We start from the raw sequence: 220,496 nt of genomic DNA on the forward strand, positions 1-220,496 counted from the left end.
CAAACAGTGCCCTTGCATTTGCATTGCTTTCAAGGGCTCAGTCTTCAGCCACATATCTGAATTTAGGAATATTAAATATTTTAAAAATATATTTTTCCTCTCTGGGCATCCAATCCTCATCTGTAGTCGAAAGAATGTTAGTTCTAAGGGTCTTTGATCAACTTTTTGTTGTTCTTTTTAAAATTTCAGATGCTGGGCTCTCCCCCAGATACAGGAAAGGGATAAACTATCTCTGCCTCTCCATCAGTAACTTATTGTATGACTAAAATGAGCATCCAAAGTCATGGAGATTAAACTGGCATAAGGAGTATGGTTTACATCTTGTTGATGGATGAGCTGGTGAGGGGCAGTCACCGGGCTCAAGTTTGCCGAGACCTTTCTGTGGACCCTCGTTCCTCACTTCCTTGCGCCTCCACTGAAGTACACCAGTCAGTCAATGCTCCCGTACAAGCACATCTACCACTTGAACTTAGAAGAGACAAGGTGTATGGTGGCATATATTCATTCACTCCTCAAATATTGAGCCCTTACATTCCAATCATGCCTAAAAACTGAGACATGATACTTCAGGAAAAACATAGCACTCTAACATTTAAGAGCACTCTGGCAAATTTTCACTCATATTTGAGGCTGCTCTCATTGAACAGAGTTGACAAAAGTACTAACAATCCTAAGCACGTAGACTGCTAAGGTCGAATGCCAGGCTATGGTTTTTGGACAACATTCCTCTTAGATGATGACCATGGAAAAGGATTAGAGGAGAGCTGTTGAATCTGTAGTTGATTCCTAGGACATGGAAGACTTTGAAGGATTCTGTTTAGTACTAGGCTTGGCTGGGAAAGGAGGGTGAACACTCACGTCTGGCACTGGGGCTGGAGAAACGCCTGCAAACCCAGGGCCAAAGGCCACTGAGGAAAAATGGCACCTCACCCTAGGACTGAACAGTGGCTTTAATGGAAGCTATGACTTGAGGAAACAGTTACTTCACACGTGGCTGTACCACCATGAAGCAAACTTTGCACTAATGTTTACACATCATAAGCAGCATTCCAGAAGAACATAATGCAAGAAACTTGCTTCCCTTGTGGAGGAGAACCACAAACACTCTATTTCACATAAAATGGGGCTTAGAAAGCTGCTGCCACACACGGGATAACTTTCACATGACTCTTGTGCTGTTTGCCCCAGACTTGTCTGAAGCAGGAACCCTGTCTTCCTCAGTGGCCCTGTGGCCAGGCTCAGCATGCAGAGAGTCACTTAGCACTTACATATTTCTCCAGAAAATACAATGACTTAAACTTTAGGGTTTTCTTTCATTCACACTTTTAATAAATCAGCATGAGTTCCAAATCTGATCTACTCAAATAATATAACTGATGGTTCAGTCTCAAAATCACTTTTTTAAAAAAATCTACTTATTTCCTTAATCATTACCCTCTCTTAGACTCTATATTAAGTAACTTGGTGCAGATCAATTTACTCATTTTCAAAAAGTAGGGACCACATATATAATAATTTTACGAAAACTAGCTTAACCAAAAAACATGTCATCATAATCACATTACTCCCCAACCACTATATCATGTTTCCTGTGATGAAAGGAACCAGACAACTGACATGGCAAGAAGCATTGCTGGAAATGTCAACTTATCTCCACTCACACACGAATTCCATCTCAAGCTAGCATAGTGTAAATGCAGAACTGATGTCTGAATGTGGACAATGGCCAGTCATTACAACCCTATGGCAAAGCACACAGACAAAGCAGCAGGTTGTACTTCACAACACACCACGCTTTTGGACACTGTGATGCTTTTGACAAAGTAAGTCCATGGTGCAATGGTAGAAAGGAAGCTATATCACCCCCATCCCCCCCCAAAAGGAGTAAATGTACAGCACAAACACGCACCCTTGTCTCTATTGGTGTGTGGCCTCTCTCAAGCATTTAATCTTTCAATTTCAGAGTTGTTGAAGAGAATACCTTGAAAATGGGTGGCAGTAAAACATTTGTAAAATTTTTCAAAAATGAGGCTAAAATTGTGAAATAAAAGGTGTCTTCAATTAAACATTCTCCTCCCTGTCTACCTAGATGACATGGTCAGGGTACACCAGCAACAACAGTAGCAAAATCTCCCTAACAGGTGCTTAAAGGAGTGTTTGGGAGAACACAGATGATGAATGGAAGATTAATCTATACTATTACATGGCTTTGCCATAATTGGTAACATAAATTTATTCACAAGAGATCAGTTTTAGTGTATTTTGATGCACAGTGAGTGAAACGGCCATTTTTAAAATTAATTATATTACTGATCTCATACTAATTGTAGCATTTAACACCACATATCCAGCTAACACTCCAAGTTGACAGAGTGCTAATTTCCATCAGTAAGTAGCTGGAGTGTGAGGCATGTGTGGTTTCTCAGGGGATCCTTCCTACTGTCCTTTTTTCTAATGTCTGACTTTTCAAGCCACTAGGGTACAATATAGTCCTAAAACAATCATTTTCCAACACACAGTCTAATGAGTTTTACTCTGCATTTCCAGTACAGTTTTAATTCTATTTCAAACCTAGTTTCAACTCTTTTAGGAAATTTCATGGGGGAAATAAGTTCCAACTTAACAGGAGTGGCTTGTCTACTATGCATGCAAATTTGAAGGCATTCCTCACAGCCTGTTGGAGACCCTCAACAGAAGACTCACTTAGATCCAGATTTCCAAACAGCAAGCAACCTGCCAGAAGGGTGCAGATACCATAGCATGCATTACAGTACCACTTCTGCTTCTAGCAGGATGACAAATGTTCTTCCTATTTGGATGAAATCTGTGGGGCTTTTTCTATTATTCTTCCAATCAGTTCTGTTCAATGCAGACTTGAAGAGAAGTAGTATTCTTCTTTGCATTAGGATGTAAGGAGTTCCCCAATACCTCCCTCAACACACACTCTGGCCACGCAAATGTGGAGTTTGATAGGCAAGAACAGAGCAGATGTGTTTCAGCAGTTAAAACCAGTTATCCTCCTGGCAAGTACTTCTTCCTTTTACAACAGCTCCGTCTGCTTTTGGACTTCAGAACTCATTGACTAAACTCTAGGACGGAGGTGAAGAGATCTTTAGCAGAATACAAGGAGCAGGTTGGAATAGGGGCATTTACAAGCCAGTTGGCATTTACTAGCTTAAAAGCATACACCGTATCAGTGGAGTAGTGCGTGTCATTTGTGACAAATCTGTCACAAAGATTTGCCCACAATTCAAGGAAAAGGCAATGCCCTTTAGGAAGACACACGATAAAACATCTACTACATTTCCCCCTTTGTTTATCTCCATGCCTGTTGCTTTCATTATAAACCCAAAGAGAGATGGGAGGTACTGAACAAAATCTTATTAGAGGACAGACCACTTGTAGATTTTGTCAAATTCTGCTTCTTCCCTGTGGCCAATTTAAACCCTGTTTCAGATATTCTCCCACTGCACTCTACTCACCCATTTCAAGTGTTCCACTCTCCTACCATCTGGAAACCTAGTAGGTTTAAACTTTTGAACAATTTTTAAATGTCCTTTTACATCAGTGAAAAAACAATGAACAAAATTTTCATTTATCAATGTAGACTTTAAGTCAACTCTCCTTTTGTACTGCTGGTCTAATTTTGTAGAATACATCAATTAAAATACCAGGTAAGAGCAGCTTTTAAAACTTAGGTTTCCAGGACAGCCAAGGCATTTTTACTTATTCCCAACCTTGACACAAGTTCTAAGTTAGATAAGTGATCTTAAAATTTTTAATACTGACATTTTAATAACTCAAATTTCCTGCAAGAAAATACTTATTTGCCAATTGTTTTCTTCTTTTATTCATATTCATTTTCCCCATAACTTTCACTAAAATCCAGTTAAGCAGCCAATATATATAGAACATAAATTAAGAAAACAGGGATAACAGTACATTTTAATTCAAAGAGATGTTCTGAAAAACTGGAACTGCAGCACAAACAGGTGATACTTTTATGAAGGTGCACATATTTCACAAAACAGTACTTAATTAGCATAATCTAACTTTAATACACATTTCCTGAAAAAATTTGACTCCAGGCTTTATGAATCACTAACGTTTTCTGTTAGACATGGAATTCTTAAGTTCAATTAGTACTACTTTCTAATATCACCAAGAGTTGCTATGAAAACAGCAGCAGGTAATAATTAAACAAGATCACAATAGGAAGAACATTTAAATATCTACTGCCTTCACTTCAATAGGTATCTCACTCCACCAAAATACAGCACGTATGAATCACAGTGACTGATGTTTGATTAATTCAGAAACCATGTTCATCTCATTTTTCAGGAGGAAAATCATTAAAATCTATTCTACATGATCCCCTTTGAGGAGGCAATTTGGTGTCTGAAGAGTCACATCATCACTCTGATTAGGACAGACAAGCAATACAGGAGCCAGGAGAGGAGAGACCAAAAGTAAGACAGGATGGGGAAGCAGTAATAGGGATAGTTTTCAGTTTTAGCTGAAGGCTCCTCTGAAAACATGTGCTTGAGCTTTCTAGACACTCTGATCTTTGAACTGAGCAGACTTCATGAAGATTAAGTTTACCCTTTAGATTTTTAACGTTGGCAAGTAATTGTGGGGGGGAGGCAATAAATAAATAAATAACAAAAAACTCTAACCAAAACCAACACCAACACATGTATAGGCCAAACCAAGACATGTCTCTGGGCTAGTAGACTACCTGGTCCTATGGATGCCGACCTGTTAGCTACTTTGAGAGGCAGGTGAAAAGGACACTGTCAAGGAGAATCGAGAGTCCACAGAATGGGGGGAAAGGAAATGAAAGAACTTGGAAATTATATAAACAAGATAGACTGGAAAGTGCAAGGAGTTACAAAACTGGATATCAAGAAGAGATCTTAGGAAGTATTGGAAACAATATTTCACCGATCTTTTACTTTATAACAGTATTATTTATAAGATAACAGACTTTTTACACACAGTGAGATAAAAAATTGGTTAAGGACTGCTTTCTTACATTTAAAAAGTACATAAAAATTGCACCAGGGTTTCTTAATGATAACTAGAAATGCAAACTATTTTGGATATGCAGTCCAACAGAGGAATACTGTCATAGTCTATTTACTTATTTCCTTTTCTTATTTCTAAAATTAGAGCAAGTTATATGATCATCTTATAGTTACATATTAAAATTAAAGAATGTAAGCTTCTTTTAAGTAGTGTTAAAAGCATTAAAATTTAAATTTGCATTCTTTATTCTGGTATTTACATGTGTGGGGGGGCAGCATTTTCAGCTGTAGTGGCTTAAGATAAAGCACATGCAGTCTTTCCAGGTGGCTTACTGCACTTCATGTACTGTTTTGTTGTTCGAGTCACATGTGCTTTGGGAACACCCATTCCAATGTCTGTATATAATATATAGAAACTATAATTTCCAAAAGTTTCAAATGTTTTATACATACCATTATAATATAAACCACAAGATAAATCTGAGGACCAAAGCTTCTCAATAGTAACACCTTAAAAGAGATGTTAACTGATTTTTATACACTGGGAACCGAGATCATTCCGCAATGTAATATCTTTTCCTAAGAAGGGACAGCAAAATTTCAAGTGATGTCAAATCAATAAGTGTTGCTCTCTGCTCCACCCACCACCACCTTCTGCTTACCAAAGTCATTCCTCCTCCCCCTCTCCACCCACAGCATTAAGTGCAGGAACAACACAGGAGGAGGCACTGTGTTAGAGTCACCATTGAGTACTAGTTGTATATATAATTTTAAGTCTCTTCAAAACAAAGGCACTTCAGTTTACATAATTTTATAGTGAAGACACCATAGAAAAAATTGTGTGCCATGAATATTTCTAAAATAGGAGTCCATAAATAAGTTAATGAAGACAGGCATCCCCTGCCAAACAAGCAAGGAATGCCCCCCTCCAACTGTCACATGTAGGATATCAAAGTGTCATACGTCACTGGCAGAAATTGGCAACAAACAGCCATTGGTTTAATCGATCATCTGCTTTTGTTGCACTAGAAAATGACACCTTACACTGATCTAGTTACTCTGAAAAACTTCACCAAATATTATTCTTGTATATCATGCGTAAATCTTCTGTTTTATGGACAACATGCTTCAGTAACTGCTCACATGTATCCTAACACAAAAACTATTGACTAGGGTTGTATGCAAACATGTACTTTCATATGTTCTTCCTGACATTTTGTACCTAAAGGAAAAGAATGTTTAAGTATGTTAATTTTACCAACTTTTTTGACTGAAAACTCAACTATCAATCATTTTATCAAATAACAATATCAAGCAATAAACTCCAGAATTTTACCACTCCAGCAACTTGATAGTTTCATGTTTAATATTATTGCAACCTGTATAAAAATGGGATTTGCAGTATTATTTTCACCCTTTAAAACTGTCTTTTACAACATTTTCAACATAAAAGGTGACAATATGACATAATTATACATAAAGTACCCTTAACTGAAAATGAGATGAGACTGCATTCATAGGCTTCAGAGAATAGCAAGTTGCATAGAAATTCTTCATCACTTTAAGTGACATGGTACCACAACTGGTGTATTAGCAGCTTGACAGGCATCTTCAAATTTTCACAGAATGATACATGAAAACTTGTTATGGCAATGTGAACTTCAACAGGTAAATAGCATATTAAAGATCTGCCTACCTAACAATGATACACTGCCTACTCTTTCCATCAGAGAAATGACATAACCCAAATGACCTTTTCATTGGTGATTAAATTATCACTATTCTGATAATTTCATATACGCATATACATATATGAAACAAGAAATATCTTGATAATCTGGTTAGAAGCACATCGATATAATTATGACTATTACATGTAACTCATTTCAGCCCTAAATTTTAGAACTCTTAAATAAATAAAATATAATTTACAAAAATAAACCACTATTTACAAATGCAAAATTCATCCTGAGAATTTTTTTTTTCTTATGCAGGAGAATTGTTTCACAGAAAAGGCTATTACCAATCTGTGACATAAACACACCTCAAGAAGTCAAGATTTAGAGGTCCACTTACACAGGCCACGAAAAGCAGGATATTTAAGAAATCTTCTCAGATTGATTTGCATGCAAGAAATTAATCACACCTAACATTTCAAATCTCAGTGTTCTTCCCTCTTAAATTTCTTGCATCAATCTTGGCTGTGTTTTGGAAGTGGGTCAGAAAAAACACCTGAGAAAATCTCCATCATTCACTGAAGGCTGGGTGAGGAAGAGGTGGGGCTGCATCATCCTGGTTACTCATCTCTTACTCTGCACTATTAGGAAAAACAGACCCAATTTGCCTCTAGCCTTACCTACGTCAATTCCTCTAAAAGAAACAGCTGGCTAAACAAATTCAATGCTTTACAAAGGAAAAATACCATGTTAAAATAAACATCTTAATACAAAAATTCTCTGCTTTATGATGTGACTATAAAATCACCTACTCATAGAAATTAAAATGAATGTTCAATGAATGAAACTGTTTTCTCAGGGCATGTCATCACATTGAATCTCTACTCTGTATGCTGTGAGCAGACAGTGATTATTTTGGAGAAGGAAAAAATAAAAAGTGTGGAATTAGTAATGCAGATGCTGAAAGGCAAGTGGCATGACCAGGAGAAGAATGCCTCGAACGAATGCTACTTTGTTCTCATCTCCACTGGCACCTAGACCCGAAGTAGAAGGCCAGAATAACCAAAGCCATTTGAACAGTAGTGTGCGAAACTGTCAGCTGACAAACAACACAAAACAAGTCACGCTATGGTTATCTGTGGTCACGGTCTTCAGGGTTAGTCCAGGAACTCAAGACTTTACATTCTTTTGTCTTTATTTGTTTATTTTAATTAAACATGTAAAGGTTAATAAACAGACATAGTCCAGAGTTAGTAGGTTGGTATTATAACATTTATTAAAATAATGCTATGGGTTAATAGAAACAGCAAAGAACCAAAGAATTAAAATGCAAGCTATGTAAAATCCCAACTAAAACCCAAAAGTGTCTAATTAATGTATTCATTCATCAGCTAACTAAAAGCCCAAGAAAGACAAGACACCCAATATAATAAAGTACTGCAAAACAATTGGCAATTTTCAGTTATCAAAATTGTGGATTTTGCATTTTGTATCCTTTTCTCAATCAAGAAAAAAATTCTTTTTGAATGTTATATAACATACATATAAAACAAGATAGAAAAATACATTATAAACTTGTAACAATGGCTGTAAATACATTATCTTACATGTTTCTCATAGGCAATAGGTTGGTTATGGTACATATAGAGCATGAAAACTACTAAGATAATAAAGAAGACAAAAATACATGTCAGCTGTACATTAACATACCAGCGACACTCCCATCTACCCACACTAAAAATTACATAATACTGTCAGAAAAAAGTCTTAAAAACTACATACTTTAACAAGAAATAAATTCAATAAGAATGATAATACTGAGAACCAAGGCATTCAGATTTCAAAAGTCATGCTTCTTTTAAGTTGATCCAAAATTTTGTCAACTAAGTAAAAGTTTGTTCAGAGCCAACATTACTCATGTCACACTTTTATTATTTCATACGTTTACTTTCTTCCCCATAAAAGACCTTTGATAAACATCTAAAATGTCCAGGTTTAACATAGTTGAGATGAAGCTGGATCAAATACTGGTATCATTTTAACTATCACCTCAAGTGTTTGAGTGTCGCAATTTATTCAACCAACCAAACAAAATTAAAATCAAAATGGCAAGGCATATATTGTAAATAAATCAAAACAATGGCATGTGTAACAGAAAGAGCAGTGGCACATTAAACCAAAACTAGCTGAATATAAAACAACAACTGTCTATTGCATAGTAAATAAACTGAAAACGGTTCCAAGTGAGACAGACAGCTGATGGAGAGGCCACCATGAAGGTGCCAACTGAGTTTCCTGCTGACCTTGACTATGAAGCTGTGAAGGTATGGAAGAGGGAACGAGCTGATGAGCTGGGAGTCCACTATCACTTGAGATTTGCCACGTCTGGTACTGAGCAGTTAATGATTTCCTCAAGTGTTTACATGTAGCCTTTAAATGCAAATTGTTTCAACTATAAAACTGCACTTCGTGAGAAATTGGAAGCTTAAACTGAAATGTAGTTCAGTATTCATATGCACAATGATGCTACTTTTTCACATTCTTTTGAAGTTAAAAAAGGTGGCAAAAAGGGCATATGTGGGGAAGAAGAAGGGAGATTGCTAAAGCCAGCAGAAGATGGACTTTGACTATGCCAGTTATCTGTATGCTATAAACAAGTCTCATTAAATTTGGGTCATTTAAAAACACTATTTTTTCCAGAATGAAAGTCACAAAAAAAATTGATTTTTGTGAAAAAGTTTGCTAAGTAGACTATTATCTCCATTACGAAAAAAATCCAATGCATCTCTCATCTCCAAATACAATAAGCTCTAATTTTGCCTGTCAACTGGTGTTCAGATCTCACATAATTTTTCAGAATTCTTTAGGTTAACATTGAAGTTTGTAACAACCAAAAATACTCAATTATGATATGTTTTTAAAAACTTACTAGGTCAGATATTAGAAAAGTTATTCAATTTTTTTTCACAGTATCAGATTTGGCAAATTTGCATCAAGGTAACGTGGCACAAATCATACAATTCAAACCCTCAACTCATTTGTCCCCCTCTCATCTTCTTTCACATACTGGGCGACTGAGTAACATGCATTTACTTTTATTTTGAGGGAGGAGCTGATCTTACAAGACACTTGACTAAATGACCATGAAGGAAAATAAGGCACTTTCTTTTCTTTAGACTTATTCCAATATTTAAAAAATAAAAAAGAAAGACAAAAAGGCTCTTTTGGTCTTTTGTTTCTTGACAACCACCAGAAAAAATCATTTAATGAAATAAAGGGTTTCTTTGTTCTTTTTCTTTTTTTTTATAACACTTGAAAGTATAAAATGCTACATTTCCAAAAATATATATATTTTTTTCTGCACCAGCACCCTTGTATAGTAAAAGTATCTACTTTTTGTTCATTTGTTTCAATGCACTACACTTTATCTACAATTTCATTACATGTATACAGCAAATAGGCAAGCATGGCTTTTACATCCTTAATGATTTTTTTCTATACAGGGAGGTTTAAAAAAAATACTTGAACAGTTTGCCCAGTAATGTGACACATAATGCATGTACCTTGTTCTCAAAAATTTTTTTAAGGAGGTGTAAAATAAAGGTTCTGTAATTTTAACTCAGATATCCATCTTTTAAAAAATAGTGTTGCAGTTTTGTTCTTTGCATTACTTTTCAAAACTTCTTGTTAAGTTTTTCTTTCATGGCACACTCTTCTAATACTTCAAATTTGGCAGGCAATATAAAAAAGGCTGCAACTTCTGCCCTTTGAGGGCACTGTAGTGACTGAACAGTATATCAAATTTTGAATACTTTTTGAATCACTTCACCAATGACGTCCCTGACCAAAGGTTCATGCATGATGCATCATCACACAGTACATTCAGAGAGAGCTTGACTTCGCTATGAGAAGAAAAGTTTCCTAGAAGTCTCTCACAGTAACTGCCTCTGTCACTGAGTAGTTAAGGGCCATCTGTCTCCCTTCTTAAGGAGGCCTTCTTACCGTTCGCTTGGGGTGGGACATTGAAAGATGATCAGTGCTGTGGGATGAATTGGGCCTTATTGCTTTACTACTATTCAGTGCAGGTTCTAGAACCACTTTCACCCAAACGGGGGGAAAAAAGCTGAGTTGGAGGACAACAATTTCTTTGTCTTTTGTTTGGTTAGATGGTAAGACGAACGGACAAGTGCCTCAGCTCGCTGCACTGACGACAGGCAAGCAAAGGCGATTACCAGTTAACTGATCAGCAGGCAGGCATGGTCAGGTCATCATTGGGTGAAGAGTTCAGAGGTCAGAAGGTCATAGGTTAGTTGCCGGTGGCGGCTGGGTGGTTAGAAACAAAAAACAAAACAAAAAAAAGAAAAGAAAAGATAGAGAAGAGATTAGTTTCAGCTAGTGACGGCTTAATGACAACATGAAAAACTAATCACAACTAATAAAAAAAAAAAAAAGCATGTTTAATTCTGACAAACTGATTGACACCATCTACAGAATACAATAAAAATCATGACAATTCATATCATGATTTGAACAAATGAAGAGGAGCCCACTCCCACAAAAGAAAAAAAATTGGTTAACAGAAAAAATAGAAATAAAATACAACTAACAACTAATAGTTAGTAGCAGTCAATGAAAGAAATTGGAAAACAATGATGAATAGATTTGATATACAGAATTTTGAACAGTCAGTGCAGTTATCAGTATCTGACTGCTATTAAGCATTAGTACTCTCTCAGATGCAAGCATTAAAGCAACTATTAATGATGGATGTGATTATTAATAACTGATGATTAACAGAAATGAATCTAAAGAAATTTAAATTTCTATGAGCAATTTGGTTCAACATAAACTCTGGGCCAAACAAGGTTTCTTTTGTTCAATAAATGTTTATTGCTTTTTCAATTATTCTATTTACAAACAACATGGAGTTTCTTGGCCTCATGATACAAAGCAATACTGTAGTCTAGCAGTGTAGGCAACATCATGGGAACTAGAAAAAGGCCAGGCCTTCTGCACTGGCCAACAATTTCCAGTTGAAAATACTATTTTACACATATAGAACACTTATAAAATGCACTTGCATGTAAACACTGTAAAATCCTGCCATTTAAAATTCTATACCTCAAAGAGCTCTAAGTACATCAAAAAATAGAAGAAATTTCTAATTGATACCAATAAGGCATTTTAAGTCTACAAACAGCTTTCTTTATTCAATTTCAAAGCTAATACTCTGCAAATACAATAAAATCTGACATTTCATATACATTCCTGCTTTATATTTTTATATTTTAAAAGAAGCCACCTGTAAATACTATTTTCTTTTGCAAAATAACAAAAAGAACAAAAAAAAAAGTTTTTTGTTTTTTGTTTTTTTTTTAAATTACAGTAAAACAAAGTAGTTCTCAAGTGGAAAAGTTATCATTCCCAATGTCCTTGAGTTGTTCCTTCCTTAACCAACCTCTGTCACATTCTGCTTCACCAAACTTGGTCCACTTAACAGTAGTATGATTTTTAAGACTCATATTCAACAGCTTAATTATTTCTACTATATTCTGAGGTTTGATAGAATTTTCTGTACTGTTGCCATGTGACTAAGGCAGAGGAGATATGAATGAAAAGATACTCAGTGCAAAGTTAAGATTCTGTGCCACTTCATAAATTGAAACCCAGCAGGTATAAAGTTCACAGAGTTTAAAGGATCTCTATGATGGACTGATTTACCTTCATATGAGAAAAATGTTTCTACTATAGTCTATCATTTAGGATAGTTTATAAATACTACAAAAATATGGTATCATCATTGTGACCAAATCTTCCCTGAATGTCTTAAAAAGTAGAATTTTATTTAATATTTTCAGAACTGGTCTTCCAAAATTCAAAGGAGAAAATAAACATTTAATATGATGTAGTCACACTACTTCTTCACAGGTATTCCAAAATATGAATTTTAAAGCATTTTAGATATTACTTAAAATTCTGATTAAAATGGTTTAAACTCATCCAAATTATGTAAGTAATGGTTTTTGTAAAATCATTATTTAGAAAGATTTCTGATTGTGGGGGCTGTGGAGTAGAAAAACAAAGCAAACTACCATTCATATATACCAGTACACCTAAAATATATCCTCTGCCAAGTCCTGGTCTCATACAGTATACACAGGTATGTCAACTGTGCAAAACCATTTATATAGCTCATTACAACTAAAAAGTCACTTGGTCTTAAAGGCTTTAAATTTAGTTTTGAAATATTTATAGAGGTGGGCTTATTTTTAGTAAAGAACTAGATATTTGTCTATCCCATAGTACTCTAAATGATCATATAGAATTACATGGTTATATGTTCAAGGGCTGAGTTTTCTTTCATCCAAAATGCTTATAATAAGTTCTCTTCAAAATACTTTTAAAAATTAAAAAAAACCTCAAAAATAGAGAAAACAGTAGTATAATAAAATAATTTAAGTGAAGGCTTCAGACATCTCCCTTAGACCCAAAGAGTGCACATAGTGATAGTAAGAATGAATGAATATTGTTACTATTAAAAAAAAAAAAAAAAAAGCATTTCGGTTTGCTGACATTGCATTTTGAAAGTAGCAAAATTAATCAAAATACACATCACTACAAAAAAGAGCCATGCATGGAATGTGTTGTTGTTTTCCAAATACTTAATAAAATCTTCCCTCTAATATTTTCAACTATCTGAAGGCATTGGAGTAATAAATAAACCAATAATTACTGTGTTAAAATTAAGACAAGTCTCTGAAAGAAGGGCATACAGGGATAGAAAAATCTTAAATGAAAATACTTCTTTAAAAAGGAGCACTATTTTCATAGATAATCACTGAACTTGGAGTCTACTACTCAGAGTTCATTGAAAAATCACTATGAATTATATTCATTAAAAGTTTATAAGGGTCTCTCATTATTGTGATGCTAAATAAATGTCATCAAGGTCACTGGAAAAATCTTTTATTTCTAATGTGGACAACAACTGTGTCCAGTGTTTATCATTAGTACTCCAGGTAACCATGACGCACTAGGTAGATCAACCCAGCCTTGGGCCCTGGAGCAGCAGTTTGGTGAGGAGATCTGTTTGGTATGACAGTGGTCTATATTTGTCTGATCAAATTGATAAGGGATGTACAAATGGAGTATAAATTCATCGCTTTCCCCTAATAATATTAAGAGTCTTTAACCCATTTAATTAGTAATAAATGTATTCTAACAGAAGAGTTCTGAAGATGCTTTTCAACCATGCTTGGGTTTCCCTATCTTTTGATGAAAAAACAAAAACCATTCAATGTCAATAAACCGAAAATATCACTTCTCCATAAGCATAAATAATTTATAAAAGGGTCCAAGGGCAAATATAGGACACAAATTACAAATGTTCAAAGGAGAAAAATGAAGACTTATTTTCCAGTCACAGGTCAGTCCAAAAGGATATCCAAAAGCTGGATCTCACACACCACAGAACTTGAGGAGATCATCTACCTTCAAATAATATTTTAGCAGCAAATGACAAAAATCAAAGGATCCATTTTGGCAAGAAAATGTAAGAGTAAGAGGGAGCTGATTTTCTAATTTATTAAAAAAAAAAAATCCAACTACATGAAAGTTATCTTCACAGTCCTGACTTTGTTGATTTCAGCTAAGTACTTGACATGTATACCCTCATGTTTATACAGTGGCTCAAGTGTTTTATTACAAAGAGAAATGGAAACTAAATCTTCAGTTTTCTCCAAAAGTACACAGGAGGCATATATTCCTTTACTTCTCTCATTAAAGCACCATCCATTCAATTCATTTTGCAATACCAACCCAAAATTTCAGAATGATTAAAAGGTAAATTTTAGCAAAAGTTATTAATGAAAAATAGTTAAGGCAAAATAAAAATTTAATAGTTCCCCAAATTGACTAATTTATGTTTTAGTAGAAATAAATCATAGTAATAGGAATAGAAGATTCAATAAGTTAAAATACAAAGGGAGCAAAAAAAAAAAAAAAAAAAAAGAAAAGAAAAAGAAAACAAAAAACCCAACCCTTAAATTATAAACGAATTTAGAAAAGGAAAAGAAACAGTGTACAGGTAAGCAGTTACATTTTTCTATCAGGTGTGGTGTTGCAAATTTTATGGACATCCAACGCATTTCTTATAAACAAGAACTGCAGAACTAAACTAACCTCGGTCTGCGGTCACAATCCTTTGGTAAGGATGGACACGCATATCGTGCCTTCGAACTTTAGTAGCCACCGCACCTAGTTAAATTGCAATTACCAAGACAAAGTTAGAAAACATACAGAAGGGGAAAAAAACATTAACAGCAGGTTTATCAAAATGGATTTCTTTCAAATGTTCATTTACTACAAAAGTTTGTTTTAAGAAACACGTTAAGGCACAGTAGTTTTAAAATTAACCATTATATGTCACATATATATGCATCTATTAATATTGCATTCATTTCAAACATGTTGGCCTTAACCTATTTTATCCATTCATTTACAATCCCCAAGTTACAGTATTTCGTGAACTCTATTAGATCCAAACATATTTGAGCTTTACTAGTCACATATTCACTGAAGTGCCTTTCTTGCAGCAGGACTACTTAAATAATGCCATGTTTAATACTGACAATTATTTGCTAACCTTAAGACCACTTCCAGAGTTTATTATTTAAAAAGGTTTAAAAGCAATTCTTAAAGCCTACAGATTGTGGTTTAAAACTTTGAGTCAATAAGTATGAACTGCAATGAATTAGGTGATTAGTAAAGCAAACAGTATAGTACACTTAGCAGTCAGTACACTACTATACACTCCTTTATAAATTACCGTTACTTTGTCATATTACAGACTAAACCAAATTAATAACATGGTTTTACTTTATATCTATGTGCAAAAAGTGCAAGTAAGCCACTGACTGCTAGGCTAAGCTTTTTCCCCGGAGGCTGCTGAGACTAAGCATTTGTTAAATTCAGATCTGATGAGGGTTCAGTTAAGACCGATCTTGAATTCTTAGCCTTTCGCTGGGAAAGCCATACCTAAAGATAAAAGGAAGGGAATTAAAAATTAGTCATCAATGAAGATTTGATGCTAATACCAATCTCCTCACTACCACCAACACACATGTCTGCATCTGTTTTGAAAGGCACTGCTTATTTTAAAATCGTTTAATGTGAGATTTGCTATATAGCATGCATGTTATCTGTGTGCAAATTTATTGTAACTTGGTAATTAATAATAATAATCCCCTCTATTCTCCTAGGGGTCAATATCATGTTTTACTGCTTAGGTAGCAAAGCAATAAATAACACTGATAATGATAGCCCCCTCCCAATTTGGTGCATGTTATTAATCACTTTATGAATGCCAAATAAGTATCTCCGTATTTTGCTCTTAATTTTGCCAGTCTAATAAGTGGGTCTTAACAATGAAAAATTTCCCAATGGAAACAAAAGCATGTTAGTTTATAATAAGAAACAAAGTTTACAGCAGTGCCTCTTGCTGTTTCTAAGCAGTAAACTGGTCCATCACCCCCTTTTTCATCTTGGATAAACTAATTGTATACAAGTGTAATACTACATGGCAAAACGAGGGAGATCTTGGATTCAAAAGTCCTGGAACAGTAGCTGGTGGCTAAGAGCCTCAGCCCTACAGAAAATTAAGGGTCCTAACTCCTCGGGAACACATGCTGTGGGTGCAGCAGAGAGGATTTCTAGGGGGAAGGAGCATGCATGGGGCCACAGGAGAGAGTATTAATAGAAAGGAAAACTTAAATAAGGTTATAGGTTACATGTTATTTTAAAAATGTTCAAGAAATGTGCAACAGAAACAAGCCTCTCATCAATATTCTGTGGTATAATTCTGACCTGTAATTACTTTATACAATGATTTAGACAGAAAACATGTACAATAAAATGTATTTGTTCATAAAACAAAAGGCACCTGAGTGCATGCACACACACAGATAACATACAGAGCATTGTGACTTTCTTTAATTGAACAATGAATTTTCGAGCTTAAATCTTAATATCCGGGTTCATTAAAGATTTTCAAATTTTTAGAAATCAATATTAATGCTTGGGAAAAATAAACTTCAAAAGAACAAAGTCCTAAAAGTCAACAGCATGCATGCAGCACCAAGTCATATACAATTCAGGAAAGAAAGTGTTCAGATTCTGTCTGGTGAAACAAAAGGGCTGCGTGGAAACAGCTGTCCCACACTGACTGGTCGTGCTAGAACAGCTGCTGTGTTCTAGTCCTTCATCCAGCAAGTCAATGGGCTGAAATATCAGGCATGACTGGCATTTCAATCCACTCTATAAAAAAAAGGCATCAGTAATGTCTTTTTCGAGCACACCACTTTTTGTTCATGTTCATGTAAAAACCAAGCGTTTACAGTATGACCTTAATTTTTGCCTCCAGTGGGAATCTGAATTCAGTAACTGCATATTTACTCATTTATTCCAAACTGCACTGAAAGCTGTCTCATGTTTCATCTTAGGTCTTCAAAAGACAAAAAATTCAAAGTTCAGTTAAGATTGCAACCAATAATATGGTCCCATTTAAAGTGATCATAAATACTTAGCACCCAATAATATAAATTTCATAAAAATCTCAAAATACTTTCATGGGTAAGTTTAGAAGTTAACTAGCCATTAAAGAAACCCATGAGTCAAAAGAAATCTAACTTCAGAAGGAGGAGCTGATAAAGGCATTAGGACAATTGGGTGAAACCTAAATAAAACTCAAGAACAATTCTAGTATTGTCAGATGTGAAAGTTATTTTTTGTTTACGATGTACATTGCAAATTTACCCAAACAAACGAATTTGAGTTATCAAGTGAATCTGAACAAACTTGGGTGCAGTTATTTAACAGGGGAACCCTTAAAAGGGGCAGAAACGCTTCTCTAAAACTGTTAAAATAATTTCTAAGTCTGGGCAACAAAATGTATGAAGAATATCACTGACCACCAGGAAGAAGAACTTACCTAAAACACCACTGGGTTCAATAGGGTACTCAAGGATTGATGTAGCTGGTGCCAACGTGTAAGGGTATTCATAGGGTGTGTAGATCAACCCAGCCTCGGGCCCTGGAGGGACTATTGCAGCAGTTGGGTGAGGAGTTCCGTTTGGCATGACAGCGGTCTGTATTTGTCTGATCAAAGGCATTATGGTAGGGCCAGCTGGCGTAGGAGTACGCAGGGCAGCTGGTGGGAGGACAGGCGCAGGCCCAGTTATGATCCTTGGAGCAGCCTGGGCTGTTGCTGCAAGAGAAAAGGCAAGGGCTGCTACAGTAAGCAAAGAAATTCAGGAAGAAGTACAGGGACAGCAGTATAAAATATGGGAAAATGAGAGAGGAGTAGGAAAAAGAAAGAAAAAAGCAGGAAAGAAGAAAAATAAAAGGAAATCATTAGTACATGCACTGATCACACAAAATGCCAAAGCACACCAATCAAACGCAATCAGCTTTCCCTTTCCCAATGTGATTAAGAACAAATGTGCAAAAATTAAAAGCCACTGTAAAAAAAAATGAATGAAATAAAATGTTATATTTAGTTTATATATTTGATATATCTGCTTTTTAAGATTTCTTGAAACTAAAGGTGCATGCAGAAGCACAAGAAAACATTTGCATTAAAAGATGTTACAAAAAAATTTGTAATTTGGAGTCCACAGAAACAGTTTTGGTATATTTTGTAAGTGTAACTTCAGTTTCAAATTAAAAGAAAGAATAATTTTCATTGTATTAAGTCAGACCAGTAACCACTAGATGATCATATGTATATCCTGAAGCATTGATAGTTAACTTCTTAGAAAAAAGAAACAATATAAAAAGATCCTAACTTCATGACATTAATGATATGCTCACATTCTCATGCATAAATTAAAGTCAATTACAAATTACCACTTGTAAAATAATTACACTTCTAAACTCAATGAGTTGCCTAGATGTTAGAAAGTTGGTGAGGACTTTAAAATTTATTTCTTAAAATCATTAGTAAATGAAAAATAATATTATGCTTATATGATGTGTGACCATTAGATTATCTCAAAATATAAATTTCATTTTAAATTTAAAAAAGAAATCCTCATAGCTTTTAAAATCATGCACAGATTTCTAAGAAGAAAAATAGAAGACTGGAAATAGTTATCACCACCCACTGATCTCTGTGAACTCACGTGTGAACTCAACAGGGAAAACACCGGAGGAGGGGGAACATGCAAGCAAAGGGACAGGAAAGTACTCAACAGAAGGGTCATTCATCCAGTAACACTTTAACTTCTAAAAAAGCTTTCAAAGTCTTGTATTGTGCATAAATACAACAAAATAAACTGGAGGCCTTGAAGCTGTACAGAACAGGAAATTTCTTGAATTTAGATATCAAAATGTCATCAGAAAAATAAAGAAGTATTTACAAACCTAAAGCTTCGATATGCTGGCATACAATAAAATCAAGAGAGGATAGTAATTCATGAAAGCATTAAAAATAGGACTGATGCTCCCCTGTTCAATGACACAATTACTTCAATTCTTCAGTTTAATTGCTCTTGTGTTATGCTGTGAAAAGAAGTCTGTAGACAAAACAACAGAGACAGCTACAACCCTAGGCCTCAGTCTCATCCTTACGTGATTTAATGTTGGCATCTCTGTAGGTGCCATTCAGAATCGCAAGCTCCATCAGCTGCATCTTCTTCAGGCTGTCTTCTCCTTCTGCCTGTGTGTGGAAGAACACAAGAGCAGTAAGCATTTAGACTTTCCACAAACAACATAGCTAGATCTACACACAAGCCTTAAATCAGATACCATGTGACTATAGTGACCTACTTCAATCAGGAGGAAACAAACAAAAACCTGGGACCTGGGAATCCTAAGGTTCTGACATTCTAAAGCCTATTTCCTCAGGGATGGCATGTGGCTACATAAGACATTCTCAATGGCCAGTGGCTGCCTTGAAATGGGAATAAATAAAAATGTGAGACAAAAATCAAATATAGTATGTTTTCTTTAGAATGTATTACTTCAATGAATATTCCAAAACTCAGATATGTTCATTAAAAGAAATACAGATCCCCAGCACTGTAAAAGAAAACACTATCTTTAGGGTTGCCACATGACTTACTTTCCCAACCAGGAAACATTTCCAAAGCTAAAAAGGGCACTAATAAAAACTATGCCACAAAGACAAACATAAAATCAGATCATCTCTGATCATCAAAACATTTAGCCACTTTATTTTACCTTGGCTTCTTTCTACCCTTCCATTAACTTTTTTTGGGGGTGGGGGGGTACTGGGGATTGAACTCAGGGGCACTCGACCACTGAGCCACTTCCCCAGCCCTATTTTGAGTTGCTTAGTGCCTCGCTGTTACTGAGGCTGGCTTCGAACTCGTGATCCTCCTGCCTCAGCCCCCCCAAGCCACTGGGATTACAGGCGTTGTGCGCCACCATGCCCAGCTTCCATGAACTATTGTTGACCTTGTTCAAGTCATTATTAATACAGTACTTATTTGTAAATTAGGAGTGGCCTTGATATTTTTATCATCTTTTTTCTTTTTCCAGTGTGAGAAAGAAGAGGCCCAAGTTTGAATAATCTATTAATGGTGACAGTTACTAAATCTATATACCCAAATTATACTCAGGGGTCAGAAAAATAGCCCCAAACACAATTGTCAATGTTTCTCAACAATCTCATGTCTCAAACCCTTTCAGTTTCTTATTATCTAAAAATATAAGGTTTGAGTTACCTATGATCTGGCCCCAAACTACCACCTAAAGTTAAACCTATTAATCTTCTATCTATAATTTCACATACTTGCCCAATATTAAAAGTCAAACCAGATCACTCCCTCTTGTCACTCATTTCTGCAAATTCTTTTACTGCCAATGTTTCTTTTCATGTCATTCTACTCCCCCGTTTCCAAATCCTACCTATCCAACAAAATCCAATCAATGCTATTTTCTCATGGGGCCATCCCTAGACTATACTGTTTCTGTCCTGAATCAGTCTGCTGAACATCACCACCTCTGAAGTACATTCCCCTAAAACAGAGCCTATTTCTTATTTATATAACTAGCTAAACCCATGGTCACTGTCTTAAATGACAGAGGTGAGAAATCTTTAATTCCAAATCCCAAATGTCAAAGTCCAAGAGGATAAACTTTAGCCACAGCAAAAGGAAGCAGTAGATGAAGATCCATCTCTAAAGTCTGTCCCTAAAGATGGTGATAAGGATAAAACTAAGTGCCTTCCCCCCACCACATTCTCAGGATTTAATATAAAAAAAAAATGACCCGATGACTTATTTTTCAGAATAAGCTTGTTTCTCTCAGATTAAAAAAAGGGGCAGAATGAGGACAAGTGAAAGCTTTTTGGCCTCCTCCTTTTCTGTTACACAGATAATGATACAAAGATCTTGGGCATTAGTGAATATACATATGCTATAATTTGTAGCAAACATAACTGCTGAATGGGCTTTTAACAAACCACAGAGAATTAAAGAAAAAAGATGATGAAAATATCAAGGCCACTCCTAATTTACAAGTCTGCTTCTAGTAGAGTACTTCGCAAGATGACACTTGCACATGTGGGATCACTATTCCTTGACCCCATCCATATGCATAAAGATGAATGAAAACAAAAAGTGAACAGGATTTCTTTGAAAGACACAGAAATTACTGGTTAAAAATAAAAGGGAAGAATTTGCAATTCATTATAAAACATCTTAAACTTGTTCATGAAAAACTATTAATCTTTAAATTTTATCAAGTTGGTTCAAATAAATCTGTATGCCATAATTAAAGAATACAAGCATTACGTATTATACTCTATATACATTTTTCCCCCCAAGGCAGCAGTAGTTATACCTCCCATACAGTGTGAGAAAGAAGAGGCCGAAGTTTCAAAGTGTCAGCAAAAAGAGGGCAAATTTACCTTCATCAAAAACGGAAAGAAAGATACAAAAGAGTCTTCTTTGGAAAGAACAGGAAATTGAAAACATGTTTAAATGGAACTGCTTCTTTTGAATGACAAAAGTAACTACTCATGAGGTGGTAATTCAGCATCAAACACAGCAGAAAGCCAAAGAGAATGCTGATGGAAGAAATGCACATGCGTGCACCGCCAGCGGAGGCATGTGTGCCTGCCTTCTGCAGTGTGCAGGACACTCACATAGAACAGAGATCACTTCAAGAGGAGAATAAAAATCAGAGTAGCCAAGCCTTCATAAGAGGTGTCCGGAGTCACCTGCCATAATGTTGTCCCTGGCTGGCAGCGATTTATGTTATGCTGGGCCAGGGCTATGGCAGCAGGCTACACTAATGCCTTCCAGAAAAGCAATGGGTTTAGCTGGCAGAGCTGGAATTTGAACCCAGATGCTGTCACTCCAGGATGGGCTTCACCCTTGCTCTTTACCACACCCACCACTCAGGCTACCACCACCACTGGTATTCACAGAGCATGAGATTCTGTGTGCCTCAGAAGACAATCAAGTTCATTATAGAATTAAGTTCACAAATAATTGATGATTTCAACTTTTCTGTCTTGCTTTTGATAGAAAGTAGGCATCTGTAACTACCTGAACACAACTGGATGTGTGTGCTACCTCTTTCAAGTTCAAGTTCAGATAAGAAAACTTGCTACTAAGCTTGACTACAAGCAGAAGCTCCAGAGCTTCTATCAGCCATATGTTAGACTTCTCTCCAAGAAAACAACTGATCAGATGAGACATCCTGAGGCTGCATATTTTACTTCTGGACATTCTGCAATGGATTTTATAGAATCCTGTCAGGGATCAGCATATCTAAAAATGCAACACTGACTTTTTCATTTGTAACAAATGAAGCCACTCTTACACAACTAAGATAAGGTCATAAAATCATATTTTTCAATGCTGAATTCAAGTGATTACCTGCACTCGCATAACTTTGTCCCATATTTTGAAAAAATCACTTAAAACTTTAGATATAATTATCTGTGCAGTGAAATCCTGAGGTCTTAAGTATAACACTGGATCATTTTTGATGAATGTACATCAAGAGATGGGACATTTCTACCAATCAAATCCTTTGTGCCTTAAGTACCTATCACCCACCTGCTTCTCTCACACCACAATTCAGTTTGCCTATTCTAGAATTTCAGAGAATGGAATTACATGCGATTTTCTGTCCCATTTCTTTCCCACACAGTGTCGAAAGACACTCACCCTACTGCTGCAGCACTCGCAGTTCATTTGTTTCCAGGGCTAGGCAGTACTCTGTTTATCCTGTCTTCTGCTCTAGACATCTGTGTATTTCCAGTTTTTGTATACTGTGAATTGAAGCCAGTATGGTAATTTTTGTACAAGATTTTCCGGGAAGGGAGTAATCTATTCACTTACAAAGGATAAATACCTAGTAATGAAGTTGCTGGGTCACAGGTTTGATGAAGTACATGGGAAAGCATTATGATAACACCTTTACTTATTTATTTTTGGAGACAGAGTTTCACTTATTTGCTTAGGGCCTTACTAAGCTATTGAGGATGGCCTTGAACTTGTGATACTCCTCAGCCTCGGAGTCTCTGGTATTACAGGCATGCACCACCATGCCTGGCACACCTTGACTTTTAAAACATAACAATTAAAAACATAACAAACTCTTGTTAATACCTAAAACCTAAGGTATCTGAGTAGCTTCTTAAGAATTCATTTTTTTTCAGACTTGCAGAAAGACAATATAACAGAGATTATATAACACCCCCAGCAGGGCTGGGGAGCAACATTCCTATAATCTCATCTGTATACTATTGGGATGGGGTGCTAAAGGCAGGGTAAACATACCATTTTGAATTTTGGGGTGTTTGCAATTATGGATGTCACATTTATGGATGTGTATTAATATATATTTAAATTTATGCACATTGCAGTAATAGAAACAGGCCATGTTTAACACTACATAAGAGTAACAGAGCTTTAACATTTTCAGGTGAAGCAATTTATATGCTGTTCAACTTTATTAGAACCAGATATCAGATCTTTATCATTTAGAGATAAGATAAAGAAGTTCTTCAAACCCAAAAATACACGAATAATTAATACTTAATAATAAAACTAAGGTACTGGTACTATATTATTCCTGAGGCTTGGAGATGAGGTAGCTTATCCAAAGTTACATCAAGGTCACACTAGCTTCCAAATAAGAATAACATTCAAAATCCACAGATTTAACCATTGTATTATACCTACTCCAAAGCCTTTACCTAGAAGTATCTTTTGAATTCGTCAAAGATCTCACATTAGAAATAAAGAAAATCATGTTTATTTAGTACTTTAAGATCTTTTAAGTATACACAAAAATATGATCTTACAATGTTAATTATAGAGTTGAAAAACAAGTGTATAAATATTCTCAAATAATAAAAACTGTATCAAAAAAATTTTTGAAACACTGCTTACAAGAAAAGCCTGTTACTCTCCAGCTTACCATTCAAGGAAATTTACTTGTATTAGCAGGCTTGTTTGCAGTGTTTTTCATTACTCAAAAGTCATAGTCCCTCAGAATAGACCTGGTGGATTTCAGCCACCAAGTTAGGCAGGTTCTCATCTAGAGAAGCATCCTGTATGTTCTGCCTTTCAACAGCTCCAAGGGCATTCCTCTGCCAGAGCGCAGACTTTCCCCACTATGCCTACACACAATAATGCTTCATGGATTTCATAAATCCATACTGTTTATTTTACGCCCCCCTTTTTAAAATAAATTTGAACAGGTAAAAGACGTTTTTCAAACCCCAAAATACACGAATAATTCACTTGGCAAAATAAGAGTTGAATAAACAAACTAGTAGAGAATCAAAGAGGGTCCACATTATCAAAATTTTAATGCCAATCAACACCTTCATTTGCCCTGCCAGCTAGAGAAGAGAACTCAACTGACTTAAATTTAAATAAAGGGTTTTAAAGAGAAGAGTGATGTAACCAGCTGTAAAGGCTCATTCCGTTAGAGGACGAGACTGGTCATAGGGTTGACACAGTGCAGGAAACAGAAGTTTGATGATCATCTGGTTGCAGGAGTAAGGAAAAAGGAAAAATTAAAGAATGATGTTTCAAGTCTCTGGTTTAAGCACTAAAGTGGATGCTGGTTCCATTTAATGAGATGAAAAGGTGAAAGAATGATGCAGAATCAAAAGTTGTTTTGAAAGGTTAGGTCTGAAATACCTATTTTAAACTCCTAAGTTGAGGTCAGGTAGATATCTGAACTTGAATCTGGAGCTGACTTATTCTAACTTACCCTATGAAACTAGTAGACAAATTATGCTCTCAATTTTCAAAAATTTTCTCTGAAACAATACAGTAGTATTAAGCTTCAAGTAATCCACCATATGCTTTCAAATGCTTGTAAGACTCAAACTATTTCTTCTTTGCCAGTTAGTTTTCTGTGAGTCTTTCAAATGAGACACAGTGAGGGTGATAGATAAAGCTAGTCTTAAGAGCTGGATGGGGGAGAAGGGACAACACCTCTTCCATGAGAAGCTCCTTCTATCTCTGTCCCTGCCACAGGTAGTGGTCTCTCCACTCAGCACTGGAGACCTGGATTCACTATGTAGCCCTTTGCACCCATGATCTACCAGCACCAGCCGGTCAGCATCCATTTCTGAGTGCCTGCAGGTTCCAGTAGATCAGCTCCATGTCAGAGGTTTCTGTTTCAACTCAGCACTGCACTTTCTCCAAATGTCTAAGAGCAATAACAGCTCCCAACCTCTCTTATTTCCCCTCTCTTCCTGGAATTTCCAAATCCGTGTCAAAGAGCATCTGTTTTCCTGATAGGGAAGGTAAGAGGTTCTCATCTCCATCACCACCTAATGCAAACTACATTTCTTAGATAGGCATTTATGGCCATGCCAATGTCTTTCCTCTTATCCAATCCTCATCGTGACAAGTCTATGTGTACTTTTCTTTGTTGATCATGCACAACTGTGTGTTACTCCTTTTAAATCATTTAGTTTCCTTGATTCCTGTGCCTTCCTATTATCTTTTATCTTTAGGTACTGATGACTGATGAAAACCTTACTATCACATAGATACTGTGCTAAATCCAACACAAAGGAGGCAGTTCACAGACTCAAGAGCATCAGAGGACTTCCCAGCACTGTGAATGATATAGGCAGTGTGAAGCTCCAAGTCAGAGTTGCTTGGCCAGGTAGAGAGCCTTGTTCCCAGCAGGCAACAAGCCTGCTTGCCTGTGTAAAATACACTCAGTATAAGTAATATGCAAAGACTGTTTTCCATGGGCAGATGCAGAGGTCAAAGTGTGAGACACACAGTAAGAGAAAAATAAGTCTCCCTTATCTTTTTGTATTTTCCATTGTATTATCTCTCACTTAATTGCCCATACCTGATTTAGGAGCAAGAACATGCCACAGGATAAACAAAGACAAAATACACAGAAAGTGAGTCACTTTAAATAAATAAATAAATTTAACACTCAAAACTCCCACATACATGCTGTATCCTTCATTTAAACTATGTAAAACAAACATTTTTATCTCAGGGTAGTATGTTCTGCCTTTCTTCAACAAGATATAAACAGGTCCGTTTAAAAGGGACCTACTTGTTTAAAAGCAATAAAGATCTCAGCAAGGAAAAGCCATGTCCCAATAATAAGCACTTATTTTGTCCAATGCAGTGTACAGAGTGATATTTACAAATTGTGATTTTACTGTACACTTAATATGGATGATAAAATTCTGAAAGTTGATCAACAATTCAGGCTACATACTAACATTAAAGAGCCAATTAGTTTGTAGCTAAAAAGACCTCTAAAGTTGATTGTGTATTAGGTAGCTATTATTAGGCAGCATGGTTGGCCAATAAAGGCAGGACACAGAATACTAATTAGCAGTTCAAGAGTCTTATAGTTTTATAGCAGATGATAACAAGAATAGAAACCACAAAATAATGATCTTATGAGAGGTGCGGGAGAGGCAAAAATTAAAAAAAAAAAGTATGTGTGCAGTGATGGAGATTGGTGTGCAGGCGGCAGAACCTGCCTGACAAGGATCTGCAAGGGCCCTGGCCTGCACCCTCCCAGAGCCGTCCTGGCTCCTAGTACCCAGTGAGATGCACTGCACACCAATGGAGTAAACGTGAGCTAAGTGATGGTGGTCAGGACCAAAGTAGGTCTGCTGCTTCTAGCAGCAATCCTATACCCACGCAGATTTATTTAAACCTACAGCTGCCGTGACACTTGCTTTTTTCTTACTCCCTACTGAAGATTGAACCCAGGGTTGCTTTACCACTGAGTTAAGTCTCCAGTCCTTTTGTTAGTCTCCTATGATCCTGCTCTTTCGTCTACATCTCTACTATTAAGAGATTCAGGCCAAGAAAAGTCTCTACTTCCCCATCTTTCAAACACAGCCCAAATGGAAACTAGATGTCCAAATGTCAAGGAAGAAGTAGGTTTGCATCAAATTTACCAATTCCACACCTTATTTTATTGCAAAGGAAACGCTGAGAATTTCACATTTGATTTGAAGTACATGTGAAGGGTGCCAATATTAAATTTGCTAGAGCTTCATGTGTAAGATTAAACAGGGACAACATCCAAAATTGGGACATGTTTCCTTGAATGCAACATAAGAAATATGACAGTTAAAACTCTTAACTTGAAAACAAAAAAATAGAGTTTCATCTAGAGATAAAGGATAGAATGTGGAATGGAGATTCAGTTTGCATTTAGTTCATTAAATTTGTAAGCCCACAGAATAGGGAAGGAACTTCCAGATATACATCATCAATGTACTGTTTCAGCAATACTAATTTAATGCCAATATACTCTAGTTTTACATTGTTAAGCTGGAACTAAACTTGTTTTTTCCATTCCATTTGACATCGTGTTTGAACTTTTATGTAGTAACTGACATGTGCCCAGGCAACCATGGATTAAAATCCACCCCAAATCCAGGCATCATGAGTAAATCTTGCTTATCCCTGCAAACAGTGGGTATCTTTCATCTCCTGTTTTCATTGAGTGCCAGATTCATTTAGCTAAATTGGTTCCAAAGAGTACAACTTCACTAATCTCAACTAAATTCAAAATGCTGCTTTTTATTTTTACGTCTGTCCAATCTGTTTGGAAGGTAAAATCACAAATCTTGAAATTAGAAAGAACTATGTGAGGGAGCCAGAACTATAAATCAAGCACTCAGAAAGTGAAGATTAGAAGGTAACTTGCATTAAATTCACAAAAACTTTTATAATTTTTCCATAATTACTTTTTTAAAAAAAATATATGTAATACTTTTCCTATCAGTGAATATTTTTAGACAGTTAGAACCTGGTCCTAAGCCTAAAGGTGGGTCTGAATCTTGGTAAACCTTTTATAACTGCCTGGATACACAGAAATCTTCTTCTTTTTTTTTTTTTTTTTTTTTTAAAAAAAGGCACTCCCTGAAATCTTTGTATGGTTGCACACTGATGCTTACATTGTCAGTATCTAATATGGCCAAAGCAGTCTTGATAATCAAAGTCATTTGCCCTCATCATTAGATATCTACATGGAACAACCAGATCAAACAGATCTGAAGCTACTGTGTTTGAATGAACACTCTCTGTTGCTTCATACTAGAACACTATACATCTATTCAGATTGTACATTATGTTTGTGTATTTGTGCTTTCGTTCATGGTAGTTTCTCATGCTATGGAAATGACTGGTATTGAATATAAACTGTCAATAAAATAAATAGCTTCGAGAAGAAAAAAGATCTGAAAAGTAAGACTGTATTAAATTAATATGTTCTGCACTGGGTCTACAGGAAAGAAAAAAATTTTTTTAATACTGAAAACTATTTTAAGTACCAAGGCCAATCACTTGGTACTTAAATCAGGTGTAATGAATAAAATATAGTCCTTATAGTCAAGGTTTATCATCTAGTGAAGGGAGAGAGGTAGAGCAAATTTGTAATTGGGGCTATGACAGGAAGTTTGCAGAGAGCAGTAAACACCAAATGAAAACACACAAGAAAAAGAGTAGCCTTAAGAGAATAACTAAATGTGGACTCCTTCTCTTGAAGGCTTAAGGGGGTAAACATGCAAAGACTGCTACATTCAATTTCAGGGGGTTCAGTACTAGCTTCCCCCATGAAGAACTGTTATAAAACTCTGCATTCACTCCAAATGCCCCTGCAGGACTTCAGGGTAACAATGCTGCATCATTTCCTCCTCTTATAGGGTCTATGCCAAGTAACCCATCTTCCCTAGGAGACATTCATGAGACCTCTGGGCCATCAAGCACAATTTTGAGGATCAAAAGAAGACAGAAAGATAGTCGTTTTGGCATTTGCTGCAGTTTGAAGCCATCACCGCTAGTTTTACTTACATCCAAACTATTTTGCAGTCACTGTGGTCACAACTGAGATAACTAAGGTTGTCTGATTGATATTTATTAACTTTTATTGGTTGTTTCATAAGATATTTAAAGGTATGGCTTCAATAAATAAAAGAAACACTAAACCTCAAAGTCAAATCAAAGCAGAACAAAGGAAGGAAAGAAAAATGATATTTCCTCATGTTAAAGGTATCTGACCTCTATGACAGATAGCATTCAACAACAGTAAAGTTAGACAAGACTAGGTCTTCTGCACTGCTGATACTTGTTCTCAACTGCTGAAACTTTGGGTCAGAAAAAAATTAAGGTAATTAAACTTTTTTTTTTTTTTTAAACAAAAGACCTCTCTAGGATTTAAATAGAAGTCTGTATTTTAAATTGTTTATGCTTTATAAAGAATTCTGCCTTTCTTGTTTCATTTAATTTTCTTAACAATTTATAAAGTATATGACACAGTTCTTCCATTGACTATACTTTAAGAGTAAAATTAAAAAAATAATTTGTATACTATACTAATAAATCACTTAAATACTCATTTTTGCTTAGCTAGCCCACAAAAGCTATGAAACAAGGTTTGTCTAGTTATACTTCAAGAATCAAATAACAATAAACTTGGAATGTAAACAACACATTCCTTTAGGGATGAAAATAATTTTACTTCTGTACTAAACTGCCAATGAATGTTCCTCCTTAAATGGGAACCAATCTAAATAATCAATTTCAACGTAAGCATAATAGTGAAAATAGGATTTGACTGCTAGGAAAAAAGAGTCAATTTTGAAATTAAAACTAAGAAATTCCTAAACAATTCTGCTAATGTATACCATTCCTTACTTTAGAGAGAAGTGATATGTGTAAGAAGTTTCTTTACTTAAAGAACTCTGAACTCCATCAACATTTACCAAACTCCTGAAGCAAGGTGATTTTATCAGGATCATTTTGGGTTTGGGTCCTGTGTTAACTTGTATTTTGAATTTTATGAATATTAATAATTGCAACATATTTGTCAACATGACAACAATGAGCCTATGAATTTAAAATAACATACAATCATCAGTAGAAACAAAAATTGGAAAGTATTGAGAAAATGATAAATGCTGTAAAGCCCTATAAGAATCCAAGGACTCTTATAAGAGGTGATGAAACTTCTAAGCCATGGGCGATAGATGTGTGACTTCAAGGTTTGGGTGAGGTTTAAGACATAAAAGGTCCACAAAAGGACTAAGAAACTGGTATGTATACTAGGGTTGCAAGGAATTCCCTGAGGTACCAGTTGAGAACAAGGAAGAGAGTTACCTGCCTCAGACTATTTTACACATATACAAAACTACTTTATTTTGGAAAAAATGTATCAATGATATGCCATCCACAGAGGAAGAAAACAGTGATAGTAAAATTCTGAAGTCATAAAAGAAGCATCTTAATTCTGTTTAGGAGACTATATCCAGGGAGTAAAACAAAGAAAACTCTTATTAGTCAATCTGGACTTACAACTGGACTTAGGTATTGTCATTCCAAACCAGGAGCTTCATGTATTAATTTTAAATGTTATTCATAATCTACTACTCTAGGAAAATTTAACACTTTTATTCCTATCTAGATTTTTATTATAAAGGGGACTTTTCCTTTAAATGGTTACAAATGTGTGTGTGTATATGAAACAAGCTATCAAAACTTTTGATATAAATATTAAAAATTATTGCATTTGTCACAGATTTTTACTAAAATACTGTTTTTTTAGGATATGCTTTAACTAGCAAACAGATAAAGTCTGCTACTCTCCTGAGAACTCATCAGAGAAGAGAAGATGGAGGACTAAATAATTTCATAAATGAAACAAAGATGATAGGAACTTCCTTGGAACACAAAGCAAGAGAACCAAGCCCCACCTTGGGTGACCAGTCTGAGACCCAAAGGAGAGCTAAGGAAGGACAGAAAGGGGTGGTCTCAAGAAGAGAATCATGCTTAAAAATTCAGAATCTGGAATGCAAGATAAAGAGGCTGTGAGGTAAAAAAAAAAATCATTGAAAGCCAGGCTCCAGGTAAGGGGTGCACTCCAGAAGTCACTCATCTTACCTTGAAGACAGTCAGGATTAGGTTTGTATTTTTAGAAGCACCACTTTAGCTCCACAATGAAGAATATCAAGAAAGGTTAAGATGAAAGGCAGGTAGTTAGAGGTTCCTAATCCAAGCAACACAGAAAATCAGCCCAAGCCAGGATAATTACAATGCCAGTGAAGAGATGTACGCGATGGTTGAAGTGGTAAAGCCAACTTTATCTGTGGGGTGCTGGTAAAATATTCTAAATGTTCATGGAACTCCAAGTTGAAACTGTAGTTGAATGAATTTCTTACTGGTTAACATTCACCTTTTGCTTTTATAAAAAAAAAAATACTGCTACAAATTACTCATCTTGTTTGGGGTTATTTCATTGGAATAAATAACAAGAAGAACTGCATCTTATCCACCTCCCTTCCTTTTTATTCCTTTTTTATTTACTCACTGTCAACTGTGTCCCGAAAAGGTTTTCCAAAGTATATGACTACACAAAAGGTACAGAATTCATTTTATGGCTCCTGCAATTTCTGTGGTGCTGGAGCTCAGAAAATGATATCCTGTCATACAACTCTGGCACCCTGAATGCTTTGAACTAAAGCAGAAACAAGGTCTCTGTGGATCTGCTTCCTAGCCCCAAGTCGCTTGCCCTATATTTCCCTCCCCAAATGCAGGAAAGGGGCTTTTTGTTCTTTTTTTTGGGGGGGGGGGAGAATTTTTTAATATTTATTTTTCAGTTTTCAGTGGACACAACATCTTTATTTTTATGTGGTGCTGAGGATTGAACTCAGCACCCCCACGCCTGCCAGGCGAATGCTTTATCACTTGAGCCACACCCCCAACCCCAGGAAAGGGGCTTTATTTATTTATTTATTTTCCCTACTGATCTAAAGGTCAAATTTCCCAAAGGAGAAAGGCTAGAGTTGACACCATCCTCAGAACTCTGTCCTAACCTACTATTGTTACTTAGGCCCATTCATGTCCCCTAAAATCTTTTTTACTTTTTCTCTAAAATTGCCTTCAGTTTCCACTCCCGTTGCCCCTATGAAAAAGGTAGTTAAGGCTCAATCCTCTGAGGTTTCCTTAAGTTTCATACTTTTTGCAAACTTCCCTGTGCCTGAATATTAATGAGTCTGTATGTATTTTCTCCTATTATCTTTTCAGTTTGTTTTATAGATTCAAATTAATCAAAGTTGAAGATGGAATTGTGGGGAATCTTAATGACAGATGGCTGGTTTGAGGTATAGGCAACAACCTCCTCCTTGTGACTGTTACCTAAGTGAGGGATGTCTCCTTGAACTGAGCCTTTGACCTGTAGAATCTGAGGCTATCTCTAGGAAGATGATGTCAGAACTGAACTGAATCAGAGGACATCTGGCTGGGTGGGATCTCTTGGAGAATCCAGTACCAAAATGAACTGGATGCTAATGAGGAGAAATCTCCACAGGCTGTGCTGACCAAAGGTCACACAAGTATTCTGTGTTGTGAGAATACAGGAGGAGAAATTGAGTTTGGTCCCTACCTTGTCAAATGCATTCACAGAAAACATTGGTATTCATCTAACATTAAAAATCAATGAATTCAGAGAGTTACACTCACACTGGCTGACCACTATTGGTTAAAATGTTACCAGCGCTCCAAGGTTAACCAAGGTTAAGCAACTTTTTGTTGGGATAGTTTGTGCTTTAAATAGCTGGTGTGAGCATTTAAGAAACAATTTGTTAGTGGTGAAAAGAAAGGAAACTGCTCTGGTTCCAGAGTTAGACGTAATTCAACTGTTTTTATAACCTGTTTTACAGTATTGTATTTAGAATTTTCCTAAAAAGTTTGACTACTAAAATTTATGTAAAAGAAAGTAACCTTAATATTAGTTCTGACAACATTATAACAGGAGCATACCTCTTCATTTCTTGCAGAACAGAGTGCACAGTTTAACTTTGAAAAGTGTACCGAGATTCCTGGTATATGTTATATGAATATTTGTTCAATGCACTTAGCACGTGCTTGAAACACTCTATTAAAACAGTTATGTGTAGACTTAAAAAAAAGAATGCAACCCTTGAAGAGACTGTGAACAGCAGTGAAGCAGTGCTACTGCTGCATATTAATATACACCCACGTAAGAAACTACAGAAACTAAAAAGACACGACAGCGTATTTAAGGAGTGCAATTTATTATTCTTTCACTGTAGCCTGAAATTGTTCAAAGCACCAGAATGCTAGACAAACTCTAGACATAGGGAAGTCTTGTAAATACAAGTTTCTCAATAGAGGTTTCTGAAGTAAATTATTTTCCACAGCCATTTAGTGCTTCTTTTAATCTCCACAGCTAAACTCAGTAATCAAGTATTTAAACTGAGCACATTATAATCTTTCCAGGAGAATTCATAAAACATTAATGTCACAAAGTTTGCACATTCACGAATTTGCTACTTTCCACAGACATTATACAATAGTATAAAGATTACTAAACTGCTGTGTCAATTTAAAGGCATAATTAAAAACAATTCAATAGATACTTTCATACTTTGATTTAAAGATTGAATTTTTTACAAAGGCATCCTAAGAGAATAATAAACAAAATACACCTACTTATCTTATAATTTGGCAGTATGAATAAAGAAGTCTTACCAGTGATAAGCAGGATAACTAAAGAGTCGTTTTTTAAACTAAAACTTAAAAATCCAGTTTCAAAACTACAGAAGAGATCAAGGTGTAACAGGAGCTGTCAAATAAGTCAATCTGAAGCAATCTTAATATTAATATGCTCATCTGAATCACTAACATACTACATAAATGTTATAATGTTTACTGATTAATTTTAATAAAAACACCCAAACACTAAAAACATTTGAAAAGTTGTCACAGTAAAATACAAGAGTTAAGAAAAACCAAATACATTAAGTAACATCTGGTTTTCTTCACATTTCTGCCAATTTTGTATCAAACACATTAGTACAAAATGAATAGATCAGAAATATTTTGCCTATATATAAAGAACATGATGCTACTTACCAACCATCAGAAGGGCATGCAAACAAATTAAAGGGATGCATGAAAATAATTGAACTAAAGAAGATACAATGAGAAATCGCTCACCTATTTTTCTAATATTAAAATAAATTTTTAAAAAATTTCTAAAATATGTACTTTAGAGTATCTACACAGAACTCCACATATTTTGTAAAAAAAACAAAACAAATAAACAAAAAAAATAATGTAATATGCCAGCCAGTGAGGAGCTTAATTAATTATGGGGTATAAATGTTATTATTTAAGAATTAACAGGTTCAAACAATTATAAAATACTGTATAATAAATTCAGTATGAAAATTCTGAAAGTGCAAAAAATGTAAAGTTAAAAACAGAAAACTCTCTATATAAACTACAAACATTTGTCTATGTCTCAGTCCTCTATTTTATATTTGTAACATGAAATTTAGAGTTATAAGCCGTCTAAACTTTGTCAATCTGAACAAACCCTTGCAATGAAAAAAGCTGTCCTTCAATAAATCCTTACAAGAGTGAAAAAAAGATGTTATTCAAAGTCTCTTTTCGAGAGCTGTTCACAATTATCATGAACAAGAAATATCACCAAGGGGCCTCAAAATACAAAATTCCAACATATGGGAAAAACTCTGCTGGTTTTAAGAAGCCTGAATGATTGTCACAACAAGAATATGGATAAGACAGACAATAAAAAGAGCTAATGCAGTCGATTCAGTAACATATAATTATGCACAGTATTGACTGACTAGTCTTATAACAGATGCTGTGTCATACATCTGTTGTATGGACAGCTATAGAAGAAATGGTACTTTTAATTATCTGTGAAGATTCCAGTTGGAAAAAAATGTTGTTGTCCTAATGTAGAGCACAATTAAATAGGGGATGGAGCATAAAAAGCCACAGACAGGAGTGAATTTTATTTAGAGGGGCCTTCTTTGCAAGATAAAACTCATTGGCACATTCCGATTTCTGTAAGTGCTTTTCTTCTGATATTTTCTAAAGCAGAACACATTCACCAGGGGTTCACCCACAGCAAAAGCAGCTGTATCAATTCGATTCCAAGGAACTACACACAAATTCAGAGGGCTGTGGGAAGCACTTTTCTGATGGTCTCTGTATTCTATACTTTATGGAGTTCTGGGATCTTATCTGTCACTAGACAAGTTTTATCAATTGTTCAATAGGAATCTTAGAACTACAGGATTTAGATCAAATGACATGGATGTATAATTAATTGCACAGTAATCAGTAAAGACTAATATATAAACAAAAATGTGTTCGTTGTACTTAAAAGTATTTATTTTACCCATTCTCAATTCAATTAAACAACCATTCTCCCTTATACACTTGAATCTTCTGGTATATTTTAGAAAGATACATCTACATTTTCAGGCCACTAGGATAAGCAATAGGCAAATTATTATTTTTCTTATCAAACTATAACTTGTATCTTAAAAATGCTAACTTCCCCTATTCATTATTTAATTTATGAGAGAATGAGGAGTTTCAAAATTTTAAATACTTAAGCTTCACTCTGAGCGTTTTTCTGGAGGGCAGATATAAACCATCAATGAAAGAACGACCACCAGCACTGCTGTCCCCAGAAGTGTCTTAAGCTCAAGGGATGCTCAGCACCTTAGGTATGAGAGGAGTGAGTTCTCGGGAAAAATTATTCCACTAAAACCCAATTCTTTTGAGACAAAGGGGCAGTTCTTTCTGAAAGTATTTACATACAACACAACTCATTCAATTTGAGCCTGAGTAGTTTGTTTTCCAAAATAACTTTATAAATGTTCCACCTATTTTGTGAGAAAAATATGACGAGCAAAAACATATATGCACTGACTAAAATTAAAGTCGAGTTAATGTTTATTAAAACAAAGCAAAGAATCTTTTAATAGCATTATCTGCTGATATATTTAATTTAGGACGGGAAATTTATGTTTAGAGTTGCCACATTTTTGCCTCCAGAGATCTGGAACAAAATAGCTCTCCTTAAATGTCCTTACTGTACTGTATTTAGTTAAAAAACAAACCTTAATAAGCTGATTGCCTGCATGGGAGCAGGGATCAACTCATTGTCATTAAGAATTTAAGAAGCCATCAGCCCTCTATACAGCCCTGCCTATAGGAGAGATGCAAGGATTGGCTTCTTTCAAACCTGTAATTTATGAGTTTATTCAAACCCGCCAAATTGCTTTAAGTGAACGCCTCTCACATTCGAAAATTCCCATGGCAACTCATTTAGTTTGGCAGACAGGCAGACCCAAATTCAATCCTTTTATCCTGCAGCTAAACCATTACAATGGTAATTCTGCTCTGACACTCTGAAGAGACTGCTAATTACTGTACTCCAGGTCCCTAGACAGATTTCCCATTCAGATGAAAATGGCTATGCAAGGCACAAAGCCTCTAACACCTTTCTTTACAAGCCCTCCTACCACAGTTCTAACAGGAGCAAGTGCCTCACAGCTGGATGTCTTTAATGTATCTTTTAACACCTTGCCTTCCCTCCCAATAAAATCAAAAGGAGGCCAACAATACCATAAATTTCAATTATTGTTAGTTGGTCAACAACTAAATGTAGCACCATCAGTTCATTAACAATTCACTAAAAAATTTAACTCCACTATAAAATTACAGTTATCTGTGGAGTCAAAACACCTGCTACTAATCTCATTTATCAACTCTTTCAACTTCTTTTCAAGTTATAAATAGCAGACAACTATAAGACAAACATGCCATCAAAAAAAAAGAGAGAATTTTGGGTAAACAAAAAGAAAACTTTCAAAAATGTATTTTATGAAAGATAACTTTCTATATTATTTTCCTAAAATTTCAATGACACTAACATCTCTAGTATTTTTTAAAGTGAATTAAAATTACTATTGTTATGACAACATTTTTAAACTTGCTAATATTCCTTGACATGCTTGGAAACAACTTTAAATTTCAAAACTCTTAGCTGGAAATGTTATATTCTATTACAGCAACTATTTAATGTTATATTACTGATCTCTTATGTAAATGTTTTTATAAAGAGATTCACTATATATAAAAATTGGTTCATATTCAAATTGTCAAATACCTGGGGAGAAGCTTCTACATACTATAAAGTAATAGAGCCCAAGATAAACACTTTTTGAATTGCCTGGGATAAGTGGCATCTGGTATGTTAAAATCTGTCTTAAATTAGGAACAAGGTAAACTTTTGTTGTCTAAAAATAATTTCTTTAAAAAAAGGTTAGTAGTAAAGGTTAGTAGTACTCTGTTTAGTGTTTCCAGCTTAAGTATTCTTTCTCTCTAACAGAAACCTTTTACCTCCATTCCAGCAGAAAGGAGGAAAATTGATAGAACAAGATTTAGGCATATATCCCTCATCTCCTTGTTCTCATTCTTCATATCCACTCTTTCACTATTCTGATGAGAAAAGATCACAGGATGAGATAACATTTCTCACTAAATGGAGGCAGGACCCACTGAAAGAGAAATGGTTTGATACCTGAGGTGTACTCACACCAGAGTGTGCATGTGGGAGACAGAGGATGTTTTTACACATGATGTTTAAGTTCTAATAATGTTAATAAATGGATTCACATTTCTTTCCCTACTATCCCACTATTAATAAAAGCCAGTATTGATGAGATCATGAACTAGCAAAGAGTGTGCATCCTGCAGGCTGGAATCAAACCTCTGTGATCAGTAATTTAACTTGCAGCCAAATGGTCAACGGTGCAGCTGAGGTGACCAGTCTACACTGCATATAAAAATAAGTGAAGGGAAGAGGAGACACTTGTCTTGCACTTCCACACAACTAAAATAATTATTATCTTTGCAAAGGCACTCTAGGGCAAATAAGTTAGCTTGGTACTAACTCTGTAGAAAATGTGCTGCATGCCAAAAAACAACAAGAAAGGTACGTTTTCCAGAAAAAAAAGCAAAGAGTTCAAAGTTACTAAAAGAGGAAAGTACATGAAAACACAAGAGTGAAATCTTGTAAAAATGCCAAATCCTATTCATATAGATTATATAAGCTATGTGCCAAATTCATTTGTCCTTTCAGTACCATTAATTAGAACACACTAGTGTGTCATTACAACAAATGAATGCAGAATTTCACATGCCACTTTCAGTAACGGATGACCAAAAAAAAAAAAAAAAAAAAAAAAAGAAGAAAAAAAGAAAAGGATGAGAACAGGAGAAGATGATTTGCAGTCACCTTTGCCTAAATGACATTTATAGAGCACATACCAATACTTCAGAATACACACACTCATCACATACTTCTAAGTATACTGGAAAGCTCACCAAAACAGAGCACACACTGGGCTATAAAAGTCATAATTAGGGCTGGGAGTCATAGCTTGGTGGTAGAGGGCTTGCCTAGCACATGTGAGACCCTGTGGGCTCAATTCTCAGAAGAAAGGAAGGGAAGAAGAGAAGAAAGAGGGAAAGAAAAAGGAAGGAAGGGAGGGAGGGAGGGAAAGAAAGGAAGGAAGGAAAGGGGGAAGAAGGGAGGAAAAGAAAGGGGAAGAAAATAAGAGAGGGAGGTGAAGAGGCACTACTGCCCCCCCCAAAAAAAGAAAAAAAAGAAATAATAATTAGATTGAAAAAGACCAAAACCATATTGAATACATTCCCTAAGCACAGCACAATTAAGTTAGAAAACACAAAAGTCATTATCTATCATCTACTTTTATAAAGCCCCCAAATAAAAATTGAACCCAAATTAAATAGAATAACAACAACAACAACAAAAAAAACGCAACAGAAGAGGAATTTAAAGAAAAAAATCAACAAAATCAAAAGCTGATACTTAGAAAACATTGATAAAGCTGAAGGAGACAGGACAAAACTCCAGATTCTGTGGGACTAAGAAAATAAAAAAGGGAGTAAATATTCTAAACGACAGAGGGCAATGCCACAGATCCTCCAGAACCATGAAAACAAAAACTATTATGAACAACTTCCTAGGAAAAATTCTGTTAATTCAGAAAATATGAATAGCTCTACAGTTAGGGAAACTGAAATTTTATTTAAAAACACAAATACAAGAAAATAAAAAGTAAACAAAAGATGGAAAAAAGTATGACAAAGGATTTATACCTAAAACATTTATAATGCATTATTATAAATGCAATAAAAGGCAAGTTAATAAGCAAAGATGTAAAGATCTAAACAAACACACAATAATCAATTGCCCAATATGTATACAAGTGTATCAAGAACAAGTTAATCACAAGATTTTATAATACCACATGAAGTCAAACTGAAAATGTATAATACTAATACAGCAAAAATAAAAAAGCAACTCATGACAGAATTGGGAAATGAGTAAATGTAATACACAAGCTTTCTGTGCTACAGCGATCTTGAAAACAGTACCTACATAAAGGTAGTTATTATATAAGCTACATTGTAAAAATACATTTAAAAAAATCAGGAGAAGTACAGATTTTCGACCCATAAAATTGACTGAGATAGCAAATCATTTACATAAAAAAACCTCAACAAATCCCTGATAATTCAAAGTAACTCTAATTTTCTTTCCTCCCCCCAACCCCACCCCCTTGGTGCTGAGGATTGAACCCATCTATGGCCTTGTGCATGCCATTCGAGGCAAGCACACTACCAACTGAGCTATATCCCCAACCCAACACTAATTTTCTTATAGAATGCACTTAAAATAAGGCTACCAATGCACTGACACAATGCATTATTTCTTCCTATATAATCCTTATTGATTAATGCTATATCTTCATACTCAGTAAATTCTACCAGTTTGAAGATTTCCTCATAATAATTTCATGAGAAATGATTTCTTCTTTTCACTTCCTTCTATAATGCCTCAAAATTCTTTCCCAGGGGTGAGGTATAGCTCAGCAGTAGAATGCCTGCCTCAGGAAGCCCTGAGTTATGACCCCAGCACAGGCAAACAAATCCACTCCTCCCATGTTATGGTTTGGATGTGAGGTGTCCCTCAAAAGCTCACCTGTGAGACGATGTAAGGAAGTTCAGAGGAGAAATGATTGGGTTGTGAGAGTCTTAACCCAATCAGTGCATTAATAGAGATTAACTGAGTGGTAACTGAAGTGATAGGGTGTGGTTGGAATAGGTGGGTATGGCTTTGGGGTATATATTTGTATTTGGCAAGTGAAGACCTCTCTCTCTGTGCTTTCTGATCATCATGTGAGTTCCTTCCCTCTGCCACACTCCTCCACCATGATGTCCTCCCTCACCTGAAGCCTCAAGGAATGGAGCCAGCCACTGACAGCTTTGAAACCATAAGCCCCCAAATAAACTTTTCCTCCTCCAAAATTGTTCTGCTTGGGTCCTTCAGTCACAGCAATGAAAAAGGTGACTAAAACATTCCATTTACAAAACAATTTAGAGAAGAAAAATAATATATGTGAAGTTTTACTTTATAGTTGCATGAAGTTATTCAAAAACCTAATTTCATTAACAATTAATTTTCCAACTTCTAAAGTTTTCATACCTTCAAAAGTTTTCATACATAAATAAGAGACTTTTCCTTCACTACATAACAAAGAACTGAAAACAGTTCACTTCTTATATTACTTTCAGAGGAGCCATTTTGAGGGTGTGTGTGTGTGTGTGTGTGTGTGTGTGTGTGTGTGTGTGTTTGGGGAGGGGGTAATGGGCACTGAACCAATTGAGTCACACCCCTAGTTCCTATTGTTTTTTATTTTGAGAGAAGGTCTTGCTAAGTTGCTGAGGCTGGCCTCAAAACTTGCAATCCTCTAGATTTACTGGGATTACAGGCATGCACTACCATGCCCAGTTGGTATTTGATTTTTTTTTTTTTTTGTCAAGTGAAATGAAAAGTCAGACAGTCTCTAATGTGATCCCAATTAAAAAAATAAATCACTCTTATAAACTTATGACAATAAACTGAGAGGAGAAAAAAACAAAGAGAAGCGAAACTGTGTCAACCAAGGTAGCAAAAAAACATGTATTCAAGAAATATTCAGGTTAACATTTTCAACAGTGGTTTTTTCAAAGGATAACCCAAGTCCCTAAAGAGTAGCAAAATCAAGACACTGCCCATAATCTTTTTCTACAGTGAATGTAACTTATTAGAAAATATCACACTGTAATTACAAGAGTATAACAAAGGCCTCAGGAATCTGGAGGAGGTAAAGTTCAGGTTTAAAAGACTGAGTGTGAAAAAACTGGATTGATGGCATTTATGATGTAGAGGATGTTTTAAATAGATATTGGAAGAAAATAGATACAGACTTGTCAAATAAAAACATTATATGAGAAAAATAATTCTTGAAATTGCATGATTCATTTTGTGATTTAAGAAACGAGATTAAAGTTAAGTTTGTTATCAATGTCAAAGGAACATCTCTGAAATAAAAGTGTTATTTTTCAGAAGTGCTCTAAATAAAATATGAATTGCTTTATAAAATTAATTATGTGATTATCTCAGAACCCTTATTAATTCTGCAGAGGAATTAGATGCTGTTTTCTGGGAAGAAAAAAAAAATCACCAACTGCTCCAATAATGCCAAGCAATTTGTATGCTTGTTGGCAAAAATGGGAAATCTATTTCACAGGGTTGTTTGAAAACCCAAATTTGAATGAAATGGATTTAAACTGATTTACTGAACATTTAGTTATGAGTAAAATTATGAAAATGAATGGGGCCACATCAAACCTTCAACCAGAATACCACAAGGAGTGCACACACAATCTTTATTCATTCCATTTAATTAAACAGCTTATATCAAGCAGTCAACTCCTTTCCACTTCTCACTCCTGCACCCCTCAACAAGCCAACACTAAATCTTTTAACAAAATGGACACAAAACTGTCCTTCCACATCTTCCCACATATCAAGGTAAGAAACATTCAGGATAATTCTGGACTTCTGATGCAAATTCAATCTCTAAAGAGTAACAAAACCGTATTCCCCACAAAACCAATATGAAACCACAAATTGAGTATCTGTCCAAATGATAAAAATTAAAAATCTTGTAACACAAAACATCTATATCATTACACAACTACTTACTATCAAAACTGACCTAAAATTATAAGAACCAAGAGAATTATTTTAGTCCTATTTTTATAATTAGTGGCCTTTATTTAAAAAAAAAAAGGTTATCAGAAAAGGAAAGGTTTAGAAGCTTGATAATATCCAGAATTTGAGATTGTTGGGCAACAGGCATTTTCGTGCAATACTGGCAAGATTGGATACTGGGTCAGGCAAGTCAGGCAACAGTGGCTGGTACCTGTAATTCTACCTACTAAGAAAGCTGAGGCAGAAAGATTCCTAGTTTGAAGCTAGCCTCAGAAACTTAGTGAGACCTATCTTAAAAAATGCAAGGGCTGGGGATGTAGCTCAGGGGTAAAGTGCCCATGCATGGGTTCAGTCCCCAGTTTCCCCAACACCCACTGTCCACAGAAAAAGACTATATTGATATATGTTTTCTGGAAGTTATCACAGAAATTTTAATAAGCAATAAACTTTTAAATGCACTTGGTGTCCTAGTAATTCTACTAATTCTACATGTGTATATATACAAGTGCTGACAAACTCCAACAGTGCTTGTCAGATTTATGCAGAACCATTTCACCAGCGAGAAATGAAATGTCCATTTCTGGATACTGGGCTATGGGTAACTGAAGCTGGGTGCAGGAGAAGATCATGGATGGGGAAGCAATAAAGGAACAGAGAAGCCAAGGTACTAGAAGCATTGTTTACATAAATAATGAAATCTTAGAAACAAACAAACAAAAAAACCCAGTTTTTCTTCTTCTTTTGCCATTTTTTCTTGATCCCAGGCCAATGAATCTTTTTAACTGTTTCAAAGGAAATAAAACTAGGGGTCAACACACTAAGGCTTTTGATGTAATGGCTCTAAATTTTCTTGTTCTGACCTAATGTACTTAAACATTTGATGTCTCGATTTTTACATTTCTAAATCGAATTTCTTAACTTCTCTCCCAAACCTGCTCCTGGAACAGCATAAATAAAAAGATATCTTCAACTACTTCAAGTCATCACATATAGTATCACAAACAATCCATCAAAATTCTAGTCAGTTCTTCCTCTAAAGTAAATCCAAAATCCAAACACTACTCCATCTCTAGTCCAAAGTCACTTTAATCCCCAACTTAAACTGCAAACATTCCTTGTTGGCATCTACACTTTCACTACTACTCTCAAAGCCTACTCTCATGCCAGATGCCTAATTTGAAATATAAATTAGACCATGTCATTCCTCTCCTTAAATTCCTCCCAATTACTTCTCATCTCAGAAAAACTAGCAATCTGCAAGTTCATCCTCCCCCTTTTCTGGCCTTGACCTCCCACCTCTCTCCAGCCTGCTGACTGTCTACAAACAAGCCTCGGGATCACTGCACTTTCAGTTCTCTTTGCTTAGAAAATTCCTTGGCTATAGAAATGATTGCACCATGTTTCAGTTCCATTTTTTTTTCCCCTTCAAATGTTACCTTAGAGGCATTTTCTAATCATCATCTAATAAAGTATTGTTTCCTGAATCAGTATCTCTCTAACCGCCTTTTCCTGCTTTCATTGCAGCACTTGATTAACGCTTCAATACAGTTAGTCTTTATTCTATTTATGGTCAGTACTCAAACTCCAAAGGTAAGCTTCATGATGGCAGGTACTTTTTGTCAATTTTACTTACACTTTCTGTATTCTCAAAAACAGTTATCTAGCCTAAGCAAGCATGCAATGAAATCTGATGGATGAATTTAACCAAAGGCCAGAGATGAGAAAAAGAGTGAAGTTCAAGGAATTCAAATAAATACAACAATTCAGCCTGTGGGTGCAGTGTGGATGTATGCACTTTAAGGACAGTGCAGAATGAAGCCTAAAAAGTTATGCCAAATCATGAAAGAGCCTCCAGGACCAGGGTGGGGTGGGGTGGGATGGGGTAGGGGTATGTTGGACACTGTGCTCTCAGAGTAGCAGAGAACCAAAAGGTTTTTAAAGCATGTATTTGTCATAGTGATAGAAAGCTGAGTGACCCAGGCCATCACTATTACTAGATACCCGAACATGTGGATTATAGGATTAGCCTGGAAAAGTTTTGAAGTAGTAAACTAGAAAAAGCCTAGAATGCTATTAAGTAGAGCCTAACATGTCACTCTGGTGAGGGCCGAAACGACCAAAATGCTAATTAAAAGGCATACAGCAAAGGCAATCCTGACGTTTTCAGATGGAAATGAGGATTCTACAAATCTGGCTGCTTTTTATCCATGTCCTGAAATTTTGTGGGAGGCTGAACTTGAAGGTGACAGACTACTTTATTTGGCAAAGAAAATTTTAAGGTAGAAGAACAACTAGCAGCAGATCCTGGTGTTGTCTGTGATGCTGGTTTTGCAATCATGCAGAATCCAAGAGTTGTAGAGTTATGAGGTTTCGGAAAGCCTGCAAGGTCAAGCAATGCGTCGCAGGGTTGAAGTTCCTGCAAGCAGACCCTGATGAGGATGCAAGGAACTGTGGCGGTGAAGCTAAAGTTGCAGTGTAGATCCCAGGAAGACATAGGTGTTGGCAACACAGGACATGTGCCAGGGGAAGCTACATGCAACAAGAAGAGGCAGCCCTAGGAAATGGTCATGTGGGCTGTATCTGCAAAGTTACAATGCTATTTTAAGTCCTTGGGAACACATCCCACCAATGTGTCTCAGATGTTGTACAAAGAACATTAGGATTTAATGTTTGCCCTGCTGTCAGTCTTACTTTAGTGTGATCCTTCCTTTCTAGTCCTCTCTTACTCTCTTTTGTAATGAGAATGTATACATTGTGCCTGTCCCAACATCGTACATTAAAAGTGTATAATTTGTTTTTTATTTCTATAGGAACTCACAACTGAGTTTGCCTTAAGACTTGGGTGAGATTTTAGCCTAGAACTTTTGAAAAATGCTGAAAGTTAAGACTCCAAACCTTTGGGAGATAGGGAGAATGCTTCAGTTTGAATCTTAAAAGTCTTCGAAAGTACCATGTGACAAAGGTTTGGTCCCTAGAGTGGAGCTACTGGGATTTCTTTGTATCACTGATGGCATGTTCTCCAAGGGAACAGCAGTACCTCACCCTTTCCTCTTCCTGTCTTGATTCCTGGACATAGTCTGAGTAGGTTTTCTTGGCCATGGGTTCTATGCCATTGCCATCTGATACTCCAGAGGCCTTAAAAGCAATGGGTTCACCTGATCATGTACTGAAACCTTTAAAATCACGAGACAAAATTAACCTTTTCTCTCTATAAGTTATTCATCTCAGCTATTTGTTATATTAACAGAAATCTAACATAGTAACCTTATTACAAAATTCAACTATTCATTCATTTTTCAGATATTTACTATGTTACTACTATATGCTGGGCATTGTGCTAAGTACTAGAAATAAAAATAATTTGCCAGACAAAGAGATTATAGCTTTCTGGTTAAACAGGGAAAGAAGATACTATAATGTTTATGATGTCTGTTATGATCAGGGGAACAAGTATACTGTGGAAGAACACATGATGTGGGTTGAAAAAGTAGGTCTACAAAAGTCAACAATGATGCCATGGTATTCTCATTACAAATCCTTATATCAAAGCAAGATAATTATATCAGACTACCAAATGTGTAATATCAGACTATGAAAATTGGTTCTACAACTATTTCCAGCAAAAAGCCCATCAACTTCAGTGTATAATAGAATACAATCAGAGGGGAATTTAAAACAAAGAACTCATAAACTAGACACTGTGATTCCACTCTCCACCAAAAACAAAACAAAACAACAACAACAAAAAAAAGAATAGGAAAGAGAGAAAAATTAACATTATGACTTTGTAGCTTAGTGCCATAGGGAAAAAAAAAACTGCTTAAAGAAAATTAAATCAGGTGCCTTAAATTGTTTTAGATGATAGAGGCTAGATTACTTCAATGATCATTGGCGTCCCCATGTTAACAGATCCCAAAACCCTACAACTAGAACTGACCATTTTTTAAGTTTCAGAAGTTGATATGACCAGACAACATTTGGTATGACATACAAAATGTCCACAGCATAGCACTCAAATGTTATACCAGGATGAATTTTGTTTAACACTAGAAGGATTTACTCACATGTTAATATAAATGACATTTAATGCCATTTAAATCAAACATCATTTTCTTTCTGGCTAAGCTTGATGATATTAGTCAATTATGCAAAAGCCAAAGATAGTAAAGCTTTTCTTTGGTTTAAATTTCTATTTTTCTTGGTATCATCATCACAAATGTACAACAGCATTCAGCTTAAATTAAATAAATTCTATAATAGAGCATCCAGGTTATAATATACATAATCAATAAAGTGAATAGTAATAAAAATTATTGCAAGTCTAAGTCACTGTATAAAAATCATACCTTAGAATATGTTATTTTTATTCTATTATCTGAAACTCTAAGAATATTTCATTACAAAAAGAAAATAATTTTAAATTATGCTCCTTGAAATTATTACTGTTCAATAACAGTAATCCTAAAAATACTTCCACAGGATATAAATTTATCATCATTTCCTCTAAGATATATATAAATTTTCTTAAAAACTCTGTCATTTAAAAAATCGATTTCCATGTTTACATATTCCGAGGCTTTTTTTTTTTTGTTTGATGATAGTGGTAGGGATCAAACCCAAGGCCTCAGACATGCTAAGTGAAGGCTCAACCAGAAAGACAATTTTTGAAATAACAGGGTTTTTCAAGATCTTTGCTCCAACTGTATGTAAGTAAATACAGAGAAATTAGTAACAACTTTCTCAAGGAAACACAGCTTTTAATTCAACACTCTTTCCCAGGTTATTACCTTTTAGAACTAAAGAAACCTATTGAAAGATCATTAAAATAATCTAATTGATTGATAATACTGTTATTATACACTGATTTATTGGCTTTATTAGATAAACTTATTTGTTTGTTTAGTATAATACATGAACTGTGTAGTTTTGGATATACTTATCAATAAAGTTTAAGGCTAAAAGCAGCTTCTGATCATAAAACTAATAACTTATTAAATTCTTAAAAATCTCCTTTTCTATGCAGCTTTTCATATTAAGGAAAAGGAGGAAGATTTTACATGGTTTAATGGTGTGTAAATATAAATTTTAGTTTCCATTTAACCTGTCTGCATATATTCCTTCCATAACTATCAATAAAATTTTTACATGAAACTCAAGTTTTTAATTTTGTCAAATTAATATAAAATGTTAATGATTTGTGAATTAATTTCCAGATTATCAGGGGAAAAAAAACCCAGCAGATGTCATACTCACTTATGTAAATGCCAACAGATTTTTTTTAACAGACTTTTTTTGACACAATACAAGCAATAGTTCTAGTTTCTTTTTTTTTTAAATGAAAAAACATTTTGATAATGACACAGAAAACTAATAATAATTTATTTTTCATTTCCCACTGAAAGCTAATACTCGGGTAATCAATAGTTCCATTATCATTTCTAATGTTACTAAACAGATGTGCAACAATGAGAAACAGCTGAGGGAAGAACTGGCAGAAAATGGAAGGGTTTAGGGATAATTTGGAGAACACAAAGGTGTCTGGATAATTTCTTATGTCACTATCCAAAATTACTTTCAATGTCTTATCTCGGACTCTTAAATATAACTTTAATAGTTTTTCAATATTTTAGAAATAGCAGTGCAGCATGAAAAGTGCTCAAAATGTTGCCTGGTACATCAGTAAAATCTAGCTTTTATTTTTATTAAAAAAAAAACATTTTATTATAGAAAAATCTTACTACTGAACACTAACCTTTCTGTGGGAAACAATGATATGGTACAAATATTGTGCTAACTCAGCTCATCCAGCATGAATTGCATAAACTTTACACACTCATTACTTGCTCCTCCCCCCAAATGCTTGCCATCACCTTATGGATGTTCTGCTTACATTTTTCCCTATAATAAAAAGATTCAGCTAGCTATGGTGTTGCAAGCCTGTAATGCCAGTGGCTTAGAAGGATGGCAGGTTTAAAGCCAGCCTCAGCAACTTAGTGAAGCAGTAAGAAATCTAGTGAGACCCTATCTCCAAAAAAAAAAAAAAAAAAGGGAATGGATTTTTTAAAAAGTGGCATTTATACACAATGGAGTATTACTCTGCACTTAAAAAATGACAAAATCATGGAATTTGCCGGGAAATGGATGGCATTTGAGCAGATTATGCTAAGTGAAGCTAGCTAATCCCTAAAAAACAAATGCCAAATATGTCTTCTTTGATATAAGGAGAACTAAGAACAGAGCAGGGAGGAAGAGCATGAGAAGAAGATTAACATTAAACAGGGATGAGAGGTGGGAGGGAAAGGGAGAGAGAAGGGAAATTGCATGGAAATGGAAGGAGACCCTCACTGTTATACAAAATTACATATAAGAGGAAGTGAGGGAAAGGGGAAAAAAAACAAGGGGGAGAAATGAATTACAGTAGATGGGGTACAGAGAGAAGATGGGAGGGGGGAGGGGGGATAGTAGGGGATAGGAAAGGCAACAGAATACAACACACTAGTATGGCAATATGTAAAACAGTGGATGTGTAACCAATGTGATTCTGCAATCTGTATACGGGGTAAAAATGGGAGTTCATAACCCACTTGAATCAAAGTATGAAATATATCAAGAACTATGTAATGTTTTGAACAAACAACAATAAAAATTTAAAAAAATGGTTCCTGGGAGTATAAAACTTAAAAAAAAAAAAAAAGGGGGGGAATGGGATATGGCTCAGTGGTAAAATACCCTTGGGTTTAATCCATATCAATTCCTTTCCAAAAATAAAGACTTTCCCATTTAAGGATTTGAGCAATATCCATGTTTGCTTGTTACATTTAATGAGTTAATATATTTTTTTGTGGTTAAATAAAAATCTCTACCAAATAATAACCCACTATCTTTCTACTAAGATAAACATTTCAAAACCATGGATGGTGGCGCATTCCTGTAATCCCAGAGACTCAGGAGGCTGAGGCAGGAGGATTGCCAAATGCAAGGTCAGCCTGGCAACTTACTGATATTCTGTCTTAAAATAAAAAGAGCTGGGATGTAGCTCAGTGGTAGCATTCCCATCAGTTCAATTCCCAGTATCAAAACAATAACAACAACAATAATAAAAAACAGATAAATATTATGATAATCTAAAATTAAACTGAAGATAGGAAATAAGGCCCAAATCTAAGATTTGGAAATTATTACTTACTGCAGGTACCAGTAGTTTCTTCACTTCTTCAACTGCTCTCTTCAGTTTTATTTCTGCTCTGTTCTGAGCATCTTCCACAGTGATTAGTACATGTAAATCTTCATTTAGATGCTCCCAGTTGGGTTTGCCTCTATTTTGCTCCTCCTAAAAAATTTACAAAGTACACTCTTACAATTTTTTTTCTTTAAAGAGAGTGTATCCTTCATATTGTGAATCTGTTGCCAACAATTTAAGCCATGTTTGCATTATTTTGCTAAAATAACATTAGAAATCTTCTGAATTATTTTCCTGGCCAAAACGAAGAAACTTACATAAGGCATTATCCATAGATTACCATGAAGAACACTCTGAGAAGCATGTTATTTCTATAAATTACTTATGAGTAAACAGAAAGTCATCAAGATTAAGCACGTCACTTACAAAGAACACACGGGAAATAGTCAGTATAAAAACGAATCAAAGAATTCTCAAACTCAGTAAAATTTCCACTTCATTACAACATTAGTTGTACTCAACAGCAGAAAAAAATATTTTGCAAACAAGACATTATAGTGTAAAAGAAGTACTACACCTAAGTATTTGAAGTAATAATTATGGAAACATTTTATTATAATCCACAAGAAATAATACTAGTTATAACTATATTTCCATTAGACTTTTTAAAAATCAACTATAAGGCCTCTCTTTATCATTATATCAAGTAATGAATACAGTTTTTCAAACACTATGTGTGCCCAATTTCCTTAATGACGTCTAGTCTCCTAGTGAGGAGGACCCTCACACTGATACCTTGACACCACAGGGAGAACTAGGAAGAGCACACTACAAAAACCTATTATCTAAATTGGGTCATTTCAGAATTGCAGAGCTAATTCTTGCTTTAAGTTTTAGAGATAATGCAAATACGATTTATAAATTTTTAAAAAACAAAGAATATAAATTTATAAATAGGTAACATACAAATGTTATACAGAAATGGATGTGGCTCAAACCAAAGTATCACAAACAAACAATAAATATTACCTTTGTTGTTATTAGATCTTTATCTTGAATCTACTCATTTATTTATTTTACTAAATGTGAGACTCCAATCCAAGAAAGTAAAACTGGTATAATGAAACAACTTTTGTACAACTCACATGAATGAGCTTACCCAATGAGGACAGAAATGTCTGAACAGTTAAGTATGTATTTCTACTTTATTTTCAGCTAATATCTTCAGTGGGAAAATGCATCTACATGTTATAAGAGATAAGAACATTCATGTTTCCCCAAGTATGGGAGGCAGAAGAGTGGGCTCGCAAGATCCAGGATACGTGAAATTTCAGGGAACTGGAGCTATAATCACATCTATTAACACTTATGCACTACTAGCTCAAAGTATGTCTGTTTCAACATTAGATCACACCCCATTCCATTTGGTAATGATACACATGCACAAAGCTAGGTCTATTCGTTGCTATTACAAAAAGCAAGTCTGAAAAACTCAAGAGAATAAGAAGGTGGTTGTGTCCAATCTGACTCTGAGGTTTAGAACTTGAATGATGCTATTAATAAATAATGTGGTTATTTAAAAATAAATAATGTGGTCATTTAGAAAATCATTTTTTTCCCTTCAATTTAAGATGTTCTAAAGCCAGGCACAGTGGCACATGCCTATAATTCAAGCTATTCAGGAGGCTGAGATAGGACAATTACAAATTCAAGGCCAATCAGAACAACTTAGCAAGACCCCGTCTTGAAATTATATATATATATTTTTTTTTAAACAAAGTTTGGGGATGTAACTCAGTGGTACAGTACTTGCCAAGCACACACGAAGCTCTGAGTTCAATTCTTAGTACTGGAAAAAAAAAGTTTTGATACAGATATTATAGTTCTATTTATTATTTACTTAGAAAGTAAATAATAGAACTATAAAAGATTCATTTTCCCCTAGGGAGCACTATGAAAAAACTAAATGAGAAACCAGTTCAATCAAGAACTGGGAACTATGGGGTCATCTGCATGATAAAGAATATAAAATGTGCATAAATATTTTCACTGTTGCTCAATTTTTAAACACAAATGTTAATTTTAATGTTGAAGATTGCTAATAATATTTTCCCACCAAAATTTGTGTTTTTACATGGACTACTTACTGGCATTATTTGGTATAAACTGAAAGTGTGCCTTTTTGTCTAAATCCATCATCATAAGGGATTTTTGCTTCCAGCCAAGGAAAAATAAGAACCAAATGTATAGTCCCACTAGAAGCAAGTAAAACAAATGAACAACAGTTTTAAGCCAATAGACATCAGACAGCTAAGATCAGTGACAATGAAAAGACCTGGGGCGGGGACACAAGTGAGCCCTCCCTGACTGACTTCTCCCTGAGTGGAAAAGACTAGCACAGCTGGGGTCACACAACCAAGTCCTGTACAACCACACTGGGGAATAGCCAAAGGCCCAGAGCACTCCACCCAAAAACACCAGTGCAGCCTGGCAGGAAACTCCAGAGGCTTATAAAACAAATTGCTTCCAGGACTCAAGGTAACAAAGGGCCTAGTTTTCATAGAGTCAGACTGAAAAGACTTCCTGGGATTCAGAAACTGTACACTAAAGGCAACAATTAAATCTAGTCTGCCCACTGTTCCAGTGCTGCCCAAATAAATTTTAAAGCCAAAACCTAAAGGGACCAAACTTTCCAAATAACTTAACTGTGTCCCAGAACAAAGCTGAAGGGTATTTATAGAAATATAAAAATATCCAACCAAGAAGGTAAAATTCACACATACTATCTGATAACTAATCAGAAATTAACAGGCATGCAAAGACACAGGCAAATGCCAGAGATTAAAAAAAAAAAATCAAATCAAACCACAACTGATATTTTATATAAATGTCATAATATGTATTAATTAGTATTTAAAGACATTAAAGGCTATTCTGTGTTAGGTGAGATTAAGTATGCGTTTAAGAGTAGCGCACATAAATACTACACAAGGATAACTAAAGAACATTAATAATTTAGAGTAAGTCAGAAAAGCTTTAGCATAAAAGCTGAAATTGTGACTTGCCATGAAACATTTATACAATGGTGAAGAAAAAAACCAAAGAACTTAAAAAGGAGATATTACCTGCATTATAGAAACACAGAACAAAGCTGCATTATAATTTGCCATTGCACTTTACAGAAGGAATAAATTTGAGTTGCTAAGTACCTTGGCAAAAGTGTGCACTCTTAATTCAAGAATTTAAAAGCCAACTTAAGAAAATCAGAATTTAAAATGTACAAACCCATCAAGAAAGAAGAAAATGGGAATGAAAACAATTTTTTTACGAAATCTTTTCAAAACGACAAGAGTTATTGCTCAATATAACAATGTGACAGCAAAGACAAATTAGATAACATTACTATATGTGTATGTATAGTTGAGGTTTGATAGTTGAGGTCAGAATAAATAATGAGAAGACTCAAGGAAATGGAAAACAGCTTTATATAGTAAATTAAAGTCTAGTATCATATTAAACAATTTTATAATACCATTCACACCCAATAAAAGAACAAAGACATAATTACTAATGGTAATTTATTGTGTACATTCTTTATTTTTATTTTTTTAAAAGAGAGAGAGAGAGAGAGAGAGAGAGAGAATTTTTTAATATTTATTTTTTAGTTCTCAGCAGACACAACATCTTTGTTTGTATGTGGTGCTGAGGATCGAACCCAGGCCGCACGCATGCCAGGCAACCGAGATACCGCTTGAGCCACATCCCTAGGCCTATTGTGTACATTCTTAATGAACAAAGCATAAATGAATTTCAAGTAACTCTTAGCCTCTCAGGTAATTATAAATTTAATAAGAACAATGATGGTGATCATGATAACGGCAACTAAGCTTTTATTGAACACTTACTACTTATCAAGTACAATGCTAGCAATAAAATATGCCATGTCATTATATCCTCCTAACTAAACTATATGACTGTGGGACTAACATTGTTATTGTTAGACAGATGTGGCTTGCCCAAGCTACACCAAAGTGCTTCTCCACCCAGATCACACAACAGAGCCTGCCATCTTGGCCACTAACTCCTAGCATACATCACCACCTACATCAGCTTCCTAGTTAAGTAAACTGCCCCAAGATAAGCAAAATAAATTAGTGAAAGACTAGAAACAAAGTTCTTGAATCTTTAGAATTCTTTTTTCAGCAGGGGTGTGTGTGTGTGGGGGGGGGGGGTGGAGCATCTTACTCTGTTGTCCAGGCTTATCTGAAGCCATCCACCCAACCTTAGCCTCCCCCTCCCTGCCGCCCCCCTCCCACAAGAGCATGCCACCATGTCCAGTTTAGATTTTTTTTAAACCTTATTAACATTTTTGTGTGCAATTCTAAGCATGTCTTACCCTCACAGAATTTTTGATTCAGTAGGGACTTTGCAGACAAAGAAATACATAAAAGAGATTTTTTTTCCCCCCATATTGGTCCTATCTCCTAATTCCAAGCCACTCCTTTCCCCATAAATAAATTCTTGAGTAAGTCATGAAGAATATCAAGAACTGGGAGAAATGTACTTGGTAAAACATCTCTTGCACCTACAAAATTTTGTTTTTCCTGAATGAGAGATCTATCTAATTTGAATGACAGAAATATTAAAAAATGATAAATCTGTAGCCATTTAATTTAAACACATAGAATCCCCCCAATCTTTAAATAGGAAAGGTTATTAAAACTAAAATGTGGCCTTAAACACAATGCATATTTTAAACATTATTACTAAAACATTAATATTGCCCATAAGTAAATAATATAATTTCTTTTTAATAAAATAAAATCCACTTCATTTTAAAGCTGTTGTACACAGTGACACATAAAAATAAAAAGCAATAAATTCTTATCATTTGAGAAACTACTGTTTGTGATTGTTTTTTGATAAAAAAGAAATCTGATGAGTCACTGCCTGATGAAGTTTAAAATTATTCTCTAATTACAGTATCTGTTTGAACAACAAAGTAATTCTATAACATGAAGCATCAGAGCACACTGATTGTCCTAACCCCTGCTGACACACTTTTAATTATACATTTGTAGGCAGGCAAATAAGCAAAAGACTTCTCCCCTACTGTGCTCTTAATGTGCAAGTTCATATGCCAAAATCTCTTGGAAAGGAATTCAAAAGTGTCACATATTGAAGCATACCAAGGTTCCAACAACATTTTTATTATGAATACATGCACTGTAGCCAAGTATTAAAATTTGGACATATAATCATCTTCAACTATATCTTAATGTTTTTTTGAGAAACTCGGCATAAAGTAGATTTTATATAGTCTAATTCTTTCCTTATTCCAGTCATAAATATTGACCTCAAAAATCTTTTATTAATTTAAGAGCCATAACAAATTTTCAAAACAAATTATTTTCTAGTAATATATTGATTTTATTTTTAGTTTACTGAAATCATCATCTAAGAAATTCTTTAAAGGCAGCAGGCATTTGACAAATGCTCATTAAGTTAAGGATAAGGAAAACAATTTGCCAATTCAAAGATCTTTTATTACTATTCGATGCCAAATATTTTCCAAGTTGAAAACAGAACCAGTCCCAATGCCTTTCCATTACAAGAACACTGAACTCCTGCAGACACAATAATGGAGACATCAGGTGTGCCCTCCCCATTTTCGGGTCTCAATTCCACTAATTTAATTCTAATTACTATATGGTCATACTACACTTAACGTATCTCCCCAGTGCTTGCCAAATAATACTGGTCTGTCCAAATGAAAACTAAACTGAGGGAGACTGTCTAGACCTGAGGAACTTAAAAGTGTGTGCGTGCAAACAACTGTGAACAAGATAATTTGGGAAGCTGAATATGACCAATGATACATGAAGACTGAAATAAAAAAATATGAATGAAATTTCCCATAAGAAGACAGAAGTGATCAAGTGCTTTTAAATTTCATCTCAACAAAGTTAAAGACCAACAGCTGCCTAATGTTCATCTAAAAAGTAAGGCTGGAAATAGACTAGGAGGAAACTCAGTTGAGTTTCTGCAGCTAAGGATCACCCATATATATAAGTTGGTTACTGCCTCTGAAAGCACAAAATGCTTCCTCGAAGACACATCCCACTAATTTACATGTGAAATTTTTGTATACTGGATGGTTGGTTTTATTCTCTCCACCATCTAGCAAATATAAAAAGATTGTTAAAGAAATGAAAAAATGATACAATGCTTCAAAATATTAACTGTAATAATTATTTGTTGATAGTGCCCTGATAAAAAGTAAAAGATTAATCTATCCTACCTCTGCCCATTTTCCATCCCAAATCTTATTAAATTCCCAATTTCAAAAATCATCTTTTAAAGAAATTTATCACCAGGTCACTCCAGACAGGATGTTCTCTCTATTCTCCTCTTGTTCTATTTCTTTTGATAAAATCAATTCAATGTGTATTATTGTAAAAAAAGCTCCAAGCACCATAGAATCAGAATCATCTTCACATTCTTTCCACTGTCTTTACTAAGTGCCCTGTTTTCAGTACTTACCACAGCAGAAAAAGAGACTGAGAAACAAAGTCAGAGCTATTAACATTATTAACAGAAACACATAAAGAGCTTCATACTCAACATTTTACAAAGCCCTTTTAACAGTCTTAAAGATGGGTATTAATGGAATCACCTATATTTATTTCAATGGGAGATAAACTGATGGACTGATTCACTTGACCTTACTTTAAGCTGATGAGCTTCTGCCTTTGAAGAACCTACAATAATTCATGGAAGACAAGAAAAGTCACATATAATTTTTTAAAAACTAATCAAGATTATAATTATTTAGCTGAAAACAATAATCAGAACCAAGATGGTATTTGAAAAAAATCTTAATCTCAAGTAAAGGTCATTCACAGGTTCATGTAATAATGGTTTTAAGGTGAAAGCAAAAGTGTGACCACACATGGTTCACTGTACATAAAGTTACATTTTTCTGGGATAATTCTATTTGGACAGTAAATTCCACAGAAATTCAATGGGAATGCTTTAGAATATTATTTTTTACAGATAAAATTTTGAGTAATGGTCTGATAATCTTAGTAATTTATGATAATATGCACACTTACACACATACTACCTGTTAAATCCTGGGCAAAATATTTGCACATTTTTGTGCCTTGGCTTCTCATCTATAAAACAGAAATAGATGCAGCACATATATCACACAACTATGAGGAGCTCTAGCTGTGTAAATCTGGACAGCACACAGAGGAACATCCAGCTTTGCATAATTATGTTAACCATGATGGACTATGGCTGGGATAGAATGCAATCTAAAATCACAGACAGATGATTTAGGAGATGACATACCAAGAATATGGAGCAGGGGTAACTAACAACAAATGGACAAGAACATAAACCAAAATTCAGAAAAACAAAATTGAAAATATACTTTAGGAATTAAAATTAAAAAGTACTAGGTCAACTTGTTTTATTAACTTACTCAATAAAATATATTAAAATATTACATAAAAAACATAGTTACTTTTTACATGTAACTTTTAGAAAGAAAAAAGCTTAAAAAAAGATATAGCTTTATTTAATCTTTAACAAACTATGACCATGATTATTTCATAGGCTCTGTACAAAATGGACTGAAAGACTAGGGAAAGGAATTAAAAAACAAAAAAACTGAAAAATGAATTCAAATACCACCTCTTCCAAAACATTTTCCCAAGTTACTACATTCTATCTGAATTTATCCTCCCTGTGCCTTACTTTGCTTCCACAGAACTTTACTACTCTATATAGGAAGCCTCTAGAAAGCAAAGATGTTTCATTTCCACTTTTTACATTAACCTAAAGTACTTAGAAATGCCTAAAATACCTTAGAGTTTGGTATATAATCAGTAGCTTTATATTTCTCGTCTACCCACACAGATCTGAACCTACACTTCTCTTATTTCATTTCTGTTCATTTCTATTGAGTATTAATTTCTGTACTTGTTTCATATGTATATACACAACAGCTGCATATTCTATAAATAAGTGGCCTACACAAATGAATTACTAGTTTCATAACATTCATGCTGCATAATAAATGCAATACAAATTCAATTTTAAAGCATTACTAAATCCATAGGGTTTTAACATTATGTATTCTTTACTCAACGTTAAATTATTGTATCTTATATATTAGAAATATATAAAATATCAGTAAAATATTTTGCATATTTAAAGCAATTAAAAAACATTTGGGGGCTGGGGTTGTAGCTCAGTGGTAGAGCACTCTTGCCTAGCACACATGAGGCTCTGGGTTCAATCGGTATCACATAAAGAAAAATAAAATAAAGGTACAATTTGGTATTAAACTGCTACATTTAAACTCCATAATTATTCTAGCTCCATAATTACTAAGCTTCTAAGTCATATGGTATTTTCTTGTACATTCTACATGTGTACTTCTCTATGTGGGTTAGGGGAAAATAATTAAATACCTGAAAAATTCAATTAAAGATCTATAAGAATATAGAGAGCAGGCAATACAAAAATCCGAATATTTTCCATCTTCTGTTAAGTAAAAATAAAAAAAATATGCAAAATAGAGATCAGAGTCCACTGAGCTACAACCACATACAAACTAAGAGTTACCTTGAAAGATCCACTGATAGTCTGTTTTACATTCTCAAACCTAAGACTGTAGCCTAATGCTATTAGAATTTCCAAAATGTAAATGAGCAATAATGCTCATTATATTACAAAAGTTGCTTCCTTGTTGAGGACTGTAGGATAGAGGATAGAGCAACTTTATCATTTGTTGCCATTGCTTTGTAATGTCTTATTCAACCTAATGCCACTATGGGTATGTACAGTACTCGTATTGCCCCAATATCAATTCATAGCTGCCTTCATGCCATCTTGAATCCATCAGTGTTAAACAATATCAAAGTCACATTATGACTGAATATTTAGGAATGCATCTCTACATGTATAAAGAGTGCTATCTTGTCATAACAGTACTTTAAGATCTTTCCATAGTGCCAACATTTACCAAGTATTCATATTTTCTCACTGATAGAGTACTAAGTTTGCTTCAAACCCTAAATCAGCATCTGCTCATTGTAGAATAAAGAGTAAATAAAAAGAACTGGTTAAGGTGGAAGGAAACACAAAAGAAAGTGACTCCCCATACCAAGAAGTGTTACATACATAGTGATGACAAGAACACAGACTCAAATGCTAACCTAATTTCTATACCTTTATAAACCTGAGCATCTCATTCATTTATTTACTTAATACTAACTGAATTCCTCTACACAGAAGGTACCTTGCTAGTGAACAAGATTTTACAGGTAAGTGTGCAGCCACACAAGGCCTCTCTTAAGTGTTTCAGACTAGCAAAGGAGACAGTGAAATAATTTTCTTGAAATCTTATTTTGTCATTTGTAAAAGTCACAGGATTGCAAGGATTAAATAAAGAAAAGATGCTGAAGGCAGGGCCAAGCTGTTATTGTGGAACTCCTTTTCCTCCTTATGCTATCTATGCCCTTCCTATGTCTTAAGTCAGTGTTCCAGGTAGTAGGAATTTCCCTTCTTTTACTTACAACTTTATCCTGTCATTATATTAACATAACTATAGAATCAGAAACGTTCCGATTCTTCAATTAGGAGCTGCAAAATCAAAGTCACAGTGAAAACTTAAAAAATAATCAATTATTTCTCTGGATTAAAAGATACAGATGATGCAAGCATAGTGGCACACACCTGGGGTCCCATCTACTGAGGAGGCGGAGACAGGAAGAACCTTTGAGCCAGGAGTTCAAGGCCAGTCTGAGAAACACTGCCAGAGTCACAAAAGAAGAGTAAAAGTGGAAAAGAGATATTCATGCAAATTACCTGGGATGTCACAGTTCTATTTCTGGTGGTGGTTTTTGATCTTTGAAAGTTTTAGATCAAGATCAGGATACTAAAGTTAGGAATTCAGCCTAGTACTTCTTATTTTGTATACTGAGATGTGTGTTTAGTGAAATGAAAACAATGTGAAAGGGGATAGAAAATACTATGCCAGTGGTATTTCAATGAATGATTTAGTCATGTCAATGAACACTAACTTTGGACCTCATTCAGCTCTCGATTTTATCAAGAGCAAAACCTTCAATACATCCTAACCCTGAACAGAAAAATCCAATGGCTACTTCTGTCATTATGACACTCTAAAAATAAATGACAATAATAAATTGGCAAAAGCTATTTACATTTTTTGTGGTGTGTGTGTGTGTGTGTGTGTGTGTGTGTGTGAGAGAGAGAGAGAGAGAGAGAGAGAGAGAGAGAGAGAGAGATAGATAGATATGTGGTGGTGGGAATTGAACCCAGGGCCTAATGCCCTCTAGGAAAGCATTTTATCAAGTGAGCACATTCCCAGCCTGATTACATTTTGGGAGAGGAGAAAATGGCAAATTTGTTATGGGCCTTCCTAGGCTCATTTAGAAGGTATTCTTGCCAAAATACAGAATTAATATTTGTTATTAAAGAAATTATAAATTAAACTGACATGATTTGCTTTGAAAAACAGAATTCTGCTCTAATTATTACATGCTGAAAGAATAGTTAATCTAAGCCATTATACAATAACTAGAACTCACAACTCCAAAATCTACAGCTCATAAATCGCAATTTATCTACATGTACAAAATTTAATTTCAATGTTAAAAGCTAAACTACTTCAATGTTTATTGCTTGCTCATTAAAGAAAAATAATATCCTTTAATATCAATAACCAAAATTAAGTTTTCTTCACAACAGGGTTTATTTTACTCTTATTCTGTGTAAAAAGGTCACATCAATGTATTTTTATCAGGATAAGTGCATAATTTAAAACATTCCAGTTTCAATTTTGAACATTCCAGTTTCAAATCTAAGTATATACTGAATCAAGTGTTGTTTGAGCAAATTTATTCATTTTTTAATTATAATGGACAATGTTGTTCTAACAACTCAGTGGGCATCAAATGTTATGTTACTCTTATTAAACACACATGTGCATCCCCTTGATTGTTAGTAAGGTATTACTTACTGTATGTCACCTACCTAATATTTTTAGAGGCAGCCTTCGACATGCTCACTGTTCAGTAGGGTTTCTGTTCTGTTACCTGCCTGTTTGCTCATTTTTATATTGAATTTGTGGTCTTTAGAAACATTTTATATTTTTTGTTTTGTTTGTTTATTCATTCATTCCTTTAATGTGGTGCTGAGGATCAAACCCAGAGCCTCACGCATTCGAGGCAAGTGCTTAACCACTAAGCTACAACCCCAGGCCCTAGAAATAATTTTTAGTGAATTATTTGTATATTCTGAATAAATATACTTTGTCCTGTATCATTAAGTGCTTACTTACATCAATACAATAGGTCTTCTAATAGACTGAAGTTCTGCCTCTTCACTCTCAGGTGCTTATTCCATCAGGAATATTTTGTATAAGTGAACCCAACCACCTTAATATCACATTTTGAATTTCATATGCCTCCCTATTCTCTCTGGCATTCCTTTCCATCTACCCCTTCTTCTGTATCTGTATTCTTTTTCATTTGGTTCCTGTTTCCATTTACTTATTGTATGTCACCTACCTAATAGTTTTAGAAGCAGCAATAGGACACAGCTGGCCCTGCCTAGCTACTGTTGCAGTGATCCCAAGCAACCCTGTATGTTCTGAATGTGTGGGAGTGCATGGCTTATGTATCTCCTCAATTTAAGTCAGAAGCAACTGAACAGGTCAAGGAGACCAGAGTGGGGAGATGTCCACTGCTTCCTAATAAGGTGCTGGGACCCTATTTCCAGGTTCCTTATCTGAAAAAACTACATCCATTGGATGAAAAGTGTCATCTTGTTTTGCAATGTCTTGTGTAACCCAGGGCTTAGAGAATCAGTGCAAACAAAATGCTCACATTCTGTTCCTGCTTTTGCTGTGATAAAGTTTGGCTTCTGATCCAGAAGGCTCCGGTCTTCTGCCAGCACCAAGAAGCTGTGGCAGCAAGCTAAACTGTTAATTTAGGAGGAAGATAAAAATCTCAGCTCCCTCACAGTTCTTCACAACAATGTACATAAAACCTGCAACAGCTTGAGACAAGCTCTAGAAGAATAATGAATGGATCACTCTTTCTAAATCATATCAGGATCATATCAATGGTCCTTGATAGTACAGAATGCTATGTGACATGAAAACCAAGATGGAGGGAAAAACTGATAATTAAAAAAAAAAAAACTTTCTTTAATCATCAATATGCTATCCAATATATTTTTCTGTTTACCAACAATTTCAGTCTTTGTTTTACTTCTTTTCCTTCTTGATCTACTTTGTTCTTTTACATTTTTAAATGAAATCGTGCCTCTCTTTTTTAACTCTCATTTTTTAATTTCCAGCTGATATCCCCCTCAACTCCAGTGTAATTTAAAAAACCACTTACTAATTTTAGAGTTCTGAAATTTGCTGAAGCTTTCTTATGGAGAAGCACACATTCCACATACACTTTTTTAAGAATGCAAAATTATGTAATTGTTGAGTTCAATGTTTTTGTTTTAAATTAGGTCAAGTCTGGCTAGTTGTACTGTTCAGATCATCTATTTTCTTAGAGTCCCATGCCTTCTTGCCCTATCAATTAATTATGAGTTGTGCTAAAAGCACAACTGTGGATCTGTGGGTTTCCTACCAAAAGGTTCTGGTAATTTCCATTTTACAAGCCATGTTCTTTGGTATATACAGATTTAGGATTATAATCTGCTTTTGTTGGGCTGAACATGAATTTTCACACACCTTACAATTTTCTATACAAGCAGTCAGGATACCTGGAAGCATCTGCACTTCTTCCTTTCAGTTCTGTATGCCCTTTTCTTTTCCTTGTCATATTGCACTTGCCAGGACCTTTTGCACAAACTATAAAGGAAAGGCTGAAATCAAACATCCTGGTTTGTTTGTGAGCTTAGGAGGAAGGCACTTTGTGTTACTGTTGAGCACAACATTACCATATTATTTCACAGATGAACTTTATCAAACTGAGGAAGTTTCCTTTAAATCTATCATGAATATGCACTGCGTTTGGCAAATACATTTTTATATACCTACTGATATAATTAACAGCTTTCTGCTTTTTTTTGAAACGATCAATGACACTAACTCATATATACATATATAAAATATATAATAACTTGTCTTGTATTTTCACATATACCCCACTTGGTAATGTTCCTGGTGAACATTATCATGCACATTTAAAAAGAAACGTGAATTCTGCAACTGTAAGGTGTAGTGTCTTATGAACACCAGTGAGTTCAAGGTGGTACTAGACATGGAATCCAGGACTCTGCACGTGCAAGCCAAACCCAGTCCCTTAAGTTCAGATTTTCTAAGTCATTATTTGTTGTTCTACTAACCACTGAAAGAAAATCTTTTTTTTTAATATTTATTTTTTAGTTTTTTTTTTTTTTTTTAGGCGGACATAACATCTTTTGTTTGTATGTGGTGCTGAGGATCGAACCCGGGCCGCACGCTTGCCAGGCAAGCGTGCTACCGCTTGCGCCACATCCCCAGCCCCAGAAAATCTTATTTTAACTGTGAAATTGTCTGTTTCTGTCTGTTTTAATTATTGCTTCATATATTAAGTCCCCTGGTATTAGGTAAATATACATTTGTGATTGTTATATCCTCCTAATGAACTGACATACCACTATAAAATATCCCCTTTATCTCATATTAATATACTAAGTCCAGACTTCTGCTTACTGTCTTGTAACAATATCTCTTTCAATCTACTTATTTTCAACCAACCTACATCTTTCTAATTTATCCTGCCAATCTCTGCCTTTTTAATTGAAATATTTCTTCCACTATTATTTATCACAACTTTTGATATGGTTGGGTTTGCAGCTATCAATTTTACTACTGGCTTTCTATTTCAACCTATAGGGTTTTGTTGCTGAACTTCCTTTCCAGACTTTACCAAACATATTTTCTCTAAATATATTTTACAAAACATGTTAATTTTATGTTATTGTGTATTTTTATCTATACTTCTGTTATGGTTTAAATAAGAGGTGTCCTCCCAAAGCTCATGTGTGAGGTAAGAGAGCTTAGAGGTGAAATGATTGGGTTATGACAGCCTTAACGTCATTGGTGCATTAATCCACTTGAATGGGTTAGCTAAGAGGTAGCTACAGGTAGGCAGGGGTGCAGATACAGGAGACAGGTCACTGGAGGTGTGCTCTTGGGGTTTGATTCTTGTCTATAGTAAATGGAATGCTCCCTCTGCTTCCTGTCTCTCATGTCGTGAGCTGCCATCCTCTTCCACTCCATTCCACCATGATGTTTGGCCTCACCTGGGGCACAGAGAAATGAAGCTGCCCATGTATGGACTGAGACCTCTGAAACCATGAGCCCCAAATTAACTTTTCCTCCTCTACAGTGTTCTGACTAAAACATCTTCTTTGCATTATTTTTTCAGTGGTTGCTCTGGGCGTTACAATATAAATTTGTAACATCAAGTTCTACTTAGAGTAAGTACTTTACCATATCACGTAAGTGCAGAAACCGTGTAACCATGAAGGGCCTATATTTACACACACATTAGTTAAAAAAAATCCACAGGATAATGTCATTTTATTAAGCAGTCATATATAAATAAGGAGTATATGAAGAAGAAAAATATTTTTTCTGTTTACCCAAGTATTTCTAAGTAACCAACTTTCCATTTACTTTCATTTCTCTTTAGCTTGTAAAATGCCCTTTCGTGTTTTCTGATGCTATCTGCTGGCAATCAGTTTTCTTTTCTTATATTCAATTTCAAAATGGCTTTATTTCACCTTCATTTTAAAGATTTTTTTTTTTACTTGTTATAGAATTTGGAACTGACAACTATTTTAATTAGAGCATCAAAATTATACACAGTAATTGGGTACATTTAGACACAATCATGCATGCAAGAAACATGAGTTCCATCCCCCCCTCTTTTCCTCCATAAACTCCCCCTGTATTTTCTCTTCTCTACTCTGTTAAAACTTCCTTTCTTCTCTATATATAAAACTGAAACTCTCTTTGGTTCCTTTATCGATAACATTATTTTGTTTAAATTTATTCCATTTATCTTCTACTTTCCCTTCCTTCATCACTTTCATTCTCCTACTTCTACTCCACTGATCTTCCCTGTATCTTTTATGATATTCAATCCCCTCTCCTCTGCCTCTGTCCTGTTATTTTGCTTACATTTAATTTTTAAAACACACTTTACTCTGGCCTCTCTACTTTCTGATAAAAAGTCATAAATTAATCGTTTCATTGTCTCTTGCGGTTCTAAATTGGTCCTGGAATCTTTAGTGCTCAACAGTTTTATTGTGATATGTCTCGATGTGTGTGGCATTGATGTATGAATCAATTTTTTTGTTCATTCTGCTTGCTACTTGTTGGGTATCTTGAATCTGTACATTTATGTCTTTCACCATAAGTGTGAAATTCTCAGCCATTATTTCTTCTTTACTTTTTCTTATTCTCTTCTTTCTTGGACTCCAAATACATTAGACCATTTGACATGCTTCCCATTTTAAAAACACTTGTCCCCCCTCTGTTCTCTACAATGGGAAATTTTTATTGCCCTATCTTCAAATATCCATACTCTGTCCTAAGCAGTAAATTTTTTCTTTTTTTTTTTTTTGTATTTTTTTTTTGTTTTAAAATTTCCATCTGGTTGTTTTTAACATCTATTTCTTTGCTAGGATTAAATATTTCTTCATATTTTGTCCTACATTATGAGAATTGTTAAAACAGTTGATTTTATAAAAATGTCTTGGGCTGGGGATATAGCTCAGTTGGTAGAGTACTTTCCTCACATGCACAAGGCCCTGGGTTTGATCCTCAGCAACCACCACCACCACCACCACCACCACCACCACCACACACACACACACACACACACACAAAAAAAAGTCTCTTAGTTCCAAAAAGTAGAGATAACTGTTATTTTTCTTTTGAGAAGTGATTCATTTTCAGGGTTTAATTCTGAACTGTGTACTAATTCCAGATTCTGTTATTCTTCATTTAAAGATTTTGTATTGTTTGCTTTGCTTGTTTTGTTTCCAGCAAACGTAACTGTTTGAGAAATGCAAACTCTCGTTTCTTCGGTGCCAGCACTATCTGGTCTCTATGTCACATTTTTAGTTGAAATGCTTTATATCCATTCTAGACATGTGTAATCAGTTAGGATTTGGGAATTCCCTTTCCTTTTGCTTTCTTTTCCCCTTTCTGCAAAACACAGGAGAGGTCTGCCCAGTTGGAATCAGTGTCACTTACTGTGCTACATGTCACAAACCAGATAAACAAGCATTTGCTATACTGACCCTGTCCTTTATCTCAACCTGGATTCTGCTTGGTTTCTCTCCAGTTCCTCCCTGCAGAACCCACTGTCAGAAATTTACTCATTTGGTACAGAAAGCAGAAGCTCTCAAGTTCTTATTTAACAATTCAAACATCTTTCTTTCATATGAGCATCAAAAGCTTAGTATTCAAACCATGAGGCAGCATGTCCCCAGTTTAGTTAGAACATATTCACTCCTTCCTCCAACCACCAGGAACATTTTCTAGATGGTAGGCATACCTATTCACAGGTGATGTAGCCCACTTAAGGTCCAGATTACTCACACAAGACTGGTTTCAATACTCAATACCCATTCTTATAATCAACTTCCTGACCATTTTGGCCTTAAATCATCCCAGAACTGAATGAGCCCTTCAGTTTAGTCCTTGCTATACAGCAATGTGGTTTTGGATCACAGGGGATAGAAACATACACATATTAAAGAACAATGCTAACAGCAGAGACAGCAAAGGGAAGAGTGAAGGTGGGTAATGTTGAAAGAATTACAATTATATATGAAAATAGTAAAACGAATTCAAAATTATATACCAAATAGTTCCAGTGATTAACTCAAATATAAAACACAAAGGGTTACATTAATTTAGCATTCTCAAGTGGCTACAATGTGTCAGGTACTGGGCTTTTACAGAAATTACTGAAAGTACATTCATTTCTTTTACACAACCCTGGAGTCCACTACAGAAAATACCAAGTGCTTGAATGGAGATGTGGATGTGTTATGGGATTGATGTTGTAGAAAACAGTTATTTTGTCTGAAAATATTGCCCAAGATTTAAAAAACATGGTCAAAATAATATCTAAAAAATAGGTTACACAGGTTGACTATTTAAGATCACAAATCATGTGATATACAAGAGCATTATTCCTCATTTGTACAATGAAACTTCCTGCAGTTACAGATGTTCTGTACAAAGTAAAGAAACTTTTCTTTAACCATAGAACTCAAATGTACACTCAGATTTCACTGGCTGACCCCTATATTTTCATAAGTAATTCTTTAATAAAAATAAGTGCATTAAATTGCTGAACAATTGAAATGTCAACCAAGCTGGGTAAATCTCACAAGAATAACTGAAATAGCTCTCTGCTAACTTTGATAAAATTTATTAAAATGTAAAACCTTTTTCCTCAAAATGCTAGAAAACACAACTTTTAGAAAGCCAAGAAAAATGAGTGATGTTTTTAAAATGAACTTTAATAAAAGTTCTTGCATTCAAAAGTAATAAACTTTAACAGGTCAGAGAAAATTATTGAAATCATATATAAAAGTTAGAAGTTTAAATAGTAACTACATAAATTAAGTTCACCCCTAAATGCAATAAACAATCACTAAAAATAGAAAAATTTCTTAAGACAGCAACTACAATAAAGCTTCTTTTTTAAACACCAAAACTTAAAAAGAGTAAACATTTCAGGAGTTCTTAAGAAATTACAGGTAAAGTTTTATCCAAACAACTATATAGAATATTTAATCTTATTGGTCCCAGACTGGTTATCTGTCCTCACAGAGAGAAAATGATTAAGAAGCACTTACTGGTACAACATTAATGCAAATTAAAAACCAGTTTTAAACCTGGGTAAGACTTAGAAGTTCAAATGAGATAAATCTAAAAAGAATCTTTACTGATAATTAGTGGCTATAAAACTTTCAAATGACATTTAAGAATCTTTACTTTTTCTTTCTTAACAACTCTTTTGTAAGGCAACAAGAAATAAATAAAATACTCAAGATCTATACTAGAAAAGCTTCAAGGACACATCTTTTGGTAAAGTTTGTTTTCCCCAAAGGCTTTACAAAAAACAAAGTTGCCAACAAACAGCTGAAAAAATTAAAGTTAATTCTCTTTACCTTATGTCTTCTGAACAGATAACTGAGCATATTAGAGCTGTTTAATACAAGTTTTAATTGAGTGCTGTCACTAGTGGGAAGAAAAGTGTGTAACTACTATTTTCCATATCAAATAAAGCAGGTAATTAACAACCATTCTGGCACAATCCCTTATCACCAAATACACAAAGGATGCTAACTTCTCTCAAAGCCAATGCTCTCTTACCACAAAGCTGAGCTGGTGTTTCAGGGTCACATTCACTTCTTAATAACACAAGCATAAATTTACTGCTCAGTAAGACACCTATAATTAAACACAAGACTATAATGCTAATACTCAGGATAGCTTGCATGTAAGGGGTTCCCCCTCCTCCCTGAAAAGATGATTGCCTTTCATTTTAAAGTTTCAAGTAGCTACAGTTCACTTAGTTTTGATTACATAGCAATTAGATATGCAAATTTACAAGATCCGGAAAAATGCTTTTTCAAACATCAGAATTTAAGCAATCAGGCCCATTCTCTTCTCTTGTATATATGAGCAGCTCATTAAACAACTATTGTCTAAATAATAACTCTGCCTCAATGCCTTGGCTTTTTTTTTTTTTTTTTTTTTTTTTTTTACTTTTTAATGTTAAAAACATTCAAAAAACATCTGTGGACTTGATCTCGTGATGACCAAATAAGCTTGTATATGCAAATACTGGGCAGGATATATGGTAAGTAAATGAAGGAAAGAACACATTGGAATTCACACTATCTATTGAGCGTTGAATATTTAAAGGTTTGTCCCAAAACCTGCTTAAAATTTAATATGTAATTTAAAAATTCCTGCTATTAAATGACATCTATTACCAACAAAAAATATTAGCAAGTACTACCAAATATTCCAACCACTTGATTGAAAACTATTTTCACTTTACTTTGCAGGTTTCAATTAAAAGCTAGAGTGTAAAAAACCTACATATTTTGAAGATAGGCAAAAACATTCATACTTCATGAAGATCAAAACTCTATGTGGGTATGACTTTAAAAACTAATATGGTTACCAACTTTCTTTGCAAAATGTTACTTACATCCTATCCTTAGGTTGGCAATCAATTTTACTTTCAGGTTTCAAATTTTAACTTTATTTAAGTAACTTACAAAGTCCTTTTTGGCTCCCCCACCCCCCAATAATTTAAGTCAAATTCAGTTCTTTGTAACAGATATTTCTTCAGCATCATTTGATACTCCCACACTTCAGAAAATACAAAATTGGTTAAAATTCTATGGTAAGAAAATTTTTTGAACAGGCATCAATTATGTCCAAATTTCACTGAGGAAATCAGGAATATAAATTATTACTCCTGGAGACTACAACCTAGAAAGAAAATAAAAGCGAACAATATAATCAACAGGAAACCCAGCAAAAGTAGCTTAGTAAAGCCTAAAGTAGTTTCAAAGCGCTGAATTAGAACCTTCAGCAAGACTCCTTCTTAGTCCTGGCCATCATCTCCACCTCAGCAACTGCAATAGTCTAGTAATGGATCCCCTTCCTCTATGTCTAATCCATTCCCCCATTATTCCAAGATAACTGCTCTTTAAAAGAAGATAAACACCATGTCATTCCTCTGCTTCAAACCCTCAAATAACTCCATAGTTGTCTCCCAATAAAATTCAAACTCCTGACCATGCCTACAGGGAAGGAACTGAACAGAGACTTACTTCAGATCTTCCCATAGTGACCTCTCATCCAATCTCAAATTAGATGTCACTGCCCCCCAGAGAAACTTTAATTTTTAAGGGGAGGGTGGATATTGGGGGCAATAAGAACCCAAGGGCACTTCACCACTGAGCTACTTCCCTCGTCCTTTATTTTTGACACAGGGTCTTGCCAAGTTGCTGAAGCTGGCATTGAACTTATGATTCTCCTGCCTCAGCTTCCAAGTTACTGGGGTTAAAGGTATGTGTCACTGCACACAGCCTCAGAGGGTCTTTATTTGGACACCCTAGCTAAATAAGCACTCTACCCAGACCACATTTACTATTATCAGATATTATTCTTTTCAAAGCACTGGCCACTGTCTGAAACTGTCCTGTTCATTTACTTGTTTGTATTCTGTCATCCTAAGTTGTACTCCAAGAACCATTTTGTCTGTCTCTCTCTCTCTCTCTCTCTCTCTCTCACACACACACACACACACACACACACACACACTTACTTTTTAAAATCTTGAAAGGAAGAAAAATATTCCAAGTGGAAAATGCAAATATAAGGAATAAGAATGGCTCAATTCTTAGGAGGTGAGCAGATAGGATAGACAACACAGAGGTACTGGAAAAATGTGTATTTTTCATATAATGTAAAAAGTTAACTATACAATTATCAAAAGCAATTTAAAATTTTGTCATTAAAATTCTTTTTAAAAGTATATAATTGAGAATGTGAGTAGAATTTCTAATCCTACCCTATAGAATTAAGTAATTTCTAAAAGGATTTAAGATTCAATTGAATAAATTAAACTGACACTACCGAATGGCAAATATCTGTAAACTAATGGAAAACACGGTCATGCATGACATTAAAGACAAAAATCACAAAACACAATAAAATAAAGTTTTCAGTTATTCAATTGATAATCTCTTCATGCAAAATAACTAAACAGAATTAAAAGTCACATTATTGCTCCCTCAACACAGAATTGCTGAGCAGCAACCGCCTGGCAAGTAGACAAAGTAGCTATCAAAAGACAACTCTGCTCTCAAGAAGCATGACTCCTGGGTAAGGGTGGCAGATATATAACAGATTTAGAGCACACCAGAGATACTGAATAATAAAATGAAAAATACAGAGGCAAAGGGCAAAAGAGCAGTGCAAAGGCCTCAAGGTCCACTGTTCTCTGGGCCGATGGGTGATGCAGTCTTTGGACACATAGAGAGAACTCAAGTTTGCAATGAAGAGAGGGATCAAGTCACAAAGCTCTCAGGGGAAGAGTATTACCTGCAGAGGGAACAGTGAAAGCATTTGTGCGTTCAAGGAATCTTAAAGGTGAGAGCTCAGAGAAGCAGAGAAGACCAGACTAAGAAGACCCAACTGTTACTGAACACATGACTTATATGGTGCCTAAGCAATGCCTTAGCCGAGAGGTTATTTGCCATCCATTTCCTTAGCTATAAAATAAGGATAACTAGAGCAGCTACCTTACAGGGTAGTTTGAGAATTAAATGGGTTAATTCACATGCATTTAAGTAGTGCCTTTATCACAGCTCAGTGTTTTATAGACTTTAACAAGAACATTATCAATATCATTGTTGCTACCACCACCAACTAACAAACAAATGAGGGGGAAAAAATAAGCAACCTGAAGATCAGGGCAGAGATCAGACAGGAGATATAAATTCTAAAATCGACAAAGGCAAGGGAATTACTTGGAATATCTTCATTATGACAGAATGTTTGCAAAGGCAGTGACAGTTAAAAATTAACAAACCTAAAACCATGTGGCAAAAATCTGTTGGGAAAAGAATATTTACCAAGTTTCAAAGTATTTCTCTTTAGATGAGTTATAAATTTAAAAAGAAAAAAGGTTCCCTTTATTTTTACCAAAATATGGCTGATACTAACTAACCAACTGATGAAAGTTAACAATACCAAAAATAGGGGAAACCGATACCATCTCTAAAACATGCTCTAAAACATGATGTACAAAGAACACCAAAATAATACTTCCTGATTCAACTCAGGAGAAAAATACAAGACAAACCCAATCAAGAAAGGTTGTGGAACTATTTCCAAATACAGACTAAGGGATACAACAAATAAATACAATGAGTGATTTGGAATGAATTCTGGGTATAAAAAAAAATTACAATGAATGAAAACTGAAGATACCTAAATTTAGAATGTTTATCAAGTAACAATATTATTGTCAACAATATTAAATTTCAGAATGATAGATGTACCTTGATTATGTAAGAAACTGTCCTTAAGGATGAAGTATCATTATGTCTACAATTTATTCTCAGTTCAGCAAACAAAATGTAATAAACATTTTAAACACACATGTGCAGGCACACACATGCATAGACATGCAAGGTCAATGCTCACTGTTACCACTATCCTTAGAGAAAATACAGGGTTAGGCTCCCACAAACCTCTGGTCACATTTTCACTAACCCATCAGTACATAACTCTCTCTTATGTATGTTTCTCTTCACAAACATCTCTCTCTTAATACAAACTGCTCATTCATCAATACTAATTAAACAGCTAACAGCCCTATATATCTCACACCTGAACTAACCTTCTCTGACATAATTATTTTCTCTACAATGTACAGCAGTCTTTTTGCTCATTGAAACACTAGGACCCCCAGATTATTGAAATTCTTTTATTTTGCTATTCATACCATAGCACAACAATACAAAAAATATATGGCACTAAATAGACCTAGAAAGGAATACGATGGATTAGATTTGTTTTTTAAAGTGATCTTTTATCTAAGCACAACAATGCAAAAATATATGGCACTAAATAGACCTAGAAAGAAATACTTGTTTACAATATAAGACCTGAAGCAAGAAGGTAATGTCTCCTCTTGTTCTATCTCAGCTGTGAACAAAAGCAGTTGGATAACTAGAGGAGGGGGGGGGGGCCTGTTCTGTAGGTGTCCATGAATAACTATGAAAGTGTCACAAGTTCAGTTTGGGAGGTACACACAAATATCAGCAAAAGATAAAACTGCAACATATGTGTGCCCAAAATAGTACGAAATGTTAAAATATGGCAAATCTAGCTCAAGGGTATATAGGAAGTCATTGTATTGCTCTCAAAGTTGTTATGCAGTTGTATACATATATATGTGCCCTTTTTTTTTTAAATGAGAAGTAAAAGAAAATACAAAGTGGGGGTTTAGGAGTGGTAACAATGAACTGGCAACACCCAAAGTAAATATCCAATAAATAATAATTAAAAGATATGTCCCTGTTAACCAAAAGCATGCAAGTAACACAACATGTTGTCATTTTGTAATCCTGATGAAAAGGCTCATTATTTCAAATAGCATTACAAGGCAATTTTGATAATGCCTTTCAACTAACCAATTGTACTTCTGTAAATTGATCTTCACATTTTAGTAGTAAAATTATTTTAAAAACCTCAATATACAATATACCTCAATATATACAATTAAGTACTAATTTAGAGCCATTAAAAAGTGTGATAGCATCATGTACAACCCCAAGAATGGAAAGTTATACTACATATGTGTATGTCAAGATACACTCTAATATCATGAATAACTGAAAAGAATAAAAAATTTAAAAATAAGTAAATAAAGCATGAGAGTTTTATGGAAATAAAATATTCTTAAGCAAAACATGGCAAATCCAGGTAAAGGGTACACAGAAAGTCATTGCACTATCTTCAAAAATGCATGTGATCTCAAAATATATAAGTAACAATAACCTATATTAGGGGAAGATTATAGTTTTTAAGAAAAATAACAAATACTATTTAATTTTTTCTATATTAAATATGAAATGCTTTTGTAATTCAGAAAAAATTGTTTTTACTTTATAAAAGACATTTTTACATTTACTTTTAGTACTTATGACTTCTTTTAAAGTTACGTTTTTTAAATCCTAAATGTTTAAAACATGTTGCTGTTAAACACTTGTTCATATTACACATTTAAACATCCATGGTGAATTCAGATTACTCATTTATTTTTCAGTGATTCATAAATGAACACAAGTTACCATTAAGAAATAAATCTCATTAGTTAGTCATAAAGGTGAAGTTATACAAAACTTTCTTCACATTAGATTGTTAAACAATATTTTCTATGAAATAATTATTCTGGTATTTTTAGAGTACATTATAGGCATTTTAATTCAGCAAAAACCCCAAATTTAAAAATGTACACTGTCCTTTTAAAAATATTGCTATCTACTATAATTTCTATTTAAGTCTTGTTTTTAAGAACTGAAAATACAGCTAAACATGGTGGCACATGCCTGTTACCTAGTGACTTGGAAGGCTGAGGCAAGAGGATTCAAAGTTTGAGGTCAGCTTCAGGGACATAATGAGGTCATGTCTCAAAATAAAAAGAGTGATGGAGGTGTAGCTAAGAGATAGAGTAACCCTGGGTTCAATCTGTGGTTCAATCCCAGTACCAAACAAGAGGTCAGGGGGGAAGAAGAGGAGGATGGAAGGGAAAGAAGGGAGGGACATGGAGAAAAAGATAGGATCAAAAATATGAATAGCAAAATAAAGAATTTCTATAATCTGGGGGTCACAGTTTTAATTTTTTAAACCCACAAGTTGTGGTATCATCCTGGCTCCATGATGAACTGATTTAAAAATAAAGGAAGGGTGGGAAGCGGTTCAGTGGTAGAGTGCATGCTTAAGCACGCAAAAAGCCTTGGGATTCAACCCCCAGCACCAAAAAATGTACAAATACTAGAAATTAAACATGTCTTTAAAATCAAGAGTTAGCAATCACATGTGCTTTACAAGCAAAATGATGATGCTTTAAAAGAAAAAAAAAGAACAGAACAACAATAATAGTCTTTCTTAACTGAAAGTTAGGATAGAATAGGATAGAGCTGGGATAGAATAGGATGGCTCATGAGGCTCACAAAAATGCATAATTTGTTGTGAATCACGACTAAAAAAAATACCCATTTTTCAACTGAAGTTCCTTGTTAAGGATTTGAAAAAGAAAATCAAATAATACAGCATAATGATATACACATTAAGTAACATCCCACTACCAATTCTGTTAACACAGAACTGATTCCTCTAAAATAATAAAAGTTTGGTTTTATACAACAAGGTGCTCAAATATTCCTTAAACTGACTGCAATCCAATCAAGACTTAATTTTAAAAGGCTCATTAAGGGCATTTAATAATAAAATGGACTCTCCCTTTTCACTGAAACTCGTGTCTCATTTCATTAGACATGGACAATTAATTCATCCTTGTATTAGGTCTATGGCACAGTAATTAGCTTAAGTTTTACAGGTTACTTCAAGTGTTACTTTGCTTTAATAAACAATGTTTTGTTTTTTTTTTCTCTCACTGGGTCCATCTTTTTACCCCTCAAAGACTATCTCACAAATTTTAATAACTGCAATTTTACATAAACAGAATTTTTATTTCAAATCCTCCCAATCTTTCTTAACAATTAATGTAGGCAACACAGCAACTCTACTCAGTAAAACGTTGAGATACTCAGCAACCTGAAATAAATGTTTAATTTTTTTAGTTTTAGGTGGACACAATATCTTTATTTTATTTTTATGTGGTACTGAAGATCAAACCCCATGCCTCATGCATGCTAGGCAGACCACTGAACCACAACTCCAGCCCTAAACAATTTAATTTTTATCACATGGCTTAATACTCTTCTATCTGCAAGCAAAGCTAAGTAACCAGATGGAACTAAAAAATTAGTATAGTCAATACTCTAAAATGAATTTTACTTTAAAAGCACATATGAGGAGGTGAGAGATAAGAACAAAAGGAGAGAAGAGGCCACTCTGGAGCTAGTATGCAGTCCTGAAACAGCAGATCATGCCACAAACTGTATTTAATCCTGAGATGCTGGAAGAACACAGTCTATGAATACACAAGTCACAGCATTTTGACTGGGTAGTTTTAAGTCCATTGTTTTTTTAAAAAAAAATCTTTAGAATTAAAATTGCATTTCTCTGACAACTTATTTTATTGTATTTACAGAAAGATTACCTATGATGGATTAGATTTTTTTTAAAAAGTGATCTTTTACCATAGAAGGCTTGAAGAAACATGAATTTAAAGTCTTCCAGAAAAGACTTACTTTCTTCTTAAAAACAAACTAATCAACCATTTTTAAGGCTAAGTTTAAAACTGTATGACAAAAACAAAACTAAAGTTTCTAGATAGTTTGTTTTTAGTTAAAGCAAGACAATTTTAAGACATTGGCACTGTCAAACATACCACAGGTGCTAAGGCTTAAGAGGTTATCTGTGTTTGTATATATAAATACAAAGTAGAACTGACATCAGAGGATTGCTAGGAAAGATGATTTTAACATTCCCAACACAAAGAAATCTGAGATGACAGATATACCAATTACCCTGATCTGATAATCACAAATTACATATGTATACTGAAATGCCACACTGTTCATAACACATAAATACCTACACTTTTGTGCCAAAAATTAAAATATATTTTAAAGTAAACATCAAAGGACTGATGTTTTGAAGGCACCGGTTTAATCACACTGCAAGGAGAAACTTTCTAAGCACAGTGAGACTTCATCATTTGTTTGTGGCCTCTGGCCACTTCCTCTTTCTACCCATGTCTTCCTCTAATGTCAAGTTATTTAAAAAAAATAATAATTAACATATAATTATCTTTTTTAAAAAAGTATCAATGTACTACTTTGAAAATGGGGGTAAAAAATCATTTGATAAGGCTTCCAAGGCCCTTATCCTCAAACCCTAGCCTTGTCTCCATTTCGTCTCCTGTGGAACCCCAAATGTTCTACTCCAACAGGCCAACCACCCACACTGCAATATACACAAGTTGATCCTGTTTACAATGTATATAATACCATTTCACTTGTTTGCTTAGGAAATTCCTACATCAGTGAATCCGACTCCAACTTCCATAAAACACCTCCACCTACAAAAGAATTCCCCACTTCTTGACCTCTTAAAACACACACACACACACACACACACACACACACACACACACACCCTCTCTCTCTGCTAATACCATGGTCTCCAGGGAAAAAAATTCCTTAGGGGCAAAGACCATAGAAGTTCAAAACCATAAATGCTATCTAGAAAAAGTATTAAATTATGAAGGAGGCAATAAAAAATATATACTAACCATCTATAGTATGATCAACTGAAATACTGCAGAATTAAATATCACAAAAATGGTCAGACTCCAATAAGTTTCATAGTTACACTTCTAAAGCAACTGATCTGTCTCCATGAAGTAAAAACTACTAGTCAAACAGATTCATGAATGTCCTTAAGTAAGCAATTGATAAAATTACAATGTAAGAGAATCTAAAACAGTTGCCACCCTCTAATTCATCTTGCCAAAAGGTACCAATAAAGGAGGTAAGTGAGAGACGTCTCAATCAGTGTGTTGAGGCAGACATATCAAGTGCAGGGAGAAAAACAGTTCTTCCCAAGGTAGAGCCTTTCTCAACTAGTCTTAAGGCCACGTCTTGAGCATAACCACAAGAAATACCTGCTTTCCTATGGAAAATGGTATTCTTGATGAAACATTCTTGGTAAAATCAAGTAATTTCTATATTCTGTGGTTCAGATGAAGAACCTTGGTTAGGAAGGCTTACAAACTAATAGAGAAAAATTACAACACATTTCCCCTCAAAATCATTTTAAAAGTAACTTAGGCCCATCCAAGTTATTACAATCATGATGCACCATAACTTCAGTTACAGTACGATTTCAACCATTACATACACACACACACACACACACACACACACACACACACACACACAAATAGGTTACTATAAATAGGTTCCACGAGAAAATAAGAAACACACTACAAATGACTAGTTGGGAAAACCGAAAATGGTTATATTGATCACAATGATAATGACTTTTATATACACATGGACAGAAGTACATGTGCAAGAATTTCTATAAAAATGTCTTTCATAAATGCTCAACCTCCCTTACAACATGTAAGTTTGTTGGTGAAGCTGGAGAAATTGGTATTCTCACGCTACTTAAAACAATGCAAAAATCAACCCCCAGAGAGAGACATTTAGCACTAGCTAGCAAAATTACACACTGCTACACCACTTCAATAATTCTATTTCAAATATAAACTAGAAACTTCATGTAAAGACATGTATAAAAGATTGAACACAATTGTATTCCTGTAACAGAAGACCAAGACCAATCTAAATGTTCACCATTAATGGGACTGTTTTAAGTGATTTGGTGGTACATCCATACAATGAAACACAATGGAATTATTAAAAGGAGCAAATACTGTCTGTATAGATATACTCCTATTAAATGTCAATAGCATACTGTTAAGTAAAAAAATACATAAATAAATAAAGCAAGGTATATAAAAATGTTGAATAGGTAAGAATCTATGAAAAGAGTGAGAAATTACATACATGCATAGGCACAACTATTATGTAACTTTGTTTAAAAAAATGAAAAGATCAACTAAAAACTAAAATTTTAAAATCTACCCAAATAGCAACAGACAGAAGAGAGAAAAGGGCAAGGATAAAAGTCAAACTTTGGAAAAAAAGTGATTTTTTTGAACCATGTAAATACTTTATATGCAGAAAAATATTTTAAGCAATTACTAAAACTAGTGAACCAAGTACAACAAATTAACAGTGGAGCCACATGATGGCATAACCATTACATATTGAAAAAATTATTTTGGGCCTTGTAAAAGTTAGTAATTTGTATCTTTAATGGGAAATAGCTTAAAACAGTTAAGAACTGGGAAGATAAAGTAGTATACTTTGATTCTGAGACTCTTTCTTAGAATAAAGCAAATGAATCATTATTTTGCATTAGGAACCAACCAGAATTTTCAGATGAAAAAAATATGATAAATATAAGATCAACTAAATAAAAACACTATAATCCTAAATTTGAATAAGAATGAACTTGTGAAAATATATTTGTTTGTGTATGCATGTGTGTGTACTTTTTATACTTTTCACCAGCTCCATACTGAAAAGGTCTACAAATAATGAGTATCACTATAGTCTGTATTATCCTTCTCTAAAAAAGTAAACAGGATTCCTTAAAAAACTGGCTGATTTTTTAGTCTAGGAAGGAAATCTTACAAGATATATCACACCTGAAATCAAAGTTACTATCAGCATTTACTAAGATTCTGTTCAAAAGGATTCCGAAATCAACTTGAGGTAGCACCCACTGGTCAAACATTTTGAGCACAAAAGAGAACTGAAATGCATCAAAACTATTTAAATGCACTCACAATGATAATTAAAAGAAAACAAAGAGAGATAACTCATTCTTCACCCCTGAGGATTGCTGGGAATTAATATACCTTTTGAAGCTAGTGAATGAAGATTTGAGCATTTATTCATTTTTTAAAATAAAAATTATATCTCACAAGTACTGATGAAGAAAAAGGATACAACTCCTGATGACATAAAGGACCTAGAAAAGAATTAACAATGACTGCTAAAATCAGAAGAAATCAGACTTTATGTACATCACAACACTACTACTTGCAAAATATTTTTTCAAAACAAATAACAAAGATGAAGAAGGGAAAGTGGGAGATCTGAATGTAAAAAAACCTTTCTCATTACCAATTTACAAGAAACGCAGGTGACAAAAATAAATGTTAAAATGCCACCACAAAAATGTAACAAGCAAAATCTATGGGATTCCTTCAGAACTGATCACCCAATACCTTTACAAATATCAAAAGAGGGACTAATGGGGGACTGGAAAAGGAGTATGAGAGATCTATCCACCGATTACAATGTGCAGGACCATCATCTGAATGCTCATTGAAATAAAACATTTTAAAAAGCACTCATGAGGGGCTGGGTTGTGACTCAGCGGTAGAGTGCTCGCCTACCATGCTCGAGGCCTGGGTTCGATCCGCAGCCCCACAAAAAATAAATAAATAAAGATATTGTGTCCAACTAAAAAATAAATACATATTTTTTTTAAAAAAAAGCACTCATGAGATAGTAAGGGTACTATGAGCAAAACTACATATTTGAATATAGTAAGTATTTTTTGAAAGAAAAACCATGTAGTTATTAAAAAGTCCTATTTTAGAGATATCAAATAAAATATTTACAGTTGAAATTATTTGTCTGGAATTTGCTCCTCCATTTGGCAGGTAGTGAGGTAGGAGGCGGCTGTTAGGGAACTAGTCAGAGTACTCCCGAAAGAAGTCAGACAGATAGGCAAGTGACAGTCCATTAAGTTAGTAAGCCTTTTCCTTGTTTACAGTTTTTTCACTGAGAAAAAAAATTAAAATAATGATAAAAACTATACTCACAATATTTTTTTTCTGGGATGTAAGTATACAATAAGATGAATAAAACAAACTGGAATCACACTTAATACTTAATATTATGCCACTGTGGTATGTCAACCACAAAAATCAAATTTCAAAGTTCTCAAACAACATTGACTTATTACATAAAGATATTATTAAATTCTAAGATATTTCCCCTTAAAAAAAATAATCAAGGAAATTTAGTTTTGCATATTGCTGTTAAACTGTCTATTATAAATTCAGCTTAACTATCCATTAAACTGACATGAATAGAAAAAAGTGTTGCAGGAATAAAAGCTGATTACAAAAGCAAAATATGTAACATGATCACTTTCTGGAAAACTTGAGTGTATGTCTATAATTTCATGAAGAAAAAACTAGATGGGATCCCCAAACTGTCAACAAGGATAGTCTGTAGGGTGATAGAATTTCAGGAGCCTCAAAAAATAAATAACTAAATAAATTAAAGACCATTTGGCACTTTTCAACTCTTATTCTAAAAGTATCACGTATTAATAAAGCAATTAAAATATATTTTAAGGCTGGGGTTGTGGCTCAGGGGTAGAACGCTCGCCTCACACATGTGAGACCCTGTGTTCCATCCTCAGCACCACATAAAAATAAATAAAAGGTAATATGTATACATTTTAAGCCTTCAAAATAAAGTAATAATGTCAATCAATCTGTGCTATAAGATACCTAAAATCTTACAATGTATAGAAGTATTCTATACAAAAAAAGTCATCTTAAAAATGGTCATATAAAATGCTCTACTTAAGTTCTTCAAAGCAATTCAAGAATTACACCTATGTTTGCCCTTATAAAATATGCCTCTATAAAACATTTCATAAATCATGTTCCACAAAACATCATAGGCTCCTTATTCACATGTCTAAACAAAGAATAGATTGTGATCAAATACAGAAAATTGTAAAATTGAATTTAAATATTCAGTAAGATATATAAATTTCTGCCTAGAGCAGTCTTCAGAAATCAGAGAAAAAGCAGGTTCCTGTACCTCTTTAAGGTTCCATTCTTATGATATCTTCTATGACTCTCCCATGGTCTAAATCAGATCCTACAGATCATCAAAGTGGTTTTTAGTAACTAGCCACTGTTGTTAGCAGCTCTAGAATGGCCACCTGATCCCCAGTGCAAACCCTGCACTTCAAACACAATGATGTTTCTAGAACAGCTACAATTGCCAAGTCTCTGCCCATTTCTCCAGAGGATACAAGTGAAGAACTTGGCTCATGTCATCCATCAATACATTCATCTGAACAAAAGGGATGGGCAGGGACGGCAGAAGAAAGAGAAGGAGGAACCTATAAGGATGGCCACTTATGGGCTGGCCACTTCTGCTGAAGACAGTTAAGGTCTCAGAGAAGAGCTAATAAATTTGTAGACTGATAGGGAAACTTGTTCCCTACAAATCATTCATATAGACTCCCAAAAGGTGGACTTCACTTACCACTGTAATGACTATGATTCCATAACAACTTCTCAAGAATGTTTTAATAACTTTCATGTTTCCAACTGCCACACTAGGACTAACTGACACCTATGTTTCTGAGACTGGACCATTCCTTCTAATGTAAATATATTCCCCCCCACCCCCGCCCTCAATGTGACCTCTGAAGTCCTCTGCTATTTCAACTGAAAAACTGTGATTACTTATTTTCCCTAAATTATTTATCTTGCAATAGTCATGTACTCAAGTGTACAGCTTTCCATTAGAAAAAATGGATTAAATCTTTGGGGGAGAATTCCTGAAAATCAAGGTTTTACCTAAACTGAATTTATGAAATGCTCTAAAATGCAAAACATTTTGAGCGCTCACTTGATGCCAACAGTGGAAAATTCCACAAACACACATGAGAGGTTGCAGTCAGAAAGCAGGCACACAACCGTGTGTGGTGGCTCATGCCTGTAATCCCAGCAGTTTGGGAGGAGGCAGGAGGATCTGAAACTACCTCCAAGTAGACAGTGTCTAAACTGAACTAACTATAGTACACTCAATTAGTGGGCCCAGGAGAACTGACGGGTTGGCGGACTGCTGAGTATGTGAGGAGAAATCCTCAGACATCTGATGTCAGAAGTGCTGTGATACAACAGCTAAGCTATGGAGCCACCCTAGGTCCCCTTCAACAGATGAATGGGTAAAGAAATTGTAGTTTACTCAGCTATTAAAAAGAATGACTATATGACACTTGTTGGTAAATGAATTAATCTGGAGACCAGCATGCTAAGTGAAATAAGCCAGTCCCCCAAAATTAAGATTGAATATTTTCTCTGGTATGTGGAAGCTAACCCACAAAAAGGCGAAGGGGAACAGAAGTTCAGCAGATTAGACAAAGGCGAATGAATGGAAGGGAGGAGGAATAGGAAAAGGAAAGACAGTGGAATGAATATGACATTACTTTCCTATGTACATATATGAATATACCAGAGTGAATCTCACTATCATGTATACCCACAAAACTGGGGTCCTATATAGAGAAAGATATGTTCCATGCCTGTATAATTATATCAAAATGGATTCTAATGTCATATAACTAAGAAGAATAAAAAAAAATCCACATTTTGGTTTTCTTTCCATTCTAAGAGACAAGCCAAACTTCAAACATATTTATCACTTAGAAAAGTTAAAAGCTTGGAGAAACTTTACAACACATATAACACTGATTTCAGTGGCAAAGTTTATAGTGCTCTATGTTCAAGTTATTCTAGAAATTTTTAATCTAAAAGTTATCAATTTTAAAAATGATTTATAACTCGAAAGTAGGGTACCAAAAAATAGAATTTTAGGTTCAAATCTTGAGTGCCACTTTTCTGCATAAGACTTGGCAAATTACTCAAATTACTTCCCTGAGCTTCAGTTTCCTTATCTACAAAATGGGAATAAAAAACTTGGATTAATTAAAATAACTGCATGTAAAATACTTACAATAATAATGCTTGAGGCAAAGTACACACTTGGTAAATAAGGATTATTCATCAAACAGCCGACTTTCACTTGCAAGGTTCTTGCTAGCCAAGCCCTATTACCACACACTCAAAGGGAGCAGACAGTCCACTCTGCCTCCTACAGATGGGCACTAACAGTTCCTAACAGTTTTAGAAGTCCTACTAGGATCTTATGACTTTGTAGGAGATTCCTGCCCTCAGGCTCCATGATGATACCTAGCCCCATTCCATTAAATATTAAGAAAAAAGCTGATAAGCCCATAGGTAATACTGAAATAATACCAATCCAAGAAAATGATTAAAGTAGCACATTAACTTACTTTGCTTAAAAATCAGTGGCCTAGAATGACACAGAATTGCCTACCTTCCCCAAAGAATTAAAAGCTCATAAGGTTTGTATTTTATTGGCCAACCCTTTACTGTGTGTGTGTGTCTATAGGTGCATTTAAGACTTACTTTTATTTATTACCTGAACTAAAGGGTAATTCTGCTCACAGAATTTTTCCCCATGGTGCCTACTCTGTGCCAGGTAATCAAATAGCAAGAAAACTCCATAAAAGACAGTCTAGGCCTGGGGTTGTAGCTCAGTGGTAGAGTGCTTGCCTAGCATATGTGTGAGGCACTGGATTCAAGCCTCAGGACCACATTAAGAAATAAATAAAATAAAGGTATTGTGTCCATCTATTACTTAATCTGCTGTCACTCTATTAGACTAGTGAAAAATTCAGCATACCTGCATCACACCATATTTTTGTTAAATTAGGCAATCAGAAAATTAAGATTTATTACAATTTTATTTCTTTATTTTATTGTCTAGGTTACTTAATTTTAACACCTATTGATAACTATGTGGACAAAAAATGGTTTTTCCTTTTAATCTTCTAAAATACACCTCAATTAGACTTATATCAATACTTACTTTTGTATTCATTTGTTTGTCATAACTTTTTCTTTAACCAAAATAACAGCCAAGAAATAAATGATAAAATCTCCCATTCTGACTTTACTTGTAACAATTTTAAGGACAGCCCAGTAACTTCAGCATGAAACATGCTTATGTGATTAAAGTTTTTTTATGTGCCACAGATTTAAATGAAGATTCCAAAAAACATTCTTGTTGCTATAAATCTATACAAAACTTTTTTAAATTTACATAGGACATTATCAACTACATGGAAGCCATACAAGTTAACATTCTATGTACAAAGCATGTTAATCTATCATCTTAACAAATGTAAAATGTAATTGATTGCTAAACTTTATTTTCTGCTTTTTTTTATTGTTTTCTTACATTATGTTCAACGTACAAAAATTTTCTTTTAGTCGACAACAGTAGAAAATAAAACTGACAAACTATTTCTATTTGTGATTAAGAACAAAGTGGACAAGACAGAATTTGATAACACCAACCCCTAGGGAAAAAAAAACCAAAAAAACAGAAAAGCTATGATAACACAGGATAGATACAAGCAACAAGAATGTCTTTCATTTTCAAAGCTGAATAAACTGTAGTATTCACTCATAATACTACATAAGAGTCTAAAAATAAAATCTAGCCTATGATTCAAGATAAAATACTTTTAAGAATCATCATGAACATTAATTGACAACTTATTATGTGCCAAACAGCATTCTAAGTGCTTTGCAGCTCATTCAACCCTCACAATCACTGTAAGAGAATAAAATTATCATTTCCATGTCATATGGCACCAAGAGATTAAATTATTTATCCAAGGTCACAAAGCTGTTGTGTGGCAGAACCAAGATTGAAAACTAAGCAATCTGCTGCAGAGCTCACTTTTAATCATTTTAATTCTTCTGTGAAAGACAGCTGATAATGTTATTTATTCATGATGCCGAACTACACAGTTTTAAGTTCTAATCCTTGTCTGTGAGTACCATGTGAGTGAAGTGAGCAGGCCATTATTACAGAAGTAGCAGAAGCTCAGGAGAGGGAAAAGATATTTTCTTCAATGACTTTCCTTTGATATAAAAATTGCTCTGTTTGCAGTTGTGGAGTTCCTACTAATGCCAATGTCATCCCAAGTTCAAACATGGAAACCAAAAATTTATGGCAACACTCACTTGAAAAGACACTGTTGATTCTAAAATGTTTAAGATCCTAATGAATTTTTTTTTTAAATACAACATCTAAAACACTCAAGAACTTTATAATCTCATGAAAATGACTCAAACTCAACAGAAAAATAAAGAGCTACAAAATTTAAAAATAATGATATCTTTTTTTCCTCAGACTTCTATGTCTATGGGGGGGGGGAAAGTGGGGTAAGGAGTGGTAGAGATAATTAAATCCACACAGCTTATAAGAGGGCTGAAGTATAAATTAGGAAGAAAATGAAGCCAGCAATCTTGTTGGTGGTGCTGTTCATTCTATCAGCTCCATAGAACAATTCAACACACAAGCTCCAACACAAGTTGATCACAGCTCTAACATTTGATGGCACAAAGGCACTTTCAAGTCAATGTATCAGAAGAAGAAGAAAAAAAATCACCCTTCCTAATAACAACTTTCACCTTTAGCAATCAAAATCTAGGTATTTTAGATTAGTGTCTCTCTTTTTTTTTTGTCCAGATAGAAATTTTAAAAAGCATTCTACCTTATAGTATTACTGTAAAAGAAAACTAGGTAAATAAAATCTCCCTAATAAAATTCAAGACAAAAGAGTTTGATATTCACATTAAACTAGTAAAATAAGGAAAAGAAGGTAGGAGGAGAAAGAACAGGAACAATACATTTTAAAGTAAAATGCCTAACTAAAACACAAGGGTTGGGGTTGGGGTTGAATGGTAGAGCAGTTGCCTAACACATGAGGCACTGGGTTTGATCCTCGGCACCACATAAAAATAAATAAAACAAAGGTATTTTGTCCATCTACAACAACAACAAATAAAATTTTCAATGCCTAAAAATAATTTACAGTTGAGATAAAATGTTGCTGAAACCAATCTCATATGGTTAGTAATAAGCCTTTGTTTTAACAGATTTCTATGTCTTCTAACTGCCCCAGTGATTTGACATACAACTACAGTTAAAATTCACGAGACCAATCCAGTTTACAGCTCATCAAAAGAAAACTTTTAGGCTTTTCAAGCTTTTACTTGCATATTTTCATAGACAACATGATAGTCTAATTTCCACATGGAGGTTTCTCAAGTAGAAAATATTAAAGTTAAATTAACACAATGGAGTAACTAATACTTTATTCCTAAGTGTAAAATGGTGATTAACAAGGGGGAAAAAAATCAGAGAAACACCTTAAAAAATGTTTCAGAGTTCCTAACATCGAGTATCAAGTTTTACACCTAAAAGATATGAAACTTTACTATTAGCATGAAAAAATATAAGTAAATTATTCACACAAAGACTTGCCCCTCTTTCAAGGACTTACCTTCTTTTTATCTCTCATTGAGCCTTTGCCTCGGACCATTATTTTACATCCAGTTTCTGCTTCAAGCTGTTTAGCGGTAAGTCCTCTGGGTCCAAGGATTCTCCCAACAAAATTAAACTGGAAAAACAAAGAACCACAAATTATTCATTTGCTATGATGGTCCTTAAAGTTATTTTAAAGTATATATGCATGTATGTATGTATGTACGTATGTACGTACCTATGTGTAATAAGAAGTAAAATTTAGAGCCCTCATGAATCTCATGCCAAGTTTGGGATAAAACTATTGTTTTCTCATTGTTTTAAAATAAAATTATCATTTGTATTAACACAAACTATGAATTAGAAACAATACCCGATACACACAGGAGCTATACAGAATTGTCCACAAGTACATAATGTAAGCCAGAGTACATTAAAGAGCTGATGAATGATTAGATGCCATCTAAGAATATAAACCTGTTCTATAAATTTCTGTCTGTTCCAGATGTCGGGTGCTGAATCAATTGTTCATTCTGTTAGTAGTGATTACCCTGTATGATTTAAAGGGGGGGGGGAGGGCTGAGGAAAAGTCCTACTTTCATAACGAAAAAAGTCATACTTTCTCCAGATAGAAATGTATAAATTACAATTCTGAGTGGGGTGCTACAACATTGAGGGACAAATCTGTATTCTACCCTACATGCTAAGTCTTGAGAATATATATTTTTCATCATATTTCTTGGACAATTTCATGTCTGCATCTTTACTTTCCTTTATTTTTTTCCTTTCCATCTTTAACTTACACTTCTATTTTTTCTAAGGAGCCTAAACTAAACTCTTTCTTTCCATGAATAAGTCAGTCATATAAGCAAGTGTATAAATGAAACTTAGTCTCATCCAACAGAAACTTTTAGACTCACATGTGAAAGTTTCTTTATATTAAGGCAAATGGTTTTTAGACATTTTACTTTAAAATGTATTATTTCTGTTTCCTGCTTTTTCCTTCTGTCATTATCTTGTTTAACTATTTTAATTAGTAAATATCCAAATATCTGTGTGTGCATATTGAAAGTATATTTTCTTCATTTGCATATCACCTGCATGAAAACAATGAGTGTCTTCCACCAGGTCCACAAAAACTCATGAGTGGTTTTCATTTATTTGTTTAATAATAAAAAATACCGATTCTTAGGCATACAATTTCCCACCTTTCTCTTGCATTTATCCTACTGTTAGTGTATCATTATATCAAAGTAACAAGCTAGAATATTTACTGGTGGTCCCAAGAAGCTGGGTACTTCCTTCACCCTTCTATACTCCAAAGGCGCTCTCTCTCTGCCTCAAAGAGGCTTGCCTTTGAGAAAGTGATTCTCATGTGAAAGGGGGATAATTAATGCACGTGCATTCTTTGAAAAAAGTCTCCTCCCCCTAGGGATTCTGATACAGCCCCTAGTTGAGACTCTCAGCCTTTGATCTATATGCACTTGACTAACTCTATAAGACCCCAGATTCTGAAATTTGCCCAAGCCACCTATTTACATTCAAATAAAGCCTGTTATTCTTTACCAGTTTCTTAGCTATTATATTTCATCTACCTTTTGACGGAGTCTAAACACAATTGTCATCTATTTTAACAAGGAATTTTCTTTTTAGAATCCCCAGTCAACCTCACCATCCCACATCTCCAATCTGAAAAAACTAATAGTATACTAAGGTGAAGTGCTTAAACTCTGAAAACACAAAAATTCATTCAATTGATATCCAAGCTCCAATGAAACAGTAATTAGGAATTTCAGAGTCACATCAAATAAACCTTGACTACATAATGGAGGTGGTAACACTATCTGATAGAGGTATACTGACAGCTGTGCACACAGCATACATAGTAAGTTTGGCGTAGAGTAGGCCATTAATTGCCTCCTAATCCCACTGCACATTCTCTTCAGGAAACCTCAACCCTTTGGCTCACTCAACAATCAAGCTTAGGATGTCACAGAAAAGGATATGATCAATGGCAAATTATATTTTGTAATAAAACAGCACAGCATATTACACTGGCAGCTGCCTCACACATCTCATGTTTACCACAGTCTCTTGACTGCATCAAGAGGCTGCACAGACTAACTTATACAGCCCGGGTTTGTGCAAGCATACTCTCCCATGTTCCCATAGCTACAAAATTACATGACAACACATTTCTCAGAATATAAACCATTCATAAGCAACCTTATATAACTATACCTCAGTCTCTGGGCTCTCCATTCTATTTCACTAATCTATTTAGTCTTTCTTTAATATCATGCTGTATTAACTACAGTGACTTTATAATAGATCTTGGTATGCAGTAAAGCAAGTTCTTCTACTTTGCTCTTCAAGAGTGTTTTGGCTGTTTCTGGCCTGCCACATATTTTTACACATATTTTAGAATGAGTTGCTCAATTTCTAAAATACTATTTTTAAGAATTTTCATTGGAATTCTACTACAATATAGTGTATATTCAAAACCATAAACATGGTATATAACTTCTCCATTTGATTAGGTCATCTTTTATTTTTCTCTCAAGAACGTAAACTTTTAAAGCATTTTTATTATGCCTTTACTCTCACTTAAAACTTAACTCCTAGAAATTCATAGGGTTTTTTTCTGTCGTCGTATATTATATTTTTTAAAATTTTTTCCCTAAAAAACAAACATATAATTGGTTTTCCTATAAACTTGTATCTAACAATCTTGTTTTATTATTATTCTTGTTTTTTCTGTATATTCTTTAGAATTATTTTTTTTCCTGTATATTCTTTTGAATTATTTATGTAAATGATCACATCACTTGCAAATAAGTTATATTTTTTCCTTCCAACTATATATTTTTATTTCTTCTTGCTATCCTTTACAACACTGTCAATACACCAAAACTCAAGATTAAAGATTTCAAAAGTTCACCCCTAAAAGTTTGAAGTAATGTGTAGACATTTTTACATATATACTTTTTTAGGTTATAATGAATTTCAACAAGTAAATGTTAAACTAACCTTCCATTCTGAAACTCAACTTGATCATAATTCATTATTCTTCTAATAAATTAGTGGATTCAGTTTCCCAGCATTCCGGTGATTTTTAAAAAAATACATTCATGAACAGAACTGACCTATAATTTTCCTTTCTCACAATATGCTTCTCAGGTTTTGTCATTAGGGTCATTGGCCTCAAAACATATTGGAATGTATTCTTTCTTCTTCTCCTCTTTGGGTAAGCTTCTGTAAGCCTAGTGTTATTTCTTCATGAAATACTGAACAGAATTCATTGGTGATACCACCTGGGACCACAATCTTCTCTGTAGAAAGTTTCAAATTATGGATTTAGCCTTAGTATTGTCAATTGATACACTGTTTATCTAGAAACATATCCATATTGTCTAAATTGTCAAATTTCTTGGATTAAAGTTTGTCTAATTTTCTATTTAATATATATAAGATCTGTAGTGATTTACACATAACTAAGCTGGCTTTAGCAGTGTCCCACAAGTTTTCCAGACAGCATTTTTCACTTTTTACTATTTATCCACATTTCCCTTTTTCTTTCATTTTCCAATAATTCTCCTTTGCTTTTGTTGATTGGGATGGAAAGATTTTAAACAGGTTCAGAGCTGGACACAGTGGCACAAGCCTGTAATCCCAGCAGCTCAGGAGGCTAAGGCAGGAGGATGGCAAGTTCAAAGCCAGCCTCAGCAATGGCAAGGTGCTAAACAAACTCAGTGAGACCCTTTCTCTAAATAAAATACAAAATAGATCTGGGGAGGCGGCTCAGTTGTCGAATACCCAAGTTCAATTCCTGATCCCCCCAAGTTGCTCCCCTAAAAAAACAGGGTCAGTATTCTTCCCTCCTCTTCACCATACTCCTACCATTTGTGATGTAAATTTGGACCTCTTCCCACCTCTTGAATCTAGGGTAGCAGTGACTTGCTTTGGCTGATACAAAGGATATGCCAGTTAAAAGTCAACCTTATATGTGGTTCCACTCTCTTAAGACCCTACAGCTCGCATGAGGATAAATATGCACTAAGGTTGTTGTGGGAAGAAATACATGTGACCCAGTAACCATCAATGCCTACTGCTAGGAATCTCTCAAAAGCAGAACTGCCTGCCAACCTACAGTAGAGTGCAGATTCAGACCCAAGCAGCTCTGCTGAATCCAGTCACAGAAGTGGGAGTATAAGAAATTGTTCATGTAAGTAATAAATTAAATTTGGGGGTGGTTTAATTATAATGCAGCAATAGGTAGACAATATGTACTCATTCTCTTCATTTTGAACTTTTCTCCTCCTTGATTTCTGCTTTAGTTTTATTTTCTTCCTTCTGCTTCCTTTGGGTTTAATCTGTTACTGTTTTTCCAAATTTCTGAAAAGAATGCTTATTGCATTCTTTTTTTTTTATTGGCATTTTTTCCCCTAATGCATGTATTTAAAGATTTACACATAATAACTAAGCTGGCTTTAGCAGTGTCCCACAAGTTTTGACAGACAGCATTTTCAATATCATTCAGGTAAAAATAATTTGATAACTATTAAATATTTAAACGTATTTTTTTCTCATTTCAAACCTATAAGAATTTCATAATTAGGTTTGGTTTTGATTTCTAGCTTCCTACACTGTAACCAGAAAACATACCATGTAAAATATTATTCCTTTTATTTGTTCAGATTTGCTATTTTAAATAGGATATAATCAATGTTTGTAAACATTCTATGAGTGCTTAAAATGAATGCAAAGTCTACTTTGCATAAGTGTCTCTGTGTTTTGCAATGTTGGGGACTGAACCTAGGGCCTCAGGTATGCTAGGCAACAAGTTACCTCTGGGCTACGTCTATGTTTATTTGTCCTTTTACTTCTGTTTACAGGCCATGTTCATTGGCATACACATATGTTAAAAAGGTATCTTTCTGTCATTATGAAATGGCCCTCTTTATTTTCAGTAAATACTTTTGCCATTAAGTCTATGTTGATATTAACATGAAGATACAGTTTTTTATTTGACTTTGAGATGCATATTTCTTGATTACATAGTTTGAATCTTTTGCTATTATTATATTTTAAATGGTATTTCTATGAACAGCATTTTGTTTCTTCATTCAAACTGTCAATCTTTCAATTTTAACTTAATTCATTTATACTACATGGATTTATATCAACCTTCTTACTAATAAGTTTTACTAATGACTTATCAAGTTTATCTTTTCTCTCTTCTGGTTGCTTTTAGGACTTCCATTTTCAGCAGTTCTAATATGGAGATATCTATCTACCCCCCCCCTTTCTGATCATCATGTGAGCTGCTTCCCTCCACCATACTCTTCTGCCATGGTGTACTACCTCATCTCAAGCCCCAAGAACGGAGTCTGCTGTCCATGTAGCAGAACCTCTGAAACCATGAGCCCCCAAATAAACTCTTCCTCCTCTACAATTGTTATGGTAAGAGCTTTTAGTCACAGCAGCAAAAAAGCTAAAACACTCATACAGTATACCTTTTATTCCTCATGCCCTCTCCTGTATTTCCCATCCTTCTGTGTCTCAGTGCTAAAGATTTTTTGGGGGTTGTCCTCCAGAGTTCACTAATTCTACCGTCAAATGCTTCTAACCTCTGTCAAACTCATCTTAACTCATGGAAGTTAAGGATGTTTTTGGTTTTACATTTTTTGGTTTCCATGTTTCTGCTTTCTTACACTTTCTTAACTGTTCTTACGAAGCATGAATCTGATAATTCTAACATCTAGAATTTCTGGGTGTTTGATTCTCTTGTTCATTCAGATTTTTGTTTGCAATCTTGCTCCCTATATGATTGGTTATTTTTCATCCTTTGTCAGACACTGTAGTTAATAAATACCTTATAGAAATAACAAAAACCTAAGATGATGTTAAGGATGTATGTTAGCTTCTACTATGCACCTATAGTTACCAGCAACCCAAGATCATTCAATACAATTTCCCTTACTGAGAGCCAATTCTGAGTTAAGATGCAGTCTCTGAGAGGATCTGGGATGCTCTAAGTGAAGGATGACTCCTACAGTGCACACCCATCTCTAGATAAAGAAAAATCTAAACAGGAGGGTAGTCTATAAAGTCCAATTTCTGTCATGGAAAGCTCAAGACTCTCAGCCATCCTCCCCAGATTCAGCAAACATAACCAAATGAAAAAGTCAGGATTACATTCTTAATCATCTGGCCTCCTAAGGATGTTATCTTCTTGATGGGGCTCTGATGCATTCAATCAGATTTTTTCTTTCCTACTAGGTCCTATATCACTACTACCACTTTGCTGATCTGAACTACTTTGTACTTAAACGGAGAAATCCACTAAGCACTTTTTAAGAGGATGCCTTTTAATCTAAATTGATACAGAATTAACATAATTTCAGGCAGTATGGGGTAAAAATTTATTGGAAGGAGGGTCTGGTGAAGAAAAAAAAAAACCTTCACAGAAAATCTTACAGAATTTATCTACCTGCCTGGCCCTGTATCTGTCTCTTGTTAGCTCTTCCTACTTTTCTGTTAACTTTTTTAACTTACCCAGTTTATATAATCAAGGATTCTACAGATCTTTTCGCCCCATTTCCCCAATCAAGACAAAGTAATCTTTACATCCCCTCATTCATTCATTTTGTATAGTTTTGGTTATTTTTTAGCAGAATATAAAATGGCCTTTCATTTTCAAATTATATTCAACAAAACGTTTATTCAAGACTTGCTAGCTGCTAAGAAATGAAACAGATACGAGGGGTTAAAAAAAAAAGGAAATGCCTGCTCAAGAAGTCTGTGAAAATGCCTTTTCTCTATTTGTGTCCTTGACTATTTCTTAAAACAAGTAACCTTGCCAACTAGTTGTACTTTATACAGATCTTTTTCAAATCAATTCATATGCTAGATGTATCTCAAACATGGCCCCCAAAAGTCAGGAAAAATGCACTGGAGATAGTTTAGCACATCAAATAGGTAACTGGTTTTGACTTCTGTCCTTTGTCAAACCAGTTGATCTACCTTTTCTGACTACTGCAAGAGCTTTCTCTGACACATCCTGCCCTTATCATATACTAAACCTCCCCTTGCCTGAACCAGGGCTTCAAAACTATACAGAAAAAAACGCTTCTCACAGCTAATTAGGCCTTGTAATTACTACTCACTAAATTAAAAAATGTTCTTAAACTACATGAAGCCAAAACATTGAATCTGGACATAATTGGACATATTTTTTTTTCATCTTAAAAAACAGTCACTATTAAGAAGCAACAGACAGAAAAGTATGTTGAAGTGCATAACATCAGGATTCTAATGCAGTTGAAACTGTCAAGGTTGTTCCTTCACAAAATGTTGTTAAGTACAGAATGAAAAAAAAATAAAAATTACTCATAGCAGCTGCTTTGTCTACTGCAACCAATTTCCAAGTTAATATCTTTTGCCTTGCATTAAAATTCATTCTGTGTTGATTTAGCACGCCAGTTCTGCAGCTTCATTCAATTAAAACAATGTCACAACACTTTCAAAGGAAATCATTTCAAACAGCCTGAGCCAAGTACAACTTTAAAAGCCTAAATAAGGGAAAGGAAAAAAAAAAAAAAAGATATTCATTAACCCCACTGTTTAAGTGCTGATATTTTCTGTGGCTCACCAATTATATTTCTGCCAAGTGGCATGTTAGTTTCTAAAGAGGTTTAACAACAAAAATGTCTAATGCTATTCACTGTTGCTCACGACATTTTTAATAGAAATGATATATTTCTCAATGGTAAAATACAAAATTATGAAAAATCTTTCCATTAATCTTTTAAGAATTCTACAATTAAAGATAAAACTTCCTGTGACACATTATCAAAACCAATAACTGATAAAAAGTGTATTTTCAAAAGCATCTCAGTGAAACTTCCAACAACTATTAAAGAGTAATAATCTCTGCTTAAAATTTTGTAATTAAAAAAAACTATAAAAGAACATGTATTTTATTGCTTTTTGGAAAAAGAGATTGACAATCTGTTTTTAAATATCATGTCTAATATTTCAAGGTGACTTTAGTAGAGACCTTAAAAACCTTATATTATCTCACAAAAGTTGTATTAAAACACGACCAAAAACATGTGTGTGGATATTTGTTAATGAAGTCTCACTTAGAAGAACCCCCTCTAATTTAGCCAACACTACTCTGTTTATTTGTGTACATATTTAAGATGAGAAAAGAATAGTGAACATTTAACCAGTTTAAAATATCAGAATGAATATTTCAAAATGTCTTGTGGCCATGGAAAGCAAATGCCTTATTCCTTTTCTACCATCATCATTAATTTTAGATATGAGTATGGACACGCCTGCTTATTTCCGCAGTCCATATGAGTGGTATGATTTTTCCCAACCTTTCACCTTCAGTCTATGTATATCTTTTCCTATCAAATGCGTCTCCTGTAGGCAGCATATTGTTGGGTCTTGTTTTGTGATCCATTCAACTAGCCTGTGTCTCTTAATTGGTGAGTTTAAGCCATTAACATTTAGGATTATTATTGAGATATGGTTTGTTCTTCCAGCCATGTTTGCTTATTAATGTTACTAAACCTGATTTGTTTTCCTCTTTGATTACTTTCCCCCCTTTACTGTCCTACCTCCCACTGTTGGTTTTCAATGTTATTTTCCACTTCCTCTTCCTGTAATGTTTTGCCAAGGATTTTTTGGAGAGATGGTTTTCTAGCTGCAAATTCTTTTAACTTTTGTTTATCGTGGAAGGTTTTAATTTCATCTTCCATCCTGAAGCTTAATTTCGCCGGATACACGATTCTTGGTTGGAACCCATTTTCTTTCAGTGTTTCAAATATGTTATTCCAGGAACTTCTAGCTTTCAGAGTCTGTGTTGAGAGATCAGCTGTTATCCTGATTGGTTTACCCCTAAATGTAATCTGCTTCCTTTCTCTTGTAGCTTTTAAAATTCTCTCCTTATTCTGTATGTTGGACATCTTCATTATAATGTGTCTAGGTGTGGATCTCTTATGATTTTGCACATTTGGCGTCCTGTAGGCTTCTAGGATTTGGGGTTCTGTCTCATTCTTCTAGTCTGGGAAGTTTTCTCGTATTATTTCATTGAATAGATTGTTTATTCCTTTGGTTTGGAGCTCTGTGCCTTCCTGTATCCCAATGACTTTTAAGTTTGGTCTTTTAATATTATCCCATATTTCTTGGATGTTCTGCTCATGGTTTCTTAGCAGACTTGCTGAGCTGTCTATGTTCTTTTCGAGTTGAAATATTTTGTATTTATTGTCTGATGTTCTATCTTCTAAGTGATCTACTCTGCTGATAGTATTCAATTGAGTTTTTAAGTTGGTTTATTGCTTCCTGCATTTCTAGGATTTCTATTTGTTTGTTTTTTATTACCTCTAACTCCCTGTGAAACTGATCTTTTACTTCCTGGATTTGTTTATGTAGTTCCTTGTCAAAGTGATCTTTCATTGTCTGATTTTGCTGTCTCATGTCTTCCTTGAGACTCCAGATCATCTGAAGCATGTATATCCTGAATTCTTTATCTGACATTCCATCTGTTGCAGCTATTACCTCTTCTAAAGTTGAGTTGACCTGCATTGCTTGTGGTCCTTTCTTTCCTTGTCTTTTCATACTGCTCGCGTTTCTTTCTGCTTGGTGAAACTGTTGTGTTTTTGAAATTTTCCCCCTATTTATTTATATTGCTCTTGTATAGTTGGGAAGTCTCCCTTGCAGGGCGGGTAGTGGCTGTGCTCCTCCTCTTATTAGGGTGATCTGTCTACCACGCTGGTCGGTCGCAGGTCTGCCCACCCTGCGGGCGCGGGTGGCGGCTCTGCTCTGCCCCCACTCCAATTGTGGTGACATAACTACCACGCCCTCGGGTCCTTGGTTCTGATCCGGATGTGGGCGGCGGCTCTGCTCGGCCCCTACTCCAATTGGTGTGACGTGTCTACCACGCTGGCAGGCCTCTAGGCCTGGTCTGCCTACCTTGCGGGCTCGGGCGGCAGTTCTGCTCAGCCCCCACTCCCAATGGGGATACCTGATTGCCTCTCCAACGGGTCCCTGAGCCTTTTCCGGACACGGGAGGGGGCTCTGCTCCACCCCTACTCCAACCAGTATGACGTGACTGCCTCGGTGCTACGTGTCCACCATGCTGGCAGGCTACCGGGCCTGTCCTGCCTGTGGGTCGCAGGTCTGCCTACCTTGCAGGCTCAGACAGCGGCTCTGCACAGCCCCTACTCCAAATGGAGTGACTTGGCTGCCGCCGTTGGGTCGGTGGTCCTGTTCCAGGCGTGGGCGCCTACTCTCTTCGGCCCCAGCTGCAGTTGGGGTGTCATGATACCACGCCGGCGGGTCACTAGGCCAACTCTGGGCGCAGGCGGCAGCTCCACTCTGCCCCCCTGGCCCCCACAGCACCCAGGAGGACCCGGACCGAGAAGCAGTCACCGCAGGTTCCCCAGCCCTGGGCCAAAGCAGCTTGGGGAGCCAGAACCCAGCCTCTCCGATCCCGGCGCACGCTCTGCTAGGTGCAGTCTCCAAGGAGCGACCCCCGCGGGTTCCCCAGCCCCAGGCCAAAGCAGCTCCGGGAGCCAGAGCCCGGCCGCTCCAAGCTTTCCGAGCTCGGTGCACACTCCGCTGGGAGAGGGCTCAAAGACAGAGTCCCCTCGGGCTCCCCAGCCCCGGGCCAAAACTGTTCTGGGAGTCAGAACCCAGCCACCCTGAGCTCAGTGCACGCTCCACTTGGAGCTGGCCTCAACACACAGTCTCCGCAGGTTCCCCAGCCCTGGGCCAAAGCAGCCCCGGGAACCAGAATCCGGCCACTCAGAGCCCGGCGTACGCCTTGCCAGCAGCGCGCCCCCAGGAGTATTCTCCACAGGTTCTCCAGCCCCGAGCCTGAGCGCCTGAGTGATCTGTCTGGAGACACAGGCAAATACCAGCCTGAAATCACCTGTTCCGTAGCTGAATGAGCTGAGATCAGTAGAAAACAGGGATGATTACATCAGGTCTCCAAGATGGCAGCTGCTGTCCTCCTCCGTGGTCAGACCGGTGTCGAGAATCGAACTGGACCGCTTCTCTCCTCTGTCTCAAAGCCGGAACTCAGCACTAATCACGGCCATTGCACCACTGACAGGAGCCCCCAGAATCCGCATCGCTGCACCCCCGCTCCGGCACCTCGCCGCTTCAGACTGCAGCTGCGGGGCGGTCCGCCGATCAGGCAATTCGACCCTCCGTGCGGAGAAATCGCCCACAACCGAGCCCCCGCAGCCTAACCTCGCGCGATGGAAATCCATCCACTAGATTCTGGAGCACCTCAATTTCACTGGAAATTCCCAACAAGATAGCCTTCAGCTGTTTCACCTGGTCTTTCTCCCGCACAGTGACGTGGCGCACTAGGGTGATGCACTCCCTTTGCCGCCATCTTCCAAGTCCCCATCATTAATTTTAGATAAGTAGCCAAATATGTCCCCAGAGAAACAGCTAATCTACACTACGTAATTATTATAGGCATCATTTTGTAAAATCTTTCTTATATTAGGACTTAATGAACATTTAGTATTCATGGCATGTGACCTACAAGCACCACATAAGAAAAATCTTCTTACAAACCTATGTACATAAAGGCACTGACAGCTGCTGTACATAAGGAAAACTACTAAGCAACTAAAAACGAAATCTGAAGTTATGTCATATGAATTAAGATATCCTAAATTAAAGAAAATCTTCATTATTGGGGATGATTATCCTTCTATAAGCTAACTAAAAGGTGGGGGGGAGGGAATTAACTAATTAAAAAAAACCTGATGGCAAGGAAGGTCAACAGGGTTTTATGACACAAGCAGGCGACAATATTTATGAGAACATAAATGTGGAAACCTCATATACTATGCCTTTTAAAAGATCCCAAAGTACTTTTCAAGTCTTTATTTTTGTTATTACCTACTTCTTCAAGCAACACAAGCAATTCACTATTCTGTAAAATTGGCAGACGTTTTCTTCTTCTAATACCTTCTTCTCTCCTTCCTATCAAACTAGTAAGACTCTTCCTCACCCACAATACTGAGTGCAAGTAATCGCTCTGTAATTTCTCTGTTCCTTTATTTCCTGGAGAAGGTTTTCTCTCATTCAAAGTGAGGTAGGAGCCCTTGGCCACAAGGTTTATGATCTCCATGTTTCTTGAAGGTCATTACTTTTAAGTCAGGCACAAGTTCTCTTGTTTTAATTTTGAATTCACAGTGCTTTACACAACATATAACACACAAAAAACAAGTGAAATAATATTCAGCACCAACATCACACTCAAGAAGAAATATGACCTTTTGAAACATTTTGGATTTTCAGATTAGGAACACCATGTCATTGAAGTCTATGCAAATATCCAAATGCCCCAAAATTCCAAATAGTCCAGAATTTAAAACAAACAAACCAACCCGGGATTTTTAAACTTTCAATACTTGGTGCTTCAGGCCAAAGCAAGATAATATAAAGACAAAAGCAAAAGTAAGTGAGAAACAGAAGATTTAAGAAAATTAAGGCCTCCTTTAAAAAAAAAAAAAAAAGAAAAACTGAAAACTTTAAGCTTGACTAACCAAGAAGAAAACAGAATGTAAAAAAATAAAATTATAAATAAAAGACACAATTGATACCAAGAAACAATTGTAAGATACTAAGAAACTATTATGAATAATCATACTCCAACAAATTGGACAACCTAGATTAATAAATTCCTAGAAACATACAACCTACCCAAACTGAACTGTTAAGTTATAGATAAGCTTACTACACTGATACTAATGTGCAGTAATCCAAACCTTCCCAACAACAAAACACCTAAGGACCACATGGCTTCACCATATGGCTCCACCAAACACTAAGAAGAATTATGCTAATTCTTTCCAAGCTCTTTCAAAAAACTTAATAGGACAATGTACTTCCAAATTCATTTAACAAGGCAAGAACACCATTGTGCTAAAGCCAGATAAGGACAAACAAGAACACAGTATCCTTCATGAACAAGTGCAAGAAACCTCAACAAAATGAAGCACAATGGTAAGAGAGGAACGAAGGAAGCAAGCTAACTGAAATCTGTTCTTCTAAGATCAGGAACAAGATACTGATGCCCACCCTCACCACTTCTACTCAACACAGTACTGGAAGACCTAAGCCAGAGCAACCAGGCCAAGGGCAGGAAATATAAGGCATTCAAAACAAAAAGAAGTTAAATTGTATCTGTTTGCAGGTGATATGATATTATATAGAGAAACTCCTAAACACAATAATCATTAAAATATTTATGGACAAAGGGATCAAATGTCAACAAGTGCTTTCCAGTGGTTCATTTAAAAAAAAAAAAAAAAGGTATAATAAAGCAGGTGAAGGAAAACAATAATTGGAAATTTGGGTAAAGAGCTAAAAGGAGTTATTTGAGGTATACTAAAATTTTTTCTGTAAATCTAAAATTATATCAAAATAAAACATTAAAAGTTGTCAAAGGGAGGGAGAAATCCCTAAAGACTCCATGGAATAAACAAATTCAGTAAAGCTATAGAATACAAAATCAAACACATTTCTATTACAACAAACAACATTTCTGACAACAAACTATCCAGAAGAGAAATTAAGAAAACAATCAGTTTCAGCACCAAAAATTATAAAATACTTTTAACCAAGGAGGTAAAAGATTTGTACACTGAACGCCATAAAACACTGATAAGAAACTTCCTGAGGAAGATAAAATAAATACAGAGATATGTCATGTTAATGAATTTGAAGAACAAATACTGTTAAAATGTTCACACTACCCAATGTGATTTACAGATTCAATGAAATCCCTATGAAAATTCCAATGGCATTTTTCACAGAAACAGAAAATAATCCTAAAATTAATCCAATAAAGATTCCAGATAGCTAAAGCAATCTTAAGAATAAAGGTAAATGAATCACACTTTCTGATTTCAAAGTGTTACAAAGATAATAAAACTATATGGTATTGGCATAAAAATATAAGCACAGAACAAGCACAGACAGAAGCCCAAAAATAAACTCATACATTTGTCAGTCAATTTTTGTCAAGGGGCATCAAGAATAAATACACAATGGGGGAAAGAACAGTTTCTTCACCAAGTGATATTGAGTATCCACAATATCAAAAGTTGGATTAACACATTTTAAAACATGAAACTGAACTCTTTATCTTACACCACATACAAAAACTTAAGTCAAAATAGGCCAAACACTTTTATGTACATGATCTGAAATTATAAAACTCCACAAAATAGAGTTAAAAAGCTCTGTAACAGTGGTCTTGGCAATCATTTTTTAGATATGTTATTAAAAGAAGCAACAAAAACAAGTAGAACTATATCAAGATAACAAAACTTCTACAAAGAAAATAATCCACAAAAGGAAAGAGCAACTCAATTGCTGGGAGTAAACATCTACTCACCATGTATCTGAAAAGGGGTTAATATCTAGACTATATCAGAATATTAACTTCTCAAGCAAAAACAACCTAAAACTAACTGAAATTAAAAGGAAACAAATAGCCTGAATAGACTCTTTTCCAAAAAGCAGCCATACAAATGTTCAACAGACATTATGAAAAGGTGTTTCATATCACCAGTGATAAGGGAAATGCAAATCAAAGCCACAATGAGGGGCTGTGGTTGTAGCTCAGTTGCAGAGCACTTCCTAGCATGTGTGAAGTACTGTATGTCCAAACTTCTGAAGGCTCTTGGTTAATCCCCAAACACAAAAAAGCCAAGAGAGTCAAAGATCTACAGAAAGACAATTCTGACCCCATCTCTAAGTACCCCTCCAAACAAATGCCAGCTCAAGAGCTCATTCACAGGTGACAATTCTGAAAAAGAATATCAAACAACTCTGACTAACCCAAAAGTCTGATTAGCCAAATTTTACCTGCAAATTCAGGAAAATTAAAGAGAAAGAATGTTTATAACTCCACTCCCCCACTAAAATAAGATTAGGCTGAGCACCCTGTATCTAAAAATACTTGGGCAAGTGTTTCAGATTTACTGGACTGACCATCTTAATTCAAACAATGTGAAATCTAAATTGCTCTGAAACCTAAAACTGGCACCCAAAATGTTTGGGCATTTTAGATTTTCAGACTAGGGATGCTCAAATTGTGTTATAAGGGAGACTACAGAAAGTACCAAAAATGATATTACAAATCTTTACTATCAATCATAGTTACCATGCGATCCTACGAACTGGGGAAAAACAATTTGAAAAGGCATTTATCCATCATACAAACCCTCCAACAATGTGTCATTATGATGGCCTAGACTCATAAAGATGCATCTCAAGGACATCTAATTTAAAACCCATTTTTAAAAGCAGATAATCAGTTATCATCACATAGAATTCTTTGGGGGGAAAAAAGTCTCATTACAATTTAATCATTAAATCAGAGCAAAAAAATCTTTTCAAGTATATACAGGATGACTCTAACCTATAAAGGCTAGACTCTGCCAATATTTGGAACTTACCTACTAATCTGGCCAAGCCTATAAAACAATATCTAAGGACCCAAAATTGATAATCAGGCAACTTTACTGACAAAACTATTGCCGATTCATTTGAAACACAGCACCTTTTACTTAATGTAATAGTTAATTTTCATTTCATTGATACACATTTATAAGATCTCCACATTTTCAAACAAATCCTTAATAACTTGCCAAATTACCAGTTGGATGGTTTAAATAAAACTTCGACCTTCATGTCTCTTGATAAACAGACTAAAATGTTTCATACAGTATGTTTCACCTTTTATCTAAGACTGAGCTCCTTTAAAAATAAGATTATTATTCTTATTCATGAGCATTCAGACCATATTAAGTGTCTATCAGATGCCGTACATTTGTTACCTTTATCTCTCCAAACAATTTTGAAGTGGACCTTATACCTATATAGACAAAGAAACAGATTCTTAAAAAAAAAAAAAAAAAAAGACATGTGCTCAAAGCTAATATACTAATTTCAATTATTTTGCTGCAAATATCTGTTCCAGTCCCCTTCTCATGAGTAACTTGATATGATTAATGCTAGATTTCTCAACCTCAGCAAGTACTAACATTTAGGGCTAGGTAATTCTTTCTTGTGGTGTGCTAGCCTGTTCATTGTAAGATGTTTAATAACATTCCTAGCCTCCACCCCATAAGTACTGGCAGTACCCGCCCCTTTCAAGTTTTATCAGCCAAGAAAATCTCCAAATATTGCCAATGTCCCTGAAGACAAAACTGTTCCCAGTTGAGAAGCACTGAGCTAATGGAATACTAGCAGATGGGACAAAAGCAGAGGTCTTATACATGCTTATGCAATTTTGCTTGGCTCTGGCATTTCAGTGATCTATAATAAGAGCATGCCCCCTCAAGTAGCTACTGCCCCTCCAGCTCAGCAAGAACATAAATGTAGAAGACCTAATTAATCTCACCCACTAATAGCCTAGATCAACTTAGAATCAGTTTCAATCATCAGAACCTCAGCCAACACAGATATCCATGAGGATCTGTTTATTAGTTTAAGCTTCTGAGTTTTAGTGTTTCATTGTACAGTATTTCTAAGGCAACTGCTAAAAATTCAGCCAACAAGGGGATAAAAACCAGGATTTAAAACCTAGACCTGGCCAGGAACAGTAGCGTACATCTGTAATCCCAGGGGTTCAGGGGGCTGAGGCAGGAGGATTGCTGAGTTCAAAGCCAGCCCCAGCAAAAGCAAGGAGCTAAGCAACTCTGTGAGACCCTGTCTCTAAATAAAATACAAAACAGGGCTGGCCATGTGGCTCAGCAGTTAAGTGCCCCTGAGTTCAATCCCCAGTACACCACCACCACCCGCCAAAAATAAATAAATAAATAAATATATAAATATATATATATATATATATATATATATATATATAAAATTATTAGGCCTGTCTTGACTCAAACGCCAACTACCATCTTGAGATTTTTAAATCAAAATATTCTCACACCCAGATTGTGTTTGGTACACAGAAAAATGCAACAAAAATCTGCTTTATTAGTTTATTAATGTAAACTTTGAAAAACTTTTTAATGCATTTTCAATAAGACTGCTCATATGAACTTCTCATTCCCACATCATTAAGACAAGGGCTAAAAAACATTATGATTGGGCATGATACAGCACTATACCATTTTTCAGGTTCTGAATCTAAGGCTTCCTTCTTTTATCTGTCCCAGAGCTCTACACAAACAAGTACAAAATACTCCGGGCTGGAGATACAGCTTGACAATAGTAGTTCTTGCCTAGCATGAGGCGCCTTACATTTAATACTCAGCCACACACAAAAAACATTTTTATGTTTTATAGAAAACAAAATACTGCCTTCGACTTAATGTTGACTTCTATAGTAGCCAAATGCAAATGACAAAAATATTAAAATATTTTTTCATATTTAAAAGAATAAGCTTCAAACAAGTGTGCACAATGAATATTCCCTGTGCATCTAACATTTATAAGACACTGTTCTAAGCACTGAGAATATAACCCTGAAAAAGAAAACTTACAAAAATTCCCTGCCCTCATGGATCTTCCATGCTTGTTAACAACATTTACAGAGCATCAAGGTATTTTCCAAGTGCTTTACATGTTTTAAACCATTTAGTCTTCATAATCCTGTGAGAAACTTAGTATCTCCATTATGAGGTGAGGAAACTTGTAGAACTAGTTACAAAACAAACAGAAGAGCTAGCCAGAGTCTGGGTCTGAGTTCATACTTCTGGACATTATGGTACCCTGCCCCTCTAAAGCTTTAATAATAAAAACATTTTATCCCAACAGGATGAACTCATTCTCACAACTCAAGATTTTATACAGACAGGGGAAGAAAAGAAGCATACAAAAATGATCTCTAGGATGTATTAAGTGAAGACTAAGAATGCATGTTCTTTTAATGTGGCCAAAATTTAATGCATAATTCTGAAATAAATTTTTCCCACACGGCCAAATTCTGACACAGACTCTCCTGGTTTACTTTAACTTAAAAAAAAAAAAAAGGAAAATAAATCTCCTCTTATATGCCAGTTACTACTCTACATTAGTAACCTCCAAGAAGAAAAACTAATAACTGTGTTCAGATTCCAACTCTGCTAAACTTAAGTGATCCTAACAGGAATTTAAAATTAGGATATTAAAAAACTTGTCTGGAGGATCCAAACTTTTGTATCCATTTCTCTCCTCCTTTCTGGGGTAACAAAAGCATCACATAAAATCAGATCTCTACCTGCCTGACACCTCACATCTGAATGCCTATCTTCAAGCTTCACATCTCTATAAGAACCATGGAACCCCGTCTTCCCCGAAGCTATTCCCACCTCAGTCTTTCCTGTCTCAGAAATGCAACTGCACTCCAGCTGACCAAATTCCACCTTTGGACCATTCCTGACTCAATTCAAATTTAATCATTCACCAAATCCTATCAGTTCTAACTCTAAAATATGCAAACCACACCTTTCTTAAATCTTCTAGTTTAAGTCCCCTCCCCTGCCTCCCGACCAGTTTCCCTGCTCACCCAACTGTCCACATTCTCTCCACAAAGTAGACAGAAGGAATATATCAAAAACCCAGTGAGCATTCCTTAGCTAAAACCATTTGAATGGCTTCTTCTTTCACTCCAAATAGCATTCAAAATTCCCATTGAGCCCAAAGGCACTAACAAATAAGGCTCATCTGCTAACCTTCTACTAGCACAAGGTCACACCTGAGTTGCTGCACTCCCTTTTCACTCTGCCCAGAATGTGTTCCCCTAAATGGTTTTCATGTTTTCCTCCCCATGATTGTTCTTGTATGTATTTGTTAATTTTTTTAATATTTATTTTTCAGTTTTCAGTAGACAGAACATCTTATTTTATTTATATGTGATGCTGAGAATCAAACCCAGCGCCCGCACACGCCAGGAGAGCGTGTTACCACTTGAGCCACATCCCCAGCCCCTACATTTCTTATCATTTTAAAAGAAACTCTTTCCATGAGAACCCCTAGAAATGAACGGCCCCCCTCCCGCAGTCACTGTTCATCTATGTACCACACTTTGTGCCTCTCCATAGCAAGTACTACACCAAAAAGTATACATTCATTTGCTTACTGTCCATGTCTGCCCCAGAAATGCTCACTCTGCAACAGTAGGCACACTGTTCAGTCCATTCTCTCCACCTCCTGGAACAATGCCTGATAAAACATCCAAGCCTGTGATCATCCACCTGGCAGCCTGGCTATTCTGATGATGAAGGCAAATTACAGCAATAATTCTAAAACTAAGCATGCATCAGGATCATCTACAGGACTTGATAATGGGCAGATTAGCGTTAGGGGTGTAGCCCAGTGGTAGAGTGCTTACCTAGCATGCTTCAGGCCCTAAGTTCTATTCCTAGTGCCACCAAAACAAAAAAAAAAAAAACCTACAAAGGTGGTGGGGGAACCAGATGCTGGGCCTCTGCCCCATAGTTTCTGACTTAATCTGGGACTGGGCAAAAGGAGGAAAGGAAGAGAGTGAAAAGATGCCCTCTGGACCCATGTCAGGTGCTCACTTAGAAAAATGTATATAAAAAAAAAGTCTTTTTAATAATACAGTATAAATATTCTTCCCTGAATGGGATTTATTAAATAATAGATGGAAACAGATCAAGGTTATAATCTATTAAAGTCTTATGGTACATATATGTTAATGACTGCTACTCAAACTTTATCCCCCAGGGTTTAAAAAGCAGATGAGAAAGTTTATATCCTTTAGGGGACACTGAAATACCAAACAGTGCCGACCCCAGTTGGGATACTTTTTCCCATCTCTAGGAATAACCCTAACACTGAGGGCAGGCCTACAGCAGTCATGCCTAGCTTACAATCTGCCTCTCCAGTCATGGCAGATTGGTTCAAAATTCATTCTTTTCAAGAATTGGAAATTTGAAGATAAAGCCTTGTAACAAAAAGCCCAGTGTCTGAAATTATGACACTACAGTTAAAAGCAGTAATGAAACCATAAACTATTGCCACTAAAGTTCTCAGTAATCTCATGGTTCCTGCCTTGCTTTGGCTCTCCAATTCTTCCTTTAATTTTTTGACTTTTCCAATAACTTCCAAAAAACTTTTTTTTTTGCCTCTGCAACCAAAAATATGCATAGAGTAAATGTGTAAGCTTTAAAGACAAGTGTAATAGAAATGCAAATTGTGAAATACTAAAGCTTTTCCCATAAATCCAACTTAAGGCATTTATTCCCATCTGCAGACTAGTGTTCTGTCTAAATAACTAATAAATCTTAGATCACATCACATTTTGACATTATGTCAATTTTTTTCTTCTACTTACTTCTTAGAGAAGTATTCCAAAACTTAGCAAAAGTAAGCATTTTTCCTGGGCTGTGGTTGTGGCTCAGAGGTAGAGCGTTTGCCTAGCATGCGTGAAGCACTGGGTTCCATCCTCAGCACCACAGAAAAATAAAGGTATTGTGGCCACTTATAACTAATATAAATAAACATTTTTAAAAAGTAACCATTTTTCCTTAGTTTATCCAAAAGGTATTGGATGCTTATTATCTGTCAATATTATGGGGTATATCATAATGAATGATAAGACCAAGTTCTTGTTTTATGTATTTTATATTCTGCTGGGGAGAGACAGTAAAATAAACAAGAAAAATGCCAGATAATAAGCACTGCTGCATAGAAAAAAAGAAACTTGTGAAAAAAGTGAGTAACTCACAGGGCTTCTAGGTAAAATGTTAGAGGGAAGGAAGCCTCACCATCAATGAAGTGACATTTAAACTTAGATCCTAAAGAGAAGCAGCAGCCAGACAGTAGAGATCAGGGTACAGCTAAAAAAAAAAAAAAAAGGTTTTGAGGCTAGGAAAAGACATAACTTGTTTTAAAAGGCCAAAAGAAGGACAATGTCACTACAATGTAGTGAAAAAGAGGGAAAATCATTAATGATGAGGTCAGAGAAATAGGCCTTGTAACAAAAGGCCCAGTGTCTGAATTTATGTATTTAGAAATTAACTGGTATTGGACAAAATTATTCACAACAAGATGCTTATAGAGAACAGTTGAGTAATGGACTAAGATGAGAGGACAATCAGATTACAAATAGTTTCCATAAAAATTTAAGAGCTGAAAGCAATCTTATATTCCCATACCCCATTTTACAGAAAGGATATGTGGCCCAAACTGTGACTTTTCTGAGGTCAGATTAAAGACAAATGGGGTTTAACTCATTGCTATTTAACATTCAAGCCAATGTTCTTCCCATAATTCTTTGCCTCATTTTGAAATCTCAAAAAGCTCTTTTCCAGGGGCATTTCTGAAAATGACATAGCAATAATCAAATGGAAACATATTTCAAAAGATAGAAATTATCCATACTTCCAGTCCCTCACATGAACTTTCTTAAATATTTACCACCAAATTTATGTTTCCACATTATATAAACAGAAAAAAAACTGAATAAAACAAAAGAATATACTTACATCTGGGTATTCTTTTACAGGCACATAAAGTTTCTCTTGTAACTGAACAATAGGTCCCACAGCATCAGGCAATTCTGCACTCCTTTTCTCTGTACTGCCATTTAATGTGTCATTGTACATGTCTTTCCGTACTCTGCTAATTTCTGTTAAAAGTAAAAATTTTAAATGTGTTAGACAAAAAAAGTATTCTTGCTAGTCCAGAAGAAAATAGGGGAGGGGGTTGCAGGGAAAGATTTCATGTATAGTGTTAAAACTCCAGTGAAGAATTACTGGCCTATTCTGTCTGTTTCTGGATTAAGCCCATGTTTAATAGATTGATAACCTTAATTAATTTCTACCACTAATCGAATTTATAACAACCAAATAAGACATCTTATTAAAAACTAACTTCAGAGCCCAAATTCTTAAGCAGTATCATATAGATTTGTTTTACCTAATTTTTCCATGTTTAACTGAGGCCAGTCATTCCAAATGACTGCTTCATCAGTAACTATGAAGAGAATGCCTTCCAGACAATACACACACCAGAGGCTGTTTGACACTTCAGAACTAAGCTCTCTGAATGAAGTTTAGACTGAACCGCTTTGTTAGATCCTTTAGATGTCTTCAGAATATTCAGAAATGCCCAATAGATAATAGGTGGCAAGTTTAGCAGAAGTCCGAGTTTGATACACAAATTTAGGAGCTAAAGCTATGAGAAGAGAGATTTTAAAAGAAGGTAAAGGGAGAAGGGAGGACTGAGGAAAACAATATCTAAACCAATAAGAAATGAAGGTAGATAGGAGAACTTAAAAAGAGAGGTGATATAAAAACTAAGGTGATCAAAAGTATTGAATACTACAGAAATATGGTGAAGTAAAAAGAAAAAGATGGTACCTGGGATTTGACCATTAAGCTATTGGTGATCAAAGAAGTTTCAAGAAAAAGATGGTAATGGAAATCAAACTACACAGAGTTATTGAATTAAATATAAGAAATTAGAGATATCCCAAATCAATAACCTTTAAAAAAAAAAGTATTACAATTCCTAGGTATAAATATATACTTAAAGAAAAAATGTAGAATCTACTTCACTAGGTCAAGTTTTTAAAGAAAATGGATTAATTCTTCCAAGAATTATCTACTAAGCTTCTATTCTGTGCTAGAGGATAGGTTCCCACTGGAACATACATGAATTGTCATTATTAGGCTATTAGCTGGATGCCTATGTAACTGTCTTCCATTCTACAGATTATGTCCTCCTTGAGGAAAAGGCTCACATCCAAATACTTTTTTAAACCTTTTATTTTTAAAATGTATTTTGTATATCACCCTAAAGTGAAATTCCAATCTACTGATATTAAGGAACTATCAAACTTGAATGCACTCTTTAATTTTCATAACTACTTATTTAAATCTCTTTCAGTTAAATAAAATCCAATATAGAAAAAAGGTGTGATCAAAGGTATTTTTACCTAGTTATAAAATATTACTTTTTAAAAATTATACACATTTTTGCTTCAGTAATAGCAATATTCATTTCATTATAAATTTTTTCTCCTGAATAACAATTTGATTATCAAAGCTTACCAAAGGTTTAGCTTTGAATAGCAAATGAAATCAACAAAAATTTAAAAAGAGAGTACCTTGGATTTGACTATAAGGGCAAGACTTTATTCTTTCTTAAAGTTCTTGTATATGTCTAGTAATGAAGACTTTCTTAAGTATAAAATTAGTGTGTAGCTTAGCCAAATGGCATTAGAAACAGTTAATATAATTAAAATTACACATATATCCTTTCATCCAGGTACACCAAGACAAAAGAATTTATACCATAAATGCAAGAACAGTTCAAAATTTAACAATCTGTTATAAGTAATCTCAGTAATATAACAGAGTGAGGGGGAAAAAATCATAACCTTCCAGATAAAAAAATTTTTCAAACTTAGAAAAATTAAAAGAGCCAATTGTAAATGATAAAAAAAATATTCAGATGGTGATATTAAAATATGTATAAATACATAAAACCAATAACCATATATATATATATATGCATATATATATATATATATATGCATCCAGTTAAATAACAATGTATTTACCATTAGGTTGTACTTCTATAAATAATTGTGTGATTTTTTTTTTTTTTTTTATTAAGAACTAAAAGTTCCGCAGGCTTCTGTTACCCACTGCTTCCCCTGAACCCAGACAGAGCCTGGAACACACGAGTCCTCAATAAGAGTAGATAGGTGGGTAAATGACATAGGATGGGCTAGTTCTAAGGCATAGTTCTGATTTCAGCTCTCAAAGAACTTATCCAATATGAAAGACAGATAGGCAGTATTTCTCCCATGATTTGTTTCAGTCTCTAACATGTACCACGGACCTTAATACCTAAATACAGATTATGTAGCAGACAGTTCTGATGGGAATGAAAAGATGACCAAGTCTTCAAGGAATGTGCAATCTAATTCATTATTAAATCAAACCAGCTGAGTACTATCTTTATCAAGAACCTTTCTAGCTTGGAAGTCGTCAGCAATTTCTGGTGTACTATTTAAATACTCATATCAGAACAAACTGTTAGAACTACAGTAACTCTTTTAGATTTAAGACAAGTCTCTTATTTAATCTCTGTATTCCTGTGCTTCATATCATTAGAGGTCCATTACTGAACGACTCAATTGAACTCAGTGCTCCCCAACCTTAGCATGCAAGAGGCCCATTTACTATTTTCTCCTATAACCCCATGTTCAAAACTTTTCATCCACTAAGCCCCAGAAATTAGAGCTTTTTCTACTATTATCCTATCAAGTTGATAAAATTACAACCAAGCTATTGTAGAAGCATGCAATAGGTCTGGGGAATGTCTAACTAGTGGGTTAACAGGTACTCATTTCTCAAACACTGGAGTGCCTCAGAACTACTACTGTTATTGTTTTATCAATTATTACACAGTAATACTCAAATGTTCCCCCCATCTCTGTATGATCTTAGGAACCATTAATACAAAAATTCCTACTGCAATAACCCTTAAATTGGGCATGTATCTTCTATCTAAATTCCTTAATTTGTTTTTACACTGCTCTGAAGTTCTTAAATGTCTGAAAATTCATTTGACTGAATCGAAATCCACACTCCACTTTACCTCTTGTCCTTGAAGGGTCCACTTTCCATAGTGTTAGGAACTCCTTTACTCCCTTGGCAAGCATGACACACTGAGACATTTTGCTGCTCATACGAAGGTAAGTCTCTCCTATTTCACATTTCCACAATTGTTCATTTGAACACCAGCAGACAATTCAAAACATTTTTTTTTTCTGGTTGTTTTCTACAATATACATTCCTTTGACTGATGTCAAACACCTAACTTTCTTTAGGGTTGAACAGTTTGAGTCAAAACTGCAATTTCAAAGAGCACATATTTTACTAACCTGGCTACCAAATACAGGCACCCCTTACTAACTACCTGATGAAATCTCCACCCACACTGGATTCACCTCCCTGTAGATCCACACTTGAGATCAATTATCCATTTGAAATCTATAGGTTATGCCATCAAGTTTAGGAAATTGGTTTTTTGGCTTTTAAGAGTATTCAATATCTAAGCAATAAGGCTCCTCCCATTTTGTGTTTACTTGAATAGATAATTCATTGATCACATTTTCCCCCAAATTTCAGTGCTGCAGAAAGCTATTTTTGTGAGGGCCTGAAAACTTGTTCTGGTTGTACTACTTAATGTCTCCTCAAATTTCTCTGCTTTAACTGATTTTTTCTTTTTCTTTTCCAAACCAAAGCTCAACTCCTTTTGTTGTATTTGAAATCACTGGACAGGTAGTCAGTCCCACAGTCTCTTAAAAATTTTGTACTGTTCCTTTTAAAATTGGAATTACTGTATAAACTACCAGATCAATTATTCTGTGCTAAACTGGAATATCACAATCAAGGACAACATGAAGAAATGTCAAAGAACAGAAAAATATGAGTGGCAAAATCTAAATTTCAAAATCAAGCAATCATTTCACAAATAAATGGAAAATAGCTAAAGCTGTAGATAATAAAATACAACAACAAAATGCATAAAAAAGATACTTAGGATTTGTAACAATCTAAATTAACATATACAGTATAGATTTTATAAGTTAAAATGATAGCTTTCATCATTTGAAAGCAAGAAAATGGGCTCTAGTGTTTCCTCACTATCTGCAATATATCTCTTGCCAGCCATTAAGTTAATAGGCTAACACAAAGAATAAATTAGATTTCAGTTATTTTAATTCTTAATTAACACAAGTACAAGTTTTTCTTTACAGTATGCTTACTAAAATTATAATATTTGGAGTCTATTCAACCCTAAAAAAAAAAAAAAAAAAAAAAAACCTGCTGCTTCATAAAGTGGTGGCTGTTACATACCCTTATGTATGTAGAATTAACAAAGAGCTATTAAAAGAAATATTTAATTCAGAGTTTACTAAACACAGGTAAAGTATCAAAAGTTATTCTAAAAGAAAAACCCATGAAACATCATTTCACTGTAGTCATTCTAAGTCACATTCATAAAAGTACAGAAAGCAAATAAATTCAAAAGCAAGTCACTACACAGTGCACCACTATTTAATGTAACACATCTTGCTTACTCTAACAACCAAATAATTCAATCTGAATTTTTTGAAGCAACTACTTTCAAACTGGTAAGAAAACAAAATAAAGTCATTAGTAATTCTCTAGATGGGGCCTCTTTGGGGGCTAAATTGTACTTCTGAACTTCAGAATTACACTACACAAACTACAAAACAAAGGTTACATCATAACCCCCTTTATACTGCCAAAATTAACAACGGTGCAAACTGAAAACAAATTTCACACACAAAAAAATGAAAGAGCAGACCTTATAACAATGTTTATTAATTTGCTTAACTGTCACTCTCAGGAGCAGCTCCACACAATGGAAGGTACTGAACAGTAAGCCATACCTTCCTGGAAAGGCTCTTTCATAGGTATACATAACCCAATTTATATACTTAAGTACATGTAGAGCGAAGACATCACTGCCATGAGTCGTCATCTCTGGCACTATTTAGCTTTCACATTTGACATGGATTTATTTTAAAACAATCAATTACCAGAAAATTATAAAGATATTCCCATGAGAAAGGGACAGTACCTTAGGTCAAAATGCTTCTTGTGATATTGGATTCAACATAATAGATAGTGTAATAATGATTAAGTTACTGACTCCCAACTCTAAAAATAAACCAAAGGCCTATATAGTTATTTTTTACATGAATCAACTGATCTTTACCAGAATGTAAAGCAGGTTATATATTAACATATCCATTTTCCCATCCACAAAAGAAAAACAAGAAGGGAGGAAACAAGGGGAGAGGCAGAAGAAATTAAAGAACTGATCTAAGGTCACAGCTAGTCCAACCAGCCTTATTTAGAAATTCATAGAGTACTTCCTACAATAAGAATCTCTTAAAATTCATCTTAAGAAACACTAATTAGAGAAATGAAAACAAGAAAATGGAAGAAACCAAGTTTGGGCTCATGATAAGATGGCCACACTATAACAAGTGTAATTAATGCATTATATGTTCACCGTTTTAATAATGACTACAAAAAAAAAGTCCTTGCGGAAACTTTTAAAAGACTCCTCATTTACTCCACTCTAACAGTTTGTGGATGAAGTGTGGCTCCTTAAGACTTTATACTATGTACTCTTCAGTGTCTTTAAATTTTTAATCATCTTAATGTATAAACTTCAAAAAAACTTTTCTTACCATAAGACCATATTGATATAATTGAATAAATTTAAAAGGAAAAAAATACATTTCCTTGCAGAATTCTAATTATTAAATATAGAAGATGGAATTATATAAAATTACTACAATATGGCTTCTGAAGTGCTAATATTGAATGAATAAACCAATACTTGTGATAATCACAAAAGGTTAAATAGGCCATTGGAAAAAAAAACAAATAACAGAGCTGACTACAATGGTACCCAGCTATTCGGGAGGCAGGGGGAACATGCATTCAACACCAACCTTGGCAACATAAGGAGACCCCGTTTCAAAAAGAGAACAAAACAAAGCAGGGAAAGCAATTTTTAAAAATACAAAAACACCAATATTCTAATAGGGATGGGCTGGTTTCCTCATTTGACATTTATTTCAATTGAACAAATTACTTTCAAATCTGATTAGCTTCGAATGTTAAATATCAAGTATTACTTAATAAAAACGTTGTCCACTACCATTCAGTTCCTTAGAATACTCAAGGGAAATCAATCCCCTCTATATAATATCCATTGTATTAAACTTCAAATCTGAAGGTGAAACAGTTAAAAAAAAGAAATTGCCAGTGAATTCAGAGGAAGGTGCAGTAATAAACAAGCAGCTCTCATCAGAATCCAGGTTAAAAAGTAACACTTGAGAACCTGAAAATTTTTATTAACTACTCCTTTCCTATAACCTCATAACAATGGAAATGGGTCCCCAAGACATAGAAAAGAAGAAACTTTAAATAAATGTACTCTTAACAAGTCTTTAAATCTTTAATAACTTAATGTACAAATTTCAAAACAAACTTTCTTACAATTGTAAAACCATACTGATATAACTGGATAAATTGATTTGAAGAGGAAAAGAAAAAAACATTCCCTTGCAGAATTCCAAATACTAAATATAGAAAATGGAATTAGAAATGAGTACTGGAAAACCACAGTAATAATTACCACAGGGAAAAATTAAATAAATCATCCAATGGATGCAAATATTGAAAGAGCAATAGTTTGAGATACAGAGTATCTGTAATATATTGGAGTATCTCTCCATAAGATATTCAGACACATACCCCCAGTCTGATGCACTGAAATGGGCACAACAGTTCTTGTGTGTGATTTTCTTGCTAAAAATGAATAACCTCAATCTGATTATGAGAGTACAACAAATACTGAATAATATTTTACAATCAAGTTCATGTAAGAAGCCCAGATACAGATTAAAGGAAACTAAGGAGACATCGCTACCACATGCACTATGGAATCCTGGATTGGATCATGTAGGCAAGAATAGAAAAAACTAGTAAAAACTGAGTTAAAATTTGCGGATTGTTTAAGGGTTCTACTATATCAACATAATTTTCTCATTCCCAAAATTGTACTATGGTCCAGTTAACATCAATCTCTATATTGTTTTTCTCTGTGTTTCTGTAAGTTAAAATAAAGAATTAAAATTTTAAAAGTTTTGTTTTGGTCTTTGGAGTTATTTGGGGGGGGAAGGGGGTGGAAAAGCCATGAAACCACCTTACCTTTCTAGTCTAATCCTTGCTTTATCAGGAAAATCAAGGAAACAGTCATTCAAAATAATCTCTTGTGCACTTTAAGTAACAAGTACATATCTTTCTTAAAATAAACACTCATTACTAGTCACTCAAAATATACAAGTTTTGGCTAAATGTAAGTGCTTAATAGGTCAGTTAGTATATCCCCCCCCCCCCCGCAAAAAAAAAAGAAACCTGAAAATACGAGATCTAACATCAATTTCAACTTGAGATGACTGTCCTTAAAAAAACTTCATAGATTTATAAATTTGATTTTCTTTAATAATAGATATTATTTAGGAAACAATGGCACCCTAAAACTGCCTTGCAGAGTATGCAGCAGATTACAATTGATAACCAATGACCTTTCTGTAGAAAATGAATCTTTATCAGAACCACATGTAGTAGGGGGAAAAAAAAGCAATGACCTTGGTGTTACACAACTGCATCTTACTCTTGCTTCCCTACACTAATTACCATGGGGCTTTGAATTTAACCTTCTGGGTCTCATTTTCCTCATCAGTAAAATGAACATGTTAGACCAGATCACATTTATGGCCTCTATCTGCTCTAAAATGCTATCAATTGGGAGTCTATGCATCTTCTGTCCTCCTGACAGCTCCATTTTGTGAGCCTTCTGTACTGATACCCAACAGGCAAGGACTATATATAGCCAAAAACTGAGTGAGAATCACAGAATCAATTCCTGTCAGAATTACACAACTACTGGATATCAAGATTTACTTTATATGATACCCTTGGTAAAGCACCAAATTCTCATATAAGGATATTTATGTTAGATATAGTATTTAGGTTACTCCTAAATATTGTGTATTTTACCTTCTTGGAATTTTGAATCCCTCCAGGCTTTAATAGGAATTTGGTAAATCAGAGTAAAAGCAAAACAGACCTCTCAAAAAATTTTTGAAGGTATTATATCTGTATAGAGGAAAAAAGTGAATTGCTTTCCCTAGGTAACAATTTCTTTAATTATACTTTTCAGTTCAATGTTATTCCAGATTTCATCAAAGTTCAGTGGAAGAAAACCTAAGATAGGAAATTATGTACCACAGGTTTATGAGACTCTTAATTTCATAAACAAAAATAAATGAATGGAGCTGGGGCTGGGGCTCAGAGGTAGAGCACTTGCCTGGCATGTGCGAGACACTGGGTTCGATTCTCAGCACCGCATATATAAATAAAAGTCCATCAAAACTAAATATATATCTATATTTTTTTAAAAAGCAAGTGCATGTCAACTAACATTCAAAGTGTTACAAGAGAAATCTCTCATACTAAGCTAAACAGAGTTTTTAAAGCCATAATGAACTATCAATCATACCAAACTTTCCAAAGATTCTTTATGGAAAGCACCAATATTGTATTAGGAAGGAAAATAAAACTTCAGCAAAAATATCTTAGTTCAATTTCTGTTACAAAAACAACATATTATACAATGCCCTGAAATGTCAAAGTAACTGGAACAGAAAACATTATTTTAATATAGTAAGCAGTGTGACTCCTTCTAATAAAGCCAAAGTTAGAGGACTTTTACAAAGAATGAGATTCAAAAAATCTAAAAAAGGGGCCTGGGGATGTGGCTCAAGCGGTGGCACGCTCGCCTGGCATGTGTGCGGCCCGGGTTCGATCCTCAGCACCACATACCAACAAAGACGTTGTGTCCGCCGAGAATTAAAAAATAAATAAATATTAAAAATTCTCTCTCTCTCCTCTCTCACTCTCTCTTTAAAAAAAAAGAAAGAAAGAAAATCTAAAAAATATCATGTTACTGGAAAACTGCATTAACTATATTTTTTATTGCCTCCTAAAGTATACATTCCTCCATCGTGTAATAACATATTTTGAAAGCAATTTTAATGAGTCTTAAAATGCAGAATGACATTCTCTTTGAGAATATAAAACACTGGTTTGTTAAAAATAGAAGCTAAATATTATTTTTTTAAAAAAATTATGAGAACCCAACAAAAATCCTGGTAAAGGATTCCAGTCTAACACTTTTACCATCAGCACCACTTAAATTCAACTGCCTTCTTAACACATTAACTTGACAAGTTTGAATACAAACTCCCAATATTTCCTCAGTACCTTGTTCCTCTTGATTTCAGAAAAAGGCAAATTCATTTTTACACCTTAGCATCCCATCTACTGACAAATACGTTGTATTTAACTTTCAGAATATGTACAGAATTTCATGTCTCCCCACTTCAACCACTACTACCCTAGTTGTAACCACATTATTTCCTATGTAATTTATGAAATTACCTACTTAGTCTCCCCTCTTTCCACCACTGTTGGGTCAATCTATTTTGTATATTCCAGAGCCTGCCTGCCACCCGGCTTCCAAGTAAATGGTCATTCCTCCGCTCAAAATCCTCCTACTGAATTTTTCTCAGGATTATACTTTTAAATTTTATTTTGAGAAGCACAAAGAGTTTGTGTTCATGAGTTAAATCAACAGTACCTTACTAGAAATTAAAACTGAAAAAAATATTTCAATTATTATGATTAGTATTGGGGGTGGGGATTGAACGCAGGGCCTCGTGCACACTAGGCAAGCATTCTACTTCCGAGCCACATCCCCAACCCTATTTTTGATTCATGACATATTAAAAGCAAAACACATACACATACACAATTCATGAACTACACTTCCCACAAAACAGAAAAAGTCATTTTAATTTTCTGAAAATCTTTTAAAAAGTCTTTCTTGATACAGATAACTAGATTCTCTTGATACAGATAACTAGATTCTAAGCTGTTAAAACACCACCCAGCCCATACTCTCTCAAAAACCTCACTATACACTTGTGTGACAATGTGGTGGAAAAAAATCAGACATCCTAATGATCAAGAAGATAGTTGGACTTCTCAGGTTCCCTAAAGGATACTCAGAACTATTCTGGATTAGCCAATGCTCCAACAATTTCCCCTCTCTGTAAAAAAGCTCATATCCTCACAAAGATCTGCAAGGGCCTGTGGCAAATACTGTTCAGGCTCTCTTTACCTCCCCCACCCCCTTTTCTGACCTACTGTCCTAGCTAATCCAACCTTATGTCCAAATTCAGTTACAGTTACAGCCACACATGGAATTGCTGGGTCCTGCCCTCAAGGTTTTACAGACTCTTTCCCCCCATTGGAAAGCTATTAACAGAGAACAGTATGGCTCATACCATCTCACCTCCTTCAAATCTCTGCTTCAATGTTAATTTCTAAAGGAACTCCAGTCTGACTCTCCTATTTAAAACTGCCAACTTGCCCCAATCCATTTGAATAGTCCAGATCCTCCTAATCCAGTTCAATTTATTGCCATGATTAACGCTGCCTAATATACTATAAAATGTATATGCATATGGCTCACTAGCTGTTCTCCACACTAAAATGTAAACTCTGAGAGGGTCCCTAGCTTTGTTTTTGCCTTTTGCTATATTCCCAACATCCATTTCCAGATCCCTGGAAAACAAACCTTTTGCATAAACTTTATTAGGACTATCTGAATAAAAATATGAAAAGTCGCAAGGCACTCTTATTACTTTTCACTCAAACATCAATGGGGTATTTCCTTGTTAACCCTACTAGCATACTCTCCCTTCCGTTTAAAGTAATATCAATTAAAAAAAAATTTTTTTAAGCCAAAAGAAAAAAGCTGCCCTCCCCACCAAGATTACACCAAAGGGATTATAATGATTCATTCCTCTTTTGCCTTTTCACAATCCCTATGGTTATAGCGAAACAGTCCTTATCAACCCTTAACACAAATCATATTAAAAAAATGTTCATAATGCAAACTTTTAATTTCCTAATAATATATCTGTTAACAAAATGAAACTGGCATGAATAAAGTATCATCTATTTTAAAAATTCTTAATAACCAATGATACAATATGTTTCTCAAATACACATTTAACAAGCACATACTGTGCACTGACTATGTATGAGGCACTGGCTAAGGCCCTAGAGATACATTTAAGATGCAAATACAAACACAGCCCCCACTCCATTAGAAATTAAGTGAGTAAAAATAAAAGTTGAAGCCGAGTACACAAATATGACCTCTTAAAGAAGTGCCTCAACATACTTCATTAAAGTAATAATAATTTTACCTTATATTCAATTTCTACTCCTCATAATCATAAGAAAAATCTAAGGAGATCATGCATATACTAAAATATTAAGTTAGATTCAGTGGTCATGTGGTCTGTAAGGATGAAAGACATTCCTAGAATTAATTATCCAAGGAAAAATGAATGTTCAGTTGGGAAACCAGATTCAACAAGAATCTGCTTCCTCTGGATTTCTTCATGCTTGAGCTAGGGATTCCCAAAATAAACGTCTGACAAATACCTTAGGAAAGCAAGCCCACCAGAACCGGTACAACAAGGCACCTCCCACAGGACACAGTTTTAAATGAATTCTCCTGTGTAAATGGAGAATTTTGCTTTAATCCAGACCCTTCCTAGAGACTGATTTATATATCCCAACAAAGTTTTACTGGAAACTAAAGGGTTGAATGATGGTGATAAAGGCAGGACACAGTAAGCAAGGAGGTGGCCCTGCCACTACAGTTCTTCCCAAGGGAGGAAACAGCCTCCATGTTGTAGAGTAGAGGACTAGAGAGGGCAAATATGACAAATGTTCTGGGATATAAATACCTAGTCCAGAGTGAGCACAAGACAAAGTTCTCTAAGAGACAACTAAAGCTTTATAGCTTCATGGGGTCACTACATTAGAACAAACCAAGCTTCTGAACACATAAACTTTAATTATTATGAAGAATAAAAGTGTAAAAAGACACACATTTTTGTGATGACACAAAATTATAATGATGGATCTGATACGTGAAAAAAAGCCTTAAAATATAATCTGTCCACCCCAAGTATTTTTCCCATACCCCGGTTTTTTTCTTTTTGTTTTTGTTTTTTTAAGAGAGAGAGAGAGGAGAGAGGAGAGAGGAGAGAGAGAGAGAGAGAGAGAGAGAGAGAGAGAGAGAGAATTTTTTAATATTTATTTTTCAGTTTTCAGTGAACACAACATCTTTATTTTATTTTATGTGGTGCTGAGGATCAAACCCAGCACCCCCGCGCATGCCAGGCAAGCGCGTTAGCTTGAGCCACATCCCCAACCTCCAAACCCTGGTTTTTTGACTCCTAACTTCGTCTTTATACTGGACTAATAATTTAAACAATCTCTGTGATTATCCAGGCAAGTAGTTTTTCTTGCTCAAGGTACTTTTTATTTTTAATCCAGAATTTTTTCAAAGACTGAGGTCAATGAACAGTTCTGTGCTTCAAAGTAAACACAGTAAGGTTTAGACATGCAAGTTACCATTCAAAGTAGGTAAATGTTCCTTGAAACCAGTATTAATTTTTCACAGCAGAAAATTTCAAAAATGCACAGAATTTCTAAGAACAAAGATTTGTCTCCACAAGGACCACCAAGGGTGGGGGCAAGTAGAAAATTACTGACATCAAACAAAAGCTTTTAAAAAACTATTTCAAACAGCACTTCACCATCATCACCACACTGACACTGAAATGAATAAAATACTGTCATTAGAAACATATCACTTACGTGAGTTCAAGAATCTCTACCTAATAACAATTTAAAACAAAACACTCCTAGGAAGACTAACAATAGCCAAGTTCTGCCATGTTTAGTGGGATAACTTCATGGGCAACAGAAGGTTCAGAAGCATATTACAAACTCCCAATACAAACTTTTAAGGCAAGAAAACAGTAGAAATATCACAATGTCTCAAAACTAGGCCAACTTATAGGTGCTGGGGATTCTAATAGTAAGAGTAAGAAGTACATCAGAATATGAAAATGTACCAGAAAGTGAGTCCATTTTAAGAAAGTCAGTGCTAACCGCTGAATATATTATACTATTTTTTCCCATGAAAAGAGGAATGACAATGTCAAAGCAAGCAAGCTATTTACAGTTAGTGTAACTCCTCAGAGCTGTAGTTACCCTAACTAAAGATTTAATTAATGTAATGGACATATTAGGGAGGATAAGGCAAAGCAAGAGAAAAACTGATTCTCCAAGTCTTTGTCCAGAAACAAACAAAACTATCAGACACCATCAGTTCACAAGTTAGGTAAAAATTTTCACCTTTTAAAAAATTTACAAAACACAGGACAGTCTAACAGTAAGGATCAATCTGTGATGGAGAAGGAAGAAACAAACTCCCCAAAGCACAATCTTTATTTAAAGCAAACAAACAAAAAAAAACCTACTGCAAAGTTTCAGTCTGCCTCCATTTTCTTCTTCTTGAAATTGGAGTTATTCCCAATTCAAAGGATAAAGATTCAGTGTATGCCTGTGTGTATCAAGTGGTTAAATACCATAAACATATGTACATACATATGGGTATATACAGAAGTATGTATATATGTCCAAAATAACAACAGTATGACTCATCAATATCATCACCATATATGATGTGAGATTATATATTCAGGAACGAAAGACAGCACAGGTAGAATACCCTTTATCTGAAATGTTTGGGACCAAAAGGGTTTCAGATTTTGGATGTCCTCAGAATTTGGAATGTTTGCATATACATAATGAGATTATTTAAAGGATGGGACACCAATCTAAACATGAAATTCATTTGTGTTTCATATACACATTCAACACAGTCTGAAGGGTTTTTTTTTCATACAATATTTTTAGGGCACCTGCATTTTGACTGTGACCCATCATCTAACAACAAGTGTGGAATTTTCCACTTCAGGCATCATATTAGCTCTCTAGCAAATTAGCATTCTAATTTTCATATTGGGGATACTCAACCTGTATCTGCTATAGCTATCTGGTAAACATATTATCTGAAATTGGCCTTTCCCTAGACTCTATATACTTAGAAATCAAAGACACTTGTAAATACTTCAACTTTGAATGTAAACTAACAAATAAACCTGACTGCCAAGGAGACTGTTTGCACAGAGTTTCAAAGCACATTGTCTATAAACGGAAAATGAAATTTATAAAGATATTGACAAAACTTTTTTTTAAAGTTCCTAATTTTTTCACTAAAAGGAAACCATTCCTCCTAGATGATGTGATTTTATTGTCCCAGTTTGAAATAAGTACCCTGTGAGCATGAGATAAATTAATGACAATCAGAACAAGTATGGTAGTCAATGTTCAAGAGAAGTTGCTATTGCTACACTGATTTTAATATCTGTTCATAAACACTGATTTGAGCATTATTTTGTATTTGTTGTGCTTTAATACCTGGTGTACAGCTCCAGAAATAAAAATCTGGGAATCAAAAAAAAAAAAAAAGCAAAATTTAAGAATGTGTAACAGCTACAATTTTCCAACTCATTTTTACTAAGTTATTTTTCAAATATTCAACTTCATAATCCACAGTATCTTACAAACCATTTATATATAAACTCTACAGTACATTTAGCTTATTAAAAATGACTCAAATATTTGGGGCAAAAGTACTCTACAGCACATCTCCTACAACACACTCTTTTTTTAAAAGGCCACAGCTTTTTTGCTCCAAGATTTGACTTTCACTAGTTTAACCAATTTTCCAGAGTTTAAAGTTATCTTAACCTCAAATGAATCTGGGAAAAAGGATTTAGGAAAGGAACATTCTAGCCTGTAATATATTTATGTAACTTTATAAATACTGTGTAACCTGGTAATGTATTCTGTATAACTATAACTCAAAACCCTAGTGATCCAATAAAACTGAAAAGCATCCCCTTTTATGCCAATCTGAAAATGCAGTATGGCCATTATCTTTCTTCACCTGAAACACCCGAGAATCCTGTAATTTCAAGCAAACTAGGTAATATGACTACTCAAACACATCATCTCAGAATCCTTTCACATCCCAAGATCTTAGATAACTTGAGGCAGTTCGGGCTCTGTCAAAAACAATCTTGAAGCTGGGTGTGGTGGCACAAGCCTGTAATCCCAGCAGCTCAAGAGGCTGAGGCAGGAGGATCACAAGTTTGAGACAAGCCTCAGCAACTTACTAATAAGGCCTAAGCAACTTAGAGAGACCCCGTCTTAAAATACAAAGCAGAACTGGGGATGTAGCTCAGTATGTGTCCCTGGGTTCAATCCCTACTATCTACCTCCACACACAAAATCTTTAACTAAACAACTGCGGCTACATTTACCCCATAAACAGTTGTGTTTTGAATATGGACTTGGCACATAATATTTGGGAAAAGTAAATCACCACCAATCTCTATAGAAACTGAATTTAGAGTCAGCTTGTAAATAAGTCATTATATTCAGTCAGTTATACTTTGATAATAAATATAGTAAATTTACAGATTATATAAAAATACTAAAATTTTGATATTATCAATATTCAATATATACTAAAATACCTATATGCAAATTATATATTTGTACACACCTTACTCCAGTTCCACCTTAGATGTTAAACTTCATAGAATTTTAAGTTTTCTGTGAAAGTAAAAATAAACCTGTCCTTTCTGCACATAGATTTCCTAAATCAAAAATAATATGTTAACATTATATTTCTGTTAAGAAGGACTAGCATAAAGAATATTAATCTTAGACTCCATCTCCGAATTTTAAACTTGCCAGGACTTAAGTCAAATAAATCAGATGCCCAAACATCTGTATCACTGATAATGGAATGAAGGAGTTGACTTCTTTTAAAATAAACTGTACTCTCAGTGCAAAGCTCAGCACTGGAAGAAATACTCAAATATGTCTTCAACATTACAAGCTAAGGTCAGGATGCAATTCCATCAATCTTTCAAAGCTCTACTGCTGAAATTAATTTAAATGAAACTACTTTCAACGACAAAGATACAATTACTGGTTCTTGTCTTAATTAAAAAAGGAATACTTCTATTTCTTCCTGGTTTTCATACATTTGTTCTCCAACCCACAACCTCAATAAACTGTTTCCTGAATACAGAGAATATGTAAAAACCTTTTTCTCCCTTCTATTTTTGCTTCCTCAATCATTAAATATTAAGTTCCCACATTTGGTTTAAAACTCTTTTCTAATCCTGTATTTCAAGAAAACAAATTCACCACAGCATCACCATTACGTTCTGTACTATATAAAAAATAGATCACAGTTTTATATTCCAGCAAAACCTATTACACTTCTAGAAGCAACCCTCGCTCCCCTTTAAAATCCAGTTTCAGTAATTATAATAAAAATGTTATATTTCAACATTTACCATCCTTGGCTAGGTTTTGCGTACTAATAGTCACAAGTAATTCTCTGAACATGTAGATGGCTATCTATTAAAATAGATGCTACAATGTACCTGTATTCAGGGTTAAACACTCTAAATACTACATGGTGGGTCAAAAGTTTAGGTTATAATCAAGAAATAACAAGGATTATTCACTTAAGAGTAAAAAATGACAAAGTCTCTCAAGATTTCCCACAATAGAAATTCCACCAATCTCTGCTTACATTTTTACATTTTATAATACAAACTGCTTAAATACAATATAAAACAATAGATTGATGACATTCTATCAATTGTTATTTTACAAACCCAGACACAGTATTCTTTTCAGATTGCAGTTCCTCATATACACAACAAAAATGATATACATGGCATACTCTTCAAAGTTTCAATTCATTAAACATTATGTGCCAAAATATTAAAAGCAGTATTTTAAATATTTAATAATACACATGTGCTAAAGTTTTTACATATAAAGCTTAAGCAACTTTTAAGCCCACTATCTCTAGCTTATAAATAGAATACTCAAGTGTCATTCATCTGAACTAAGCAGGCCAAGCAAAATATCCTATGATTCCTATGTTCTCCTCAATGTCGAAATGGGTGGATAAATTTAAAGCCTGTTCTCTCAAGAGTTGCTTTATAGGCAATTTTCTCCCAGTATCAAGGTCTGCAATTTCCATTTGACTGCCAGTTTGCGATTAAATTCATCACCTTTATTATAAAAATGTGCTTTACTCCATGGCCTGCTGCACAAGAACTATAAGGAAAACATTTTTCACTGCTAACGGCAAAATAATTCTAAAGCAACCACCACATCTACTCAGATATTAGCTTCTTCAACCTGATGAAACAGCCTTATCACTCCTAGGGAAAACCTGTGAAAATTCTGTAACCTACAGAAACTAAACTATAAAAATACCATACTTGCTTTCAGGTTTTGGAGAAAATCTAACTGAACTCCAATTTTTTTGTTTATGATATTGGGGATCAAACCCAGGGCTTTGCACATAATAGATTCTACCACTGAACTACACTCCCATGCCTTTTTTGAGACAGGGATATAACTAAGTTGCTGAAGCTAGGTCTCAAACTTGTGATCCTCCTGCTTCAGTCTCCCAAAGAAGTGGAGACTCAAAGTAACACTGAATCTAGCACCAGCATCTGGCTAGATTCAGTGTTACTTTGAGAGAATTAACCATAAGATGGAAAGTCGATATATAAAATACTTCCAAATGGCAATGAAAGATAAAATCATTCTTAAGTGTTGGATAATTAAGTACCCACCTTTTACTCTATTTGGAAATTCATGGTTTGTTTTTAGTTTAACTTTCATCATCTTGGCAAAGAGCCAATATTCAGATACCTGTTTAACCCACAATTCGACCTTTTTCTTAAAAAGCCAAAATATGGAGGGCAAAATAGTTTGAGTAGAAATAAATATTTCCCAAGTAATGATATTAAAGCTAGTTACTATGAAATACTTAGGAAAGTAATAATTTTGCTCATTTGTAAAAATTTTTAAAGTATTTGATATTTAACAAACTTGATCAGTAAACAAAAAATTCAAATCTCTTATAAGCAAACTTGGTATTATTCATTTTAGAATACACAGATGGGGGGAAAAAAGAACTATATTTCACATTAAATTAAACCTGAGGAATGATCAGATTATACACTATATGTGAACCTAGAAAAACCTTTCATCTTCCTGCTAGAAAACAAGGTACTTTCCGTATTAAACTGGGAATGCATATTACAGCAGTTAAAAGTACTGTAATTTCTTATTTTCATTTTTCTCTTTATACCACTTTATGGCTCCAAGGACTGAGTAGATACATCTTACTCATGTTTGTATCCCCAACATCCAGTAAAGTGCTGAATTAAAAAAGTTTGCTGACCAAATTATAGGAAAAGTCAGCATCAGTTCTGCTAAAACCACACAGGTCGTAACCCATTAAATTATTAATCACAACCAGCATTTTTTTAATGAAATAGAGAAGAAATATACTAAATTGCATCATAAGCAGTACAAATATTATTTCATAAAACTTTCAGTGTAGTTATATAAATACATGCAGGGACTTTACTGCATACTTCATAACATTTCTCTTTATATTTTTTAAAACATTTTAGACACATGCTACATGCTAACTTTTTGGCTCATATTTGTACTGTCAGTATACTTTCTTCACAAAATCAAAAATTTATGATTGAGGGTCCTCTTAATTATCATCACTTGCTCCAATACTCTCACTCTCAGGCCTCAAAGTCTTCTTTAAACATACACATAATAATAATAGCCAAAGTTGGTCAACTTGAAATACATCTACATGTGTCCAAGGAGGACAAATCTTCCTTCTTCCCTCCTTCACTCCTGTGCTGGAATTGAACTAGGCAAGCTATTCCATTAAGCCAAAACAGCAATGTTAACTAGGACATATCCTATGATATTCAATTAGTACATTTCAATTGGAAAAATCAAGTTTCATTTGGGTGAAAATCAAATATAAAAAAATCATCCTCTTATAAAATAATTCAACTTTACTATAACCTAAAAATAGACCTAGGGTTTTCTAACTTGGATCTATCATCCTCCCTAATTACTATTCTTTTAAGAGATATTCCTATCTATTCACCTCCCCCCTTTTAACCCAAGACTTTAAAAAGAACAAAATATTTTTCTCTCTCCTCAATTGATTATCCCTTGAAATTTAGATAAGTCCGTAAAAATCTATAAACTACAACCTGCACAGAACATCAACATAAACATGTCTAAGTATTAGTCTAACAATGGTAGGGAATCCAGACTGAGCATTCAGACCACCTGGCTTTCGCATTTTCCTTTCCTTAAAGACTTTTATCACAATATTCTAGGTCAAGTGACCTACAGCTCTAAAGTAACTGGAGCAGTCAACAACTCTTAACCCCTTATAACAAAAGATTTTAAGTTACTTATATTGGGCTGGGGATGTGGCTCAAGCGGTAGCGCGCTCGCCTGGTATGCGTGCGACCCGGGTTCGATCCTCAGCACCACATACCAACAGGGATGTTGTGTCTGCCGAGAACTGAAAAATAAATATTAAAAAAAAAAAAATTCTCTAAAAAAAAAAAAAAGTTACTTATATTGTGTAAAACATGGAACAGTGAAAACTCTTATGCAAATATGCATTTAATTGCTCCAAGACCTAAATTCAGGCTTGTTTGGAAATGTTAATAGATAAGAGACTACCATGAACACCTAGGAGTACCTGATGTTTCTGATTTAACATCATTTTAATAGGACTATGCATTAGATACTTGATTTTATCCTTATTTGAAGGAAAAGTTAAAAATACCCTGGAATAGATACTTCAAGAAACAAAATGGAATTTTAAGTAATTAAGACTGTCCAAACCAGAAAGTAGTCACATTATACAATTTATCAGTCATGATATAATTCTCCTTAGAGAGGATCAGGACCAAAGGTACTCTTACTTGCTAATAACGTAATTTAGCTATTATATTTCTGCTCAAGAGACAACTTACTAATCATTCCTATAATCAGCAGTTTTCTGCTACTCTGTAAAATTTCTTCATACCTTTCATAACTGCATTTACATTTACAATGAAAGATGGGACAGTGGGGAGGCAGGGAATCTACTTTTAAGATAGTTTCAGCTTTAAAATCTCAGCATGTCAAATTTTTCTTCAAAGAGGACAAATCTTCCTTCTTGGCTCCTTCATTCCTGTGCTGGAATTGAACTAGGCAAGCTATTCCACTAAGCCATATTCACAGCTCTCCCCATTTCTCGCCCCTGGGCCTTCCATGCAAATTCTGCCATTCATCCTAATACTTCCGTTTTTTAAAGGATGCTGCAAACTATAATCAAAATTTCAATGACTGAATAACTGCTAAAACTGTAAAAAATATGTATTCACAGATTACAAGTGCACAGCAGAAACTCAATGGGTTACTGATTTACATCTCACAAAATTAATGCATCACTACATCTTAAGTCTGCATCACTGTTTAAGCAATCTAGCAAAGCTAAATATTTCTTTTTTCAAAATTTAGTAATTCCCTTTCCTTCACTTTACAATTCAATAGTTCTCAATTTAAAAATTTTAGACCTATGTCAGGTATATTAGAACATGTGCAAATTTTTCTGTGTACCTAATTTAAAGGAAATTTCAGTATGTTTGCATTGTCAGAATTGTGCTAATTTTCTCGTACTGAAGAGAATTGCATTTTGAAAACAGCAGGCTTAACTAAATAACAAATATATCTGAATTAAACAAAATTCAATACTTAACCCACTTGGTTGAATTGTTCATTGTTCAACTGTTTAATTAAAATCAGAAAGAAAGAACACTTTTTCTTATTCCCTTTCAGCTGTCACTTAAAGCTCAAGCTAAATGAAATTTATTTTTTCAAAGGGTACTCTAATCTGACTAGAACCAGCATCCTCATTCAAAAAAAATAAGTGAAGATCCCAAGCAATTATTTAAAACTGCCTTCTCCAGAATCCTCAAGTCTTTATAAAATCCTTTTTTAAATTTTCCATATTTCCTGGGAACATTAGTTCCAATATGAAAAACTATTATCTTAAAAAGTAATATCAGAAAATGTTGAGTTAAATCAATTTCACTTTCTTTACTATAGATTCTGGATATTTTAATATGTTAAAGCCATACTGAATTCACAAAAGGAATATTACTTACAGGGTCCTCCTATTCTCAGACTACTTTTGGAGGCCAGTACTCCAAGAAACACGCTTTGCAAATCCTACCCCCTAAAGCCATTCTCAAGAGTGAAATGAGTAGACACTCACTCACTCTTTCAACCTAAGATTGCAATCTCTCAAGACATTAGCAAAAGCAAATGTAGAGAATGGGAAAAGGAAGGTACATTGGCTGGGGCTGGGGATGTGGCTCAAGCGGTAGCGCGCTCGCCTGGCATGCGTGCGGCCCGGGTTCGATCCTCAGCACCACAAACCAACAAAGATGTTGTGTCCGCCGAGAACTAAAAAATAAATATTAAAAATTCTCTCTCTCTCTCTCTCTCTCTCTCTCTCTCTCTCTCTCTCCTCTCTCACTCTCTCTTTAAAAAAAAAAAAAGAAAGAAGGTACATTGGCAAAAACTATATCATACTATATAGACAAAACACACTAACATTCAGAACTGAGATGAACACTAGAATTCATACACTAATCCAAAAGTACCTCTTTTTACAAGCACTTGATACATTCCCAAAAATCAACATAATCACCAACCTCCCACCACACACATGCACAAAGAAATAACTGCCATCACAATAAGGGTTAAGTAAAATCCAAGCGTACTGGAGGAAAAAAATGAATAGAAAGCCAAAGTACACAAATATAGAAATAAAGCTGATAACATATCCCACCTCAAAAGAAAAAAAAGTTCAGAGCAAGCGACAGAATTAAAGAAAAATCTTACAACAAAGGCAAAAGAGCAACAAAACACAACAATTTATCATATCAAAACATCACACTACAACTTAAATACCCATTCAGACTAGAAACAAGAACACCTTAAACAAAAACCAGAAAGTGGAGGCAGATGGGGAAGTAAAAGGAAAAGCCTTAAGTGGGTCTCCTGTTATCCCTAGAACAGGAATATTAACTACAAGCATTTAAAAGTTTCTTCCCCCTAGAGAAGCTTATTTCCCTCCTCAGAGTATTCTCACAGGACACTGTTCCTGTGTTCTTCCACTGAAACCCCATCTGTCCTAGGAGAGCCAGGTGAAACCTTCCCTCTTCAGAAACACCCATACCCCTCAGCCTAAAAGCAGTTGGTTCTCCAGCACCAGGCTTTCCCTCTCCTGCTGTGGTCGGTTGCCTATTATCTTTCATAATACTTACCCAACTGCTCAGAAAACCTGAAGAAATAAATCTGAAATTTTGGTGTGTCCCTCATGATATCCCACAAAAACTATGCACTCAAATATCTGAATAGGATAAAAAGTGTTAACTGTTAAATCATTAAAAACTATTATGTGAAATATGCAATTCTGACATACTCAAAAATTACATGTCACATCATAGTAATTACTTTATACTACAATGCAGTAAAATAATGCTAATATCAGATTAAATAAATTGCCAAAAAAGTTACAACTTAATAACATCAGGCTTTTTAAAGAGTAATGAACTTTTGCCTGAAAATGTTATTACATACACTTTCTGAAAGCAAAGTGGTGTGCCCAACAGAGTACAGTTAAGTAATTCCAAAACAATTAGCATGAAATGTTAACATTAAAAAGTGAAATGATTTTAGAGGAAAATCTCATGATATAATTTATTTAAAAAAGGAAAACAAAAATACCCCATTCTTTTATACCCATTAATACAGGAGGTAAAAAAATAATTAAAGAAAATTCACCAAAATTATGGGTTATTTTTACTTTTAACTGATGACACCGAGTTTTTCCCCATAAAATGAAGAACATTTGTTATGATAAGAATAAAATAAGTGCTATTTTTAACAATATTAATTTATAATTATTACTAAGGACAAAAATTTAAGCTTCTCATAAACTCACAAACAGTAAGAAACCATCTTTAAAATGTATATACAAAACTAAGTATTCCTAACTTTCCCTGAAAAGTAATAATTCCCATTAAGATTCAAAGACAATGTGCTATGATGCCTCTTTGCCCTCACCACTTCTCCCGGGGCTGAAAAAAAGACCACAAACCATGCTTTCTCCAAAAATGAATTGAAAAGGTTTTGATAGTCAATTCTCTACATTACAGGAATAACAGAAAACAGAAAAATAGTCTGGGGTAAAATGGAAGTACAAAAAAAGTTAAATTCATTTTGTTACCAGTTCAAAAAGCTACTTCCTCTCTTGTTCCCCATGTAAAACAAAAGATTCTTCCCCAAGGTCTGGTGATTTTCAAGTGATTAAGGAACAAATGGCATTTTACAACTGCTTTGACAGTTTAAGAAAAAAAAGCTCAGTAAAACTAAATAGAAACTGCAATTCAAATATATTAATCATTAACAAAAGCACATACTTCTCAAATCCTATCTAAGCAGAATATAAATGAGCAGTATCTCCAACAGCTGCAAAAGTATATTTTAAAACAAACATACAATATTTACGTAACTAAAAAAAAAACTGACAAGGAATGCTATAATGCCATACATTATAGTAATGAAGTGAGATAAGATTATCTTCTTACTGCTGATAATTTTTTATTACTACAATAAACTATGATTCCCCAAAGAACCTTTTTCTTTGTATAACATAACAGTAAACTATGGCAAATTTTTCTCTTATATTAATAAAGAGAAATCAATCACCTGATTTGAGATTTTAGAATCAAATGTACAGACAAGACACTTCTTGATATATGTGACTTAGTCCCCTACCAAACAACAAAGCTGTAAAAAGCAGAAACTATTTAAGAAAATAGCTGTAATTAATCCAAAATGCTAAGCCAGCTATATTTAAATACAATCAACATTACAATATATGGTCTCTTAAAAAGACAAATTCTTTAAAGAAATACCACAACTTTTTCACATTACCCCAAATATTAAATTCAATAATCACTATTCATCATATCCCTAAGCAACTCTTTCCTTACAATTTAAAGAACAAAAATTTCTATTCTGGCAAGTTATTTATCTACACATTTTAATCACTAAATGCTTTCCATTGTGTATTAATATCCCCATCTACTGGAACATAAGTTCTTACCGTAAGATTCCTGAAGACAAAAAATTTACAGTAAAGATTCTGCAAGTGCTTAGAAATACAATTTTAAAACCTAATTCCTACCTAGGCATATTCTGTACCTTTAGGACTTTAAAAGCTTTTTAGAAAGTCATATGTATTCCTCTTTCACTGATATTATTTAAAAGAATTCACTACATTAAAACGTTTTGCCTGATATTTCCTCTTCTGTTCCTGGACTTCATGGTTTAAATACAAAACACTAATCCAAAAAGAACTACCCCCTTTTAAAGAAACTATCTTTCTGGATCATACCACCATAAAATATACACATGCTCATGTGTGCACACACACACACACACCCCACTAGTTTAAAAATGTATGTATTCTTTCCTCTAACTCACTGTGCAGCAGCTAAAAACTAATAAAAACAGTAAAACAAAACAAAAAATATAGGTAAGTGAAAACATGAAAAAGTCAAAAACAAAGGTCAGGTACATAACTCAGTGGTGGGGGGGGGGTCAAACCAATACAAGTTTGGTACAAAATAAAAACTTATTATACACAGAATAAGATCCCATCTCCCCCACAAAATGATAATTATTTAGAAGAACAGGTCACTAGCTATACCTGTAATTTGTCAAAAATGGACAAGAAAATTTTAAAGACAGTTTTGTTTACTTTTATTAATAATATGATTTTGAGGATCTCATATATATTATCATCATGATTTTTGAGGACATGTATAGGACAAAGTAAGTTAAGTAGCTAATCCATCAAGAATAACACTGCTTTGCTGTTGAAAAAAGGCATTATAAAATTAATAGTAAGATTCAAATTAAAGTGAAAATACAAACATGAACTCACAAGGCTTCAAATCAACACTGTGTAGCTTTGTCCATAGTTCTTCCCAAGAACAATGAAGAACATTTAGCACCTAACTTAGAGTCCCTCATACCATTTCCATGGAAAAGAACCCTGAAGAAATGGCTACTTCTGGCTATGTGACAGGGAAGGCACAAAGGGGAACTTGCCCCAGAAAGTCAAGAAGATTTCAAAAGACATAAGAGCCAGTTTGATTATTAGTAATGGCCAAATTTGTGACAATTTGAACATCAAAAAAAATAATAATAATTACAGATGATTTGTTTATATGCAGTCTCTGGAATCTATGAGCCCATAATAATGATCATTAAATAGAAAGAAAAGAAATTCAACGGTCAACCTGAGAGGCTGCTAGCAAGTCAACAATGTACTTTGGGAACCAACCTATAAAGACCAAGCATCTATTTGCTTTCCCAGTAGAAATCTATTTCAAAACAGCAATACATTTCCTGTGAGAAAAGATCTACCTTTCAAAGAATAACAAAATAATAATTGTAGAAAGAATGATAGAATTAGAAAATCCCATGGTGTATCTAATGATGGGGCAATCTAATGCTATAGACTAACTCCTGGTCCAAAAAGGGGGGGTGGATCTAAACTTAAGAGTGGAAGGATCCATCATCACACTAACCAAGGTACTGATGCTGGCTTCGAAAATGCTGGAACCAGTCTCAGCACCTCCTGATTTGATGCAACATGAAGTATACAGCAGCACTTGTGTATACTGTAACCAGAGATGCTATCCTTTAAATCTAACTACTAGACATATAAGGCATGAAGGATTAATCCTCAAAATAGGGAAGGTAAACTAATAGCATAAAAAAGTTCTAGATTTTAAGATTTAAAGTCAAAACAACCAGATTTAATAAGTGGTGCTGATATTCTGGCTTGGGCAACTCAGCTATGAAGAACAGTATGTTTACAACTAAAGAAATAATCCAAATATGGATTGGTCATTTTTTTTATGTGTAGGATTATTCTACTTTGTTTCATATGATGTCACTGTACAGAAAAAAAATGTTAATTTTTAAGCTGACACAAATATAGTGAGGAATGGCATGTCAAGATCTCTCTAATGTACTTTAAGTAATAAACAAAAAATTTAGATAGAAGTAAGTAAATTGGATGCTAACTACAGTGAGATCAAGTGGAACTCCTCTCCAATTCATAGACTCCTGAGCTAAGAATTTCTTCAATTCTCTTTAACTTTCTTAAAAATTAAGCTCAATTCTCTCAAGTAACCAAAAACTGAACTGACAACTAAACAAATGAGCCCCACATCCTATTTTGAGAAAATATAACCATTCAAACATTTTTTTTTCTGGGTTGGGGTTGTAGCTTAGTAGCAGAGTACCTGCCTATGTTTGAGGCCCTCAGTTTATTTATCTGCACTGAAAAAGATAATAACATCCTAATGGGTTAACCACACACAACACCTAATCCTTCACACTGCATCTAATTTCTACTTAGCTCATATGTTCACTGTGTTCTTAATAGTTTATCCACAAGGAGTTCATTATCACAACCCAATATTTCAATGATTCCATACAACCTTCAAAATAAAATTCAAACTATTAATTCTGGCATTTGGACTCCTCATAATTAACACGCCCCCCAACTTCTCTAATCATCACTTAGTTCCCACCACCCTTCATGTGTTTGCCATTCCAACTAACAATTCAATCCACACTTTGTGACCAAGACTTATGGCATCCATCAGAACCAATCTAGCATGGCTACACTTCCTCTTCTACTAGAGGATCCCCTGTCTTCCTGTTCACCTCACTATCAGCTGTTAATGACAACTCCAGTTCCAGGGATCCAGAAAACCTCACTAGAGGCTTCAGCTCATAGTATAACTTCTTACCAACCACATACAGCATGCTAGGAATGAGTGATTCTCTTGTGCATAAAAACTAGCCAATATTCATATGAAAAAATTACCTTTCTCCCTTGTAGCTTTTCACTATACAAATGTTAAGCTTACCTGGTTGTTCATTCTGTTCTAAAGAACCTAAAAACGTTGACAGAAATTTGATGCTGCTGCTACCTTCTAGTATGAACAGCTCTACTGCATGTTCTACTGTTTAGCCTCAGAATATCCAAATTTAACAGTAAGAAGAAAGCTAATAATTCCACTTACAGATGAAGCAGCTCAAGGTCAGAAAGGTTAGACATCTTGTCCAAGATGATCAAACTAACTGCAGTCATGATGAGAACCCACATCTACAAAGAACTCCTAGCACTTTACCACAGGGTTTCATTAGCTTATGACACAAACTCCTTTTCATCTTTATGCATGCTGAGCAAGCGCATGTGCAGGCACACACATGCTGAGTTAGCACTGACTCCCTATCATAACAATGGGAGGATGACTGCAACAATAATGGTGGCAGCAAAAACATAAAGGATTAGGTGCAGGTAACTTCAGAAGAATTTTCATTGCCTGGATTTGAAAGTTTTTTTCTTTTCTTAAAAAAAAAAATATTCACCTACTATGTAAAAATTCTATCAAAAGGATACACTTACTGTAACAAAGAAAACCAAGAACTGTGGCTAAATTTTTTTTAATAATCCTGAAATAAGGAGTCAGTCCTCCTTCCAGATGTCAGCATCAGAAACAGTGGTACAGTGGCTCCACAGCAGCACTCACTGCCACTCAACTCATGACCACCCTGAGAAATCACTGGCCTGCTCCTTCTACAAGCATCTAAAATGGATCCAAGCTCACTGTTCCTGACTCAAATCACTTAGCAATACCACATCTTTCAATCAGAAATGCTGTTCCCTCTTGAGCGGTTACTAAAAATAGCAATAGTGCTATTTAAAGGAGACTACATAAATCCTTTAGCTGCACAGTTGTGAACAGGTTGAAATCCTCCAAAAACACCTTTATTTTCGGAGTTGTGGCCTCTTAAATTTTCTTTCCCCACACTTTGAAAAGACTACATATTCTAGCCCCAAGAAATTGACTGCATTTGTTCAAGTTCAACATATGGAAGAATTGGGAAAAAAACCATTTCCTTTTTCTTTGTTTAAAATCTGAGGGAATGCAAAAGTTGTTTTTTATATACGGAAACATACATGGGGTTTTTCCTCCTACGGTTGTACAACACAAAACAGATCAAAAGGTAAAACTCCAAGTCTTGTTCCAACCATTATTACAACCTTGCCTTGTCATGTGGACAAGTTGCCACCTCTCAGATCCAAGTCTCTGCACATATGCAATGAAGACACCCCTTGCCTTTCAGACTGTAGCAGTCCTGAAATAATATGGACTTTTGGCATTACTTTAATTTTCCCTACACTGAAACACATTTGGGAAGAAATATTTTTCTAGTTTTTTTTTTCCTATAGAGCTCTTAAATATTATTTGTAATACAACTGAGACACCATGAAATGAAATCATAAGTTTATGAATGAGTTTTAAACAAAAAAACTGCACGTTTATCAGGCACTCCCTAATTCTTCTCTTAAAAGTAATACACTTTTTTTAAAATTTTTTTTTAAATGAGAGAGGGGGGGAATTTTTTAATATTTATTTTTTAGTTTTCGGCAGACACAACATCTTTATTTGTATGTGGTGCTGAGGATCGAACCCAGGCCAAACGCATGCCAGGCAAGCGCGCTACCGCTTGAGCCACATCCCCAGCCCAAGTAATAACACTTTTGTTGTTTAATTTTTTCCTATGTATTTCCAACCACCAAATTAGCTTAGTTTACCAAGGATTCCCCAAGAACTTGCTACTGACCAGGTAATGGTGGCCTTCTTAAATGACTTGTCCTATACAAATGCCAAAGGTAAGGTATTTATTTAAGACCTGGTATCTTTTCCATCCTGGACCAAGCAAGTATCTCATTTTTTCAAAGGCCTCATGCTCTGGAACCTACCATTCTCCAGCACCCTCTCAAGTGCAGGGCACACTGCATCTCTTCCTTCTGCACATACAAACACACACTCACACACGTGCCTGGTGGCCCTAACAAGGGACCACTTTGTGGATTTATCCACACTGATAACAAAACACCCAACCTGACAAATTCTACTTCTCATAAATAATATGACAAAAATGACAATAAGCTGACTCACTTTATCAGCCTCAAAAACTAGTTCAATAAAACATATAGGTTAGAATCAACATATGAAGAAATTATAAACACAATGAAATTTTGTTAGATTTGTTAGAATTGCTGAATTTTTCAAACTAGACTTTCTGCTGCAGAAACTTATGAAAAAGCAGTTTTTTTTTTGTAATAATAAGAATCCTAAACAAAGGACTTATACAAGCTACCTCTTTCTTAAAAAGTCATGGCAAATCTTTAAGCACTGTTACTGTTAGAGAAGAAAAGTAGATTTCTTTCAGTAAGGACAGAGTTAAGTTTGAGCTAACTCAATTTCAATTTGTCTTCTAATTAATGGCAATATTTCAAAACTAGCTTAGAGACACACCTTTATTTTAAAAAACTTATTTGTATTAAATGACAATCTGCCACATATGATCACAGTCAGCTTTCTTCTAAATTAAAAGTATTCAATCTTCTTTTATCCTGAACACACCAAACTAGCACTTGGGGATAAGAATTTTTCCTATTTTTGTGCTTTGCATATAACACAATATCTATTATTGACTTTTACTGGTAAATGACTTTTTAAAAGTTTACTTCATATAATTTCATAAATGCCAAAACTTTCAAGAGCTAAAATGAGCATTGATGGCCTTTCTGTTTATAGACTGATTTATTTTGGACTAATTTATTTATGGACTAAATAGAAACTATGCTGATTAAGTAAAGCAATTTTATTCTTCCCAGTTCCCATCCAAGCCAGGTGTGGTGGCACATGCCGGTAATCACAGCTACTTAAGAGGGTGAGGGAGGCGGAGCACAAGTTGCAGGCCATCGTCAGCAATTTAGAGAAACCCTGTCCCAAAATAAAAAGGACTGGGGATGTGATATAAAGTAAAATTAATAGTGATAAAACTATTCAATATTATTTGTAGTACTTAAGAGCAAGCAAGTGCTGTGCTACAAATAATAAATTTCTGTACATTCTTTTCTAAATATTCAAAACCATCACCAATCAGAACATAACTGCTTAACTTTGTATTAGACAATGTTTCTAATGTTTCCATTTTTAAAAAATCACTGCACATCCCATTTTTAGAGAACTGAAAATAAAAAAAGAATATGAGGTGTCAATGTGTTCATTAATTCAACAAAAACTTATGTATCCACATGCCAGGCTCTAAGGTAGCCACCACCTTCAAGGAATGAGTTCCAAGACAGAAACAAAACAGATGGAGATATTCCAACATTAACAGTGGTAATAAAGTAGCATGTAAAAAAAAAAGCAGAATGGATAGGTGTTCACAGACCACTTAACATCCTCAGAATAACTTAACAAATACTAATGATTGATAAGCTGAATATTTTTCTTTTTCTGTTAAATAAATACAAGGCTATAAGAAATCTTTCTCGGACATTAAATAACCTAGCTATTTGGGGCCCCAAGACTGAAATACCTATTTTTCAAAATGGCATATGTTTCCCCAAAAAGTTCTAATTACAAGAAAAAAACTACAGAGCTTAAAATTCACATTGAACAGCTGATGTCAAATAAAGGGATCCGAAGAAGTAATAAAGTCCTATCAACCATGTAAATAAAAATCTGGCATATAATTATGATCCCCTGACATGGGCCTATTCACTATCCGCAGTCCCCTTGACTTTAAAAGAGATTTTTAGATATTTTGACAGCAGCTGGACAGTGGGCTATCTTTTAAGTTAGCAAACAAAACCCAACAAAGTCCCAGTATTTTCCATCTCTGTCAGAGAAGGGCAATCTTTGCATACAACTGCATCAACAAATAAACCAGACAAACTTTATTAGCTACATTGAATTTCTCAAGTAAACTAAACTGTAGTTCCAGTTTATAAAAAGCTGCTCCTGTGATCTCATTGGTGTAATTTTCTTAACAAAAACAAAAGAAAAAACATTACATTTCTAAGATAATTGGCCTCAAAAAAGGAGCCTCTGAATCATGTTTCAGGAAAGGCCAGGTCAAAGCAATAGGGTTTATTTTCCTCCATTTCATCCCAGACTAGTTCACTTTAAAAAAAAAAAAAATTGTTCTCATAGAACCTAATGAAGTTCCAAGCAGCTCCAGCACAGTGACGGTGCTGCAATAATAAGAGAAAAGTGCACAAAGCACTTTTAAAAATCAAATACAGGTTGGGAGTGTGGCTCAGTGGTACAGTGCTTGCAGAGCATGTCTAGGCCATGAGACTGAACCATGGCAAAACAAAACAAAACAAAACAAAAAGTGAAACGTACTTGTTTCAACTGGATATTCTCAAAATCATTAAGGAAAAAGTGTTCATACCAAATACACGGGTGAATGCAATTGGCAAAGAGACATTTTTATTACCACAACTGTCATATATCTTTGAGAGTATACCATACTGTAAAACATGTAAAACTGGATAAAGTTTAAAAAGGAACCACCTCTTCTAGGTCAGACAGTACAGAATAAATGCTGAATAAATAGCCTATAACATAATACAAAATTATTGTTTCCATTACTGCCATATATAGCTGGTGACACCTCCCCGGGAAGAAGAAAGAAGGATAAAGGAAAGAACATCGATGATAAAATGCTAGGCTTTTTATTATCCCAACTAGTGCAAGGGCTCATGTACAAAAATAGAATCTTAGCCTCAAACCAACAGATTAATTACCTCACCTCAAGTAAAATCTGTCACAGACATTGATTACTGTCAACAAGGATTCCTTCTCCAACAACAACAAAAAAGGTAAAATTCTAAAAAACTATACAGCCAGAGTCCTTTGATTACCAGCAGCCATGTAATTTTAAACCAAAGCTTTTGTAGACAAGTTTCTCAAAAAAAAAATAAAGTTATTAAAATAAAACCAAAATGCAAGAAAATTACAGGAACAACATGTCCAATAATGAATGAATATGAAATTTACATGGAAAAAAATGTTAACTATTAAGCAAGTTTTAATTTAATATATTTCTTTTCACATTTTTAAGGGAAAAGAAAAATTTTTACCAGGAAAAAAAAAAAAATCAGAAAATGAAGAAAATTTTTGAGACCATGAATGCAGAATCTTGTTGGCTTTTTCTGAGCTGCACACTAATTTTCCTAATATCCACAATAAGACTTAGACTACCCTTTCTCATAAATCATATTATAAATTTTTAAATTTTATCAACTTTAACCTCCCAACTGCCCTTAAAAAAAAATACTTCAAAAAAATGAAACTCAAAATCTGATTTTAAATAATTCCTTGTTCTCCATTTTCCTCTATTTGAGATTTTTAAGTCAAATTAATTTCATTCTTCACCTTTTTCATTCTAAATTGTAAAATTTTATAAACACATAATTTGCAACTACTGCTATTGCTTCCCATTTCCAGGACCCAAAAAAAAAAAAAAAAAAAAAAACCCTTCCTATAAACTCTTTTGTGTAGCTCTTTCCCACGGATGGTCAGGGTTCTGTGGAAAACTTTCTGGAGAGAGCAGTTGAAGACCTGTTTCAACTGTAATCCAGTGATCATCTCTAACTTTGCTAAAAGATTGAGTATTAGGATTAATAACTGAAGTTAGGACCTTTATATAACTGGACCAACCTAAAAATATGTTCTCAATTTCAAAAAACAACCATGTTGAAGATACTTGGAAGAAAAAGACTGACAACTCCATATAAAACTAAACAATAAAACATAAAGAGTGTCTATAATCAGGATACAGACTAAAGGTTAACTTTAACTTGGCATGGAAATGAATACTTCTTCTAAAGCACTGACGTTTTAATAAAGTAGGGAAATCCAACCAATACTTAACTCCCAAATGTGCAACTAGCCAAATAAAAACTCTCCAACTGACAGACAAAATATTTTGAAACGTATTATTCAAAAAGTATCTTCAAACAAAATTGCCCGAGAGGCTCATTCAAAATTGGTATTTATCAGAAAGTATACCTACTCGTAAGTAAAATATCTTAACTTCACTAATCACTAAACTAAAACTTAGAAATTCATATGAATTTTTGTCAAGCATTATAGACAAAAGAAAATGTAATTCCTAACCACAGACAGACATCATGATTAATTTGTTTTAGACAATGACAGGCCACGAAGGGGTAAAACACAACGTGACAAAATTCACAATTAAACTATCCAACAAGTAAAAAATGGGATGCACTTAAGAAACCAATACTTTTCTTAAGTTAAATTAAGTTTATAACAAGGCTAACAATTACAGGAAGCAGCTTATTCCACACTAAGGAATAGCCCCCTTTCCTGCATGTTTGTACTGCTCTGATAAAAAACAATCAAACTTCCTAGTCATTACGCTGTCCATTTTAAATATGCTAGCTACCACACTGAAGCAATCTACGCAACCGGGAATTGAAAAGGGTTAAAGATAGACTAAAATGAAAGAATAAGACATATAGAAAGGAAAAATACATTGTTAAGAATATATCATCCTAGTGGTCTTCCATATTTAAAACTCAAAAGGTTGCTATTTTCAACCAGAAAGAAAGAAAGAAACCGGTGTTAAAGATAATGACAAAACTGAAATTTCTAGATTTGGAGGATTAAAAATTATTAAAGATAATTTAACAGGGACCCAAATGCAAATTGATTTGGAGCTTTCAGATCAACATAAACACACAAATGAGAAACCCTTTGGTCAAATTATAACTCAAATTACTTAGTATTTTAAGTAGCACATAAACAATACAAGTATTTCCTGACTTTTATAGTTTCCTATGCCGTTCAACTTAATTTAGCATTTTGGGAATAAAATTTAATTAACTCTAAGTATTGTCAAGATCAGTGTTCGTTTTAATGTATATAAAAGGATTCTTTCTAAACAACTGTATTTAAATATTTTTAACTAGAAGTTGTTACTAATATTCCTTAAACTTTAACTTAACCAAAATAGGCCAAGGTGGGAAAAAAACTGCGTACCGAGTGTTTTCCATGTTTGTAAACATTTATGAACACATAACGGCAGATGAAATCATCTTTAAGTTTCAACTAAACTTTAACACAGGTCAGATTATTGAGTATACTACATACACATTTTGTTGCAAACGTTTCCATGGTTTAAAAAAAAATAACTGGCGCCCCTTAGCGCTCACATTGGGAAATATTCAATTTAAGAGTTCCAGCTTGCTTTTTTTTTTTTTTTTTTTTTTTTTGACATTCCAGAAAGTTTTCTGCCTCCACAATCTTTCAAATGCCAACACAAATAGGAAAAGCAGAGCCCCTTAAAGGGCCAGCTCGTTTTCTCCGGAACAATTTGGGATGAACAGATAGGCTGATCCAAGGGTGGCAAGCGCCCGCTGCCAGGTGCGTTGCTGCTGTACGTTTAACACCTAAGCCAAACAAGGCAGCAGCACCTCAAGGTTTCCCATTTTAGAACCGCTTCTTTGACTTTCGAGTCAACAAAAGCTGCGGAGATCTCTCTAACTCCCTTTTACCAGGGAGATATTCCGGTCTTTTGTTCCTCCATGACATTCCAACTCCCTGGGCTCCTCTCCTTTCCCGGGCTCTACGTGAAAAACCTCGAAATTCCTGGGAAACCTGGGGCCGGCGGTGCGTCCCCGCGGCGCGCGGCCTCGGCGTCCTCGGGCGGCCGGCAGCTCCGGCACCAACTCCGCTGCGTGCGCCGAGTCCGCGGGCCGCCTCGCGGCTGCGGGCGTCTGCGCTCGGGCCGCCGCAACTTGGCCAGCTCGGCGTCGGCCGCCGTCAATCTCCGGCCCGCGGCGCCCCGCCACGCAGCTCTCGCAAACTTTCGCTCCTTGGGGCTTTCTCCGGGCCGACCCCGGGCGGCGGCCCGGAGCACGCCCACCGCCCCAGTTCCCTCGGCCCCGGGCCGTGTCCCGGGCCGAGCGCGCGGCATTTCGTACCCCACCCCCAAAAAGTGAAGTCAAACTCCCCAACTGCTCTCGCTTCCCCAACAAAAGGGCAGAAGTGCTCCCCGCGGGCACTCCGAGCTCGCCCGGCCACGGCGTGGCTGGAGGCCCGAGGGTCCCGCCCGCACGACTGCGCGGCCGCCCGCAGAACCCGACGGCCGGCGGGAGGGTGGCCCGGGACCCCGGCCTGCGCCGCCGCGGCCGCCTCCCCGCGCCGCCACCGGGCCCGGAGGGGCCCCAGTCCCCGCCCGCCGCGCGCCGGCCGCCTTTGTGCGCCCGCCCGCCGCCGCCGCCGGCCTCCCGGTCCCGGGGCGCGCGTCCCGCCCGGCCGTGACCTTCCCGCCGCCCCTCCGTCCCGGGCGGGCCGGGCCCGCCGGGCCGCTCACCTTCGTCCAGCAGCCGCTCGAGGTGGTTGAAGATCCCGCAGAAGTTGGGCAGGCTGCTCATGAGCTTCTTGTCGTTCATCAGCTGCATCAGATAATCTGGGGTGGGCTTCGGCTTCTCCTTCGTTTCCATTTCCCCGACCATATTCCAGGCTCCGCAGCTCACTCCGCCCGCCGCCGCCGCCGCCGGAGAGGAGGGAGGGGCGGGGGCGAGCCCCGGCCGCCGGCCGCTCGGGACGCGGCGTCCCGCTCCGCGCCGGCTCCCGCTCCGGGCCCCGCGCCGAGCCCCGCGGCGGCCGGCTCCGCGCGCCCGCCCGCCCCCCGCAGGCACTTTCCGCCGCCCGACGCGCTCCGGCAGCCCTCGGCCGCCCGGGCGGCGCTCCCTCGCGAGGCCGGCGGCGGAGGCGGGTCTCCGAGTGCGGCGCGGGCCGCTGCGCCGCGCTGGACCGGGCCGCCGCTGCTGCTGTCGCGCCGCTCAGCGCCGCCGCCGGTGCGCGGGCTCGGGCTCTCTGCTGTCCCCGCCGCGGCGCTCTGCCGCTGCCGCCGCGCTCCGACTGCGCTCCTCCTCTTCCTCCTCCTCCTCTCCTCCTCCTCACTCACTTGGCGGCGGAGTTCGCCTCAGTTCAGGCGGCGCTGCCGGCGGCGGGGGGAGGGGCGGCGGGAGGGCCGGGGGCGGGGGCGGGCGGGGCCGCGCAGGGCGGCCGTTAGCGGGGCCCGGCCGGCGCGCTCCCGCCGCCCACCGCCCCCGGCCCGGCCACTGGCGCCGTGCTGCCCTCCCGATCCGGCTCGGGCGGCCTGGGTGCCGGGACGGGTGACCGAGGGCGAGGGGCGGGGGGCGCCGTGGGTGGGGGCCGCGGGCGTGTGGGGCGGGGGCCGGGCCACCCCCGCGCTCTGCCGCCGGGAGCCGGGGCCGCGGGCGCGGTCGGGCGGGCGCGGTCGACGAGAGGAATTCCCCGGGACGCGCCACGACGCGCCGGCGCTGCGCTCGCCGCCGGCGGCCTTCGCCTCCCCCACGTTACTATAGTTTTTTTAAAACCTCTCGTCCACCCTCCCCGCTATCCCCCGAAAAGAGATTTTTTTTTTTTTTTAACGTCCTGTTGCTTCAAGGGGGGACTCTCGGGGTGGGCGTCACGTGGCCCGACACGTAGCCGTGGGGCGCGAGAGCGCGTGCGCGCGGCGAGGCTTGTGGTCACGCCCCTTCCGAGGGTCGCCCCGCCCCGCCGGGCCCGCGAGCGCGCGGCGGGGGCGGGGCCCGGAGCGCGCCTGCGTGGGGAGGGGGGCGGCGACCGCCTCGTGCCGTGACAGGAAGGGCCGTTCCTAGCCTCCCCAGCTCGGGGCCCTGGGTGTTGGGGGCTGGGTGGCTTCGCACCGTGCGCCGGCCCGTCGGACCCGCGCGGCGTCGGTCTCTATTCAGGAACGAGTCCGGGTCATGACTGCGGGTGGGGCGGGCAGGCCTGAGTTGGGTCCCTGGCCGCGCCGCAGCGTGCCTCCGCAGGGCTCCGCAGGCGCCTACTGGGCGCGCCGCTCCCGGGTGGAGCCGCGCGTGACGACCCTCCCGTCGTCGCCTGCGCTCCCCGTGGCGCGGCCATCCGCTGGGAAGCTGGAAAGTAGCCTTGGAGCGCTGGGCGGGGACCCGGCTATCCGCGCGCAGTCACGCGTGCGCACCCACGGGCGGCGTGGGCGGCGGGACGCGCGCCCTCGGGAGGGGAAGCTTGTTGCGCGGTTCCGTTATTTAGAAAGCGAATTAGGTGCAGCAGTGAACGCAGCGGTGGACTGAGTAAGGAGGGGAGCTTAAACAGTGTTTTGAGATGCTTTGCTTCGAGATGGCATCAGGGTTGTGTAATAGAATGAAGTCACCGTATGAAAGAAAGAGCATATACAGTTTGAAAAGCAAAAGTCAACATTTATTTTTACAGACTTGAAAAATATCGAGGGCAAGAGGTTTTTCCATAAAATACAACGGATTTCAAATACTTAAAAATTGCTTGGGGCACAATTTTGTGAATTGCAACCGTGAAGTCCTTTTTGATTTATGAAACTTGCCAGTTACTACATTTGCGTCTGCGTTTCGTTGCAAGTTCTTTATAATGTGTTCAATTAATGCACACACAATTATTTAATATCAAATTACCCATTTGAGAGTTAGGAGTGGCTAATCATGCCTTACTGTGAATTTAGCGGTGCCTTACTGTCAAACTGCTTTACACATCTGAAGAGCACTTCTATGTGTTGTGCTCAAGGTATTAAAAGAATTTTGAGCAAATATTTCTTTAGCCAGCAGCTTCTGACTCTAATTGAAAAGCTACAGAGTTCTTTTTCTTATTTTATAATTATATTACTTGGGTAAAGGGAATGGAATAGCATTGGTAGACAAAGTTAAACACATGTAACATGAAATATTTTTAATTCCCCAAGGCCATAACCTCGCCTAGAGCCATAGAATATTGACCTTCTTAGCTATCTATTTAAGGAATGAATTGTGTAAACACAGGGAAGAATAATTTGATCAAAAACTGTGTAAAATACAGTTTGAGTACCTAGAAAAGAACCATTGTGATGCAGAATTAATCATTTGCTTATGTAAATGACACAATCCCCCTTCTTAGTTGGTTCATTGTTTATTAATTTCTTGGGCCCTGAGCTAAATATTTTACCTATATATTTTATTCAATTATTGGTACAGTCTTGTAGCTTAGATTATACTGTTACCCTGTAAGAGGAAACCCAAGGAGAAAAAGGTTAAATAGCTTGCTCAGGACTATAGCTAATGAGTCCTGAGTTTTGAGATTCAAATCCAGTTATTTTCCAGAGCTCATGTACTTTGCCTTTTCACCATCCCTATCCAGCAAATCCATTGAACCTTATGATAATGTTCCACCATTTTTGACTTACAGAAACCGAATTTTCATGAAACTCAACTACTACATCTAGTTGAAGCACATTCGAATTAAGGAACAATGGCAGGCATTATTCATTTCCCATGCATTAATCCATCATGATTGCAGCATTTGGTAATAGCAACTATGTGTTATCTTTTCAAGTATACATAGATGTTCAGTATAAGCTCATTTGCTTATTTCTTATGCAGACTGGCATCTGCATCCAGCCAGCCATGGTCCAGGCAGGTTTCCTGGCTTGGCTGCCAGAAAGTACTACCAGAGAAGGCTTCTCTGAACACGATATGAGCATACTGCAGCCAGCATGCACCCACCTCATCTGTTATTCTATCTCCTTACCTTCTTTGAGATGATTTCTGCAGCATTTCTCTCCACCCACCATGTCATATCGATGGGTCATTTTGGCAGCTGGCACTACACTAACCTTTATGCTGTCTTCCCAGAACAACACCTGATAGTGTAAGTACTAATTACATATGTGTTCAAAAAGAAGCATCATGTTGTTGTTATGTGTCAGGAAGTCTACAAATCCCTTACACAAGCCTTAGAGGTAGGCATGAGTAGCCATATTTCAGGAACAAGGTAACTGATTGCTTAAGAGCAGCAAGTAGCTGTGTAGGCAGGACTGGTGGGTTCAGGTGCTTTCTTTGGAGCCATTGACCTCCCACATAGACCCCTGACCCCTTCCTTTTCTCTCTCACATTCTTGCCTCAGAATTTTATGTATACATTACAGATTAATTACCCAATGTATGATAAATGCAGTGAGGAATACAAAAATTCTTGGCTTACCTTCAAGAAACTACAGCACTGAAAACTACTACAGAGGGCTCCTCAGTTACATTATCACAACAATCCTCTTAATATAGTATTCAAAATAAGTTAACCTCCATCAAATGTATGTGTGAAGTGAGCTTGGAGTTGAAGATCCTTGTAATAGCTTTCCACTGTGAAAAACACATAATCTACTATGTTGACAATAAAAATGGTTCCACATTCTTTCAACATCAGTAATTAACCAGGAGTGAAAATTACATTTTCTCTTCTCTTAAATTTCATTGGCTCCATTTGCTTATTGCTATTCTTGACATTTAAAATAGAAAATTATAGTATTCCAAACACTTCTGTCTTCATCACCATGGAGTTCTTGTAGGAACTAAAATTTTCTTTAGACCTAAGATTCAGTGTTCAGTGGCTTTTTGTCCCAATGTTCTTTTTAAAAAACTTTAATCCTCAAATTGCCCTAAAAAGGAATGGGACATTTTTAGTATCTTTATAAAGTAATTGTTTGTTAACAGATTTCTCAAATACTCTTTTAAATTGGCTTATCAGGTGCTATTCAAAAGATGGAAAATGACACATTTTAAGACTGAATCTCTTACTCAAATACTTCAAGTACCTGTTATATGTAAATGCATGTCATTAACCCTGGGCATTTAGGGACTAAGTTAATGGCATGCATATTTGAGAAATTAATTACTGACAAGTGATAGCTAAAGACCAAGAGCTGTAATCTTATCAGTACTACATTCCCTGCCTGGAAGCCTCAGCAAGATTGCTGGGAAGGGGGTTTGATTTCCTGCTTGGGGGAAGAGAGGTGCTGGGATAGGCACTGACAAAGACTTGGACAGTGGAAAAGTACCAGGCCTGAACTAGGAGTTCACTCTGATGCCAGATTTTGGTGGCCTTGGATATCACGTTGTGTTTGTAGATTTAGATCCTTGGAAATTTTTTTTTTTAAATCAAATAGTAACATAGATCCCTTTCAGCAAGACATACTCTCTCTCTCAGTACAAATAAAGTATTTGTAAAATGGAAGAGTTTGCTCCTCTCAGCCACTGCAGTAGTAACTGTGCTGCCTCTTAACTCACTGACGTGATGCTTCCAGATGTAGTGCTAACATTAGCTTAAACCACTGCACAGTTGGTTAAATGTTAACTAACGGTGTAAGGTTTCTGCTCATTTGACCCTAAATGAAACTTTAGAGGTAAAAATACTCTCAGCCAGGATGCAGGCCCTTGTGCCATGCAATCCAGCCTTCATTCGATATTTAAACAGAATCTTCAACTAAAATATAACTGTCTATTAATTGTAGGACTATGAAACTGAACTAAAATACATTTTGTTTTGATCAACTTTCAGACTAATTCCTGGCTTTATGACTGTAAAATAATTTCAATAGTGTTCCCCTTGATTGTTAACTTGTAGATCCTAAAGGATGAATCTGTGATTAGATTTTTTAACACATTAAATAGATATCATTTGATTCATAGTCTGTGATTTAGTTTTCAATAGCTAATGTGGGTAAACATTTTACAAGCAAGGAAAATAACTGGTCATGTCCCAGATAGTTAATCAAATTCCATCATCTTTTACTAAAATTTAACTTAGGAATTGTAAACCAAAAAGAGGACTGACATTTATAGAGTCCCTATGAAATATCAGCCACTTTAGTTATTTAGTGCATGACAGCTCTTGAGTTAATAATTATCCCCATTCTATAGTTGAAGAAGCTGGAGCTCAGAGGATTAACTAAATAGCATGACTCCTGACCCACAGCTGGTAAATGCTAAGGATAGGATTCAAACTACACTTTCAAAGTCCCAAATGACTCAAGACACATAGCTGGTCCTCTTGTAGTTAAATTTGGGTGCCCAGGAGCTGACTTTTAATGACAGAAATTGCTGTCATCCTTGAGTCTTCCTTTTCCTTGGTCCTTGTGATTTTGAATCTTTTCAGCCATTAAGGTCTTATATCTGCTAGTGCTACTGATGTTGTATGATTAAAAGATAGCTGTGCTGGGTATTAAAAAAAGGCCGTATTAGGTCTCTCCTAACAAGCTGTGAAACACTGAACAAGTAACAATCTATCTGAAAGTGGAACTAAGAGATCTTGGAAGTCGTTTGAAGTTTTAAAATTCTCTGATTCTGAATGAAATGTTTTCATTGAGATCAACAAATTAACTTTGTTTGAGTTTAGTCTCTGTGCTTAAAATAACACTATATATAAATTGGAGGTCATGTAAGTGATAACAAAAAATGTATTTAAAAACCCTTAGTTATCCAATTTTGAGCTCCTTATTGAATTTTTTTTTAAAAAATCATATTTGAGGATCTTTGCTTCCCCTAAGCATTATTATACCTTAGGTTGAAATCTTAATTTTTTTTAATTTACAAAGGGTTAAAACTAATCTTTTTAAAAAAAATGCAACCAAATAAAAAATAGAGAACTAAAAACCTCATCCAGAGCTCTTAATGGAAAAACTGACTACAAGTAGAACATAAAGATTCCCTGTAGGTAATAGAGTCCTGGCCTTATTTCTCTCTCTGTTCTTAAAGTGCCTTCTTTACAAGTAGTCCACTTTCAGGGACTTGACAAATAGCTCAGTGGTAGAGCACTTGCCTATTGCGTGAGGTTCTGGGTTCAATTCCTAGTACCAGAAGAAGAAGAAAAATATAGTACACTTCAATAATTACTCATTTGGATAAATTAAAGAAAAAAGATGGGTACACATAGGCATATTTGGGATCTAAGAAGGGCAAGCAGCTTCTAAAACTCCAAGTTTCCTTTGCCTTCAATGATAAGGAAAAATCAAAGGGACTGATAAGGGCTTTGATGCCATGTGTTCAGTTTTTATCAAGGTAATTCAGTGATTTTTTTTTTTCATACTAGGAATTGAACCCAGGGGCACTATGCCACTGAGCTACATACCCAGACTTTTTTTTTTTTTTTTTTTTTTTTTGAGACAAGGTCTCATTAAGTTGCTCAGAGCCTTGCTAAGTTGCTAGGGTTGGCCTTGAACTTATGATCCTCCTGCCTCAGCCTCCCAAGTTGCTAGAATTACAGGCATGCACCATCACACCCAATGATTCAGTGATTCCTAAGAAGCCTTTTGGAGCCAGGTGCAGAAGCACACACCTGTAATCCCAGCAATTGGGGAGGCTGAGGCAGGAGTATTGCAAGTTTGAAGATAACCTAGGCAACTTAGTGAGACCATATCTCAAAAAATAAAAAGGGCAGAAGATGCAACTCAGTGGTAAAGTGTCCCCAGGTTCCATCCCCAGTACCACACACATAACACACACAAAAAAAGAAAAAAAAAAGTATTATTATTTTAAAGTATGAGAGACCTCTCGCTCAGTAAGAAGCATATTATTTGAGGCAACTGGTCCAGAGCATTCATAGTTCCCAGACTTCACAGCAGGTCAGAAATAAGCATTTCTTATTTTAACATTAAAGGGGCTTGTATAGAGATGATATTTTCTTCAAATTACTTTCACTTATTACTATCCATATATAAGATTAAAAAAAAATTCACAGCCCTGATATTCAACTAGTACAGATTTATCAGTTTTTACATTTGGAAAGATTTCCGTAACTCTCTTGAACTGTTGCTATGCTGAGCCACACTTCCCAGCCTTTCTTCCAGAGCTCTTGGACTGTCCCCAAGACCCAGCAGCCAGAGGCATGACTCCTAGCACCCTGTTCCCTCCAGGGCTGGAAGATACTCTGATCCTACCAATTGTTAAAAACTTTTTCAGTTATTACCGGTATTTGCATCAACCTCTTTACATACTTAGAAAATTATTTTATTTCACATCATGTTCATTAAACATGGGTTACTATTTTTACTAATTGCAATAAAAAGGGATAATCTTTTGCTTAAAATATGTATAGATTCTTTGGGCATAAATCCAAATATAGAAAAAGGTTAGTGAAAATCATGTTTGCCCCGTCACAATGGAATATAAAACCCTTTATTGTTACTTTCTATTTTCTCCCAAATAACAAAGGAGGTTTTTGACAGAGCTGAAAGATGATTAATAATCCTTTTATAAACTTCATATTTCACACCAAAGTATCTCTGCTGTGCTCTCTCACCAAACCTAGGTGGCCACTCTTGTTTCTTTGCTGAGCTGTGCAAGGAACATTGATGATGCCGGCATTGACTTGCTCCTACTCATTCTGTCTAAGCCAATCTGTAAAATTTTATCATAACCTATTACAGATATATAAGAGCCACCAACTTGATTACCTGGCATTGATTCTACTGTATTATTCTGAATATCCATTGATGGTAAACATTGTTTTTAGATGGAAATAAAATGCTGCACGGTAAAATGAGTAACACTTTTTGTCTAACAGTTCCAGAATGTGTGTCCTGTATTTAGAGTGTGAGCCTGGAATTAAGTTATCATGAGAAACTGCAAGCTAAAACTGTGACCGATAGTGGGATGGGGCTTTGCCCAGGGACCTAGCAGTTCTCTGACCAGGTGAAGCTATCAGAGGAGCAAACAGCATGAGGAGGAATAAAAAAATTAACTCAAATTGTGAAATCAGGAAAGAGAAAAAGGACTTGGAACACGGAGTTTAAAGACAGTCTCATAGCTCTACCATCAGCTGATATGCCAGCGATAAGCCGCCGCCTCCTCCAGTTCCTCTCTGGGCTGCCAGGCTACTGGTGGGCAGAGGCAGCAGGATTGTACTGTGCCAGGTTCCTAACCTCTGTGGACCGCCAGCCAGACTCGACTTTCTCCTCTCCCTCAGGTGACCAGATCTCAACATTCAACTGGTCCCATTTCATGAAGCCACACGTAGATTTGACCAGACAGCCCAACTGGGTCCTGTCACTGTGGGTGGGGGCAGGGAGCAGATACTGAGTCTCAGACAGTAAAAAGTAGGATGTGCCTATGTCAGGGCCACTCAGCAATGAGACTGCTGTGGGCAGGAGGCCTTGCAAGTCTGGGCTCAGACAACTGGTTTGGGCCCTTTTAATAAGTGCTTCCCTTTGCCTTGTGAAAATAGGAGATAATAATACCTTAGCCCATAACATAGCCATCTTTCAGAGCTGCAGAACTGCTTTTCCCAGATGACATGGGTAGATTGTCCATAAGCCCCCAGCAGTGAGGCAAAGTCCTGAAATATTCCTCCCAAGGAGTGTGTAGCCATGCACCAGGGTCCAGCCAAGGAGGCCCGGGGATCAGGTGGTGGCCTTGCTGCTTACCAAAAGCCACTTAAACTATCTGTGCTCCTCTTTTCTCACCTGTAAAATGGGATAATGCAGCGTAAGGATGTTAGAATTACAGAAGTGCAATCAAAGGACCCACAGTAAGCTTTCAATAATTAATATCACTTTAAAAATTGAAAAATATGAACTCTGATAGGTTCATATTTTCAATGCACATGTGTTTTATAATGTGTGTAAATATCTCTACATACCTTGAAATGTTATCCACACAGCTTAAAAGTATTCAGTCATCGTTTTTTCTGACACTTCCTATTGCACAAACCATTTCCTGTTCCCAGGACTGCTGACACTAGGAAGTAAAAGAACAAACAACTCGATGAATGGGAGGTTGGATCCCAGGCAGGCTGTGTCCTTAGCTGCAATAACAGTGCCTCTGATGCTGGCCAAGGCCTCATGTTCTCTAAGACACAGTTCTCAGCTACTGGGCTGGAGAAGCAGCTCTGGAGTAGCAGGAGAGCGAGGAGAGAAAAGGCTCTCTCCCTCCAGCCCCTGCCCTAGAATCAACTTCCTTGTCAGCAGAGACGCTGAGAAGATGATATCTTCTGGATGGTTCAGGAGCCTGGTGGACAGATGCCATCCTCCAAAGTGTGCTGGGGCTCCCCATGACACCTGGGTGGATTCTTCTGTGATGCTCCAGCACTGAGGGCTGTGGGTGACCCAGGGTTTAATGTGTGGGGTCCAGTCTCCTTCAGGGCTGCAGCAGGCCAGATCCAATTCAAGGGCTCTGTTAGGTCCCTGCCCCAGGGTGCCACAGCCAAGGGCAGAGGAGTGAAAGTGCAATAGGGGTGAGCACCCTGCCTGCACAGTCAACCAAACCCGGCTTCCTTCTCACCTCCCCACACGTTCCATTAGCAATAGCAAGAGGCCAATTTGTCTTTATTTTTTGTTTTGTTTTGTTTTTTAATCAGATACCATGGGGACAAAAGCTCTTGTTTTGAGGTACTTAAAATCTGAGAGTGGAACGGAAGAAGAGAAAAATGTGCATACAGTCACAGGTGGCTTGTGCAAGTTCGAGTCATTAGATCACCTCTGAAGCAACTAGATGACAGGGACTCCCTCCAGGTTCCCAGGCCTTCACTGAAGGGCATTTCATCTCTTGGAGTAAAACCCCTGCAAGTTTTAGCTCAGCAAGACTAGATTCCTAAGACCATGACCTCTGTTGCCCTGCATTTGAGCACAAGGCCTCCACAACATTTACCCATGAAGCCAAAGTTTTCCCCACTGATTTTCAAGGTGTCCAAGTGATTTTCAGAGCATCATTTTAAAATGATGGCTGGGATACACACAAATCATGATAGCTGAAAGGAAAAAAGAAGCTTTCCAATGAAAGGTTTTGAGTCTCAATTAGGAGTCTGGTTCACAGGGAGTCACTGACCCCATTGTAACAGAATTTACCTTTGCATCATGGGTTTCCTTGTCTACCCAGAGGCCACACTGTCAATAGATATCTGGGGACATGATTCAGTCTGCTATAACTGAATCCCTGAGGTTATAAGGGATTCAGTAAGAACTTTCCTTCCAAGATCTATTTTTACAAAAATGACTTATTGTAACTGTGTACAATGATTATGCAATAAGAAAGGGTAATGCAGAAAGCCAAGTGGCCTGTTCTCATACCAGATTTCCCCACGGCCAGGCCTTCCTCATATAACTGAGCTGGAGTTCACTTAGTGAGTGACACACACATGTCTGAACTCAGCGCCAAGCTCTGCTTAGAGAGTCCCCTCTCCCCAGCCTCAAGGTCAGCAGCTCCCCTGGGCTTCTCCCATTCCCTCTGCCATCATGTGAGTCTGGGGGCCTTTCCCTTCAGTCTCACAGCCTCTCCATGGGATTCGAAGGGGCCACGAGTTATTTTGAAATACATTGGTAAGATGTGGCGGGATTTCTTACTTGTAATGTCTGCATATCAGCACCATGATGTGTGCATCCGTAGTTTCATTCTCAATGTCTGTCATGGCATGTCCTAGATGTAAACCTTTGCTAGCTTCTTAATATACCTTTTTTAGCCAACATAAGATTGATCTTTACTTACCCTCCATTTGACATTGTCTCCTGTGGTCTCCACTTTATCTTTCTAGCCTTCATGCGTGAGGCCACTCTAGTAACTAAAGAGGTAAAGGGAGATGGCCTGAGGAAGAAGACAGCAAAGGGGAAAGGGCAAGAAGGGCAAATTACCCCCCCCCCCCGAAATCTCTTTTGCTGGGAAGTGAACCTTAAAGAATCTTGTTTTTCAAGTTCTGAACACAGGGTTACCTCTTCTTACCTGCCAGGTCAAGGTTTAGCTCTTCCTTCCCTCAGCTACATCTCATTCTATTGGCTGTGGTCTGCATCTCTATCTTCTGTTCAAGTTGGTTCAAAGCAGCTCAAGAGAGCTTTATGATTCTGTGCCCTGTTTGAAATTGTTTGCAAGATCTGGATTGTTGAAGAAAAGGTGCTGGTTTTTCAATGATGTCAACTCTTGGAAAATATCAGAAAGCATTCCAAATAAAGGGTCCTTGGATCTGTCATTTTTTAAAAATTGGAATCAAATTAGATTACTGGCCAACTGCACAGATCTAAAAAACTGCTGTCATTCATTTTATCTTTTTCCTCTTTAAGAGTCCAGAGGAAACCCAGGATCTAGGGAGAAAATCTTTGCGCTAATTAAATCTTAGTTTGTTCTACCTGGGTCTGATCTGCACAGCAGCTTTCAAGGCCCAGCAGTTCCAACCAAATAGTTCAGGAACTGATGTTCACCCTTGGCAATGACAAGCGTCACTGATTACAGCCACCAAGTGTCTGTGATCCCCAAATTCTTTCAAGATTTACAAAGCTGTAATATTTTCTTCCTAATTTAAGTGCACTTTTGATGAACAGATTGGTACATGGCTTCCACTGAATGCACACATGAATTTCTGTGTAACACAGATCCTTCTTGGGGCTGAGTGTCAAGGGCAAGGGGTATCAAGAGAAACATATGGATCCCCTGAGTCCAAGGGGCTTTCTGGCCAGCTACCATCCACCCAGCCCTCTCCCCATGTGCTGTCCTCCCTCCTGGGCCAGCCCAGCATGGAGGCAAGCCACTTCTTCTCTCCAGCCACTCCCATGGTGTCTCTAACTGCCTCTTCTCCCAGGGCTACTCCAGTCGGGACACAGCTTCTTCATCCTCTCCTCAGCCCTGTTGCCTCCAAAATAAACAGTAGAAAAAAGGACAAAGGAGTATTAGTAACAGAAAGGTCAGAGAGTTTTAAAAATTACCAACATGGGAAAATTACAAGGTTGTTAAAGAAGCTCAAGAAACTAAGGGCAGTGGTTCCCAGTACCTGACCTCATCTACATTTCATTGGAAGCTTGGGTCAGCCATGTAGAACATCTTCCAGATATTGTGTGTAGCTGGAGGTCCCTGGTTCCTTCTCTGTCCTAGGCTGGGTCTACCACATGGAGAGTCCAGACCACATGCCCACCCTTTAACAGAAACCCTCTTCTTCCTCCCTCAAAGGTTTTCTGGCTGGGCATTAGGCTACTGTTCTGATCTTGCTGCCTGTCTCCCCCGCCCCGGGTCTTCAGGATCCGAACTGTGCCTCTTGCACGTGCCTCCTCTGTCCCTCTAGCCTGATCCAGAGCAGGAGGCTAGTTGGTATCCTCTTTGTCATTGAATTTAGGTTGGCCCAGCATGGCAATAGAGCATGACAGCCAAAAGCTGTGTCAGGCATCCAAATGGCCATACCTATAATACCTACTTTACTGTGTTAGAGTGAGGATGAAATCTGGAGTGGCTGAAAACCCCCTCGAATGTGTCTGGAGTACAGCTCAGTGAATCCTTGCTGCTGTTGTGATTCTTGTCAGCATCCAGTCACCACTCTTCCACTGCCCCCTCTCACGTGAGGCCTGGTGTGAGGCACGGGATCAAACTGTGCCTCTGGCAGGTCTGCAGGGTGGTGAAGGGCAAGGACCAAAAATCACAAAGCCACAGTCTAAGTCTTGTCACAAGAACATACTTGGGATCTTTAGGAACTTTTAATGGGATTCTGCCTGAGGACAAGAACAGGAGAAGGTTGTGCTGAGAAAACTATGGAAGGAGCTGCCAGGAGCTGAACAGGAAAAGGCCAGAAGGGAACTGTCTCAGACAAATAGAGGAAAGGCATTCTTGCTAGGAAAGTCCCAGCTATCTGGGTGACACCTGGCTGATTTACACTGGCCCCAGTGTAATAAACACATCTAGTCTCCTTAGGCCATTGCACTCTATAGAAAAAGGCATTCTGGAGCCTGCCTCTGTGACTGCCACCTCTCTGCCTCAAAGCTCCACCTCCAGATGCGCCTTCCTCAGAGGTGCAGTAATGTGCGTGAGCTGAAGCGCCAGCTGGGGAACAGTGCTGACCAGATTGTATGCAATAGCATGTGTATGTGCGAATATGGAGCAATGAATCCCACCATTGTGTGTAATTATAATGCACCAATAAAGCATATGAAAAAAAGGGAGGAGGAGTGTTATCATTTAGATGCGAGGTGTCCCCCAAAAGCTCACAAGTGAGACAATGCAAAAAGGCTTTAGAGGTGAAATGACTGGATTATGAGTGCTTTAACCCCATCAGTGAATTAATCCCCTGATGGGGATTAAGTGAGTGTGACTGCAGGTGGGTAGGGTGTGGCTGGAGGAGGTGGGTCCTGGAGGCACGCCTTTGGGTTTATATTTTTTCCTCATTGAACTGAGTCAGTCAGTCTCTCTCTTCTCCTCTCCCTCCCTCCCACCCGCCCCTCCTTCCTTGTGTGATGTCCTCAGCTACTTTCCTCCACTACATACTTCTCTCATGATGTTCTGCCTTGAGGAATGGAGTTGGATGTTTATGGGCTGAGACCTCTGAAACTGTGAGCCCCCAATAAACTTCCTCCTTGAATTTGTTCTTGTCAGGTCTTTTGGCCACAGCAGTGAAAAAGCTGACTTAAACAACCAGCATGTTAGTAACATGGCTTGTACTGGCTGAGTGTTTCCTATGTGTCTGACACTGCCTAGGCCTTTACAAACTCTCATTTGTGTTTCTAACAGACACCTGTGTGGCCATCTTGTACCAAATCCTGGCCACAACAGTTTCTAGTCCTGCAGCCTGGAGTAAATAAGTAAACTCTGGTTGCCTGTGTTTCTTAATCCTCCAGTGAGGATTCTCACCATGTCCCCCAGCTAGCTGAGAAGATGCTGTGAATTAATATGTGTGAACAGTTGCAGTAAGAACTCTGTAACTTCTATACTATGCAGCTATAAGGGCCACTTGTTTCCCACCCACTTGCAGAATAGTGGTGACTGATGAAGCAAAGACTGACAGTGGTTTACCAAAGTTTATTCTCTCTTCTTGCTGAGCACATAACTAATCTACATTTCCCACCTCCCTTGAAGTTAGGTGTGACCATGTGCTTGAGTTCCAGTGCATTGAACATGAACTTAAATAAATAAATAAAAAAATAAATGGAAATTAGCTGAGGTGATATGTACCTCTTCCAGGCCTGGCCCATGAAATTCTCCTCCTGCACTCTACCATCACTTCCTGTCCTATCCAGATCAGCTGCAATAGAGACCTGCTGAAAACGTATTGAAGATGTGGGTCCCACAATGAGTGCATGGAGAAAGATCATCCTTCAGGACTTCCCCCTTGTGCAGTTCTATTACCTAAATCAGAAACGACCTTCCGTCATTATTTGAACTAGCATGCATCTGGCTAGCAGCCTAGCCAGCCTTTATGACACAACCAAGGAACGCTGAGCTCCACAGGACCAATCTTGTAGGAGAGCGTGGGAGATCCATTTGTTGCATATGCAGCATGTTCTCGTTCTCTTCTGCCTTCTCTCCTTTCTGTAGGACAACCTGCACCACCAAATAAGCCAGCCATCCATAATGGGCTGCTGCGCCACGGCCTCAGCTGTTGGTTCAAGGTTAGCCACCTACCCAAGGCAGGCTAATCAGTCCTTGCAACAAGACCTGTTGAAGCTGTCAGGAGAGAAAGGATCTCTCATTTTCATTTTCGGTGGATTTCTGGCTTTAGAGTGGAAGGTACTTTAGGAATCCAGGCAAAGAGTGTACCAAAGAAAGAAGCCAACACAGAGAAAAGCAGAGCTAACCAGGAAGCGCATTCCGAGCAACACCATTTGAACTCTTATATTCATTACTGTTTGATTCACATTGCCTGAGTACCTTGGTCTATAAGCCTCCTTTTTTGTTTAAGCTGATTAGAGCTAGGTTTTTGCAGTACTTAAGTTTGCAAATTACCAATTTACCAGCTTTGCCCATTACCCTGGCTTCCTTGTGCCTCTCACTCTGGTACAATCCACCTTCCCAACATCTGCTCTGAAAGCCATCTTGATGATCCCATCTTCATATTCATGACATTAAAATTTCTTAAACAATCATGTAGTACAGGCCTGACTTTCCCTGAGGGAAGGACTACTAGTCATTTACAGTGGTCTCAGATGCTAATATTCATTTTTAGGAAGGGAACCTTGCTATGTATGCTAGAGCACAAGATCCCAGTAGAAGAAACCTCATAGAACTACTCAAATTTCAGGCTGGGGTTTAGCTCAGGGGTAGAGCACTTACACAGCATAATCAAAGCCATGCGTTCAGTCCCTAAGAGAACCAAAAACAAAAAGTGTTTCCCAAAGAACCATCACATTTCTTTTTATTGCACTGTACTTTGGTCTTATTGAAGATTTCATAAAGTAAGTGGTGAATTTGGGAAGCTGGAAATTTTTGCAAATTTCTTCCAAAATGTTTTTTTTTGTGATAGAATTTGACCAACAGTATTTTGATATGTTTCTTCATTTAAAGCTATAGAATTGCCAGAGATTTACAAAATGAGAAATAACATCAACAATATCAACTAATTTTTTATAATTATGCAGACGATCCTCCCAGCATTTACTTCAGTCTTTTGATCAAATAAATATTCCTACCAATATTTGGTGGGATCATTTTCTAAGACCCCACTACTTCTTTTATATTGCCAGACTTTTATTTTCAAATTCCAACGTGTACAAACCAAACTCTTGTCAAAATGGAGAATCTTTAAAGCTGTTTTTCTCATCACTTTCATTTTTCTTTCCTTGGGTGCAAGTTTTTTTTTTTGTCATATGTATCCCCAGGCTTTGAGTTCTTGGTCCCTGAGGAACCACTCTTGGGGGGTTGGGGTGGGAGACTTTTCTAGCCTCATCTTGGCCCTTGAACTTTACCTTCCTTCTCCCCCGTTGCTCTGCATACCTCAGCCTGTCCCAAGTCAAGTGCCAGGAGTCCCAACTCCGTAGGAAAATCTTTTTAAAATAGTTCTTAAAAGATTTGCATGCTGGGGGAAGGGAAAGTCAGAGTCACTGTAGAGAGTTCCTACCGAGGACCGTCAGTTCTGTGAATGTGGCAGTGAGGTTACACAACCTTGTGAATGCAGTTAATGCCACTGAATCGTGCACACCCAAAATGACAACTTTTATGTATATTTTGTCACAATAAAAGCAAATTTATTCCTGTTTCCTGTTTGTATGGTTGTGTAAATGATTAATTACAGATGCGTCACTCCGTATTTCTCTTCAAGAAAAATGAAGAAGTCAGTCAAACAGAAAGAGTAAAGCGGTTCTGTTCCTCGGAGAAGTGCAGGAGAGAACAAAGCCCACACACTCTTTGCCAACTGTCTCTAGAAACCGGCTCTGTTCGCTCATGCGCAGAGAAAAGCCAGGCCGGACGGTGGGGCGGGCGGGACGGGTGGACGGCCCCGGGGACCGCGGGTCTGCGCTTCCAGCACCTTTCATCCTTTGTCCCCTCGTCGATTCACATGCAGATTAACGCGGGCCCACTCCCCACGAAATCCTCCTTTTTCACCCTGTTTGGAAGGTGGAGGAGCCTCTGAATATGCATGAGGCGTTTCCCGGGTTTCGGGGCTGGCCGCGGGAGGGACGGGGATGAATGCGCCTGCACCCCGCGCGCCCTGGGCAGCGGTTCCCAGAAGGGGAGGGCCGGGGCGGCGGGATCAGAGAGGGAGGCTGTCCGGAGAGGGGCGAGCGGCACAGCTCCACCCGCGGGGAGAACAAAGTTTCATCTTGCTTTCTGGAGTTGCAAGTGTCTGTTGTTCCCAGTCCTAGGAATGCGCCCTAGCCTCGGTCCCTGGACAACCGCAGCCCACGCCGGCTCTTCCCAGTGGTGGGCCACAGTGAAGGACATCTCGATCTGGGAAATCAACGTTGATGAGAAAACAAAGAGCTGACCACCGTCTCAGTACCGTGCTCTTACACCTGCTCCTGCAGGCCCGCCTGAGTGCGCACCCCAGAGGACCCCCAGGATCTCTATGGCACTGTCCATATGCGGTGTCTTTCTCTCCCTCTGCCTTTTAGATACTATTTTCATTAGGCTAGCTAAATTCCACTTTAAAGTGAATTCACCCTAAATGTGTTTGCATGAAATTTTATCTAGTTATGGCTTAGAGTGTAAATCATCTTTAATTATAGGTAAGCGTTAGGGTATTTTAATAGATAGAATGATATATTAGCACACCGGAGCTGAAATGCAGACATTTTAATGGCCTTAATATCACACTGCCAGAAATAGTCATCTTTCCAACCTTTAATCTTCTCCCTGGACTCCTCTCCCTTTCCCTGCTCAAATGAACAGCGCCTGCCCAAGAAGCCTGCCTTAGTCCTGCTCAGAGGGAATGCAGAGACGCTGTCAGTATCCACATTTGCACATGTAAAGGGTGTGTTGACAACAATTCTTCTCTGTTATTTTGTAAAATATTACCCTCACCTGGTATTTATTTTCATTTGTAGGTCTTAATATACAGAGAGATTAAAGTTTTATTTCTTTCAAAAATTTATTCTAGAATCAAGTCATATTTAGCCTGCTCTCTTTGCCTGCGTCACACACTACCTCTGCCCAAACTGCTGCTCCAGCTGAAGGGAGGTAAAGCAGTAAACCATCCCCAAGTTCCCTTTAAACACATGGAAGACTTCCCTACACACTTTTGTAATGAACTGAAAATTAGTTGCTATTAATATTTCTTTCAAGTTAGAGTAAAAGGTAGAATGTCCTCTTCTATTTTCCAGCCCCCGCCCCCACCAATGAAATTCTGGTTACTTGATTCTTAGTTATTTGAATACTAATCAAATCATACCTATTTATGTGACAATCTTTATAATTCAAGCATTAATATTATTAGCTTGTAGCCAAGGTATCATTAAACCTGGTTCATCAATAAAATCTAAGACAAAAAGTTCACACAGAAATTTTTAATTGTGTGACAGACACTTGTTCTCAGCATTATTTCATAGTCATTTATTACTTCTTCAGATGAATAGGCCCTTGGTATATCTAAGTTTAAGGAAGACTATAGCTAAAAAAAAAAAAAAAAAAAGAGTTAATGGAAGTGTTCAAAAAATTCTTCCCAATTCTTCCTTGGGGGAAAAAAATGCATTGCTAAGAAGCTGTTTCACAAGGGGATTTTGTAGAAACAGTGGAGATTAATGACACATAAACTTGGCCATCATTTTCTGCATAAATAAATATATGTGTACGTGAACATAACTATTACCTGTTGATGGCATAGCAACACAGGCCAATTACATCCCACACTTCCCCATGGAAGCAGGGTACCTCCTCCAGCATGACGCAGGAAGGAGCCAGCCATGCCATCACCAGGTCTGACATGTGCAGGACCCCCTACAGCAGGCCTTCTGGCTGACCACAGGGGAAGGCCAGGATACACAGGAGTAAAGTGAGTGTCCCCAAGAAAGCTTTCTGTTGACTAAAATATATTCCTCACCAGTGAACTCTACTTCTCGAAATTCCTCTTATTATAAGTCTTTAACACACACACTCATCTTCTGAGAGGATGTCATTATCAAGGGTCACCTCCAACCGAAATAGTGCATTGGAGTAGCCTGAGCGGGAAGGGGAGTCAAGACTGTAAGGAACGAAGAGAGGAGAAGGTCAGGCCCTGACAGCAGAGCCCTGTAGCTGAACGCAGAACGGGGTTCTCTAAAGGCAGAGGTACAGGTGGGTGGGGAGCACGTAAGAGAGGTGGGGGGGTAGAACCAGCTGAGGACAAATGGTACAGAAGCTTCTCCAGGAAAATGAAGCAAATATGAAACTCGGTTGTCATCTGTGAACTTGAACCCTGTGTTTTAATCAAATTGTCCACATGAATGAGGTGAGCGAACAGACGTTTTCAAATATCGAGGAGAGTACAGTACTCTCAGAGGATTTCTACAAGGCAATTTGGTACCAGATACCAAAAAGTTCAGGATTTATATGTTCTTTGGGCTGTAATTTCACTTCTCAGAATTTACTTTGTATAAATTATCATGAATGAGAGCCATATTGTTTCAAATGGAAAAAAAATCATTTTTTTTATTATTGTTGGTTTAGCTATTATTTCTATAATAAGCAGAATCGATTATGTGGTAAGAAATCAGTAATAAAAGTTGTTAAGGAGTTTGTTCACAGTTGTTGAGGACATCCCTTGCTTGAGCCACACGAAAGCTCCTCAGGTGCTGCAGAAGTGCTCCGGGAGAGTCCATGCACAAACACTCTTAAAGCAGTGCCTCTCCTGACATCAAAACAAATCATGAAAGACAGTAGAATGAATTGGAAAAGGTACCCATAGGCCTTTGATGGTTCAATTTAAGCATTTTTTAAAAAAATATTTTAATGTATTGTCATGCAAATTAATCAATATGCATATAAAAATTATTATATATTTAACAGCAATATTAGTAAACCATAAAAATCCATTAAAAACTCTAAAATATTTATTGGTCACCCTGAAGGTTGTGAAAGCAACAATTCAACACTCTAAAAATTGGTAAATAAAAGGAAGGAATAGAACACTTTAGACTACCTTTTTTCTAATATATATATTTATATATTAGAATACACAACCAGGGAAACTCCTCATCACATACAACCACAAGAATCAGATTCTACTTAGAATAAGGTATACTCCATGTATGTACAATAGGTCAAAATATACTCTACTGTCATGTATATCTAAAAAGAACACATAAAAACTATTTTTTTAAATCATGAAAAATTTCAGCAACTCAGTCATACTTTGAGTAGTACACAGAATTTGAAATTTTTCAATAAATTCAAATATGAATTTCTGAAAACAGTATAAGCATTCTCAATTTTTTAAAAAAATACACATGAAACATAAACAACACAACATTTTCCACTCTCTAAACTTCTCTTCTATGTACTTTCTTTCTTTCCTAGTGCAACTGCGTTACCATGGAGTTTCATGCAAACAGAGCAGCATTGTAGAACACCACTTTTTCTCAAACCAGACATGATCCAAATTTGTATTAAAGCAGCAAAGTACAAATAAACATATCTATAAGGAGTCTTAGCTCAGAACTGAAATTAAAAATGACACTCTTGTATTGTCTCTTTCCTCACAAAGCTTTATCTCATGGAATGATTTTTGTTTCTCAAACATTTTAAAAATATCTGATCCCTGAAACCTTCACCTAACTCACTGCCAAGTTTTAAAACACTGTCAATTTTGTAACGTTTTTCCGCATGCTTTTCAAACTTGCAGGATGGGGAGCCGAGCCCCCAACTGTTTCCCTGGAGGCTCTGGGTGGGATTGGCTGCCACTCATTGTGATATTTGTCCAGCCCCAAATTGCTTTTGCCCTAGACAGCGACACATGTTTCACAGCTGAGCCTACAACCACATTGAATCTAAAAGTTTACTGGCTAACCGCCAAATTCCAAACTACCCTGACCTGTCTCTGCGGTTCTCTGACAGCATGTACACGTACAAACTTGTCTGAAAGAGTTGGTTTGTAGATAGTGAGAAACTGTCCTAGAAGTATCCCCACAATGAAGTAATCCCTTTACTCTGTGCATAAGACAACCAGTTAATTTTGTGTTAAAAAAAAAAAAGCAACATTTTCTTTTAAATTTTTTTTTGATGAATCACTTTAATTTCATGGTTTGTTTACATTGGTTAATTAATCACTGAGTTATCTATGAAGTTGAATTTTAAATATGACTTTTCATAATCTAAGGAAGAATTTTCATTGAATAATAATGTTTTAAGTTCCAGTCATCTCACCATGTTTAAGCAGGTGTTTGAATGAAGCTACTGTCCTAACTGCTTCAAGTGCAAAAGCCCCCTGGAGTGTCTCTTGGCCAGAGGCCATCAGAACCTAGGCTTCTGGGTTCCCTTCCCCTGCAATCTGGGCCAGTCCCCTATTGACTGTGTTGTGTGTTGGACTTCCCAAACCAGAAACGAGACTGCTACATGAAAGCCAGTGAGCCAACCTAGACTTCTGCTTATTTCACCCCTAGATAGTATTGCCCAAAGACATGAAAACTAGGGCAGATCAAATTTGGAGCCTAGCAGCCTCTGCTACGTGCCTTAAAGGACTGTTGACGCCTTTCAAAGAGGTGCTATAATTCAGTTTTGTGGCAGCCTTCTTTCCACTTTTTTTTTTGTATCTACCACTGACTTTTTTCCTAAGCAGTTGAGTGCCAGTTCTTGACATTTCTTAATTGTTAAAAGCAACATATAAAGGAGAAATATGAGTAATAAGACTTATATAATGCACGATTTTAAGCAGAATCCATCTATAAAATCATTCAGTCTTTCTAAAGTATGTGAATGGAATTTGTTTGCATAAATGTAATTCCACCAAAGGCTTCTAAACTGGGAACTAATTACACGATCTAATTTTGGCGCTTTCCCAAAGTTAATCTCTGAATTAGTTATCTTTTGCTTTTTCTTTTATGTGTCATCTTGCTTTTTCACATTTCATTAGGAATTAAAAACCAAGAGAGCCGAAGTACAAGCTATTTATATTTTATCAAGTCTCAAGATAATGGAAAATATTCTAACTGCAGTTAGAACCACAGAAGAATCAGGTAATTTCTAAACCAATATTTTGGCAGGATGAAAGAACAAATAATTATGAGCAGCAATATCTTAAAACATTTTTTAAGTGATCCCAAGGAGGACAGTTATTGTACAGTTTTCATTTTTAATTGAAATGAACCTCTGTACCACATGTGTTCAGCTGTGTGTGTGTGTGTGTGTGTGTGTGTGTGTGTGTGTGTGTGGTTCTGAGGGGTAGTAAATGGTATGTCAAGACATGAGTTCAAGCTCTGTTCCTTTATGTGCTGATTGACAGTAGGGAAGTCAGCTAATGTCTCTGAACTTCACTTTTCTCATCTAAAATTTGAGCTAACAATGCTTATTCATCTGATTCAAGGGCTTGTCATAAAATTAAAAGAAATAGTCTATGTGAAACTTTGCATTAATAATATATATAAGGTCCTAATAATGTAGTGGTGAATACCATCATTTTAGCAACAATTCAATATGAGATTTGGGGCCATTTATTGAACTCTACCAATTTTGTCACATGTGAAAGTAAGGTTATTGTATAATGGATTGCTGGAATAGAAATGATAATTGCAGTATAACCTTGAGCATAGGTATATTAGTTATAACTTTTTTTTTCAAGTAACATGAACTTCAAATAGTTGCAGCCAAAGTGGGAAGGTATTTATTCAAGGTCTCAAGTGTCTGGAAAGGGCCAGGGGATAGCTGAGCCTTCAAGGCCACTGGGGCTGGAAGCTGGATGCTAAAAGACTTGTCTTTTCTCACTGCATATTGTCCTTCTCCCACCCTGTCCACGTGAGGCTGGACACACAGCCATGGCAACTCCTGTCCCCTCATCTCACAACTCTGCAACAGGAAAAAACACCTGGGCTAACGTGCCCACCTCCTCACCCAAGCCTTAAGCCCTGCCATGCCTGTTGTAAAGTCCCAGGAAAAGGCCCCAGCATCTGGGCTCAGGTCAGGGGCCGGGATGGGAGCTGTCATGAGCAGCCACCATCTGAACCCAATGGTGGGGACAAGAGAGAAGCACTCAGAGAAGAGCTGTGCTGTCCTCAGAGGAGAGGAAGGGCCAAGCAGGCACAGCAAAAACTCATAGACAGCAGAATGTCAAGTCGACCTCAGAGCCAGGGTTAGTAACCCCCCTGTTTCAATTTTAGGAAGCAGCACTATTTCAGAGAATGTCTCGTGTTTAAAATTGTGTTTATTTACTACCTGTTAAATCATGCATTAAGACTTACTTTGGAAGATCCCTGAAATTTTTAAAATTAGGAATTACAACAGCCATTATTTACAATGTGCTCATAATTGGCTGTTGTAGAATACCACCAAAAGAAACAACAGATGAATAACAACCCAAGCACAGATCCTTCAGTGCTCTGCCTCTTCTTTTAGGTCCCTTTGTGGAATTTCCCACTGTTGAACAAGTTTCCCTGGGGCCGGTGTCTGTTTGGCAATACTGTGCCTGCTGTGTGAAGATGTCTGTGACCCTAAGGTGGGGACTTACATCCCAGGCTTCAACTTGCTGGCCAGCCCCAGCTCTCTGTACTGGTTTGAGCGGGTGCTGTCCACTTGAAGGGCCCCACCCATCTCTCCCTGCCCAGCTGGGCCCATGGTTTCCTCAGGACCCTCCCATCCTGTGCCCCCTCCTGTCTGCCCTGTGGACCCGCTCCTTCTTCCTCCTGTGAACGTGCCCTCCCAGCGTGTTTGCTGGCACTGCGCAGGCACAGCTCTGTACCTCTTTTCAAGTTGTTACATGTGTACATTTTGTCTCTCCAAAGGATTAAAACCTGAGTGAGTGCCATGTTTCTTTGCAGGAGCTGGCAGTGACCTTGGATGCTGCCAGAAGAAAGCATTTGGCACATCATTGTAAAGACAGAACTTTAAGCAAACACCTGGCCAACTTCAGTTCTCTGCCCCATTCCCATCTGCGTCCCTTGTCTGATGGGGAACTGGGAATATGTTTGCCCAGGTCTTGTCTCTGGGCCTGGGGCCTGGGGCCATGAGAGGACGGAGCACCTCCTGCCTCTGGTAGCAATAGGAAAGCTAGAGGATAAATGCTGAAAATAATACCCTGGGGTGAGGGCCAAGGTCATGGCCAGTGAGTGAGTCCAAACCATGTCATAAATTAAAGTAACTTGGAAAACTGGGAGCTGAGGTAGGGAGCCAAAATGAGTGGTGCCGAGCCACAGAGAAAGCCAAGGTCACACTGTCCAAGGTCATCTGAGCATTTCCAGTTGTGGGCTGTGGACGAGCCTGTCTCACTGGGGCAGGGGAAGCCGGAACCTTCAGACAGTAGCCAGAAGCTTGGGGGCTTATTTGCTAGGTCATTCCACATGCTCCCAGGGATTCCCTACTTTAACATTTAAAGCTCCTCCAGGAGATTCTACTCTGGTCACTCAAAGCCTTGACACCTATGGAGCCAATTCCAGTGTAACTGTGTTACCTTCATCCAAACAGAAATTGCCCCCAACGTTCTACAAATCCAGAATCCAGCAGCACAGAGAAAAAACAACAGTTAAGGAGCTAACACCATGAGGTGGAATGAACTCATCATGGCTTGTGGCTCTGCACGTGTGGAGGGGGATGTGACAGTCGCACACTTTATCTAACAGTCCACACACTTCCTCCTCTTTCCTCCTCTTCCTGTTGGGACATTTCATACTTTGCCACATGCCATAAGATTCCAAAGGAAATCTGAGCCCTTTCTGACCCCTAAATCAGAGTCCAGTTCCCAGGTGGGCTTTCTGTTACAGGTTTGATCATTGCCCATACATCTTGAAAAGTAAAACACTGAAAACCCCAAATACAATCCTAATTGCTTCTACAATGCCATTGTTCTGTTAACTACCTACTCAGCTCCTACAAAGGCAAAACGATACTGGTGCCTGCTGCTCAGAGTCTAAGTTGTTCAATCTTTTAAACTTTTTCTGATGGAAAGATGGAACACATACAGCTCTCCAAAGTTTGCATATTTTTAATTTCAATTGATTGGTGATTGCTCTTCCTGTACTATTTAGCTTTGAAATGACACAAGTTCAGGTGAAAAAAAGGGGAGGTAGGGAGAGGGAAGAATCCCTGCATCCCTCACCAGTCAGAACCACATCACTGGATAGAGACTCATGTTGGTGACAGGAGATGAAAAAAATCCAGATGGCCCTTGAATGATCCAGAGCTGACCATAATTTTCATTCTCTGTGCTTTCTAATAGGAATCTAAAACCATTTTAGACTCTGGAGAACAACAACAACAACAACAAAATGCTTTATTAAAAAAAGAAAGAAAGAAAGAAAGAAAAGAAAAGCCTTCTTTATTCACAGCCTCATTGCCCAAGTACAATTTATCACTTTTGTAAAACTTTTTATTTTCTGGTAGGAAAGTTCAAACCTGGTTCAGGATGAGGTTCCCTTCTTGTACCCAAGGATTTATACGTGCAATTTCTCTTGATATCAAGTCCTTTCCTATGAAAACTCGAGTGTTTCACTGAAATGGTGACAGCACAAGATCTTTTCCTACCTAGACCATCACAGGGGGGGAACTCAGGACATCCCTTTGCTATGCCACCAAGAGCTCCTAACATCAAATAACCCAGAGGGGGAAAACAACTCCTCTGCAGGCTTGCAGATTCCAGGAGAATAACATGTGAGGTAAAGCGGAGATAAAAAGCAGTGCGGCAATTGAGTAAGAGAAGGTAAGTGGTCGCCGCGGTGCTGGCTGCCACAGCGATGCCAAGCACCAACCCTGCGCACTCCCAGAGTGTGAACTCCGTTATTCTGAATGCACTCTCACTTTGGTGACCAGGGGTGAGGACAGTTATATGCCTTATGGGTGACCAAGAGTTTACTGTAAGTATCTTCTGGAAAAGGGAACATCCACCAAAAAGAGAGATGGCAATGTGCTGACGTGCCAGCGCCACTGCCCTGGTGACGAGAGGCCTGAGGTCCAGCCCTGGTTTTGCCACTAAATACCCAAGCAACTTTGGCAGACCACTTCCTCTCCCTGGGTTTCCCTTTCCTTATTTTTGTAAGAATTTTCTCTGCAGAACTGTGTTATCTCTGACACCTCTTCAAGCTCCAAGATTCTATAATTATAGCAACCAATACCAGCAAGAATTTAAGATTATTATTTGAGCAATTAGTTTCCAAATGTGAATTAAAGAATGGACTCCTATGGCACCCTAAGCATGACTTTGGTATTATTTTATCACATCACCTCTAGGAACATCCTGAGATAGAGCCTTAATCACATACCAATAAATTCCAGACAGCAGGGGAAATATCCTATTATAGGAACAAACTAGCAATTAGGAGAACTGATTTTTATCTTAACACGAAGAGCAATAATTTATTGAGCACCTACTGTGCCAGGCAGCGTATTAAACCCGTATGTGCATTTACTCTCTTAATCTTTGCAGCAGTCCTGGGAAGCTATTAGTAGCCATTTGCTGTGATGTGGACACAGTTTGAGTGTGTCTCCCCAGGGTTCATGTGCTGGGTGCTTGCTGGTCCCCAGTGTGGTGATGTTAAGAGGTGGAGCAACCTTGAAGAGGAGGTCCTGGTGGGAAGAAGGTAGGTCAGTTGGAGGTGCTGCCCTAGAAGGGATTAATATAGTTCTCCTGGTGCACACCTGTAGTCCCAGCAGCTCCGGAGGCAGAGGCAGGAGGATTGAGAGTTCAAAGCCAGCCTCGCAAAAGCAAGGCACTATGCAACTCAGTGAGGCCCTGTCTCTAAATAAAAAATATAAAATAGGGCTAAGGATGTGGCTCAGTGGTTGAGTGCCCCTGAGTTCAATCTCCAGTATCCAGGAAAAAAGAAAAAAAAAAGTTCTCATGGGACACGGAGTCAATTCTCAAGAAAGGACTGTTGAAAACAGAGCAAGCCTGGTCCCTCCCCTGCTCTGCCTTCCTGTCTTGACACGTCACCCGTTGGTCTTGCACATGCTTCTGCCATGATGCCATTGCCAAAGGGCCTTCGCCAGAGCCCAGCAGTGCCAGTGCCTTGATCTGCAAACTCCCAGTTTCCCAAACTGTGCACTAAATAAACCTCTTTGAGCTACCTGGCCTCAGGTGCTGCATTACTATAATGGAAAACAGGCAAACGCACCATTTTACAGAAGAGGAAACTAAGTCTCAGAATGAGTAAATTGACCTACGCCATGCAGCTCAAACTCAAAGCCTGACACAGGCTCTATACTGGTGTTCTTTCTCCTCTCTCTCTATTCTTGGTGCTGGGGTTTAAACCCAGAGGTGGTTTAGCCCTGAGCTACATCCTCAGTCCTTTTTATTTTTATATTTTGAGACAGGGTCTCACCAAGTTGCCGGGGCTGATCTGGAGCCCACAACCCTCCTGCCCAGCCTCCTGAGTCACGGGGATCACAGATGTGCTACACGTGCAGTCCAGACTGTCCTTGAATACTGCACTGCACTCTCTCGCTCATTAGGAAATCCTAACCCATTCACAACACCTCCTTCAGAGCAAGAACTTTGCTTTGCTCATAAAATCATCTTGTGTGCTAAGAACAGGGCCTTCACAAAGATGGTTTCCATTCAAAGTTTGTTAAATGAACACTAACCACCTATTGGCTGCCAGGTCCCAAATCCAAATCCTTGGTGTTTAGAACAGGGCTGTCCAGTAGAGTTCTCTGTGGTGGGAGAAATATTTTGTATCTGCATTGCCCAGTTCGTAGCCAGTAGCCAGGTGTGGCTACTGAGCCCTTGTAATGTCATTAGTGTGACTGAGGAAATAAGTTTTAGATTTCATTTAATTTTGATATTTAAAGTTTAATAACCCCACATAACTAGTGGCTACCATATCAGATAGCGTCTGTTAAATATGTGTAAAATGCTTGGCCTGCCTTTGGAATTTGGGTTTACCTGTGAGAAAAGAGTCTCTCTGAGATTAACTGTCTTCCCAAGGAATCATAAACTGGAAGAACCACGACTTGGTCCTGACTTTTTTCAATATTACTCAAATTCATACTTTCTCCACCCCTTTCCTCACCACATTACAAAATAAACAAACAAAAAACAAGGATTAAGAACGCTTGTCTAATGAAGTCCTCAGCTGGGTTGATACACACCTGTAATCCGAGTGACTTGGGAAGCTAAGGCAGAAGGATCCCACGTTCGAGGCCAGCCTCAGAAATCGTGTCTCAACATTTTAAAAAGTGTAAAAGGGCTGGGGGTGTAGCTTCATGGCAAAGCACCCTGGGTTCAATCCCCAGTACCAAAAAAAAAAAAGAGTCCTCGAAACAAAATCACATGAGAGCATCAGCTAGTCCCTCCCATCTCCCACCTTTGGGAATGGCTTCACCTAAAGAGCACACTCATCTTTAGAAATGGAACCCACTGTCCTGCGGGAGGGAGGGGAGCGCTGAGGATTGAGCCCACTGCCTTCTAACAAAAGCTCACCGGGTAAGAAATAGCACTGCCAAACGGGATTTGCAGCCAATGCTCAGGTTCTGTGTACAGAGTAGTGAGCTAAAGGCTTGCTCACATTCAGTTTGCCTGAGTTGTAACACATGCAGTAACAACAGCAAGAGGAACGCTGCTGACCCATCAGTGCACTCGAGGGTGAGAGTGATCGTGTGGGTAGCATATGGCCACGTTTCTCCAGCACCATTGCTCATTCTGTCTTCTGCAGCCTTGGGGACTGTTGTCAGAGTCATGGGAGCCCCAGAGTGTTCACGAGGAGCTTGTGCAATGCAGGAAGTGGTCCCTAAGTGCTGGCTCGTTTATTATTTTTATTCACACAGAAACTTTCTAGCAGTGTAGCCAGTTTCTAGATCCTTCTTTTCCAAGGTTGCCATTTTGAATTCTTTAACTTTCGGTGGGGACTTTGCTGTATCTAGCAATGGCTACTTCCTTCAGGGTGAAGGACCGTAAGTAATCACTGCTCACAAAGTGGCAGGGGTCTTCCTCATCTAGCCGAAGTCAGATCCTCCAGACACTTATTAAGGCCCTTCAGAACTGATTAGAGGGAAATCACAGGCAGCATGTGCCTAATATAAAATATGCACAGTAACACCATCCTAATTAGATGTACATGTCTCTGAAGATATAAATAAATGCTTCCTTTTTGATATGTCTGATTTAATAGCCTAATAACAGGGGAACGTTGCTGAAATATAATTCAGGGGGTGAGGGAGAAATTAATAAACTCAAATATTTAAAGCTCAACAGCAATTAACAACACATTTAAAGCAAATTTCTGAATTTTAATTTTATTTATCCTTATCCAACCAGGACTGAGTCCGTTGTTCATCGTCAGTCTTCTGCACACCTGACGGGGTGCTTTGCCCTTGGCTCGGGAGGCACCATCACTTCCATGAGACGGCGGCCGCAGACCGTCGGAAGCCCCTGGAGCTGCCCCAGGCCTGGCCTCACATTCCCCTTGGCTCTTCTGCTGCTCATCCCTTGGGAATTCAGTTCCTAGTTTTTGTGCTGCGTGTTTAACGGCGCATCCGCCTCTGTGGAATCAGAATGCTGTTCTCTTTAGAGTCCAGAGAATGTGCAGAGAATGTTCAGGTCGGTGACCTCTGGTGGGCAGGGGCACAGCGAGCCCCGACCTCCTTCCTACTCACACCAAGGAGACAAGCACATGGCCTCCGGGCAGGGGTGGTGATTCAGTCTAGACCCCTCGTTTTTTAAAATACACATTTCTTAATATTTTAGTTATTCATCCAGTTGTAGTTTGGCAGTAAAAGTTATTTTGCAGCAAGATCTTGGATGATTGATATTAGCACATCAATCTTCACTCGTTCCTTTTGCCTTTCCCGTTTCTCCTGGTGGCTTTGTGAGAAGGCAGGACTTTGGTGTTCTGGGGTCAGGTTGGTTCAGCTCACAGGGAACAGCTGAGGAACTCGAATTCCTCAGCCACACCTCTGACAGATTCTAACCTTGAGTTTCTCTCTTCACCTCAAACATGGAGACCTGACATCCTCCTGGGGTGGGGGGGGTGTCGTTTCCCCCTCATGCCTGCACCTAGTGGGACACAGGGTGGGAGCAGAGGGCAGGGCGTGCCACCACAAACACTTCAGTGGAGAGTCTGGACGCTGGAAGGACACGGGGCTGGGAGAGAAGGCCACAAGAGCCAAGGAGGCTTTTCTAACACGATGCCTGGTGTGAGCCTAGACGGGAACCACCCAGAGAAAAGGAACTGGGGGTAAGGAAGGTCGTGTGTGGTGTTAAGGAACTTTGCATTCCCCAAGGGAAATGCAGACAGGCTACTTAGAAAAGGAAGAGGTTCATTTAGCTCCCAGTTTTGGAGGTTCAAGGGCATGACACCTGTGTCGGCTGAGTTCTGTGAAGGCCCAAGGCAGGCAATGGGTAGGGGATGGTGGGGCACTGTGGAGGGGCTAGTCACTTCTCAAACAAGAGCAAGGACAAAGAGACTAGCATCCCACGTCCTTTTGGGGACACACCCCTAGTGACTTAAGGACCTACCAGTAGCCCCCACCTCCCCAAAGTTTCACCTCCTTTTTAAAGGACCACCTGGGGACCAAGCCTTCAGTCTCAGGGACTCTCGGTGGGCAAAAGCCACATTAAACCATAGCGCGTGTCGAGGGCCAAGGTGGGGAACCCTGGAGTCCCCCTCGTCAAGGGCTGCACCTTCTGCCAGGAGCACTGTCATTTCCTTCCTGTCCTTGTTCTTCCCTGAGGGCCACCAGTGCCCCAGCAGGAGCCATCAGCCATGTCTGTGCTCCACGTTTCTGCACCTTGGCTTCATCCAGGGTCTCCCCAGTTACACACCCTCAGAGAACTTAGACCTGGGGATTCTGAGGTGCTCACCCCCTTGAGCCTTCTTCATCGGGGCTGGAGACCGGAAGTAGGAACCTCTATGCGGGTGCCCATCGTCAGCTCTTCGACAGAGGCAAGGACAGCCAGGCTACAGAGAAAGAGGAAAATGCCACATGCAGAGAGAATGTGTGACAAGAGGCCAGCAGCTCCTGGGCTGCGGGGCTTATCAGCATCCCACCCAATCCCACCCAGTGCTGGCCAGGCCTGCTGTGCTTCCGGCCCTCGATACTATTTATCTGAAGAATAAACTCCCCTTTGCCTTTGTTGACACTCACATGGATCATGATAATTGTAAAAAAAAACAAGCTTTGAATAGCCATAATGACCAACAAGAGCCAGGGACATTTTGGGCGAATCCAACATATTGGAGAAAGCAGGAAGCCAGAGAGGGATTAAGTCCATCACAGAAGATGCTCCACAGGAGGACTGCGAGGAAGGCAGGGGACAGGATGTCCCTGTGCCAGGTGATCGGTCCCTGAGCTGTTCAACAGTGGGGTCCCCAGGCTGTCCATCTGAGATGGTGCATTTGCTTCCTTGGGCTGCTGTGATAAATGACAAACTTGGTGGTTGACAAGAGAAACTGAGTGTCTCACAGTTCTGGAGGGCAGAGCACCCACCGGGCTCTCCACTCCTGCCTCATCCAGCCTCTGCTGGCTGCAGCACCCCTTGACCTGTGGCCACAACATTCTCTGCCTCTGTTGCTGTGTGCCTTCTCTTTTCACCATCTCTCCTCCGAGTGTCTCTTACAAGGACCCTGGACATTGGATTTGAGGCCCACCTGGGTAATCCAGGATGATCCGATCTAAGGGGCATCTGTGAATCTGCTTTCCCCCGGGTCCTGGGTTGGTGGCATGGCATCCTGTTGGGAGCACCTATCCAGTGCAGCCCCAATGACAAATGGCAGGGAGGGAAGACTTGGGACGTAACGCGGGACTCCTGCATCTTTCCTGTTGCATCACACTTAATGTTTATTAATTCTCTCTTATTTAAATTTTCTCTTGAAACATAACGGACAGTTTATTTCTAGGGGAGGATTTTGTACCAGTCAGTTATGCCGCTCAGTGAAACAGGTATTCAGGTTTCTCCTTGGGAGTTTGAGCCAAAGAATAAAGAACATGCTGAAGCATGCTTACAGCTGTCAGACCATGGGCACATGGACACCATCTTAGCTCCTGAGCAAGAGGGTTCGTTTCCTTCCAGGACAATGTGGCTGCTGAAGTAGGTTCAGGACTTGTGGTTGGTGAGAAAACTCAGAAGACTCGGGGAAGATCAGGCAGAAACAGGTGATGTTCCAGTTGACAGGACCCGGTGGAAAATTAGGAGATTATTGTAAGCAGACGGAGTGGTGACTCAAGGGAAGGTGCATTAATTTTTTCCTATTGATCTTCTGCTTTTGCCAAGCTGCCTGAAGCCATCAAGATGTACAACAGCTACTGGAGTAGCTCAGAGAACTACGGAGAAGCTGAGCAGTCCAGCCTGGAAACCCACAGAATCCAGAGTAGAGCCTGCCCCTGAGCTCTGCCATTCCACACCCTGCCCCAGTCACGTCAGCGTGTCTTCCCAGGCAAGTTTCAGATTTCCCAGGGAGAACCTGACCCACTCAGACCTCGCACACATGCTGACCCGCTGGGCCGTGTGGAGACATGGCTTCTGTGAATGTACTGGGGGCTAGAAAGTCATGCCAACTGGAATCAAGGACAGTGACACTCAAGAGCTAGGTGGGCAGGAGGGGACCAAAAGTGCAGGGCTTAAGCGACTGTGCTGGGATTGGAAATGGGGCTTCAGACTGCAGGGACTAGAAACCGAAAAGGCTGGGGGAGCTGAGGAACCATCTGGAGGTGGTATAATGCAGGGTGGTGGCTCTCAAACTCTTTCATCTAAGGACCTCTCCGCACTCTTAAAAATTATTAAGGCCCCACAGAGGGAACTTTATCTATCAATGTTGACCTTATTAGAAATTAAGCCGGAGACGTTTTTAAGACACAGAACACATGTACACTCATTCCGTAGTTGTCGGAGTGATGTGTCGCCTCTCTTCTGACAGCCTTGGACCACTCCCCTGCGTACTCCTGAGAGGGAGTGAAAAAGGCAAACGACATCTTAGTGTGATCAGGAATGAGCTGTGGCCCTGGAGGACCTCAGGGAGGATTTTCCCCAGGGTTCCCAGAGGCACCTGGGAAATGATGGCACAGTTGTTCAGAACCTGGCCTCCAGGGCCAGACTGCAGCAGGGAGACAGCAGGTTTCTCAGGCAATGCCTCCATTTCTTCATAAAATGAGGCAGTAGTGGTGCCTTCCTGACAGGGCAGCTGAGAGGATTAGAGACAATTCACAGGAGGGTCCCTGAGCGAGCCCGGCACATTGTGTGTCCTCAGAACAGTTGTGTGTGGTTCTGCTCAGTCCTCGCATGGCTGCCCCAAGGGCAGAGCCCAGACAGTCCAGGCCTTGAGATCCCAGGGCTGCTGAGTGAACAGCCTCAGCTCCAAAGGTCAACGCAGGGGTTCCTGGCTCCAGGAGGGGTCCTCAAGCTGAGTCCACCTCTATGAGAAGGCTCAGCCCCACCCCGGAGCCTGAGGGATCTCATGACCCTGGTGGGTCTCCAAGGCTTTGATCTCAGGAGATACTGAAGTAACAGTCCTTGGAAATGAGATGCAGTCTGATACCTCAGCAAAGATGACTGTTAAAAAAAAATGTTTTTATGATATACATGACCTGAATTGCTGAGGTACCTCTTTCTTTGCATTAATCAATAAAAATGTGAAATTGGGCCAATTTATGAATATTTCATATATGTAACAAATCTAACTTTTTAATGATCAAAATGATCAAAAGTAATCAGTTCAGTGGAGTCTCCAGAACCTAGGAGGCAGCCAGGTGTCGGGAACAAGCACACCACCCTAGGTGCTCAGTCCTGCTCCAACTGGCCCAAGGATATAGGACCCAGCTCCCCCCAAGGAGAGCCAGTGCTCCTCAGAGGCTGGGATACACTGGACAGTCCCACCAGCAGGGCCTAGGAGCACGTGGTGCTGGCCAAACTCGCACACACGCAAATGATGCCAGAGCCGTGCGCTCAGGCCAGGCAGACCCTCCATCAATACTGCCCTGATAGGATGTGTTCCTTACTCGAAGAGTCACCACAGTGACCTTAGGAGGAGAAGGTCATGTCCAGAGCATTACCTACGGAAATAGGTAAACAAAGACATTCAGACAACAGGTTGAATGAGCAAGGGGCACTTCCCTGTGTAACAGGGCAGGGTGGGGATTGGCTGCCTGAGGTCCAGGAAGCGCCCACAGGCTCCTCCCTCCTGGTTTAGCTTTCTCCTCTTTTCTCCTGGGGACCCCACCCACCCACTCCCACCCAGGGCTCTCAGGACGTCTTACAGTTTGGGGCTGTTCTTTCTCTCTGTGCCCCATTGCTGTGGGCCAGTCCTTACAGAGCATTGACAGTGTTTCCAGCACAGAGGCCCACAGAGTGGCCCCTGGTTCATTCCCTGCTTTTTGAGCGGTGTCTGTGAGGCCCACCCCTGCACAGCCCGAGAACCTAGAGCTGAGTGCTGCAGAGGTCACCTCCTTCAGCTTCTTGATAGAGGAAAGGGCTTTCTCCATGGGCTAGGGAGTGAAGAACAAAGCACTTGCCCCACCCCCAGTGTGTGTGTGTGTGTGTGTGTGTGTGTGTGTGTGTATGTGTATGTGTGTGTCTCTGTGTATGTGTGTGTCTCTGTGTGTGTGTATGTGTGTGTGTCTCTGTCTGTATGTGTGTGTCTCTGTGTGTGTCTATGTGTGTGTGTGTGTGTGTGCGTGTGTGTGTATGTGTGTGTGCGTGTGTGTGTATGTGTGTGTGTCTCTGTCTGTATGTGTGTGTGTCTCTGTGTGTGTCTATGTGTGTGTGTGTGTGTGTGTGTATTGTGTTTCTTCCTCTCATCTGCCTTTTGCTCAACTATAGAAGCCTTGGGGCAGGTAGGGAAGATCCATGTCCAGAGCATTATCTACATAAATAGGAAAACAAATACATTTGGGAAGATAGGAACAGTATTTCTACTCTTGTAAGACAAGCTGGTTTCTCTGCAGTTCTCCTAGGTCTTGTGCCTGCTAATCCATACGAAAGGGTTCTCTGCAGCCCAAGATGTTAGCTGATAAGGGATTCAGGAGATTTGTATAATAAGGGACTCTTAAAGGCCAAAATGGCTCTCAAGACTCAAAGGACTGAAGTTATGAAAGTGGAAAATTAAACTGTGCTGCTGAGTTCCCCTGGGCCTCCCTGAAGCCCATCACTGTGTTCTTTCTGTTTGGAGTGCAGGAGCCGGCCAGGACTCTGTTGATGACCTGGATCACACCTCTGTGTTACCAGTTCCCAGGAAGGCTCGCCCTGCGGCCAGGAGGCACAGGGTGTGAGAGCTTCTCGCTCAGGTTACTCTTGGGTCGAAGAGGCGAAGTGATTTTCTCCAGTCACGCACCACTTAGTGTTGGAAGCAGAGCCTTTGGAAGCTCTGGTGTCTCAGACCAGAGCCCTCTATACCAGTGGACCCCATGCCTCTGACTGTGTGGAGCACTTCAAAGTCAAAGCTGTCACCTTAGACCTCAAGGGCACCTGATCTTAGCCAGGTATGATGGCATGACCTTAGTTAGGTATGATGGCATGCACCTGTGGTCCCAGCTACAGGGTAGGTTGAGGTGGGGGGAGGGGGTTGCCTGAGCTCAGAGTTTGGACGCCAGCCTGGGCCGATTCTAGACCCTGTAGCTAGGATAAGATAAGTAAATAAAGAGATCAAAGGCACCCAACCATGAATCAGTCTCTGGCGATTCACTGCTGAATCAACCACTGATTTAGCCCTCAGTGTCAGTGGACACAAACACCTTCCTGCCCAAGCCATCCTCTGCCCAAAATTCTACAAGGCTTCTCTTGCCTATTCACATGTCTCGTCCTGTATTATACATGAGGGTCTGTCTCCCTGGGCTAATGATTTTGTTTAAACTTTTAGGGGAAAAAGACCACACCATTATGATAGTGCCCCCTTATCTGCAGAGGTATATTTCAAATTACTCCATGAGAGCCTAAAACTGAGGACGGTACCAACATCTATGTATACTATGTTTTTTCATATACATGCCTACCTGTGGTAAAGTTGGACTTACAAATTAGGCACAGTAAGAGATTAACAACAGCAACTAAAACTAAACAGAACAAAGTAATCAAAGCTTGTGCTTCAGGCCATTCTTAGGTAAAATAAGTTCCCTGAACTCAAGCATTTCCATACCAGGACTGAAGGTCTGATAAGAAGTGACTGCTAAGTGGGTGGGCAGTGCTTTCCATAGGGGTGTGCTAGACAAAGGGGGACTCACATTTGGGGCAGGATGGAGAGCTGCAGGGCCACGTTTCATCAGACCACTCAGAACAACAGCAATAAACAACACAAACTTGTGAAACATTATTTCTTGAAACTTCCATTTAATATTTTCAGACTGCAGTTGACTGTAGGTAACCAAAACCATGGAAAATGAAAGTCTGGTGAGGAGGGACTACTGTATTTTTATTTTAATTATGAAAAGAAGTAAAGCTTGATTGATCCTCTGAGATAACACAGACACGGGGCTCTTTCAGGCTACTGCCACCCAAAAGTTCAAGTTCCTCTAACATGGGCTATTTTAGGAGAAGCTTAAGGAGCACAAGAGCAGGACAAAACTTGGCTGGTGACGGTCAGCAAAGCCCTTCATGATTTGACCCTCACCTTCATCACCTCCCTGCGCTCGGGCTCAAGGCCCTGCTAGGTGACCAGCGATGTCCCCCGCAGCCTGTGTGTTTCTGTGCCCGCTGCTCGTGGGCACATGGTTCCTGCTAACTTGGGGGTCTCCACTTGGGCATGATTGACATTAGGGGCTGGGTGAGTCTCTATTGGGGGCCTGTCCTGTCTATTGAAACCACATCCTCGCTGGTCTCCACTCACTTGAGGCCCAAATTGACCTCAAGTCATGACAATCAAAAAATGTCTCCAGTCACCATCACATGTCCCCTGGGGGAGGGGGAGCTGTAAATCGCCTAGTCAATACCCACTGCTTTAATGGAATGAGCTTCTGGAGCCCCTCCATCTAGTGATCCTACTCCTTTCCTGGCTCAATCCAAACATCACCCCTCTGGGAAGCCTTCTGGAAGTGCCCAGGCAGAACTAGATGTCCTGGTTTCCACAGGACTTTGTAGATGTGCCCCAGTTCTGTGCTTATTCGTGGTGGTGCAATTGTTTGCTCTGCCCGATTAGACTATGAACTCCAGGAGGTCAAGGATTATAACTCTGAATCCACATTCTTAACTTCCCAGCACTCAGCCAACATCTGACATAGAGGGAACTGAGTAAGTGTGGAATGAATGGGCAGTGTGCAACGTCAGGCTGACCCTCCCTGAGGAGTGACTCCTCCAAGACATGTCATGATTATCCTCCGTCACTGCCAGAAATGGTCTCAGCCTGGTGATCTCACTCGATCCTTGTTTGAACCATTTCTTTGCCAAAGGAATAACTCAGATTTTCATTTCTAGTCGCAGTGGTATTAGACTCCTGATAGAAGCTGGGGAAACTGAGGCTCTGAGAGTTTCATTTGCAAACGTAGCCTACTGGTGGCCTTGGGAGTAGACGCCAAGGCAGGTCAACTGAAAACCCCAGTTCCTGCCCTACCTTTAGATTCCGGATTTTTATTTTCAAGAGTGACTGTGAAAAAAGCAGCCGTTTAAAGTCCGAACAGCTTCCATGTACATCAGCAAGGGCTGCTGATGCCCGGCTGCAATTTGTGACACTTCTTATCATTGCACCCAACATCAAATTCTACCAAAATATGGGAAAAATCATTTTGATGTTTCATTTGCATATCCAAGGATTGGAGGATGGTTTGTATAATCAAATTATGTCGAGTTGTAAAAGGGAGCATGGTTTAAATAGCTTACAAAATTACTTTGAAGATGCACATTAAAATCTAAAGAACCCATCGCCTTCAAGATCTTTACAAAAAGCTAAATGCTAATTGATTATGACAGCTTTGTCTTTACCACTGGCTGCAGTCAGTGTCACAGCCCGCATATCACTCTCTGCTCCCCTCCTCTTCCAGCCACATTCATTCCAAGCTCAAGTAACAGATGGAATTTTATGCATGACTGGCTTTCCCCCCTCTCCCCATAGTTGATCAAAAGGAGCAGCCTAGAAAAAAAAAATAAAAACTAGAATTTGCTGAAATTCTGATTTCTTTCAGCAGTTTTATAGATTTTATAACTTATCTTTTATTGACTATGCAAGGTCTCTGGTCCCCAGCATCTGTTTGTTGCATCTGGGGAAAAAGATAAACTCCCCCTCTTTTATACCACCAAGCCAAAATTAACAGACAAACAGGAGTTAATAGAAAAGGAGAGAAATGTATCCCTGTTCATCCAGTGTCCTCTTTCCCAATCTCTCTGTGGACAGGACAAAAGGAGGGAGAATGCGGGGCTCTTCCTACTTGTCGGGTTTCCTAGCTTAGGGGTAAACATCCTGAAGACGGGCAGAACCACCTAGAACAGGTCCTCTCCCAAGAGAAGACCTGGGGACTGTGGGGGACTTGGTCATGAGCATGGGTGAGGAGGCTACTTTGTATACATGGAAGAGAAAAAAAAAAAAACCCACGAATCTACACATCGTTTACAATTTCTTAGACTTAAAGAATTGTGCCTGGTCACCCAGAGACATGATTCCACATCATGGAGCTTCATTATAATAATGGTCCAGTCCTCCGACTTGTTTAAAACCTCAGCTGTTCGATCCAGCCTCTGCAGCTCCATAACTGTTTATAAGATTAATAGACTCTGATGCACAATTGACTCTCCCACCGGGAGGGGAAAAAAAGAGAAGAATCAGAGGCCGCACAGAAGTAGCATCCCCATAAGGAGGTGGTGTCTGTCCCATTGATGGGGTCAAGGGCAGGGGAGGATTGCTAACACAGCAGAGGAAGAGTCCTGGGGAGCTGATGGGACACACCCCTGCCATTTAGTCTTTAGTGGGCAACTGAAAAATAGCCTTAGTGTCATGGCAGGGTCATGCTCTGCAGCGGGAGCAAGGTCGGAGCTGGAAGAGGCGGACAGAGGATGGGGCACCTACCACACGAGCACGGAAGGCCAGGGAAGGGGAATCCTCAGAGGAACCGGAAGTGGGTGGTGTCAGTGGAACTCAGAAGGACAGTGTGTGTCCCTGGATGCTCCTTCCCATTCTGGGGTTATGGGTCACAGAGTGTCATGCCAGGTCCCCTGGGTCTTTCAAAGAGATCATGAGCAGTAAGGGTGGCAGGGCAGGCCTCAGAGTGTCACCTTGAAGGCCAAAGGAAATGAAGGACTTGGGTGATGGGGGCAGAGCTGAGGCTCAGAGGCAGGTCCTGCTGACCACACAGAGCTGCGAAGGGGTGTGCCTGGACAGCAGCGCAGGGTGGGCGCCCTCACGCTGCAGACTTCCACTGGACACGGTCCCTGCATGCTCAGAGGGTCATTTTATGGAGCAGTCCCTCGGGGGCCTGGCGACTTGAACACAGGACCAGGCCTGACCAAAAGGTGGGGTGAGCAGCAGACCGTCATGGCTAGCTGGCGGCACGCCCGCTCTCCTTTCACCCAGGGCACCTCGCCTCTCGGCTTGTTCTAATGTTCCAGAAAAAGACCCGTCTTATGGGGACGGGGGCTGGAGGAGCAAACTTAGAAGAGATCGAAGCACAGAGAGTGAGAGACCCACACCCCACACACCAGGAAGAGAGATGGGAGCTGGTCTTCCATGGTCATCAGATTTGGGCTCCTTCCTCTTTGCCATAAATAACCGCTCTTAGCTGACATCTGCTGCTGCTTCCCTCTGCCTGGAAAGCGCAGAGTGATCGCAGAGATCAGCTCTCTCTCTGCTTCTGTTTCCCTTTGACCCCGTGTGAAGGCAGGTCAGGTCCTGGCTAATGTGGCCAGAGTCCCATATCTGCCTGAGGAAAGCCTGCTGCCCCAGAGTGGAGGCATTCACAGGCTCCTGCGTGCCATGGGCATGCTCCACCATGAACCTGCTCCTGCAAACTCCTGTGAGACTTGGCACCTTTTTAGAAGTGCATTTTGCATCATGGATAGAGGAGGCCAGGGTCTCAGAGTTGGCTCTGTCTGAAAGACCTCCTTGCCAGGTGAACTCCAGTTCATCCTTTCTACCACTTCCTGGCCAGACAAGCAGAGAGTGCCCCACATCAGTTTACTGCCTTCTAAGAACCACTGGTTTTCTGCAGAGAAGGGAAGAGTCCTTGCTGCACCTGGGGCTGCCGAGCGCTAACCTGACGGGGCAGCGAGGAGCAGTTCGGCCCAGGCCGTCTTCCAGCTCACAGGTTCGGAATGCTGTCTGCGGCGCAGGAGTCAGACAATTCCCCGGCAGTAGATTGCTTTGCACTTAGAGGTCTACTAAGTAAATAGAAATGTAATTAACAGTGTGCTATGGTAGATGTATCAGGTGGAATTTCATTAGCGCAGAAAGAACTGAGAGAACCAGGAAGTCATTTTTTGTCCACTGTCTGATGAATCTTTCATGCTGTCTTTCTCTAGGATGGGCACGTTATCTCTGCTTGTCTTCAAGAAGAGAAATTTCTGAACTTCCTATTATATCTTCCCTTTGATCAAGGGGAAAAGGAAAAAGAAAAAAAAAATCTCAAGTGTCTAGAATCGGCCCCCAAATAAAGAATTCTTCTTACTTTTCCATCTAATGATTTTGGTCCTGAAACCTAAACAGTGATTGTCCCTCTCTTTTGTGGTATTTGTGTTTTTATTTTTTTTTCAACTTTTAAATATCTGATTTTGAAACGTGAACCAAACGTCTCCTCATTTCCCCCTCCCTCCGGAAAATAAATGGCATCATGTCACTGAAACAGCAGGAAGAAACAGAATTTCATAGGAAGGAAATTTATGCTCAGTTGGAAAGATAAAAGGAGATTAAGGCATTTATTTTTAGCTGCCTTTTAAAAAATATATTTGAAAATACTAAATTCAATTTCACATGTCCAGAACGGTATAACCTAATTTTGGCATATTAATTAACAATAAAAGTAGTGTTTTGCCTCATACAAAGGAATAAAATAATTAACTTACTGAGGAAATGGGGTCATATGATTTTACTTTGAGAGGGTAATGAATGATATTGAGTAACTGTGACAAAAAGGTTTTGCAAAGCGACTCTGGCTGAGGCCTTCCTCGGAATTCTCTGTTAAGGACCTGAGGGAGAACCGGTTTCTCCCTCTCAGAACGCTCCTGTCTCCACTGGGGACGGGCACACACTTTGGCCAGGCTGGGGTTTTCCTCAGAAGGAATGCTGGGAGGGGCAGGTGTGGCCTGCTCTCAAGGGTCCTCTGAGGCCCACCTCCTCCTTGAATCAATAACCAGGTGGGCTTGTCAAGCACCAAGGTGCCTTCTATCCTGGAAGGAATTCCAGCTTTGCGTATTTTACATATTTGGACCTTTGAACTTAGAATATTTTGTTACACTTCACATAGTATTTTACATATTTGGACCTTTGAACTTAGAATATTTTGTTACACTTCACATAGCTTCGTTCCCTGGGGGGGAATCCCTAGCCTTTCAAGTGGTTATTATAAAGCTGAGTGCATAAATATGCATGAGAGGTCATTATCACCACAAGATGATACTTAAAAGGTTCAAGTGTCTCTTACTAAGAGTTTTCAACTTGTTCAGTGACATTAAATCAAAGTCTCCAGTTTTGGGGAGACATTGCAGAACTTTGCCTTTGGTTGCTCTTTCCAGCTTTTAAGGAAAGGTAGCGCTTTGGGGACCTGGATGGTATGTGTGCGTGCGTGTGTGCACTCTTCCATCCATTCATTCATGCATTCTGCCGAGTAATGAGATTTTTAATTACCTGTGTCCATGTTTAATGCAAAATGTCATATGTTAGGGCATTGCAGTCAGAACTTGAAGATTTTCCAGATTTTAGGCCAGGAACTGAAGCACAGAGACGGTAGGTGACTTTTCCCATATCTCATTGTGTCCTAGAGTCAAGGCTGGACATCAGATCTTTCCCCTAGACTAGGCTTTGTCCAGTGTGCCAGGGCTTCTGGAAGGTTTGAGATCCCAAAGTGTTGGGCCATCCTAGGACCATGCTATCAAAGAGTTGCCTTTGAACATAAGCAGAATCACTTTGATCAACTTTCCCATCAATTCACTATTTTGTCCACCCTAGAAGGGCAAGAAGCCAGCAGACAGACAACAGAATGGACAAACTTCCCTAACTCAAGACTCTTCTTCCACTTGAGGTTCCTGTCTTCCTCAAACCCTGGAATTTCAGAGTAAGGAAGGAGCTCTGAGGTCACTGATGTGTCCTCCTTCACTCAGGGCCCTGGGCTAGTGTATGGACAGTCAGTGCTAGAGGCCAGAGCAGACCTTCTCAGATGCAGAGAGAACCCATGAAGTGCACTGGCAGCCTCTAGGAGTCGAGGAGGACGGACCCCACCACGTGGAGGTGGAGGAGTCTCCTGGTGGCTTTCATGGTGGCTCTGCCTTGCTCCTTCTCCTTTGAGGAAATGACGTTCCCTGTGGCCAGTGTGTGCTTTCTGTTGTGACTCTGCATCCTTTATTCTTTATCTAAAATTTCTGCTCAGAGACGTGGTCCAGGTATTGGCCTGACGTTTCTTCACAAATGATGTATGTTTATAAAATTGGGTCGTCACTCCTGGGGCATAGATTTATTCACATTCTACAAAGTACCCTTCCTCACCTGCCACCTGCTCCAGTGTTGAGTTCTTCATTCGGGCAACACAGGCCAAGCTCCTGCAAGGTGCCAGGCCCAGGGCGAGCCCACCCAGGAACGCTCTCGTGTGCTCCCTCTTGGCTTCCCGCCCTCCCTTCCCATCCCTCGGGAGCTCTTCTTATCTGTGCACCCCGAGGCACCCCCACAGAATAGGATGTCCCGTGGCAGGGTGTCTTTCCTTGTGCCAACCAAATAGCGCCGGCCCCTGCTCGGAGCTCCTCCTGAACTCAGGCTGACATGGCGCCTGCTCCCCCCCAGCCCCTGGGCCTCTTTCTGGCACACGTTGAGAAGCACTGCGTGCATCCAGGTTGGCCCATCGGCCTCTTTCTCTGTGGGCTTTGAGTCCATTCATACTGTCCCCCTCACGGCTGCTGGAGCTCCATCCCCGGGGGGAGTCAGGTGTCGGCTGCTGTCTCCGAGCTTCAATCCGTTTTCCTTCTGCTAACAAAGATGCTAAGGACCTGCACCGCAGCTTGGGAAAGGGGCTCAGTCACACTCCAGCAGAGCAGCCCTGGTGCTGTCTTGTCTTAAATGGCAGATTCCTTTCTTCCAAACGTCTGGAGCTGGATGAATCCTTAGAAATCTCCTGGTTCAGTCTTTTTGTTTTTAGTGGGTTCAGAAATTAGGCCCAGAGGTCGGTGCCTTGCCTGCTGTCCTGCAGGTCAGCCTCAGTCTAGGGTGCTGCTCTCTTTTGAAGGATCATCTTTTAAGTTGAAGACACCCCACAGCCACGCGGAGCGGAACACGCGGCTGCCGTGCCTGTCCTCGGAGCCAGCTTCATCCTGGGCACCTTGACATTGGGATTACTGTTCTTTTCTCCCCTGGGCCCTGACAGCTCACCCTGGCTAGCTGCACTCTGAACCAACAGACCCCAGCGTCGCTTCCCAGGATTCCCTCGCCTCCTGAGATGGCATCGCAGCACCGTTGGCTGCTGCCCACTAATGTTGCCTGACCAGTTCTATGTGAGACCCTCTCTTGATAGGGAGGAGGTTTGTTTCTGGATGACTCTGATGGTTAGAAAGTGCTCTCTGAGCTCACAAGCTCGTCCATCTTCCTCTTATTGTCCTCACTGTGCTGATTCTGCTCTGTGTGATGGACTTGGCCCGCAGGCCAGCAGAACACCAGCTTTGGGAGGAGGAGGGACTTACCCCTGAGGACTCTCCATGGTCCTTCTCCTCTTGGTCCCTTGATCCCCGCCACCCCCCCACCCCCGTTGTGGTTCCTCATTCCATTTTCCACGGAAGCTTTGTCACCAACGACCCATGGGGCTGTCTTTCCAGCTTTTCCTTGCAGAGTTCTCTAGGATAGGACCCCAGCATTGCCCTCCTGTCCCATGGGTCCTGATTGTGCTGAGGGTGTGCCATCCCCTAGACTGGGAGTATGTGGAGTAGACGATTTGTCCCTCCCTTGTCCAGCCTGGCGGTTTGGGAATGATCATCAGACTCCCTGGTCTTAGTTCTGTCCCCTGGAGTGGCACAGGGTACATCTAATCCCTGCTAGTATTTTAAGAGTCTGACCCTATCTCTCTTGCATGGCTCTTCTCCTTCTCCTTGTGCACTCTTTAAAGGGTAGATACAAATGTTTGCATCTGTGGTGATGTCACTTGACCTGTGCATAGACCAGTGTGGCATTTTCCTGCCTTTACTGGAATATTCTATTTTCATCCCTGGTTTTGTTTAGCAACACCCTCATGCCCTATGCTTGTGGTCAACCAAATGTTCCATCTCTTTCTCCTCTCATGAGTTGCTGGTGAGCCTGATCTCACTTATTCTTCATTACGTCATCTCCTCCTATGTATTATGTCAATTCACCTTTTTACTTGGACTCATTTTTCTAGCCGACTGTTAGAATCTTTTTGAATTCCAATTCTTTAATGTTCCTTTATATTTCCTCCAAGCTTTTATTGTGCACAAATTTAACAAGTGAATATTTTGTGTGTCAGAGGCATAAATAAAAGTGTTCAGTCAGGGTACAGGCTAACACTCTGAATCAACTTACATATGCACTGGGGCTTAGCAAGTAAGAATAAGAATATTGGATGTTGGGAAGAAGCTTTCTCAATGTGGGAGAAGGAAGTTACCCACGAGTCAGGGAAAGGCCCCTGGATCAGAGTCAGAGATGTCAGCATGAACTTGAGCTTACCTCAGGTAGATGCTTAGAGGTAGATGCAAAAGTAATTATGGACATGTCTGTGTACACAAATGGTGTACATACATGTGCTTCCTCTGTCCCCACAGAGGCCCAGGAGTGGTGACTCACAGCAGCACTAAGCACAATCCGGACTCACGTCTGAGTTTCAAAATCCAGTTCTTCAGTAAAAGGAAGTAGGGCTCTGTGGAGAAATGACTGGGTCAGCAAGAATACAAGACAAGCCTGAGCATCTTGTAGTAGCAAAAAGTGAGAAGGTTTTCAAATTACATAAGGGGACTGGTCACTGGGACAAAAGAGGCAACCTGGCAAGGCTCCCAACGGCCAAAAAATTGAATAAGTAAATAGCACAGTACCTCATTATGACCCAAGCTGTCAAGTCAATGTTCATGTATACATATTCACACAAATAAGTGATTTAATACATAAATAAATGGGAGAGGAGACACACCCCCTTATAGAAAAAAAAATCCCAATAATTGCCCTAGATCTTCCCCCATCCAAGACACGGAGCATCGTTTTATCCTCATTCCCATTCCCTGCCCTGGAGGAACGGGGCTTGGAGTTGAGGGGAAAGTCCATTTTTGCCCAACAAGGCTGGCGAAGACTACTTCAGACCAGGGGTCAAGTCATCGGCGACAAATCCCGCAGGTGGCACGTGTCCTTGACAGGATGAGCTGGAGAGGGCTGGTGGCCTCTGTGGTCTTCTTCCCCAAACCCATTAAATGTGGTCTGTTCACCAGGAAAGCATCAGAGGAAGACCCACTGAGAGACATGACTGCAAAATAGCTGTCCTCAAAACTGTCAAAGTCATTGGAAACAAGGATAGACTGAGAGATTGTCACAGAGCAGAGGAGACTTGTAGTATCTTTACAATTCTTCTGACACCTAAGATTATTCCCTCCAAATTTATTTTAAAAATAAGAAGAGAATAAAAACATAAATTACTTTTTTTAAGTGCTCAGTAGGACCAGGATGAGAATTCCCTAATATTCTGCTGGCAACTACTCAATCAGTTGGAGTCCGTCCAACCATCAGCATCTTCCTACTGAATCAGAATGAGCGTGGTTCTTCCTGTCAGGACGAGATGGCCCCCAAGCTGGGCTTCTTCCAGAAGGACCCATGCCTTCAGCACCAATGTCTTCTCCACTGTGGTGTAAGGGGATTGGGTTCCGGAACCTAACAGGTCCAGGGCCCAGGTACTCTCCTGGCTAATGGAGGTCAGGTCCAGCTGCTCTGATCACTATTGCTTTGGGTAGGAAATTTCCACTGGTATTTAAAGCTGGACACATCTAAACCCAAGGTCCACATTGTGTTTCCCTCGTGCTGTAATCTTTTCCTTGTTTCTTGATTATCGGGCAGGATCCTCCATCCCGGTGGCCTAGATTAATAACTTCTGGGCTCTCTGAGTTTCCCCTCCTTTATCTCCAAGACTCAGCCTGCCTCTGACCTGCCAGGGAAGTCATTTCTGCTGCTGATTTTCTCCCCTTGTGCATTTACTCGGCAAGTGATTCCCATCCCCAGAATCTCTGGGTAGATCCCGGCCACTCTTCATCCTCTGTCCACAGAACTTCCCTGGCCATTGGACCATTTTCTGTGAAGCCTCAGTTTTTCTGATTTCCCTTCAAATAAAACCAATGGCTCTCGATCATGATCTTCATAGTCCTCCCTAGCGGTCCCTTCCCACCCTAGAGGCAGATGGATTTCAACCTTGCTCTTCTGTCCTTCCCCCAAATCCGTCCTGTGGCTGGGCCTCAGCCACTCTTGCCTCCCAACTTGCTCATACAGAACGTCCTCGTTGGCCTCCCTCCCTTCCTTCCTCCTGGACACCAACCCTCTCCTCCCGCCGCTGGACCCACTCCAGCCAGAGGCTTCTGAATCAGATTCCCTCCAGGCCTGTCACTGCAGCTGCTTGAGTGACTCCTTGACCTTTATGGACAGCTGTAAAGAATGCATCTCTTCTGCTATTTCTGTCATTTTTTTGTTTTCTGAGATCTATGTGACTGCAAGTTCTTGGGTTCAGGCTCTATGTCCTTCAACAACTTCTTATTTATCTTCATGTCATTTGGTAAAGTATTATTTGAACACAGTGAGTCTCCAGTTAAGGACAATATTAGTTTTTCAGTTTGTTAAGCATCTAGTCTTGATGGTGGATTGGTAAAGAAAGGTGGTGTTATCTGGTTAGGGTTTCATATTCTTTTAGGTAATGGCTTTAAATGTGACCTGGGGGTGTCTCCTATTTCACCTCCACCGGGACAGTTGTCCTTTCTGTCATCCTTGGTACGTGGCCCATGCCACGGCACCTCATCTGCGGGTCCAACCCACCAGCCTGAGACTCACCCAAGTTACATTGAAATAACTGCAAAGAAAGACCCTTGCAAGAGGCTTTGCTGAAGAAACATGGAATAGAATATCTACACATTTCTCTGGATCTGTGAGTTCTATAGTCCTATTACAAAAGCTGTTAAGTCTCCAGAGCAGTCTCCAGTGCTGGGTAAGCCCAACCCACACTTCAAAGATCAACTCTTCTCCAGATACGAGCTTGAAAAAAACTGCCATTGTGTTTTCCTTTCTTTCTTGATGATCAGCCTGTTACGGCTCTTACCAGTCTCCACCAATCCTCAGTAAGTGTTGGACTCCCTTTAACATACAGAGAGGTCATTCTAGAACCAGAGCTTTTCCTTACTTCAGTGTTGCCAATGTGTGCTTCCTCTCCTCCTAACATTCTCCGAGTGATCACATGAAAAAGAAATGGTATTTGTCGTTGTCATTGAGTCTACTACACCGAAGGGCTGAATGGCACTGGGAAGGAAGACAGCCACAGCGGCCTCCACCGAGGAGCTGCCTGCGCACCAGGTGTCCTGCGTGGATGTGAGAGTGTCTGTGAGACAGTGGTGTTTGCGCGGGTACGTGTGTGGTTTGTGCTTGTGTATGTAGAATAAGTGCCTGGCTGTGTCTGGGCAGGGCGTGGTCCTGAGCCTGAGGCCTCCCTTCCACTCGGGCTGCAGCAGGGGAGCCGCTGCCTGTGTCCCCCCCTGGAGCCTCAGCTCTCTCACCTGAGAAATGGTGGCCAGACCAAGGTGGAAGAGCCTGCTGGGTGTGGAGGTCCTGCAGAGAGGGTGACCTCATGCACTGGCCAGGAGGTACCCACTGCCACAACCGTGCCAACCAGCTGTCTCCACTTCTCTGTGCAATCGAAGGAATGGCGGGAGGAAGGGAGAGAAGGTAACTTTAACCTTCAGCTCCTACGAGGCCGTCTCAGGGAGTTCCATGGAGAGCTGACTTGCGGGCTCCCTCTGGTAGCATATTGTTTTGATCGACCTCTGGATGTCTTGACTTATTGGCTTTGAATTGATCTATTGATTTAATAAAAGTCATTTGTCACTGACACTGGTTTGAGATAAAACACTCAATTTATTCCCAGTTTGGCAAACATCATCAATAATAGATGCCACGCTGGTTTGGTTGGGTGACTAATTTCCACGGTGCAATCACGGGAAATCTCTCTCACTGTCACCGTGTGGTCTCCCTGCATCTAATGACGCCACCCTCCAGCTGGACCAGCACCTGGCTCTTCTGTTTGGGGATGACTGGCCCCTTCTGGCTCCACCTGAAGAGCAAGTGGCCACCTGCAGTGGGGGCAGGAGGGGTGAGCGGGGCTGGGCCGGGGGAGTTGGGCTCAGCGTAGTCCCTCTTCGCCTGTCCCTTCCCATCAGTCCCCACCACTGGCTGAGTAAGCCTCCTTGGAACAGCCGGTGGGGTTGTGGAGAAATGGTGGAAATGAGGTCATCGGCCAGAGTGGACTCACTTCCTCTGGACATTTATAGCCAAGCAAGCAAAAAAAAAAAAAACAAAACAGCTGCCTGTCCTGCCAAAGTGCATCCAGACGCTCTTCACGGTCCTGGCTCCTGTTAATAAAGCTCAGACCTCACAGCCACCCAGGACGCGAGTGTGGAAACCAGCTCTCAGCACACGTGTGTGCACACACACGCCCCGCTCTGTGGTCCGCTTGACCCAGGCTCTGCTGTCCGCCGTGGTGTGGAAGTGCGTGCCCACGAGGCAGAGAGCCACCAGGCCTTGGGGCTGCTCAGCATCGTGGGCTTCGTTTTGCCCAACTCGGGCAGTTTTGTCCCCAGCTCCTCCTGGGCCATCCTGGCTGGGAGTTCCCATGCCAGCTCCGCATGTTCCTGGGGGAAATGAAAGTCAGCCTCCCGAAAATCAAAAGAGGAAGCGAATCTAGCCAGCTGCAGGCCTGCCCTGGCCCCTCTGTGTGTTGGTGTGCCACCCTCCTGGGCACCACCAGGCCCTTTTATGTCACTGCCACCCAGGAGACAACTTCTCCTTTGTCTGGCGCGAGTTTCCAGCAAGTCAGAGCCATGCCTGCTGACCACAGAGGGGAAATGCGGGAGCCAGCGTCTGAGCCTCCTCCCGCCCCCCGCTGAGCAGCGCCCTCAGGAAGGCACAGCGCTCACTGAATTGTGACTTTGGGAGGGCAAACGTATCTCTTGGAGATGCTTCTTCAGAAAACGACATCTCCACCATCTCCACACCCACAATGCTGACGGACAGGAGCCCCAGCGTAGCTCTGGTGCCCGGGAGGGATCATGTGCTGACATCTTGTATCTTTTTCTTGCAGTTTTCGTCTCCTGCATGTAAAGGAAAACTGCTTCTCTCAATAATTAATCGTGATAGCTATTTAAAGCATTTGTAGCTATAATCAGACACCCTTGTCACTCCTTACCAAAGAGCATTCCATTATTATAAATTTTGATGCCAGCTGGTCTGAAAGAAACTCAAAGAAAAACAAATGACATGTTTTTCTCAGCCTTTATCTAAACTCCATAATAATTTTTTACTCTGAAAAAAACATTTTCCTTAGCTATTCTATAGAGTCGCTCAGATTCCACACCCGCACGTTCCTCAGACAGTGTACATCCCATAGATGGGCTGGGCGCGTTCTCACAGCCAAACAGACCTGTGCCGTTTGGGAATTATATACGTGCGTTTTGCATCCGGCTCATGGCTGCTGGAGTCAGGGAAGAGCTGGGTTCATTTCTCGCTGCCAAAGTGCATCCAGACGCTCTTCACGATCCTGGCTCCTGTTAATAAAGCTCAGACCTCACAGCCACCCAGGACGCGAGTGTGGAAACCAGCTCTCAGCACACGTGTGTGCACACACACGCCCCGCTCTGTGGTCCGCTTGACCTAGAGCTGCGGGTTTCCAGCTATAGGACAGAGTCTGTCCTGGGTTAGGTCTTCCTGCATCCTCGCCTCCCGGAACCCCAAGTCTTCATTGTTGATGTGCAGGAAGGGCCAGGAACTCCAGTCCATCCAAACTGTCTTAGATCTTCTGCTTGGGTTTTGGCAAATCTCTTATATGAATGTACATGACTTTCAAACATCCAGAAGATGGTGTAGAACAGTGTGGGGCAACAGGTGAACTGAAACGTGGGTATTTTAATCACAAAAAGATTCTCCGTTTTCCAAGGCTTTATGGCAGCCGTGAATTTGATAGCATCAAGTCTAATGCACTTATGATTTGATTTACAAAAAATCTTTCCACGTGGATATTTCTAGGGAGAGTGAAAGGCAAGATTCCAGCCTGGCCATGAGTTTCGATTCTGATGTGCTCGTGGGGTGGGGGGCAAGTCCACAGACAGAAATGCTGGAGGAGGCCCTCTAGGGATTTCCCTGGGAGAGGCAAGGGGCAGAATGGAAGGGGAGCCTGCAGGCACAGCAGCAGGCCATAGAAACATTCGTCAAGTGCATGCCACAGTGTCTGACGTGTACATGGGGATGGTTATTAAGATGGCTGCTGGGAAAGACCCCCCCAAACAAAAATCTATGAACAGAACCCTGAGGTTATATCATGGCAAGGCCTTTAATAAAACAGACAGAGCCCCAGGCTGGGAGAGGACACATATCCAGCTGGAAACTCCTGGGACCAGTTTATCAAGTCCACCAGCCAGTTAATTAGCAGGGCCTTGACAACTAGACACACAGGATGTGGAAGGGCAGTGGGAGAAGGGCCTTGGGAATAGGGAGGAAGAGTTCTGGCCCCAAGTTGGAGGGCGCAGGGCCATGGGGGGTTAAGGAAGTAGTTACAGAGTGTCCACAGTATCCCAAAGTGGGACACACCATACACACTTATCTTCAAATAAAAAGTTAGCTGTTTTTAAATAACAGGCTCAATATATTTTTATTCAACCTCTGATACCTTTCTAAGTAAAGAACTTTACATTTAAAGCTATGAATCCAAATGTTAATCTGGAGAAAGGTTCAGTAAACATACACCTGTGCACTGTGACTGCCAAAGCATTCTGGAAACCGAAGAAAAACAACATAGTGCAGTCATTACATCTGGGCGGGTGTGAGTGAAGGGTCCTTAGCACATACTCTAGTGGTAAATCTGTGCATGCCTAACCATCCCATGCCCTGTGACTCTCAAATAGATTGTGTAATGACACAAGTCCTTAATTACAGAGCATTTTGGTATTTCTTTGTCCTTTGATCTACTTCTCATCTGTTCATTGAGAAGCTACTGTTTGCAGGGCACTGTGCCAGGTGCTAGGAAGGACCGGGAGCTGGACACACGGGTCTGCCGAGCAGGAGACATCTCTGGGCATCCTCCCCTGCCACCGAGTCCACAGTTAGGAACCTTCCTTCTCCTGGCCTCCGTTCCCACCTGCGAAGCCAGGGATGCAGTGGCCCTCTTCAGCGGTACGACCTGCCAGGTTGATTTGGAACCTGACCAAGACGGGACAAACACTATTCCGGAAGTTAGGGATTTGAGTTCAGAGATCCCAGTGGTCTTCTACTAGTAGCTTGAATTTAGGAACGTAGGTCCAAGAGCTGGAGAAGCATTTCATTTGGCTATGTATTTGCGGAGGAGCAAAGAGCACGTTAGCAGAGAGGAAATTGCAGAACAGGTTCTCAGAGAGAAAAAGAAAGGTGAGGCCAGGCGACCTGGGGACAGAGTGGAAAATGTGGTCGGGTTCCTGATGGCTTCCCGTTTCTGCCTCCAGCCCCTCTCTTGACTCTATCAGCTTGGGTCTCATGTATCAGAAACATGTCAACAGCGACCTTAGCCAGGGTCTCTGGAGCTCAGTGCTTCTGACATTTTGGGTGGATGATCCTTCACTGTGGGGGCTTCCTGGGCACTCCTGGCCTCTGCCCAAGGATACCAGTAGGATCCTCCCTGGTTGCAACAAGTAAAAAATGCCTCCATTCATCGAGGACGCCTCTGTGTGGGGGGTATTGTTCCCGTCTGAGCACCACTGACTTGCAAATGCTTCTTTATCTCAGGTGAAAAGAGGTTAGTCTGGGGTAGTGTAGTCACTAAACAGTGATCACGGACCTGGGTTCCTTTTGACTTCTTGAGTCCCCTCACTGTGGACAAGGGTTGCTCACCTCCTGCATCACACCACACCCAGGAAGGAAGCAGGAGATGAAAAGCTACACTAGCTTCTCCACAGTCCCCAGCTGGAATTCCATTCCGGCCTCATTTGCCGGAAGTGGGTCTCCTGAAGTACCTGGACGGGCCCCATGGACGGCCCTGATTAGAACGGGAGTTCTGTTACTAAGTCACTGGGTTGAATTGTCTTCCCCTTTCTGTCCCCTGACACTCATAACCTCCTACCTCAGAATGTGACCGTATGGGAGAGAGGCTTGGCGCAGAGTAGTTAGTTAGGAGGAGGTCCTTCTGGAGTCCCGTGGGCCCCCAGTCCAACATGACTGGTGTTCCTTGAAAAGAGGGACATTTAGAGGTGATCAGGTGTGCAGAGAGCACGTTACTTCAAGGGGAAGGCCAGGATTGGGGTGATGCCGCTACAAACCAACGGATGCCAGGACTGTCGGCCACCTCCAAGAGCTGGGGCAGCGTGCAAGAGACTTTGCCTCACAGCCCCGGCAGGGCCAACCTGCCAAGCCAGGACCCTGGACTTCCAGCCTCAAGAACCATGAGACTGCCATTGTTGAAGCCACCGACCGGTCTGTGACGCTGTGGGCAGGTGGTCCCGGAAATTAACACAGATAGGACGAGGGATGTTGGGCAGATGGCCAGCCACAGCTTCAAGGGAGAAACCAGGAACCCCTGATGCATCTCCTCTGTAAGCAGGACTAAATGCATTTCTGGCGTTTGCAATGCAATCACCCTGAGAGGACAGACCTTCTGAGGAAGGAGACGGGTGTGCAGGCAGCTCCAGCACTCGACATGGTGAAGGGCTGCCCCACTGGCGCAGGGAGGGAAAGATTGTTTCTGGTGGGAAGCCGAGGCAGCTTGAAGGAGGAACTGACCTTGGAGCTGCAGGCCCTGGGTGCAGGAGGAGGAGGGGAGTGCTCAAGGGAAACCCGATGAGCCCTGGGCAGCACACAATGGGCCTGTGGGAGAAACTGCTTCACTGGGCCACTTTGGGCAGGATGGGCAGGATGGTCCCCTGTAGAACAATACATTGTAATTGTATCTGAAACAAGTGAACTGTGGGCTTCAGCTGCAATACACATGAACTCTTGTAGGAAAGACCCAAGAATTGAAAGTATTATTCTTGTAGAAAAGCACTTTTTTTTTTTTCTTTTGGTAACAGGGATTGAACCCAGGGGCACTTAACCACTGAACCACATCCCCAGACCTTTTTATTTTTTAATTTTAAGACAGCATCTTGCTAAGTTGCTTAGGGCCTCACTAAGTTACTGAGGCTGGCCTTGAACTTGCAATCTTCCAGTCTCAGCCTCCTGAGCTGCTGGGATTACAGGCTCTCACCACCGCACCCAGCAGTAATTTTGTTTTTGATCTAGTTCTCCTTTCCATAACTTTTGGAAAAATGATTTTTACTTTTCTGACCTTTTCTCACATCAAAACATCTCTCAGGGCCTTGTAATGTAACATCTCTGTCACGTCAACACTGACATGAAACTGGTTCTCAAAAGTAACTTTGAAGGTTTCTTTGCTGTATTAATCTGGTTGTTTTGTTGATGTTTTGTTACTATAACAAGCTACCTGAGGCTGTATACTTTATTAAGAGAAGAGGTTTATTTTGGCTTACACCGTGGAGTCTGGAACACGACGGTGAAAGGGTTGCATCTGGCCTTATTTCTGGCGGAGTCCTGAGGGAACGCAGAGCATCCTATGGCAGGAGACAGGGAGTGCACGTGGGTCTATGTGTCTGGACTTTCTCCCGCTTCCTATAAAGCCCTGAGGATTCAATTATGGGGCTCCACCCTGATGATCTCATCTAAACCTAGTCATCTCCCAAGACCCTGCCTCTGAACACCATCCACCAAGTTTTCATCCTTTTAAAACCCCTCAGTGGAGATTAAATTTCAATACAGGAACCCTGGGAACACACTCAAGCCATATCCACACCTGAGCACGTGCCATGCCCTTTCCCAAAATATTCTGCAGAGATGCCTGGGAGGCATAACCGCGTCTCCTACCTAGGCTTGCCAGAGGAGAACGAGGCTCCGGGATGTGGCTGGCAGGCGCCAGCTCCAGGTGCCAGCTCAGGACACCCGTGCACCCTGGTCCGCTTTCCCAGCTTCCTGCTGCACCTCCGCAGGTGGGAGCTCAGCCCTCAGCCCTGCACTGGGGCATCAAGTGGACCAGAGCCTATGCTGGCTCTGGCCAGGACTGTCCCCCACAACGGTTACCACATCGGCAGCAGATGTGCTGCAGGAGGACCTGGCGCTGTGCAGAGGGACGTGGGGCGTGGCCATTAAGTAGGGTGCCCTTACTCCCCAAAGTCTGTTGAGGGACACGAGATACTCTTCCCCTCCTGGGTGCTAGTTTCCTGTGGCCTTGTTACCAATTGCCACCAACTTGGTGGCTTAGGCCAACTCACTTATTCACTCTAGTTCTGGAGGTCAGAACTCTGAGGTGGGTCCTGAGGCCTGGCTGTCCGCAGGGCTGCGTGCCCAGGGGGGCTCCAGGAGAGAGCCTTGTGGATCCCCCAGCTTTTGGAGGTGGCCGGCATTCTTTGACCTGTGGCCCCTTCCTTCATCTTCAGACGCGAGGCTCCAACCTCTGCTCCTCTGGCTGCGAGCCGTGACGCTGATCTTCTGGCCTCTCTCCTGTAAAGTCCTTGAGATCGGCTGGGCCTACCTGGGTGACCAGGGTGGTCTTTCATCTGGGTCATGTCAGCAGGAGCCGTTGCCATTTGAGGTGACGTGGTGATCAGAAGTGGACATCTGTGGGGGCCATTGATCTGCCCACCACACTTTGCAAAAACTGTTCCTTTTGGACAAATAAGTTTTTGAAATGTTTAGTTAAATAGTTTTCTTTATCACATTTTAGAGTTTTTTTTTTTCCCCCTAAGATGGGCACTGGGGATTTTATCCAGGGGCACTTTACACTGAGCTACATCCCTGGTTATTTTTCATTTTGATACAGCGTCTCACTAAGTTGCCTAGGGCCTCATGCTTGTAATCCTCCTGTCTCAGCCTCCTGAATCACGGGAATTACAGTCGTGTGCCACTGTGCCTGGCCTTTTTAGAGTGTGGTAATGTATGTTGCAGAATCCAAGGCAGAGCTGGAGTGTGTCGGGTTTCCCAATCCTGGATCCCAGGGAGCCCTTCCCCCACCCCCTTGAAATCAGTTAACATTTCAGAATAAGATGGGGGCTCACCCTCAGGGAGACAAGGCCTGAAGGGCAGGTTCACTTCTCACCAAGGTTTAAACAGACCAGAGTCCCGTGGCTCTTACCTTTAGCACAGGGCCTCACATGTTGCCTAAACTGAGCCCTGGGGAGGAGGGATCCTTCATTTAGGATCTGAAATGTCACCTCTGAGGTTTCTGACTAGGATTCAAACTCAACTCCAGCCTCAAAGGCAGAAGGGAATTCAGTCCTCACTTACTCATCCACCGTCTCACTTAATAAGTGTCTACAGGCAACATTGTGCCCGAAATTCCACGGCTACGTTGTCCCTGCCCACGTGCACCAACCCGAGCTCCTGAGCCAGCCCCCTTTGCCGCGGCCACAGTAACACTCCAGTGGGAGCACCAACAGCTGTCTCCCGAAAATATCCAGAGAACTTTCCTTGACTATATGTATTCTCAGGAAGGCAGGGCCATAGGCAGGAGGGTGGGGCCCAGGCAGTCCTGTGAGTCACCAGGCAAGTGCTGCCTGGGTATTTTGGGCTCGGGGGTTGGGTGGCGGGGGTGGGGTGGGCATGTGTTCATGGTTGGGTTAATTTATAGGATTTATCCAAGTTAATGGCAGTGCTGCGAGGCAACTCCATGGAGCCTGGCGGTGGAATGAGCCTGTAACCACTCCATTAAGCTCCTCTCTGGACACGGCGCCATCCCTTCCCGCGTGTGTTTCTAATGCCAACACACATTTTTCCAAGTTGCCCTATTGTCCCCTTCCCCTCCCCCAGCCCTGTCCCCTCCTGTGGTCTCTGCAAAGGGAACCCCTGGATGAGGCGGGCGCCGGGCCCATCTGCTGTACCACGCATTGCCCAGCGCGTCTCAGCCCCATTTAAAAGCTCCAGTTAAGGATTCAGATTCGGGAGCATTCCATTAGAGACCACATTAATGGGCCCTCAGAGAAAATCTCTCACAAAGCTTTTGAGCTCATAACCACTTGTCTGTGTTATGAGCTTCCAGCGTGTTAACATTCATAACGTAAAAATATTCTGAGCGCCGGCGCCGCAGCCTTCCAGGTCTACCCTGGCAGCTGCTCTTGGGTGCTGGCGGGCAGCAGGCACCGAGTGGTGGGCTCCTGGCACTCGAGGCCACGTGGGCATGGCCTCCTTCCTGTCACTGTGCTCTCGGTTGGACTTTGTGTGCTCTTTGGGGTTGGCATCTGTGCAGACGGTTTGGAGGACAACGGAGCAGCCTGCCTGGGGATCCGAGCTCTGGTCACTGTCCAGCCAGGAGGCCCTGGGGGGCCTGACAGCCGAGGGGGCCGAGTTCAAATCCCCAGCCACACGTTGTGAAAGTCCCCTGCGGGGTCAGCTCACCTGCAAACCTTTCAGGGCATTTCTGAAGTGGAGGGGCACCCTCTGCTCCTACTTCATTGATCAGTGTCCCCAGAAAAGGAAACGGGGTGAGCCTACCTCCCAGGTGTTGGCTTTTTCTTTCTGCCTGCCTCCTGACCTCAGCCCTTATTATTTAAAAAAAATTTAAATTGGTTTTAATTAGTTATACACGACAATAGGATGTGCTTTTATACGTCATCTATAACGGAGTATAACTTCTCATTCTTCTGGTTGTACATGATGTGGAATCACCTGCTCATGTAAGAACAAACATGGGCCCAAATCTTATTATTTTTTTAATGTTAGCCATCTCTTTGTGCGTTTGTTCTCACTAGTTCAGCTCTTATTTTCAGGGATGTTTTGATGGGATGTGTTAATGCACTGCTGAGACCCAAGCACGGGACCATGGAGCCCTGGAACTCATTCCTGGTGTCTTCCCTGGCCTCGGGGTGTGACCAGAGGAGGCCTGAGCTGAGCCACAGGACTGATGGAGACTGCAGAGGGCCCGTGCCCGACTCCATGACCCAGCAGCCTGCACAGGCCTGTCCCCTCTGGTCCTCCCTGGTGGCCACAGCTTCCAGACCCACCCTGCCCGCCCCCGCCCACTCCTGTTCTGTGGAGGCGACCAGGTAACACCAGATTCATTCCCAGAATCCCAAAGGGTCCCCGCCATTGCCACACTCCTCTCCTTTCCATCCTCTGGGCTGCCAAGGGGCTTCTCTCCTCAGGGCAAGCAGGGTGCTCTTGCTGCCTACAGTTAGGGGTGAGCTTGGTTTTCCATCTCTGTGCCTTTGAAGCAGAAGTGGTACTGGCCAGATCCTGGCTGCAGTGACACCAGGGAAGGGAGACAGCTGGGCTCCCTGTGGCTCCCGTTAATGGTCAAGGGCAAGGAGAGGAAGAGACCCTTCCTTTTTAGAAAGAACCCAACCAAGCAGCAGGACATGTGCGTGGGACACAGACGCGGCATCTCTGCTGTGGCAGCCTTGGAGGGTGGCCCAAGGAGCACCCCATCTTCCTCCCGGAAGCCCCTTGTTCCTCCCCCACCTGACTCAGCTTCCAAGTGAGGCCACGCTCTTCGTGGCTGCCCCCGGGGACTGCAGAATGGTCCTTCCCAGCTCCGGTTCCCCTCCCGAGGGCCCAGGACTTGTCGGATCTGTGTGGCGGCTGAAGCTGTCTTTGCCCAACCCTGTTGCTCCTGTCTTCTTGCACAGGCCTGTCCCCTGATAAACCTTGTGCCTCCCACTCTGCGCCAGCAGCTGCTTCCAGAGGGACCGACAGAGGGGCACAGCTGAGAATGGGTTTGGAAACCGTAGCCGACCAGTTATTTCTCAACCCCCAATGCACTGCAGGTTATGAGCTCTCTGCGTTCTTGTGAAATTCTAGGGGCTGGAGGGGGCTGCGGAGACTGGAGGGGAGGAGGGGGCTGGAGCGACGGGTCTGCAGAGGTGTGGCTGAGGTCCTGGAGGTTGGAGGGGATGGGTGGGTGCCAGACTGCTCATGGTGAGCTAAAAAGCCAAACCCGAGGAAAGCTTTGTGTTTTCCCAGACATGCAGTGTGGGGTTGGGGGTCTGGATGTGCACAGGGGTCTTTTATGTCACAGTCTGGCTTTGGAGAGTAAGTCCACCTTCTGCCAAGTTGCTTCAGGGGATCAGCTCTGGAAGTGTCCAGGGGCCAAGGCATGGAAGGCAGGTCCCTGGAGGGGCTGGGTTTGGGTGGGTCCAGGGGCCTGCAGGAGGCTTTGTGCCAAGGACCAGATTTAATTTTAACTTTCAGATGTTTTCTTCTGTGTCTGATAAATAGAAGGTAATTTATAAAGAAGAGCCAAGAATTTCTTTCCTACAGCAAAACAATAGCCTCACAGGTAGGTATTTATGGGTGTCGCTCTGCAATTTGTGTAGTTCCTGGTGGTTCTCAAGGGAGGTGCTTCAAAGATGTGCTAGAAGATTTGGTGCTTAAAAGATCTATTAAAGATTTTTGTAGAAAGTAAACTTCTGAAAGAGGCATTTAAACATATTCATTCAATGAATAATTGCTTTATCCATTGTCTGCATTTGAATTTGGTGAGGCATATTTTTAAAAATGGGATAGAGGTGTAATTTTAGGAGAGATGACCGATTCCAAAATATCCCAGGTACGATGTCCTCCAACTATAAATAGTTTCCAAATGTTGTGTTTGTGAGCACTCCCAGTTTCCCCTCGAGCCACAGCCTTTCATGCCAAGAGCCTGTCCCTGCAGGATTTCAGCTGAACCCTAGGAGGGACCAAGAGGAAAGCATCGCGCAGTTCAGGCGGTGCTGACTTGGCCTTGCGGCCATCTGGAGGACTGCAGGAAGACTCCCACCCTCCTCCAGCACTGAGGCCTGGGCTCTGCCTTCCTCCCATCTCCCACCCGTCTTGCTGCAAGGTGGCCAGGACGAGGACCTGCCATTTGGAGTGGGAGTAATGGTCAGGGCAGCTCAGGTGGGAATGGGAGAGACATGGGCCTACAGATCCGGACAAGGGGTGGCAGAGAGATTTCATTTTTGCTTCAACTCTTGTGATGGCTGATGCTGCCCAGGTCACTGTTTCAAGGGCACCTCAGAGGAATTAGCAGCTTCTAACACTTCCGCTCCTCAGTGGTGGTGCTGGTAAAGAGCCTGGGAACACACACATTTTGGATTTGCCAGCCCGTCCCGACCCCTGTCTGCCCAGTAGCCCCAGCGTTGGGGGCCCTGTCTGGATCCAGCTCTCTGACCTGCCCTCCAGCCTGCTGTGCTGAGAAGCATCTTCCGGGCCATCCCTGGGTGCACTTCTCCACCCTGCAGGAGTCAGCAGCTGCCAGGAGGGCCTCCCTGGGGGCTGAGGGAGGCGGGGAGAGGAGACCGGCCAGACTGGAGGACTTGAGGGTTTCCTGGGAGAAGTCTTGGCCTCTGTGTCAGCAGCTGAGCAAACGTATCCTGAGTGGTTTTAGGGGCCCACCTGCCTCCTGCCCAGTCCCCCTCCTGATGCTGGGGGGCTCTGTCATTTGTCCCATTCACTAAGTGAGAGTGGTACCAGTTCTTCCCTGTCACCGCACACTGTTTTTGAATGGACTGAGGAGGAATGGATGGAGACGGGAGCCCATGCAGCGTGGGATGATGGGGAAGGAGGCCAAAGACAAACTTTACCTGGTTATGGGGTGGATTGTGGCCCCCAAAGGACAGTTGAAGTCCTAACCCTGGAACCTGTGGATATGACCTTAGCTGGGAATAGATCTTGCAGATGTCACCAAGTTAAGATGAAGCCATCAGAGTGAGCCCTAATCAGCATAACTGCTGTCCCCCTAAGAAGAGGAGCAGACAGAGACCAGTGGCCATGAGGGAGTTGGAGTGATATTGCCGCAGCTGGGGAGAAACTCAGGAGGCGAGGAAGGACCCTCTCTCAGAGGCTCTGGAGAGAGAAGGGCCTGCAAAAACCTTGGTTTCTGACGTCTGAACTCAAGAGAACAGCCTGTTTCCCAAGCCCCCAGCTTTGGGCATTTTGTGTCAGTGGCTTGGGAAGCCGACACCACCCTTCTCACTCATTTCCAACCTCCATCTCATCATTATTCAAAAAGCAGAGGTCATGACTCCCATAAGTTGGATGCTGGGTAAATTGCAGTAGCCACAGGGAGAAAAAAAAAAAAAAACTATAGACCAAATAAGGGAAGAAAAGGGGGGAGAATGAGAGAGAGAGAGAGAGAGAGAGAGAGAGAGAGAGAGAGAGAGAGGAACATTCACTTGAGCTCTGGGTGGGGCTGCCTGCAGGACCAGGCAGGTGGGCCAGGCTACACCACCTGGAGCTCAGCACGGTTGTGCGCCACTGGGAAGGACGGACACGGATGGCCGGGCAGACGTCAGCAGCAACAGAAGGCAAGAGAGGTGTGCGCGGGCTGCACACCCACAGGTGCATAGCTCTGGGAAGCAGGGAGCTGAGGTCAAGAGCAGCAGGAAATGAGAGCTAGTCCACCGTGTGTGCCCGGCCCCCACAGACACAGAGTGGCCATGTCTCCAGAGGCAGTGTCTGTGCGACCAGATGGATGGCTGACGGCCGCCCCTCTCACCTGCTGCACGGGGGGACCAGCTGTCAGCGTCCCTAGGGTCATCCCAGGAACCGATTCTTTGATAAGCACCTCTGATGTTAGAATTGTTCAAACCACAGCAGCAATTGTATCTTGGAATGACAGTGTCTTTGGTCACCTCAGCAGCAGGACAGCCAAGGCCACGTTACCATCACGGGGCAGGTTGAGTTGCCAGCTCTGGGGCTGCAGAATGAAGCTGAAAGGAGATCCAACTGGCGGCCTGATGTGGGCAGTGTGCCAGCATGGGGTTCCTGGGGCAAGAGTGGCCCCACTGGGGCGAGAGGGGCCAGCCGTTCCAATGACAAGGACAAAGCGAAGCCAAAGCCTGGATATCTGACGAGAGGTAAACACAGACAGACCCAGGAGCCCCGCCGGCAGAGCATCTGGGGGCTGTCCACCAATATCAGTGGTTGGAGGGAGCATGGCCCAGGGCACAGCTGCATCTTTGGAACCATGGCCTCTGACCTGTGGCACTTGGCAGCAGCCACTTAGCCTGGTATCAAGGAGAATCAACTTAGGATTCGTCTCACTTCTGTTCTTGACCAGAGTACAACTGTTTAGGGCCTCACTCTCCTTCTTCCACCAGGAAAATCATGCTGCTCAAGGAGATTTTAAGATGAAGCTGGATAGGTTGAATTATGAAAAGAATCTGTCTAAGAGCAAAACTCTCCATGTGACAAGAAGGTCTCCATTCCCTACGGGTGGCCTACTTCACATGGTGCCCAGGATACCAAACTCAGAAAATGTGACAACTAGGTATTTGCCAGTGATTATGATCGCCTAGAAACAAAAGTATAAAGCACCATGAACACACCTGGCTGCCCAGAGTCAACCCACAGTGCCATGGAGCCCTGGCACGTGGAGAACCCCAGGCTGGGAAGACGCTGCACCAACAACACCGGGCACTCTACAGCCGGATCTCGGGGGAAGACCACCAGACAGGTCTCACGCTTTCAGCCCGTGACGTTGGTGCAGCCTCTGTTCCCTCCACTACGACGTGGGAATATCAAGAGTTCCCTACAGGACCGTTGTAGTGAGTCACTCAGCACAACAAATGGCCGATAAATAGCCATGCGGAAAAGTGGCGTATTGTAATAGATGACAGAGATTCAACGGAAAAAATCCATAAGAGGCTCCAACGATCTCCAGGCCCACAAAAGCACCTAGAGGATGAGGAGGAGCAGAGGTGGCAGTCCACAGAAGTGGCAGTAGAAGAGAATAAGTGGATTCAGCAGGTATGAGGGGAAGAAAGCCTGGTGGGCACACTTGTGATGAGGTGCAAAGTGGGTGAATAGCAAGTGCCGTTTAGTAAGAGCATGGAACTCCGACAGCGGGGAAATGATCCCGACCCGACGCTGCTTCCCACCGCTGACCCAGGAGGTGCAGGGTTCTGATGGAAGGGCAAACTGCCTCCTTTTGGAGGAGAACTTGGTCCTTATCATCAGGAGCCACAAGGTGCTACACTTTGACTCCACAATTTTGTTCCCAGGAATGAAATAATTCAAATCAAGGAAAGCTATACCTATAAGGAGACATGGGAACAGGGCTAGGAGAAGAATATTAACACCCAACTGTACATGAATGGTTAGTTCAGGTGACATATGACATGATGATTAAAAATGATAGGGCACAGAGTACATGCAGAACAATGTTAAGTAGAATAGAACACATTGAAATGATTAACTGAAGATATTTTTAAAATAGCAAGCATACATGGGTAAGGGTGAGACAGAACTATGATCAATGCAATTGATTTTATATAGGTAAAATAATTTTTGTATAATGGTGTATTATTTTATTAATAGATATATTAAAATAACATAGCAAATTATCCAAATTTCTCCACATTACCTGTTATGAATCTGTAACTCCTCCTGATCCATTTCCTATCAAGCCATAGGAACATAAAATCCAATTTAGGGACTGATGAAGACACAGACCAGGTATGTCCTCCATCATCCTGACTCAGTGTGGAGGTATCAGGTGACTATGTGTGTTGGACTCTTTAAAGAATTCTTTATTCGCTCAAGATTCACACGGGGTTCCCTGAAACTCTCTTTAACATCATTACAAGAACTCTAATCTTTGAACCTGCTAGATCATTCTTCGTCATACCTATGTCTCAAAACAGGTTCCAAATTCACTAGAGTTTTCCAAGAAAAGGAAAAGTTAACTGGGAAAGTACCACATTAAGAAGAGAATATTATACACGATGGGTCTAGCCAAACGGGGGCTTTGGGGTATTCATCTGACTTGTGGCTTTTGAGGAATCCTCTGTTTCATAAAGGACAGAACTGTTTTCAGAGCTGCAATCCGCCTCTACTTCGCATGTGAAGAGAAGCTATTTCTGTTCCCGGGTTCTGGTTACACATCCACAGCCTGGGAGCTTTGTTCTCAGAATTCACGCTGTCATCAAAAGGACTCAATACAAACACAGCCCTGGGCTGGCCAGTGGCTTTGCTCTGACCACAGCTGCAGCCTCCTGTCATGTGAAAAGCTCTGGGTTTTTTTCTGGGTGTGGAATGTGTTTTTCCTGCCTTTCCTTCTCCTGGAATCTTGTCCCTCTTTCCACTCAACCCGGTTTTCCCACATCTCCCTTGCCTGCGGGCTCCTCCACCTGACTGCATGGCGGGGTGGGCTGGCCCTTGTTGCTTGCACGCTTAGAGAAGGCAACTTCCGTGGGGCCAGCTTCTGTGAAAGGGACTGGCACCTGCGTCATGCCCCTAAACAGGAGGCATGCCTCTCCGCGAGTGTGGCTGATGGTGCTCACGGCATTCGGCCCCTAGGCCCTCTGTGAGCTTCAAAGGTGGTGCATGGAGAAACTGTGTGTGCGTGATGGTGGGGTATCCGTGAATCCCCCGGAACGGCAGGCTAAGTCTGTGTGTGGTGTTGTCCACCCACGGTGGTGCCTTTCCATGGCTCCTTTAGTCCCCATGGCTCAAGTAGCAGACCCTAGGTACGAGGGCAAATTGCTGTCGCGAATGCATTGATGCCCTCCGTGTCTCCAGTGGACACTTCACTAGTAACCAAAGTAGTTCTCAGCGAAATGTGATGCAGCTTCAGAATCCTTCTCAACACCACAAGTCGACCAGAGTCGGCCTGCGAGCACAAGTCTGTGTGCTCCACACGCTCTTGCTGAAGAGGTCTATCCACGAGTCCCCTCCAAGGAGTCCGCTCATACTGACAAACCTGTGGAGGTCTCCTCTCCAAGTGGAGCGATTGTTTCAGCCCTGGCTGCTCACCTTGCTGTTGGGTAGGATCCCACCTGAAGTTTGCCTGGGACCTGGGGGAAGGAGGTTTCCAGTTAAAGAGGGTGACGAGGGAAAGGAGTCCTCTTCCTCGCATCATCTCCCTCCACGTACCCCTAGAGCGTCTGCAGCCTCCCAGGACCACAGGCCAGAGTGGGTGGGGCCTGAAGACTGGAGTCGGAAGGGCGGGAGACCCCCCATCACCCCATGCGCTGACTCCAGTTCCGCAAGATGGAGAGTGAGTGACTGAAGCCTGGAGGATCTCTGGACAGGCCTCTGCATCATCCGGAACCTGTGGGACCTGTCTAGAGGAGTCGCCTGCTGCCTGTGTTGTTCCCACCCTGGACCCCACTGCACAGTGCTCCGGGGAGAGGACACCAGGGGGTCGGATGTCAGGCGGGGGGCATGGAGTGTCAGGCCAGCGGAGGACCCCGACGCTGCTTGCTGGGTACAGACTCCCGAACAGAGAGATGGAAGTGGGTCTCACTTCTCTTGAGAAAGGCCTGGCTCCCTCCTGACCTCCGTCCCAAAGCTGTCTTCTGAGTGGGGGGCGTGTGTCCCCTGGACTCAGGCCTACCTGCTTCTCCGAGGCCGCCCACCACGGCCAGATGGAGCCGCGGCCTCTGGCCATCCGCTGTCTCCCGAGTTGGGTAGCAAGACCCCACCCAAGGAGGAGCGTCAGCTTCTCCAGACGGTGGCCAGGACTCTGACGTGCCCCCCTGCCAGATCCCCACCCCTGTGGAAGAGCACACTTGTGTTGAGGTGCTTTTGTTCATGCTTGTGACTCAGTCGTGCACTGGCGACGGCTCCAGGCCCCTGTGGGTCCTGTGAGGTGGCCCTTTAGTTTCAGCCACACCTGGGATTCTGTTTACCTGCAGGATGGGCACAGAGCACACCATGCTAACTCCCAGGGGAGAGTGGGGGGTGCCTGGGGAAAAGGGAGCAGGGGCACCCCAGGGGAGGACAGTGGCCTATGCGAGGTGACCCAGAGCCTCGTTTACCTGGAGGTGCTATTCCTACCCTGAGGGTGGCCCGGCACAGAAGGGCTTGGAGCAGGCGAACACACAGAAGGAAATAAGATGTTGGGAAGGTTCCTCCTCTACAGCAGGCCAGTGGGGACAAGAGGGGCCCAGGACAGACGGGTCTTCGTGGCGGGTGTGGGGCTTGGCTGGAGGGTGCCGGCTCTCGGCAGGGGGCTCCCAGGAGGAGTCTCCTCTACCCCTCCTCCCCCTCTTTCCTTCCTTCCTCTTTCTACCCTCCCTGCCTTGCCACCCCCTTCCCAGGTAGACGGATGTCCCAGGTGTGACCGAGGGCACTGCCATCTGGGAGCTCTGGATGTGGGTGGCCCAAGGAAGGTGTGCTTCCTCCGTGGTCCCACGGGGAGACCGCGAGCCTCTCTCCAGGGTGGCTGAGAGCCCTGATCAGAGGCTGTGTGGGAGAGTCACCTGACTGGCGGCTTGAAGTGAAGCAGATGGTGCCGTTGGCTCAGCTGAGGTGGCCAGAGGACACCACCTCCCTCCCGGCCTTTCTTTTGGGAAAGGAAGTCTTTGGAAGTTGGTAGCAACTGAATAAATCTTGTCCCTTTGATAAGCAGGGTCCCTGTTCGGCTCCTGTGTGGAGAGAGCGCCACACTTCCTCCGATTGTCTCGCGGATGGAGTTTCAGTGTGTGCGACAGGATAACCTGGCTGGGGAGCCCGGGAGGAAGTGCAGGCGGCCCGGCCAACAGCTGCCCTCCAGCCACAGCGCAGGCCGCTGGCCGGTTATTCTTGGAAGTTATTTTGATCTGCTGGGCCCGACTCAGCTCAGGTTTCGGTGCCCAGCCTGGGGCCTGGAGGGCCGGACGTTTCCTTATAATAATAGACTGCCAGCTCACTGGGCCTGGCGACCAAGGGCCCGCCCACGTGGCTCAGTGCCCCGTACTCAGTGCCAGCCATGGGGAGGTGCCTGGCCCTGGTGTGCCCACTCTCAGGCCTCTCCTGGGGGTCTCTGCCCAGATTGCATGCCCCTCTGGAGGGAGGCCTGCAGGCCATGGCAGCCCACGAGGAAGGAGGTGTAACTACCTGGTGGCCGCGTGGCAGCTGGGTGACGTCTTCCAGGCACACAGGGCTTCTCTCTCTCTCTCTCTCTCTCTCTCTCTTTTCTATTTTTTTTTTTTAGTTTGTTAATTGACCTTCATTTTATTTATTTATACCTGGTTCTGAGAATCGAACCCAGTGCTCACTCATGCCAAGCGAGTGCGCTACCGTGAGCCCCAGCCCCAGCCCTGGGCTTGTCTTTTAACTTTAATGTCTGGAGATGTCACATTAGTTCATTTCTCCCCTTTTTGAAAGTAAGAACATCAGTCATGTGGGGCAAGGTCCCCAGGGCCTGGACCCCACTGAACCCACTACCCTGCACCAACTCTTGTTCCCAAGAAGGTCCGACCTGAGTTACTTGGCACTGGGGGACTTTGACTTTGACTCTGGGGGACACAGTTAACTCATGGTGGATGTGAATGCATGGGTTGTAGCAATTTAGAAAATAGAGACCACAAAACAAGGGTGAAAGCCAGCGTCCAGCACTCCCAGGCCACCGCGAGAGCATCCTGGTCTTCCCAGGGATGCAGGACAACACAGAGTGCGTGTGATCTGGGGACCTGCTTCACTCAGTGGTCTTTACCACACTCCTTCTCACCTACTACCTAGTCGATGATCAAACTGTGTGTTCTCAACGGTTTTATTCATGGAAACCTGATCCATGGCCGTCCATCTGAACAGGGGGTTGGGTCCCTGGGCTAGCCCGTGCTGGCCCCTTTTCACAAGGACTCGTTGGGGTTAGGGTTGGGGGTGTGGTTCGGAACAGTTGTGCCGTACAACGTCCCACCTCCTGGGTCTGTCAGGCGGCTTCTCGTGAGGTTGTTGGGCTGCTGTTTCGTTTTACCGGGGTTGCCCAGCTGGCCTTGAACTCCCAAGTAGATGGGCCCACACGCCTAGCTCCGCTGTGACCTGACTCTTCAATCTCCTGAGGAGGGGCCCTTGGGCCTCTCCAGTATTTTGCTGTGATGAATGCTTTTGGACAAGTGATCTTGTGCACGATGCTTTCATTTCTCCTGGGTGAACCCGGGAGTGCAGCGAGAGGGTCACAGTGTGAATGGTGGCAGCACTTTCCTCTCCGGCCAACAGTGTGGCAGAGTCCTGCTAGGACAGCCACTCTGCCTCGCCCTGCTGGACAGTGAGTGGGGTAGCTCAGGGGAACTCATCCCTCTCCTCAGGGCTCCCCTTACCTGGTTTGGTGGGAAGCGGGTGCAAGTTCAGAGACTGTAGCTTCTAGGGGTCACAAGAGCTTTCTTGAAGTTGCAGGTGGGGAGAATCTTGCTCTTCGATAGGGGACTCACACTTGCTGAGAGAACAGCAGGAAGCACCAGAGAACCATGGGAGCAAACACCCCTGGTCCAGCAGAGCCAGCCCCCTGTGCCCTCAGCTGCTGCGCGTGAGGAGACCACAGCTCCTCCTCATTCCCCTTCACGGTGCGGATTCTCTGGTCCCTCTCCACGCCCTCCCCCACACCACCCTTCACTGTTTTATTTTGGTGGACCCAGAAACTGCCCAGAGATTCCCTGGACCCCAGAGAGGGAAACAAACATGAGGACAATGAGTGAGTGGGCAAAGGGCAGGGAGGGGTGCTGGGGAGAAGGCAGGCAGGGGACCTGCAGGCGGCGGCCGTGCAGCCTGCTCCTGCCCCTGGGTGCCACCGGAGGCTGGGAGAAGTGGAGGCCAGGCTCCCCCACCTCTGGGTTCCTCATGACCTCCAAGGCAGGTCGGGAGTGCACCTGTGAGAAATAGATGGCCCACGGGTGGGTGGTGTGATGGAACAGGAAGTTATAACCCAGAGACACCGCTCGCAGGGGACCAGTGCTTTAAAAGCATGTCACCTCCCATCCCTTGCCTCATTTCTAATTGACTCAAATTACCGTCCTTATTCCTTTAGAATAAGGACCACCATCCCTCCTTCCCCCAAAGCAGCAGTTCTAGTCTTTGAAGATTCATCTGGGAGATTGGGCTGGGAAACGGGGAGAACGTAGGAGGAGGGGGGGTCCCCGTGGGACAGGCCTGGAGTGGGGTCCTATCCTGAACGGTCCCAGGGGACAGGCTTGGCTGTTGGGATTTGCCTACATCAGGCCAGAGAGGATTAAAAGGAGGGCAAGGAAGTAAAGGAAGACAAGAACAGCTCTTTGCGTGACGGCCATGGCAAGTGCCCGTCCAGCAGGGAGGGACTGTGGGAAAGTGCTGGCATCCCGGCCCTTTCAGCCCTGGTGAAAGCAGCCACTGGCAGCGGTGCCCCAGGAGCGCCGGAAGGGCTACAGGCTGGCACACGATGCTCTCCACCCTGCCACACTGGGGGTTTGCGGATTCCCAGGCCCCGGCAGACAACCTTGGGCCGAGTCCCACTTCCTCCCTGAGAAAGCCTTGGGCCCAGGGAGGGTGGCAGGAACCGTGGCCTCTCTCTGGGACGGGAGTGCCGTCCCCTGCAGACGGCTTCAGATTGGGGTCACTTGGCTCACTGCCCCCTCACTGCCTCCATGGAGGCAGAAGCAAAGAGGACTGGAGAGAGGTTTACTGTCCTCTGTCACCACAGACCAGAATCGCAGAATCTAACATTTGGAAGAAACTTTGGGGTCAAGACATTCCTCCAACACAGAAGGGGAACAGAGGACCAGGGGAGTTGAGTTACTTGGCCCAGACCTCCCAGGTGGTCTCTGGATTCAGCTTGGGCAGGGCCCCTCACACCACCCAGAGGTAGAAGCCAGAAAGCTCTGAGTCAAGAATAAGTGCTGTCTTGGGCTGGACCTATGAGGGAAGTGCTGCTTGGGTCGGTTCTGGGGACCGGTGACAGGGGGAAAGGAAGGGACTATGGTTCCCAACAGGAGGAAATGGGACGCGTCTCAGGGATGGATGCCAGTCACATGCCAATCATACCGACCTGATGGCTGCACATGGTACACAAGCACCGACGTGCCACACTGTGCCCTTAAGTGGGTGCGATCTGTGTCACTTGAAAATGTAAAAACAAACAGTGAGAGAGGACTAGGGGAGCTTGGCCGGAGCCAGGGCCCAACGGCACCGGGAGGGGCCACAGTGCGGCCCTGGGAGGAGGGAGCCCCTCCCCACACCGGCTCTTCGTGGCTTTGCCCCTTCTTGAAGTGTGGATGTCCCTGCTTGGACTCTGAAGGCCGACTTCCTGCCCAGTGTGGGAACCTCTGTGACCGGTGGCCCTTCTCGAAGCTTCCAGAGGGGAAGTCCTGTCACTGGGTCAGCTTGGAGTGGGGTTTCAAGGCCACCAGGGAACACTTTCACGGAAACTGTGAACTCTGTGTGAGCAGCGCCTGGCCTGCTTCCTCCAGCTCCTCAGGAGATGCCCACGGTGGTGAGCCGCGAGAAGGACTGGGCCTGGGCACAACTAGCCCAGCCCTCGCTGGCCTTCACGCTTCATCAGGGCGCTGTGAAGGAGAGTCACCCCTTCTCTGAACGCTGGCTTCCTCATCTACGACGCCCCATCTCCCACCTCACGGCTTGCTGTGAGCAAGAGTGATGATCTCACTCAGGCCTGGAGCGGCCTGCTGACCTGCAGTCCCCTGCCCAGCCGGCACGTCCTGGGCCTCAGCGGTCCCCACCGATGCTCTGCAGCTCTTCTCCTGCCTTGGGGCAGAGGCACCATGGGCAGCAGGACAGATCAAAGTCTGCCCAGGAGCGAGGAGGGGCGCACAGAAAGCTCCAGACTCTCAGGCCCGGGCTGCGGGAGCACGCGTCAGGCCAGTGGGGAGGAGGTTCTGGGCCACCCCCGCTCCCCGGCCTCCTTCCCCACCTGGGGGCACCATCAGCAGGGAGACCTCCACGCCTGGAGCTGTCATCTCTATGGACAGTAGAAAGAGGTGTCGGGCTGGCGGTGAGTCTCATGCCCACTGTGTTCAAGGAGCCATGGGACGGACTTAAACACCGGGCGCGGGTGCGGGCCCTTGAAAGAAGAGTGTGGAGCCGGAGACTGGGAGGACAGGGGGACAATGGCAAAGGGGAGTCGGGTGGCCCATGAGCAGAGGCCATGTCTCTTCTGCAGAAGAACTGAGCCAAGCCGACACTCTCGCCCTGAAATGCAGTGGAAACCACTTCCAGGTGACAGAGGCCGCGTTCACCACGGCTGAAAACACGGCCCCCCAGGGCCCCCCATAGCTCCGGTCACTGTGTGTGCGGGGGTGGAACACAATCTTAGGCCCACGCTGGTGGCAGGCCTTACCAGAGCTGCATGGGGTGCTGTCACTGTGGCCACATACTCTCATTTCTATTTCTGTGCTCGGTGTTCGTTTTGTTTCTGTCTTTTTCCGTGTGTTTGGAGTGTTTCCTATGGAAAGGTCAACCTCGGGCCTGACAGGCCTCCTTCCACCGCCCCGGCGTCCGCCCGTTTCCAGGTGGGGAACTGAGGCTGCCTGGGTCCTGCTGGGGATCAATACTCTAGAGTCTGGAGCTTGGCCTGAGCCAGGGCCCAGCGGCACAGGCTTCCTCACCCCTCCCACCAGCCCTGGGCTTCATTTTACCTTCTGGATTGGAGTCAGTCTCTGTTTTGAAGACTGACCTAGGACGCGGGTGCATCTATAGGAGGCCATCCCTCTCTAGCTCGAATCCTCCAAACTATCACAAAGCCCCCGGGGTCACATTCTACTTGTTTTACAGCCCTGCTGTGAACAGTCGGGATTCAGATTTTAACTCCCTCCTCTACAGACAGTGCAAAGTTTGCTCTTGGGTGACGGTCGGTCGCGCTGATGAGCCCCCACATTCCTTGCCCTGTGCCTCTCACATGCCGTGCTGTGTCTGCCATTGTGAGCTCCCCAGGAACCACACCAGGAGGGAAGGTGAGCTCCCATGAGCCCGTGGGGGGCTCCCTCACCGCAGGGGGGCAACCGCTCTGTGGATTCCTGCAGACCTTTTCCAGAGGAAAGCTTTCCTTAGTCAGGACTCCTTTGTGGGACGTTGTGGTATTTGTCACACACGTGGCCCCTGCCCTGTTAGTGACGCTATTAGCAATTCGAGCATGTCCTTGGGCATTTTAAGCCTTTCGGTTGTTGAGCTCTGCCATGGCAAAACAGCACAGCAAGCAGGAGGTCGTCCCCCCTCCCAGACAAAGATCCACCACATAATGTGAGATCAGGGCAAAGCGGGTCACAGTTCAGGAATGTTTTGCAGTTGGGTTCTCTCTAAACTGAAAACATTCTTTTAATATGGAGAATTCCTAAGAGGGCCATGAAAATCCTGCTCTTATGACACAGTACCCCTTCTGAATGAAGCCTACTGAAAGGGTGATTAGAAATTCACCTTTTTGTCAATAAAGTTCTTTATGGGACATTTTTCTGGCTGCATTTGGATATAACGTCCACGGCCCCAGATGCATGAGGCAGGAACAGAAAGACCATTTAAAGCTGTGCTTCTAGAATGCCCTGATTATGCATCTCCCAGAATCCAAGGACACGTGGGCCTTGCTGCATGTGGACATAGTTTTAGCTGTAGGTTGCTTTCACCAACCCACGGAGACTGAGACCTGCGGCCACGAGGAAACGCTAACAGAGCCATCTTGCTCAGCAGGCGTGTGTCTGGTAGCAAAGTCACGCGTCCGTTGGTTCAGCTGATCCAAATTCCTTGCATTTTGAGCCTTCACTAGAAAGTTCCCTTTTTGTATTAACATAACTGACTCATTTTTTTTTTTAAGCTTCACTTATAGAGATGACAATGACAGTGACTACTTGGAACGGCTACCTCCGGCAGGGAGATGTCTAAGCCTTTTTGTTTTCCTGATAACGCTTGAAGCCGAGAACATGGGTTTCACCATGGCTTTTCACTGGCTGATGTCAGCCATATTGTTCTCAGGGACATTCTGTAGAGTGGGGACCATCTGGCTGTCTTCCTGATGAGGGGAGGTGAAGGTGTCCTAGATTCCTGAAGTCTGAATTAGACTCAGTTCCCTGAAGAGTCCTCTTGCCTAATGGAAAGTCACAGGAGTGGCCACCTTGAAAGCAGGACCCTGAGACCCCGGCATGAGGACCCCCACTTTCAGCTTCTCTGGGCCTTCTGAAGGGCTGGAAATCAACATCTGGGCAAAGCCTTGGTTTGGGACAGTGGCTCACCACTGCACAGGACACTTCTGTCACATGGAAGACCAGCAGGCCTCAGCCTGGAGTTGGATTGGGTAATAATGAGCAGCACCCCAAGAACTTGCCTGTCTCTCAAACTCCCAGGTGATGCTGCTGTGCCAGGGACCCTACTTTGAGAACCACTGATCTAGGGTATGCTGGGGTTAATGCTGGTGGCCAAGGGGTTAGGGCCCTCGGGTCGGTTCTGCTGAGCGTCTTCGAGGATGTGGATTTAAATGGATGCTTGAGCCCCTTTCTGCTCGAGGCCCCTACAAGGAGTGTACATGGGATTGGGACGTGTTTGGAAGGGACCACACCCTGACTGCAGCCTCACTGAGGTCTGGACTGTGAGGCTGCACGGTTCCCAAGAGCAGCCAGCCAGACATGTGGAGGGAGACGGAGTCCGCGACACTGGTGCTGTGCCCATGGGGGACATTTATCTCCCTGTCTGGGAGGCTCCTGTTTCTGGGAGCTCCAGGGATATTTAAAATACTTCCCTCCGAATTGTTTTAAACAGAATCGTGAATGGCTACCCCCATAGCACCGCCCTTTTGTATTTTACAGTCCAGTGTCTTCGGTGGAGCTAACACTGGGTTGATAGTTCTTCCTCCTTGGAGACGGAGACCCTCAGATAGTCCAGTGAGCTCTAAGTCAGGGGGTGGGTGGCCTCTGCCTATGAGAGAAAACACTCAACCTTCGAGCTTCTGAGTTTGACTAATTTCACTCAGTGTGAGAGTCTCCATTTCCATCCACTTCCTGGCAAATGCCTTAAGTTCCTTCTTCTTGGTGGCTGAGTAGGACGCCATGGTACACCTTCACCACAGCTTCTTAATCGCCAAGAGTGGCCTTCTGAGGGAGGCCCAGAATGAGCTCAGCAGGGGAGGAGCAGAGTGCACACCTGGCCTAGGGGACGGCTAGTGCAGAGCTCCAGGGTGAGAACTTGCAGGCCCATTGGACCCCAACACAGAGGGGCTGCCCCACCAGCTGGAATTGGGACTGTGGAAGGAAACAGCTCAGAGCAATGGGACCTCAGGGCTCCTGCAACACGCGGTCCCCGCGGGCTTCACCTTAGTGCTGGGATGGGGAGCTTGGGGGTTTGTGTTGAAAGGGTCACTGGATTCCAGGAGAGGCTACTCCACAGGGAGGTAGATAGGCCAGATGCCTAGTTGGTCTGGAGGAGGTAGAGGGAGCCAGAACGAGGCCTGGCAGACTGGCTTTGTGAGGTTCTGGTCCAGATGTGGAATATCAGGGGTGGAGGGCTGTTGGGCTGACGCACGGAGCACTGTGTGTGTGGGGGGAGCAGATCAGAGAGTGGAAGGAGTTGGACTTGGTTCATTCATCTGGTTTTTGACATGCTGGTGGAAATGTCCACTGGGTGGTGGGCAGATGGGGCCCCGAGTTCAATTGGAGAGTCAGTGGTGGGAGATGGCATGTGCAGCCATGGGGCTGGGTGCGATTCCTTGGTCACAGCTGGACGTGCAGCAGGAAGAGGCGGAGGCCCAAGCCCTGGATCCTGCGAGGGTGGGAGGTCAGGCGGAGGAGAGGGAGCAGCCAAGGAGGCCGAGAGGAGGCCGCGAGTCTGGGCATCAGCAGTCCTCCCCGGTGACCGCTCCTTCTTCAGTGAGTTCGTCTCCACCTCCCTGGGCTTGCAGGCGAGCAGACGGCACGTTCTCCTCGCTTCTCCCAGTGGAAGCGCTGCCTTTCTTGGTGGGTGCCCCTGGATTTACCTTCTAACCCTGGAGTTCCAGACCTGGGCTTCCTTGGTCCCCGGATGGGATCAGGACAGATCACCATGCCCTGAAATCACCATCTGAATTCTGTGTGTAGCGTATGCTCATCTGGGTAGAGGGTGCATAGTTTCCAAAGGATTCTTAAGGCAAGGCAATATTTCTCAATAATTTCTAAATAAAAGAGAAACTAAAGTAATAAATTCTCAGACTTATCAAGCACAGGAAGAGAACGTATCCTTTCACCCAGATTTAAACTTACAGAAACTTGGCAAAGTACAAATGAGCCAAGCATCCAAGTACCTTAAAAATATTCCCACTGGGGAAAGCAAAAGCGACCCTTGAAACAGAAATGCGAGGAAACCAGCGAGCAGAGTGCTCTTGCCCTGGGTATCTGTCAATGCCCTTAGCTGCGGGTGAGAGAACTGGCGAACCGTCCAGTCACTTACCCCAGGAGCGAGGCCTAAAACTGGGTAAGAGCCCAAATAATAAAACCCTCCTTGAGGAGGGCACGGGCTACCTTCTGCAGTGACTGCCTTCCTCCTTAATGTCAGCAGTAGCCCCCGAACCAGAGGGGAAGCCACTGTCACTTGGGGTTGCTCAGAAACAAAGCCCACCTGGTGCATTGCATTCCCCTCCAGTGAGTACACGCTCACACATTTAAGACTGCAAAGGAGACCAAGGTGGTGGGAGATATTTTTAGAATCAGATGTATTTTCCTGTTGGAAAATGCTCTTGATAAGCCAAGCATGCTTGTGTGCCCCACCCCCCACCGCAGGGCAGAGAGGATACATACCGTTCCTTCTGTAGTGAACCATCGTGATTGCAGATGATCCCAGTGGAGTGGGGAGCAGGGATTATTTCAGAGTTGCCCCTCCAGCACCCGGGACATCATGCTCAGGTTCCCTAGGGAGCAAAAAACGGTGGGTCCAGAGCACACAAGGAGACAGGAAGGAGAACTCGCTTCCGATGTGGCTTTTTAAAGGACACGTGTTGGTTGAACTTGGGAAAGCCCTTCTTTCTGGGCCTTGGGAAGAACATGGTGTTTTGTGAGCCCTGCAGCAGGCCCTGGGGACCCTGGAGAGGAGCTGGAGGAGCTGAGAATATTCACCCCCCAGCTGCCCCAGTCTGACATGGACACCCCTGGTCCAGCTGTGAGGGCCCGGTCCTTCTGGGCCTGGATGATTAGGGCCCAGTCACACATTGACGGGGTGAGTGGGAACTTGACGGAAGCCAGTTTCCGTTTGCTGAAGACAAAGGCTCCTTAGATGGTGAAATGGAGCCGATGGGTGCCCCGGGGATGCTTGCGCACTGTGGCTCCTGTCTGAGGGGGGTGCACACCTGGGACGGTGGGTGATTCCCCAGGTGTGCTGCATCTCCAGGAGCTTCTTTGAGTCTCCCAGATTTTGCTGAGAAAGAGCTGGTGATAAACATTCCAAAATAGCTGGAAGAAGGGAGAGATGCGGTGGGTGTTGAGACAGACCTAGGATTGCTCTGTTTTGGCTTTTTAAGTTAGCACCAGGAGACGTCCCACGGCCTGCACCAGACTTCTCCAGAACCTCATGCAAGTGCACCCCAGGGAGGCTTAGGCTTTCTTCATTTAGGAAATCTTAGTTTTGACAATGTTTTCCAAACACGCCACCCTTTCACAGCTTTCCAGTTCTGTACTGCAGCCAGATGCATCTCAAGACTTAGCCGGCTGTTCCTGTGGCACTGGGGGAGGGGAGGTCACTGTGAAAGTCCTAGGTCCTTCTCACCTGGAAGTGTGTTTCAGCCACAACCTCTGCTGGTGAGAGGGGCAGAGACCACCCCCATGGAGGGCGGTCTTGTCAGTCAACGAGAGCCCGCCCTCCCTGGGGTCCACATGGGGGGAGCCCCGCAGGCTCCAGACACCAGGCCGGCATTCTGCTGAGCTCTTCAGGGACATGAGCTTTTCATACAGTGCTTGTAACAAAGCCACAGAGTAGACATCATTGAGTGCACTTTTGGATGAAGGATCTGAGTTTTAGAGAACTGACATAACTTGCCCAAGCTGCCTTGTGACCAGAGGTAGGGGGACTTCAACCGCCCTGTGTGGGCTGTGGCCTTGCTGTGACCACTGTGCCCGCATCCATCATCGGGCCCTTGCAGTGACCCGGCTTGCCCCTGCCTCACAGCTCCCGAGTGACAGGCCCACTGGCCTGTGGGCTCTGCTCTCCAGGGTCCTACTTGTAGCGTCCTTTAACTGCTACTCCTGAGTGGCATCTTTGAGTCAGTATAACCGCATCAGAGGAGACAGACAAGCCCTGCCTGGCACGGGCTGTCTGTGCTGTGCTCAGTGCTTCATCAGAGAGCTCGAAGGCAAGAGTCCTGTCGGCACGCAGTGGACGAGAGAGCCTCCACCTAGCCCAGGCCTGGAGGCCCCCGAGGGCCCACCCTTCTCTCTCCTCCTCCTCCTCCTCCTCCTCCTCCTCCTCCTCCTCCCCCCCCCCCCCCTTGCTGGGGACAAACCCAGGGCCTCATTCATGCTAGGCAAGTGCTCTACCACTGAACTACACCACAGCCCCCGCCTTTTGAGTCAATGAGGAATTATTTGGGGAGAGTTGAAGCCAAATCTGGAGTAAACTGACGATAAGAGAAAGCAGACCATTCCTGATTCTCTATTAGTAAACCAGCAAAGATGTGTGTTCTGTCTTGTTTGGCTTTTCAATCTCCAGGTGTTGCCTGTGCAGTTGTTTTGTTTTTTCTGCAAAATGATCCCCTTATTTCAAGGAGCTCACCACTTCCATGCCAGGAGCACCATAGGAGTTTTCAAAGGCATATTGCTCTATTGGGGGTAAAAATGAGTTATCCTTCATGCTGTTTCTCTCTGAAAATAAAAGCTCAGTGAGTGTGAGAAACAATGCTGGTACTTTATATGGAAAACCTCTGATGCTCACAGCACCCTTGCAGGCAGGGGTAACCTTCACATCACAGCTGAGGACACATGAGGTCAGAGAAGTTAAGTAATCTGCCCAAGACAGCACAGCCAATGAGTGACAGAGCTGGGGAATAAAGCCTAAAGTTTTAATACCAAGCCCAAGTTGGGGCTCTTGGCAGGGTCTTCTTGTGCCATGTCAGGCAGTATTGATGCGAATGATGAGAGAGTGAGAAGCAGGGCCCACATCTGTGTTTATTAGCTGAACTTAGTAGGAGCTGTTCTGGCTCAGGCTTTCGAAGGTGCCAACAAACCATGGTCTTTTCAAATAATAATATCATGAACTTTGGTGTCCAGTGTGACCACAGACCAGGACCACAGCTAGCCGGTACAATAGGACATCATAGTTTGCAGCAGACCTTCCTTGGTTTTCCCATGTCTACTTCTAGCTATGTTGTTTCCAAACATTATATGTGAGAGCTCATTTGTTCTGCCTGATCATTATAATCTCCATTTATTCTAAAAAATGCTTACAGAAACTAGGTGGTAACATCTAAATGCTAGCATCCACATGCTGAGACAGCAATCAGTGAAAATGAATAATGAACTAGTTCACAACATCGGTGTTTGCCTTTGGAAACTTGAGCCTTCGACAATTACTAACAATAATATTGAGGCCAAAGCTCAGTGGATGGAGGAACACAGCTCATTTCTTCACTTTTATGCAGAAATTGCATTTTGCTACAGAAATAAGACGTTCTGGCAATGCATTTCTGGGCAAGTATAGCATTGCTTAGGTGTGCAAAGCCAGCGTCTGCCTAGGAAGTTTTCTGGGCTGCGTTTCAAATGCCGGGAGCTCTGGGTGGCAGGCTGAACAGCCGCGGTCTTCTCTTTGGGCACCGCCTTTCCCTTCTTTGTTGAATGGAAAGTGCACATCTTCAGCTTTGTCTTGGTTTTCGGTCTCAATGAACTCCTGAAACGCTGCCCTCAGAC

The 220,496-nt window shown here is 39.9% G+C and overlaps 2 protein-coding genes across 7 annotated transcripts; both read right to left on the reverse strand.

Moving 5' to 3' along the window:
* Positions 1-6,371: 6,371 nt before the first annotated feature.
* On the reverse strand, positions 6,372-143,200 carry Qki (QKI, KH domain containing RNA binding). Of its 6 annotated transcripts, none has more exons than XM_026393159.2 (8): positions 142,949-143,200; positions 107,492-107,634; positions 86,014-86,130; positions 49,365-49,508; positions 19,331-19,418; positions 17,691-17,966; positions 14,885-14,959; positions 6,372-11,026 (listed from the first exon to the last, which is right to left on the reverse strand). In XM_026393159.2, the coding sequence occupies exons 1-8, from the start codon at positions 143,088-143,090 to the stop codon at positions 11,010-11,012; spliced, it is 1,002 nt and encodes a 333-aa protein (XP_026248944.1). In that variant the 5' UTR covers positions 143,091-143,200; the 3' UTR covers positions 6,372-11,009. The 6 variants fall into 6 exon arrangements, 3 of the variants coding, with proteins under 3 accessions (XP_026248944.1, XP_026248943.1, XP_026248945.1); XM_026393158.2 differs by having other exon boundaries at positions 17,691-17,990; XR_013344201.1 differs by having other exon boundaries at positions 11,003-11,026; positions 14,885-17,017.
* Positions 143,201-197,619: 54,419 nt separating this feature from the next.
* LOC144256618 (uncharacterized) lies at positions 197,620-208,492 on the reverse strand. The gene is made up of 2 exons (XM_077801958.1): positions 203,462-208,492; positions 197,620-197,656 (listed from the first exon to the last, which is right to left on the reverse strand). The coding sequence occupies exon 1, from the start codon at positions 207,356-207,358 to the stop codon at positions 206,432-206,434; it is 927 nt and encodes a 308-aa protein (XP_077658084.1). The 5' UTR covers positions 207,359-208,492; the 3' UTR covers positions 197,620-197,656; positions 203,462-206,431.
* Positions 208,493-220,496: the final 12,004 nt, after the last annotated feature.

The sequence above is a fragment of the Urocitellus parryii genome, chromosome 8 (genome assembly GCF_045843805.1).
Source record: "Urocitellus parryii isolate mUroPar1 chromosome 8, mUroPar1.hap1, whole genome shotgun sequence".
Taxonomy (NCBI): Eukaryota; Metazoa; Chordata; class Mammalia; order Rodentia; family Sciuridae; genus Urocitellus; species Urocitellus parryii.

What these genes read in the sequence shown, in the direction of transcription:
- Qki (XM_026393158.2), bottom strand. Translation starts at nt 143,090, where the DNA reads ATGGTCGGGGAAATGGAAACGAAGGAGAAGCCGAAGCCCACCCCAGAT. An exon ending in CTGTAAAAGAATACCCAGAT is followed by an intron (nt 86,131 to 107,491) that starts GTAAGTATATTC and finishes TTGTTTTTCCAG; the next exon opens with TTTAATTTTGTTGGGAGAAT. An exon ending in CAATGAGAGATAAAAAGAAG is followed by an intron (nt 49,509 to 86,013) that starts GTAAGTCCTTGA and finishes TAAATTTTTTAG; the next exon opens with GAGGAGCAAAATAGAGGCAA.
- LOC144256618 (XM_077801958.1), bottom strand. Translation starts at nt 207,358, where the DNA reads ATGGCCAGAGGCCGCGGCTCCATCTGGCCGTGGTGGGCGGCCTCGGAG.